The following is a 262,072-nucleotide window of genomic DNA, read 5'->3' as shown; positions in this document are numbered from 1 at the left end:
ATTCTCATAAGAACATCCTAAAAATGGGCTGATTGATATGATTAATATCATTGAGTAATACGAATGATATTCTGGTTAACTCTCAGAAAATTGTATTTATTTTTATTTCAAAAATAACACATTTGGTGGGGAAACCCTGCAAAATATAGAAAAGAACAAATAAAGCTAAATCATGAGTTAGTTTTAAACACTACAAATTACTGTGTTAAGCAATTATAACTAATAGGAATACTCCTGTAGTTAAACTGGTTTTAAGTTATCAGTATATGTTGGTAAGATGGAAACTTTATTCAAATACTGTTTGTGCAGATTCCTTAGTATTTTTCATCCCAGATTTGAATCTTGAAAATTATGCATTGCACCTACCTGAATGCTCAATGCATGACTTAGTGCCATCTACCATAAATATCTGAAACCAAAACATTTTCTGTTTCTTGTGCCACCTGCTTTTGTTATGCTGGGAATTGATGATAGGCACCCATGCACGATTTGTACTGTTCCCCAAAGGAATTATTTTACAAAATAAATCCAATATATCAGGATTCTACTTTTCCCCTTCTATTGGTATGATAAAGTTTAATACTTGCTAGTTCCTGGTGCTCAGTGTAAATAATCCATCCTCTAATCTACTTTGTCCCTTTCATATAAAGATGTAAGATAAAACATAATGTATATATTTTGCACTAAGCCAGAAGCACTCAATTATATTTTATTAAAAAGTGATAGTTACTAATTTGGCTCAAATTACGCAGATCATATATTGACTAATTGCCTCGTGGATATTTAGTTTTCATTTAAGAGAGAGTTTGCATTTTGTGTGCTATTCCAAGAAAGTCTGGTAATCCCTGTGATTAAAGAAACATGATTTATGTTTGCTGTGGAGAAACATGATCATCCTGGCTATTATGAATCACTCTGGAAACATCCCATCTGTTTCCCAGTTACTCAGCTCAGATCATTAGATCAAATTCAGTTCAACAAACATGAAGCACCTTTCTTGGTCTCAAAAAGCTTTCCATGATATAGGGAAGGCAAGCAAGCATATAAACAAATAATTATGATATAATACAATGTGATAAATACAACCATATGTTACTACTAGATTTAGAAGAGGGAGTGCTTAACTTTAGAGTTGATATGGGCTTGGAGAAGGCCTTCCAGAAGTAATGTTTGAGCTGGGTTGTGAAGGATGATAGAGAAATCAGTATGAAAGGATTTTCCTAGAGAAAGAAAAACTGCAGATGCCTTGCAAATGGTTCATTACAGCTGCTGCTGGGTCAAGCGTAAAGTACTGTGATGACAGGAGTGCAGGAGATGTGGGTATGAGCTAGATCATTGAGGGCCATGGATACCATGTGAAATTGTGTACTAAGGAGCTGGTTCAGAGTTTTAAGCAAAGAAGTGGTATGATCTTTCTGAAATACAAATCTGATTGTTTTGTGATCATGATAAGAATGTGCGTAAGGAGAAAAGAAATTGAAGGCGATTAAGAGGCCTGAATCAAGGCAGTGTTAAATTCATTTGGGGTGGGTGGATTTGAGAGGTATGTAGGAGAAATGACAGGACTCGATTAATTTCATAACTAAATGAAAGGATGCAGAGCTTTAATAATTATTTGGAAGATATTGACTATACTTTTAGTATTGTCGACATTTAAGATCATTTAAGTTTTAGAATTGGCTCAGGAAATTCATAAACGTGGAAAGAAAAATATATTTAAAACATTTTTAATGAAGATAACATTTTGATAGCATGAAATAAATCATTGGCCAAGAAAATCATGTGTTGTATCTGAATTTAGATTTGTAAGCCTGATTTGCAGCAACATGTAATAATGGTTTCAATAGATAAGAAATTTTTAAAACGATCATAGCTATAACGTCTTTGAAATGGAATATCCTATAGTTTAAAAAATCATGGTTATATTTTCTGTTATTCTGTGTTTTTCCTTTTACTGTAAAACTTGTCTGTCCACATATAAGCCATGGCCGAATTCCTCTATCAAGTATTTGTTTTTATGAATTTTTAACATCATGGAGATTAATACAGATTTTGCACTGAGATTAATACTGAATTTAACTAGCATATTATTGTCAGCATTTCCCCATCTGGTGACATTTTCAGAAACTCAATTTTTTTTTTTTTTCTTTTGAGACAGAGTTTTGCTCTGTCACCCAGGCTGGAGTGCAGCAGCCCACTTTCAGATCACTGCAACCTCCATCTCCCAGATTGAAGCGATTCTTCTGCCTCAGCCTTTCAAGTAGCTGGGATTACAGACACCCACCACGATACCCAACTAATTTTTGTATTTTTAGTAGAGACAGGGTTTCACCATATTGACCAGGCTGGTCTTGAACTCCTAACCTTAAGTAATCCACCCACCTTGGCTCCCAAAGTGCTGGGATTAAAAGCATAAGCCACCATGCCCAGCCCCTGTATCAAATATTTTATAAATAATTTAGCAATGTTCTTTTATCATATAATCTGCTCATTAGAGAAAACCTGGCCTCCTCTTTGCTGGTGATAGAAAATGGAATTTTCAGGTCATCTAAAAGATCACTTTCTATTAAAGAAGATTTTAATTTTTACTAGTAAGTATAAGTTATTTATAAACACAATGTTTATAAATACACAATTCCTTTCACAAGTACCATCCAGAATCAAAGGTTTCTTTTTTCACCTCCTTTTAGTAAAATAACTATATTGTTTTTTCATCTTGCTTTTATGGTAAATAAGTTCACTTTTCTGAGAGGCCTTGCACTCATCAGGAAGCATTTACTGAGTGTCTATTTGTAGAACACTGTTCTGGTCATCCTGAGAAATAAACTTCTCAAGGGCACTTTTATAATCCAGTTGCAAAGACAAAATAGACCTGTAAACTAATAAGTATACAGTGATAAGCAGTTGAATAAGCATCAAGGGAATGCAAGAAAAAAAAAGAGGATCCAAAAGAGAACAGATTTTCTAGAACTGAGATTTATTTATTCATTCATTCATTCATTCATTCATTTTGAAACAGAGTTTTGCTCTATCACCCAGGCTGGAGTGTGATTGTGCCATCACAGCTCACTGCAACCTAAAACTGGGCTCAAATGCTCCTCTCACCTCAGCCTCCTGAGTAGCTAGGGCTATAAGTGTACCACTATGCCTGGCTAATTTTATATTTTATTTTTTTAGAGATGGGGTCTCGATTTGTTGCCCAGGCTGGTCTTGAACTCCTGGGCTCAAGCAGTCCTCCCACCTCAGCCTCCCAAATTGCTGGGATTATAGGCATGAGCCACCACACCCAGCCTAGAAGTGAGTGTTAAACAGCACTTAGAGGAAATAAATGACATTTCCCTTCAAATATAGTTTATTTATTTATTTATTTATTTATTGAGACAGAGAATTGCTCTGTCTCCCAGGCTGTAGTGCAGTGGCTACATCTTGGTTCATTGCAACCTCTGCCCCCCCAGGTTCAAGTGATCCTCTTGCCTCACCGTCCCAAGTAGCTGGGTCCACAGGTGTGCACCACCACGCTCAACTGATTTTTGTATTTTTAATAGAGACAGAGTTTTGCCATGTTGGCCAGCTGGTCTTGAATCCCTGGCCTCAAGTGATCCACACACCTTGACTTCCCAAAGTGCTGGGATAACAGGCATGAACCACTGAGCCCAGCCTCGAATTGTTATTTGAAACGTTCCAATAGACTTTCTTCACTAAGAATCTCTTTAATATCAAAAACAAAAAGGGCCTTTTAATCACCACTTCCATTAAATCATTTGGGAGAAGGCCTAGGGTCAAAGTAAAAACCAGTTGGGAACTCCATGTTCCTCCTAGGTATTGTCATGGAGCCCTGAGTTTCTACAGGCCTTCCTAACCTTTTTTCAAAGATCCTCTGGCCCTCTGGTAGAGACTATGACCTCCTCTTCAGAATAATGTTTTTGAACTAATATACATTTTTTATATTAATATATAAAACTTGTGATACCACAATATGTATGTTTCTTTAACCAATTACATGATATTTACTGGCAGTCTGATTACTATAGTTAATATGTAGATGAACGTAAATAATACTTGGAGATACTCTGCGACAACATAACATAACATGAATATGTCAGAGATTTCTTTATTTTGGTTTGAGATAGGATCTTGGTGACGGATGCCTCTTGGTTTACCTTCCTTTCCCTCTTCAAGGGCATACATTAACAGAGGACCAGACAGGTTTGGGACCATGCCATTGAAACGGGAAGTTTCCTTGTGCTCCCTCGCAGGGCGTGCAGAGGGGTGTGACTCGCTTTTTCAGTGCCCCGATGCTCAGACTTCTAGGGGAGCATACAGACGGGCAGGCTGTGGGGCTCCGACTCCACGGCAGTGTCTAGGGGTGAATGTTTACAGCTCTTGAAGCTCCAGTGGGCATGTGTTACAGGGTTCTCTTTTAGTTTTGCCATCTACAGACAGCTTGTGTTAATCAGCTCAGTTAGACCCTCTTAAGGACAGAGGGCTTTCTGTATCCCGGTGTACCTTGGTGTACCAGAAGAATCGGATCACGGGTGGGCTTGGAGAATGAGTATCAGGTTTTATTGAGTGGAAGTAGCTCTCAGCAGATGGGGGAGCCAGAAGGGAGATGGCTTTCCCCTGGAGTTGGGCAGCGGCCCCAGCACTCCTCCCACTGCCCCAGCCAAACTCCAAAGTCCACTTCATTTTGCTGGTCAGTGGCCTGCCTCCATGCTGGTGCCTCTGTACCTTCCTCTCGAAATCTAGCTACCTGTGTGTTCCTACACTGATTTGCTCCTCTCGAGGTCCAGCTGCTGCTTCTGTCTCTACCTTTGCTAGGGTCTTGGGTCTTTATAGGCACAGGATGGGGGTGTGACAGGCCAGGGTGGTCTTGGGAAATGCCTGTCCTCACCTAGGTCCCTAGGGGTGGATCCCTAGCCAGGGACCACGCCCTCCTCTCCCCAGCACTTCCCTTCCCTTCTTCCGTGTCTTTTTTTTTTTGGATATGGAGTCTTGCTCTGTTGCCCTGACTAGAGTGGAGTGGCACGATCTCAGCTCACTGCAGCCTCCACCTCCGGGTTCCAGCGATTCTCCTGCTCCAGGTTCGAGCGATTCTCCTGCCTCAGCCTCTCGAGTAGCTGGGACTACAGGTGTGCGCCACCATGCCCAGTTAACTTTTTTTATTTTTAGTAGAGTCGGAGTTTCACCTTATTAGCCAGGATGGTCTCAATCTCTTGACCTCACGATCCACCCACCTTGGCCTCCCAAAGTGCTGGGATTACAGGCATGAGCCATCGAGCCTGGTCTCTTGTGTGTCATTTAAAGGGACCACGCTCTTCCCTTCCCAGCACTTCCCTTGCATATCACCATGACAACAGAAGAAAGAGAATTGACCTGCACAGAGCTCAAACCTTAAGATAATATTTTAGCATAAAAGAACTCTGGTGGTTCATAAATATTTTAACTTTCTTCTTTCTCTAACTGGACTGATTTTCAAATATCCCTCATCTTTTCTCATCTAAAGCATTGCCCCTAGCCCAAACAGTGGAACTCAAATCTGTCCCTGAAAAAAATGAGAATGCTGATATAAAATGTGGGCAATGGTTGGACATGGTGGCTCATGCCTGCAATCCTAGCACTTTCGGAGGCTGAAGTGGTGGATCGCTTGAGCTCAAGTGTTTGAAACCAGCCTGGGCAACATGGTGAAACTCCATCTCTACAATAAATACAAAAATTGGGGCAACAGAGTGAGACCCTATCTCAAGTAAATACATGCAGACATACATACATAAATCCAAGGTGGGTAACATGATCGGGAGTCAAAGAAAAGTGGATAATTTCAGTCACTGATTCAGCAAACATTTGTTGAATGCTTAGTATGTACCAAACACAGCACTGACTCCAGATGTTTAGTTTCCCTCCAGGGACACATAAAACTATCCAGACTTTTTCAATCAAAGCAACTGGAAGACTTTTTGCAGTGTCTACCACTTACATAGCTAAAGCACATCCTATAGTAGAGTGTTAACCTTAAACAGACATTGTTTAACAGGTTTAAAGAAGAAGCAGGAAACAGGAAAATCCCTGTGGGATGGGTGTGTGTGTGTGTGTGTGTGTGTGTGTGTGTGTGTGTGTGTTTGGGGAAAGGGGTGGGGAAAGGTGATTAAATGGTAACTTTCAGACTTTTTGGAAATAAGTGGTGGTTGAATTTATGGCTTAATCAATAAGGGTATTTTTTTGCTTTTTTGCCCTGCTCTGGGGTAAGGAAGACCTCAACCCTTACTCTGCATCTGGTCCTTAGCTGGGCTGGGTACAGTGGCTCATGCCTGTAATCTCAGCATTTCAGGAGGCCGAGGCAGGCGGATCATGAGGTCAGGAGTTTGAGACCAGCCTGACCAACATAGTGAAACCCTATCTCTGCTAAAAATACAAAAAGTAGCCAGGAGTGGTAATGCACACCTGTGATCCCAGCTACTCCAAAGGCTGAGGCAGGAGAATCGCTTAAACCCAGGAGGTGGAGGTTGCAGTGAGTGGAAATCACACCACTGCACTGTAGCCTGGGCGACAGAGCAAGACTCCATCTGGGTGAGGAGGGGGGAAGTACTTAATCTGTAGAAAAATCTACTGCCACATTAGAGGTGATGATTGTTGAAGTGTGTGGTGTGCGTGTATTTGTCCATTCATTTAAAAACAATTTAGTGAATACATTCTCTGTGTAGCATCCTTAACTGCCCTAAAGAAGCTTTCGGAGGAGAAGAGAAATGCAGATGGTCCCAATTTAACCATGGTTTGACTAAACGATTTTTCAACTTTTACGATGGTGAAAGTGACATGCATTCAGAACCCTTCTAGATTTATGATGGTATTGCATCCAGATAAATCCATCGTAAATTGAAAGTCTTCAACTTTCTATATTTTCAATTTGCGATGGATTTACCTGAACATGACACCATCGTAAATGGAGCAGCATCGGTATATGTCAGTGGCCACCACACAAAGGAAAGTGTTTGTGCTGCACTTTAGATAATATGTTATATGGTTTTTGATGGTATATTATTAATTCCATTAACTTGACTGTAAATCGCTCAAGGCCATTTAGAAATACAACATGAATAGAGGAAAAGTCCATTTTATTTATTTTTCACAAAGACAAATTGGGATCTTATTGATCCCCTTTGTAGCAAATGATCAAGCTAGAGAAATTGGGGGAATATTAAATAAATATCACTGTGTCATAAAAGGCTGTCACATTAGAAGTGTTTTTTTGTAATACAAAAATTAGCTGGGTGTGGGGGCGTGGCCTGTAGTCCCAGCTACTTGGGAGACTGAGGCAGGAGAATCACTTGAACCCAGGAGGTGGAGGTTACAGTGAGCCAAGATGACTGTACTCCAGCCTGGGCGACAGAGCGAGACTCCATCTCAAAAACAAAAAAAAAGTGTATTTTTATAGCATATTTCTTTCTCGGATGCAGTTACATAATTCTTAGAGCACCTTCTATGAATGCTTATACCACAAAAGACATGTCTACACTAGCAGGCAAAATTACCTGGTACAAAAGCCTGGCTTTTGCAGTCAGATGTGTTATTGGAATGCTTGCTCCTGTTTTATACAAGGTGCATGCCCTTGGGAAAAGTGTCAACTTTTCTGGATGTCAGATCCTCATCTGAAAACAGAAATAGTACTACCTCTAGAGTTGTTGGATAATCACTAATAGCTAGCTTTTTTAAAAAAGCTTACAGGTGTAAGCTGTAAGCTTTTTTTAAAAGCTAGCTATTACACTGGCTGAGTGCAGTGGCTTACACCTGTAATCCCAGCAATTCAGGAGGCAAAGTCTACAGAATCACTTGAACCCAGGAGTTTGAGATTAGCCTAGGGAACATAGAGAGCTCCTGTCTCTACAAAAAGTTAGAAAGTTAGCTAGGCATGGTGGTGTGCACCTGTAGACCAAGCTACTTGGAGAGGCTGAAGTGGGGGACTGCTTGAGGCCAGGAGGTTGAGGCTGCAGTGAGCTGAGATTGCACCACTGCACTCCAACCTGGGTGACAGAGCAAGACCCTGTCTCAAAAAAAATAAAAATCAACCGGGCATGGTGATGCATACCTGGATTCCTACCTACTCAGGGGGCTGAGGCAAGAGGATCACTTGAGCTTGGGAGATCAAGGCTCCAATGAGCTATGAACATGCCACTACACTCCAGCCTGGGCAACAAAGCAAGACCTTTTCTCAAAAAAAAAAATCGACATGTAATAATCGTACATATTTATGGGGTGCAATGTGATGTTTTGATATTTGTATATTGTGCAGTGATCAAATCAGGGTAATTAACACTGTTAAAATGCACGCTCTGAATGAAGAGACCCCCCCCCAAACAGGCTTTGTGTGAGCAACAAGGCTGTTTATTTACCCAGGTATGGGTGGGCTGAGTCCGAAAAGAGAGTCAGCAGAGGGCAGAGGGATAGGAGTTGGTTTTATAGGTTTGGGGTAGGCAGTGGAAAGTTACAGAAGTTACAGTTTAGGGCAGTTTTTTGCAAGCTGGGAGGGGGTCATAGGCTTGCAAGCTGGGAGGAAGTCGTAGGGTCTAGAGTCATGATGTTGACCAAGGTCAGTTACAAAGTCCAATGGCTTTGTCAATTGAGGCCAGAATAAGAAACAATAGAAGAATGTATCAGGTTAGTTAGGCACCACAGAGGTTGATCGCTCTTCCATTTTTCATAATCTTCCAGCTACTTCAGGTTTTCTAATTGCAGAAGTCCCTCCAGAGATGTATGTGTGGGTCACGGGGGTCATCATAGCATTCATGGCGCCATCGGCCTAAAAGACCTTATATTCCTGTCTTTTTATATTAGTAATATAAAGGAAAAAGAAATGAAGAGTGGAGAGCAGTGGTATATTAGGAAGGCCGGCACAGGGAGGTGATGGGGTGATGTTTCTCAGGGCTTCTTCGAGCGGGATTGGGGGCGGGGCAGAAACCTAAAAATAGGAAAGAATTTAGACTGCTGGGAGATTTTGGGGCAACGGTGATATTGTGGGGTTGATAGAAAGAGCATTTACCATGTTGACCGATTGGTTATCGCTTGTATATGATTTTTTAGGAATTGAGAGATTAATCAGAAAACACAAGGTCCAAATAAGAGAAGGAGAAAGATAGGTATCAGAGAACTAAGGATTGGAAGAAGCCATGTCTCACAGTTAGAGAGTGTCCAGCCAGTCCAGCCAGGTCCAGAATAACCATTTGCCTCATTGGTGAGCCTTTGGGCCCTGTCTTTTAATTTATTGATTAAATAAATTATTTATCATACAAATAAACAATTTATACCATTATTTATCATATAAATAAACAATTATTTATTTTTAATCAATAAACAATTGAATAATTGTTTATTCAATTGTTTATTAATTGATCAAATTATCTATCATATAAATAAATAATTGTTTTTTTTATGTAAACCAGTTGGGCCTTGTGTATGATACAAGGTTTAAATCGTTATATGGTTTACATAAAACAACATTCTTCATTTAGGAATAGGCAAAGACCTCCAGTAAGTAAATCAGGACCTCTGCAGTTTTGGAGGACAACTGCAGCTAGAGAATTTACTTGAGCTTGAAGAAGGGATGGTGATTGATTAATTCCACAATGCTAGCAGAGAAATTAGAGAGGCTACAGAAGGTGAGGGTTGAAGTGGTAAGGCCCGCTATGCCTGTGCCGAGTGCAGTAGTAATTCCTAACCCTACAAGTAAGGGGATCAATGGAATGACCCGCTTGTGGCATGTCGGGACCACATGGGGAACAGGGAGGCTTTTGTTTCCATTGGCAAACTGAATTTTGGGAGTAAGGAAATCTAGGGTACAAGTGCCTGTCCAGTTGGTAGGAAGGCAGATGTAAGAAGAAGAACCACAGAGGAAAAAAGTCCTTGGCTTAGACAGAAATGGAAGTGTAAACTGAAAAGGTGAGAAAGTGTTCTGAGCGGGCTGGGGCCTTGGACCCAAATGCCAAGGGAACCAGCAAGGGCTGCGGCTATTATCAGGGCAGCAGCTGCTGCTGTGGGTACGCATGAGGGCCAGCCCAGGACTGTGAGGTTAAGTTGTTTGGATAAAAAGCCTACAGGCTGGGCTGTGGGCCCGGCTCCTGTGTAAGAATTCTGACAGCATAGCCTTTTCTTTCTGCTGTGTAGAGAGAGACGGGTTGGGAGGATTTGGGGAGCGCCAGTATAGGGGCTGTTTCTAAGGCCTTCTTTAAAGAGTGAAAGGAAGAGTGGGGGAAGGATTTTGGGGTTTATGGGTTCAGCTAAGTTTCCTTTTGTAAGTTTACAAAGTGGTTTGGTTAGGGGGGCAAAACCTGGCATCCAGACGTGAATGTACCCTACAACGCCTAGGAAGGAGAGGAGCTGCTGTTTAGTAAAAGGAGTTGGGGTCTGGGATATCAACCAGACACAGTCAGCAGGAAGAGCGCATGTGTTCTGTTGGAGGACTATGCCAAGATAGGTGATGGATGGGGAAGAAATTTGGGCTTTGGAAAAAAAAGCATTTTTGAGGTCAAGAACAGAATAGTGAGTTGTGGAAGGGAATATGGAAGATAGGAGGGTACAGGGATTTGGTACAACCAGGTAGATGGGAAGTCAATCTGATTGATGAGGCAGAGGTCTTGGATTAGTCTGTAGAATTTGTCTGGGTTTTGGACAGGTAGGGAAGGGGAGTTGTAAGGAGAATTTGTAGGCTTTAAAAGGCCATGTTGTATTAGGTGGGTGATAACAGGCTTTAATCCCTTTAACGCCTGTTGTGGGATGGGGTACTGACGTTGAGCAGGGTAAGGGTGATTAGGTTTTAATGGGATACTAAGGGGCGTGTGATTGGTTGCTGAGGAAGGAGTAGAGGTGTCCCATACATGTGGGTCGAGGTAGGGAGATGTGAGAGGAGGTTGTCAGAAAGGCTGTGAGTCAGGCAAAAGGGCAGCTATAAAATGTGACTGTAGTCCAGGAATAGTCAGAGAGGCAGATAATCCAGTTAAAATGTCTTGGCCTAGTAGGGGAACTGGACAGGTAGGAATAACTAAGAAGGAGTGTGTAAAAGAATGCTGTCCAAGTTGGCAACAAAGTTGGGGAGTTTTAAGAGGTTTAGAGGCTTGGCCGTACCCACAATGGTGATGGGGGCAAGGGAAACAGGCCCTTCAAAAGCAGGCAAAGTGGAGTGGGTGGTCACCGTGTCAATCAAGAAGGGGACGGACTTACCCTCCACTGTGAGAGTTACCCGAAGCTCTGCGTCTGTGGTGGTCCAGGGGGCTTCCAAGGCGATCGGACAGCATCAATCTTCTGCCGCTAAGCCAAGGAGATCTGGGAAAGAGACAGTATTTTGAGTCGGGCTGTCTGACTTCCAGTGTGGTACCGCACAGATGGGACACGGCTTAGGAGGAATCCTGGGCTGCGGGCATTCCTTGGCTCAGTGGCCAGGTTTGCGACACTTGAAGCAAGGTCTGGGAGGGGCGGCTGGCCACTGCAGCCTGGGCGTTTTGAAGTCTGTGAGCCGGTGGTGTGGCTGGGATGTGTCTTACGGCAGAGGCGAGCATCTGTGGTTTTGAGATGCACTGCTGCCGGGCAGCTTCTTCCCTATTATTGAACACCTTGAAGGCAAGGTTTATTAATTCCTTTTGAGGGGTTTGAGGGCCAGATTCTAATTTCTGTAGCTTTTTTGTCATGTCAGGGGCTGATTGAGTGATAAAATGCGTATTAAGTGTTCTTCATGGGTGAGAGTAGAAGGATGACATTTAAGTCACTCCAGGTGAGATTATAGGACTGGGTTAAGTATTGGAGGATCTGATGAAAAGGAGCCTAACCGTTAGTTGATTTGGGAAAGGTCAGATAAAGAGAAAGGAATGTGCACCCTAACTGCGCCTTTGGCTCCAGCCACCTCTCAAAGGGGGAATTGTCGGAGGAGTTAGCTGCAGGACTAAACTGTAAGCCGGACCAGGTATAAGGTGGGGAGGTGACAGGAGGGGCATAAGGAGGTGGGGTGTGGGCAGAGGAAGAGGAGGAAGGCTCTGGCCTGGGAGGGGGTTTGGGCCTCGATTAGGGTCTGGTTTGGACAGGCGGGGAGGAGAAAGGTCAGAAGGGAGGATAGACAAGGAGGATTCTGGGTTATCCACAGAGGCAGGAGGGGTGGATGGAAGGGAGAGAAGGAGCAGAGATTACGGAAGGATTAGAGTATTAAAAAAAATAGCTGGGTGTCTGGCACCTTAGACCATTTGCTCATTTGTTGACAAAAATTATTTAGGTCTTGCAGAATAGAAAAATTGAAAGTGCTGTTTTCTGGCCATTTGGAACCATTGTCTAATTTGTATTGAGGCCAGGCCATGTTACTGAAAAAGAATTAGACTTTTAGGTTTTAGATCAGGCGACAGTTGAAGAGGTTTTAGGTTTTTAAGGATGCAGGCTAGAGGCAAAGACAGAGGAATAGAGGGCAGAATATAGCCCATGGCAAAGGAGATAAGTTTTAAGGACGGGAGCAGAGACTAATAGAAGGAGCGAGCAGCTACCAGGGTTTTCAGTAGGCATCCCTGACTGATTCCTGGGCTGTAACGTGGGTGAGTGATCAAGGCAGGCATCCCCAAGATTGACCAGACACCAAGGAAAGAGTCTTGTCTTCCTGAGTCCATGACCTATGTTGGAGTTTTTGAGTGAGAGGGAAAGACTTGTCTCCTCTGGCTCTACAAGGATAAAGACTGTCTCCTTTGTCTCTACTAGAAGGAGAAAGATTTAAAGGAAAAGACGGAGAAAGAGGGAGAGACTTGTCTCTTTGGGATTTAAAGGAAAAGAGAGAGAGAAAAAGAGGGAGAGACTGCTTACCGGATCTGAAGGTGGCACACTAAGCGCAAGCTGCTGGGCTGGTCTGATGCGTTGAGGTCTCAGGTGGGTCTCTTCACAGAGGGAGATCTGTTCTCCCCAAAGGAGTACCCCTGTCCCCGGTTTCGGCACCAGATGTTAAGACGTGCGCTCTGAATGAAAAGACCCCCGCTCTGCCCCCAAACAGGCTTTGTGTGAGCAACAAGACTGTCTTTTCACCCAGGTACAGGCGGGCTGAGTCTGAAAAGAGAGTCAGCAGAGGGCAGAGGGATAGGAGTTGGTTTAATATGTTTGGGGTAGGCAGTGGAAAGTTACAGAAGTTACAGTTTAGGGCAGTTTTTTGCAAGCTGGGGGGGGTCATAGGTTTGCAAGCTGGGAGGGAATCATAGGGTTTGGAGTCACAAGGTTGACCAAGGTCAGTTACAAAAGTCCAATGGCCTTGTCAATTGAGGGCGGAATAAGAAACAATAGAAGAACGTGTCAGGTTAGTTAGGCTACACAGGGGATGATCGTTCCTCTGTTTTTCGTGATCTTCCAGCTACTTCAGGTTTTCTAATTCTGGAAGGCCCTCCAGAGGTGTACATGCGGGTCACAAGGGTCGTCATAGCATTCATGGCATGGTCAGTCGGCCTAAAACACCTTACAAACATATCCATCACCTCAAACATTTATCATTTCTTTGTGGTCGGAACATAAAATTGTCTCTTCCATCTGTTTCGAAATATGCAATATTTTATTGTTGTCTATAGTCACCTTACTGTGCAATGGGGTACTAGCACTTAGTCTTCCTTTCTAAATATAACTTTGTATCTGATTAACATCCTGTCCTCATTGCCCCTTCCCCTACCCTCACCAGTCTCTGGTAAACATTGTTCTAGTCACTACTTCTGTAAGATACACTGTTTTGGTTTTGGTTTTGGTTTTGGTTTTGAGATGGAGTCTCTCTCTATTGCCCAAGCTGGAGTGCAATGGCACGATCTCAGCTCACTGCAACCTCCACCTCTCAGGTTCAAGCAGTTCTCCCTCTCCCAGCCTCCCAAGTAACTGTGATTGCAGGCCGCTGCCACCACACCTGGCTAATTTTTGTATTTTAGTAAAGATGGGATTTCGCCATGTTGGCCAGGCTAGTCTTGAACTCCTGACCTCAGGTGATCTGCCTGCCTTCACATCCAAAGTGCTGGGATTCCAGGCGTGAGCCACTGTGCCCGACCAAGATCAACTGTTTTAGATTCCACATATTCGCAAGAACATGTCATTGTTTTTTTTTTTTTTTTTTTTTTTGACAGGTCTCACTCTGTCACCCAGATTGTAGTGCAGTGATTCGATCTCAGCTTGTAGTGGGAAATTAGAGATTTGGAGAGACAAATGGGTTGCAGGGGGATTGTATTTAATGTGATCACAGGCTCAGCAGAATCGCTTCCTAATTCTGAGCAAAGGACAAAGAAAATGGGGAACTTTTTATGCACCTAGAATGACACAGCAGGTACAGAAGCCAGAACAAAGAACAGTTAATCAACTTGTGACATGTCTTGTGATATACTATACATTTGAAAAGTAACATTTTGAGAAACACATTCCGCAGTTTCTATTTGTTCTGTGACCTTGCAGCTGGTCAGCAAGAAAAACAGGAATTTCTAGATGCCTGGGAACTTTGCTAAGAATGTGGGGACGATAAATAAGGGTTAAATGTTTTACAGGAAGGCAGTTTAACATTCTTCCTTAAACAGAGCTGGGGGGATATTATATTACACAACATAGCAAAATATACTTTATTATATAGCAGCTATAAATTGTAAGGTTTTGTTTTACTATTATTGCTATAATTTCCTTCTGCAAGCTTACTGCAACCTCCACCTCCTAGGCTCAAGCGATCTCCTTACCTCAGCCTCCCAAGTAGCTAGGACCACAGGTGCAAGCCACCATGCCTGGCTAATTTTTTGTAATTTTGGTAGAGACTGGATTTTGCCATGTCACCAGGCTGGTCTTGAACCCCTGGGTTCAGGCAATCCCAAAGTACTGGGATTACAGGCATGAGCCACCATGCTGGCCTGAACATGCAGTATTTTTTTCTGTGCCTGGCTTATTTCACTTGACATGATGTCCTCCAGTTTCATCCATGTTGAAAATGACAGAATTTGGGGGGCTTTTTTATGGCTGAATAGTATTCCATTGTGTACATATGCCACGTTTTCTTTTCTTTTCTTTTTTTTTTTTTTTGGAAACAGAGTCTCACTCTGTTGCCAGGCGCCAGGCTGAAGTGCAGTGGCATGATCTCGGCTCACTGCAAACTCTGCCTCCCGGGTTCAAGCAATTCTCCTGCCTCAGCCTCCTGAGTAGCTGGGAGTACAGGCACACACCACCACACCCAGCTAATTTTTGTATTTTAGAAGAGACAGGGTTTCACCATGTTGGCCAGGATGGTCTCCATCTCTTGACCTTGTGATATGCCCGCCTTGGCCTCCCAAAGTGCTGGGATTACAGGCGTAAGCCACAGCACCCAGCCATGCCACGTTTTCTTTATCCGTCCATTCGTTGTTGGACGCTTAGGTTGACCTCATATATTGGCTAATAGGAGTTAACTTTTATTGAGCACTTACTATGGGTACTTCTTATACATTATCTCATTTTTTCCCTAAAATAAGTTAATAGTAGTGCTACTACTTACTCTATTTACAGAATAGAAACTAGCTTAGAGGTTAAATAACATGCCCAAGCTTACGTAACTAACGATAATGAGACAGAATCCAAACCCAGGCAGTTGTGACTCCAGTTATTCATGTTTTTTGAGTCAGGGTCTTATTCTGTTGCCGAGGTTGTAGTGCAGGGGCATGATCACAGCTCACTGGATCCTCCTACCTCAGCCTCCTGAGTAGCTGGAACTACAGACACATGCCACCATGCATAGCTAATTTTTTGTATTTTTTGTAGAGATGGGGCCTCACTCTGTTGCCCAGGCTAGTCTCAAATTCCTGGGCTCAAGAGATCTACGTGCCTCAGTCTTCCAAAGTGCTAGGATTACAGGTGCATCACATCCAACCTCTTTTTCTTTCTTCTTTCTCTCTCTCTCTTTTTTCTTTTTTCTTTTTTTTTTTTTTTGAGACAGTTTCACTCTGTCACCCAGACTAGAGTGCAGTGGTGCCATCTCAGCTCACTGCAACCTCCACCTCCCAGGCTCAAGCAATTCTCCTGCCTCAGCCTCCCGAGTAGCTGGGATTACAGGCGCATGCCACCACACCTGGCTAATTTTTGTATTTTTAGTAGAGATGGGGTTTCACCATGTTGGCCAGGCTGGTCTCAAACTCCTGACCTCAGGTGATCCTCCTGCCTCAGCCTCCCAAAGTGCTGGGATTACAGGCATGAGCCACTGCTCCCAGCCTCTCTTCTTCTTTTTTTAAACCATCTTATTAAGATATAATTCACATGCCATACACTTAACCCATTTAAAATATATAATCCAGTGCCAGGCACGGATGCCACAGAGCAAGACTCCACCTAAAATAATAAATAAATAAACAAACAAATAAATGTATTACCTTAAATTTTTAAAACAGCCTTTCCTTGGAAAAGGAAAAAAATGAAAATAAAGTTCATATCCAATTTCAATGATATTTTCAAAAAAAAAAAAAAAAAATACCCAGAATGTTGAAACTACTGGACCTGGAGGAAGAACTGTAGGAAGCAAGGTAATTGAAATTCAGGAAATTAATTCCTGAGTGGCTTTCTAAAAATAAACCCAAACAACAAACACCTGGTATTGCCAGCCTAAAGAGAGGTGAGGAAGCAAACACTGAATGGATTCATACACTGAAGTGCAGCTCAAGGCGACAACGAGCAGGAAACAATGTAGCCAAACTGATTTAACTTGTGTCAAAATCACAGTGGGCGGCGGTGGGATCTGGACAACCCTCTAGTTGATGAACATGGACTTAGAGGGCCTCAGCTTCTCCATAGCAAATTGGCAAATTTGTTCTGAAACCCGGTTGATAACTTTGTAAAGTACCTGGGATTGACATGTCGTGTTCCCGTCAGGGTCATATGGAGTGAGACAGACCAGCTTTGTAACCGTATTTGTTAGGTTTTATCTGGTGGAAAGACTCCACTGGAATCCCAGCTCCACCACATACCAGCTCTGTGACTTTGGCCGAAAACCACTCCTGGGCTTCGTTTTCTCATTTGTAGATGGGGATGATCATTCCTCCCTCACCAGGAGGCTGTGCAGATGGAATGTGAGAACATATGTGAAAGTCTAGACCAGAGCCTGACAACTGGCAGGACCCACATGTTACTACTCCCCACCTCCTATGATGACCCAACCCGAGAGATAGAAGCAAGCCAACTGTGCCTGTATCTGAACAGTTACAGCAGTGAGAGACACAGCCAACTTATTCTGTGGGGCCTGTACCCTGCAAGCAGGGTTCTTTGCAAGTGGTGGAGGCTTCAGAGAGGGGATAGAGGCAGCCACTGCCTTCAGGAAGCAGCGTCATTCACCAACCCTTTCACCCATTAGACTGTTAATGGAGGTTTTAAATAGAAAATGATGTGATCTTCTTTCTTGAATGATAATACCGCTAAAGTTTCTAAATATAAACTTAAACTGTGATACCCCCTACATGCACACACAGACACACAGTCCTCAAGTCAGAGTAGTGACTGTCCACCTGTCACAGCTTTTTCACAATTTTTTTATTTTGAAAAATTTCAAAGATAGAAAAGTTGCAAGTAGTACGATGAACACCATATGTCACCAGATGTTCATGTAGACTTATCAATTAAATTTTACTGCATTTACGTTCCATTTTTTTTTTGAAGATTTAGAATTGAACATTCTATTTTTAAAAAATCATTTGCTGAACCATTTAAGAGTTAATTATAGACACTGTGACACTTCATCCAAAAATACTTTGGCATGTATCTCCTAAGAATAAAAATATTCATCGTATGTAACTATAAAATAAGTATCTCACTCAGGAAATTTTATTGTATTGAAAATACAGTTCATATTCAGAATTTCCCAGTTATTCCAACGATATCCTTTGTAGGTTTCTAAAACCCAAGATCCAGAAGAAAAAAGAAAAACAAAATCACATATTTCATTTAATTGTCATGTCTGATCTAGTCAGTTTCTGAAATTGGCCCTTTCCTTTTCAGAGCTAGAGCTGTTGTTTTCCCATTACTTGTATCCACTTCAGTGGGTCTCATAGCTAAATGCAAGCCCCAGTAATTTTATATCTTCCCTTTTAATCCATGTACTTAAAAAAGAAGTGACTTGTATTGAATATAATCCTACCGTTTCTCAGTTCTTAGCTTGAAACAGTATTTGAATAGAATTGTAATGTTAATAGCATACACACAGTGACAGATCTAGGCAGGGAAAGCAGGGGGCATTCAGCTAAGGGCACATTCAACTCACAGTAATGACTGAATATTCAGGTGACAAGCTGTGGTTGAGATGAGACCTGAATCTCTCCCTAGGTAAGGTAAAGAAGGAGCTACAAAGAGTAAGAGGGGAAGCCACAAATGGGTAACTTTTCCCAGAGGAGAGAATATTTTGTGAGAAGGACCCGCCTGAATGTTGGGAGACTTCCAGGCCAGAAGAGAAGCAGCAGGGTATGCTGGAGACCCAGAAAATCCAGGGGAGTGGGGTGTCCTAGGAGGCAAGGAAGAAATGGGTGCACAGATAATGAGGAAAAGATAATGAATTTTATCCCTGAGCTGGTTATGGTTTTTAATTCAAGATGTGAATTAGGTAGAGTGCCGTGGTGCATGCCTGTAATCCCAACACTTTGGGAGGCTAAGGCAGGTGGATTACGAAAGGTCAAGGGTTCAAGACCAGCTTGGCCAACATGATGAAACCCAGTCTCCACTAAAAATACAAAAATTAGCCGGGTGTGGTGGCATATGCCTGTAATCTCAGCTACTTGGGAGGCTCATGTTGGAGAACTGTTTGAACCCAGGAAGTGGAGGTTGCAGTGGTCAAGATTGTGCCATTGCACTCCAGCCTGGGCAACAAGGGTGAAACTCTGTCTTAAAAAAAAAAAAAAAGAAGATGTGAATTAATTCTCAAGACCAGGCCAGGAGAGGGGCTTTGGAGCCCAGAGCTATGCCAGCTGGAGTCAGATCAGACAACCTTCCGGAGAAGCAGGGTGGACGCCAGGCCAGAAGCTAAAAGCCCCAGACCTCAGATCTCCTGAGGCAAGACTCCTTTAGGTAAGCAAACAGGAGTAGGCACTGGGAACTATGGAGAGGGAAAAACCTAAGAATAATCATCAGGAAGAGAAGTTGCCGAGGAGAACATGAAGGGACAAACTGGAGGACAAGAGCCAATTCAGTTGGGATGACCAGGGAACAGATGGAAAGAATCTGTGTCCTTGACAACACTGAACCACTGAGTTAACCAACTGCAAAACTGCCCCACTGCTATACTACTTCTTGTAATGTTCTGTACTGTTTAAAAAAAAAAAAAAAGAGGCAAACTAAATCAATAACTAAGGAAACTCCCAAAAAAGCACAGTTAAAAAGAAAAGTCTTAAGAGCCAATAAAATGAAGTAAAATTATCAAATAGGTGAACATAATGTAGTTACAATAAATGTAGCAAATCCACTCAAACTTAAGTAGATCTTAAGCATATAATTAGATTTAAATGTTTATAAAGAACAAGGCTGTCAGTGAATAACTCGATTTTTAAAAGATCAGAGTAAAAAACAGAAAGGCAGGCAAAAGGAAAATCTGACCCCTTTGGGAGGCCAAGGTGGTCAGATCAGCTGAGGTCAGAAGTTCGAGACCACCCTGGCCAACATGTTTGTCCCTTCACGTTCTCCTCGGCGACTAAAAATACAAAAATTAGTTAGACATGGTGGCAGGCATCTGTACTCTCAGCTACTTGGGAGACTGAGGCAGGAAAATTGCTTGAACCCAAAGGTGGAGGTTGCAGTGAGCTGAGATACTGCCACTTCACTCTAGCCTGGGCAATAGAGCAAGACTCTGTCCCCCCCCACAAAAAAAAGAGAAAATTTATATAACTTTCAGTTTCTTAAGACATATGAATATATATATCTCCACAGTCATGTATTCACCATGGATAATACATTCTGAGAAAAGCATCCCTGGGCAATTTCATTATTGTGTGAACATCATCAAGTGTACGTACCACAAACCTAGATGGTATGCCTGCTACACACCTAGGCTATATGGTACAGCCTATTGCTCCTAGGCTACAAACCTGTACACCATGTTACTGTACTGAATACTGCAGGCAATTGTAACACAGTATTTGTATATTTAAACATATCTAAACACAGAAAAGGTGCAGTAAAAATATGGTATTATAATCTTTTATTTATTTATTTATTTTTAAGATGGAGTTTCGTTCTGTTACCCAGGCTGGAGTACAGTGGCATGATCTCAGCTCACTGCAACCTCTGCCTCCCTGGTTCAAGCAATTCTCCTGCCTCAGCCTCCCAAATAGCTGGGATTACAGGCATGTAATCACCATACTAGGCTAATTTTTGTATTTTTAGTAGAGACAGGATTTCGGCATGTTGGCCAAGTTGGTCTCGAACTCCTGACCTCAGTTGATCCAACTGCCTTGGACTCCCAAAGTGCTGGGATTACAGATGTGAGCCACCACGTTCGGTTTATGGTGTTATAATCTTGTGGGACCACTGTCGTATATGTGGTTTGTGGTTCACTGAAATGTTATATGGTGCATGACACTACACGCACACACACATGCACGCACATATATGTATAAGTATATAGACCTATAAATACATATATATATGTAGGCATGTGTGTGTGTATGTGTGTGTCTATGTATAAGTATATACAACTTGCCCCATGAAGGAGGCACTGATGAATATGGAAGCATTCCTGATTATTCAGGTGTTGCGAGCAAGGGAAAGTTCAGTACCAACTGCTGAAGGTTGAAAGAGGTTTGAGGTGCTCTTGCCAACTAACAAGGGAATTTTTGCTAGAATGAGTAGTGTGTTCACAATACGTGGTATTAATACGGTTTGAAAGCAGTATGAGTGTGCCGTAGAAGACGGGGACGTGGCATGCAGTCTCTATTGTCTTGCCTCTCTGTGGTAAACTCTTCTCAGTAGATACTGAATCATCAGGGTGAAATTAACCCCTTCTTCATCTCTGAGAAATTAACCCCACAGCACTCCAGTTCACCAGTACAAACCTTACTGTAGAGTTGTTTACAAGATTGTGAATTAATTCATTGGCTTCTAATTTGCAAGTTGAACTCTAAAATTTTCAATCTTTTTGCCTTCTATTTATTTTGGAAACAGTCTGTGCCCGAGTTATGGCAAAGGAAAGGAGAAGTGTATTTTCACCCTCAAATTGCTGGCCTGACAGTTTAAATGAAACACCCATATTCCATTTAGAGACTGTAGCATTGACTGGTTTCCTGTTCTTACGTCCCCTAATTCTTAAGTGAGGGTGCTGGGGACTTTAACAGCTGCACATTTCCAACACAGTCCTCCCTAAATGGTGTCAAATGTCTGGAAATGAAGTTGTGGTAACTCTGGATGATTTATGCAGCCACTTAGTCATCATTGTTCCATCAGGGGAAACAATGAGAGGCTTTTGTTTGTGTTTCTGTGTGTAGGGCGTGAGGGACAAAGAGAAGCAAATATTCATATAATGAAACTTTGGTCCTCTTTTTTTCTCTCAACAGAGGTCTTTAAATTACTATAAATATAACATAAAAATGGAATATATACTGCATTGTGGCTCTTTCTACATTGTTTTTGTGTATTTGCCTAGAAAGCTGCTTTTTTCCTTGACTGTTCTTTCAAAAAAGTAATGCATAAATACATCCTAACTATAAAATAATCAAGCGTTATGAAAGTACACAGAATAAAAAACGCAGTCTCCCTTCATTGCCCTCACCCAACCTCCATCCCCATCATCCAGCCCCTACAAAAATTATCTTGTTTTTTTTTTGTTGTTGTTGTTTTTTAACCTCCATTGCCCTGGTTTGGGGCAGTTTCATAAGAATAGAAGACATATTGCAAGCAACAGGAAAATTCTAAAATATGGAAAATCAGAAATCACTGCAAATGGCCCCCACGGTGGAGCACACCTCAGCAAGTGCCAGGGAAAATTGCAGCAGTGTTTGAATGCAGATCGAGGTAGCTCCTCTGAAGAAAAGGTACGTGGAGCCCAAAATATCTGGGTTTGCGTCTTTCTACCTCTGCCACTAGCTAGATGCGTATCCTTGGGCGACTTTAGTTTCCCTAGCCATAAGGTAGACATGGTCACAGGGGAATGAAATGAGATTGTGTGTGCAAAACACGTACCAAATGCCTAAATACTAGGTCTTCAGCAAATATTCGCTTTCCTCCCACCTCCGGAAGAACTTTGCAGCATCTGAGGCACCTAACAACTTATTCCTGGTAAAGTTGTAGTTATTTCTGGATGTTTGTGGGGAAATGATAATCCTATTTTGTACACTGGTTATAGAAGGTGAAAAAGAGCATGGTTTGCTGTCCTGCCAGTCTGCTCAGAGCATGTCAGTGTTTTGCAGGGTTAATTAAATGCTGTTGTGAAAATAGGTCTCCACTATATTTGGGTTCAGGCAATTAATGTGGATTCAGGCAAGAGTGTTCGGGATTAAGAAATCCTGGTAAACCAGGTGTGGTGGCTCACGCCTGTAATCCCACACTTTGGGAAGCCGAGGTGGACGGATCACTTGAGCCCAGGAGTTCAAGACCAACTTGGGTAACATAGGAAGACCACCCCCCGTTTCTACAAAAAATAAAAAAAGTTAGCCAGGTGTGCTAGGGTGCACTTGTAGTCCCAGCTACTCGGGAGGCTGAGGTGGGAAGATTGCTTGAGGCTGCAGTGAGCTATTATTGTGCCACCATACTCCAGCCTGGGTAACAGAGCAAGGCTCTGTCTCAAAAATTAAAGATAAATAAATAAATAAGGAAATTCTGGCCAGGCATAGTGTAAAAATACAAAAATTAGCCGGATGTGGTGGCATGCATCTATAATCCCAGCCACTTCACTCCAGCCTGGGCGACAGACAAAACTCCATCTCAAAAAAAAAAAAATTCTGATAATCATGGGTATATTATCTCCTGGAAACCTGTATCACTAGGTGACTCATTAAAAGAACAAATTTAATAATGGGAAACACTGATACAAGAACATTGAATTCTCATTATAATTTTAAATACGGAACACTTCATAAATGTGCGTGTCAGCCTGGGCAGGATCTGTGCTGATTTTCTCTGTATTGTTCCAATAATCCATGCTCGTTTCAGCAGAGTGTTCAGGATTAGGAAATTGCTTTTAATTTGCTTTTAATAGACTCCTTTTCTTTTTTTTTTTTCTTTTCTTTTTCTTTTCTTTCTTTCTTTTTTTTTTTTTTTGAGGCAGAGTTTTACTCTGTTACCCAGGCTGGCGTGCAGTGGCGCGATCTTGGCTTGTTGCAACCTCCACCTCCTGGGCTCAAGTGATCTTCCAATCTCAGCTTCCTGAGTAGCTGGGACTACAGGCACAAGACACCATGCTCAGCTAATTTTTGTATATATATATTTTTTTGGTAGAGACAGGGTATTGCCATGTTGCCCAGGCTGGTCTCAAACTCCTGAGATCAAAGAGAATCTGTCTGCCTTGTCCTCCCAAAGTGCTGGGATTACAGGTGTGAACCACCATTAATAGACTATTCCCTAGAGCAGTTCTAGGTTCTTAGCAATATTAAGTTGAAAGTACAGAGATGGCCAGGCATGGTGGCTCACGCCTGTAATCACAACACTTTGGGAGGCTGAGGCAGGTGGATCATGAGGTCAGGAGTTCAAGACCAGCCTGACCAAGATGGTGAAACCTTGTCTCTACTAAAAATACAAAAATTAGCTGAGCACGGTGGCAGGAGCTTGTAATCCCAGCTACTTGGGAGGCTGAGGCAGGAGAATTGCTTGAACCAGGGTGGCAGAGGTTATAGGAAGCCGAGATCGAGTCACTGCACTCCAGCCTGGGAACAAAGTGAGACCTCGTCTTTTTCTTTCTTTCCTTCTTTCCTTCCTTCCTCTTTTTCTTTCTTTCCTTCTTTCTTTCTTTCCTTCTTCCTTTATTTCTTTCTTTCTTTTCTTTCTCTCTCTCTCTCTTTCTCTCTTTCTTTCTTTCTTTTGAAACAGAGTCTTACTATGTTGCCCAGGCTGATCTCAAACTCCTGGGCCTAAGTGATCCTCCCCGCTCAGCCTACCAAGTAACTAGGACTACAGGTACACACCACTATGCCTGGCTGCCTTTTCTAGAATGTCATATAATTGGAAACATACAATACGTAGCCTTTTCAAATTGGCTTCTTTCACTTAGTAATAGGTATTGAAGGTGCCTCCATGTCTTTTCATGGCTTGATAACTCATTTATTTTTAGTGCTGAATAGTATTCCATTATGTCCATGTATTATCCATTCACCTGTTGAGGACATTTTCATATTGCTTCCATGTTTTGACCATTATGAACAAAGCTGCTATAAACATTAATGTGCAGGTTTTTGTAGGGACATAAATTTTCAACTTATTTAGTAAATACCTAAGAACACAATTGCTGTATCTTGTGGTAAGACATTTAGTTTCGTAAGAAACAGCCAAACTGTTTTCCAAAGGGGCTGTATCATTTGGCACTCCCAACAGCAGTGAATGAGAGTTCATGTTGTTCCACATCCTCGCCAGCATTTGATGTTGTCAGTGTTTTGGATTTTTGCCATTCTAATAGGTGTGTGGTCTTATCGCATTGTTGTTTTAATTTGCATATCCCTAGTGACATATCAAAATATTTTTATCTGCTTATTTGCCATCTGTATATTTTCTTTGGTGAGTTTGTTCTGATCTTTTGCCCATTTTTAAATCAGGCTATTTTTATTATTCTGTGTTTTAAGAGGTCTTTATATATTTTGAATAACAGTCTTTTATTAGAAAAGCCTTTCACAAATATTTTTTTTCCAGTCTGTGGCTCATCTTCTCATTCTCTTGAAATTATTTTTAAATTATTTGTGAATGTTGATAAACATGGCTATTTGGGATTTCAGAAGCTTCAGTTTTTATTACCAAGAAACTGTTCTACAGTCATCCAACAGGCAAGCTCATAAGCTGAAAGTATCAGCCAGGCACGGTGGCTCATACCTGTATAATCCCAACACTTTGGGAGGTCGAAGCGGGTGGATCACTTGAAGTCAGGAGTCTGAGACCAGCTTGGCCAACATGGTGAAACCCATCTCTACTAAACATACAAAAATTAGCTGAGCATGGCAGCAGGCTCCTGTAATCTCAGCTACTCAAGAGGCTGAGGCAGGAAAATCACTTGAACCCAGGAGGTGGAGGTTGCAGTAAGCCGAGATCGTGCCACTGCACTCCAGCCTGGGTAACAGAGTGAGACTCAGTATCAAAATAATAATAATAATAATCTGAAAGTATCTTTATGAAGATAAAGGTTAAGGCACTAACTCCCTACTTCTGGAGGGATCCACTTGGATTTTCTGCAATCTATAAAGCCTAGAGTGCCCTCTGCTGTTTACCTTCTGAAAACCAGGCAGCTGATGGTTTCAAAAGACTATTTTTGAAATAACATCATAAATAATAACCCTTAATCTCCTGTGATTTCTTTATCGAGTGACCTTCTGAAGGTTTATCTCAAAGAGAGAAAAATGACTATTCTTTAGTAGCAACTGGATTCCTTAGTCAGAAGTGTGTCTTATTCCACACCACCAGCCTGTGGAAAAAGAAAAAGAAAAAAAAGTGTGTCCAATACATTTGCAGAATATGTCGAATGTTTTTTAAGTGTGTCTGAGATACATTTTATTTTATTTTGTTTTACTTTATTTATTACTTTTTAGAGACAGAGGCTTGCACCATCGCCCAGGATGGTGTGCAGTGGCACAATCATAGCTCACTGCAGCCTCCATCTCCTGGGCTAAAGATATCCTCCCACCTCAGCCTCCCCAAATCCTGGGAATACAGGCATGAGCCATGTGCCAGGCCAGATACCATTTGAAATGTGATCAGTATGTCTGTTGGTTCTCAACAGACATATTCCCATATTGCCTGGCCTACTAAACTGAAATTTAAACATGTGTATTTTTTTTTTTTTTTTTGAGACGGAGTCTCGCTCTTGTTACCCAGGCTGGAGTGCAATGGCGCGATCTCGGCTCACCGCAACCTCCGCCTCCTGGGTTCAGGCAATTCTCCTGCCTCAGCCTCCTGAGTAGCTGGGATTACAGGCACGCGCCACCGTGCCCAGCTAATTTTTTTTTTTGTATTAATAGAGACGGGGTTTCACAATGTTGACCAGGATGGTCTCGATCTCTCGACCTCGTGATCCACCCGCCTCGGCCTCCCAAAGTGCTGGGATTACAGGCTTGAGCCACTGCGCCCGGCCTAAACATGTGTATTAAGAAATTCACTAGGGTGCCGGGTGTGATGGCCCGCACCTGTAATCCCAGCACTTTGGGAAACCAAGGTAGGCAGATCACCTGAGGTCAAGAGTTCGAGACCAGCCTGGCCAACATGGCAAAACTCTGTCTCTACTAAAAATACACAAAAAAATTAGGCAATCATGGTGGCACATGCCTTTAATCCCAGCTACTCAAGAGGTGGAGACAGGAGAATCGCTTGAACCAGGAGGCAGAGGTTTCAGTGAGTTGAGTTCGTACCATTACATTCCAACCTAAGTGACAGAGCAAGACTTGGTTCGTCTCAAAAAATTTAAAAATATATGAAATTTAAAAGTAAATTCAGGTGAGTAAATCAGCTGTCTCTTTAGAATCAGATTATGAGCTGTGGCAGTGGCTCACGCCTGTAATCCCTAGCACTTTGGGAGGCCAAGACAGGAAGATAACTTTAGGCCAGGAGTTCAAGATCAGCCTGGGCAACATAGCAAGATCCTGTCTCTATATGAAAAACTATATAATAATAAATAGATAAGCAAAATCAGACAATGTTGCTGATGTCTTCAAAATATTGTATCTATATACATACATATATATATATATATTTTTTTTTTTTTGAGATGGAGTCTTGCTCTGTCACTCAGGCTGGAGTATAGTGGTGCAATCTTGGCTTACTGCAACCTCTGCCTCACGAGTACAAGCGATTCTCCTGCCTCAGCCTCCCAAGTATCTGGGACTACAGGTGTAAACCATAACGCCCAGCTAATTTTTGTATTTTTAGTAGAAATGGGGTTTTAGCATGCTGGCCAGCCTAGTCTTGAACTCCCGACCTCAAGTGATCCTCTCACCTCAGCCTCCCAAAGTGCTGGGATTATAGGTGTGAGCCATCCTGCCTGGCTTCAGGGAGAGTTGTTTCTGAAATGCAGGTCTATGGCTGGCTGCAGCGTCTCATATCTGTAATCCAAGCACTTTGGGAGGCCATGGCGGGAGGATTGCTGGAGCCCAGGCGGTCCAGACCAGCCCTGGCAATATAGCATGACTCCATCTCTACAAAAAATTTAAAAATTAGCCAAGGGTGGTTGTGCATGCCTGTAGTCCTGGCTACTTGAGAGGCTGAAGTGGGAGCATCATTTGAACCCAGGAAATCAAGGTTGCAGTGAGCCATGATTGTACCACTGTGCTCCAGCCTGGGCGACAGAAGTGAGACCCTGTCTCAAAAAAAAAAAAAAAAAAAAATTCTCAAATGAGTCACATCACTTCCATACCTTCTATATCAGTAACATGTTATTCTAAAACTTAGTGGCTTAGAAAAACAATAATTATGTATTATTTCTCATGGTTTCTTTGGGTCACGAAATTTGGAAGGGTTTGACTGGAAGTTCTTGCTCTGAGAAGGATGCAATCAGATTTTGGCCAGGGCTGCAGTCATCTCAAGGCTTGAGTAGGGCTGAAGGATTCACTTCCAAGCTGACTAATTCACATGACTGGCAAAGTGGTGCTGACTGTTGGTTGAGCACCTTCGTTCTTCTCCATATGGGCCTTTCTACAAGGGTTATTCAGGGTCCTCATAAGATTGTAGCTGGCTTTTCCCAGAGTGAGTGATCCAAGAGACCGAAGCAGAAGCATGAGTGGATTTTATGACAGCCTTGGAAGGCCCACCATCACTTCTGCTATCTTCCATTGGTCACAGAGGGCCAACCCTAATTCAATATGGAAGGAAACTACACAAGGGCATGAATACCAACAGGCAAAGATCACTGAGGGCCATCTTGGAGACTGGCTATTACAAAACCTAGGCTAATATGCAGTCTCCTTTAAGAGTTCTACAAGGCCATTCACCCTTGTCATCAGGAACAAGGACCTGTCATGTCTTAGCCCATCTCTAAGCTTGCTATTTTACAAGTAAGGCATAGTTCTTAATTGATTCATTTACTCCTAAGGCCCAATAATTAGAGTTGATGAGACTATTCCAGTGGCTCATTTATTTTAATGTTCTTGGAGAAGAGAGTGTTAGTGCCACTGAAAACTATAACATTCTGTGGTTAGGATTACAGACAAACACAAAATTATATCTAAGTCATCTACATAAAACAATACACATTAAACTAGATACACATATTTAGAGCAAAATAACATACTTCATAAAGTTAAATATATTCAATAATCCAAGCAGGACATTGTCAATATTTAAACTTAAAATTTAGTTAATAAAATTAAATATATCCAATATTTGTCCTCTGCTGCCTCTTCCTAAAACAAGATACCACAGTATTCTTTTCTTTTTTTTAGAGATGGGATCACAGTCTGTCACCTAGGCTGGAGTACAGTACCGCAATCATAGTCTTAGACTCCTGGGCTCAAACAATCCTCCTGCCCCAGTGTCCTGAGTAGCTGGAACAACAGGTACATGCCACCACACCAGATTAATTTATTTTAATTTTAATTTGTTATAGAGAAAGGGTCTCATTCAGTTGTCCAGGTTGGTCTCAAACTTCTGGGCTGAAGCAATCCTCTGGCCTCAGCCTCCTAAAATGCTGGGATTACAGATGTTAGCCACTTTGCCTGGCCACAGCATTCTTTTCTATTTCCTCCTATACCTGCTCCCAGCCCAATTCTTAGCTTAAAATATATGTACAAACTAGAGAATCTGTATATTTATAACTAGGTATAAAGTTAGTCTCTTTCTACTCCATAAAATATGGGATATGAAGAAGAAGAATTTGGAGAGGATAAGACTAGTAGAGACCAACCAACCTCTCTAAGACTCAGTTCTCTAATGTATATAATGGATAAAATGAGGCACCATTCCTATTAGGTTGCTATAATGATGAAATGAAATAATACATGTAAAATGCTTAGTGTAATGCCTGAAGCTTAATACTGTCTACTGTTCCACAGAAATTCAGAAGGAATCACAAAGAGAAGACTAGAGGATTATTTATTCCTGGTATTAACCCAATTCAACAAATATTTAATGATCATCAACTTTATTTTTATTTATTTATTTTTTTGAGATGGAGTCTTGCTCTCTTGCCCAGACTGGAGTGCTATGGCACAATCTCAGCTCACTGCAACCTCCACCTCTCAGATTCAGACAATCATCCTGCCTCAGCCTCCAAAGTAGCTGGGATTACAGGTGTGTGTGCCATCATGCCTGGCTAATTTTTGCATTTTTAGTAGAGACAGGGTTTCACCATGTTGGCCAGGCTGATCTTAAACTCCTGACCTCAGGTGATCTGCCTGCCTCGGCCTCCCAAAGTGCTGGGATTACAGGTGTGAGCCACCATGCTCAGCCCTCTAGTTTCTGTTTTAAAGACTATTGTGCATTTATTTAGCAATAATTTTAGCAAAATGACGTTTTCTTCAGGATATAGAGGAATATGCTATGGAGGACCTAAACAAAAAGTACTACACTCCCTGCTTCCAAGATACGCTTTTATTGTTCTCATTGTAAAATTCTGAAATCAGTATGTAACTTATACTTGGTGTGAACATTTAACATGTTCCCTTTATTGTTTCTCCCAAATGCTGTTGGTGCATTTTAAAATTGCAGAAACACATTATGTCAAAACTGTGGCCCATGTCTTCTACTTCCCCATGGTCTGTTAGAAAATGTGATGACTCTGACAATAAATATGCTTCATAAAGCTGGGCTTACATCCTGTTGTCTTTCAGGAACTTGCTGGCTTGCTGCCACACAGATATATTTATCAAATGTATCTGCAGAGTCAAGCATTTTTATTTTTGAGAGCTTAAAGTACTTTAGAGACTCTAGTTTCTATTCTGTAGTGAATAGGGGTATAACATAAAATCTCTTACATGTCAAATAAAATAGCATTTATTTTCCTGGAAAAGACCATTTTTGTCTTCATGTAATAACTTAAACGTACTGGCTTAAGGACTGTTGTCATTATCTTCCTCACCACTGCCATCATCATGGTGTACATTCAGCAGGGGAAAAAAATTCAAAACTGACCCCAGTGTTAGTTAGAACTATTATGGTTTAGGAGCACATTTTAAAATTAATTATAAAAATGAAGCCCTTAGGAGTAAGTTTGATGGCCTGGAGCAAGTAAAGAAAGAGCTAAACTACTCTATCAGATATAAATTAGAATCTGAGGGATTGAGACAAGTAAGTTAGCCAGGTAAGGAGGCACTGGGGCTGCAATCTGGCCATGTGTTGTGAGGCCTCCTGAATGTAGTGTCGTTTTTTTTTTTTGAAACAGTCTTGCTCTGTCGCCCAGACTGGAGTGCAGTGGTGCGATCCACTGCAACCTCCGCCTCCCAGGTTCAAACAACTCTCCTGCCTCAGCCTCCCAAATAGCTGGGACTACAGGCACCCACCTAATTTTTGTATTTTAGTAGAGACAGGGTTTACACCATGTTGGCCAGAATGGTCTCGATCCTTGACCTCGTGATCCGCCTGCCTTGGCCTCCCAAAGTGCTGGGATTACAGGCCTGAGCCACCGTGCCCGGCCCCTCGAACCACACCTTTATAGCTACTGCAGTCTCAGCCTTTTAACGAGTTCTGCAGCAGGTGATGGTGGTTTTCACTGGAATTTCTGAAAGCCTCCCATACCATGTTTACACCATTCGATTAAATGCAGTGGGGGAAAGAGATTTTTTTCTTCTTCTTTTTTGGAGACGGAGTCTCACTCTATTACCCAGGCTGGAGTGCAGTGGTGCAATCTCGGCTTATTGCAACCTCTGCCTCCCAGATTCAAGTGATTCTCCTGCCTCAGCCTCCCAGGTAGCTGGGACTACAGGCATGTGCCACCACACTTGGCTAGTTTTTGTATTTTTAGTAGAGACAGGGTTTTACCATGTTGGCCAGACTGGGCTTAAACTCCTGGCTTCAAGTGGTCCACCCACCTCAGCCTCCCAAAGTGCTGGGATTTCAGGCATGAGCCACCGTGCCCAGCAGAGATATTTTTAATGATTTAGAATTTATTGCATGCTGCCAGTATGCTTTTAAAATGAGAATACACATGTTCTATTTTACTGTCCTTTTTAGAAACTGTAAGGCAAAGGAAATTGTGTAGATAGCAAGGTCAGAGAAGTGACCAAAAAATGTGGCTGTAGAATATAAAAGAGTAAGTAATTCAATACATTTTCTGAGTCGTAAAGGAGAAAGAAAGCTTAGGAGGTCATTTGGCTGAACTCTGCTTCTGAAAGCTCTAGACTGAAATCATCCCAGATGCAGTTGATGAGGGGAGCTGATGGGAAGCAGGGAGAAGAGGAGACAAGAAGGCCAGTAAGTGTGATATATTCTAAGATCTCTTGGCATGGAGATGAGAAAAGACCTTCTCAAAGCTTTGTTCCAGTCCTCAGAAGATCTCTGCATAGCTGAAATACTCAATGCTAATATTTGCTAGAAAATACATATGGAAGACCTTCCAGCATCCAACTCAGCTATCTTCTAATTTTAAGGAAGAGCTGAGGGTTGGGAAACTTCTGGGCCTCAGTCACACGCCAGGGAAAGCTAAAGTTCAAGATCTCCCTCTACCTGACTGGGCTGAACTGCCAGATTAGAAAAGGGGCAGCCCTCCAGACAAGTCATCTCTGCGTTCTAAAATGGGAAACAGGGCAAGAACCTCCCCTTATCATCAGCAGTTGCTTCAGAGTGTTTGATGCCCCAATTCCCTTCAAACCTAAAGAAATCAAGATCCCTGTACCTGTCCATTCCCTCCTCCTATCTCTCTCACTTCACCCTTTTCTGCCCACCTAACCTTGTCTCCTCTTCTTTAGACTCAGGGCAAGGTCTTAGGAGCAGACAGGAATATCTTGTTTACAATCATCAGAGCTTGATATTCTAACTAGACTACCCAAATGTCTTTCAATAAAGGGCGAGTGACTGCTCTCTCTTGACATTGGGCAGTAAATCTCTAGGGTTTCGATCCAGAGATTGGAAGCTAGCGAACAAAATTTGAAGAAGTGTTTAAATTCATTGTTTTAATATTTACAAAAACAAGTCCTGTTTCACTAACAAGCGGCAAATCCAGGACTCAAATGCAGTTTGTCTGACTTAAGTCTTTGCACTTGAAGAAAATCATTCTTTAACTCTTCTGCTCAAGGTCAGTCTTGCTTTATATTCCCCAGCTTTTTACTTCTTTTGTTGTTGTTGTTGTTGAGATAGCATCTTGCTCTGTTGCTCAGGCTGGAGTGCAGTGGGGCCATCTCAGCTCACTACACTCTCTGCCTCCCAGGTTCAAGCGATTCTCCCACCCTCTCAGCCTCCTGAGTATCTGGGACCACCACAGGTGCGTGCAACCCCCATCTAATTTTTTGTAGAGACGGGGACCATGTTGCCCAGACTGATCTGAAATTCCTGGGCTCAAGCAGTCTACCCACTTCGGTCTCTCAAAGTGCTGGAATTATAGGCATGAGCTGCTGTGCCTAGCCAATTCTATTTTACTGCAATTCATTTAAAACTACTGTTGGATTCCATTAAGGACTTACTATGCTACTGCTAAGGTGGATTTATTCCTGCCCTTAAGGAGATTTAAATTCTTGGGGATTTCTGCTCACCCTGATTTCCTGTATTATCCCCACCTTCAACTTTGAACATTTTTTCTTTGTAAATAAACCTCCTTGAATCAGCTTAATTTAAGTGTCATCTGTTTCCTATTAAGCCTTGATTGATAGAAAGGATCTGCTTGAACTTATGTGGCAGGTGACTAGCTGAGGCATGTGCCCCTTCTAGAGTTCAGAGTTATTGCTGCCCAGAGCAGGGGTTACATTTCCCACACCTGCTGCCTCAGGATGGGTCACAGGACCAATCGGGGCTCAAGTAATGTTCCTGCTGCCAGGTTTTGGCCCACAAGACCGTCCATTTGATCCTGGTGCTCTCTCTGCCCTCACTCAATAGCATCTGCACCTCTAGGGCAAGCATTCTGAATCCTTTTGTGCTATAGATGCCTGAATCCCTTTTCAGAACAATGCTTGTTTAAAAATTAGCTTTTGGCCGGGCGCGGTGGCTCACGCCTGTAATCCCAGCACTTTGGGAGGCCGAGGCGGGTGGATCACGAGGTCAAGAGATCCAGACCATCCTGGTCAACATTGTGAAACCCCGTCTCTACTAATACAAAAAAAAAATTAGCTGGGCATGGTGGCGCGTGCCTGTAATCCCAGCTACTCAGGAGGCTGAGGCAGGAGAATTGCCTGAACCCAGGAGGCGGAGGTTGCGGTGAGCCGAGATCGCGCCATTGCACTCCAGCCTGGGTAACGAGAGTGAAACTCTGTCTCAAAAAAAAAAAAAAAATTAGCTTTTTAGTCCAGGTGTGGTGGCTCACACCTGTAATACCGGCACTTTGGCAGGCTGAGGCGGGCGGATCACTTGAGGCCAGGAGTTCGAGACCAGCCTGGCCAACATGGTGAAACTCCGTCTCTACTAAAAATACAAAAATTAACCAGATGTGGTGGCACGCACCTGTAATCCCAGCTACTCGGGAGGCTGAGGCAGGAAAATCACTTGAACCCAGGAGGCAGAGGTTGCAGTGAGGTGAGATCACACACCACTGCCCTCCAGCCTGGGTGACAGAGCGGGACCCTGTCTAAAAAAATAAAATAAATAATAAAAATAAGCTTTTTATTTTGCAATAATTTTAGATTTACAGACAAGTTGCAAAGATAGTAAGTACAGTTTCCGCATGTTCCTTACTCAGTTTCAGTTTCTCTCAAATGGTCATCCTACGTTACTATGGTACATTTGCCAAATTAAGAGACTAACATTGGTACATTATTATTAACTAGACTCCAGACTGCCACTAGCTTTTCCACCAATGTCCTTTTTCTGTTCCGGGATCTAATCCAAGAAACCACATTGTATTTAGTTGTCTCCTCTGGTCTGTAGTAGTGTCTCAATCTTCCCTTTTTTTTCGTGACTTTGACAGTTTTGAGAAGTATTGATCAGGTATTTTGCAGGATTCCAGAAAAATTACTAAATGCATAAAATTGAGTTATAAAAGAAGGAAATCATATGGAATATAGGTATTAACATATTTGTAGAGACAAGGTCTCACAATAACATGGTGTTAATGTTTTGCTTTGTTTTAAATCAGTCTCTGTAGAGACTGTCAAAAATTGCCATTGCCGACTGTATTGCAGGTCATCACGGTGGGGTATTGGGAAAAGCTTTCAATTAGCAATAATCGCGCCTTGGATAAACCTTATTGGCTACGATACTGCCACTGCGCAAAGCTCATGGTGTTAATGTTAATGTGAGACCTGACCATGTTAATGTGAGACCCTATCCGTTTGATCCTGGTGCTCTCTGTGCCCTCACTCAACAGCATCTGCAGCTCTAGGGCAAGCATTCTGAATCCTTTTCCACCAATGTTCTTTTTCTGTTTGGGATCTAGTCCAAGAAACCACATTGTATTTAGTTGTCTCCTCTGGTCTGTGATAGTGTCTCAGTCTTCCCTTTTTTTCATGACTTTGACAGTTTTGAGGAGAATCGAAAACCTCACAAATAATTTTAAAAGTCCAGGCACAGTGGCTCACACCTGTAATCCCATACTTTGGGAGGCCTAGGAGGGAGGATTGATTGAGCCCAAGAAATAGAGACCAATCTGAGCAACACAGGGAAACCCATCTCTACAAAAAATTTTAAAATTAGGCTGAACATAGTGGCTCATACCTGTAATCCCAGCACTTTGGGAGTCCAAGGTGGGTGGATCATGAGGTCAAAAGTTGGAGACTAGCCTGACCAACATGGTGAAACCCCATCTCTACTAAAAATACAAAAATCAACGGGGCATGGCGGCACATGCTTGTAGTCCCAGCTACTCAGGAGGCTGAGGCGTGAGAATCGCTTGAACCTGGGATGTGGAAATTGCAGTGAGTTGAGATCATGCCCCTGCACTTCAGCCTGGGCCACAGAGTGAGACCCTGTCTCAAAAAAAAAAAAAAATTAGTTGGGTGTGGTGGCATGTGCCTGTGGTCTCCACTACTGGGCAGGCTGAGGTAGGAAAATCACTTGAGCCTGGGAGGTGGAGGCAGCTGTGAGTTGTGATCTTGCCACTGCCTTCCAGCCTGGGTGACAGAGTGAGACTCTGTCTCAAAAAAAAAACAAAAACAAACACAAACAAAAATATAGAATAGGCTGGGCATGATGGCTCACACCTGTGATCCCAGCACTTTAGGAGGCCAAGGCAGGTAGATCACTTGAGCCCAGGAGTTTGAAACCAGCCTGGCCAACATGGTGAAACCCCATCTCTATTAAAAATACAAAAATAGAAAATTAGCCAGGGTTGGTGGTGTGCACCTATAGTCTCAGCTAGTAGGGAGGCTGAGGCAGGAGAATCACTTGAACCCAGGAGGCAGAGGTTGCAATAAGCAGAGATCATATCATGGCACTCCAACCTGGGTGGCAGATTGAGACTCTGTCTCTTAAAAAATGTGTGTGTGTGTATATATATATATATATATATATATATATATGTTTTTAAATTAAAAACGCCAGGTGTGGTGGTGCACACCTGTAGTCCCAGCTACTTGGAACGCTAAGAAGGCAGGATCACTTAAGCCTGGGAGTTCAAGACCATCCCCAGTAACACAGTGAGACCCAGTCTCTACAAAAAGTAAGAAAAGTACACTGGCACAGCGGCGCACATCTGTAGTTCCAGCTACTTGGGAAACTGAGGTGGGAAATTGCTTGAGCCCAGGGATCAAGACAACAGTGAGCCATGATCATGCCACTGCATCCCAGCATGGATGACAGAGCAAGCCCCTGTTTCAAAATTGAATTAAATGGGCTGGGCACGGTGGCTTACTCCTGTAATCCCAGCACTTTGGGAGGCTGAGGCGGGTGGATCACCAGAGGTCAGGAGTTTGAGACCAGCCTGACCAACAGGGTGACACCCTGTCTCTACTAAAAATACAAAAAAATTAGCCAGGCATGGTGGTACATGCCCGTAACCCTAGCTACTCAAGAGGCTGAGGCAGGAGAATCACTTGAACCCAGGAAGCAGAGGTTGCAATGAGCTGAGATCGCACTATTGTACTCTAGCCTGGGCAACAAGAGCAAAACTCTTGTCTCAAAAAAAAAAAAAAAAAAAAAAGGAATAAAATAAAATAGTTTAAAAGTGTGATACAATTGTTTGTGTTTTTTTTGTTGTTGTTGTTTGTTTGTTTGTTTTTGAGATGGAGTCTTGCTCTGTTGCCCAGGCTAGAGTGCAGTGGCATGATCTCATCTCACTGCAACTTCTGCCTCCTGGGTTCAAGTGATTCTCCTGCCTCAGCCATCTGAGTAGCTGGAATTATAGGCGCCCACACTGTGCCCAGCTAATTTTTTGTATTTTTAGTAGAGATACAGTTTCACCATGTTGGCCAGGCTGGTCTCAAACTCCTCACCTTGTGATCAACCCCTCGGCCTCCCAAAGTGCTGGGATTACAGGCCTGAGCCACCGCGCCTGGCCCATATACTCTTTTATTAAGACATTAAATAACGAGATCTAACAATGGTTATAATAACTACCTAAATTTCAGAATAGTGGTGAGCATAAACATTATTTCAAGATTGTGCAACAGCAGTAATATAATATGAAAAATCTATAATTTCTCTTGGTGACAAAATCATAGGTACTACTGATATTACTGTGGTTTGTTGCCTAAAGGCTAGAGAAAATAAAGATGTAAATTTTTTCACATTCAAGTTAATGGATTCTGTGGCCTCCATGACTGTTCTAAAAGGGGTGGCAAAACCACAAGATGGGAAGAGCTGGGTGCATGAATACCTGCCTACAGCAGAGAGTCTACTCCCAAACTATATCCCACTGACAAATACATTTTACCTAAGTAAGAAAAAACCAGGCCAGGGGTGGTGGCTTATGCCTGTAATCCCAGCACTTTGGGAGGCCAAGGCAGGTGGATCACCTCAGGTCAGGAGTTCAAGACAAGCCTGGCCAACATGGCAAAATCCCATCTTTACTAAAAATACAAAAATTAGCCAGGCGTGGTGTTGGGAGCCTGTAATCCCAGCTACTTGGGAGAATCGCTTGAACCTGGGAGGCAGAGGTTTCAGGGAGCCAAGATCCCGACACTGCACTCCAGCCTGGGCAATAGAGTGAGACTTCATCTCAAAAAAAGAAAAAAAGAAAGAAAGAAACCAGATGGGGTTACACTATTGAGGTTTTGGGTTTACCTATTAGGGCAGCTAGCATTACCTTAACTAATATGGCTCTTTGCCATTAAATTACATGTGTGTGTGTTTATATATGCACACACATACATATATAATGGCTAACAATACAAAAGATAAACACATATTCATATTAATTAAAACTTCATTTTCTTACAAGTAACCAAAAGCTTAACTTAAAAAAGGAGATATTACTGTAAGAATACTCAGGTATCTCACTTGACACATGGAAAAGTGAAATCATCAAGCTTTTTAAAGGTCTGGAGTCAGGGCAGCTCTAGGAACCTCAGCAGCAGTGTTTTGGGGTGCTTGCCTCTTGTGATGAACACTACCACTAAAGTGACTCAACTTCTAACTCTCGATCTCTGTATGTCTCTGCTAAAATTGTTGAGCAAATGAACCTGATTAGCTTAGTCAGCTTGGATCAGATGTCCTCCTCCAGTCCAGTCAGCTGTGGCCAGGCATTTACTGTCCCCAGTAGTAACATGGGTGCCCATTTTCCCTTGAATGGGGGAATGGACAGTTCTAAGAAAATAATATCACTACAAAAAACACCTAATGAGCTGCTGCAATGTGCCAGATATTCTTCTGTGTACCTTTACAGGCATGTCTCGGTTTATTACACTTTGCTTTATTACACTTTGCAGATATTTGCTCATTTTGCAAATTGAAGGTTTGTGGCAACTCTGCATCGAGCAAGTCTATTGGTGCCATTTTTCCAAAAGCATATGCTTAGTTCATATGTATGTGTCACATGCTGGTGATTCTTATACTATTTCAAGCTTTTTCATTATGTCTGTTGTAGTGATCTGTGATTAGTTGATGTTACTATTTTAACTGTTTTGAAGTGCCTTGAACCACGCCCATATAAGACAACTCACTTAATAAATGTTGTGTGTGTTCTGACTGCTTCACTGACCAACCATATCCGTATTTCGCTGTCTCTCCTTGGGCCTCCTTATCCTTTAATGCTCAAGACTTGAAATTAGGCCAAGTACGGGCACAGTGGCCTATGCCTGTAATCCCAGCACTTTGGGAGGATGAGGCAGGCAGATCACCTGACGTCAGGAGTTCGAGGCCAGTCTGGCCAACATGGTGAAATGCTGTTTCTACTAAAAATACAAAAATTAGCTGAGTGTGACAGTGTGCACCCATAATCCCAGCTGCTTGAGAGCCTGAGGCATGAGAATAGCTTCAACCTGGGAGGTGAAGGCTGCAGTGAGCTGAGATGACACCACTGCACTCCAGCCTGGGTGACAGAGCAAGAATCTGTCTCAAAAAATAAAATAAAGAAAGAAATTAGATCAAGTAATAACCCTACAATGGCCTCTAAGTGTTCAAGTGGAAGGAAGAGCTATAGGTCTCTCACTTTAAATAAAAAACTAGAAATAATTAAACTTAGTGAGGAAAGCATGTCAAAAGCCCAGAAAAACCAAAAGCTAGGCTTCTTGTGTCAAGCACTTAGCCAAGAATGCAAAGAAAATGTTCTTGAATGAAATTAAAAGTACTACTCCAGTGAATGCACGAATGATTAAAAAAAAAAAAAAAAGTGAAACAGCCTTGGTTGGGTGTGGTGGCTCATGCCTGTAATCCTAGCACTTTGGTAGGCCAAGGTGAGCAGATCACTTGAGGCCAGGAGTTCAAGACCAGCCTGGCCAACATGGTGAAACCCCGTCTCTACTAAAAATACAAAAATTATCTGGGTGTGATACCAGCTGCCTGTAATCCCAGCTACTTGGGAGGCTAAGGCAGGAGAATCGCTTGAACCTGGGAGGTGGAGGTTGCAGTGAGCTGAAATAGTGCCATTGCACTCCAGCCTCAGTGACAGAGCAAGACTCTGTCTCAAAACAAACAAACAAACAAAAAAAAGAAAGTGAAACAGCCTTATTCGTGATATAGAGAAAGTTTTAGTGGTCTGGATGGAAGATCAAACCAGCCATAATATTATCTTTAAGCCAAAGCCTAATCCAGAGCAAGGCCCTAACTCTCTTCAATACTATGAAGGTTGAGAAGGGATGAGGAAGCTGCAGAAGAAAAGTTTTTTTTGTTTTTTATTTTGAGACAGTCTCGCTTTGTCGCCAGGCTGGAGTGCAATGGCACGCTCTCGGCTTACCGCAACCTCCGCCTCCTGGGTTTAAGTAATTCTCATGCCTCAGCCTCCCAAGTAGCTGGGATTACTGATGTGTGCCACCACACTTGGCTAATTTTTGTATTTTTAAGTAGAGACAGGGTTTTACCATGTTGGTTAGGCTAGCCTTGAACCCCTGACCTCGTGATCCACCCGCCTCAGCCTCCCAAAGTCCTGGGATTACAAGCGTGAGCCACCGCACCCGGCTAGAAGAAAAGTTTTAAGCTAACACAGTTGGTTCATAAGGTTTAAGGAAACAAGTCATCTTCATAACGTAAAAGTGCAAAGTGAAACAGCAAGTTATCCAGTGGATCTAAGATAACTAATGAAGGTGGTTACACTAAACAACAGATTCTCAGTGTAGACAAAACAGACTTCTATTAGAAACAGCTAGAGAGGAGAACTCAATGCCTGGCTTCAAAGCTTCAGGGGACAAGCTCTCTTCTTAGGAACTAAACCAGCTGGTGACTTTCAATTGAAGCCAATGCTCATTTACCATTCCAAAAATCCCAGGGCCTTTAAGAATTATGCTAAATCAGCTGGACATGGCTGCTCACGCCTGTAATCCCAGCACTTTGAGAGGCTGAGGCAGGTGGATCACAAGGTCAGGAGTTCAAGATCAGCCTGGTCAACATGGTGAAATTCCATCTCTCTAAAAATACAAAACTTAGCTGGGTGTGGTAGTGGGCACCTGTAATCCCAGCTACTTGGGAGGCTGAGGCAAGAGAATTGCTTGAACCCAGGAGGCAGAGGTTGTGGTGAGCCGAGATTGCGCCACTGCACATCAGCCTGGGTGACAGAGGGAAACTCCCTGTCTAAAAAAAAAAAAATCCATTTGTTGACGGTGATCATAAAGATAATTTTTTTAAAAAATCCAGATTCCAAAATACAGAAAAAAGTGGAAGTTTAAAAGGCTACACACACACACACACACACACACACACACACACACACTTCACACATACACACAGAAGGAAAAGGGGAAGTCACAACTTTAGAGAAGCAGTAGATGTTTTATTTGGGGGAAGTGTATTGTTTATTCTGAAGGTAGGAATGCTTTTTTCTTTCTTTTTAGAGACAGGGTCTCATTCTGTTGCTCAGACTGGAGAGCAGTATCATGATCATGGCTCACTGAAGCCTGGAACTTGGACTCAAGTGATCCTCCTACCTCAGCCTCCCAAGTAGCTAGGAGTACAGGTACATGTCACTACACCCAGCTAATTTTTTAAAAGTGTATTTTAGAGAGACGGAGTCTTGCTAGGCTGCCGCTAGCTGGCCTAGGCTGGCCTCAAGTTGTCCTCTCATCTAAGCCTCCTGAGTTGCTGTGATTACAGGTGTGAGCCACTGTGCCCAGTTGAAATTCTTTTTTTTTTTTTTTTGAGACAGGGTCTTGCTCTGTCACCCAGGCTCGAGTATAGTGTTGTGATCTCAGCTCGCTGCAACCTCTGCCTCCTGGGTTCAAGTGGTTCTCCTGCCTCAACCTCCTGAGTAGCTGGAATTACAGGCGTGCACCACCATGCCCAGCTGATTTTTGTATTTTTAGTAGAGATGGAGTTTCACCATGTTGGTCAGGCTGGTCTCAAACTCCTGACCTCGTGATCTACCCACCTCAGCATCCCAAAGTGCTGGGATTACACACATGAACCACTGTGCCTAGTCATGTGCCCAGTCAAAATCTGAAATTTTTTGTTTTGTTTTGTTTTGTTTTTGAGATGGAGTCTTGCCCTGTCACCCAGGCTTGAGCACAATGACGCGATCTTGGCTCACTGCAACCTCTGCCTCCTGGGTTCAAGCGATTCCCTTGCCTCAGCCTCCCAAGTAGCTGGGATTATAGGCATCAGCCACGAAGCCTGGATAATTTTTTGTATCTTTAGTAGAAACAGGGTTTCATCATGTTGGCCAGACTGGTCTTGAACTCCTGATCTCAAGTGATCCACCCACCTTTGCCTCCCAAAGTTCTGGGATCACAGGCGTGAGCCACTGTGCCTGATCTTGAGCCTTTATATTAATTTTGCTGACCACTTATTAGTGTCATGTTTTAGGCCCTTTCTTTTTCATATTTCTCCAGGTCTTATCTCTTGTGCTTCCACTGCAGCACTGTGATGGAGGAATGAGGTCATAAAATCATCAATATTGAAGCGTAATTTAGAAATGATTTAATAGAATGCTGCTGCTGTTCTAGGCATGGAGCAAAATTAAACTATCGTCTATGTCTCTCCCTTTAGGAACTTCTATTAAAAATAGGCAAAAGGAAGTGTGTTACAGTTCAATAGTCTTTAGCTTCTAGATAGAATTCTTCCAAATATAATTAGAGGTACTGATGTTAATCAGTCTACATGTGCCCCAAGATTTGGTTTCTGTAGAGATCAGGACATTGCTTCTCTTGGTCTCCAGTCACCATGGTCAAGATAAGCTATTTCACCATTGGTGCTGATTCCTAGATCTGAATCCCAGGGAAATGGAAGTTGATTATTTCTCTAAGAGTGATTTAAATCTCTGGGACATTAGCTTTTCCACCCTCATTCTACTGAGACATGATTTTTACTTTTTTGACCTTCCAGATATAGTGCTTGCTTGCTTATTGATTTAGTTAAATAAAATGTGGTTTGCTTTTATTTTTTAATGTCTGAATTATGGGGGAGATCAAGGAGTGATAAGGTTGACAAAATTATTTTGTTCATCTGATTTGGTCCATTAACTGAGGACGATAATGTTCAATCCAAAAAGTTACTAGAAAAAAATTGGTATATATTTATGTAATTTTACAGTAGGCAAGGTCTTTTGTGGCATTATCACTAAAATAAGAAATCTAGGCTGGCTGCCATAGCGCATGTCTGTAATCCCAGCACTTTGGGAGGCTGAGACAGAAGGATCACTTGAGCCAGAAGATCAGCCTGGGCAACATAGAGAGACCTTGTCTCTACAAAAAAAAAAAAAAAAAAAAGTTTAAATTAAAAAAAAAAATCCTAAAGGAAACTGATGGATCTAAGTACATTAACTTTAAAAACTTGTGCATGTGAAAAACATCTGTGGTTTTGGAATATACATCATGCATGATTCCTGACTCCTAACTACTACAGTCCTTGTTGTAATGTCGGGGTATGTTGGGTCTCAGGATGCAGAATCTCTCTCTGACATTTTCCAGTCCTTCTTTCACCTGCCCAAGGCAGGACTATAATCTGATTATGGGTTAAAAGTCCCTCATTCTGGAGAGAATCCCGGTCCATACCCTAGAGGAAGGAATGTTACACAGGAAGGCCAAGAAAAATCAGGACAGGCCTTGTTAGGTTTAGATCATGTGCTTTTTGTCCAGTCACATTTCTCATGGTTGTCAATCATCCCTATGTAATGAAGCCTCCATAAATACCCACAAGGATAGGGCCTGGAGAGCTTTCAGATAGCTAAGTATGTGGGGGTTCCTGGAGGGTGGTGTGCCCAGGGAGGGCATGGAAGCTCTTCCCCCCTTTCCCCATACCCCACCCTACACATCTCTTCATCTCTACCCTTTGAAATATCCTTTATAATAAAACAGTAAACATAAGTGTTTCCCTAAGTTTTGTGAGTCACTCCAGCAAATTAAACTCAAAGAGGAGGTCGTGGGAACTCCAACTTCAAGCCAGTCAGTCAGAAGTTCCAAAGGTGCAACTGGGGCACCTGAGGTCTTGGGGACTGAACCCTCAATTTGTGGGCCAAGTAGATAGTGTCAGAATTGAACTGGGGGACATTTAGCTGGCGTCCACTACTTGGTGTGTGAGGAAAAACTCAAACCACTTTGGTCATAGAAGTCTTCTTTGCTGATTATTGTTGTGATGGTGTGAGAGCAAAGGAAAAGCATGGTTTAAAAGAGTTTACTTGAAATCGGGCTGAGTGTGTTGGCTCCTGCCGCTAATCCTAGCACTTCGGGAGGCCAAGGCAGGAAGATCACTTGAGCTCAGGAGTTCAAGCCAGCCTAGTCAACATAGTTAAACCCCATCTGTACTAAAAAAATACAAACATTAGGTAGGCATAGTGGCACATGCCTGTAGTCTCAGCTACTCGTGAAGCTGAGGGAGGAGAATTGCTTGAATCTGGAAGATGGGGGTTTCAGTGAGTTGAGATCATGCCATGGCACTCCATCCTGGGCGACAGAGCAAGACCATCTCAAAAAATAAATTAATTAATTAACATAAACTATAATTTTATCATACCTAACAAAGGGTTTTGTTTTGTTTTGTTTTTAAACAAAAGACAAGGTCTTGCCCTGTCACTCAGGTTGGAGTGCAATGATGGGATCTTGGCTCACTGCAGCTTTGATCTCCTGGGCTCAAGCGATCCTCCCACCTTGGCCTCCTGAGTACCTGGGACTACAGGTATACACCACCACTCCCAGATAATTTATTTTTTTAAGAGATGGTGTCTCGCTATGTTGCCCAGGCTTGTCCGGAACTCCTGGGTTCAAGCAACCCTTCCACCTCAGCCTCCCAAGTGCTGGGATTACAGGCATGAGCCACCACCCCAGCCCAAAGCACCTTTGTCTTTAATATATAAAGATATTTCACAAAGTAACAGTAAAATATGTAGGCTAAGAACATTGTTAATTCACAAAAGAAGAAATAACAAATATCAAATTAACAAACAAAAGTTCAAAGTCACTGATCTGTCAAGAAATACATATTTGGCCCAGCTCAGTGGCTCATGCCTGTAATCTCATCACTTTGGGTGTTGGAGACAGGCAGATCACCTGAGGTCAGGAGTTCAAGACCGGCCTGGCCAACATAGTGAAACCCCATCTTTACAAAAATACAAAAATTAGGCAGGCATAATGGGAAGTTCCTGTAATCTCAGCTACTTGGGAGGCTGAGGTGGGAGAATCACATGAACCCGGGAGGCAGAGGTTGAAATAAGCCAAGATTGTGCCATTGCACTATGGCCTGGGTGACAGAGCAAGACTCCATCTCAAAATCAAAAAAACAACAAAGCAAAAAAAAAAAAAAAAAAAAAAGCTGAATAATAGAAATATACTTAATAATATATGTGTTATAAAATATGATCTTGATTATGCCAGAAAAATACTGAGGCATAGACATGGGAAACATTTAAGAGGTCATTTGCCAAAATATGAAAAGTGATTGTCTCCAACTAATGGATTATGAAGTATTCATTTTATCAGATCTATTGCATCTAAGAAACTTGGACAGTGTCAGATAATATGTCTTTTTTGATTGCTATTGTACCATGACCTCTGGCCTTAAAAATGTTTCTTTGGTATTTATAAGAGACATTGTTGGCTTTCTGCCCCACCTTCCTTTCCCTTCTCACAACTCCAGTTTTATCCAGGTGCTCACATTCTTCTTTTGGTTTGGGGAGGCTAACCTCAGTTGCAGGCCCAGAAGTAAATTTTTTTTTTTTTTAAGCAACAGGATCTCACTCTGTCACCCGGCTGGAGTGCAGTGGCAGAATCGTAGCTCACTATAATCTCAAACTCCTGAGTTTAAGAGATCCTCCTTGCTCATCCTCTTACATAGCTGGGACTACAGGCACACACCACTGCTCCTGGTTAATATTTTTATTTAAAAATTTTTATTATGGTCAGGCGAGGTGGCACACGCCTGTACTCCCAGCATTTTGGGAGGCCAAGGCGGGCGGATCACAAAGTCAGGAGATTGAGACCATCCTGGCCAACATGGTGAAACCCCGTCTCTACTAAAATATGAAAAATTAGCTGTAGTCCCAGCTACTCGGGAGGCTGAGGCAGGAGAATTGCTTGAACCTGGGAGGTGGAGGTTGCAGTAAGCCGAGGTGGTGCCACTGCACTCCAGCCTGGCGACAGAACAAGACTCTGTCTCAAAAAAAAAAAAAATTATAAAAAAACCAAAAAATAAAAAAATTAAAAAAAATTATTACTTATGTATTTATTTTGAAATAAATAATAATAAAAATTTAAAACACTATTGTCGGGGGCCGGTGAGAGCGGCACGTCTGCCGGGGTCTCTTGGCCTGCAAGAGGGTCCCAATACCTGGAAGAGAGAGTGCGCAGAAGAAAAGAAAAGACAGGACAGCTGGAGTCTGGAGGGCTGGCCCTAAAACCAGCAACTTTATTGTACACAGAATTAGTATATATATCTTTTTCTACCTCATTTTACAGGAACATTCTTTGCCCCACTTCATTTACATAAGCATTCTTAGTCCCATCTCAATTATCAGAACAGATGCCATTATCTTAATAAAGGGAAGAGAGAGCCATCCGGCTACAAGCTTAGGCAGCGGAAAACACACAATGGGTACAATCAAGTCACACAATGGGTACAATCAAGTCATGGAGGTGGGTCTCATTATCAGGGTGAGGAAACCTATAGTTAAAATGTTAATGATCTATGCAAGTCATCAGAGAGGCGATAGACCCATTAACTTTGCAAATAGCAGTCACAGGAACAAGCATGGGACCCATCAATAGAGGGTAAACAAAGTCATAAAACTAGCCCAGAGCAGGAACTTCAAGAAACAATGCCTAGTAAAACCACACAGCCTTCACCCAGCCTTTTAGGTCAGTGGACCAGAAATAGGCTTCTGCAAACTCAAACTTCTATTAAGTCTCTCTTTCACTGGTCTCGACTGCTTCCAGGGGGTGAGAAACATGTCCGGGCTCAAGCTCCATTATGGCGGGGACACCGAGTGGTCTCAACGCTGGAGCGATCCCCACACACTATTAAGTAAAACACAAAACACTAGTAAAACACACTTAACTATTCGCAATCATAACATTTTACTTTCATGTAGCCAAATCAATTATTTTCATATAGCTAAATCCATTACAAGGTCTCACTCTGTCACCCAGGCTGGAGTGCAGTGGTGCCATCAAGGCTCACTGCGTCCTCAACCTCCTGGGCTCAGGTGATCCTCTCACCTCAGGCTCCTGAGTAGCTGGGACTACAGGCGCACACCATTATGCTCAGCTAATTTTTTGTAGAGAAAGGGTTTCGCTTTGTTGCACAGACTGATCTTGAACTCCTGGACTCAAATGATCCTCCTGCCTTAGCCTCCCAAAGAGCTAGGATTACAGGCATGGGTCACAGCGTCCAGCCATAGGGGTAAATCTTTGTGGGAAGTAGAAAAGTTCCTTTTTAAGCTTTTCTTTCTTGTTAAAGAATAAGAGTGCTAATAACTTTATTTTTCTTGCCTCTCATGCTATTAGAGCTAATAACTTTTTTAAGCCCTGTCCTATGTAGCTGTTAGACATGTCACATTTACAGGCACGCAGTACATTCTATGTCCTTGTACTTTAACCAAGCTATCTATGCTGGACGTGCTCACATGCATGTCCCAGCTTTCCATTGCTTTTACCTGTTTAGAAAAGTTTTAAGTTGTTAGCCAATCGGGTTTTAGTTTAGATTGTAAGGTCTGGCTCCAGCAAACGGAGATCAGACACAGCTGTAAGGACAACACCAAATGCATAAGAAATAAATATGTCTGTTTTCCTTTGTTCATTGTACTCTCGTGGCACGATGGCTATCGAGGGTACCCTTCCTGCAGTCCAGGAAGTAAAAACTGTGTTGCTGAAAGATCCTTTGTCTCAGTGCTAATTTTTCTTTGTGGCACGGAGCATCTATTTCCAACAATCTCGATTGGGCTAAGGCTTAGACTCTAAGCCAATCACGGTTATATCAGTCCCCTTGCCTGGGATTGCTTAAGAGTAAGGATGTGACCGGTTTCTAGTCCGTGAAATATGAGAAGTATGTGAGAGGGAGGGGTGGCTTCTGGGCAAGTTTTTTTGTTTTGTTTTGTTTTGGTTTTTTAGACGGAGTCTTTCTCTATCACCCAGGCCAGAGCGCAGTGGTGCAATCTCAGCTCACTGCAACCTCCACCTCCCGCGTTCAAGTGATTCTCCTCCTTCAGCCTCCTGAGTAGCTGGGAATGCAGATGCATGCCACCACGCCTGGCTAATTTTTGTATTTTCAGTACAGACAGGGTTTCACCATGTTGGCTAGGCTGATGTTGAACTCCTGACCTTGTGATCCACCTACCTCAGCCTCTCAAAGTACTGGGATTACAGGCATGAACTACCATGCCCGGCCTGGGCAGGGTTTTTTTTCGGCTTGTAGATGTTGTTATGTCGAGATGTAAAACCTAGAGGTACCCAGTCATCTTGGATCATGAAGGGAAGCAGCTTTAGAATGAGGTTGTTACTGAAGGTGGCAGAGTGGAGAGTTGGAAGGAATCTGGGTTCTTGATGACATCATTACCCACTGGTTGTACTATGCCCAGAAACACCTTCTCTTGATTTTTTTGTTGTTGTGGTAGTGGTGAAATAATAAATTTCCTTACTGCTCAAGTTTATTTGAATTAGTGTTATCTGTTACTTGCAGCTAAAGGCATCCTGATTGATACAGTACATCTTGGAAATAACAGAGTTCAGCAATCTTCCTAGAGAGAATTTTGTTGTAGCATAACTCCTGTGGAGAAGGAGGAAAAAATTAGGATCCACAGGTTGTCCCCCAAAAAAGGGATCTTCTAGAATTTGAGGAAATGAGAAATTGGTAAAAATATGTTTTGGTGAAACCTTCTTTGATCAGAACATGATAAAAGGAAAGAATTAAACATTTTTCTTCTACAACTCATTAAATAATTGTTATTTTATATTAAAATTTTTTTGAGAAAAAAATTTGATTTTTGTTCAACAAAAATGTTCAAAGCAAATACTATTTTTTATTTTTAAAATTTAAAAATAATATTCATTATTCTCTAAAATTTTACTCTTCTCTAAAATCTCCCAATACATTTATTTTTGAAGCACAATATTAACTATTCACAATTATAGCATTTTACTTTAAGGTAGCTAAATCTATTAAGTAATTAGACAGTAATTCAACATAATTTGTTCAGGATGTTTGAATAGAGGTAGATAATTTCATAGAAATCTATCAAAACAAAGTAAAAATTTGATTATTTGGTTACAAATATTAGAAGAGTGATTCCGCCTTAATATCTTCCTTATTTTATCAGTAGTAGAAACATCTGTCATGTAAACCTGTCTTAATTTCTTTTCTTCTGAAATTCCTTGATTTCTATTACTTGGCCTTTTGACAGTTGTTAGATACAGTTACTGATAATTCCTTTTTATCATTCACAAAATATAGCTGGAGACCTTTGCTCAGAAAGGAAAGCTGTGGTATTAATTAACAGCTTCATTATTTCAAGGTAGTTTCTCTACTCATGTGAGGTTTTAGCTGCATATGAATTATAGCTGCAGTAATTATCATGTCTTTGTTGGTAATTTTAGTTGTGTTTCTCGTATTTTAGACCCTACCTCTTTTTTTCATAACTAATGATTTTAAAGTTTTGACATTTGGGAATTACAGTGTTTCTGGACTTTGTTTAATTTTTTTTTTTTTTTTGGAGATGGAGTCTCACACTGTCACCTGGGCTGCAGTGCAATGGTATGATCTTGTCTCACTGCAACCTTTGCCTCCTGGGTTCAAGTGATTCTCCTGCCTCAGCCTCCTGAGTAGCTGGAATTATAGGTGCCCACCAGCACACCCGGCTAATTTTTTGAATTTTTAGTAGAGATGGGGTTTCACTGTGTCGACCAGGCTGGTTTCAAACTCCTGACCTTGTGATTCACCTGCCTCGGCCTCTCAAAGTGCTGGGCTAGGCATGAGCCCCCACACCCAGACTGTTTAAGTTTTTTTTTTTTTTTTTTTTGAGACAGAGTCTCACTCTGTTGCCCAGGCTGGAGTACAGTGGTTCCATTGTGGCTCACTGCAGCCTCAACCTCCCTGGGCTCAAGTGATCCTCTCACCTCAGCCTCTCAAGTAGCAGGGACCAGAGGTGTGTGCTACCATGCCTGGCTAGTTTTTGTATTTTTTGTAGAGATGGGGTTTTGCCATGTTGCCCAGGCTGGTCTTCAAAACCTAGGCTCAAGCAATCCTCCCACCTCAGCCTCCTAAAGTGCTGGGATTACAGGTGTGAGCCACCACGCCTGAGCTGGACTTTATTTAAATGTTGAAATTTAAAACTTTTGGTTAATGATGGAAGCATTTGAGGTGGTTCTCTGTGGCACTTCTCAACCTTCGTTCACAAGGATGCACTTGACCTTCCTATCAGTTGTATGCAAATCCCTCTCATTTGTTGTAGCTCCACTCCTTTCTCTCCACCTCAGAAGAGCTTTACAGACATTACCTTTAATCCAAAAACAAACCAATAGGAAATAGTTGCACTTTTAATCAGTAATAAATTCCTGGAACATTCCTCCTGACACTTCATCGCACTACAATGACACCACATGATGCCTCATGACTCACAGTGAAAAAGACTACTTTAGTAGTCATCGCAGTGCACTGGGAAACAAGAAACAAAAGACAAAAATAAAGTCCTTCTCCCCCGCATTTTGGAGAGTAACCTTTGTTGGAGCAATAACTTAGCCTCTCTATACCTCAGTTCTCCTTATATAGAAAATGAAAGCCACAAGGAGGTCTTCTGAAAATATCAATTAAGTGGTTTTTAAAATTTTTATTTATTATTATTTTCTTTTTGAGACAGAGTCTCACTCTGTCATCCAGGCTAAAGTGCGGTGGCATGATCTTGGCTCACTGCTACCTTTGTCTCCGGGTTCAAGTAATTCTCCAGCCTTGGCTTCCCGAGTAGCTGGGTTTACAGGCGCGCACCACCTCACCCAGCTAATTTTTGTATTTTTAGTAGAGATGGGGTTTCACCATGTTGGCTAGGCTGGTCTTGAACTCCCGACCTCAGGTGATCTACCCACCTTGGCCTCCTAAAGTGCTGGGATTACAGGTGTGAGCTACCGTGCCCGGCCAAATTATCAGTTAAGTTTAATATTGTTTTGAGAGCTTCACTTCAGTAAAATAGGATGGAGGTCCTGGCAGAGTAGAGAGTGTAAGGGTAGCCGAGAGAAAGGAGAATAGACCCAAAGTCAGGCAAGAAAGTTTATTAACCCGTCGGGCTGCTCAGAGGAGGCAGCAGCTCTGAGCTTACAAAACGAGAGGTTTATATGGGGTGAGGGGGACATAAGGGGGTTTCAAGTGACAGGCACAGAGATAGTTCGTTAACTTGCAACAGACCTACGATACATCATCCTGTGACTTTTGTGGTGGCAGTCTTTAAGACCGAAACCAGGATTTTTTACAGGTATGTGTCAAACAGGAATTTACAAGTATGGATAACCAACATATGTTTTCCCTGTCCTCCCTTGAGCTGCCTGGATGGCTGTAATCAGGCTTTACTTAATTGCTGCATATCTGGCAGCCTTAGTGTGGCCCCTAGGTAGAGGTTTAGGAGTGCAGCTGCAGAGCAATCAGAGGGGGATGGGGTCAGCCTGCGTGGAGGGGGTTTTCTGAGACAGAACAGCTCCTCCCTAAGAGGGAGGGATTCAAATGTAGAAGGCTTGGAATGGTAGGCTGAGGAATTGAATGGCTATGTAATGAAGGCTTGTAAAAATTACTGAGCAGGGTAATAGCACAATCATCAATATCTGTGTTTTAGGAGGAAAACTGGCAGCAGTGTGTAAAATAGGAGAGAGTGATGAAAACTAGCAGAGTCAGGAGAGTATTGCAAAGGTCTAGACAAGAGGTGTTGATGGTAATTGCTCTGAGAATTGGAAAAATTGGACTAATTCAAGAGGTAAGGAAGAGAATTATAGAACCAATAGGATTTGGTTGGATATGAGGAGTAAGGGAGAGGAAGGATTTTTTTCTTTCTTCTTCTTCCTTTTTTTTTTTTTTTTTTTTGAGACAGAGTCTTGCTCTGGAGGGCAGTGGTGCAATCTCGGCTCACTGCAACCTTCGCTTCTCGGGTTGAAGCGATTCTCGTGCCTCAGCCTCCCGAGTAGCTGTGATTACAGGCACACGCCACCATGCCTAGCTAATTTTTGTATTTTTAGTAGAGACAGGGTTTCCCCATATTGGCCAGACTGGTCTTGAACTCCCGACCACTTGGCCTCCCAAAGTGTTGGGATTACAGGCGTGAGCCACAGCGACCGGCCCCTGTACAGATTTCAATAGGTTAAGGAGATACAGTACAGATTTCAATAGGTTAAGGAATGGGTTAAGGGCTTCTGGTCTGAACATCTGAAGATGCCTTAACTGAATGCAAGCTCAGGAACGTGGGGGTGTGTGTGTGTGAGGAATGTTTTTTTTTTTTAACAACCCCCAAACCTGGATTCTAGGATTAAGAATGATTTTTCCTGTTAGTTGAAATGCCTGTGGATCCCGTGTGACGCTAACCAGCTGGACAATTAGAGTAGGTGTGGGGAAATGTCTTCGAACAAAGGAAAGGAATATTCTTGTAATGAGAACAGCTCATTTTTATAGTTCGCAACCATTAGTGCCCCAAACTCTGAGGTAGTTATTATCTCGCCAGCAGTAAAAGCTTTGATTATCGTTCCTGATTATTGACTGCGTGGAAGGTCCTGTTTCCAGCAACTTCCATAGGCAAAATGATATTAATTGTGATTAATTATCTTGTGGCATAATACAAAGACTAGATGATGTATTGTGGCTTCCGGAGGGCGCCTGCATCATTTTTTCTCTGGAGCCCTCGGGGCAAGGGAACTGGAGAGCTCCCTAGGTGTCTTTCAGCCCTTCCCAGGTCAGAGCACGCCAGCTACGACGTGCCCCATGCCTTGAGGTCTGGGTCTTCAGGCTCTTCCTGACTTCAGTGCTTCGACCTTGGGCGGACGGCCCTGTTATCCTTCCTCGCTTACAGACTCCAGCCTTCTGCTCCGGGGAGAGGGGCGGGACCGCCCTAGGCCCCGCCCCTTCGCCTCCGCTCGCCCCGCCCCGCTCGCGGTCGCCAGCGCCCTCCGGCAGCTGGGGGACGCGCGCCTGCGCTGGCCCTCGCCTCGGAGCAGCCATGATGGTGGGTGTTCTCCGCGGCGCCGAGCCCCGGGCGCGCGGTGGGGGCGGCGGGCGCGGGGCAGGCGCGGGGACCGCGCCAGCCTGGCACTAATGTCTCCCTTTGTGTCTCCCCCATCTCATCCTTTTCCCCGGCGCGCCGGGCCCGCCGACCCCGCAGGAAGGCCTGGACGACGGCCCCGACTTCCTCTCGGAAGAGGACCGCGGAGTAAGTTCTGCCTTCCTTTCGCTCCCGGGATCCTCCCTCCCCAGCCTGGGTCTCCGGGTGTGGTACGGGGAGGGGTCCCCAGCCGCGCGTCGCTCCCTCCCGGTAGTCCTTTCGATTTCCTGGCTGCACCGCGCCCCACCCTCCTGCAGCCCGTCCTCCCTGAGGGCCGCTTGTTCGGATTCCCGGGGACCCGCGGCCGCTTTCTTGTTCTCCGCCGCGACTCGGGCCCTCCAGTGGACCTCAACCCCCACCCGGGGCGGGGTGCGGGTGGCGAAGTGGAAGTGGAGGCGGGAGCTAGAACGCCCCCTTCCTCCCTCCCCACTTTGGGGCCGTGAAAGCCCGTTCTCGGACCTTCCCGGCGGCGCCCTCAATTTTCTCCCAGTGTGGACATCTCGAACTTGCTCCTGCCCACCCTTCTCTCTCTCTCAAATATAGTACAGGTTTAGTCTACATTACCATTTTGCAATGATTTTTACAGTAGCCGAATCAACTCCTGTCCAGTGCCCTACTAGATGATGCAAAGTGTGGGCCACTGTATCTTTACTTTTTCTAATATCCAAGAAATCCTATTTTTGCAGGATTCCCTTGATGTTTTATTCCCCCTTAGCTTCTTTGAGGTATATTAGTAAATATTATTTAAAGCATACATCATATTTTAATACACGAGTACATTGTGAAACGAGTACCACAATCTAACATGTCCATCACTTCACCTGGTTACCATTTTTTTTGTGAGAATATTTGAGATCTAAGCAGATTTCAAATATGTACCATTTGACCGACATCTACGCCTCCCCCCCACCCCCACACCCCGCCAAACCCTTGGTAACCTCCGTTCTACCCTTGGTGTCCTCCTGAGGTTAGTTGCATTCTACTTCAGAAAGAGCCTTCCGGGCTCTGATTCCTCCCTCCCACCCCACTCCCCAACCGCTTTTTCTTTGGCTGAAGGGTGGTAATCTTTGTAGTACCTTGTACAAGTGAGCACTTGGAAAATATTGATATGTGATAATTGCCATTCAGCAAGGTTCCATGGTTCCTTCACATTTAACAGCCTGCACTTCAGTTTTTCCTTTTGCTTTTTCTTATCGGTCTTAATGTGACAGAGGCATTTGAGAGTGCATATTTGGTAGGTGATAAAATGTTGTGGGATGTTGTTGTTTGTAATAACAGATGAGGTAGTTAGTATGAACTGATGACTTCTATAAAGCTTGTATTTATTTATTTGGTTTTATGAGACAGCATCTCCTTCTGTGGCCCAGGCTGGAGTGCAGTGGCATAATTATATAGCTCACTGCAGCCTTGACCTTCTGGGCTTAAGTGATCCTCCCACCTCAGCCTCCCAAGTAGCTGGGACTACTGGCACAGGCCACCATGCCTAGCTCGGTTTTTTGTTTGTTTGTTTGTTTTTATAGAGACAGGGTCTCACCACGTTGCCCAGGCCAGTGTCAAAGTCCTGGGCTTAAGCGATCCTCCTGTCTCTGCCTTTCGAAGTACTGGGATTATAGGCATGAGCCACTGTGCCTGGCTGAGCTTTTAAATAGTAAAAAAGATGCAAAAGGTGCTTCATACTTTTATAAATTAATTTCTCAGTGTAAACAAAAGCATTATTTAGAATTTCAGGTTAGAGCAAAAGCATCGTATGGAATTACTAGCTGTTTTCTAAGATTATTAGTTTCAGCCGGGCACAGTGGCTCACACCAGTAATCCCAGCATTTTGGGAGGCTGAGGCAAGAGGATTGTTTGAGGCAGGAATTCAAGATCAGCCTGGGCAACATAGCAACACTCCATCTCTACTAAAAAGTTTTAAGGCCGAGCGCAGTGGCTCACGCCTGTAATCCCAACACTTAGGGAGTCTGAGGCAAGTGGATCACCTGTGTTTGAGACCAGCCTGACCAACATGGTGACACCCCTATCTCTATTAAAAATACAAAAATTAGCTGGGTGTGGTGGCGCATGCCTGTAATTCCAGTTACTCTGGAGGCTGAGGCCCAGAGAATTGCTTGAACCTGGGAGGTGGCGGTTTCAGTGAGCCAAGATAGTGCTGTTGCGCTCCAGCCTGGGCAACAAGAGCAAAACTCTGTTTCAAAAAAAGAAACAACAAATTTTTGTTTTTGAAACTTAGGCAAGCTTGGTGGTATATGCCTGTAGTCCTAGCTACTTGAATGGCTGAGAGCTTGAGAGCAGTGAACTACGGCTTGAGAGAGCCTGGGTGACAGAGTGAGACCCTGTCTCTAAAACAAAAAAAACTTATATTTTGGGTTTTAAAATAGGGGAAACTAGCAGAGTTACTTAGTGAAGTGAGAGGAATGATTATAGCACAATTAAACTGATTTTTCTAAATATAAAGCATATGACCTTTTTATTTAGATAACTTTGTGTCCTATTTTTGTGATCTGCCAGCACAAACAGGATTTGCTTTCTTGTAGGATCTTACTAATAATGTTCAGTAAAAATATTAATATTTGAGTATGTTGATGATGTGAATAGTATTTTTTGGTGAATATTTATATTCATGGCTTTATGCCATTAGGAAGATTTGATCATGGAACTGGAAGCACTTAAGTAATTTGTCCAGAAACTTTTTCATGTATTACAAATTAAAGGAGTTGGAATATAAAAGAACATGCCTGATTGAGATGTTCTTATAGAAATATGTAGATGAAAATATTAATATGATCGTGGAAAAAAGTTATGAATTAGAATGCTTTTAGAACATCACTATGGATATGTACGCTTGTAAAGTTCTTCCTTATTTTTGTCTGGTGGAACTGGGTGAATCGTAATATGTAATTCCAGGTGGGCACTGCATAATCAATGGTTCATTATATTCTCTGTCATCACTCCCCTAAAGCCTTTAGTATCCCCCTTTTTCTGATGAGAAATTCGAACTGCAGAGAAACTAAGTTAGTAGTCTAAGGTCACACAGCAGTAAGTGGAAGAGCTGGACTTTAAACCACATTTCTGACATCAGAGTCACTGCACATTGTTTCTCAAAGTGGCCTTGAAATAAATTGCATTGGAATTACCTGGGGCGTTTGAAAATCAAAATGAAAGTCTCTGGGTTTTACCTCCTCACTAAATCAGAATCTCTTAGGGTAGGGTAGAATCTTCTTAGGGTAGGGTAGATCTCTTCAGCTCCACCTCTATATAAGGGCAGAAAACTGCTTTTTTATTTTTTCAAGACGGAGTCTCACTCTGTCTTCCAGGCTGGAGTGCAATGGTGCAGTCTTGGCTCACTGAAACCTCTGCCTCCTGGGTACAAGCATTTCTCCTGTCTCAGGCTCTGGGGTAGCTGGGACTACAGGCGCATGCCACCACACCCAGCTAATTTTTGTATTTAGTAGAGACAGGGTTTCACCGTATTGGTCAGGCTGGTCTCAAACTCTTGACCTCAAGTGGTCTGCCCGCCTCAGCCTCCCAAAGTTCTGGGAGTACAGGCATGAGCCACCACACCCAGCCGATAACTGCTTTATTTTTCCCTCTCTCTCTCTCTCTGTTTTTTTTTTTTTTTTTTTTGAGAAGGAGTCTCTGTCAGCAGGCTAGAGTGCACAGGCACAATCTCGGCTCACTGCAGCCTCCCCCTCCCAGGTTCAAGTGATTCTCCTGCCTCAGCCTCCTGAGTAGCTGAGACTACAGGTGCATGCTACCACACCTAGCTAATTTTTGTATTTTTAGTAGAGACAGGGTTTCACCATGTTGATGAGGATGGTCTTGATCTCTTGATCTTGTGATCCACCTGCCTCGCCTCCCAAAGTGCTGGGATTACAGGCGAGCACCACCATGCCCAGCTGATAGCTACTTTTTTAACAAGTGCCCAACGAGTGAGTTTGTGCGCTGAAATTTGATTACTGCTGCACAAAGTTATCCTGCTGTTTCCTCATTTCAGGAACAGAAATATTTGGCCTGTTTAAATTTCCTTACGTTGTGTTTGTCCTGATAGAAATAGATTGCCATAATTAGAACTTTTAGGCATTGCATTTTTAGTTTAGATCATCTTGTTGAACCTTTAAGAAAGGGAGTCTTAGGCCAGGCTTGGTGGCTCACACCTGTAATCCCAGCACTGTGGGAGGCCGAGGCGGGTGGATCACCTGAGGTCAGGAGTTCTAGATCAGCCTAACCAGCATGGAGAAACCCCATCTCTGCTAAAAATACAAAATTAGCCAGGTGTGGTGGTGCATGCCTGTAATCCCAGCTACTTGGGAGGCTAAGGCAGGAGAATTGCTTGAATCCGGGAAGCGGAGGTTGTAGTGAGCTGAGACCGCACCATTGCACTCCAGCCTGGGCAACAAGAGCGAAACTCCGTCTCAAAAAAAAAATGGGGGAGGGGAGTCTTGGTTGGATGCAGTGGCTCATGCCTATAATTCCAGCACTTTGGGAGGCTGAGGCGGGCAGATCATGAGATCAGGAGTTCGAGGCCAGCCTGGCCAACTAGTAAAACCCATCTCTACTAAAAATACAAAAAATTAGCTGAGTGTGGTGGCAGGTGTCTATAATCCCAGCTACCCGGGAGGCTGAGGCAGGAGAATCGCTTGAATCCAGGAGGCAGAGGTTGCAGTGAGCCAGGATCACACCATTGCACTCCAGCCTGGGTGACAGTGTGAGACTCTATCTCAAAAAAAAAAAAAAAGTGTTGATAGAGAAAAAGCATGAAGTACATATTGATATGATTTACAAAGGGGACAGCACATTCAAAAATAATAACTAGCATTTCATATAAAGCAGCAAGCAAGCAAAATTAATGTCAGTGTTTTTAAATAAATCTTTAAGCAGCTGTACATTTTCATCATGATATTTAGATTAGAACAGAATCTTACTGCCTTAAGAAAATATTGTTTTGGCCGGGCACGGTGGCTTATGCATGTAATCCCAGCACTTTGGGAGGCCGAGGTGGGCAGTGTAAGGTCTGTTCTCGCCGAGGATAAAACGAAGAAACTGAGGCCAGCACGAAAATAATCCAATGCAAGGGAATTTATTCAGGCTCCCGGGTGAGGTTCTGTGGTCTCACAGGAAGGGCCGGAGAAGTCGCGCGGACTCCCCTCAGGCACGGGGTTTTATAGGGAGTGGAGGCGTTTGATTGGCTGTGCCCAAGGTGAGTGAGACAAAATGGTGGGGAGTGGGGCCCGGATAGAACAAAATGGCAGGGAGTGGGGCCCAGATAGGACAAAATGGTAGGCAGGGAGTGGGGCCCAGATAGGACAAAATGGTAAGCAGGAAGACAAAATGGCATGCACGGAGTGGGGCCTGGATAGGACAAAATGGTAAGCAGGAAGACAAAATGGCAGGCACAGAGTGGGGCCTGGATAGGACAAAATGGTAGGTAGAGAGTGGGGCCTGGATGGGACAAAATGCTTTCAGGTAGGTCCTGACGGGGCTTTTTTTCCCCGGGTTCCCGGCGCGGGGGTGGGGGGGGTGTGTCCGAGGTCCCCGAGAGGGAGGGGGATGTGTCTGAGCTCCCCGCGATGCAACCAGCCTTACAGGCAGATCACCTGAGGTCAGGAGTTCAGGACCAGTATGGCCAATATGGTGAAACCCCATCTCTACTAAAAATACCAAAATTAGCCTGGCATGGTGGCCGGCACCTGTAATCCCAGCTACTTGGGAGGCAGAGGCAGGAGAATTGCTTGAACCTGGGAGGCAGAGGTTGTAGTGAGGTGAGACCGTGCTGTTGCACTCCAGCCTGGGCGACAAACGAAACTCTATCTCAAAAAAAGAAAAGAAAAGAAAGGAAAACATTGTTCTGTGAGAAATTTTAACAGCAGGCTTTAAGAATACATAGTGTTGAAAAATATTGGCCACATTTTGATCTCTTCAACCGTACCTCTGTATAATAGGTTTTTCTCCCCCAGATGAAGGACAGTAACATACTATTTAGTAAACAAATGAGCCCTTTGAACTAGACACATTTTTTTTCTGATGTGCTTGTTAAATAAGAACAGTGCATGCCAGAGTGATGGCATGATTCTCTTTGCATTTGATTTCAATCCTAGATAGTATGTTTATTGTTTTCAAGAATTACTTTAGGTGGAATAACTGCTCCTTCTCCTGGACTCATTGCCATGCTCCTCCCTCTGTATTCCTTATCTTCATTAATAGTATTATTTTCCATTTGTGCAGGCAAGAAACCTCTGAGTCATATCCTCCATCTTTATATCAGAACAGTCATTGAGGCTAGTTAATTTCACCTTGGAAATGTTGTTTACCCCATCTTTCATGTACATGGTCCCATTTAAGCTCCTTGCTGCTACTTGCTTAGATTATAGCAGTACCTATACTTAGTATCCGTCTTTAGTCTTTCTGCTTTCCAATTCAGTCTTCAGATTACTTATATAGTTAAAATGATTAAACCATATAGCACTGTTAGTCAAAAGGACTTCCTTGGGCCCCAGTTGTTATTGGAGTAAGGTCCAAACTCTTTGGGCTAACATTCAACTCTGTTCATAACTTTCTCTGTCTGGCTTCATTTCTAAGTATCTCCTCCCTCCATGTTCTAGTCTACTCCCCATTGCCCAAGCACCTCTATACTTGAATGTCTGTTTTACGCATGGATTTCACTGGTTTTTTTCCCCTTACCTTTTCTTGAAATTCAACTTTTCTTTCTTTTTTTTTTTTTTTTTTTGAGACGGAGTTTCGCTCTTGTTACCCAGGCTGGAGTGCAATGGCACGATCTTGGCTCACCGCAACCTCCGTCTCCTGGGTTCAAGCAATTCTCCTGCCTCAGCCTCCCGAGTAGCTGGGACTACAGGCGTGCACCACCAAGCCCAGCTAATTTTTGTATTTTTAGTAGAGACAGGGTTTCACCATATTGACCAGGATGGTCTCGATCTCTTGACCTCGTGATCCACCCGTCTCGGCCTCCCAAAGTGCTGGGATTATAGGCGTGAGCCACCGCGCCCAGCCCAAATTCAACTTTTCAAGACTTGGCCTAGATGCTTGCAGTCTGTTTTGTACCTGCACACTTTTTAGCTTAAACACATTCCACATTTATTGATAGTTATTTCACATAAAAATGTGATATATATTATGTTGGTTGAGGATTAAAAAGATGAATAAGATAAAGTTCCTGCCCTGAGACCATCACTGTGTAGTGAAGGAGATAAAGTTACAGTCCCTTGCGATAAAGTGTATGGGAGTACAAAGTAAAGTGTTCAACTTTAGGGGAAGAGGTAGTAGTAAAGACATAATGATAATTACACACATAGCATTTATTGTATGTCAGGGCCTTTCCATATATTAACTAAATTCTCAAATCCCTATGAAATAGCAGCTACTGTTATTCCTACTTGGGAAAGGAAAACAGTTGCAGAGACATTAAGTAACTTGCCCAAGGTCATACAGCCAGTAGGAGCTGTGGTCAAATAGGCAATCTAGCTCTAGGGCCTGACTCTTAACCACTGTGCTATTGGTCTGCTTTCCAACAGAGAGGATGTCATGTGTTGGTAATTTGGTTCCTCCTGGAGCACCTGTTCTTGGAGCAGAGGTTGCAAAGATATATACGGCTAGTACAGACAGACTATATAGTGCATAGTGAAAGACTCCAGGCAGTGGGAAGTACTGAGGGATTTTAAGCTAGGAAAGACATGCCCAGGCCGGGTGCAGTGGCTCATACCTGTAATCCCTGCCCTTTGGGAGGCTGAGGCAGACGGATCACCTGAGGTCAGGAGTTTTTGACACCAGCCTGGTCAACATGATGAAACCCCATCTCTACTAAAAATACAAAAATAATTAGCTGGATGTGGTGGTGGGCACCTGTAATCCCAGCTACTGAGGCTGAGGCAGGAGAATCACTTGAACCCAGGAGGCAGAGCTTACAGTGAGCCGAGGTCGTGTCACTGCACTCCAGCCCAGGTGAGAAGAGTGAAACTCCATCTCAAAAAAAAAAAAAAGACATGCCCAGGTGAAAATAGCATTGTAGATTATTCTAATGTAGAGGGTAGATTGATGCTTCCTTTCAGAAAGCAAAGAAACCAGTTAACAAGCTAATGCAACAGTCCAGATGAGAAATGAGGAAGGTAGAACTAAGGCGATTGAAGAGGGATGAAGGAAGGGATGTAGTAAGGAGATGTTTAGGAAATAGAATTGACAGGACCTAGTGACTGAATAAGTACGTGGGCTGGGCAAGGGAGGAGAAAACATAGAATATAGGAAGGAAGAGCAGGGTTAGACATGAGATAATAAGTCTGGTTCCAGGTATGTTGGATTTAAAGTGCCTATGAGGCATCTAACCCACCCCACCAAACTAGAATGTAAGATCTGTAAGTGGAGGGTTGTGTCTCTTCACTGCTGTCTCCCTAACATGTAGGACAGTGCTTGATACATTGAGGGCACTCAGTGGTTTAATAAGTGAATACATCCAGGTGGCTATGTCTAGTTGGTAACTTGAAATTCAAATTGGGAACTTAGAATAAAAGGTCTGAATTGGAGATACAATTATTTAGGAATTTTTAGTTGAGAATGGCTGATATTTCCAACATTAAATAGCACCCAAGGGAAACCAGCATTTAAGGATCAGACTAAAGATGATTGCTTAATGGGCCTGAGAAAAGTAGGAGGCGAATCAGAGGAAACTTCAAAAGTTGAGAGAGGCTGGTGCCGTAGCTCATGCCTATGATCCCAGCACTCTTGAGAGGCTGAGGCAAGAGGATCACTTGAGCCCAGGAGTTTGAGACTGGTCTGGACGATGTAATGAGATCCTGTGTCTACAAAAAAAATAAAAATTAGCAGGGTGTGGTCACACCCCCATTTGTCCTAGCTACATGGGAGGCTGAGTCAGGAAGATTGCTTGAGTGTAGAAGTTTGAGGCTGTAGTAAGCTATCATTGTACCACTGCACTCCAGCCTGGGTGACAGAGTGAGACCCCTATCTCCAAATTTTTTTTTTTTTTTTTTAAGGGAGAGTCTCACTTTATCACCCAAATTGGAATACAGTGGCACAATCTCAGCTCACTGCAACCTCTGCCTCCCAGATTCAAGCAATTTCTTGTGCCTTAGCTTCCTGAATAGCTGAGATTACAGGCATGTACCACCACGCCCTGCTAATTTTTGTATTTTTAGTAGACACAGGTTTGACCATGTTGCCCAGGCTGGTCTCAAACTCTTGGCCTCAAGTGATTCACCCACCTCAGCCTCCCAAAGTTCTGAGATTACAGGTGTGAGCCACCATACCCCATCTCCAGTTTCAAAAATAATAATTTTTTAAAAGTTGAGATAATTTTAAGGAAGGAGTTGTCAGAATGATACCAAGGCAGAATACTGCAGAGAGGCCAAGAAGACTGAAAAGTATCATTTTTTTGGAAATTAGGTACTCATTTAAAGGGTTTTGTTTTTGTTTTTTGAGATGGTCTTACTCTGTTGCCCAGGCCGGCATGCAGTGGCACCATCATAGCTCACTGCAGCCTCAACCTCCTGCGGCTCAAGTGATCCTCCCACTTCAGCATCCCAAGTAGCTGGGACTGCAGGCATGCACCACCAGGACCAGTTGTGAGCCAAAATTTATTTGTAAAAAGGTTTGTTGGTGGGCTTGAGAGAATAAACAGCTGCTGGCATTTATTTCTATGGGCTGGAGGAGGCAAGGTCACTTGTTGAGGGTGGGGTGTAATGTGGTAGTAAAAGTTGGAATTGTTTCTGCAGGGAATTAAAAGGGGAACTGAGCAGAGCTGTTCAGGGCTGGACTGCTGAGTGGTTTTAAGAGCATATGCAAAAAATAAAAAATTTAAAAAGACGAGAAAGAAAAAAGAGCATGTGCAGTTTGGAGACCATTAATTTGAAGTGGAACAGTACAAACAATGGTGACTTTTCTCTAGCGATACTCAGTAACCCTAATGTAAAAGTTGAAGATGATATTGATCTTGAGGCCAGGTGACTCATGCTGGGAGGCTAAGGCAGGAGGATCACTTCAGCCCAGGAGTTCAAGACCAGGCTGGGCAACATAGTGAGACTTCATCTGTATAAAAAAAATAAATAAAATATAAAAGATAAATAGATTCTGAGTATGGGAATTTGTAAGCCAGGTATGGTAAAAGAGCAATGGGAGTTGACGGGACCAGCAGGAAAGATACTGGAGTGGCATATTGTGGAGTGGACTGGAAAAGGAGTGAAGCAGAGAGAGTGCCGACAGACTGGAAATAAATGGAAAGGTCACAGCACTGGAGGTGTTGATGAAGTCAAACTTTACTTGTTGTAAAAGTGGTGGGGAGAAGCAGCTAATTTTGTATTATATTACATAAAGTTAATTGTCTTCCTCATTGCAAACAGATTTCTTCAAGACAGGGCTTTTTGTTCACTTTAAATCTTCCATAATACCTGGGACAGTTGTTTGCATATAAGTGCTGAAAAAAAGTTTATTAAATAACTGAATATTACTGTATTGCCTAGAGAGTCAGCTCTTTCTTTTCTTTTTTTTTTTTTTGAGACAGAGACTTGTTCTGTAACCGAGGCTAGAGTGCAGTGGTGTGATCTCAGCTCACTGCAGCCTCCGCCTCCTGGGTTCAAGTGATCCTTCTGCCTCAGCCTCCCCAGTAGCTGGGACTACAGGCGTGCACCACCGTGCCCAGCTAATTTTTGTAATTTTGGTAGAGACAGGGTTTTATCATGTTGGCAAGCCTGGTCTCAAACTCCTGACCTCAAATGATCTGCCCACCTCAGCCTTCCATTGGTATTACTCAAGTAATTTTTTGTTGTTTCTGGCATGATGTGTGAGAGGAAATCTGATATTAAATATCAATTTCTAGAAAATATGTGTATAATCAACCACTGATTTGACTGCTGGGTATGGAGGACATACGTTAGTGATAGAAATGATGTATTACAGGACTTCCAAAATCACAACTGGACTAGGAGTTAAATAGGTATGAAATTTGACCTGAATAATGAGCTTAATCAAATTCACTTCTTTCTTTTTTTTTTTTTTTGAGATGGAGTCTTGCCCTGTCACTCAGGCTGGAGTACAATGGCACGATCTCAGCTCTCTGCAACCTCTGCCTCCCGGGGTCAAATGACTGTCCTGTCTCAGCCTCCCTAGGAGTTGGGATTGCAGGTGCTGGACACCACACCCAGCTAATTTTTGTATTTGTAGTAGAGATGGCGTTTCACCATGTTGGCCAGACTGGTCTCAAATCCTGACCTTATGCCTGCCTCGGCCTCCCAAAGTGCTGGGATTATAGGCGTGAGCCACGGTGCCCAGTCAATCAAATTTACTTCTGTCATGGGGTTTTTCATTGATTGTGCTATAATTAACTGGAAATAGTTTTGTGGCCCAGTTATGGTTATCACCTTTCTTTTTTCCTCTTCCCTCCTTTACATTCCACAAATATTTGTTGAGAACCATCATTGGGAGTATAGCAATGAACAAACCAGACAAAAATCTATGTTTTCGTGGAGCTGAATTATAGTCATGAAGAGACATTTTTAAAAAATAAAACATATTAGGTTTTGAATAAGCGTTAAGAAGAAAAAATGAAGGAGGAGTAGGGATTTTTGGGCCAGGAAGGGAGGGTGGTTTAAGCTTTTTTAGATAGGGTGGCTAGAAAAGGCCTTGCTGAGGACGACTTGAAGACTTGAAGGAAGTGAGCTGTGCAGATAGATATCTGGGGGCAGAGTGTTCCAGGCAGAGGGAACCAGTGGGTGCAGACTCCCTGAGACAGCAGCATATTTGTGTGTTCAAAAAACAAGGAGGGCCAGGCGCAGTGGCTCATGCCTGTAATGCCAGCACTTTAGGAGACCCAGGTGGGTGGATCACCTGAGGTCAAGAGGTCGAGACCAGCCTGGCCAACGTGGTGAAACCCTGTCTCTACTAAAAATACAAAAATTAGCTGGGTATAGTGACGCATGTCTGTGATCCCAACTACTCGGGAGGCTGAGGCAGGAGAATTGCTTGAACCCGGGAGGCAGAGGTTGCAGTGAGCCGATATTGTGCCACTGCACTCCAACCTGGGGGACAGAGTGAGACTCTGTCTCATACACAAAAAAAGGAGGCCATATGGCAGGACTATAGTGAGCCAGAGGAGTGGTAAATTAGTCAGATGATATCAGATGGAGATTTTATAGTGCATGGTAGGACACTGTAAGATATTCAGCTTTTCTTCAAGTGGAAACTCCTTACAGAGGAAAAATTTCTAGTTTAATGATACCATAATGGTATGGCTTTTATAGAGAATGGCTCTATAGAGAATACGTTTATGAGGGGCAAATTTAGGGAATTTATGAGGGACAAGGGCTGAAATAAGAGATCAATTGGGAGACTATTGTAAGTCATTTTCTTCCTTTCTCTTTGCCCCATCCCATCCTCTTGTCCATCTCTCTACATTTGCTTTTCTGGGAAAATATGAACAACTGACTTTTTAGGGATTTTTTTTTTTTTTTTTTTTTTTTTTTTTTGGAGATGGAGTTTCGCTTTTGTTACCCAGGCTGGAGTGCAATGGCGCAATCTCGGCTCACCGCAACCTCCGCCTCCCGGGTTCAGGCAATTCTCCTGCCTCAGCCTCCTGAGTAGCTGGGATTACAGGCACGCGCCACCGTGCCCAGCTAATTTTTTGTATTTTTAGTAGAGACGGGGTTTCACTGTGTTGACCAGGATGGTCTCGATCTCTTGACCTCATGATCCACCCGCCTCGGCCTCCCAAAGTGCTGTGATTACAGGCTTGAGCCACCGCGCCCGGCCTTAGGGATGTTTTAAGCTACATACTTTGTAGTACACTAGTCAGTATAGTAACTAGTAGTGAATGTCTTCCTAAGTCTTTCTCTTTTTTTTTTGAGACAGGTTTCACTTTGTCACCCAGGCTGGAGTACAGTAGCACAATCACAGCTCACTGTAGCCTCAGCCTCCTAAGTAGCTGGGACTACAGGTGTGCACCACTACACCCAGCTAATTTTTAAATTTGTGGAGATGAGATCTCACTATGTTGCCCATGCTGGTCTGGAACTCCTGGCCACAAGTGATCCTTCCACCTTGGCCTCTCAAAGTACTGGGATTACAGGCATGAGCTACCATGCCTGGCCTTTTACTAAGTAATTACATATGGAACAACAGGTCACGGTCTTTAAATTATTCCTCTAATGATACTACATTTATGTTACTTTATCCATATTTTTTTTGTCATAACAATCTTTCTCTTGACCAGCGACACAAATGTTTTACCTAGTCATCCTCTGACAAAAGACAGTACAATGTTTATTGGCCCAGAAAAAAATTAAGCCATTGAATGTAGCCTAACTAGAAATTTCTTCAAACTGAACTCACTAGTTGCAGAAAGTTTATTATTTTTATTTTCCTGAGACAGTCTCACTCTGTCAGGCTGGAGGACAGTGGTATGATCTCAGCCCACTGCATCCTCCATCTCCTGGGTTCAAGCAGTTCTCCTACCTCAGCCTCCCGAGTAGTTGGGATTACAGGTGTCCACCACCACGCCCAGCTAATTTTTTTTTGTATTTTTAGTAGAGATGGGATTTTACCATTTTGGCCGGGCTTGTCTCGAATTCCTGACCTTGTGAACCTCCTGCTTCAGCCTCCCAAAGTGCTGGGATTATATACCTGAGCCTCTGCCCCCAGCCAGTTAAATTTTTATGAAACACAAGTTGTTTGCTTGACCTTGTCCTTAATAAAACCCTCTAAAATGACTTTTCTTTAAACCGGTAAGAAAATCTACCTGGATAATTTGTGTACGTTTTATGTAATGAACACTAAATCTCAAACCTGTAATCCCAGTGCTTCGGGAGGCCAAATGTGGTAGTGGGGAGGATCACTTAAACCCACGAGCTCAAGACCAGCCTGGGCAACATGGTGAGATTCCATCTCAGAAATTAACTGGGCATGGTGGTGTGCGCCTGTAGTCCCAGCTACTTGGAAGACTGAGACAGAATGATTACTTGAGCCCAGGAGTTCAAGGTTAAAATGAGCTATGATTGTGCCACCGCACTCCAGCCTGGGCAACAGTGCAAGACTCTGTCTCTAAAATTAAAAAATCTGCAATATATTTCATTAAATCTGAGGTGCAGTTGATTGAAAGACTATCTTTTTTTATGTACCATTAAGAAAAGAAAAATGGGCCGAGTGTGGTGGCTCAAACCTGTAATCTCAGCACTTTGGGATGCCTAGGTGGGCAGATTACCTGAGGTCAGAAGTTCGAGACCATCCTGGCCAGCATGATGAAACCCCGTCTCTACAAAAAATACAAAAATTAGTCGGGCCTGGTGGTGCGTGCCTGTAATCCCAGGTACTTGGGAGGCTGAGGCAGGAGAATTGATTGAACCCGGGAGTCGGAGGTTGCGGTGAGCTGAGGTCGCACCACTGCACACCAGCCTGGCGAACCAAGCAAGACTCCCTCTCAAAAAAAAAAAAAAATGTTGCTAGTTAATTAAAATTAAATTGTAATTTGTCATCAATTCAAAGACATTCCTGGCTGGTCAAGGTGGCTCATGCCTGTAACCCCAGCACTTTGGGAGGCTGGGGTGGGCGGGTCATGAGGTCAGGAGATCTAGACTATCCTGGCCAACATGATGAAACTGCGTCTCTACTAACAGGAGAATCGCTTGAACCCAGGAGGCGGAGATTGCAGTGAGCTGAGATCGCACCACTGCACTCCAGCCTACAACAGAGTGAGACTTGTCTCAAAGGAGAAAAAAAAAAAAGAAATGTCTGTTTTAGATAATGTTAAGGTATAAGAAATATGCATCTAGAACTGATGAAATATGATAGCACATTAACGTTTCAGTTAAATTTTGTGCTGATGGTGTGGGTGATTTTATTTTGGAGACTGGCTTTTCCATTATACATCTTGGTTATTAAAAATAGGACTTAGGCCAGGTGAGGTGGGTCACCTGCCTTTAATCCTAACACTTGCGGAGGCCGAGTAGGGAGGATTGCTTAAGCCCAGGAGTATGAGGCTATAGGAGCCATGATGGCACCATTGCACTCCAACCTGGGCAGCACAGCAAGACTCTGTCTCAAGAAAAAAACAAAAAGAAAAAAGACAAATGGTAGATTGAGTTAATAGCTCTTAAGTCAATATATTCATGGATAACATGCTTTAATAAGGTATACAAGAGAGAATTTAGCTTGGTGCGGTGGCTTATGCCTATAATCTCAACACTTTGGGAGGCTGAAGTGGGAGGATCACTTAAGCACAGGAGGTTGAAACCAGCCTGGCCAACCTAGGGAGACCCCATCTCTTAAAAAAATTATCCTGATGTGGTGGACACCTGTGGCCCCAATTGCTTAGGAGGCTGAGGCAGGAGGATCACTTAAGCCTGCGAGTGTGGTAGGTGGCCTATATATTTGTTAAAACTCTCCAAATATATACTGAAAATCTACATTTTATTGTATGTAAATTATACCTAAATAAAAGTGTTACGTGTGTAGTACAGGGATATTTTATATAGATGAAAGTTAAAATTTAAGAAGCTAAGTGTTGTGCTATCAAAAAAGCAATAGGCTGGGTGCAGTGGCTCATGCCTGTAATCCCACCACTTTGGGAGACTGAGGCAGGTGGATTGCAAGATCAAGACCATCCTGGCTAACACAATGAAACCCCATCTCTACCAAAAATATAAAAACTAGCCGGGGCATGATGGCACACACCTATAGTCCCAGCTACTTGAGAGACTGAGGCAACAGAATTGTTTGAACCTGGGAGGTAGAGGTTGCAGTAAGCCAAGATTGCACCACTGCACTCCAGCCTAGGTGACAGAGTGAGACTCCGTCTCCAAAAAAAATAAGTAAATAAGGGAAGCAGTGTATTTAGTATAGAAGGATAAGGAAATGGAAGAGAAAGAATCGTTTTAATAACTTGGAATAATCTTAAATTGGAAGAATAAATAACGTCTTCTCAAATGTAGATATCTCTGAAAGGTCAGTGGTTTAAAAAAAAATCTGAAAGCAAAAGTATACATATAGATATGAAACTTGTGAAACAGGGTCTTACTGTGTTACCTAGACTGGAGTGCAGTGGTGCAATCATAACTCACTGCAACCTCAAACTCCTGGGCACAAATGATCTTCCTGCCTCAGCTTCCTGAGTAACAGGGACTACAAACATGTGCCACCATGCCCAGCTAACTTTTTTATTTTGTAGAGACGGGTCTCACCATGTTACCGAGGCTGGTCTCAAACTCCTGGACTCAAGCAGTCCTCCCTTCTTGGCCTCCCAAGGTGTAGGAATTCCAGGCATGAGCCACCTTGTCTGGCCTGGCAAAAATATCTTATATACACATTAAGAACAACATATTAACAACTGAGAGGAAATTTTGACAGAATATAAAGTCAAGGAAATCCCTGAAAATGTCTACTGGTGTCTTCGGTTACAGATTTTAAGGCCCTTTGCCTGAAGATCCTGTTTCGATAGAGCTGGGATTCTGTTTCTGATTTTGAGGGTTTTTTGTGAGACAGAGTCTCACTTTGTCACACAGGCTGGAGTGCAGTGGCACTTCTTGGCAGATTACCTGGGGTCAGGAGTTCAAGACCAGCCTGGCCAACATGGTGAACCTCCATCTCTACTAAAAATGCAAAAATTAAGCAAGGCACAGTGGCTCATGTTTGTAATCCCAGCACTTTGGGAGGCTGAGGTGGGTGCATTGCCTGAGGTTGGGAGTTCGAGACCAGCCTGGCCATCATGGTGAAACCTCATTTCTATTAAAAACACAAAAAAATTAGCAGGGCATATTGGCAGACCCCTGTAATCCCAGCTACTATGGAGAGGCAGGAAGAATTGCTAGAACCCAGGAGCCGAGATCACTCATTTGCATTCCAGCCTGGGCAACGAGCAAAAGTCCGTCTCAAAAATAATAATAATTAGCTGAGTATGGTTGTGTACCCCTGTAGTCCTAGGTATTGGGAGATTGAGGCAGGAGAATCACTTGAATCTGGGAGGCCGAGGTTGTAGTGAGCTGAGATCGTGCCACTGCACTTCAGCCTAAGGGACAAAGTGAGACTTCATTTCAGAAAAAAAAAAAATAACGTGATTGCATTTAAGGCCCACCTGAATAATCCGGGATAATCTCAAAATCTCCATCTCAAAATTCATAATTGAATGACATCTGCAAAGCCCTTTATTGACATATAAGGTAACATTTATAGTTCCCTGGAATTTGGATATAGATACTTCCTGGGAGCCGTTATTCAGCCTATCACAATGAACATCTTAAAAGTGGCCTGGCTGGGCTCAGTGGCTCATGCATGTAATCCCAGCACTTTGGGAGGCCGAGGTGAAAGGATTGCTTGAGCTGAGGAGTTCAGGACCAGCCTGGGCGACATAGCTAGACCCCGTCTCTATTTAAAAATAAAAAAAATTTTAAAAAGGCAATAGGAAAAAAAAAAAAAAGTAGCCTGAATGTGATTTTAAAAAAAAATAAAGAAACAGAGTTCTCTCTCTCTCCTTTTTTTTTTTTTTTGAGATGGAGTCTCACTGTCACCAGGCTGGAGTACAGTGGTGCGATCTCGGCTTATTACAACCTCCGCCTCCCAGGTTCAAGCAATTCTCCTGCCTCAGCCTCCCAAGTACCTGGCAATACAGGCACACACCACCATGCCTAGCTAATTTTTGTATTTTTAGTAGAGATGGTGTTTCACCATGTTGGCCAGGATGGTCTTGATCTCCTGACTCATGATCTGCCTGCCTTGACCTCCCAAAGTGCTGGGATTATAGGCGTGGGCCACCTCCCCTGGCCCCACTTTTTAATTTTTTTGGAGACAGGGTTTGACTTGGTTGCCCAGGCTGGAGTGCAGTGGTGCAGTCTCAGCTCACTGCAACCTCCACCTCTTGGGCTTAAGCCATCCCACCACCTCAGCCTCCCAAATAGCTGGGACCAAAGATGGGCAACACCATGCCCAGCTAATTTTGTATTTTTTGTAGCGATGGGGTTTTGCCTTGTTGGCTAAGCTGATCTCAGACTCCTGAACTCAAACAGTTTGAATGCCAAGATGGGTGGATCACTTGAGGTCAGGAGTTCAAGACCAGCTTGACCAACATGACAAAAGCCTGTCTCTACCAAAAATTACAAATATTAGCTGGGTATGGAGGCCCATGTCTATATCTGAGGTGGGAGAATCACTTGAACTGAGAAGGCAGAGGTTGTAGTGAACAGAGATCACACCACTGCACTCCAACCTGGGCAAGAGTGAGACCCCATCCCCAAAACAAAAAGTAAAATGTTATACACACACACACACACACACACACACACACACACACACACGTTTGAAATCATTGAGTAAACAGCTTTGCGTTCAGCATTTTTTTTATTTACAATATGATTAAAATTTGAGATACTAATGACTAGGTGAGATTCAAAGTAAGTTCTAGGTTTTACACCTAGAATACTGTCTTTGAAACAATCTATTTCATGTCTTTGCAGCTTGCTAAGAGTTAACCTTTTAGTGTTTTGACACTTTACCTAAGTCTCAAAATTACCCAAACAAGTTAAAATATTTATTGCTTAAAGAGTAAGAAAAACAGATGAAGTTTAAAAATCATAAATAGAAGAGTCTTCTTATAAATGAGAAAGTAGAAGCACTAAATAGGGAACATATCCATTTCTTCAAATGTAGCTTATAGAGTTACTTTCTTAGCACTTTACATTAATATATTTGATTATATTTGATAGTTTCTGTGTATATTCCTGAATATAAAGAGGTAAGAATTAAAATTGTTGCTCGATAATCTTTTTATTATTTTCTTGTGCTTCAAGGCAGACACTTAATTTTAGAACTCTTGAACTTAGATGGACCACTTTCTTAGGTTTTTTGTTGTTGTTGTTGTTGTTGTTTGTTTTGGGTTTTGTTTTTTTTTTGAGAGACAAGGTCTTGCTCTGTCATCTAGGCTGGAGTGCAGTGGCATGATCACTGTTCACTGTAGCCTTAACCTCATAGGCTCAAGCAAGCCTCCTGCCTCAGCTTCCATGTACTGAGACCACAGGTGTACACCACCACATCCAGCTAATTTTTTATTTTTTATTTTTGTAGAGGCAGGGTCTTGTTAGGTTGCCCCGGGGTGGTCTTGAACTCCTGGCATCAGTTGATTCTCCTGCCTCGGCCTCCTAAAGTGCTGGGATTACAGGTATGAGCCGCTGCATCTGGCTGAAAAGAGTTTCCTTTTTAAATGAAACTATAACTAAACTGTAACAAATCCTGATTAGCTCAGTGAGTTACATAAAGCAGAATATAGTTGAATACTATAGAATGAATATTCTAGAATTGAATACTGTAGAATTAAGATAATAGCATTGCCCAGAGCACCTGCTCCAAAATGTATGTTAAATGGTTTTGAGTACTTCTTTAGACTTAATAATCTTTTGTTATTTTTGTTTAGTTTTTGCATTGTCCTGTCTGAGAGAAAAAATGAAATTATATAAAAGCACATTATTTTCATTAAGATACTGGTTTTTTTTTTCCCTAGCTTAGAGCAATAAATGTAGATCTTCAAAGTGATGCTGCTCTGCAGGTGGACATTTCTGATGCTCTTAGTGAGCGGGATAAAGTAAAATTCACTGTTCACACAAAGGTAAATGTGATTTTGTACTTCTATTATTTTAGCCATTTATTATACTACATATGTGATTTGTTGACTGGGACTTGGGTTTCAAACATAATTGGAAAGAGACTATTTTAACAAAATAGTTATAGGAAATGTACTTCATTTTAGATTAATATTCTGAGAATCAGAACCTAGACAGAAAGCAAATGTAATTTTTTTCCAGATTTTTACTAGTAGCTTTTACCATTCTTGTTACTTTTAATTTTATTGTTCTGTTAGTCAATTACTGCCTTACAAATTATTATTATTTATTTTATTTTATTTATTTATATATTTTTGAGACAGAGTGTCACTCTGTTGCCCAGGCTGGAGTGAAGTGGTGCAATCTTGGCTCGCTGCAACCTCTGCTTCCTGGGTTCAAGCATTTCTCCTATTTCAGCCTCCTGAGTAGCTGTGACTATAGGTGCAAGCCACTACGCCCAGCTAATTTTTATATTTTTAGTAGAGACAGGATTTCACCATATTGGTCAGGGTGGTCTCGAACGCCCGACCTCAGGTGATTCATGCACTTCGTCTCCCACAGTGCTGGCATCACAGGTGTGAGCCACTGTGCTCAGCCTAAGATAACTCTTAAGTAACTGTAGCAGTAACAGTATAGTATAAGAGTCTGTCAGCTTACTTTCCCAACAGTCCAAAGAAAATTTGGTCTAGGTATCTCAGGGCATTGATGGTCTTGAAATAAGGTGAAATTTTTTTTAAATGATAGAAAATATTTATTAAAAACTTTTTAAGGCCAGACACAGTGGCTCATGCCTGTAATCCCAGTACTTTGGGAGGCCAGGGCAGGATGACTGCTTGAGTCCAGGAGTTCAAGACCAGCCTGGGCATCTTAGACCTCATCTTTACAAAAAATAAAATTAGCCAGGTGTGGTGGTATGTGTCTGTAGCCTCAGCTACTCGGGAGGCGGAGGTGGGAGGACTGCTTGAGCCTGGGAGGTTGAGGCTGCAGTGAGCCGAAATTGTTCCACTCCAGCCTAATGACAGAGCAAGACCCAGTTTCAAAAACCTTCTTAGTGTAAATTTAATTTTTATTCAAGAAAATCTCTATCTTTACAGAGTTCATTGCCAAATTTTAAACAAAACGAGTTTTCTGTTGTTCGGCAACACGAGGAATTTATCTGGCTTCATGATTCCTTTGTTGAAAATGAAGACTATGCAGGTTATATCGTAAGTATTGAGACTCCATTTTAATCCCATTTTCTAGGAGGTTTTAAATACTTGATTATGTTTTGGAATCTTGTTTAGCATGTTTTGTGAACTGTTAGTTTTTTTGAGACGCAGTCTTACTCGTATCGCCTAGGCTGGAGTGCAATGGCACGATCTCGGCTCACTGCAACCTCACCTCCTGGGTTCAAGAGATTCTCCTGCCTCAGCCTCCTGAGTAGCTGGGATTACAGGCGCCTGCCACCATGCCCTGCTAACTTTTTTTTGGATATTTAGTAGACACAGGGTTTCACCATATTGGCCAGGCTGGTCTCCGACTCCTGACCTCAGGTGATCTGCCTGCATCAGCCTGCCAAAGTGCTGCTATTACAGACATGAGTCACCACACTCAGCCTGTTACATTTTTTTAAATTGCCAGTTACAAAACATGTTTGGTTACCACCTTTTATCCTGAATTGTTTTCTTAGGGGATGTGGGGATATGTTATGTTCCCTCATTTAAACTTAAATCCTTACTGTTAGTTAAAATTGAAATGGGCTTTTCCTAGGGATTAAGGAGATATTACAAACCATACTGGTTTTAAAACCGTAGTTGGACAGATACTTAAGAGTTGGAAGTCTCTTTAAGAGGTTATCTAGGCCAGGTGCAGTGGCATGCCTGTAATGCCAGCTCTTCGGGAGGCTGAGGCTAGTGGATCATATTGAGGCCAGGAGTTCAAAACCAGCCTGGCCAATATGGTGAAACCCTGTCTCTACCAAAAATATGGAAATTAGCTGGGCGTGGTTGTGTGTGCCTGTAATCCCAGCTACTGTAGCCTGGGCAACAGAGTGAGAGTCTGTCTCCAAAAAAAAAAAAAAAAGATCTTCCTCTGTCACCCAGGTTGGAGTGCAGTGGTGTGATCTTGGCTCACTGCAACATTCGCCTCCCAGGTTCAAGCAATTTTCATGCTTCAGCCTCCTAAGCAACTGGGATTACAGGCGCGTGCCCCTACACCTAGCTAATTTTTGTATTTTTGGTTAGAGATGGGGTTTCGCCATGTTGGCCAGGCTGGTCTTGGACTCCTGACTTCAGGTGATCCACGCATCTTGGCCTTGCTAAGTGCTGGGATTATAGGCATGTGCCACCATGCCCAGCCTCAGGTTACCTAATCTTAATATATACCATATGTGGCCAGGCATGGTGGCTTGCACCTGTTTATCCCAGCATTTTGGTAGGCCAATACGGGCAGATTGCTTGAGCACAGGCGCTCAAGACCAGCCTGGGCAACGTGTTGAAACCCTGTCTCTACCAAAAAAAATAAATAAATAAAAAATAAATAAATATGTACCAGATGTTATAATCAAGATGTTATAATCAAGAATAGATGGATATTTAGTAGACACATGTCTCAGCTGTTAACCACATACAGATTTCTAAAATTTAGTTTAATTTTTTTTTCATTTTTTAATCATTATGAGCTGATTTCATCTCCATCCTTGTGGCTGCTACTCTTTTTTTTTTTTTTTTTTTTTTTTTTTTTGAGACAAGTTCTTGCTCTGTCACCCAGGCTGGATTATGGTAGTGCTAAGCATAGCTCAGTGCAGCCTCCAACTTCTGGGCTTAAGTGATCCTCCTGCCTCAGCTTTCTCAGTAGCTAAGACTACAGATGTCTACACCCAGCTAATTTTAAAAAAATTTTATAGAGAAGGGTCTCACTCTTTGCCTAGGCTGGCCTCAAGTGATATTCCTTGGCATCCCAAAGTGCTGGGATTACAGGCATGAGCCCCCACCATGCCCAGCCAACAGTTCTTATTTATACTCCCTTCCTCCTAAGATAATTTTTTTCTTGTATCTTTTTCTTGAATGATATATCTCTTCTTGGTCTTATATCTTTATTTAAGATAAGTGCTTACTTAATCCCTGACTGTGGATGAATAGAATGAAGTTAGTCATTAATGTGTCTTGTTCTTTTATTTTTATTATTTATTTTTTTGAGATGGAGTTTCACCATGTTGGTCAGACTGGTCTCGAACTCCTGACCTCAGGTAATCCACCCGCCTCAGCCTCCCAAAGTGCTGGGATTACAGACGTGAGCCACCGTGCCTGGCCTTGTTCTTTTATTTTTAAAACAGTTTTTTCTTTCTGGTACACTCCTCCAATCCAGGACCCGTTTTAACATCCCTTGCCGGATTGTAATGTATTCATTAATTTTAAACTTTTTAATTAATTAAACTTTTTAATTAATTAGTATTAATTTTAAAAAACACAATAGTGGGCTGGGCGTAGTGGTTTACACCTGTAATCCTAGCACTTTGGGAGGTAGAGGCAGGTGGATCACAAGGTCAAGCGATTAAGACCAGCCTGGCCAACATGGTGAGACGGCATCTCTACTAAAAATACAAACATTAGCTGGGTGTGGTGGCATGCTCCTGTAGTCCCAGCTACTTGGGAGGCTGAGGCTGGAGAATCGCTTGAACCCAGGAGGCAGAGGTTGCAGTGAGCCGAGATCCCACCACTGCACTCCAGCCCGGGTGACAGAGTGAGACTCTGTCTCAAAAAAAAAAAAAAATTATAGCACAAAGCTATTACTAGTTAATTAATTTTTAAAAATACATTTGTATTTAATCATACCATTTATATAGTTTTGGAAAGTAATATGCGTATTATACATATTCAGTCTGTAGTTAGAGCTTAGTACACACATGAATTTGAGGACTCCGGGTTGCTGTAGGAGTCTGCAGATTGAAATTTAGAACTGCTGTTCTAATACCAGAAAGTAGTCCTATGCTGTATTTCTTCTTTGGTATAAAGGACTCAGAACTCTTAATTTCTAGAACTAGTCAAGTTCTCCAATATGAATTGGGTATTCCTGGTGTTCAGCTCATTCTGGATACCCTTACCTTTCTCAGACAGTCTTTTATGGTGGCAGTAGGACAGTATTCAAAAAATGAAATAGTTCCTTAAGATTAGTTCTGTTTTGGTTCTGTTACAGATTCCACCAGCGCCACCAAGACCTGATTTTGATGCTTCAAGGGAAAAATTGCAGAAGCTTGGAGAAGGAGAAGGATCAATGACAAAGGAAGAATTCACAAAAATGAAACAGGAACTGGAAGCGTATGTGGTTTTTTGTTTTGTTTTGTTTTTGTGGTTGTTGTTGGCTCTGTTAATTGTGCTTGCTTTAATGCCTTTTTTGGTACTTTCTGATATGCCATCATTTTAATTGTTTCACCACGGAGACCATTTCTGGAAGATGCAGGTTTAAGTCATACAACCAGTATTAATGATCATGATCAGCGCCTACAGGAAAATTATAGAATAATTGTCTCCACTGTAAAATTATTTAAGTTCATATTTTAAATAGACCTTGAAAGTTGAAAGCAGAAGATCCAAAAGCTTATTTTAAAAACTTAAAAGGTCCGATCTATCCTTGAATTTAAGGGGAAAAAGAAATAGAGAACATGACTTTTTATTTATTTATTTATTTATTTTATTTATTTATTTTATTGCATTTTAGGTTTTGGGGTACATGTGAAGAACATGCAAGATTGTTGCATAGGTACACACATGGTAGTGTGATTTGCTGCCTTGAGAACATGACTTTAAAAAGCAGAATAGACATCGTTTTGTTTTTTTCTATTTACAAAGCCTCAATCACCACCAACCTAGTTGTCTTTTTTCAGTATGTGCATACTACCATATTTCTCAAAAGAGAATGTACCGAGCAACTCTGCATATATTCTGTTTTCTTAAAAATGCATGGTGCAGTGGCTCATGCCTGTAATTCCAGCACTTTGGGAGACCAAGGCAGGTAGATCATGAGGTCAAGAGATCGAGACCGTCCCAGCCAACATGGTGAAACCCTGTCCTACTAAAAATAGAAAAGTTAGCTGGGCATGGTGACACATGTCTGTAGTTCCAGCTACTCAGGAGGCTGAGGCAGGAGAATCGTTTGAACCCGGATGTGGAGGTTGCAGTAAGCCGAGATCATGACACTGCACTCCAGCCTGGGCGACAGAGTGAGACTCTGTCTCAAAAAAAAAAGCATATATATGTGTGTAAATTATCACAGTTTTTGCAAGGATCTAATATATTTCTAGTATATATGAAACTAAAAGTCATTTAGTGAAAAACAGTTTTTAACTATTCTCTGGTTACTTTGCTTCTACATTCTTTCCCCTTTGGTCAGAAGCCACAGGCAGAGAAAAGAAAGAAAGGGAAGTTATGTACAGATTGAATATCCCTTATGCAGAATGCCTGGGAGTGCATTTCAGATTTTTATTTATTTGTGAATATTTGCATTCTACTTACTGGTTGAGCATCCCTAATCCAAAAATCTGAAATGTTCTGGTAAATATTTCCTTTGAGCATTGTGTCTTTTGTTCAAAAAATTTCAGATTTTAGAGTATTTTGGATTTCAGATTTTCAGGTAGGGATACTCAACCCATGTTTCATTTTTAGTGTATTTGCTGAAAATACGGAATCTTTCCCCTTTTATTAAACATTTGGAATAATTTTGGATTTGCTGTATATTTGAGAGTTGTCCAAGGAAATAATTTTCCTTGGGTTATCATCACCTCTGTCACTTTTTCTTGTCATTTCTCCCCTTCATGCATTTCCTCTTCTCGTCTTCCACTAGTTTCAATTTTTAGTTATATATTCATACTGCTACTAGACTTCTCTTCAGAATGCTCAACTCTTGAAAAGATGAATCTTAAAGCAGGTCTTGGATACAAGCAGTGGTCTGATAGCAGACAGATCTATCTTCAAAGTTTATAAGACTGAAAACTGGAAATGAGCAGAGCACATTAATATTGAAGAATCTGTGATTTTCCAGAGGCCCTGATCATGATTCTTTTGTGGTCTGGTTAGGGGTTGGATAACAGAGAACCTTGGGTTTATTCTACTGCTACCTCCATCCTCTGCATCCTTCTTTTTTGTCTTCACTGAATGACTACCCTCACAGAGATCAAACTTCTCCCAACATTGGTCCTGCTGGTTTGCTGGTATGTAAAACTTATCCTTCTTGCACGTAGTTGAAGCAAGAATATCAGGCCTTTTCCTTGAATGTTTTTTTTGTTTTGTTTTTTCAAACTGACATGTATTACTTTGTGGTCTCTGGGATTCATTACTGGTATTAAAATATTTTAAACATAATTCTTTGGTGTAATGGCAAACAAAAATCAGTTTCTTCGTAGTGTGTTTGGGTAATTAGATGAAAGTAATTATTAACGTTGAAAATATGCTCACTGAGGTTTGGGTTTGATTTTTTTTTGTACTAAGTTGCTTAAAAGCAGTAATTGTTTATTGAATCATTAAGATTCTGTCAAATAATTTGTAGAATACTTTCTCTAGAGCTGAAGACAAACAACCTATAGTTAACTTTAACATCAACTTGCATAGTTAGAAAAATTTGTAAAACTTAAAAATATTAACATTTAGGTATAAATATTATTAACTGGCATGAAATCTTTTTCAAAGCTGGGTTTTATATATTTCATTAACAGTTCAACTAAAGCCCTTATTTACATGAATTATATCTTCGTGTCTCTTAATTTTGCATTTGGAATCATCCAAAGAGTATTTTCTGAAAACAATTGTTGCAGGTGACTTTTTAATTGATGTAGTTTTTTTACCTTTAATTTTCTGTGTTGTTTCTAGTGAATATTTGGCAATATTCAAGAAGACAGTGGCGATGCATGAAGTGTTCCTGTGTCGTGTGGCAGCACATCCTATTTTGAGAAAAGATTTAAATTTCCATGTCTTCTTGGAATATAATCAAGATGTGAGTATCAAATTGATTGGTGATCAAGTTTTCTTTTTAGAGAGTCACTGGAAAAGGAAAGAGTAGTTAGAAAAGGCTCGGCCGGGCACGGTGGCTCAAGCCTGTAATCCCAGCACTTTGGGAGGCCGAGGCGGGTGGATCACGAGGTCAAGAGATCGAGACCATCCTGGTCAACATGGTGAAACCCCGTCTCTACTAATACAAAAAATTAGCTGGGCATGGTGGCGCATGCCTGTAATCCCAGCTACTCAGGAGGCTGAGGCAGGAGAATTGCCTGAACCCAGGAGGCGGAGGTTGCGGTGAGCCGAGATCGCGCCATTGCACTCCTGCCTGGATAACAAGAGCGAAACTCCGCCTCAAAAAAAAAAAAAAAAGAAAAAAAAGAAAAGGCTCAAGGCATTTTTTTAGAATGTTTGTATTTTTTTTCTTTTCTTTGAGACAGAGTCTTGCTCTGTCACCCAGGCTGACATGCAGTGGCACAGTTTCGGCTCACTGTGACCTCCGCCTCCTGGATTCAAGTGATTCTCATGCCTCGGCTTCCTGAGTAGCTGGGACTATAGGTGCACGCCACCATGCCCAGCTAATTTTTTTTTTTTTTTTTTTTTTAGTAGAGACAGAATTTCACAGTGTTAGCAAGGTTCGTCTCAAACTCCTGACCTTAGGTGATCCACCCATTTCAGCCTCCCAAAGTACTGGGATTACAGGCATGAGCCACTGCATCTGGCCAAGGTGGTTGAACTTTAAAGATTTCTTCGTTCATAGTGCTAGCAAAACATTTTTTACTGGATGGCTGATACACATCTTGGAACCTGTGTTTGGATGACAAGATTCATTCATAGTTTTCGCAGAAAATAAATATTACATAGTGCTTATTTACTTACAGGTTAACCTCAAGATCAAAGAATTTTGGCCAGGTGTGATAGCTCACACCTGTTAATCCCAGCACTTTGGGAGGCTGAGGCAGGAGGATTGCTTGAGCCCAGGAGTTCCAAACCAGCCTGGGTAACATAGTGAGATCCTGTCTCTGTTAAAAGAGAAAAACAAGGCCGGGTGCGGTGGCTCACACCTATAATCCCAGCACTTTGGGAGGCCAAAGTGGGCGGATCACGAGGTCAAGAGATTGAGACCATCCTGGTCAATGCTGTCTCTACTAAAAAATACAAAAGTTAGCTGGGTATGGTGGTGCATGCCTGTAGTCCCAGCTACTCCGGAGGCTGAGGCAGAAGAATTGCTTAAACCCGGGAGGCGGAGGTTGCAGTGAGCCAAGATTGCAACACTGCACTCCAGCCTGGCGACAGAGCAAGACTTTGTCTCCAAAAAAAAGATGAAAGAGAGAAAAAAAGAGAAAGCAAGAAAGAAAAGAGAGAAAGAGGGAGGGAGGGAGGGAAGGAGAAAGGGAGGGAGGGAAAAGAGGCCAGCTGGGTGCAGTGGCTCACACTTGTAATCCCAACACTTTGGGAGGCTAAGGCAAGGCAGTCCTTTGAGGCCAGGAGTTCAAGACCTGTTTGGGTAACATAGTGAAACCCCCATCTCTCCTAAAAACACAAGCATTAGCTGGGCATGGTGGTGCTTGCCTGTAATCCCAGCTACTTGGGAGGCTGAGATGTAAGAATTGCGTGAATGTGGAAGGCGGAGATTGCAGTGAGCTAAGGTCATGCCACAGCATGGGTGACGGAATGAGATTCTGTCTCAAAAAAAAAAAAAGTTTTTGTGTAAGGATGAGACTCAAAATTTGATTTAGGAAAGCTGTCTCAGGCAACAAAATGGATTGGAATAAGATGAGAATTATTAACTTAATAGTTCAATGTAGTAGTCTAGGAAAGAGGTGATGAAGACTTCTAGGAAAATGGGAGTGGAAAAGACAGTTTTCAGTCATTTGCTGGTAGAATTTGAGCTATGCGAGAAAGGAAGAAGTTGTAGATATTTCTTTCTTTTTTTTTTTTTGAGACAGAGTTTCGCTCTTGTTACCCAGGCTGGAGTGCAATGGCGCGATCTCGGCTCACCGCAACCTCCGCCTCCTGGGTTCAGGCAATTCTCCTGCCACAGCCTCCTGAGTAGCTGGGATTACAGGCATGTGCCGCCATGCCCAGCTAATTTTTTGTATTTTTAGTAGAGACGGGGTTTCACCATGTTGACCAGCATGATCTCGATCTCTTGACCTCGTGATCCACCTGGCTCGGCCTCCCAAAGTGCTGGGATTACAGGCGTGAGCCACCGCGCCCGGCCAGATATTTCAAGATTTAATGAGAACTATGGAATTTTAGGGAACATGTTGGAGTCAGAGAGACTGTTGGGATGAAGGGGCCACAAATCAAAGAGGGAAGACAGAAATTTTGGAGATTAGTTTTTGTTGTGTTTTTTTTTTTTTTAGACAGGAGTGTCACTCTGTTGCCTAGGCTGGAGTGCGGTGGTGCGATCTTGGCTCACTTCAACCTCTGTCTCCCAGGTTCAAGCTATTTTCCTGTCTCAACCTCCTGAGTAGCTGGGATTACAGGCACATGCCACCATGCCTGGCAGTTTTTTGTTTGTTTGTTTTTTGAGACAGGGTTTTGCTCTTGCTGCCCAGGCTAGAGTGCAGTGGCACAATCTCGGCTCACTGCAACCTCTGCCTCCTAGGTTCAAACACTTATCCTACATCAGTCTCCTTAGTAGCTGGGATATAAGCGGATGCCATGACACTCAGCTAATTTTTGTATTTTTATTAGAGACGGGGTTTTACCATGTTGGTCAAAGCTAATTTTGAACTCCTGACCTCAGGTGATCCACCTGCCTCGGCCTCCCAAAGTGCTGGGATTACAGGCGCCAGCCACCAGTGCCTGGCTAATTTTTGTATTTTTAGTAGGTACGAGGTTTTACCATGTTGGCCAGGCTGATCTCCAACTCCTGACCTCAAGTAATCCACCTACCTCGGCCTCCCAAAGTGCTGGGATTACAGGCATGAACCACCATGCCCAGCCCGGATATTAGATTATAATGAGCACTGTGTTAGACTCATCTAATGTGAGGTTACAGTTATAGTCTCCATGTAAGGAAATGATGTGGGCAACTGGATATAACATATAAGATTAAGGAAAGAGCTTACGGATAGTATCCTAGTGTGTTTGGCTGCTATAACAAAATACCTTAGACTGGGTAATTTATAAACAACAGAATTTATCATTTACAGCTCTGGAGACTGGTAATTCCAAGATTAGGGTGCCAGCAGATTGGGTGTCTGGTGAGGGCCCTCTGCTTCATAGGTGGCACCTTTTTGTTGTGTCCTCACATGGCAGAGGAAGGGGCAAGAGGCTAACAAATTCCCTCAGCCTCTTTTATAAGGACTTATCCCATTTATGAAGGCTTCACCCTCATGACCTAAATCACTTCTCAAAGGCCCCACCTATTTTTAAGAGATGGAGTCTTGCTCTATTGCCCAGGCTGGGCTATACATATGCAGCTGTGTATAGTTGTGTATATCATAGTTGTACAGTGGCTATTCACAGGTGCAGTTGTAGCACATTGCAGTCTCACACTTCTGGCCTCAAATGATCCTACCACCTCAGCCTCCCAAGTATCTGGGACTCCAGGCATGAGCCACTATGCCCAGCTCAGGCCCACCTCTTCTTAATACCACCTTGGGAATTAAGTTTCAAGATATGGGCCAGGCACAGTGACTCACGCCTATAATCACATCACTTTGGGAGGCCAAGTTGGTTGGATCACCTAAGGTCAGGAGTTCAAGACCACCCTAGCCAACATGGTGAAATCCCGTCTCTACTAAAAATATAAAAATAGACATGATGGTGCATGCCTATGGTCCCAGCTACTCTGGAGGCTGAGACAGGAGAATTGTTTGAACCCAGGAGGCAGAGGTTGTGGTGAGCTGAGATCATGCCACTGCACTCCAGCCTGGATGACAGAGGGAGACTGCATCTCAAAAAAAAATTTATTTTCAACATATCAATTTTAGGGGGACTTATATATTCAGACCATAGCAGGTAGTGACAGAGATTTATAAGTTATTTACATAAAGGTGGGCATTGAAGCAATGGCAGTATATATGGGAATTAGATGGGTTGCTCCTTTATGGGGTACCCTGATGCAGCAAGTGCTAGGAGTCAGTTAGGTGCTGCTTGTTGGTTTTGCCCTTGGATAACCATTCATGTTCAGCGTCATCTTTTTGTGGCCCTTGGACTGTAAATTACTGACCCAAAAGCCAGACAAGAGATACTTGGATGAGTACAGAGTTCTGAATGTATAGTATATATATTCAAAGTTATTGCAGAATTACACAATGGCATGTTGTACCCCAATAAATTTCACATATTTTAAGGAACTCCTGAGCTAACATTTTAATTGTGTATTAAAGTTTTATATAGCAATGTTTGACAAAATATGGTGAGAGAGCTGCTTGCAACAGAATTATCAGATATGCTCATAAAATGTGAAATAACTAGGCCTTGTTGTAGACCAACTGAACCTGAATCTTTGAGAGTGAGTCCTGAATATCTGTATTATTACCAAACTCCTCTTTTGTGCCCTAAAATTTGAAAATCATTGATACACATGATGAAATTGCTACTTTATTAAGATCAAGAACTAGGATCCTGGCCGGGCGCGGTGGCTCACGCCTGTAATCCTAGCACTTTGGGAGGCTGAGGCGAGTGGATCAGCTGAGGTCAGGAGTTCGAGAGCAGCCTGACCAACAAGGAGAAACCTCGTCTCTACTAAAAACAGAAAATTATCTGGGCTTGGTGTTGCATGCCTGTAATCCCAGCTACTCAGGAGGCTCAGTCAGGAGAATCACTTAAACCCAGGAGGCGGAGGTTGCAGTGAGCCCAGATTGCGCCATTGCCCTCCAGTCTGGGCAATGAGAGCAAAACTCCGTCTTAAAAAAAAAAAAAAAAAACAACTAGGATCCTTTTGAGTTTGTTGTTTAAATATCAAAGAATAAAGGAGGCACTGCTTTCCATTTGTAACTTTAAAAAATGTTAACTTTTTCAGTTGAGTGTGCGAGGAAAAAATAAAAAAGAGAAACTTGAAGATTTCTTTAAAAACATGGTTAAATCAGCAGATGGAGTGATTGTTTCAGGAGTAAAGGTAAGATTTTATTTGATTAACTGTGGTATTGGTTGAGACTTCCTTTAAAGAGGAGATAGGTTGAAATTTCAAATGTGCAGAATTAGCCAGGCGTGATACTTCATGCCTTTAATTCCAGCACTTTGGGAGGCCAAGGCAGGTGGATCATGAGGTCAGGAGTTCAAGACCAGCCTGGCTAACATGGTGAAACCCTGTTTCTACTAAAAATACAAAAAATTAATTGAGCATGGTAACGCGCACCTGTAATCCCAGCTGCTTGGGAGACTGAGGCAGGAGAATTGCTTGAACCCAGGAGGTAGAGGTTGCAGTGAGCCAAGATCACCCCATGGCACTCCACCTTGGGTAACAGAAGCAAAACTCCATCTTAAAAAAATAAATAAATGAAAACAAATGTGCAGAATTAGAGTAAAAGGTGTTTGGACAGTTAGAATTTTTAGCCCTAGAAACAGGAGGAATACCCCTGACCTGGATTCCTCTCTTTAGAGAATTTCCTTCTGCAAGGGATTAGAAGTCTTCAGCAAAGGGAATTTGCCCAGTTGGAGCCCACACCTCTTCCCTTCACATCAGACCAGGTTCCAGGTATCTGGAATCCCGTATTTCCCTACCCAAATCCCAAGCCTTGTAAGCTCCTATGTAGGCATCTTCCTTAGTTCATGCCATTCGTGTGTATTCCATGGGTGGTTAAGGGGTGACCATAGGGCAGCTAGGTAGAGAGGAGAGACATTGTGCAGTCTGGAATGTCCACCCATATGCACGTGAAGTCCTCCTAGATGCAGGACAGACAGAGCAGCAGAGTGTAACAAGAGGTGCTGCCTCTGTTTTTACATTTAACATTTAGCCTTGGAAATGTTAGGAGCAGACCTGGGTTCAGCTTTGGAGTTAGATCTCCATTGAGGCGGGGCGTGGTGGCTCATGCCTGTAATCCCAACACTTCGGGAGGCCAAGGCGGGTGGATCATTTGAGGTCAGGAGTTCAAGACCACCCTGGCCAACATGATGAAACCCCATCTTTACTAAAAATATGAAAATTAGCTGGATGGTAGTGGCATGTGCCTGTAATCCCATCTACTTGAGAGGCTGAGGCAGGAGAATCACTTGAACCCAGGAAACGGAGGTTGCGGTGAGCTGAGATTGTGCAACTGCACTCCAGCCTAGGTGGTAGAGTGAGACCCTGACCTCCACCCCCCAAAAAAAAAAAAACCTCAACTGAAAACCAGTTGAGGTTTCAGTGTTGCGTCAAGGGAGCTACATGTTCTTGGGAAAAGCTACTTCCTTTTTCTGGATCTCAGTTTTCCCCTTTTTTCTTTTTTTTTTTTCTTCTCAAGATGGAGTCTTGCCCTGTTGCCCAGGCTGGAGTGCAGTGGTGCGATCTTGGCTTACTGCAACCCCCGCCTCCTGGAGTCAAGCAATTCTCCTGCCTCAGCCTCCCGTAGCTGGGATGACAGGCACGTACCACCACGCCCGACTAATTTTTGTATTCACCATGTTGGCCAGGCTAGTCTCAAACTCTCAACCTCGTGATCCACCTGCCTCGGCCTCTCAAAGTGCTAGGATTACAGGCGTGAGTCACCACAGCTGGCTAGTTTTTCCATTTTCACAATGGGGTTAATAATACTATCCCCCTTACTGACTTACATTTTAATGGTAAGAGTCTTCAGATAAATCAACTCTTATATCATTTTTAGAACATCATTAAGAAAAATTTAGGTGTTTTCCACACATATTATCTCATTCAGTCTTTTTAATGAGAAAAATGTTTAAATTAGCAAGTAAATACTAGGGAAAAAAAGAATGCTGCTTTGTTGTCATTGCCTTTTTTTTTTTTTTTTTTTTTGAGACAGAGTCTTGCTCTGTCACTAGGTGCCTGGCTGGAGTGCAGTGGTGTGATCTAGGCTCACTGCAACCTCCGATTCCTGGGTTTAAGCAATTGTCCTGCCTCAGCCTCCCGAGTAGCTGGGACCACAGGGCGCGCCACCACCCCCAGCTAATTTTTGTATTTTTAGTAGAAACAGGGTTTTACCATGTTGGCCAGGGTGGTCTCGATCTTTTGACCTCGTGATCCGCCTGCCTCAGCCTCCCACAGTGCTGGGATTACAGGCGTGAGCCACCGTGTCCGGCCCGTCATCGCCTCTTTTTATAGGCACATCCATAATAAAGTTGGTATATAGAATACTATTTGATTTATACTCTGATTTTTCAGAGACAGGTCAGTGGATACTTGACAATGCATGTGCTGTGGCTGCTTTCCAATAAGGACTCACGTTACTTCCATTTGATGCTGCTTATGCATTAATATCATTTTTTTAGCCGTTAAATATAAAAACCACTATGTTGATTATGATTTTGATAATTTTATTAGTAGAGTAATAACTTTTTTTTTTTAAATGGGGTTTCACCGTGATGGCCAGGCTGGTCTTGAACTCCTGACCTCAGGTGATCCACCCACCTCGGCCTCCCAAAATGCTAGGATTACAGCCATGAGCCACCGCGCCTGGCCGGGTAATAACATTTTTGAACATTTATGATGAATGGTAGCCCACATTTTCTTGTTTATTCTTTACAACAACTCTGCCAGTTAGTTTTATCCACATTTTTATAGTCAAGAAGACTGTTACATATTGTAAATTTATTTTAATATTTATATTTTATTTTGTTTTTGAGATAGAGTCTTGTGCTGTCGCCTTAGGCTGCTATGCAGTGGCCCAGTGTCAGCTCACTGCAACCTCTGCCTTTGAGGCTCAAGCAGTCCTCCCACCTCAGCCTCCCAAGTAGCTGGAACTATAGAGGCATGCCACCACACCCAGCTAATTTTTGTGTTTTTTGTAGAGACAGAGTTTCGCCATGTTGCTCAGGCTGACCTCCTGGGCTCAAGTGATCTGCTCACCTCGGCCTCCCCAACGTGTTGGGATTACAGGTGTGAACTGTTGTACCCAGCTGAATTACAGATTTTAATGATATTTTGTCAGTACTGACTCTTGGTGCTTGTGTTCTGTTGATATGAGTCTCCAGTTATGTCCTGTCAGCTGATGCTTTTTCAGTGAATGATTGTTAATGTGGGAGGGGGTAAAATAGTGTTAATTTTTACTTTTGTGCCAGGTGTAGTGTCTTACTCCTGTAATCCCAGCACTTTAAGAGACTGAGGCAGATGGGTCACTTGAACTCAAGAGTTCAAGACCAGCCTGGGCAACATGACAGAACCCTGTCTATACAAATAATAGAAAAATTACCTTGGCGAGGTGGCATGCACCTGTAGTCCCAGCTACTTGGGAAGCTCTGTCAGGATTGCTTGAGGCGGGGAGGTTGAGGCTGTAGTGAGCCATGTTCGCACCACTGCAGTCCAGCCTGGATTACAAAGCAAGACTCTGTCTGAAGATAGTAATTTTTATTTTTAATGTATATATAGCTTTGTTTAAAAAAAAAAGATTGAAGACAATGGTTAATCATATTGTTGCTCTCAGATAGTTCCTCAGTGCAATCAGAAAGGGCCTTAATGACTAAGGCTAGGCAGCCTTCAGGAATGGCCAATAGAATACATAACAGGCCGAGAAAAATCGATTTTCATTTCTGTTCAGTAGAATTTTTTTTTTCTTTTTCCTTCAAAGCAGTTGATCACTTCTGCTGGCAATAATATGTTTACGGAAGAGGCAAAATTGTAGAGGCAGAGCACAAATGAGAACGTTTCAGAGTACAATATGTGAGGCTGGGTGTAGTGACTCACGCCTGTAATCCCAGCACTTCAGCACTTTGGGAGGCCGAGGAGGGCAGATCACTTTAAGTCAGAAGCTTGAGACCAGCCTGGCCAACATGCCGAAACCCCGTCTCTACTAAAAAATACAAAAATTACCTGGCCGTAGTGGTGTGCACCTGTAGTCCTAGCTACCTGGGACACTGAGGCAGGAGAATCACTTGAACCCAGAAGGCAGAGGTTGCGGTAAGCCAAGATTGTGCCACTGCACTCCAGCCTGGACAACAGAGTGAGACTCTGTCTCAAGAAAAAAAAAAAATGGTTATCACTAAGTCTTCAGTTATAAAATCATAGATTTATTGATAGAATGCATGTCTATTAAAGTTGTAGCTTGTTGGTGAAAGTAGTACAACATTTGATTATTAGAGGATAGCTGTGCTATTTTACTGATGGTCTTTTATATTTGTAATGATAAAGTGATTTACATACTAAGTAAATGCAAATTAAGTGAAGAAAGTTTATATTTTCTTTTGATCTTATAGGATGTAGATGATTTCTTTGAGCATGAACGAACATTTCTTTTGGAATATCATAACCGAGTTAAGGATGCATCTGCTAAATCTGATAGAATGACAAGATCCCACAAAAGTAAGATTTTTCTGTGGCTAAAGCTTATATCTTTTAATGGAGTAATTATAAAGTTTCTATTATAGTTTGAAAAAGTCTTAATATAGAACAGTAGTTCTCAAACTGTGGTCAGTTGGAGCCTAGGCTTCATGGCCCTTTTATATTGAGTCTGTGAAGTCAAAATTATTTTCAGCTGAGCACAGTGGCTCACACCTATAATCACAGCACTTTTGGAGGCTGAAGCAGGAAGATCAGTTGAGTTCAGGAATTGAAGACCAGCCTGAGAAACAGAGTGAGACTCTGTATTGCACCAACCTAATACAAAAAATAAAAAAATTAGCCAGATGTGGTGGCACACAGCTGTGGTCCCAGCTACTAGGGAGGCTAAAGTGGGAGGATGCCTTGGGCCTGGGAGGTAGAGACTGCAGTGAGCTGTGATTGTACCACCACACTCCAGCCTGGGTGACAGAGTGAGACTATCTAGACAACAATAACAACAACACAACTATTTTTATAATGATAGTATATAATAGTTTTTGCTTTTTTCACCATGTTGACATTTACACAAATGATGGATAAAGCTGGTGCTGCCTAAGTACAAATCAAGGCAGTGGCAACAAACTGGACTAGTAGTCTCTATATTCTTTCCTGCCATGCACTTGCAGTGTTTTAAAAATGTGACTTTCACTTAAGAATGTCCCTGATTAAACAGTAAAAATTAATTGTAATCTTTTCCTTTGAGTATACATTTTAAATATTCTGAGTGATGAAATAGAAGGTATGCATAAAGCACTTTGGCGACTTACTGAAGTATGATGGTTCTCTCTAGAAAAGCATTTTAGTGATTGAGTTGTGATTAAATTAGCTAGTTTTTTTTATAGAACACTACTTTTACTTTAAAGAATGACTGACAGACAAACTATGAGTATTTGGCAGATGTTTTCTCAAAAATCAACTAATTATTTAAGTTAGAGGAACCTGGCCAAAAATCAATAAATTATTTCAAGGAAAACAAAGATAGCATTTGTTGCCAGTGAGAAGTCAGTCTTTCAAGCAATAAATAGAATTTTGTAAAACTTTACATCCATCTCTCAAAATGAGTTTGCTTCCCAGTAATTAAAGACCTGTCTAGAGATTGATAGTGAACTAGTGAGTGTGATTTTTTAAAAAATTATACATTGAAGCGTGTCACCACTTAGAACATCTGAATAATTCATTGGACCAGTGTTTTCCAAACAGCCAAGTGCATAATGCTACAAAATCACATATGTAAGAGAACTACTCAAAGTGCAAAATAAACTTTTTTTTTTTTTTAACTGCTTTATTGAGTGCAATTGATATCAGTAAGCTGCAGTAGTCAAAGTGTGCAGTTTGAGTTTTGGCATGTGTGAAATCCTCACCACAATCAAAATAATGAATATATGCATCACCTACAAAGTTTTCTTGTGGCCCTTTGAAATCTCTCCCTCCCGCCCTGCCCCCAGACTGCCATTGATCTGCTTTCTGTCGCTATAGATTCGTTTGTATTTTTTTTTTTTTTTTTTTTTTTTTGAGACGGAGTTTCGCTTTAGTTACCCAGGCTGGAGTGCAATGGCGCTATCTCGGCTCACCGCAACCTCCGCCTCCTGGGTTCAGGCAATTCTCCTGCCTCAGCCTCCTGAGTAGCTGGGATTACAGGCACGCGCCACCATGCCCAGCTAATTTTTTGTATTTTTAGTAGAGACGGGGTTTCACCATGTTGACCAGGATGGTCTCGATCTCTTGACCTCGTGATCCACCCGCCTCGGCCTCCCAAAGTGCTGGGATTACAGGCGTGAGTTTGTATTTTTTAGTATTTTGTATAAATTGAATCATACAGTATGTATTCTTTATTTGGCTTTGAAACTCAAAAAAACTATTTTGAGATTCATCCAAGTTGTTGTGTATATCGGTAGTTCATTCTTTTTGTTGCTAAGTAGTGTTCCATTGTATGGATACACAAAAATTATTTGTTTCTAGCTTTGGCTATTACAGATACTATTTATGTGAGACATCTGTATATAACTCTTTCTATGGACTTGTGCTTTCATTTCTCTTGGGTAATACCTGGAAGTAGAATGGCTGAGTCGTGGTAAATGAATATTTAACTTTTTAAGAAACTGCCAAAAATTTTTTCCACAATGATTGTACCATTTTGCATTCCCATGAGCAGGGCATGAGAGTTCCAGCTGCTCTACATCTTTGCCAACAAGGATAGTCAGTCTTTTTTTTCCCCCCTCAGTGCAATCTGAAGTCTTTATAACTTTAGTCAAGTAGGTCAGTGGTGGTAATTCAGTGCGGTTTAGATTTCTACTGTCCTAATGACTATTGAAGTTCAACATCTTTTCTGTTTCCTTCCTTCAGCTTTATTCTTGTTTTTGTTTTCTTGAGACAGGGTCTTGCTCTGTCACCCAGGATGAGTGTATTGGTGCAAACTCGGCTCACTGCAGCCTCAATCGATCCTTCCACCTCAGCCAGCCTACCGAGTAGCTGGGACCACAGGCATACACCACCATGCCTGGCTAATTTTTGTTGTTGTTGGGGATGGGGATAGAGACAGGGTCTTGCTATGTTGCTCAGGCTAGTCTTGAACTCCTGGATTCAAGCATTCCTCTCATCTTGGCCTCCCAAAGGGCTGAGGTTACAGGCATGAGCCACTGTGCTCAGCCTCCAATTTCTTTTTTTGAGACAGTCTCACTTTGTCATCCAGGCTGGAGTGCAGTGGCATGATCTCGGCTCACTGCCACCTCTGTCTCCTGGGTTCAAGTGATTCTTGTGCCTCAGCCTCCCAAGTAGCTGGGATTACAGGTGTGTGTGCCACCATGTCTAGCTAATGTTGGTATTTTTATTAGAGATGGGGTTTCACCATATTGCCCAGGCTGGTCTCAAACTCCGGGCTTGAAGTGATCCGCCCACCTCAGCCTCCCAAAGTGCTGAGATTATAAGTGTGAGCCACTGCCCCCAGCCCTAGAGTCTTTTTTTTTTCCTCCTTCCTTCCTTCCCTCCCTCCCTCCCTCCCTCCTTCCTTCCCTCCCTCCCTCTTCCTTCCTTCCACCCCAGACCTAGAGTCTGTGTTTTTTTCCCTCCCTACCTCCGTCTCCTTCCTTTCCTTCCTTCCTTTCCTTTCCTTCCTCTCTCTTTCTTTCCGTCTTCCTTCCTCCCTCTCTCCTTTCTTCTTTCTTTCTCTCTCTTTTCTTTCTTTCTCTTTCCTTCCCTCCCTCCCTCCTTCCCTCCCTCCCTCCTTCCTTCCTTCCTCCTTTTCTTTCCTTCCTTCCTTCCTTCCTTCCTTCCTTCCTTCCTTCCTTCCTTCTTTCTTTCATACATTTAATCACCAAAAGACTGAAGATGTCTGGGCTTTTTTATTCTGTAATGTTTATAAGACTGTGTCCATTAAATGCAAACAAAAAGGAAGAAGTCCTAGCAGAACAAGAGAGGTGATGCACGCTTCATAATCGGATCAATTTAAATATTATTCATGGCATATAGCCTAGTCCATGCGATAGCTGTTTCTATGGCTTGGGCTTCATTGGTCTTCCACTGTTCTGCTACATCATTTGCTAATGGATCTTTTGGATTAAGAGCACTTAACAAGCCCTGGCTTGATAGCAGAACTGTGCAGATCTGCAGTGCTGGGGACGACTTATCTTTCAAAATATCTAAACATATTCTTCCCAACTTGTCTACATTAGATGATAAATTTTGGTCATGAAACATACTTAAGGTGCTGCCTTTGGGTATTCTTCTGGAAGGAATAGTTCAAGTTTAAAAGTCTGTCCCTCGGGCCGGGTGCGGTGGCTCAAGCCTGTAATCCCAGCACTTTGGGAGGCCAAGGCGGGTGGATCACGAGGTCAAGAGATCGAGACCATCCTGGTCAACATGGTGAAACCCCGTCTCTACTAATACAAAAAATTAGCTGGGCATGGTGGCTCATGCCTATAATCCCAGCTACTCGGGAGGCTGAGGCAGGAGAATTGCCTGAACCCAGGAGGCGGAGGTTGTGATGAGCCGAGATCGCGCCATTGCACTCCAGCCTGGGTAACAAGCGAAACTCCGTCTCAAAAAAAAAAAAAAAAAAAAAAAAAAAAGTCTGTCCCTCAAAGGGGAAATCCTGAGAGCCACCAGTGACCACATGAAAATAACGGGTGTTGCTCTCATCTGGTTCTGCTTTGATACCAGAAACTGGTTCTGCCAGCAAACACTGGGTTTCCTTGATGAGCCTGTGGGGCAGCCTGGCCATCTTATCAGAACCCAAGTTCGGCCTCTGGTCTTATCTCTCTCTCTCTTTTTTTTTTAAGACAGAATTTCACTCTCACCCAGGCTAGAGGCTGGAGTGCAGTGGTGTGATCTTGGCTCACCGCAGCCTCTGCCTCTTGGATTCAGGCAGTCCTCAATGCCTCAGCCTCCCGAGCAGCTGGGACTACAGATCCATGCCATCACACCTGGCTAATTTTTGTATTTTTAGTAGAGATGGGGTTTTACCATGTTGGCCAGGCTTGTCTCAAACTCTTGACCTCAAGTGATCCACCTGCCTCCGCCTCCCAAAGGAGGGGAGGGATTACAGGCGTGAACCACTACCCTCAGCCTGAGAATCTTTATATTTTCATGTGAATTTTAGAATCAGTTGTCTTTTTTTACGCAAGTGCCTGCTGGGATTTTGATTGGGATTGTGTAGATTCTATAGATTAATTTGGAAAGAATTGAAATCTTAAAATACTGATCTTTCTGATACATTAATATATCTCCACTTAGTTAAGTCTTCGTTAATTTCTCCCAGCAGTGTTTTGTAGTTTTTATCGTACAGATCTTATATGTCTTTAGTCAGATTGGTTCCTGATTATTTGGTTTTTGATGCTATTATAAATGTTATGATTTTTTAAGCTGGGCACAGTGACTCATACATGTAATTTCAGCACTTTGGGAGGCTGAGGCAGGTGGATCACTTGAGCTCAGGAGTTTGAGACCAGCCTGAGCAACATGTCAAAACCTAATCTTTGCAAAAAAAAAAAAAAAAAAATAGGCTGGTGTGTTGGCTCATGCCTGTAATTCCAGTGCTTTGGGAGGCCAAGGCAAGCAGCTCACCTTAAGTCAGGAGTTTGAGACCAGCCTAGCCAACACGATGAAACCCCGTCTCTACTAAAAATTAAAAAGTTAGCTGGGCGTGGTGATGTGCACTTGTAGTCCCAACTACTCAAGAGGCTGAAGCATGAGAATTGCTTGAACCCAGGTGGCGTATGTTGCAGTGAACCAAGATCCCACCACTGCACTCCAGTCAGGGTGACAGAGTCAGGCCTTGTCCCTCCCCTGCCAAAAAAAAAAAAAAAAAAAATTCGCCACCCATGGTGGCATGTGTCTGTGGTACCACCTCCTTGGGAGGCTGAGGGGGGAGGATCACCTGAGCCCAGGAGCTTGAGGCTGCAGTGAGCCATGATCATGCCACCATGCTCATGCCTGGGCAACAGAGTGAGAATCTGTCTCCAAATAAATAAAAGTTATGTTTTTAAAAATTTCAGTTTCAGGGCCAGGCGCAGTGGCTCATGCCTGTAATCCTAGCATTTTGGAAGGCTGAGGTGGGTGGATCATCAGGTCAGGAGATTGAGACCATCCTGGCCAACATGGTGAAACCCCATCTCTACTAAAAATAAAAAAATTAGTTGGGCATGGTTGCTCATGCCTGTAATCCCAGCTAATTGGGAGGCTGAGAAAGGAGAATCGCTTGACAGGCAGTCGGAGGTTACAGTGAGCGGAGATCACGCCACTGCACACCTGCCTGGTGAGAGTAAGACCCCATCTCAAAGAAATTTTTAATTTCAGAGCGTAGAGTAGGCCGTGCATTCTGTTCCAAGGCCTCTGTGTGCCCGCGGAGTAGCCATCATGAGTAAAGCTCACTCTCCGAGTTGAAAAAATTTATGGACAAGAAGTTATCATTGAAATTAAATGGTGGCAGACATGTCCAAGGAATATTGCAGGGATTTGATCCCTTTATGAATCTTATGATAGATGAATGTGTGGAGATGGCAGCTAGTGGACAACAGAACAATATTGGAATGGTGGTAATACGAGGCAATAGTATCATCATGTTAGAAGCCTTGGAACAAGTATAAATAATGGCTGTTCAGCAGAGAAACCCATGTCCTCTCTCCATAGGGCCTATTTTACTATGATGTAAAAATTAGGTCATGTACATTTTCATATTAGACTTTCTGTTAAATAAACTTTTGTAATAGTCAAAAATGTTTTCTCAGATGTTCTGAATATAGAATATTAGCTTTCATTCCAAATTTTTCTGACATGAATTTTCCTGGTTGACACTGATTCAAAAGGGTTTTATGCATTAAAGTGGACGAATCTTGTTAAATGTGAAAAAAAAAAATTTTTTTAATTTCAATTTATTCTTTGCTAATATTTAGAAATGTGGCATATTTTTTCCATATTGATCTTATATCCTGCAACCTTGCTAAATAAACTCATTTATTAATTGTAGTAACTATTTTGTGGATTCTCTAGGATTTTCTACGTAGATGATCATGTCACATCTACTAATGAAGAAAGTTATACTTCTTGCTTTCCAATTTGTTTTTGTGTTTGTTTGAGACGGAGTCTCGCTGTGTCACCCAGGCTGGAATACAGTGGCGCAATCTTGGCTCACTGCAACCTCTGTCTCTGGGGTTCAAGTGATTTCTCCTGCCTCATCCTCCCTAGTAGCTGGGATTACAGGTGTGCGCCACCACACCTGGCTAATTTTTGTAATTTTAGTAGAGATAGGGTTTCACCTTGTTGGCCAGGCTGGTCTCAAACTCCTGACCTCAGGTAATCTGCCTGCCCCAGCCTCCCAAAGTTGTGGGAATACAGACATGAGCCACCATGCCGATTGTTTGTGTCATTTTGTTTACTAGAGTGTCTCATATTACACGTTGTGTAACAGGTAAGAGCTCAGTAAGTATTTTTAAATCAATGAATAGGTATACTAAATTCTTAAAACTTTCTCCTTAGGTGCTGCAGATGATTACAATAGAATTGGTTCTTCATTATATGCTTTAGGAACTCAGGATTCTACAGATATATGCAAGTAAGTATTCTAATTTAAAACATGAAATATAGCTGGGCACAGTGGCTCATGCCTGTAATCCCAGCACTTTGAGAGGCCAAGGCAGGTGGATCACCTGAGGTCAGGAGTTCGAGACCAGCCTGGCCAACATTGCTAAACCTCATCTCTACCACAAAATACAAAAATTAGCCAAGTGTGGGTGGCGTGTGCCTGTAATCCCAGCTAGCTACTTGGGAGGCTGAGACACGAGAGTCACCTGAACCTGGGAGGCAGAGGTTGCAGTGAGCTGAGATCACGCCACTGCACTCCAGCCTGGGTGACAGAGTGAGACTCTGTTCCAAAAAAAATAAAATAAGCTGGAGTTGGTGGCTCACACCTGTAATCCCAGCACTTTAGGCAGCAGGCAGATTACCTGCGGTCAGGAATTCGAGACCAGCCTGGCCAACAAGGTGAAACCTCGTCTCTACCAAAAATACAGAAATCAGCTGGGCATGGTAGTTGGGTGCCTGAAATCCCAGCTACTCGGGAGGCTAAGGCAGGAGACTCGCTTGAACCCGGGAGGTGGAGGTTGCAGTGAGCTGAGAATGCTCCACTGTACTCCAACCTGGGTGACAAGAGCAAAACTGTCTCAAAAAAAAAAATATGAAATATAAATAAAGCAGAGAAAAATTTCTGTTGGCAGCCTAGATACAATACTTTGTTTTGTTTTGTTTTGTTTTGTTTGTTTTTGATTTGAGATACGGTTTTACCCTGTCACCCGGGCTGGAGTGCAGTCACACGATCATGGCTCACTACAACCTCCTCCTTCCAGGTTCAAGCAAGTCTTCCACCTCAGTCTCCAAAGTAGCTAAGGTTACAGGCGCCTGCCACCACACTTGGCTAATTTTTATGTTTTTTGGTAGAGATGGGGTTTAGCAGTGTTGGCCAGGCTGGTCTTGAACTCCTGACCTCGTGATCCGCCTTCCTCGGCTTCCCAGAGTGCTGGGATTACGGGAGTGAGCCACCGTGCCCGACCTCAGATTGACTTTTAAAGTAAAATTTGATGCTTTGTAAAGAGGCTGGCTGTTCTAGTTTTTTTGTTTTATTTTGTTTTGTTTTTATTTCTGTTTGGTTTTTATTTGTTTTGAGACAGAGTCTAACTCTGTCACCTAGGCTGGAGTGCAATGGTTCAATCTTGGCTCACTGCAGCCTCCATCTCCCAGGTTCAGGTGATTCTCCTGTCTCAGCCTCCCCAATAGTTGGGATTACAGGCATGCCAACACCACGCCTGGCTAATTTTTGTGTTTTTAGTAGAGATGGGGTTTCACTATGTTGGCCAGGCTGGTGTTGAACTCCTGACCTCAGGTGATCTGCCTGCCTCAGCTTCGCAAAGTTCTGAGATTACAGGCGTGAGCCACTGTACTTGTCCAGTTTTTGTTTTTGTTTTTTGAAACAGTGTCTCTCTTTGGCACCCAGGCTGGAGTGCAGTGCCGTGATCCTGGCTCACTGCAACTTCCACCTCCTGGGTTCAAGCAATTCTTGTGACAGCCACCCAAGTATCTGGGATTACAGGTGTGCACCACCACACCCAGCTAATTTTTGTATTTTTGTAGTAACAGGGTTTCACCATGTTGGCCAGGGCAATCTCCCAACTCCTGACCTCAGGTAATTTGTCCACCTAAGCCTTCCAAAGTGCTGGCATTACAGGCTTGAGCCACTGCACCCAGCATAGAGTTTATAGTTAAGTGAATCTAGGGCAATCTTCAGACAAACCAGTGTAGCAGGTATTGTTTATGTGAGCATGGAAAAGCTCCTTGAAAGGTTGCTTACACAGTTGTTTTTTATTTACTTGATGTTAACTTTTCACTTTAAATCTAACTGCAGTTAATTTTAGTTGCTCTTATAATACTGTTTAAACCAAACTTACTTATTTATTATTTATTTATGAGACAGAATCTCGCTCTGTTACCCAGGTTGGAGTATAGTGGTATGATCTCGGCTCACAGTGACTTCCACCTCCTGGACTCAAGCGATCTTCTCACCTTGGCCTCCCAAGCAGCCGAGACCACGGGCATGAACCACTATGCCTGGCTAATGTTTGTATTTTTTGTAGAGACAGGGTTCTGCCATGTTACCCAGGCTGGTCTCGAACTCCTGATCTCAAGCAGTCCACCTGCCTCGGCATCCCAAAGTGCTAGGATTATAGGTGAAAGTCACCCAGGCCAGTCGTAAATCTAATTCTCAGTTGGGCCCTAAATCTAATTCTCAGTTGAAAAATCATTTAGCTGGGGATGGTGCCTTGTACCTGTAATCTTAGCACTTTTAGAGGCTGAAGTGGGAGGCTTACTTGAGCCCAGGAGTTTGAGACTAGCCTAGGCGACAGAGACTCCTTCTCTAAAATAGAATAAAATAAAATAAAATTTAAATTTAGGCTGGGTGCAGTGACTCACGCCTATAATCCCAATACATTGAGAGATCAAGGCGGGTGGATCACTTGAGCCCAGGAGTTCGAGACCAGCCTGGGAACATGGCAAAACCCCGTCTCTAAGAACACAAAAATTAACCAGATGTGGTGGTGCACACCTGTAATCCTAGCTACTCAGGAGGCTGAGACACCAGAATCACTTGAACCTGGTAGGTGGAGGTTGCAGTGAGCCAAGATCACACCACTGCACTCCATCCTAGGTAACAGAGCAAGACTTAGTCTCAAAAAAATAAAAAACATATTTTTAAGCAGGAAAACTATTTTCATAGTCTATACCTTTCTCTACACCACATCCTTGACCTTTTCTCTAGTATATTCTGATATATTCTGTCTCAGATATTTAAAAGTCAAGCTTTTCATCAAAGCGAGGTATGATAGCTTACGCTAATTAACATGCCACCTTCCCAAAGAGTTAATTCTCAACTCATCGGGAAGAAGAAGAAAAGTCAACCTTGCCATCTATTCTCTAAAATAAACCTGTCAAAGCAAGTTCTTTAAAGCAAAGTTCATAAAATTGTTTTTGCTTTGAGTAGTATTTGCCCTAATTCATTTATAATGTCATTTTAATTACATATTTTATAGAATACTCCAACCTGCACCCTTTTTTTGAGAGGGGGGTCTTGCTGTGTTGCCCGGGCTGGAGTACAGTAGTTGTTGGCAGAAGCAGTCAGAGCACTACAGCCTTGAACTCCTGGGCTCAAGCGATCCTCCTGCTTCAGCTTCCTGAGTAGCTGGGACCACAGGTTTGCTCCAGAGCTGAGTGACAGAGCAATACCCCATCTCAAAAAAAAAAAAAAAAAAAAAAAGCGGAATGAATAACCAATTTCTATTTAAGAATTTATGTTTACATTTAACTAAATAGTTTATCTATCAAATGCTGATATCAATTTAAAAATATCCCACCACCAGACTATTAAACAGTAGTTTGATTACGGGATTGCACCACCACGCCCAGCTAATTTTTTGTATTTTTAGTAGAGACAGGGTTTCACTGTGTTGCCCACACTGGTCTCAAACTCCTGGCCTCAGGTGGTCTGCTTGCCTCAGCCTGTTTGCTAAAATGTATCAAGATAAATTTTGTTGGCCAGGCATGGTGGCTCACGCCTGTAATCCCAGCACTTAGGGAGGCCAAGGTAGGCAGATCACTTGAGGTCAGGAGTTTGAGACCAACCTGGCCAACATGACGAAACCCTGTCTCTACTAAAAATACAAAAATTAGCCAAGCATGGTGGTGGGCACCTGTAATCCTAGCTACACAGGAGGCTGAGGCAGGAGAATCATTTGAACCCAGGAGGCAGAGGTTGCGTAAGCCGAGATCGTGCTACTGCACTTCAGCTAGGGCAACAGAGCGAGACTCAGTCTCAACAACAGAAATGTGTTTAATATATGGCTTAGACTGTCATTTTAAAATGAAATGTGACTGCACAGTGGCTGACACCTGTAATCCCAGCAATTTGGGAGGCTGAGGCAGGCAGATCACTTGAAGTCAGGAGTCCAAGACCAGCCTGGACTCAAGCCATCCTTCCATCTTAGACGCCTGAATAGCTGGGACTACAGGTGTGCACCACCACACCTGGCTAATTTTTAACCAGGTGAAAACTTGTCTCTATTAAAAATTTAAAAAATTAGCCAGCCATCGGGGCAGGTGCCTGTGATTCCAGCTACTGAGGAGGCTGAGGCAGGAGAAATGCTTGAACCCAGGAGGCAGAGGTTGCAGTGAGCCGAGACTGCGCCACTGCACTCTAGCCTGGGCAACAGAGTGAGACTCTGTCTCAAAAAAAAAAAGGAACAGATACTCTGTAACAGATGTCAAGTAATCTGTTTTATTGTTAGAAGTACAGAGAGGTTTTTGTCAAACTAACTGAAGCCTGCAGTTAATAAGACTGTTGAATATAATTATAATGAGAAGGTATTCATTATTAATATGGTTTGGGAGCATATTCTTATGCATTTGAAATGGAAACTTACTTTGAATGTAGCATATGATGAAAATATTTTCCTTTTCAGGTTTTTTCTCAAAGTTTCAGAACTGTTCGATAAAACAAGAGTAAGTACTAAATTAGAGAGATATACTGCATAATGTTGTGCCTATAGAGTAGTTCATGTTAAAGGTTTTTAACCACAATTCATAAAATTTTTTAAAAGCAATCATTATTAATCTTTCGGCAATCTAAATCTCTGCATGTGGTAATAGTTAACTTGTGGTTCTGTTTAACTTTATTGAGGAAGATGAGTATGTTTCAGAAGGATGATGAAACAGATTTGGGTTCCATTAGGAGTTTTTCAGGAAATGCAATTTTTTGTTATGGCCTTTTGTATTTGTATAAAAGTTCACATTCTTCTGGGTGCAGTGTCTTAATGCCCCTATAATCTCCGCACTTTGGGAGCCGAGGCAGGAGGATCTCTTGAGCCCAGGAATTTGAGATCAGCCTGGGAAAACATAGCAAGATGCTGTCTCTACAAAAAATTTAAAAATTATCCACATGTGGTGGTGCAAACCTGTAGACCTGCTTGGGAGCTGAAGCAGGAGGATGCTTGAGCTCAAGAATTTGAGGCTGCAGTGAGCTATCATTGTGCAATTGCACTCCATCCTGGGTGACAGAGCAGCGAGACCCTGTCTCTCAAAAAAAAAAAAAAATACCTGCTGGAACAGATAAACTAATTAATTAAATACTTTATAGCAATAAGAATAAAGGAACCAGGCCAGGTGGCACATGCCTGTAATCCCAGTACATTGAAGGGTGAGGCAGGTGGATCTGTAGAGGCCAGGAGTTCGACCACCCTGGGCAATGTAGCGAGACCCCCTCTATACAAAAGTTACCAAAAATAAGCCAGGTGTAGTGGCATACAACTGTAGTCCTAACTACTTGGGAGGCTGGGGCAGGAAGATTCTTGAGCCCAGGAAGTCAAGGTTATAGTGAGCTATGATTGTGCCACTGTACTCCAGCCTGGGTGACAGAGACCCTATCTCAAAGAAAAGAAAAGAAATAGAAAATTACCAGCAATGCAGATTCCCTGCCTCCTCCTCAGCTCCTCAGCTGCCTTCCAAGGCACTGCCTTCCTACAAGAGTAACACTGTCCTAGCTTCTAACAGTAGACATTCGGTTTTTTTGCTTTGTTGTTTTTTGAGATGGAGCAGAACATTTGCATGATCGTAACTCACTGCAGCCTCAAACTCTTAAGCTCAAGCATCCTCCTGCCGCAGCCTCCCAAGTAGTTAGGACTACAGATGTACGTTACCATGCCTGGCTAATTTTTGGTAATTTTAATAGAGAGGGAGTCTCGCTACATTGCCCAGGCTGGTCTTGAATTCCTGGCCTCTATTGATATTCCTGCCTCACCTTTCAAAGCATTGGGATTACAGGCACGAGCCACCTGCCCTGGTTCCTTTATTCTTATTGCTGTATAGTATTTTATTAATTTATCTGTTCTGTTCATAGGCACTTGGATAGTTTCTAGTTTATACTTCTTTATAATAAGATTATTATTGTATACCTTCTGAACACAAGTATACAATTCTGTTGGCTATATATAACTAGGAGGGGAATTGATGGATCGTAGAATACCATGTGAAAAACTTCAGCAGAAACTACAAAACTGTTTCCCATAATGATTGTGCCAATTTGCATGCCCACAAGAATAAGTATGAGCATTTAGGTTGTCCTACAAGCTTGTTAAAACTTAGCATCATTTGCTACCTTTTTAATTTTTGCCTTTCTGCTGGGTGTATAGTTGTTTTAGTTTAACTTTGTTTTCTTTTTTTTTTGAGATGGAATCTCTGTTGTCCAGGCTGGAGTGCAGTGATGTGATCTCAGCGCACTGCAACCTCTGTCTCCCGGGTTCAATTGATTTTCCTGCCTCAGCCTCCCAAGTAGCCACTATGCCTGACTGATTTTTGTACTTTTAGTAGAGATGGGGTTTTACCATGTTGGCCAGGCTGGTCTCGAACTCCTGACCTCAAGTGTTCTACCCGCCTTAGCCTCCCAAATGGTGGGATTACAGACGTGAGCCTTACTAAGGCACCCGGCCTTATTTTCACTTTTTACCTTTTTTTTTTTTTTTTTTTGAAACGGAGTTTCACTCTTGTTACCCAGGCTGGAGTGCAATGGCACGATCTCGGCTCACCGCAACCTCCGCCTCCTGGGTTCAGGCAATTCTCCTGCCTCAGCCTCCTGAGTAGCTGGGATTACAGGCACGTGCCACCATGCCCAGCTAATTTTTTGTCTTTTTAGTAGAGACGGGGTTTCACCATGTTGACCAGGATGGTCTCGATCTCTTGACCTCGTGATCCACCCATCTCGGCCTCCCAAAGTGCTGGGATTACAGGCGTGAGCCACCGCGCCCAGCCTTCACTTTTTATCTTGACAGTAATTCTGGACTTATGGAAAAGTTGCAGAAATAGTACAAGAATTTCTGTAATGTATTAACCATGTTTCTGAAGAGTAACATTTTTCTTTTCTTCTTCTTTTTTTTTTTTTTAAACAGAGTCTTGCTCTGTCACCTAGGCTGGAGTGCAGTGGTGCAATCTTGGCTCACTGCAACCTTCACCTCCTGGTTTCAAGCGATTCTCCTGCCTCAGCCTCCCAAGTACCTGGGATTACAGGCGTGTGCTGCCACTCCTGGCTAATTTTTGTGTTTTTAGTAGAGACGGGGTTTCACCATGTTGGCCAAGCTGGGATTACAGACATGAACCACTACACCTCATCAATATTAACATTTTCTACATTGCTTAAAGTTCTTGTATTCCAAAAAGTCCGTCTCCATTCTGTTTTGTGTCCTTCATGCACACCTGTCTCTTTTTTGTGTGTAAGAATTATTTTTGGCCGGGTATGATAGCTCGTATCTATAATCCCAGCACTTTGGGAGGCCGAGGTAGGTGGATCACCTGAGGTTGGGAATTCAAGAGAAGCCTGATCAACATGGAGAAACCCCGTCTCTACTAAAAATACAAAATTAGCCGGGCATGGTGGCTCATGCCTGTAATCCCAGCTACTCGGGAGGCTGAGGCAGGAGAATTGCTTGAACCCGGGAGGCAGAGGTTGCAGTAAGCCGAGATCACGCTACTGCACTCCAGCCTGGGCAACAAGAGCGAAAACATAGTCAATACTGTTACTAATGATTCCCCTTTAATATCATCAAATATCCAGTGTATACATTTAACCAATTGTCTTATAAATGGCTTTTTATAGTATAGTTTGAGTCAGGATACAAACAAGGTCCCATATATTTCGTTTGCTTGATAGGACATTTTTCTTCATCCTTTGTCCCTTCATACTGAAGAGCTATCTTTTTAGTCTGACCTGGCTACTTCCCCTTCCATCTCACCTCAAACATACCACATCTGTTTATTGTTCTGTGGTGTCTTCAAGCACATTTTATTAATGTTTTCACTGAATTTTCTGGTTGTCCTCAGCAGGGAAATTAGATTGAATTACCTAGTCTACCAATACCAGCCATCATTCCTTTAAAATTCTGTATACATATCAATTACAATTGAAATGAATAGAGGCTGGGCACAATGGCTCACACCTGTAATCCCAGCACTTTGGGAGGCCAAGGCAGGTGGATCACCTGAGGTCAGAAGTTTGAGGCCAGCTTGGCCAACATGACAAAACTCTGTCTCTACTACAAAAATACAAAAAAAAATTAGCCCAGTGTGGTGGCATGCACCTGTAATCCCAACTACTTGGGAGGCTGAGGCAGGAGAATAGCTTGAACCCAGGAGGGAGAGTTGCAGTGAGCCAAGATCGTGCCACTGCACTCCAACCTGGCAACAGAGCAAGACTCCGTCTCAAAAAACAAGAAATGCATAGAGAGAAATTTTGTTTTTTTGAGACAGACTGCTGGAGTGCAGTGGCCTGAGAAAATATTAATGAAGCTTAAAGATGATGCTGAAACTCATTATAGCAAAGTACTTAAATCAAATATAGAGTCTGGCCGGGCGTGGTGGTTCACACCTGTAATCTCACCACTTTGGGAGGCTGAGGCAGGCAGGCGGATTTCTTGAGGTCAGGAGTTTGAGACCAGCCTGGCCTACACAGTGAAACCCCACCTCTACTAAAAATGCAAAAATTAGCCAGATGTGTTGGTGCATACCTATAATTCCAGCTACTCAAGAGGCTGAGGCAGGAGAATTGCTTGAACTCAGGAGGTGGAGGTTGCAGTGAGCAGAGATTGCGCCACTGCATTCCAGCCTGGGTGACAGCGAGACTCTGTCTCAAAAAAAAAAAAATTAGACCGGGCACGGTGGCTCATACCTGTAATCCCAGCACTTTGGGAGGCCAAGGCGGGCAAATCACGAGGTCAAGAGATCGAGACCATCCTGGTCAACGTGGTGAAACCCCGTCTCTACTAAAAATACAAAAAAATTAGCTGGGCGTGGTGGCACATGCCTGTAGTCCCAGCTACTCAGGAGGCTGAGGCAGGAGAATTGCTTGAACCCAGGAGGCAGAGGTTGCAGTGAGCTGAGGTCTCACCACTGCACTCCAGCCTGACACCTGGTGACGGAGTGAGACTCCGTCTAAAAAAAAAAAAAAATTATAGAGTCCTTCCATAATTTCATGAGTCTTTGATCTGGTCTTTTTTTCTGTTCCTTTTATGTGAGAGTTGCAAAGAAAAGTAACAGGCTAATAGAAGCAAAAAGGGAAGGAAAGGTAGATAAAATAGGAATGGGTATTATAGTTAAAACTTCAATTTTTTTTAACTATAATAGTTAAAATTAAGTCAGAAATTAAGTAGTTAAGAAGGAAACCACTGAGAGTAGAATGTAGTTGTTGATAAAGAACTTAATTTTTTTCTTCTTTTCAGAAAATAGAAGCACGAGTGTCTGCTGATGAGGACCTCAAACTTTCTGACCTTTTAAAATATTACTTAAGAGAATCTCAAGCTGCTAAGGTAATTTTAATCTTTTTAAAAATAAGCCATTTTATAAACAGCCATTTCTTGAGAGTTTGTTAGACTTCAGATTGTTAATGATGAATTTATCTCCTTTATATGATTTTAAATTATATTTTCAAATAGAAATTTTATTTCTCCTTTTAGAAATTGTAGATATGTGTACAATTGTACATATTTTATGTGGGAAACCCCACATAAAAGTTTCCTCTTTATTATATTTCTGATGTAATCTAGAACTTTAAAAAGGTGAATTTGCAGCCAGGTGTGGTGGCTCATACCTGTAATCCCTACGCTTGGGGAGGCCAAGGTGGGCAGATCACCTGAGATCAGGAGTTCAAGACCAGCCTGGCTAACATGGTGAAACTCCGTCTCTACTAAAAAACTACAAAAATTAGCTGGGCATGGTGGCTTGTGCCTGTAATCCCAGCTACTTGGGAGGCTGAGGTAGGAGAATTGCTTGAACCAGGATCCGGGAGGTGGAGGTTGCAGTGAGCTGAGATCACGCCACTGCACTCCAGCCTGGGCTACAGAGCAAGACTCCATCTCAAAAAAAAAAAAAAACAACCCTGTCTCTACTAAAAATACAAAAATTGGCTGGGCGTGGTGGCAGGTGCCTGTAATCCCAGCTACTCAGGAGGCTGAGGCGGGAGAATCGCTTGACCCAGGAGGTGGAGGTTGCAGTGAGCCGAGATAGTGACTTTGCACTCCAGCCTGGATAAGAGTGAAACTCCAACTCAAAAAAAAAAATGAGGCCTGGGGAGGTTGCTCATGCCTGTAATCGCAGCACCTTGGGAGGCTGAGGCGGTGAGATGGGCGGATCACCTGAAGGTTAGGAGTTCGAGACCACCTCGACCAACATGGCAAACCACATCTCTACTGAAAATACAAAAATTAGCTGGGCATGGTGGCGGGCACCTATAATCCCAGCTACTCGGAAGGCTGAGGCAGGAGAATAGCTTGAACCTGGGAGGTGGAGGTTGCAGTGAGCCAAGATCATGCCACTGCCCTCCAGCCTGGGCAACAGAGTGATACTCTGTCTCAAAAAAGAAAAAGACTCAAGCCTGTAATCCCAGCACTTTGGGAGGCCGAGGCGGGTGGATCACGAGGTCAAGAGATCGAGACCATCCTGGTCAACATGGTGAAACCCCGTCTCTACTAATACAAAAAATTAGCTGGGCACGGTGGCGCGTGCCTGTAATCCCAGCTACTCAGGAGGCTGAGGCAGGAGAATTGCCTGAACCCAGGAGGCGGAGGTTGCGGTGAGCCGAGATCGCGCCATTGCACTCCAGCCTGGGTATCAAGAGCGAAACTCCGTCTCAAAAAAAAAAAAAGAAAAAGAAAAAGAAAAAGAATTTGGTATATTTCTTCAGGTAAACTGCATTGGAAAACAAAAGTAAAACCCTCAAATAACAGTTGTATTGCTAAAGGATTTCTTTCTTTTATTATTTATTTATTTATTTTTGCGATGGTCTCACTCTGTTGCCCAGGCTAGAGTGTAGTATCTCTGCTCACTGCAACTTCCACCTCCGGGGTTCAAGCAATTTTCTTGCCCCAGCCTCCTGAGTAGCTAGGATTACAGGCTCGAACTACCATGCCGAGTTAAATTTTGTATTTTCAGTAGAGGCAGGGTTTCCCTATGTTGGCCAGTCTGGTCTCAAACTCCTGACCTTAGGTGATCTGCCTGCCTTGGCCTCCCAAAGACGTGAGCCATGTAGCCACGTATTATGAAAGGATTCCGTTGTTGTTGTTGTTGTTGTTGTTGTTGCTGTTGTTGAGATGGAGTCTCACTCTGTCACCCAGGCTAGAGTGTAGTCTCTTGGCTCACTGCAGCCTCCGCCTCCTGGGTTTAAGCGGTTTTCTTGCCACAGCCACCTGGGTAGCTGGGATTACAGGCGAATGCCACCATGCCCAGCTAATTTTTGTATTTTTGGTAGAGACGGGGTTTCCTTATGTTGGCCAGGCTAGTCTTGAACTTCTGGCCTCAGGTGATTCACCTGCTCCAGCCTCCCAAAGTGCTGGGATTACAGATGTGAGCCACATATTGCAAAAAGATTTCTTTTTTCTTTTTCTTTTTTTTTTGTTTGAGACGGAATCTTGCTCTGTTACCCAGCTGGAGTGCAGTGGTGCAATCTGAGCTCATTGCAGCCTCTACCTCCCAGGTTCAAGTGATTCTTCTGCCTCAGCCTCCTGAGTAGGTAGGACTACAGGCACCCACTACCACACCCGGCTAATTTTTTGTACTTTTTTAGTAGAGACGGGGTTTCATCATGTTGGCCAGGATGGTCTCCATCTCTTGACCTCACGATTCACCTACCTTGGTCTCCCAAAGTGCTGGGATTGTAGGCATGAGCCACCGTGCCCAGCTGGATTTCTTTTTTTGTTTTGTTTTGTTTTTTTTTGAGACAGAGTCGCCCAGGCAGGAGTGCAGTGGTGCAATCTCTGCTCACTGCAACCTCTGCCTCCCAGGTTCAAGCAGTTCTCCTGCCTCAGCCTCTCAAGAAGCTGGGACTACAGGCACATGTCACCATGCCTGGCTAATTTTCTGTATTTTTAGTAGAGATGAGGTTTCACCATTTTATCCAGGATGGTCTTAATCTTCTGACCTCGTGAACCACTTACCTCGGCCTCCCAAAGTACTGGAATTATAGGCATGAGCCACTGCGCGCCTGGCATTTTTTTTTTTTTTTTTTTTGAGACGGAATCCTGCTGTTGTTGCCCAGGCTGGAGTGCGGTGGCACGATCTTGGCTCACTGCAACCTCTGCCTCCCGGCTTCAAGTGATGCTCCTGCCTCACAGCCTTCTGAGAATCTGGGATTATAGGCACGCACCACCATGCCCGGCTAATTTTGACACTTTTAGTGGAGATGGGGTTTTGCCATGTTGGCCAGGCTTGTCTCGAACTCCTGACCTCAGATGATCCACCTGCCTCGACCTCCCAAAGTGCTGAGATTACAGGCATGAGCCACCACACTCAGCCAACTTTTAATTCTGAGGTACTTATAAATGCACTGTTCATATCAAATTGTGTCTTACAAACTATATACATTGGATGGGCAGTGCTAAAATACTCACTTTTGAAGACTTTAAATTTATTATCAAATGTGGTGTTTTTTGTTTTGTTTTAATTTTTGTAGAAACAAGTGTCTCAGTATGTTGCAAACTCCTGGGCTCAAGTGATCCTCCCTCTTCCTCCCAAGGTATTGGGATTATAGGTGTGAGCCACTGTTCCCAGCCAAATGTGGTTACTAATAGATAACAATTTCTTAGTAACTGTAAGAAATAATTAAAACTTAGTTGTCAGAATTAAAACTACAACGAAGTATTACTACACACCTTAATTAGAATGGCTAAAATGAAAATTCTGGCGAAGATACATAGCGATTGGAACCACCATATACTGTTAGTGGGAATGTGGTATACTACCTTGGAAAATTTTCATAGTACTTAAAAAGTGAAATATACTATCCTGTGATCTAGTCAGTTCACTCCTAGGTATTTACTCAAGAGAAATGAAAGCAGGGCTGGGCGTGGTGGCTCACCCCTGTTATCCCAACACTTTGGGAGGCCAAGGCAGGAGGATGGCTGGAGGCCAGGAATTCAAGACCAGCCTGTCAACATAACAAGATCCTATCTCTATTAAAAAGAAGGAAAGAGGGCCGGGCGTGGTGGCTCACGCCTGTAATCCCAGCACTTTGGGAGGCCGAGGCGGGTGGATCACGAGGTCAAGAGATCGAGACCATCCTGGTCAACATGGTGAAACCCCGTCTCTACTAAAAATACAAAAAATTAGCTGGGCACAGTGGCGCGTGCCTGTAATCCCAGCTACTCAGGAGGCTGAGGCAGGAGAATTGCCTGAACCCAGGAGGCGGAGGTTGCGGTGAGCCGATATCGTGCCATTGCACTCCAGCCTGGGTAACAAGAGCGAAACTCCGTCTCAAAAAAAAGAAGGAAAGAAATAAATAAAAGCATATGTCCATACAGATGTTCACAGCAGCTTTATTTATAACTATATAAATATCTATATATATATTTATTTACTTATTTAGCTGAAAACTGACAATGCAAATGTCCAATGGATGATGAGATAAGCACATCATCATCTAGCCTTACAATGGAATAGTACTACCTAATAAAAAGAAATGTGCTGGTCGGATACGGTGGCTCATGCCTGTAATCCCAGCACTTTGGGAGACTTTGGGAGACTGAGGCAGGTGGATCACCTGAAGTCAGGAGTTCAAGACCAGCCTGGCCAATATGATAAAACCCAGTCTCTGCTAAAAATATTTTTAAAAATTAGCCGGGTGCAGTGGTGCATGCCTGTAATTCCAGCTACTTGCGGGGCTGAGGTGGGAGAATTATTTGAACCTGAGGGGTGGAGGTTGCAGTGAGCCGTGATCATGTCACTGCACTCCCGCCTGGGCAATAGAGTAAGACTCCATCTCAAAAAAAGTAAGAAAAAGAAATATGCGGCCGGGCGCAGTGACTCACACCTGTAATCCCAGCACTTTGGGAGGCCGAGGCGGGTGGATCACGAAGTCAAGAGATCAAAACCATCCTGGTCAACATGGTGAAACCCTGTCTCTACTAAAAATACAAAAATTAGCTGGGCATGGTGGCGCACGCCTGTAGTCCCAGCTACTTGGGAGTCTGAGGCATGAGAATTGTTTGAACCCAGGAGGTGGATATTTCAGTGAGCTGAGATTGCGCCATTGCACTCCAGCCTGGGTAACAAGTGAAACTCCATCTCAAAAAAAGAAAAAGAAAAATATGCTATGGACGTATGACATTATAGTATTCTACATAGTGTTTTCGTTGTTCTAAAAATCCTCTGTGCTCTCTCCACATTCATTCTCCTTTCCCCCAATCCCTGGCCAACACTGATCTTTTTACTGTTTCCATAGTTGTGCTTTTTCGAGAATGTTACAGATTGGAATCATATAGTATATAGCATTTTCAGATTGGCTTCTTGCACTTAGTTATATGTACTTAAGATTTTCCTTTTTGTTTTTTTTTTGAGACAGAGTCTCGCTCTTATTGCCCAGGCTGGAGTGCAATGGCGCAGTCTCGACTCACTGCAACCTCTGCCTCCTGGGGTCAAGTGGTTCTCCTGCCTCAGCCTTCTGAGTAGCTGGGATTACAGGTGCATGCCACCACACTGGGCTAATTTTTTGCATTTTTAGTAAAGACAGAGTTTCACTGTGTTGGCCAAGCTGGTCTCGAACTCCTGACCTCAGGTGATATACCCGCTTCAGCCTCCCAAGGTGCTGGGATTACAGGCATGAGCCACTGTGCCTGGCCACACTTAAGTCTCTTCATGGCTTGATAGCTCATTTCTTAGTGCTAAATAATATTCCATTGTCTGGATGTAACACAATTTATATAATCAGAATATATGAAGAACTCTTAAACTCAGTAAAAAGAGAAATAACCCAATTTAAAAATGAGCAAAGGACTTTGCACAGAAGATACACAAATGGCCATTAAACCATGAAAATATGCTCACAAGCTGTCAGGGAAATGCAAATCAGAAGTATCAGATAGGCCTGTCATGGTGGCTTACGCCTGTAATCCCAACACTTTGGGAGGCCGAGGCGGGTGGATCACTTGAAATTAGGCGTTTGAGACCAGCCTGGCCAACATGGTGAAACCCTGTTTCTACTAAAAAGACCAAAAAACAGCCAGGCGTGGTGGCAGGCACCTGTAATCCCAGCTACTAAGGAAGCTGAGGCAGAGAATTGCTTGAACCTGGGAAGCAAAGGTTGCAGTGAGCCGAGATTGCACCACTGCACTCCAGCCTAGACAACAGAGCAAGACTCCATCCCAGGAAAAAAAAAAAAAAAGTATGAGATACCACTTTATACCCACTAGGTGACCTTAATTGAAAAAAAAAAAAAGCCTGGCTGGGTATGGTGGTTCATGCCTGTAATCCTAGCACTTTGGGAGGCCAAAGTGGGTAGATCACCTGAGGTCAGGAGTTCAAGACCAGCCTGGCTAACATGGTGAAACCTCATCTTTTTTTTTTTTTTTTTTTTTTTTGAGACAGAGTTTTGCTCTTGTTACCCAGGCTTGAGTGCAATGGCACGATATCGGCTCACCGCAACCTCCACCTCCTGAGTTCAAGCAATTCTCCCGCCGCAGCCTCCCGAGTAGCTGGGACTATAGGCGCGCATCACCATGCCCAGCTAGTTTTTGTATTTTTAGTAGAGACAGGGTTTCACCATGTTGACCAGGATGGTCTCGATCTCTTGACCTCGTGATCCACCCGCCTCGGCCTCCCAAAGTGCTGGGATTATAGGCGTGAGCCACCGCGCCCGGCCTGAAACCCCATCTTAAAAAAAAAAAAAGGCTGGGCGTGGTGACTCATGCCTATAATTCCAGCACTTTGGGAGGCCGAGGTAGGGGGCAGATTGCAAGGTGAGGAGTTCGAGACCAGCCTGGCCAATATGGTGAAACCTCATCTCTACTAAACATACAAAAATTAGCCAGGCATGGTGGCGGGCACCTGTAATCCTTGCGACTAGGGAGGCTGAGGCAGGATAATTGCTGGAACCCAGGAGGCGGAGGTTGCAGTGTGCCGAGCTCATGCTACTGCACTCCAGCCTGGGCAACAGAGCAAGCCTTTGTCTCAAAAAATAAAATAAATATCTTGGAGTATGTTTGAATTTAAGTAAAATAAATAAATAAATAAAAATTAAAATGTATTGGCAAGGATGTGAGGAAATTGGAACTGCTATATGGTACTGGTCGGAATGTAAAATGTTCAGCCGCTATGGAAAACCATATTGTAGTTTCTCAAAGATTTGATGTAGAGTCATCATATGACTCAGCAATTTCACTCCTCGATAGTGAGAAATCAAAGAGAAATGAAACCATGCCCACATAAACACTTGTGTGCAAATGTTGACAGCAGCATTATTCATTATGTCCAAAAAGTGGTAATAAACCAAATGCCTATGAACTGATGAATGAATAAATCAATGTGATATATCCATATAGGGAAATATTATTCAGCAGTAGAAAGGAGGGACATACTGATATGTGCTGCAACATAGATGAACTTGAAACATGCTGAGTGGTAGAAGCCAGGTACAAAAAACACACATGATTCCATTTATATGAAATGTCCAGAATAGGCAAATCTGTAGAGGTAGCATATTAGTGGTTGTCTAGGGATGGGCACACATGGGAAAGTGGCAAATGGCTGTTAATGGGGTTGCGGTTTCTCTTTGGGTGATGAAAGTGTTCCAAAATCTGTTGTGGTGATGCTCAATTCTGTGAGCTTCCTAAAAAACATTGAATTATATACTTTAAATGGTGAGTTACGTGGTATATCAATTATCTCATTAAAGCTGTGATTTTTTTTTTTTTGAGACGGAGTTTCGCACTTGTTACTCAGGCTGGAGTGCAATGGCGCGATCTCGGCTCACCACAACCTCTGCCTCCTGGGTTCAGGCAATTCTCCTGCCTCAGCCTCCTGAGTAGCTGGGATTACAGGCACACGCCACCATGCCCAGCTAATTTTTTATATTTTTAGTAGAAACGGGATTTCACCATGTTGACCAGGATGGTCTCGATCTCTTGACCTCATGATCTGCCTTGGCCTCCCAAAGTGCTGGGATTACAGGCTTGAGCCACCGCACCCGGCTAAAGCTGTTATTTAAAAAAAGGGCTGAGTGCAGTGACTCATGCCTGTAATCAGTCCACTTTAGGAGGCTGAAACAAGAGGATCACGTTGAGGCCAGGAGTTTGAGACCTGCCTGGGCAACATAGCGAGGCCCCGTCTCTAGAAAAATCTTTAAAAATTAGAGTAACTGGCATGTAGCGTTCACTGTGTAAGTGTTAGTACTGATGGTTGTAGTGGTGGTGACGGCGGCTGGGTGTGACTACTGGAAACATACAGTATATATACTATTGTGAAGCATTCTGTTTCACAGGATCTGCTGTATCGAAGGTCCAGGTCACTAGTGGATTATGAAAATGCTAATAAAGCACTGGATAAAGCAAGAGCAAAAAATAAAGATGTTCTGCAGGCTGAAACTTCCCAACAATTATGTTGTCAGAAATTTGAAAAAATATCTGAGTCTGCAAAACAAGGTACTGTTGTTATGTTAACCTTTAATCACAAGGTATGCTTTATGACTATTCTGTAAATTAAATAATTCTAATTTCTTTGTTCACAGAACTTATAGATTTTAAGACAAGAAGAGTTGCTGCATTCAGAAAAAATTTAGTGGAACTGGCAGAGTTAGAACTGAAGCATGCAAAGGTAGTGTAATAAAGAGTTAATAATTTAAGTTACATGTAATTAGAAATGAATCAGTTATGACATTGATAATTCTTTAATCTCAGTTTTCATAGGGATACTGTGACAACTCTTCCAGAACTGGAATTACGTTTTACAAGATTATTTCACTGCTTCAAAATAGTTGGTTTGGGTGTTTTGTTTTGTTTTGTTTGTTTTTTGAGACAGTCTTGCTGTGTTGCCCAGGCTGGAGTGCAGTGACATGATCTCAGCTCATTGCAACCTTTGCCTTCTGGGTTCAGGTAATTCTCATGCCTCAGCCTCCTGAGTACCTGGGATTACAGGTATGTGCCACCACACCCAGTTGATTTTTGTATTTTTAATAGAGACTGATTTTTACTGTGTTTGGCCAGGCTGATGTCAAAATCCCGACCTCAAATGATCCTCCTGCATCAGCCTCCCAAAGTGCTGGGATTACAGACCTGAGCCACCATGCCCAACCAGTCTGAGGTTTTTTTTGAGATGGAGTCTCACCATGTTGCCCAGACTGGAGTGCAGTGGCGTGATCTTGGCTCAGTGCAACCTCTGCCTCTCAGGTTCAAGCAACTTTCCTGCCTCAGCCTCCCGAGTAGCTGGGACTACAGGTGCGTGCCACCATACCTGGCTAATTTTTGTATTTTTAGTAGAGATGGGGTTTCGCCATGTTAGCGACACTGGTTTCGAACTCCTGACATCAGGTGATCCACCCTCCTCAACCTCCCAAACTGCTGGGCTTACAGGCATCAGCCACCATGCCTGGCCTTTTTGTTTGTTTGTTTGCTTTTTAAATGTATTTATTTAATTTTATTTTAGAGCTGGAGTCTTGTTATGTTGTCCAGTATAGCATCAAACTCCAGGGGTCAGTTGATCCTCCTGCCTCAGCCTCCCAAGTAGCTGGCATTACAGGTGTATGCCACTATGCCTGGTCCTCTGGTCTTTGTTACATTAGTTGTTTACTTTGAATTAAGCCTCTTCTTGTAGTTAATATAAAATTTGGCCTAAACCTTAATTTTAAGAATAGAGAATCTTAGAATTGAGAGGGATTTTAAAGATTATTTAATTAAGTTAAGAATGATATCTATAATGTCTCTAATGATCAGGTCTGAAAGAGCCTATTACCTAATATGGAAAGCAGTATCACTTTTGACTAGTTGTTTTTTAAAAAGTCTTCCTTAATAAAAAACATTTAAAAATCAGGGTGTGGCACGGTGGCTCAACGCCTGTAAATCCCAGCACTTTGAGAGGCCAAGGCGGGTGGATCACAAGGTCAGGAGTTCGAGACCAGCCTGGCCAATATGGTGAAACCCCATCTCTACTAAAAATACAAAATTAGCTGGGTATGGTGGCAGGTGCCTGTAGTTCCAGCTACTCAGGATGCTGAGGCAGGAGAATCGCTTGAATCTAGGAGGCAGGGGTTACAGTGAGCTGAGATTGTGCCACTGCACTCCAGCCTGGGCCACAGAGCCGAGACTCCTCAATTAAAAAAAAAAAAAAAAAATGGAAAAAAGCCTGTCATACAATCAGAAATTGTTCAGTAGTTAAACTTGAACACAAAGTGCATGTTTTATACTCACTAGAACATGTCAAGTAACCCAAAACGATAATTTTCTAAATAGAAGTTTATCTACTGGCCGGGCGTGGTGGCTTATGCCTGTAATCCCAGCACTTTGGGAGGCCGAGGTGGGCAGAACTTGAGGTCAGGAGATCAAGACAGTACTGGCCAACACGGTGAAACCCTGTCTCTGCTAAAAATACAAAAATTGGCCGGGCACAGTGGCTTATGCCTGTAATCCCAGCACTTTGGGAGACTGAGGCAGGTGGATCACCTGAGGTCAGGAGTTGAAGACCAGCCTGGCCAACATGGCAAAATCCTATCTCTTAAAAAAAAAAAAAAAAAAAAATTAGCCAAACATGATGGTATGTGCCTGTAATTCTAGCTACTCAGGAGGCTGAGGCAGGATAATTACTTGAACCTGGGAGGTGGAGGTTGCAGTGAGCTGAGATTGCACCACTGCACGCCAGCCTAGGTGGGCGACAGAGCAAGAGACTCCATCTCAAAAAAAAAAAAAAAGTACTATTGTACGTGAAACAAATTATGTAATTTTATATCTTTAAGCCTTTATGTGTATATAATGAATGACTTTTAAAATTTCTAATATATCAATAAAGTTATTTGACCTCTAACACTGTTATTTACATGGTTTCTAACAGTGTAGTTTCCGTAGGAGTCTTCTAAACTGTTTGAACTAAAATTTATAATTTATTTTTTCTTCCTTTTTTAGGGTAACCTGCAGTTGCTGCAGAACTGCCTAGCAGTGTTAAATGGAGACACATAAGCCTACACTCCGCCTTCCTGTTAAAAAGGGCTGCCTTCCTTCAGATTTTATTTTTGTTTTCTTAATGATGTTAAGCATTTATGCTCACTGGAAACAAACAGAAAACAGCTGACAAAGTGCATCTCCTCCTCTCTTTCTGAGAACCATGGAGCAGCGCACGCACCAACGATGCCAGTCTGTGTGCTGTGACGTCGCACTGTGTTCCCCATGACAGTGGGCCATCGTCGTGCACTCGTCATACTCAGAAGTCCAAAGTTCATTCTTCTTTAAAGTAGCCTCTATAACTGTGTTTATTTTATAAATAGTATTCCTTATGGCTGCCAATCTTACTTACCTTTAAATAATTTCTCAAGTTTAACCTTTCCAGAATGCATTGTTCAAACAAGATAAAGATTGCCTTTTTTGAATTTTTTTTTTGAATTTTATTTTTAAAAAGCATTATATACCACCTTAGTTCATTCATGTATCCTGGTAAAGCATCTTAATCGGACTTATTTTTAATTACTGAATATTTCTTAGAAGTTTTGGGACAGATTTTATGTAATCTTTATAAGTATGATTTCTGAAGAAAAGTAAATGCATTAGTATGTTTGCCTTAAACTTGTAGACTAAACCAATTATTGTAAAATAAACAGCGATAACAGTGATAGTTTTTAACTCTGTGGTCATTGTATCACTCTGGAAAATGTGGAGTAGCTGTAATAAATCTACTCCCATGTAATGCTTTACACTGCAGGTCTTAGTTTTTCTTTTTTCTCATTTCTTTTGAAATGGCATCTTGAACAAAGTCCACCAGTCCCTTCACAAAAGCATGAACTGCTCCTCTGTGTGTACTTCATAAAAGGTGGAATTGGACAGAGGCAGCTTAAAGACAGTTATTCCTGAAATACAGGAGCAAAGTACAGTCTGTTGCAATTTCCCAGATTCCGTCCCTAGCTCAGCCAATTAAGCATGAGACATACGCCATTGAGCCACTTAGTAGTTATGCCAGTGTATAGATTGGTATGTAGAGGGAAGAGGTCTGCTGTAAAGAACAACACTTGTTTGTCTGTGGGGAAGGAAAAGTAGAATACTTGGGGTAAAAGTTGGCACACAAATAGGATACTATCGCCAGTAGTTACATCACAGACATTATCGGCCTTTCTAACGTGAATGAACGTTATTGTCATTCCTAGTGTAAAGTTAGGTGGAGTGGTTGGGTTTTTCGACTATCTTTTTCTAATTTTTCTACCACTTGGAGACCATAGGCATTTGGGCCTGTCACTACTTGGATGGGTTCCTAGTTTGTTTACATTTTCCTAAACCTACCTGAGCGCCTTTTCTCACCAGTCGTGATGATTCCAGCCTTCCTCAGCAGCATGTTCTCTTGCCTCATTCATGCACTGGTCAGTGTTTTGTCTCTTGTACTGACATGTTCCCCCCCAGTGCTGTTTGAACTCTTGATTTTCCATTGCTGGCTGAGTGTGTTTTGTCCTTTACGTAAATTCACTGGTAAAAATAAGCCCATGTGATGTTCACCAGTGGATGAATGCGGGACCCAAAGCCCTAGCTTCTGGATCCAGGTCTAGCCCCTTCCTCAGCTGCGTGGCCTAGGGCAGGTTTGCTCGATCTCTGCCTCAGTTCTCTACTATAAAAGACATATTGACCTACCTCACAGGGGTGTTGTGAGGATTAATAAATGTTGGTACTGTGCTTTGGAAATGTGAAGATGCTGTGTAAATGTTAAGAAATAGTAAGTATAGGGCCAAAAGCTATCCAGTGTTTCACTTAAACATTTGCTATTCTGTATTTACCAAGGTGGTCTTTCCTGGGGGAGGAGGTAGAGTGGAAGCTGCATCCCTTCGCCCCTGGTTTACATTGTTAGAGTGCTTATTGTGGTAATGCACTCTAAAAACTGGGCGTAGAATGAAACCAGCAGTCCAGTGGTCACCCCATTTCTGCAGTTTCACTTTGCTTGCCTTCAGTTATAACAGCCACCTGAAATTTGAAAATATTAAATGGAAAACTCCAGAAATGATGTTTTAAATTTTACGCTGTTCTGAGTAGCATGATGAAATATCCTGCCATCCTACCTGGAACACTGATTCGTTCCTTTGTCCAGTGTGTCCACGCTGTGTACACTGTCCACCCATCAACCACTAAGTAGCTGTATTGGTTGTCACAGATCACAAGAAGATTGAGGTTGGGTGTGGTGGCTTACACCTGTAATCCCAGCACTTTAGGAGGCCAAAGTGGGAGGACTGTATGAGCCCAGGAGTTCGAGGCCAGCCTGCACAACAAAGCAAGATCCTATCTAAAAGAAAATTTAAAAACAAATTTTTTGGTTGGGTGCGGTGGCTGACACCTGTAATCCCAGCACTTTGGGAGGCCGAGGCGGGTGGATCATCAGAGGTCAGGAGTTCGAGACTAGCCTGACCAACATGGTGAAACCCTGTCTCTACTAAAAAGACAAAAATTGGCCGGGCATGGTGCCACAACTGTAGTCCCAGCTGCTCGAGAGGCTAAGGCAGGAAAATCGCTTTAACCCGGGAGGTGGAGATCGTGCCCCTGCACTCCAGACTGAGTGACAGGAGCAAGACTCCGTCTCAAAGAAAAGAAAAAGGAGGCTGAGGCCAGGCGTGGTGGCTCACGCCTGTAATCCCAGCACTTTGGGAGGCTGAGGCAAGTGGATCACGAGGTCAAGAGATCGAGACCATCCTGGTCAACATGGTGAAACCCCGTCTCTACTAAAAATACAAAAAAATTAGCTGGGTACGGTGGCGCGTGCCTGTAATCCCAGCTACTCAGGAGGCTGAGGCAGGAGAATTGCCTGAACCCAGGAGGCGGAGGTTGTGGTGAGCCGAGATCGTGCCATTGCACTCCAGCCTGAGTAACAAGAGCGAAACTCCATCTCAAAAAAAAAAAAAAAAAGAAAAGAAAAAGGAGGCTGAGTGCAATACAGTATTATGGGAGAGGCCGGGCACAGTGGCTCGAACCTGTAATCTCAGCACTTTGGGAGGCACAGGTGGGCAGATTATTTGACGTCAGGAGTTCAAGACCAGCCCGGCCAACATGGCGAAACCCCGTCTCTACTGAAAATTCAAAAATCAGCTGGGCGTGGTGGCGCACACCGGCAATCCCAGCTACTCCTCAGGCTGAGGCAGGAGAATCACTTGAACCCAGAAGACGGAGGTTGCAGTGAGCCAAGATTGTGCCACTGCACTCCAGCCTGGGCGATAAAGTGAGACTCCGTCTCAAAAATAATAATTTTGAAAGAGACCACATTCGGGGAGCCGAGGTGCCTGAGGCCAGTTGTCCTAGCGCTTGAGAAGGCAAGGCTGCGTGTTCGAGGGCAGCCTAAAAAAAGAGAGACCACATCGAGATAGCTTCAATTACACCATATATAATTGTTCTATTTTATTAAATCTTCTAGTGTGCCTAATTTATAAAACTTTATCATTGTATGTAGGTATAGAGAAAAACAGTAAATAGGTTTGGTCCTGTCCCAGGTTTCAAGTGTCCACCGGGAGTCTTGGAACGTATCCCCCATGCATAAGCGGGGACTAGTGTACACATCTGTGTGTGTTGTGCATATGGAGTTGGCAATTATACTTTGCAACGCCTTCACAAAACATACAAATAAGGTAAAGTGTATTACTCTCTCAAGGGCAGACTAAGGAAAGGTTCTTTGTGCCTCCTGAACAGTTGAAACATTTACTCCATAGCTCACTGCTACTCCCTTATAAAAACGGCCAGCCCAGGATTCACTGCTGTTGAATGGAGATACTCGTTTTTACATTTATTGACCATCTTGTGCCTGGGGACACAAAAGTAAAACAGGAAGACACCCTGTGATAGAGAAAAAGCTCTATATGGACAATAACTCTAGTTAAGTGGAATATTCCAAGATGGTCCTCTGGAACCCCAGAAGCAGAGCTTAACCTTCTGGGAGGGCCAGGGCTCCTCCCCTGGCTGATGCTTTATACCTTGAGGGACAGGAGGAGGAGGAGGAGTGGTCCAGGCAGCGGGAATGGCCTGGGGAGTTTAGGAGGAGGGGTTTCTGTAGTGTGGATGGAGGATGGCTGGACTTTTAAACTACAAAGAGTGGGTTGGCTTGTAGGCTAGTGAGGCTGAAAGACTGGGTGAAATGTCTATACCTAGTTTGGCACTATGCTGCTACACCCAAATTTTTTTTTCCGCCTGTAGAACTGGGTTCTCACCTTGTTGCCCAGGACGGTCTCAAACTTCTGGCCTCAGGTGATCCTCCCATCTCTGCCTCCCCAAGCTTCTGTGATACTCTAACGTCTTGTAGTAAACCACAGAAGTTGATTTTTTCAAAGTGGGGCACAACGCAGAAAATAGAATAGGTAACATGGGAGAGGGGGATACAAGTAACTGCTGCACCCAGCCAATTCAAGGATTCGTTTCCTTCTGCTGCTGACATGTGAAGAAAATACAAAAAATAAAAACAAGGAAGCGGGGTGTGGTGGCTCATGCCTGTAATCCCAGCACTTTGGAACACTGACTCTCGGGAGGACTGCTGGTGCCCAGGAGTTTGAGACCAGCACAGGGAGACCCCATCTCTACAGAAAATTTAAAAATCAGCTGGGCATGGTGGTATGCGCCTGTAATCCCAGCTAATGTGGGAGGCTGAGGTGGGAGGATTGCTTGAGCACAGGAGGTTGAGGCTGTAGTGAGCAGTGAGCCATGATCCTGTCACTGCACTCCTCGAGGAGGACAGTCAGACCCTGTATCAGAAACAAAAACAAAACACAAGGAAGTGAAGTCCCACTTGAATCTTACATTCAGATGATTCTCAGTAGACAGGGGTCAAGAAATACATTAAAATGGCATGTAATATGAAAACGAGGGGAGAGGCCTGGCGTGGTGGCTCACGCCTATAATCCCAGCACTTTGGGAGGTCAAGGCAGGTGGATCATTTGAGGTCAGGAGTTCAAGACCAGCCTGACCAACATGGTGAAACCTTGTCTCTACTAAAAATACAAAAATTAGCCGGGCACAGTGACAGGCACCTGTAATCCCAGCTACTCAGGAGGCTCAGGCAGGATAACTGCTTGAACCCAGGAGCAGGAGGTTGCAGTGAGCCAGGATTGTGCCACTGCACTCCAGCCTGGGTGATAGAGCCAGACTGTGTCTCAAAAAAAAAAAAAAAAAAAGAAAAGAAAAGAAAAAATGAGGGTAGAACTCTGTTAGGTAAGATTTCACCTTGGCTACAGGAAACAACCAGTGGGCAGCTCAGACAGCACTTATTTTTCTCACCTATTCAGAATTTCAGGAGTAGCAGTTTTAGGGCTGTGCACCAGGTTATTCACCAGGAGGCTCCTCCTCCATCTGCTCTACCATGCCAGGCATAAGGTCTCCTGGCCATGGCTGTCGCTTCTGGGTACCAAGGCGGCCACTACACTCCAGGCCTCGGTCTGACTTCCAGGTAGAAAAAGTGGGTAGGGACAAAGACTTTCTTCAAAAAGTGGCTTGGTCTTTTTTTTCTCCTCAAGATGCCCTTTCTGGGGGCTGGTGTCTGACTGGCCAGAACTGTGTTGTGTGATGAGGAAATTGAGCTGTTTTAGCTGAGTGTATTGATCCTGTGGACAAAATCAGGGTCTGTTAGTAAGACAGGAGTGTTCACCCCAGGATACCCTGCAAACCGCACAAAATAAGTCTGGACCTGAGAGACAGTAAAACAGACCTGTGATTAGAATGTGGGCATGCGTGCGTGCGTGCGTGCTTGTGTGTGAGACAGAGTCTCGCTCTGTCGCCCAGGCTGGAGTGCAACGGCTCTCGGCTCACTGCAACCTCTGCCCGCTGGGTTCAAAGGATTCTCCCGCCTCAGCCTCCCAAGTAGCTGGGATTGCAGGCACCCGCCATCATGCCCAGCTAATGTTTGCATTTTTTAGTGGAGATGGGGTTTCACCATGTTGGCCAGGCTGGTCTTGAACTGCTGACCTCAGGTCATCCGCGCCCGGCCAAGAATTTTTTTTTTTTTTTAATTATTTTAGACTGCATGCGGGAAGATGGCGGAGCCAGTTACCAAGTCCGTGCTGTTTGTATGTCTGGGTAACATTTGTCAATCACCCATTGCAGAAGCAGTTTTCAGGAAACTTGTAACTGATCAAAATATCTCAGAGAATTGGAGGGTAGACAGCGCGGCAACTTCCGGGTATGAGATGGGGAACCCCCCTGACTACCTAGGGCAGAACTGCATGAAGAGGCATGGCATTCCCATGAGCCACGTTGCCCGGCAGATTACCAAAGAATATTTTGCCACATTTGATTATATACTATGTATGGATGAAAGCAATCTGAGAGATTTGAATAGAAAAAGTAATCAAGTTAAAACGTGCAAAGCTGAAACTGAACTACCTGGGAGCTATGATCCACAAAAACAACTTGATTACTGAAGATCCCTATTATGGGAATGACTCTGACTTTGAGGCGGTGTACCAGCAGTAGGTCAGGTGCCGCAGAGCGTTTTCGGAGAAGGCCCAGAGGCAGGTTCGTGCCCTGCTGCGGCCAGCCTGACTAGACCCCAACCTGAGGCCCTGCGTTTCCCAGTCAGTGTGCAATAATGTTCCAGAGCCCAAAGCCCCAGCTCTTTGTTCAGTTGACTCACTGTTTCTTACCTTAAAAAATAATTGTACATGGAAATCAGTTGTGATTGGCAGAAGAATAAATAAAAACCTTTGATTCAGTCAGTTTATGGGGTATATTAAGCATTCTTAGACTAGTTGAACATCTCACTTTGCCCCAATTACAAAAATAGTCGAACAAACAATATAAAACATAACGAAGGAAAACCTCACTTGAAGGCCCAGGTCAACATCTAAGCCCACTGAGACCCAGATCATCGAGTCTACCTCTTCAGTAGGTTTGTGTGGATGGCCTGATGGAGGGCAGGTGCCCTCCGCTCCCCTGCGCTACCTCTCTCTTCCCCAGGGCCTTTTATGGATTCACAGTAGCCCCTCCGTAGGAGCTCACAGTATAGATTAGAAGTGTTTTAATTTATACACACCCATAGTGCACACTTGTATATTGAAAAGATAGAGAAGACGGAAAGATTTATGGAATCAGTCATTAGCACCTTTAATACTTCTTGATTTTGTCGAGTTTACTTCATGAGGAGGTCAGCTCATTTGCTCCCATCTGAACCACTTTGCCTCTGAAACTTAATTCCATCCAGAAAGAAGGACACTTGTATGCTAGTCTATCTGTGGTCAGTTGAGGAATATGACTTTCATATGCACATGTAACCCAAATGTCCAATATAAATTGGCTTATTTTAAAAAATAACTTTAAAAGTTGGGAAAAGTTTTATTTGGCATGCGTAAATATTGATTGTTAAGTATTCTTTATCAGCATGTAATAAATGTATAGGCAGATACAGGTAATTTCTGTGTATTTTGAGATAATGTCAAAATCATATGAATATTTCAAAATAAACGGGGGAGTTATAAAAATACAGCTAGAGATATTAAAAAAAAAATTATTTTACATTAGAGGCCAGCCGCGCTGGCTGACGCCTGTAATCCCAGCACTTTGGAAGGCCAAGGCGGGAGGCGGGCGGATCATCTGAGGTCAGGAGTTTGACACCAGCCTGACCAACATGGTGAAACCCCATCTCTACTAAAAATACAAAAATTAGCCGGGCGTGGTGGTGGTGCATGCCTGTAGTCCCAGTTACTCTGGAGGCCGAGGCGGGAGAACCCGGGAGGCGGAGATTGCAGATCGCGCCACTGCACTCCAGCCTGGGCGGCTGAGCGAGACTCCGCCTCCAAAAAAAAAAAAAAAAAAGGAAAAAAAATCGAGGATAGCTCACCATCTAAGCACAAAAGGAAGGTTGAACAGATTACGCAGAATAAATATCTCAGATGGTGTGAATTGACACATAACAGTGTATTTGCATATTTTTCCAAGTTAAAAACAGTTTGTTATCTAGCGTTATACACTCAGTTCGACCGGTGCACGATTGGCATAGTGGACAAAGTTTCTATTTTGTCCTGATGTTCTTTCCTTCAAAGTAAGACGCTTGATTTCCCACACCCGCCACGCCCCACCCGGCCCCCCGACCCCGCTTTAGGTTTTCCTAGGTTTCTCGGCCGATTGTGTTACAGCCATTTCTGACGAGCCTATCCCGGAAGATGCTCGGGGAAAACGATGTCCTGTCAAGTTGCTTGGGGAGATCTTAGTGCTTCATGTTTAACCGGGGTGGGGGGCGGAGGGGAACCCCGTAATAGTTGTGTCCTGTGGGGAAGACGTCTGTTGGGCTGGCGAAAAGAGAAGGGGCTGAAACTCGCTTTTTGCCGAAAGGAAGGTGAGCTCAAACCCGAGCCCTGCCTGGCCCAGGCGCTAGGTCCCGGGGAGGTGGGGCCGCGAGCTCCCACCTCTCTCTCCCTCCCTCCCTCTTCTCTCCTCCTCCTCCTTCTTTTCTCTCCCTCTCTCCTGCTCTCGTCTCCCTCTCTCTGTCTCCCCCTCTCCCCCACCTCGTCCTCTCGAGTATCCCTTTCAGGTCCCAGACTCCCGCCCGCGCGCCCACCTGCGCCCACCCGGCCCCGGAGACACCCAGGCCTGTCCCGCGCCCTCCGTAAGTGCCCCGTCCCGGAGTCGGAGAGACCGGAGCGCCCGGGACGTCCCCCCGCGCGGGCGAGGCGTATGCAGATAAGCACGGCACGCGGAGGCTGCCGGTCACGCTCGGCCCGGGAGCCCACGTCCCGCGCGCGGAGACATCCGAGTGCTGCCGGTGGTTTCCTCTAGCGGCGAGGGTGGGGCGAGGGAACTGGAGAGGGTGAGGGGGCTGGGGCCGCGCGAGGGAAGTGACCATGTGTTCAGTGCGTGGCGGGCGCGAGGGTACGAGAGGAGGCGGGGCCGATAACTCATACTTGGTGGAAAAAATGCTATGCGTACGAAGGTGGTATTATGAGGGAGTTTTAGTCATTACACGCCGGATGTGCTGATTCTTGCGATTTCCCCAAATGTGAGTATCTCGACTGCATGATTCGTGGTAGTGGGCGACTGCATACGAGCTCTTCCCTGCTGATTATGCTTGAATAGCAAACTGCTTCCTGAATTTCTAGGTATGTAGGTCACCTCGATGGTGTCTGGTGTTGCGTTTCTGGTTTGCGTGCCTGTCAGTCAGGTATCGTGCGTGTGTTTTGTTTTTCGCACCCCCGAGGGGAAGAGGGTCCCGCTTCTGTGTTTGGCATCGAGATGCCACCGTTGGCTTTTTGTTCTCATGGGTATCCTCGTCGAAAAGTTGCCATCTCGTGCTTTTCTAGGCCAAAGCCGCTTTTTCCTGCTAGTTTGGGGTGTGTAGAGAAATGTCTTTATTTGGCGTGGACTACTAGGCACCTGGGGGAAGTATCCCGGGATCTGTAACCGCTGGCAGAAACGGCAGAGTATGTATTGGCAATTAATCCTGGTACAGGCAAGTATCCGGCTCAGGGTTAGGAAGGACCTGCCGGGGGTGAGTTCCCTGCCTCCCCACGTTCCCACCCAAGGGGGCGATGGAGTCCGTGGGAGCTGCTGATCCCACCCAGGCAGGTGCTGGGGCTTGTTGGCAGCCGTGGCTCATGCCTGTAATCCCAGCACTTTGGGAGGCCGAGGCGGGCAGACCACCTGAGATCAGGAGTTCGAGACCAACGTGGGCAACATGGTGAAACCCCGTCTCTACTAAACATACAGAAATTAGCCGGGCAGGAGACTCGCTTGAATCCAGGAGGCGGAGGTTGCAGTGAGCCAAGATCCTGCCACTGCACTCCAGCCTGGACGACAGAGGAGACTCCGTCTTAAAAAAAAAAAAAAAAAAGAAAAATGCAGTTGTGTACCCAGAAGTCCCAGAGTCTACCACTGGTTTCCTCAGCAGTTTGTTGAGGCTTTCTGAGAATTTACTGGCATAGATCCAGGAGCAGATCAAAGTTCTGCTCTAGTCTTAGCCCGTAATCCCAGCTACTCAGGAGGCTGAGGCAGGAGAATCGCTTGAACCTGGGAGGCGGAGGTTGCGGTGAGCCAAGATTGCGCCATTGCGCTCCAGCCTGAGCAACAAGAGCAAAATTCCATCTCAAAAAAAAAAAAAAAAAAAAAAAAAAAAAAAAAAAATCAGTCACAGAGGTGACTGGGTGGGACTAAGATCATGAGGGTCTTGTAGACACCATAGTAAGGCTTTAAATCTGGGTGAAGCGGGTTTAGAGCAGAGGTGTGGCATGATGTGATCAAAAAATGAAAAGCAGGGAGACCAATCAGGAGATTTACTAATCCAGGCAAGATGATGGTTGTCTCAAACCAGGTTAAACCATTGGGTAAATAGAAGGGGTAGGGGTGTGAGAAAAATAAGGTGCTTACCCCACACTTGCCTTTTTCTGATGCCTGTAAAATGATCACATTTTCCTCAAGTGAGAAGGGGCTGAAGAGGCTGACAGAGGTCGACTAGTTTCGTAGCTCTCGAGCAAATGGAATCAAGTGCTGATGATGAAGCCGAACAGAGAGGGTGTGCAACTCTGTGATTTCTCTGTAGGAAGGACCCAGTATTAATCTCCCCTGGGTTCAGAGCTAGAACCTGGGCACCTGCTGTCAATAAATATATTGAAAGCCCTATCATAGGCAGGCAGCTTTCTAGCCACCTGTGGATGGAGCAGTCAACAAAACAAGTAGGAATCGCTGACCTGGAGCTTACATTCCAGGGGGTGATGTTAGATAGAAAACTAAATCACAGCATGTTCGATCAGTGCTGCTCAAACTTCAGCGTGGATGGAATGCACATTCTGACTCAATAGATGTTGCAAAGGTGGGGCCTCAAGTGTGAGTTCTTAACTGAGTCACTTCCAAGGTGCCAGGTGATGCTGAAGCTGCTGGTCGAAGGCCACACTGCTACTAAGTAGCAAGGTACTAAGTACTGTGGGGGGCGGGAGAGGAAGAAAGAGACCGGGCACGGTGGCACACGCCTGTAACTGCAGCACCTCGGGAGACCGAGGCGGGCGGATGACGAGGTCAGGAAATGTAGTCCACTCACGCGCGTCCCCCAGTCCCCCCTAGTCGAGAGAAGACAGTTGCAGTGAAACGGGACACCGGGTAGCAGTTGGGCCTGGGAAGAAGAGCCGGATGACACGCATCAGGTAATCTCCGCCGACCACAGAAGCGATAACACGCCGAAAAGAACGTACACGAGAACAGCATCACATCCTCTAAACAAGCCAAAGCCACAAGCCCACGGAACTCTGACATTGTAAGACACGCAAAGCCAGGGGAAAGCGCGAACGCAGTCCCCCACTACCACAAATTATGCAGTCGAGTTTCCCACATTTGGGGAAATCGCAGGGGTCAGCACATCCGGAGTGCAATGGATAAGCCTCGCCCTGGGAAAACCACCTTCGTGATCATGGTATCTCCCCTGCCAGGTAAGTATGAGTTGCCAGGCTCCCGTCTACTCACTCCCTCGCGCCCGTCACACTTTCACACACGGTCACTTCCCTTCCGCGGCCCCAGTCCTCTCGCCCCTTCAAGACTCCCTCGCTTCACCCTCGCCGCTCGGGAAAACCACCCAGAAACCACTCCGAAGTCGGGCGTGGGACGTGGGTGTCCCAGGCCGAGCGGGACCGACAGCCTCCGCGCGCCGTGCTTATCTGCATATACCACGCCCTCACGGCCGGGGAACGTCCCCGGCGCTTCGTTCTCTTCCCCCTCGCAGACGCGAGACCTACAAGGGGCGCGCTCCGAGGCTGGGTAGGCGCCGGTCGGCGCGCGGCCGCGGGCCTGGGACCGGGGAGACGCGAGAGAGGAGGGGCGGAGAGAGGGGGTGGAGGAGGGGAGAGGGAGCTCGCGGCCCGTGAGACATCTACTCTGACGTTCTAGTTAAAATGAGTATTATTTTGTAGCTTGAAGTTCAAAGTTAGACTGGGTCATTTGTCGTCCTATCTTTGTCTAACCTTTTTACTGTCGGAAAATCAGTCCCTTGAGCTAGTCAGGCCTCGGGTGGTGCCTACCTTGTTTACATTATCCTCTCCTCTCTCTCTCCCTCTCTGTTTCTCTCTTTCCCTCCCTCCCTCCCTCCCTCCCTTCCTTCTCTTTCCTGGAGTCTCGCTCCGTCGCCCGGGTTCAAGCGATTCTCGTGCCTCAGCCTCGCGAGTAGCTGGGACTACAGGCGCGCGCCACCACGCCCAGCTAATTTTTGTATTTTTAGTAGAAATGAGATTTCACCATATTAACCAGGCTGGTCTCGAACTCCTGACCTCGTGACTCGCCCCGCCCCGCCCCGCCCCGCCCCAGCCTCCGTAAGTGCTGGGATTACAATTGAAATTCACCAGATCTTCCCAGACAGAAAATAAAAGGCGGTCCCCTCTTTCATCAGGATTGCTTCCTCACCCCTGCCCAGTTCCTGTTTTCTCATAGATTGTTACATTTCTTTCCTGTGGGGAGATGGATTTGAGACTGAGCCACCATCTCCTTAGCTTTAGAGCGCGGCCACTGAAATTAAAGGCTTCTTGCCAATAATCATCTTCTCAGAGATTGGCTTTCTGTGTGGCAAGCGGCAGGACCTAAACTGAACCCCTGGTGTTCCGGTAACAGAATTACAGGCTTTGCTCCTCCTTTTCTTTTTATGTACTTATTTATTTTTTGAGATGGAGTCTCGCTCTGTCGCCCAGACTGGAGTGCAGTGGTGCAATCTCACCTCACTGCAACATCTGCTTCCCGGGTTCAAGCGGTTCCCTGCCTCAGCCTCCCAACTAGCTGGGATTACGCCACCACGCCCAGCTAATTTTTGTATTTTTAGTAGAGACGGGGTTTCGCTGTGTTGACGAGGCTGGTCTCGAGCTCCTCACTTCATGATCCAATCGCCTCGGCCTACCAAAATGCTGGGATTACAGGCGTGAGCCACCGTGCCCGGCCTCTGGTTCTCATCTTCTAAATATGTAAAACACTAACAGCTTCAATAAGCTAAAATTACATAAAGAAGGCGTGCACCTGTAGTCCCACCTACTTGGGAGGCTGAGGCAGGAGAATCGCTTGAACCCGGGAGGCGGTGGTTGCAAGGAGCCAAGATCCAGCCACTGCACTCTAGCCTGGGCGACAGAGTGAGACTCCATCTAAAAATTTTAAAAAAAGTTTTTTAAAGGCTCAAAATTTTATCAAAACTGAATCACAGATTACTGTTAAATGATAGTTACTCATTTAAGCAAGGGCAATAATCAAAAGACCTCAAAGGCAGTGCAGAAAGTTACATAGATATAAAAACCCTAATCCTTTTAAAGCCGAGGCGGGTGGATCGCGAGGTCAGGAGTTCAAGACCAGCCTGGCCAAGATGGTGAACTCTTGTCTCTACTAAAAATACAAAAATTAGCAGGGCGTGGTGGCAGGCACCTGTAATCCCAGCTACTCAGGAGGCTGAGGCAGAGAATCCCTTGAACCTGGGAGCGGAGGTTGGGTTGAGCCGAGATGGCACCAATACACTCCAGCCTGGGCGACAAACTGAGATTGTGTCTCAGAAAGAAAAGAAAATGTAAAAGCCGTCAAACCGGGTGGCTTATGCCTGTAATCCCAGCATCATTTAGGGATGTGGAGGCAGGAGGATCCCTTGAGTCCAAGAATTGAAGACCAGCCTCGGCAATAAATTGACATCCTGTCTCTACTAAAAATAAGTTAACCAGGCATAGTGACGTGAACCACAATATGATATCAGGCTGGAGTGCAGTGGCGTAATCTCGGCTCACCGCAACCTCCATCTCCTGGGTTCAAGCAATTCTCCTGCCTCAGCCTCCCGAGTAGCTGGGACTACAGGCGTGCGCCACCATGCCCAGCTAATTTTTGTATTTTTAGTAGAGACGGGGTTTCACCATGTTGACCAGGATGATCTCGATCTCTTGACCTTGTGATCCACCCGTCTCGGCCTCCCAAAGTGCTGGGATTATAGGCGTGAGTCACCGCGCCCGGCTGATACTTCTTTCATGACCATTTTCTTCTCTTTTCTCTTTTCCTCTCCTCCCCTCCCTTCTTCTCTTTTCTTTGAGAGGGAGTTTCAGTCTTGCCTCGCTGCAACTTCTGCCTCCCGGGTTCAAGCTATTCTCCTGCTTCGGCCTCCCTAGTAACTGGGATTACAGGCATGCGCCACCACGTCCAGCTAATTTTGTATTTTTAATAGAGACCGGGTTTCTCCAAGTTGGTCAGGCTGGTTTCAAACCCGACCTCAGGAGATCTGACCGCCTCGGCCTCCCAAAGTGCTGGGATTACAGGTGTGAGCCACCGCGCCCACGCGTTTGTTTACATTTTCGTTGATGATGTCCTTGAGGTGTTGCGCAGGTTCCCTGGACCTGTATCTAGGTTTCCCTAGTTATGGGCCATGGATCATGTAGTACAGTGAGAAACATAAGTGAAAAAGTGAAACATAAGTGAAAATTCACAAAAGTGAATGCCACCCTGTCTATTTATTCTTGTTTTTCTTCTTGTGAAAAAGAAACACAAGCCTGATAAACCTGAATTGATTATTTACCAGGTCGACTGACTGGGAACAGAGTAGGAGAGTGATCCTTTTCGGAGTATACCTTTTAATGTAATTTTAGCTTATTGAAGCTGTTAGTGTTTTACATATTTAGAAGATGAGAACCAGAGGCCGGGCACGGTGGCTCACGCCTGTAATCCCAGCATTTTGGTAGGCCGAGGCGATTGGATCATGAAGTGAGGAGCTCGAGACCAGCCTCGTCAACACAGCGAAACCCCGTCTCTACTAAAAATACAAAAATTAGCTGGGCGTGGTGGCGTAATCCCAGCTAGTTGGGAGGCTGAGGCAGGGAACCGCTTGAACCCGGGAAGCAGATGTTGCAGTGAGGTGAGATTGCACCACTGCACTCCAGTCTGGGCGACAGAGCGAGACTCCATCTCAAAAAATAAATAAGTACATAAAAAGAAAAGGAGGAGCAAAGCCTGTAATTCTGTTACCGGAACACCAGGGGTTCAGTTTAGGTCCTGCCGCTTGCCACACAGAAAGCCAATCTCTGAGAAGATGAGTATTGGCAAGAAGCCTTTAATTTCAGTGGCCGCGCTCTAAAGCTAAGGAGATGGTGGCTCAGTCTCAAATCCATCTCCCCACAGGAAAGAAATGTAACAATCTATGAGAAAACAGGAACTGGGCAGGGGTGAGGAAGCAATCCTGATGAAAGAGGGGACCGCCTTTTATTTTCTGTCTGGGAAGATCTGGTGAATTTCAATTGTAATCCCAGCACTTACGGAGGCTGGGGCGGGGCGGGGCGGGGCGGGGCGAGTCACGAGGTCAGGAGTTCGAGACCAGCCTGGTTAATATGGTGAAATCTCATTTCTACTAAAAATACAAAAATTAGCTGGGCGTGGTGGCGCGCGCCTGTAGTCCCAGCTACTCGCGAGGCTGAGGCACGAGAATCGCTTGAACCCGGGCGACGGAGCGAGACTCCAGGAAAGAGAAGGAAGGGAGGGAGGGAGGGAGGGAGGGAAAGAGAGAAACAGAGAGGGAGAGAGAGAGGAGAGGATAATGTAAACAAGGTAGGCACCACCCGAGGCCTGACTAGCTCAAGGGACTGATTTTCCGACAGTAAAAAGGTTAGACAAAGATAGGACGACAAATGACCCAGTCTAACTTTGAACTTCAAGCTACAAAATAATACTCATTTTAACTAGAACGTCAGAGTAGATGTCTCACGGGCCGCGAGCTCCCTCTCCCCTCCTCCACCCCCTCTCTCCGCCCCTCCTCTCTCGCGTCTCCCCGGTCCCAGGCCCGCGGCCGCGCGCCGACCGGCGCCTACCCAGCCTCGGAGCGCGCCCCTTGTAGGTCTCGCGTCTGCGAGGGGGAAGAGAACGAAGCGCCGGGGACGTTCCCCGGCCGTGAGGGCGTGGTATATGCAGATAAGCACGGCGCGCGGAGGCTGTCGGTCCCGCTCGGCCTGGGACACCCACGTCCCACGCCCGACTTCGGAGTGGTTTCTGGGTGGTTTTCCCGAGCGGCGAGGGTGAAGCGAGGGAGTCTTGAAGGGGCGAGAGGACTGGGGCCGCGGAAGGGAAGTGACCGTGTGTGAAAGTGTGACGGGCGCGAGGGAGTGAGTAGACGGGAGCCTGGCAACTCATACTTACCTGGCAGGGGAGATACCATGATCACGAAGGTGGTTTTCCCAGGGCGAGGCTTATCCATTGCACTCCGGATGTGCTGACCCCTGCGATTTCCCCAAATGTGGGAAACTCGACTGCATAATTTGTGGTAGTGGGGGACTGCGTTCGCGCTTTCCCCTGGCTTTGCGTGTCTTACAATGTCAGAGTTCCGTGGGCTTGTGGCTTTGGCTTGTTTAGAGGATGTGATGCTGTTCTCGTGTACGTTCTTTTCGGCGTGTTATCGCTTCTGTGGTCGGCGGAGATTACCTGATGCGTGTCATCCGGCTCTTCTTCCCAGGCCCAACTGCTACCCGGTGTCCCGTTTCACTGCAACTGTCTTCTCTCGACTAGGGGGGACTGGGGGACGCGCGTGAGTGGACTACATTTCCTGACCTCGTCATCCGCCCGCCTCGGTCTCCCGAGGTGCTGCAGTTACAGGCGTGTGCCACCGTGCCCGGTCTCTTTCTTCCTCTCCCGCCCCCCACAGTACTTAGTACCTTGCTACTTAGTAGCAGTGTGGCCTTCGACCAGCAGCTTCAGCATCACCTGGCACCTTGGAAGTGACTCAGTTAAGAACTCACACTTGAGGCCCCACCTTTGCAACATCTATTGAGTCAGAATGTGCATTCCATCCACGCTGAAGTTTGAGCAGCACTGATCGAACATGCTGTGATTTAGTTTTCTATCTAACATCACCCCCTGGAATGTAAGCTCCAGGTCAGCGATTCCTACTTGTTTTGTTGACTGCTCCATCCACAGGTGGCTAGAAAGCTGCCTGCCTATGATAGGGCTTTCAATATATTTATTGACAGCAGGTGCCCAGGTTCTAGCTCTGAACCCAGGGGAGATTAATACTGGGTCCTTCCTACAGAGAAATCACAGAGTTGCACACCCTCTCTGTTCGGCTTCATCATCAGCACTTGATTCCATTTGCTCGAGAGCTACGAAACTAGTCGACCTCTGTCAGCCTCTTCAGCCCCTTCTCACTTGAGGAAAATGTGATCATTTTACAGGCATCAGAAAAAGGCAAGTGTGGGGTAAGCACCTTATTTTTCTCACACCCCTACCCCTTCTATTTACCCAATGGTTTAACCTGGTTTGAGACAACCATCATCTTGCCTGGATTAGTAAATCTCCTGATTGGTCTCCCTGCTTTTCATTTTTTGATCACATCATGCCACACCTCTGCTCTAAACCCGCTTCACCCAGATTTAAAGCCTTACTATGGTGTCTACAAGACCCTCATGATCTTAGTCCCACCCAGTCACCTCTGTGACTGATTTTTTTTTTTTTTTTTTTTTTTTTTTTTTTTTTTTTTGAGATGGAATTTTGCTCTTGTTGCTCAGGCTGGAGCGCAATGGCGCAATCTTGGCTCACCGCAACCTCCGCCTCCCAGGTTCAAGCGATTCTCCTGCCTCAGCCTCCTGAGTAGCTGGGATTACGGGCTAAGACTAGAGCAGAACTTTGATCTGCTCCTGGATCTATGCCAGTAAATTCTCAGAAAGCCTCAACAAACTGCTGAGGAAACCAGTGGTAGACTCTGGGACTTCTGGGTACACAACTGCATTTTTCTTTTTTTTTTTTTTTTTTTAAGACGGAGTCTCCTCTGTCGTCCAGGCTGGAGTGCAGTGGCAGGATCTTGGCTCACTGCAACCTCCGCCTCCTGGATTCAAGCGAGTCTCCTGCCCGGCTAATTTCTGTATGTTTAGTAGAGACGGGGTTTCACCATGTTGCCCACGTTGGTCTCGAACTCCTGATCTCAGGTGGTCTGCCCGCCTCGGCCTCCCAAAGTGCTGGGATTACAGGCATGAGCCACGGCTGCCAACAAGCCCCAGCACCTGCCTGGGTGGGATCAGCAGCTCCCACGGACTCCATCGCCCCCTTGGGTGGGAACGTGGGGAGGCAGGGAACTCACCCCCGGCAGGTCCTTCCTAACCCTGAGCCGGATACTTGCCTGTACCAGGATTAATTGCCAATACATACTCTGCCGTTTCTGCCAGCGGTTACAGATCCCGGGATACTTCCCCCAGGTGCCTAGTAGTCCACGCCAAATAAAGACATTTCTCTACACACCCCAAACTAGCAGGAAAAAGCGGCTTTGGCCTAGAAAAGCACGAGATGGCAACTTTTCGACGAGGATACCCATGAGAACAAAAAGCCAACGGTGGCATCTCGATGCCAAACACAGAAGCGGGACCCTCTTCCCCTCGGGGGTGCGAAAAACAAAACACACGCACGATACCTGACTGACAGGCACGCAAACCAGAAACGCAACACCAAACAATAATAAGCAATACAGCTACTTAGTGGTTGATGGGTGGACAGTGTATACAGCATGGACAGTTACTTCAGTAATTATTATCTATTAAGAACCACATGTGACTGGGCACAGTGGCTCACACCTATAATTCCAGTACCTTGGGAGAACGAGGCATGAGGATCACTGGAGCCCAGGAGTTTGCAACATAGTGAGAAACTTGTCTCTATAAAAAATTAAAATAAACAAAAAGCAACTACATTTGATAATAAATTTAAAGTCTTCAAAAGCGACTATTTTAGCACTGCCCATCCATAGTGAATAGTTTGTAAGACACAATTTGATATGAAAAATGTATGTGTAAGTACCTCAGAATTCAAAGTTAAAGGGGTATAGATAATTTAATAAAAATTATTAGCATCAGTGATGAGGTGGGAATTTTGTGTATAATATCCAATTCACAAATTAAAATTGAATTTGGGTTATGTGATCCACTAATTTTTCAGTGGTTTTTAGATATTTGTGTTAACATTTTTATTATTATTATTTTATTTTTACGGGGGAGGGCAGGGTAGGGTGATGGGAGAGTGGGGTCGTGTTAACATTTTTTTAAAAAGGTCTTACTCTCTTGTCTAGGCAAGAGTATACAATGGCAGTCACAGCTCACTGCACCTTTGAACTCCTGGGCTCAAGCAATCCTCCTGCGTCAGCCTCCCTGCCTAGCTAATGTTTTAAACTTTTGTAGACATAGAGTGTCATTTTGTTGCCTGGGGTTGTCTTGAACTCCTGGCCTCAAGTGATTTTCCTACGTTGGTCTCCCAAAGTGTTGGTATTACAGGCACGAGCCCCGCCTCTTCCCCACCTTTTATCTGACCCTTCGCTTCTGTCGTCTGCGCAGGCGCGCAAGGGGGACTCGGAAGTGCAGGCGGAAGTAGCGTCGGGACGCTTTAGGGACGGGACTTGCAGAGTAAACAGAGTGGAAGGTGTAGGCCGCTGCAGGCCACCATGAGCCGGCTTCCGGATGACTACGACCCCTACGCGATTGAAGAGCCTAGTGACGAGGAGCCGGCTTTGAGCAGGTGGGCCCTGCCTTATCCTGGCACCCGAGGCTTCGGGCGGAGGCCTGGCTTGTCACCTCCCCTCGTTGCGCCTGCCGAGCCTATGCAGACCCTCGGCCTAGCGGCTCGGGAGCCTGTCGTACATCACTGTCACTTGTGCGAGGCCAAAGGGCTTTCGTGATGGGGTCGCGCAGCTCCCGGGGAGGCGGGGCCGATTTTTCTGTAGAAAGAGAGATATTACGGAATCACCGGGGACCGCGTGTAAATCTTCAAAAGCAATGAGATTGAAACCTGCCTCTACTGCTTGGCAGCAGAGTGACCTAAGGCAGGTCACTTATCTGTAAAATGTAACTATAATAACCTATAGTTGTACAAGCTATATAACATAGTATGACACATGTAAATTTATTGTGAGGCTCATAGGACTTAATGTGAAGTGCCCATCTTGACTAAACTGCCATAAACAGAAATAAGGGAATATTGAACAGGACTTTTTTTTTTTTCTACACGGGGGACTGCTTTATTTTTGCTCCTAGCTACAGAGGTAAATCATAAGGTCCTTGTCTTCCAGAGCCTTACAGTATAATAAGGGTAATAAGATAAAGTAGATACCTTGAAGAGCATTGTAGAAAATATTGACCTGAGACAGGCACAGACGAAAGTTTGTGGGATTCTAGAAGGGTGCGATTTATTCTACAGGGAAACTTGAAGCTATGTTGCCAAGAGATTTCTACACCAATTTAGTTATTTCTTTTTCTTTCTTCTTCTTCTTCTTTTTTTTTTTTTTTTTGAGAGAAAGTCTCACCCTGTCACCCATGCTGGAGTGTAGTGGCGAGATCACGGCTCACTGCAGCCTTCGCCTCCTGGGTTCAAGCAATTCTCCTACCTCAGCCTCCTGAGTAGCTAGGATTACAGGCATGCACCACCACCCCTGGCTAACTTTTGTGTTTTTAGTAGAGACGGGGTTTCACCATGTTGGTCAGGGGGATCTTAAACTCCCAACCTCCTGATCTGCCTGCCTTGGCCTCCCGCAGTGCTGGAATTACAGGTGTGAGCCACTGCGCCTGGCCTAGTTACTTCTTTTTTTTTTTTGAAACGGAGTCTGCTCTGTTGCCCAAGCTGGAGTGCAGTGGCACAATCTCAGCTCACTGCAACCTCCGCCTCCTGGGTTTAAGTGATTGCCCTGTCTCAGCCTCCTGAGTAGCTAGGATTACAGGTATGCACCACCATACCTGGCTAATTTCTGTATTTAGTACAGATGGGGTTTCTCCATTTTGGTCAGGCTGGTCTTGAACTCCTGACCTCGTAATCCACCCACCTTGGCCTCTCAAAGTACTGGGATTACAGGCGTGAGCTACCGTGCCTGGCCCTAGTTATTTCTTAAGCTGTCAGCAGATTCTGTTTTTTTTTTTTTTTTTTTTTGAGACAAAGTTTCACTTTTGTTGCCCAGACTGGAGTGCAGTGGTGTGTTCTGGGCTCACCGAAACCTCTACCTCCTGGGTTCAAGTGATGATCCTGCCTCAGCCTCCTGAGTAGCTGGTATTACAGGCATGTGCCACCATGCCCAGCTAATTTTGTATTTTTAGTAAAGATGGAGTTTCTCCATGTTGGTCAGGCTGATGTCGAACTCCCGACCTCAGGTGATCCACCTGCCTCAGCCTCCAAGTGTCTTGGGATTGCAGGCATGAGCCACCGTGCCTGGCCAGATCCTAGTCTTAAAGCTTAAAACATTCATTCTATTCAAAGAAGCTTTCTGTGAAGCCATGCTTTCATTAACAACCTTGGCCGGGTGTGGTGGCCCATGCTTGTAGTCCCAGGACTTTGGGAGGCTGAGGTGGGAGAATCTCTTGAGCCTAGTAGTAAAGGAACAGCCTGGGCAACATAATGAGATCTTATTTCTTAAAAAAAAAAAAAAAAATTAAAAGAACAATGTTTCCTCATATTGTCATGGGAGACATTGGATGCATAGGAAATCAGACTGCTATTAAGATTTCTTTGGTGAGGAGTGAGGATTTATACCAGGATTCTCTGTGAAAAAGAGTTTCAGTTATGGGTCCTGTCTGTGAAAGGACACAGACACACACACGTCTCATTTATTTATTTATTTAGAGACTGAGTATCACTCTGTTGCCCAGGCTGGAGTGCAGTGGCGGGATCTTGGGTCACTGTAGCCTCTGCCTCCCGGGTTCCAGTGATTCTCCTGCCTCAGCCTTCTGGGTAGCTGGGATTGCAGGCATGTGCTACCACACCCGGCTTATTTTTTGTATTTTTAGTAGAGATTGGGTTTCAACATGTTGGCCAGACTGGTCTCGAACTCCTGACCTTAGGTGATCTACCTGCCTCGACTTCCCAAAGTGCTAGGATTAGAGGCTTGAGCCATGGAGTCCGGCATGTTGTAACATTTCTTTTCTTTTTTTTTTTTGAGATGGAGTTTCGCTCTTGTCACCCAGGCTGGAGTGCAATGGCTCGATCTCGGCTCACCGCAATCTCTGCCTCCTGGGTTCAAGGGATTCTCCTGCCTCAGCCTCCTGAGTAGCTGGGACTACGGCGCGCGCCACCATGCCCGGCTAATTTTTGTATTTTTAATAGAGATGGGGTTTCACCATGTTGACCAGGATGGTCTCGATCTCTTGACCTTGTGATCCACCCGCCTCGGCCTCCCAAAGTGCTGGGATTACAGGCATGAGCCACCGCGCCCGGCTCGTAACATTTCTTTAAAGAAGCTTTATAATCCTGAGACAGTTGCCACTGGTAAGGTAACTGTAAAGTTGAATATTATAAAAACAAAACAATGTTATCTGACAGTATTGCCTGCTGAAGACTCTAAGACAAATGCTTATTATTTTAAAAAGGGAGATTAGTGTTAGGTATCTGTCAGGATTTAATTTTACACTATTTATAAGCTAATACATTGTAGCTTGTCACTGTTTCACAGAAACTGACTGAAGACACGAGACTCCTGGGTCAAAGATAAGACTACACATAGCACAGCAAGCAGCATGAACATCATGTTTGTGTGACTTGCTCTTGCTTCTCAGCCCTACAAGTATTACGCTGAGGGTCCTAGAAGAATGCTGCATATTCAGTCGTTTGGCATTGTGGCTAAAAAATACTTCAGCTTGGAGAATCCACCTCTTTCATAGCAGACAATAAATATACCTGCTCTTTGTCCTGGAAGGAGACATTATCTCATTTCTCAAAGTTGTTTGCTGCAAACACAATCCTGAGAAATGGCTGGAGTGAACAGTGGTCAGAACCTTGCATTCTTGGCATACTTAACTTGCATATCCAGGATCCATGATGCATTATTGCCTTTCCCAGCAGTGCTGAAAACTGAGACTTTGCTTGAAATAATCACAAGGATTGAAGAAAATTGGCAGAAAAAATAACTCTTGCTTTGTGATTCTGTTTTTTTAAGTTAAACATTTTATTTTGAGGTTTTTGTAGATTCACATTCAGTTATAAGAAATAATACAGGCCTGGTGCAGTGGCTCACACCTATAAGTCTAACACTTTGGTAGGCTGAGGCAGGAGACTCACTTGAGCTCAAGAGTTCAAGACCAGCCTGAGCAATATGGTGAAATCCTGTCTCTACCAAAAACATAAGAAATTAACTGAGTATGGTAGTGCATACCTGTGGTCCTAGCTACTTGGGAGGCTGAGGCAGTTGGGTGACTTGAGCCCGGGAGGCAGAGGTTTCAGTGAGCCAAGATGGCACCACTGTACTCCAGCTTGGGCAACACAGTGATATCCCCGTCTTAAAGAATAAGAGAAATAATACAGAGAGATCCTGTGTATCCTTTCCCCAGTTTCATCCAGTGTTAACATATTACAAAACTATAGTGCAATATCACAACCAGAATATCTGTCTATCTATCTATCTATCTATCTATCTATCTATCTATCTATCTATCTATCTATCTGTTTATTTTTTGAAATGGCATGTCTGAATCCTGTAATCCCAGCTACTTGGGAGGCTGAGACAGGAGAATCACTTGGACCCAGGAGGCGGAGGTTGCATTGAGCCAAGATCATGCCACTGCACTATAGCCTCAGTGACAAGAGTGAGACTCAATCTCAAAACAAACAAACAAAAAACAGTCTGGGCATCATGGTGAAACCCCATCTCTACAAAATTAAAAAAAAAAAAAAAAGCTGGGCATGGTGGCATGTGCCTGTAGTCCCAGCTACTGGGGAAGCTGAGGTGGGAGGCTCACTTGAACTGGGGAGGTGGAGGTTGCAGTGAGCTGAGATCATGGCACTGCACTGCAACCTGGGTGACAGAGTGAGAGTCCATCTCCAAAAAAAAAAAAAAAATTGAAAATTAAAAAAAGATTAGAAATATGCAGAGCTAGCCTATTGAGAATAGCAATATGTAATATACATCAAATGCAACCATGTAAAACTTAAACTTGTTGTTGGACGGTAAGATACTGGGAGTTTTAAATTATTTTAATTTTAAAATATTCGTATTCTTTTTGATTTAAATATCCTAGCTCTGAAGATGAAGTGGATGTGCTTTTACATGGAACTCCTGACCAAAAACGAAAACTCATCAGAGAATGTCTTACTGGAGAAAGTGAATCATCTAGTGAAGATGAATTTGAAAAGGAAATGGAAGCTGAATTAAATTCTACCATGAAAACAATGCGGGACAAGTTATCCTCTCTGGGAACTGGTAAACTTTTGGTTCAATTTTATATATATATTTTTGTAAGCTCCATAAGGGCGGGAACCTTATTTGTGCTCTTCTGTGTCCCCAGCACTTTTAGTAGGTGTTCAGTAAATATTTATTGAATGAAAGAGTCTTCTTTTTCTCATTTAAAAAAAAGTTACTGATTTATTTATTATTTTAGATTCATTCTGCCACTCAGGCTGGAGTACAGTGGTGTGATCATAGCTCACTGCAGCCTAAAACTCCTGGGCTCAAATGATCCTCTCACCTCAGCCTCCTGAATAACTGAGATCACAGGCATGTACCACTGTGCCCAGCTAATTAAAAAAAAAAATTGTAGCGGCCAGGCACAGTGACTCATGTCTGTAATCCCAGCACTTTGAGAGGTTGAGGTAGGTGGATCTCTTGAGGTCAGGAGTTCAAGACCAGCCTGGCCAACATGGTGAAACCCCATTTCTACTAAAAATATAAAAAATTAGCTGGGCTTGGTGGCACGCACCTGTGGTCCCAGCTACTGGGGAGGCTGAGGCAGGAGAATCACTTGAACCCGGGAGATGGAGGTTGCAGTGAGCTGAGATCGCACCATTGTACTCAGCCTGTGTGACAGAGCGAGACTCCATCTCAAAAAAAAAAAAAAAAAAATTAAAAAAAATTTATAGAGACAGGGTCTCAACTATGTTGTCCAGGCTGGTCTTAAACTCCTGGCTCAAGTGATCTTCCTGCCTTGGCCTCCCAAAGTGCTGGAATTACAGGTGTGAGCTACTGTGCCTGGCCTGGAGTTTACTTTGATGACTACAGAGAACTGTCTTATGCGCTTGGAAAGAGATTAGTTAGTACTGTTTACTTGGTTAATTTTATTTTGCAGTTTTTACTCTGGGTTAAAAAAAAGACACACAAACTTACAGAAGTATTTTTAGGGTTAGATGGCACTAAAATGTGGCAGTTTTAATCATGTATCACCACAGATTGCTATCTCATTTAGTAAGTAATGAAACATACTTCATTTTGATACTTGGTCTTTATGTAAAATGTACCTGACCTGAAAACTGGTTTGTGAAACTAGGACTCTGTCCTGGCGCAGTGGCTTACACCTGTAATCCTAGCACTTTGGGAGGCTGAGGCGGGTAGATCACGATGTTAGGAGTTCAAGACCAGCCTGACCAACATGGTGAAACCCTGCCTCTACTAAAAATACAAAAAATTAGCCAGGCGCAATGGCAGGCGCCTGTAATCCCAGCTACTTGGTAGGCTGAGGCAAGAGAATCTTTTGAATTGGGGGTGAGGGGGCGGTGCAGAGGTTGCAGTGAGCTGAGTGAGACTCCATCTCAAAAAAAAAGAAAGTAGGACTCTTCAGCAGCATTGATTTTCAGTTGATACGCTATGAATTAGCTGGAAAGAACTGAAAGCATATAATAATATAATAAAAGCTAAATCAGATGCTAATTAAGAGGAATTAGGGATGTGGGCATATGATGACATCTGGGCTCAAGTGAGGAGAAGACTGTGTCCTTGACTCATTTCTCCTGCCTTCCTATAGGGTTCTTAGTAGGGTTCTTATCCTTTGTTTTTTTTGAGACGGAGTCTGACTCTGTCCCCTAGGCTGGAGTGCAGTGGCGCCATCTCGGCTCACTGCAACCTCCGCCTCCCGGGTTCAAGTGTTTCTCCTGCCTCAGCCTCCCCAGTAGCTGGGACTACAGGCACATGCCACCATGCCCAGTTATTTTTTTGTATTTTTAGTAGAGACGGGGTTCCATATTAGCCAGGATGGTCTTGGTCTCCTGACCTTGTGATCCACCCGCCTTGGCCTCCCAAAGTGCTGGGATTACAGGCATGAGCCACTGTACCCGGCTCTTATCTTTTTTCTTCCAGTGTTTTTAGAACAAAATGTTTGCTCTTTGTTCTGCACAGTGAACTGCATGACCGAAAGGTAGAGATACGTGTGCTGGCAACCTGAAAATATGGCTATTTTATTTAATGAGATTTGTGGGAAGGGAGAGAGAAGAATTTTCTCAAGATTTGGAACATTTTAAGGAGGGTCAGTTCTCTGTGCCTGCACAGGACATAGACATCGAGTAAGTCATTGATGTGAAAATATTTCACCATCAAATGATATTATGAATGAGTTGATATTGCTTTGAGGTGATGGAAGAATATATGGAGTTTTTTGTCTTGTGAATTATGTATGGTTTAGTCTATAAACTTTACATCTGCTTTGATTAGGATCTTCCTCAGGAAATGGAAAAGTTGCAACAGCTCCAGCAAGATACTATGATGATGTATATTTTGATTCTGATTCTGAGGATGAAGACAAAGCAGGTGAGTAACCTATTTACCAGGTTTAGCAGTTATATTTTATTAAAAAGGTTTACCTAACAATTATTGAATGTTAGGATTTCCCTCCTAGTTTGGTCTTTTAAGAAATTGCAGCCAGGCGTGGTGGCTCACGCCTGTAATCCCAGCACTTTGGGAGACCGAGGTGGGTGGATCACCTGAGGTTAGGAGTTCCAAGACGAGCCTAGCCAATTTGGCGAAACTCTGTCTCTACTGAAAATACAAATATTAGCCAGGTGTGGTGGTGCATGCCTGTAGTCCCAGCTACTTGGGAGTCTGGGGCAGGAGAATCGCTTTAGCTGGGAGGCAGAGGTTGCAGTGAGCCAAGATCTCCAACACTGCACTTCAGCAGCCTGGGAGACAGAGTGAGACTCTGTCTCAAAAAAAAAAAAAGAAAAGAAATTATATGCCATTGATGTTAAAACAAAAGCAGGAGTGGTTAATGAGAAAAGCTGGGGATGCAGGCATGTGAGAACATGGCACCAGCAGTTGTGCTGCTTGGGTATACCTAGGGAGTGAGAGTGTTTCCCAACTTAATACCTCCCCTCCTCAGGGCTCTTGTCACCTCCCCCTTTAGGTTCTCTATAACAGCAATATTTGTTTTCATGACTGCAAATATTTTCTATGTTTAATCCTCCTGCAGAATTTTTCTTATTTTTTCTTTTGAGATGGAGTTTCGCTCTTGTTGCCCACATTGGAGTGCATTGGTGCCATCTCAGCTCACTGCAACCTTTGCCATCTGGGTTCAAGCGATTCTCCTGCCTCAGCCTCCTGTATAGCTGGGATTATAGGCATGTGCCACCATGCCCAGCTAATTTTTTATATTTTTAGTAGAAACTGGGTTTCACCTTGTTAGCCAGGCTGGTCTTGAACTCCCAATTTCAGGTGATCCGCCCGCCTCAACCTCCCAAAGTGTCAGGATTACAGGTGTGACCCACTGCGCCTGGCCTCCTCCTGCAGAATTTTTTTTTTTTTTTTTTGAGACGGAGTTTCGCTCTTGTTACCCAGGCTGGAGTGCAATGGCGCGATCTCGGCTCACTGCAACCTCCGCCTCCTGGGTTCAGGCAATTCTCCTGCCTCAGCCTCCTGAGTAGCTGGGATTACAGGCACATGCCACCATGCCCAGCTAATTTTTTGTATTTTTAGTAGAGATGGGGTTTCACCATGTTGACCATGATGGTCTCGATCTCTTGACCTCGTGATCCACCCACCTCGGCCTCCCAAAGTGCTGGGATTACAGGCGTGAGCCACCGCGCTGGGCCCCAGAATTTTTCATAAAGTGTTGCTTTCAGTCAGCCTCTATGTGCTTCAAAATTGAATTTTTATAAAATTTGAGCAAAGTGGAACATGATAAGAGCTAAAACTAGTTATATGAGTAATTACACTGAAATATTCAAATAACAAATTTCTGTGGTAAAGAACAATATTATGCTTTTATGCATTATTACTTATTGACCTGCTAAAATATATGTCTTTATTTATATATATATTTTAGGCAGAGTCTCACTCTGTCACCCGGACTGGAGAGCAGTGACAAAATCTTAGCTCATTATAGCCTCTGCCTTCTGGGTTCAAGCAATTCTGGTATTTCAGCCTCCCAAGTAGCCGGGACTACAGGTGCATGCTACCATGCCCGGCTACTTTTTGTATTTTTAGTAGAGATGGGGTTTTGCATGTTGGCCAGGCTGCTTTTGAACTCCTGACCTCAGGATGTCTGCCCACTTTGGGAGGCTGAGGCAGGCAGATTACCTGAGGTCAGGAGTTCAAGACCAGCTTGGCTAACATGATGAAACCTTGATTCTACTAAAAATAAAAAAATTAGCTGGGCATGGTGGTATGCACCTGTAATCTCAGCTACTTGAGAGGCTGAGGCAGGAGAATCACTTGAACCTGGGAGGCAGAGGTTACAGTGAGCCGAGATCAAGCCATTGCACCCAAGCTTGGGCAATAAAAGCGAAACTCCATGTCAAAAGAAAAAGTCTAGCGTAGGTCCGGGCAAGGTGGCTCACACCTATAATCCCAGTACTTTGGGAGTCTGAGGCGGGTGAATCACGAGGTCAAGAGTTCAAGACCAGCCTGGCCAAGATGGTGAAACCCGATCTCTGCTAAAAATACAAAAACTAGCCAGGCATGGTGGCAGGTGCCTGTAATCCCAGCTACTTGGGAGGCTGCGGCAGAGAATCACTTGAACCTGGGAGGTGGAGGTTGCAGTGAGCCAAGATCGCCCCACTGCACTCCAGCCTGGGCAACAGAGTGAAACTCGGTCTCAAAAAAACAACAACAAAAAAGTCTAGTGTATGTAGACTCCATAGGTTTTTTTTCTATTTTCTTTCTTTTTTCCTCTCTTCCTTTTTTTTCTTTTTGTTTTAGTTTTTTTTTTTTTTTTTTGAGACACGGTCTTGCTTTGTTACATAAGGCTGGTCTCGAATTCCTGGCTTCAAGCAATCCTCCTGCCTCTGCCTCCCAAAGTGCTGGAGTTACAGATGTGAGCCACTGGCCTGACCACATAGTTTGTTTTTTCAATTCACTTTTGAAATATTTTTGTTCCAATTTCAGTAGCATTTTATATATAAGAATGTGGAGAATTCATCCATCAAAAATAATTTCTATTCTTTTTTTTTTTTAATTTTTTTTTTTTTTTAAAGACAGGGTTTCACCATGTTGGTCAGGCTGGTCTTCAACTCCCGACCTCAGGTGATATGCCCGCCTCAGCCTCCCAGAGTGCTGGGATTACAGGCGTGAGCCACCGCGCCCGGCCAGTTTCTATTCTTGGCTTGCTTTGAGTGGCTCTTTTGAGACTTTGAATTCTCATTGTTTGAACTTAGTCCTTGAGATACCAGCTTTTGGTAAAGAAACAATTTTTGTGTCCTCTGTCATTTTCATTTTAATGTCTTATTAGTTGGAGAAGAACTTTATTTTTGAAATTTTTGTCAACTTTTTACTTCTTTAGAGATAGGTCTCACTCTATCACCCAGGCTCCAGCAATGCAATGGTGCAATTATAGCTCACTGCATCCTCAGACTCCTCAGACTGCTATAGCTCACTGCATCCTCATCCTCCTAGCTCAGCTTCCCTATTAGCTAGGACTACAGGTGTGTCTGACTAATTTTTAATTTTTATTTGTGTAGAGATGAGGTCTCATTATGTTGGCCAGGCTGGTCTTGAACTCCTGTTCTCAAGTGAGCCTCTTGTCTCAGCCTCTCAAAGCTCTAGGATTACAGCATGAGCTACTGCACCTCACCTGGACAAGCATTTGTTTGGATGAAGGGTTTTTTTTTAACTTTTTTTTTTTTTGAGACAGAGTTTTCTCTTTCGCAGAGGCTAGAGTGAAATGGCGCCATCTCAGCTCACTGCAACCACTGCCGCCCCCCACCCCCATCCAGGTTCAAGAGATTCTCCTGCCTCTGCCTCCCGAGTAGCTGGGATTAGGCATCTGCCACCACATCTGGCTAATTTTGTATTCTTTTTTCTTTTAGACGTAGTCTCGCTCTTGTTGCCCAGGCTGGAGTGCAGTGGCACGATCTTGGCTCACTGCAACCTATACCTCCTGGGTTCAAGTGATTCTCCTGCCTCAGCCTCCCAAGTAGCTGGGATTACAGATGCCCACTACCATGCCCAGCTAATTTTTATAATAAAGACAGGGTTTCACAATGTTGGCCAGGCTGATCTTGAACTCTTGACCCCTCAGGTCATCTGCCCACCTGGGCCTCCCAAAGTGCTGGGATTACAGGTGTGAGCCACTGCATCTGGCCTTAATTTTGTATTTTTAGTAGAGATGGAGTTTCGCCATATTGTCCAGGCTGGTCTCAAACTCCTGACCTCAGGTGATCCACCCACCTTGGCCTCTGAAAGTGCTAGAATTATAGGCATGAGCTACTGTGTCCATCCCTTTTTAAACTTTTTTTCTTTCTTTTTTTTTTAATCTTCCCCATCATTAAGCATATTTTTTAACTTTTTAAGGAAAATAAATAAATGTATGGCTTGGGAAATGAGACTCTTCTTTTAAAGAAGTATGAACTTGAGATGTGATTCTTAGCCATATCCTAACATTTTCAAAATTAGTACAGGTGACCAAGAAAAAAAAGAAGAAACAACACAAGATTCCAACAAATGATGAATTACTATATGATCCTGAAAAAGATAACAGAGATCAGGCCTGGGTTGATGCACAGAGACGGGGGTAAGAACTTAAACTCATATTCAGAATCTTTAGAAAAAAATGATTGAAAGATGATTTCCACTGCATTCACATTTTGAATGTATGCGTATGTGTTTACACAAACACACACAAAAAAGTTTTAGGAAAAAACTGCTGAATACTTTATTTTGAAAATAACCGGCAAATTTTAGTCAGACAGTTGGTTTTTTTAAAACTTGTTGAATTCAGGCTAAGTCAGTCTCTTGATTCAAGAAAAACTTGACTTTTTTTTTCAGATGCAGTTTTTTTTTATTTTTTATTTTTTGTGAGACAGAGTCTTGCTCTGTTGCCCAGGCTGGAGTGCAGTAGTGCAATTTCGGCTCATTGCAACCTCCGCCTCCTGGGTTCAATAGATTCTTCTGCCTCAGCCTCCTAAGTAGCTGGGACTACAGGCACACACCACCATGCCCAGCTAATTTTTGTATTTTTAGTAGAGACAGGGTTTCATCATACTGACCAGGCTGGTCTTGAACTCCTACCTGATGATCTGCCCGCCTTGGCCTCCCAAAGTGCTGGGATTACAGGCGTGAGCCACTGTGCCCAGCCTCAGATGTAGTTTTTAAATTATTTTGAGATTAAGAATTATGTGCATGAGCTGGGTCGGTGACTTGTGCCTGTAATCCCAACACTTTGGGAGGCCGAGGCAGATGAATCACCTGAGGTTGGGAGTTTGAGGACAGCTTCGTAAATATGGTGAAAACCCCCTCTCTACTAAAAATACAAAAATTAGTGGGGCTGTGGTGATGCACACCTGTAATTCCAGCTGCTCAGGATGCTGAGGTGGGAGAATCACTTTAATCTGGGAGGTGGAAGTTGTAGTGAGCCAAGATCACGCCACTGTACTCCAGCCTGGGCAATAGAGTGAAACCCTGTCTCAAAAAAAGTTTTTGTGGATTTAGCACTCAAATGATTTTTTTTAACTACTTACAAATTCAATCTTTAAAAATTGAGATGAGACCAGACCTGGTGGCTCATGCTGTAATCTCAGCACTTTGCAAGGCCAAGGCGGGTGATCACTTAAGATCAGGAGTTCAAGACCAGCCTGGCCAACATGGCAAAACCCCTTCTCTACTAAAAATACAAAAATTAGCTGGGGGTGGTATCGTGTGCCTGTAATTCCAGCTACTCGGGAGCCACAAGAATCGTTAGAACCCAGGAGGCAAAGGTTGCATTAAGCTGATATTGTACCACTGTACTCCAGCCTGGATGACTGAGTGAGACTGTCTCAACAAAAACAAAAAACATTGAGATGAGGCTACTCTGTGTACACTGCTTATGGGGTAGCCCTGCTCTGCAAGGAGCAGTTAAAAATTTTGAGATGAAATTAAATAATAAAATTACCCACGTTAAAAGTGAACAGTTTAGTGGCATTTAATACCATTTACAATACTGTACAGCCACCACTTTTATTTAGTTTCAACCATTTTCATCATCCCAAAAGAAAACCCTGTACTGTTAGGTAGTTTCCCTATCCTTCCCCTCAGCCCCTGGCAGCCACTGATCTGTGCATTGTCTCTGTGGATTTGCTTATTTTAGATATTTTATATGAATGGGATTTTTTTTTCTTTTTTTTTTTTTCTTTTTTATACCCAAAGATTCACCTCATACAGAATGAATGGGATATTATACAGTATGTAGCCTTTTGTATCTGGCTTTTTTCACTGGGCATAGTGCTTTTGAGGTTCATCTACATTTTAGCATATGTCAATACTTTACTTTTGATGGCTGAATAGTATCCCATGTATGTATATACCACAATTTGTTTATCCATTCATCCACTGAGGGATTTTTATGTTGTTTCTACACCCTTCGCCCCACCTTCTTTTAAGAGACGCCATGGCTGGAGTGCAGTGGTGCAGTTATAGCTCACTGTAGCCTCAAACTTCTGGGCTCAAGCACCCTCTTGCTTCAGCTTCCTGAGTAGCTGGGACTGTAGGCACACACTGCCTCCTGGGTTCAAGCACTCCTCCCACCTCAGCCTCCTGAGTAGTTGGGACTATCGGCACACACCTTGTAGCTAATTTAAAAAATGCTTTTTAGTAGAGAAGTCTTGCTGTGTTGCCCAAGCTGATCTTGAACTGGCCTCAGGTGATCCTCCTGTCTTTGCCTCCTGTGCTGGCATTACAGGTGTGAGCTGTGGTGCCTGGCCATTTTTTTTGTTTGTTTTTTTTGAAATAGAGTTTTCACTCTTGTTGGCCAGTATGGAGTGCAGTGGCGTGATCTCAGCTTACTGCAACCTCCACCTCCTGGGTTCAAGGGATTCTCCTGCCTCAGCCTCCTGAGTAGCTAGGATTACACACGTGTGCCACCATGCCCAGCTGATTTTGTATTTTTAATAGAGATGGGGTTTCTCCATGTTGGTCAGGCTGGTCTTGAACTCCTGACCTCAGGTGATCGCCCGTCTCAGCCTCCCAAAGTGTTGAGATTACAGGTGTGAGCAACCACTCCCAGCCTTTTTTTCTTTTTTCTTTTTCTTTTTTTTTTGAGACGGAGTTTTGCTCTTGTTACCCAGGCTGGAGTGCAATGGCGCGATCTCAGCTCACTGCAACCTCCGCCTCCTGGGTTCAGGCAATTCTCCTGCCTCAGCCTCCTGAGTAGCTGGGATTACAGGCACGCGCCACCATGCCCAGCTAATTTTTTGTAGTTTTAGTAGAGATGGGGTTTCACCATGTTGACCAGAATGGTCTCGATCTCTTGACCTCGTGATCCACCCACCTCTGCCTCCCAAAGTGCTGGGATTACAGGCGTGAGCCACTGTGTCTGGCCTCTCATTTAATTTTTAATAGACACGAGGTCTTGCTATGTTGCCCAGGCTGGTCTTAAACTCTTGGGCTAAAGCAATCCCATCCTGCCTTGGCCTCCTTAAGGTCTGAAATTATAGGCATGGGCCACCATGCCCGGTGTGTGATTGTTTATTTTTATTTTCATTTTATTTAAAAAAATTTTTTATAGAGACAGGATTTCACCATGTTGCCTAGGCTGGTCTCAAACTCCTAGGCTCAAGTGATCTGCCTAGCTTGGCCTAGGATTACAGATGTGTGCCACCATGTCTGGCTGTATGCTTCTTTTTTAAATGTAGCTGTACTGTTTTTAAAAAAGTTATGAACTTTTATTTTTGGTACATTTGTCACAATTAATGGACTAATATTGATACATTATTATTAATCAAAGTCCATAATTTAAAAAAATTTCCTTAGTTTTTATGTAATGTTCATTTTCTGTTTGAGGTTCCCATGTAGAATACTACATTACATTTAGTTATCATGTCTCCACAGGCTTTTCTTGACTATGTCAGTTTCTTAGACTTCCCTTGTTTTCAGTGCCGTTATGTACTTTGAGGAGCACTAGTCAGGTATATGTAGGAAGCTCCTCTGTGGGAATTTGTCTGATGTTTTTTCTCATAATTAGGATGGGATTATGGATTTTTGTGAGGAAAAACATAGAAGTACAGAGCTATTTTCATCACATTATTTCAAGAGTACATACTACCAGCATGAGTTTTGTGTGTTGATGTTGGCCTTGATCACCTTGCTGACCAGTGTTAGCTTTCTCTACTATGAAGTTAGTCTTTTACCCCGCTACCATACTGTGCTCTTTGGAAGGAAGTCACTGTGTCCAACCCAGACTTAAGGACTAGGGAGTTACATTCCACCACTGTGACAGAAGAGCATCTTTATAGATCATTTAGAATTCTGTGTGGGGATTTGTTCTCCCCCATTTATTTATTTATTCAATACATTTATACTAGCATGGACTCTTGGGTATTTATTTTATACTTTGGGTTATAATCCAATCCTACTTTATTTTGTTGCTCAGTTTGTCTCAGCTTTGGCAGTTGGTGACTCTTTTAGTTGGCTCCTGTTTCCCTTTGTCATAACCACCTCATTGTTAGGTTTTTGTTTTCTTGAATACGTCCTCCTTTCTGGCACTAAAAGATGATCCAAGTTCATCTTGTATTTCTCATTCCTAGAATTAGCCATTTCTCTGAAGAGGACTGGTTCTTTTTATTGGAAAATGACACTAGAAACCAAAATCTGGTTTTAATATGTGTTTCTTCCACTTTCTTCTGTTCTAGTTACCATGGTTTGGGACGACAGAGGTCACATCAACAACAGCCTGTTCCAAATAGTGACGCTGTCTTGAATTGTCCTGCCTGCATGACCACACTCTGCCTTGATTGCCAAAGGTAATGGATGAAGGACACACACACACACACACACACACACACACATTTTGTTTAAATCAGAAACAGACTTTTTTTTTTTTTTTTGGAGATGTTCCCCAAGTTGGAGTGCAGTGGTGTAATCTTACCTTACTGCAACCTCTGCCTTGTGGGTTCAGGTGAGTCTCCTGCCTCAGACTCCCAAGTAGCTGGAATTATAGGCGGCTGCCACCACACCTAGCTAATTTTTGTATTTTTAGCAGAGACAGGGGTCTCACCATGTTGGCCAGGCTGGTCTTGAACTCCTGACCTCAAGTGATCTGCCCACCTTGGCCTCCCAAAGTGCTAGGATTATGGGCGTGAGCCACCACGCCCAGCCCAGAAACAGACTTTTGTGGTACTCAGGAATCTGATAAGGTTCTGTATTTATATTCTTGGTGCTATGTGACTAATCTTTATACAATGAATTTTGGTTATATATAGTTCTATTAAGAGTAGCTTTGGCTAGGTATCGTGGCTTACACCTGTAATCCCAGCACTTTGGGAGGCCGAGGTGGGTGGATCACCCACCTCGTCAGGAGTTTGAAACCACCCTGACCAACAAGGTGAAACCCCATCTCTATTTAAAAAAAAAAAAAAAAAAAGGTCAGGCTTGGTGGCTCACGCTTGTAATCCAAGCACTTTGGAGGCCAAGGCGGGTGGATCACCTGAGGTTGGGAGTTCAAGACCAGCCTGACCAACATGGTGAAACCCTGTCTTTAAAAAGAAAAAAAAAAGAGTAGCTTTTATGCTTGGCACGGTGGCTCACGCCTGTAATCCCAGCACTTTGGGAGGCTGAGGCGGGTGGATCACGAGGTCAAGAAATCGAGACCATCCTGGCCAACATGGTGAAACCCTGTCTCTGCTAAAAACACAAAAAATTAGCTGGGCGTGATGGCACGTGCCTGTAGTCCCAGCTGCTCAGGAGGCTGAGGCAGGAGAATCACTTGCACCTGGGGGATAGAGGTTGCAGTGAGCCGAGATCGTACCACTGCACTCCACCCTGGTGACAGAGTGAGACTCTGTCTCAGAAAAAAAAAAAAGTAGCTTTTATACTTTTTAAGCTGGGCACAGTGACTCATGCCTATCATCCCAGTACTGTGGGAGGCTGAGGCAATCACTTGAGCCCAGGAGTTTGAGACCAGCCTAGGCAACACAGTGATACCTGGTCTCTACAAAACATAAAAAACCAAAAAATTAGCTGAGTATAATGATGTAGACTATAGACCCAGCTACTCAACAGGCTGAGGTGAGAGCATGGCTTGAGCCCAGGAGTTCAAGGCTGCAGTGGGCTGGACCACCATTGCACTGCAGCCTGGGCAGCCAAACAAAGGTGAGATCCCCATCTCTCAAAAAAAAAAAAAAAAGTATCTTTTCTAGTGCAAAATAGCAGCGTAGAAGCAAACTGGCTTTCCTTCCCCCTGCAGAAAACCAAAACCAACTATACAGCACTGAAGCTATCACCACCAGTATCCCAGATCTCAAATATAAAGTATCCCAGATCTCAAATAAAAGGAGGAGACAGTTTCTAGGGCCACAGAGAAGTGAAAAAAGCTTAAAGCAGACAGTAAGAGAAGTGGACTTCATATCTGCTCTTTCTTCTCCACAAGCTGCCTGGCACCAAGTGAGCAGAAAAATTCCTCTGAGCTCATGATCTTTACATGAGAAAAAGTGAGATTGAAGTGAACAAACAGCTTCTTTCCCTTCTTGAGTTCTCTGGTGAGGAAGCACTAAGAGTGCCTGAAGGAAAAAATATTACTGAGGATAGCCAGAGACAAAGAGGGGAGGTGGGACTACATCTGCAACCCTGGAAACTCCACTGTAACTCCGCCAAAGGAAATGCCAACAGAGTGTCTGTTCAGCAGCACCACACTATGGGAGGTTTGTTCCACAGGGCGGAGCTGTGAACCCCTAGCCAGCCTTCCCAGCCTACTGGGATATCCTTATCCTCTTTGGGACCTCCCCCATTTGGGACAGGCAGCACTCTCAGTGTTTACTTGAACTAAGGCAAACCAGGGCTTAAAGTGCCATCTAGTGCCAAAAAGGAAGCAGTGACCTAGTGGGGAAAAAAAGCATATCAACCTGCAAATTGCAAATTGCAAAGAATCTCTAGGTAAACATATCTAATAACCAAAACAAGCCAAGCAGAGAAGACTGGAATAAATAACTAATCCTTCAATACAAAGACATAGATGTACCTCCACAAGACACAGTAGCAAATGGAACCATGACCTCTTCAAATGGATAAAACAAGGAATCAGTGACTGAACTCAACAACACTGTGATATGTGAGCTCTCTGACCAAGAATTCAAAATAGCAGTTTTAAGAAAACTCAGTGATCTCCAAGATAGCCCAGGCAGTTCAGAAACAAAGAGATTGAAATAATTTTTTAAAAAATCGTGGGCACAGTGCCTTATACCTGTAATCCCAGTACTTTGGGAGGCCGAAATGGGAGAATGGCTTGAGGCCAGGAGTTTGAGATCAGCCTGGGCAACATAGTGAGACTCTGTCTCTATGAAACCAAAAAGTACTTAGTTGGGCATGTTGGCATATGGCTATAGTCCCAGCTACTTTGGAGACTGAGGTGGGAAGAAAAGGAAAAAAAGTTCAGAAAAATGATTTGTTCTGATGCACAAGAGATACAGAGAAAGGGAAAAATATACATTAACATATGATAAGGGATTCTTAGCTGAGACAGATATAGTCATGCAAGTACATACACAGGAAACTAGAACTATTTTTGTTTCAGGTATTTTGAAAAGTTAGATTACATTTTTACCTGGAGAAGTGCCCACTTACACATTCTTAATTCCAGGTGGTTATGGTGATAGTGAAGGTAAAGATTAATATTTGGAGCTAACGAGTGCATAGTGTGAGTTCACTGTTTTCAGCCAGATAGGTATTTTTGTCGCTTGAGGTCTAAGGGGAAAAAAAAAAGAACAACTTACTAAGTGGGAAAATTAGTAGGAAAATTACATATATGAGGTGAACAACGTAGGGGGATGGTTTTGGGATAAAACTGTTCCACCTTGGATCATCAAGCATTAGTTAGATTCTCATAAGGAGCACGCAACCCAGATCCCTCACATGCGCAGTTCACCATAGGGTTCATACTGTTAGGAGACTCTAATGCTGCTGATCTAACAGGAGGCAGAGCTCAGGCAGTAATGCTCGCTTGCCTGCTGCTCACCTCCTGCTGTGCTGCCCAGTTCCTAACAGGCCACAGACTGGTACCGGTCTGCAGCCTGGGCTTTGGGACCCCGACACTAGACTAATTAAATGTATAATAGCTGAGAGTAGACATTATAAAGTAGAAGCTCCTTAAGCTTTTTTTTTTTTAATTTCTTTTTTTTTTTTTTTTTTTGAGACAGTCTCGTTTTGTCGCCAGGCGCCAGGCTGGAGTGCATTGGCGCAATCTCCGCTCACTGCAACCTCCGCCTCCTGGGTTCAAGCAATTCTCCTGCCTCAGCCTCCCGAGTAGCTGGGACTACAGACGCGCGCCACCACGCCCAGCTAATTTTTTATATTTTAGTAGAGACAGGGTTTCACTATGTGGGCCAGGATGATCTTGATCTCTTGACCTCGTGATCCGCCCGCCTCGGCCTCCCAAAGTGCTGGGATTACAGATGTGAGCCACCGCGCCCATCCTTAAGCTTTTAAACATGTAGCTTTTACTAAAATGTTGACCACAGTGGCACCATCTGTAATGAGAAGAGGGCAGAGTCTCAGGCCACGTTGTGAAAAGACAGTAGTCAAAGATTACTGCACATTACCTGGCAAGTTTCCAACAACTTTTGTCTGAGTTTGAAAGGTAAATGATTTTTTTTCCCTGAGATAAAAGTTACTTTCAAAAAGCAGTAGACAAGAGGATACATTTCTTCTTTATACTATTATATATTAAAAAGTTTCTTCTGCCAGGTGCAGTGGCTTGTGCCTGTAATCCCAGCTACTAGGGAGGCTGAGGCAGGAGGATCACTTGAGGCTAAGAGTTCAAGTCTGTAGTGAGCTGTGTCCACAAGTTTTTTTTTTGTTTTTTTTTTTTTTGAGATGGAGTTTTGCTCTTGTTGCCCAGGCTGGAGTGCAATGGTACAGTCTCAGCTCACTGCAACCTCCACCTCCCAGGTTCAAGCGATTCTCCTGCCTCAGCCTCCCGAGTAGCTGGGATTACAGGCATGCGCTACCACACCTGGCTAATTTTTTGTATTTTTAGTAGAGACGGGGTTTCTCCATGTAGGTCAGGCTGGTCTCGAACTCCCTACCTCAGGTGATCTGCCAGCCTCGGCCTCCCAAAGTGCTGGGATTACAGGCGTGAGCCACCTTGTCCACAATTTTAATTAATTATTTAATTTTTTTTAGGGACAGGGTTTCACATGTTGGCCAGGATGGTCTCCATCTCCTGACCTCGTGATCTGCCCACCTCGGCCTCCCAAAGTGCTGGGATTACAGGCATGAGCCACTGTACCCAGCCTATTTTAATTATTCATAAAACAACTGTTTAAAATTTCTTTAAACTTGCTGTTTTGTTCCTATGTCTTTACTTTGGTTGGTATTTCAGTAAGTTTTTTGTGTTCTCAAATTTTATCTAAATGGATAAACTATTAAAATAGAACATACACCCCAATTCTCCATTTCATTTTTCTCTTAGGCATGAATCGTACAAAACTCAATATAGAGCGATGTTCGTGATGAATTGTTCTATTAACAAAGAGGAGGTTCTAAGATATAAAGCCTCAGAGAACAGGAAGAAAAGGCGGGGCCATAAGAAGATGAGGTCTGACCAGGAAGATGCTGCCGAGAAGACAGAGACAGATGTGGAAGAAATCTATCACCCAGTCATGTGCACCGAATGTTCCACCGAAGTGGCAGTCTATGACAAGGATGAAGTCTTTCATTTTTTCAATGTTTTAGCAAGCCATTCCTAAACAGCGCAGTTGGCATTTAATTACCCAATACCGTATATAAGGCAAATATGGACAGTTACTTTCCTCCTGCCTGTTCCTATCCTTAAGTGACATTGAGGAAGCAGTGTTTTCTCTTTATAAAGGAGAATAGTTGTCAACCTTCATTCATCTCTCACCCTCTCCTTTTTTTTTCTTTGATTTTTCTCCCGTATGGATGGGACTGATACTCTCTTTTTGATGAACATTTGGAAACTATGGGGCTTTTTATTTATTAAAGCTCTTTAGAATTAAAATGTTCTGGAGTTATAAGCAATCTTTGTTCTGTTATTTTTATTTTGGATATAGCTTTGATGTAATTAAACTGGAAAGTGTTTCCTGAATTGTCTTTATTGTTTTTGCTAAGTTGTATCTTTATTCACCCCCACCCCACGTGATGGAATGACAATATTTAGTAACTGTTACAATTGCATGGAGTAGGCGGGTAGCCTTGGCTGGCACCTGTAGTCTCAGCACTTTGGGAGGTCATGGCAGGTGGATCACTTGAGTTCAGGAGTTCGAGACCAGCCTGGCCAACATGGTGAAACCCTGTCTCTACTAAAAATATAAAATCAACCAGGTGTGGTGGTACATGCCTGTGATTCCAGCTACTCGGGAGGCTGAGGCAGGAGAATTGCTTGAACCCAGGAGGTGGAGGGTGCAGTGAGCAAAGATTGCGCCACTGCTCTCCAGCCTGGGTGACAGAGTCTCTGAGACTTTGTCTCAAAACAACAACAACAAAAAACAAACAATTGCATGGAGTAGGTACTGTCAGATGCTTTAAGTAATAAAGGTCCTTCTCTGAAAAGGAGTACACTTAACCAGTATTCTAAACTTAATGAAAGCACATTTTAAAATAGAAATTTATGGTGATGGAAAGCAACCTCCCCTTCTGACTTGACTTAAAAATTTTGGCCAGGTGTGGCAGCTCACCCCTGTAATCCCAGTACTTCGGGAGACTGAGGCGGGCAGATCACTTGAGGTCAGGAGTTTGAGGCCAGCCTGGCCAACATAGTGAAACCTCGTTTCTACTAAATATACAAAAATTAGCCGGACATGGTGGCACACACCTGTAGTCACAGCTTCTCAGGAGGCTGAGGCAGGAGAATTGCTTGAACCTGGGAGGCAGAGGTTGCAGTGAGCCAAGATTGTGCCACAGCACTCCCACCTGGGTGACAAAGTGAGACTCCATCTCAAAAAAGAAAAAAAATTCTGCCACCTCTTGTGCCTACTATTTATTACTTCTGTTGCAAACAATCAAGATACAATTTCTTGGGTATTAATATAAAAACCGTCAGTGGCAGCTTGAGGGGAAATTGCATTGTAGGCATCTGTGGATTTTTAGTCTAAAAGAATGATATGGCTGAGTGCAGTGGCTCATGACTATAATTCCAGCACTTTGGGAGGCTGAGTGGGGAGGCTCGCTTGAGCCCAAGAGTTCAAGACCAGCCTGGGCAACATAGCAAGACCCTGTCTCTACAAAATAAATTAAAAATTAGCTAAACGTGGTGGTGTGTGCCTATAGTCTCAGCTACTTGGGAGGCTGAGGTGGGAGGATCACTTGAGCTTGAAAGGCGAAGGCTGAATTGAACCTTGATAATGCCACTACATTGTAGCCTGGGTAATACATTGAGACACTCTCTTTTTTTTTTTTTTTTTTTTTTTTTTGAGACAGAGTCTCACTTTGTTACCAGGCTGGAGTGTAGTGGTGCAATCTCGGCTCACTGCAAGCTCCACCTCCCAGATTCAAGCGATTCTCCTGCCTCAGCCTCCCAAACTGTTGGGATTACAGGTGTGAGCCACTGTGCCCAGCCTTCTTTTACAATTTCTAAACATATATAGAACTTTAAAAATGTATCTATCTTTTGCTAGGTGAGGTGGCAAGCGCCTATAGTCCCAGGTATTTAGAAGGCTGAGGCAAGAGAATTGCTTGAGCCCAGAAGTTTGAGGCTCTAGTTGATATGTTATTTAATTGCTTTGAACAGAGACCATAGTTAGTATGCCATAACTTCTTTGAAATTTTTTGAGACTTTCTTTATTATCTAGTTATTAATATTTCTGGCTTTAATATCACCATGTATTTAATTATTTTATTTATTTTTGAGACGGAGTCTTGTTCTGTCGCCCAGGATGGAGTGCAGTGGTATGATCTTGGCTCACTGCAACCTCCACCTCCTGGGTTCAAGTGATTCTCCTGCCTCAGCCTACCAAGTAGCTGGAATTAAAGGTGCCCACCACCAGGCCCTGCTAATTTTTGTATTTTTAGTAGAGTCAGGGTTTCACCATGTTGGCCAGACTTGTCTTGAACTCCTGACCTCAAGTTGTCCACCTGCCTTGGCTTCTCAAAGTGCTGGGATTACAGGCATGTGCCACTGCACCCGGCCAGATAATTGTTGATATTCTTTGGTACTACATGAAAGCTTGACAAGTATTACTTTCTTCAAGGTTAGATGCACTGTGGAATCTGAAACTATATTAATGAAAGTTTCATATTCTTTCTTTCTTTTTTTTTTTTTTTTAATAGAGACGAGGTTTCACCGTGTTGCCTGGGCTGATCGAGAACTCCTGAGCTCAGGCAATCTGCCCGCCTCAGCCTTCCAAAGTGCTGGGATTACAGGCGCGAGTCACCATGCCCGGCAAGTTTCATGATCTTATCTTGACCTTTGAATGGCTCTCTTACCTTTGTATATTTTTCTGTATAACAAATTATCCCCCAAATTTAGGGTACTAAAAAAGTAACAGATGTTACCTTGTGATTTCTGTGGGTCAGGAATTTAAGGAATGGCTCAGTTTGGCAGTTCTAACCTGAGGTCTCTCAAGAGGTTGCAGTTTATTTTTAATTAATTAATTCATTTGAGACAGAGTCTCAATCTGTCACCCAGGCTCAAGTGCAGTAGTGCCATCTAGGCTCACTGTAACCTCTGCCTTCCAGTTGCAAATGATTCTCATGCCTCAGCTTCCTGAGTAGCTGGAATTAAAGGCGCGCACTACCATACCTGACTAATTTTTTATTTTTAGTAGAGAGAGGGTTTCATCACGTTGGCCAGGGTGGTCTCGAACTCCTGAGCTCAGGTGAGCTGGCTGCCTCATCCTCCCAAAGTGCTGGGATTACAAGTGTGAGCCACCACACCTGGCCAGGGTGCAGTTTAAATGTTGGTTAAGATTGTAGTCATCTGAAGGCTTGACTGGGGCTAGAGGATCTGCTGGCATGTTGGTGTTGCCTTTTGGCAGGAGGCTGTAGTTCCTTCCTATATGGACTATCCATAGAGGTTTGGATCATAATCCTGAAAGACATAATCATATATTAAATAGAAACAGGGTATCACTGTTTTGCCCAGGCTGGTCTCATTCCTGGCCTCAAGAGATCCTGCTTGAAGTGTTGGGATTATAGGTGTGAGCCATGACATGAGCCAAAAGACCGAATCTTGAATGCCCTAATTCTAAATGTCGAGATCCCAAAATATCAAAATCACCAAAGTCTAAAATCCCTAACATCAAAAATCCTGAAAATCAAAATTCTTAAAAATGAAAATCCCAAAAGCTAAATTCTGGGCAAGGAATTAGTGAATTTTCAGTTGTCCATAGGATAGTTGCACTATGTTAGTTGCATGATGTTAGGTGGAACTATTACTTTGTTATTGTCTTTATTTGGAAATTAAGTATGGTTTAAGTAGATGTGTATGGGTGCCAAGTTGACAAAGGGCGGACTTACTTTTAGGTGTCAACTTGTCTGGTAAGGAATACCTTGGAACCTGGTAAAGTGTTATTTTGAGCGTTACTATGAGGATGTTTCCAGAGAAGATTACTGTGTGAATCCTAGTGCACTAGGTTGGGAAGATCTGCCCTCAGTGTTGGTGGGCACCATCCAATTGGCCCAGAGAGAACAAATACAGAAGCCAAACTGGTCTCTCTCAGAGCTGGGAACGACTTTTCTTCTGCTGCCTTGGACGTCAGAAACTGGACTGCATGAATGTGTATTATCACAATGTTGACTTTTATTTTATTTTATTTTTTTGAGACAGAGTCTCACTCTGTCGCCCAGGCTGGAGTGCAGTGGTGTGATCTTGGCTCACTGCAATCTCCCCCTCCCAGGTTCAAGTGATTCTCTTGCCTCAGCCTCCCGAGTCGCTGAGGTTACAGGCGCTTGCTATCATGCCCAGCTAATGTTTGTATTTTTTTAGTAGAGATGGGGTTTCACCATGTTGGCCAGGCTAGTCTCAAACTCCTGACCTCCTGATCCACCCACCTTTGCCTCCTAAAGTGCTAGGATTACAGGAGTGAGCCATAGAGCCTGGCCACAATGTTGACTTTGTGTATGTAAGCAATGTGCATGTATGTGACAACACTGAAACTTCCTCAATAAAGGAAGAGATGGCCAGGTGCCATGGCTCACATCTGTAATCCCACCACTTTGGAGGGGGAGGAGGGAGAATCACTTGAGGTCAGGAGTTCAAGACCAGCCTGGCCAACATGGTGAAACCCCATCTCTACTAAAAATACAAAAATTAGCTGGGTGTGGTGCCTGGCGCCTGTAATCCCAGCTACTCGGGAGGCTGAGGCAGGAGAATCACTTAAACTCGGGAGGCAGAGGCTACAGTGAGCCGAGATGGTGCCACTGCACTTTAGCCTGGGTGACAATGTGAGACTCTGTCTCAAAAAAAAAAAAAAAAAAGAAAAAGAAAAGAAAAAAAGAAAAAGAGAAAAGAAGAGATATTCTTTTTGTACACGTGCATTTGTGATAAAGTTTCTCCAGATCGACGGTGCAGTGGCTTATGCCTGTAATCCCAGCATTTTGGGAGGCCAAGGCGGGTGGATCACCTGAGGTTGGGAGTTTGAGACCAGCCTGGCCAACATGGAGAAACCCTGTCTCTACTAAAAATACAAAATTAGCCAGGCATGGTGGTGCATGCCTGTAATCCCAGCTACTCGGGAGGCTGAGGCAGGAGAATTGCTTGAACCTGGGAGTCAGAGGTTGCCGTGAGCCAAGCCGAGACCACGTCATTGCATTCCAGCCTGGGCAACAAGAGCGAAAGTCCGTCTCAAAAAAAATGCTGGTCACGGTGGCTCATGGCTGTAATCCCAGCACTTTGGGAGGCTGAGGCAGATTGATCACCTGAGGTCAGGAGTTCAAGACCAGCCTGGACAACATGGTGAAACCCCGTCTCTACTAAAAATACAAAAATTAGCTGGGGGTGGTAGCGCTTGCCTGTAATCCTAGCTACTCAGGAGGCTGAGGCAGGAGAATCACTTGAACCCTAGAGGTGGAGGTTGCAGTGAGTGGAGATTGTGCCACTGCACTCCAGCCTGGGCAACAGAGCAAGACTCCATCTCAAAAAAAAAAAAAAAAAAAATTAGCCAGGTGACAGAGCAAGACTTCGTTTCAAAAGAAAAAAAAAGTTACCCAGATCTCAGCTCTTTGGCTGACTGCATATGTGGTGATGACCCATCAAGGTTTTTGATTGATCTCATCAAAGACTTAGGTTGTTCATCATACTATTTCAGATGACTGCAGTTATAAAGCTGGGGGCACACAGTTACCAACTATAGTGATGTATGTTTATATGTTTCCCTTTTCGACCTATTTGTTTATGAATACGGCTTGTCTGCTCATAACTGTTATGCCACACAACTGTTAGTATATCTGAGTGTTTATAGTTGCAAAAAAGTGAGTTATTATTGCCTATTTTATTATGTAAAATGGTTTATGAAACCTTCTATTATGTTTTTATGTATTTCTCAAATAAATCCTCCTTAAAGACTTTTTTTTTAAATTTTTTTGAGACAGAGTCTTGCTCTGTTACCAGGCTGGAATGCAGTGGCATGATCTCGGCTCACTGCAACCTCTGCCTCCCGGGTTCAAGCAATTCTCCTGCCTCAGCCTCCCAAGTAGCTGGGACTACAGGCGCATGCCACCATGTCCAGCTAATTTTTGTATTTTTTTAGTAGAGACGGGGTTTCACCATGTTGGCCAGGATGGTCTCGATCTCTTGACCTCGTGATCTGCCTGCCTCGGCCTCCCAAAGTGCTGGGATTACAGGCGTGAGTCACCATGCCTGGCCAAGACTTTTAAATAATTTTTTCCAGAATTATATTTTTAGGATTTTGATGTTTCAGAATTTGAACATTCAGGATGATGGCATTTAGGATTGTGCCTTTCAGGACTCTCATTGACTCCCCGCCCATAGGACTGCTGAGTGTCCTCACTGCTGCCTTCCCCCGGAGTAAGTGATCTAAGACCAAGACGAAGGTACAAACTGCAATATCTTCTATGGTCTAGCCTTGGAAGCAACACACTGTTATTTCTGCCTCATTCTGTTGGACATAGAGTACAAACATGGTTCCAAGTGGGAAGGTGTGTAAACTCATAAGTGCATTCCAGGAAGCAAGGATCACTGGCGCCATTTGGTGACTGGCTACTACAATAACCTTCCAGCTTATCTGAATGGAAAGTTGTAATGACTCTTGTAAACCTTATCTGAAAGGGTAACTGATCCCTTACCTTGGGAATGTGATATGCTGATGTTTATTCAATGTATGAGGAGTCTTCCATTTGTCCTATGTTCAAAGTTCATCCAAAACTCATGTAATTAGAAACACCATTTAAAAATTGGTTGGAAAAAATTTGTTCTTTTTTTTTTTTTTTTTTTTTAAGACAGAATCTTGCTCTGTAACGCAGGCTGGACTGCAGTGGCATGATCTCGGCTCACTGCAACCTGTGCCTCCTGGTCTGGGTTAAGCAGTTCTCCTGCCTCAGCCTCCTGAGTAGTTGAGATTACAGGCATGAGCCATCTTGCCCCACCATATTTCATTAATTTTTAATTTTTATTTTTTGAGGTGGAGTTTCACTCTTGTTGCCCAGGGTGGAGTGCAATGGCATGATCTCGGCTCACTGCAACCTCCCGCCTCCCAGGTTCAAGTGATCCTCAGCCTCCCAAGTAGCTGGGATTACAGGTGTGTGCCACCACGCCCAGCTAATTTTTGTATTTTTAGTAGAGATGGGGTTTCACCATGCTGGCCAGGCTGGTCTTGAACTCCTGACCTTGTGATCCACCTGCCTTGGCCTCCCAAAGTGTTGGGATTACAGGCGTGAGCCACTGTGCCTGGCCCTGTTTTGTTTTTTAAAATGGGTTGAAATTTAACAAAGTTATCCTTCAGTTTCATGGTGCAGAAATAGTTCTTGACAGGATTTTACTTTAGTCTAATACATAGGGGATCAAGCAGTAGATCTGTTGGCTCTGTCTTTAAAGAGAGCACAGTTTATAATCATCTTGAAGGGGTTTCAGAGACATATGCTGCCTTGTGAAATCTCTATAGAATATTGAATATATGAAACAGGCAGGGCGCAGTCACTCATGCCTGTAATCCCAGCGCTTTGGGAAGCTGAGGCAGGCGGACCACTTGAGGTCAGGAGTTTGAGACCAGCTTGACCAACATGGTGAAACTCCGTTTCTATTAAATACAAAAAATTAGCTGGGTGTGGTTGTGCATGCCTATAATCCCAGCTACTCAGGAGGCTGAGGCAGAAGAATTACTTGAACCCAGGAGGTGGAGGTTGCAGTAAGCGGAGATCGTGCCATTGCACTCCAGCCTGGGCAACAAGCATGAAACTCTGTCTCAAAAAACAAAAAACAAACAAATGCATGAAACAGATAAATTAAGAATGGTATTTTAAATGTAGGAGAGTTTTAATGTAGGAGAGTTTTAATTCTTTTAAGTTTGAGACCAGTCTTCCACACTTACATTTCTTTACAGATTATGAATTTTTAGGTATAGTGTTTATTTATTTAATTTTTGCAACAGAGGTTTTTGCTCTTTTCACCCAGACTGGAGCGTAATGGTGTGATCTTGGCTCATTGCAACCTCCACCTCCTGGGTTTAAGTGATTCTCTTGCCTCAGCCTCCCGAGTAGCTGGGATTTGCATGCATGCGCCAGCACACCTGGCTAATTTTGTTTTGTATTTTCAGTAGAGACAGGGTTTCACCATGTTGGCCAGGATGGTTTTGAACTTCTGACCTCAGGTGATCCACCTGCCTTAGCCTCCCAAACTGTTGGGATTACAGGGGTGAGCCACCATGCCCAGCCAGGTATAGTGTTTAGAATTAGAAAAAATTAAGAATTAATGTTGAGGCTAAATATGTTGGGGATTCAGAATGCTCAGAAAAGGCATATGCAAATTAAGGTAAAGCATCAGGAGATTGGAACATTCACTTGGAATCTCCCTGCCCTTAGAGATTTTAGTAAATTTCTCCTGTATCCTACTTTGTACAGTTGAAACTCTTTCCCCTGCTCAGTGAATTCCTGACATTGCTACCCCATGGTTCTATTACCTCTTACTGTTTTTTTCTTGTTGGTTTGACACTATGCAGCAGTTCACTCACACACACACACACACACACACACACACACACACACACTTTACTCAAACTAAGCATGTTTTGAATGTATTAACTTTACTAAGGTTTAGGGAGGGGTATTTATAAGAAAGGAATTCCGTTGCATAGCCCCTGGAAGACTTTCCGACCCCTCTGGGTAGTCTCAGTCTCCGGATGCTTCTCTCCAAGGACTTCTTTGTCAAGAGCAAACAGAATCAAGAACTTCCTTTTTGCCTTTTCTTCAGGTCCACACCCAATACCACAATTGCAGTGCAGTGGTTCTTTTTTTTTTTTTTGAGATGGAGTTTCACTCTTGTTGCCCAGGAGGGAGTGTAATGGTACCATCTTGGCTCACCACAATGTCCACCTCCCAGGTTCAAGCGATTCTCCTGTCTCAGCCTCCTGAGTAGCTGGGACTACAGGCATGCACCACTATGCTCAGCTAATTTTTTTTGTACTTTTAATAGAGATAGGGTTTCTCCATGTTGGTCAGGCTGGACTCGAACTCCCAAGCTCAGGTGATCTGCCCACCTCGGCCTCCCAAAGTGCTGGCATTATAGGCGTGAGCCACTGCGCCCAGCCTCAGTGCAGTGGTTCTTAAAGTGTGGTCCCCAGACCAGCAGAATCAGCACCAAGTGGGAATTTGTCAGAAATGCAGACCTGGTTCAGATCCAGGCCAACTGTTTCAGAGATTCAGAATGATTCAGGGTGGGCTCCAGCGGTCTTTTTTTTTTTTTTTGAGACAGAGTTTCGCTTTTGTTGCCCATGAGTGCATCAGCCAGATCTCGGCTCACTGCAAACTCTGCCTTCCGGGTTCAAGCAATTCTTCTGCCTCAGCCTCCCTAGTAGCTGGGATTAACAGGTGCCTGCCACCATGCCCAGCTAATTTTTTGTGTTTTTAGTAGAGACAGGGTTTCACTATGTTAGCCAGGCTGGGTTCTAACTCCTGACCTCAGGTGATCCACCTGCCTGCCTCCCAAAGTGCTGGGATTACAGGCATGAGCAGCTATGCCCAGCTCCCAGTATTCTTTTTAACAAGTCAGTCAGTGATTCTGATATATGCTAAAGTCTGAGAACCAATGTAGAACACAATTTTCTAAAAAAGCATGTCAAAGAAGAAGTAAGCCAGAGAACATTTACATATTCACCTTAATACAGATAATTGCTAATATCACCTCCCAGCTTTTGGTCACTGCTTTTAGTTAAGTGGGTGTGTTTCACCTACTTCTAGGGCCAGAACCACCCAGTCCCAAGCACACTCATGATGTGGAATTTTGACTTTTAGCTTGTTGGTGCCAGCAATGGCATAATCTTTGCTCTTGATCCTATTTCTCCACCCAGAGCTGAGGGCTTGCTATATCATAAGACCTTGAGAGTGGTTGTGGAATCTGAGGATCTACCGTGTGGATTCACCCACAGTGAGAATGGAATGTGAGTATCTTTGATGAATACTTACAGATGACTTATCTGTAAAGGTCATGGAAATACCGTGTGCTAACATTCATCTGTATAGGGCAGAAATATCACGGAAAGAATAATTGCAATGTCCTCATCATAAATTCATGGACTGCAGATGTTGCAAAGGCCTGAGCTCTAGGTCTTGGGCTCTAGGAATCATGTTTGTTCATAATCTTACCTATCAATCATTTTCTTTATGGTCCTACTTTTGGGATTATGCCTAGAAAATTTTTCCTTGCCTTTTTTTTTCTTTTTTATCTGTTTTTGTTTTTTGTGTATCTCCTTGGTCCACTTGGAATTTATTTTGGCTTGAAATTGCATTAAATGTATAAATCTGGAGAGCACTGATATCTTCATAATATCATGTTTTCCATCTGCTATGTTCCCTCATTATTCAAATCTTCTATGTCTTTTGTTTTTTGTAGCATATTCATAAAAGTACAAGTACCACACAAGTTTATTCCTAGGTGTTTGACGTTTTCTTTTTTATTTTTGGTGGCTTTTTTTTTTTGTATTTATATAGAGTTTTGCTCTTGTCACCCAGGCTGGAGTGCAATGGCATTGATCTTGGCTCACTGCAACCTCTGCCTCTGGGGTTAAAGCGATTCTCCTGCCTCAGCCTCCTGAGTAGCTGGGATTACAGGTGCACACCACCACGTTTGGCCAGTTTTTGTATTTTTAGTAGAGATGGCATTTCGCCATAAACTCCTGATCTCAGGTGATCTGCCCGCCTCTCAAACTCCTGATCTCACGTGATCTGCCCGCCTCGGCCTCCCAAAGTCCTGGGTTTACAGGCAAGAGCCACTGCACCTGTCTTTTTTTTTTTTTTAGACAGGGTTTTGCTCTGTTGTCCAGGCTGGAGGGCAGCGGCGTGATCATGGCTTACTGCAGCCTCAACCTCCTGGGCTCAAGCAATCCTTTCACCTCAGTTTCCTGAGTAGCTGGAACCATAGGTGTGCACCACCACACCCAGCTAATTAAAATTTTTTTTGTAGAGACTGGGTCTTGCCATATTGCTCAGGCTGAATTTTGTTTGTTTGTTTACTATTGAAAATAGTATTTTTTCCATTATATTTTCAAAAGTACCACACATTTTTTTTAATCGCCCCCCTCACACCCAGTACCACAAATTTTAAAAGTTTATCTGTCATTATTATCTTTCGGCTTTTGCTATTACAGATAGGATCTTTTGTCCATTATATTTTCTAACAGGCTATAGTTGGAGGAAAGCCATCGATCGCTGTAAATGGTTGCTATACTTTGTAACTAAGCCCCTTGCTGAACTTTGAGTTTGAATGGTTTTCAGTGATTCTCTTGGGTTTTCCTCTCCTCCCCCGCAGGCAGAGCTTCTCCATTGGTGTCTGGGATATTGCACTGCCCTGTTACTCCATGAACACACTCATCTTTGCTGCTTTTCCCCCTTTCCTCTTTTCCTTTAGACCTTTGTATTCTCCAGGTTTCAGTCCTTCAACCTTGTACTCAACACAGTCTCTTCCTCACAGAGTTCATCCACTTTTAAAAAAAGTTTCATCAGATCTCATGAGACTTCCACAAAAAAAAAGAAAAAAGAAAAAAAAGTTTCAGCCTCAATGTTAATGGCTCCTAAGTCTATTTTGAGCTTTGACTTTAATTTTGAATGTCCAAAAGCATAATAGGTTTTCCAAGGATCTCAAAAATCTTTTTTTTTTTTTTTTTTAAAAGATGGGGTTTCACCATGATGGCCAGGCTGGTCTTGAACTCCTGGCCTCAGGTGATCCACCCACCTCGGCCTCCCAAAGTGCTAGGATTACAGGTGTGAGCCACTGTGCCCGGCGGATCTCGAAAATCTTATTGCAAATGAACAAAATAGCTACTCTAGGATTCCTCTATTGCAGTTTTAGTATCTACTTCCTATCTGTGGTTACACATTTAAAAAAAATTTATTTGATTCTCTATTCTTTGTTTCTTGCTTTCACTTCATCATCAAGTCTTTATTTATTTTATTTACTCCTTTATTTATGTGTTTATTTATTTATTTTAGAGACACAGTTTCCCTCTGTCACCCAGACTGGAGTGCAGTGGCGTGATCTTGGCTCACTGCAACCTCTGCCTCCTGGGTTCAAGCAATTCTCTAGCCACAGCCTCCCAACTAGCTGGGATTACAGGCGTCTGCCACCATGCCCAGGTAATTTATGTATTTTTATTGGAGACAGGGCTTCACCATGTTGGTCAGGCTGATCTTGAACTTCTGACCACAGTGATCCTCCCCCCTCCGCCTCTAAAGTACTGGGATTACAGGCATGAGGTACTACACCCAGCCTCTTCTTCCTTTAAAATGTTCCAAGGCTGGGCGCGGTGGCTAACGCCTGTAATCCCAGCACTGTGGGAGGCCGGGGCAGGTGGATCACCTGAGGTCAGGAGTTCAAGACCAGCCTGGCCACCATACGGAAACCCCATCTCTACTAAAAATACAAAAATTAGGCTGGGAGCAGTGGCTCACCCCTGTAATTCCAGCACTTTGGGAGGCTGAGGTGGGTGGATCACCTGTGATCAGGAGTTCAAGACCAGCCTGGCCCAAATGGCAAAACCCGGTCTCTGCTAAAAATACAAAAATTAGCCAGGCTTGGTGGTGGGTGCCTGCAATCCCAGCTACTCAGGAGGCTGAGGTAGGAGAATCGCTTGAACCCGAGAGGTGGAGGTTGCAGTGAGCTGAGATTGTGCCATTGCACGCCATCTCATAAATAAATAAATAAATAAATAAGCTGGGTATGGTTGTGAGCGTCTGTAATCCCAGCTACTGAGGAGGCTAGGCAGGCGAATCGCTGGAACCCGGGAGGCAGAAGTTGCAGTGAGCCGAGATCATGCCACTGCACTCTAGCCTGGGCAACAAGAGTGAAATTCCATCTCAAAATAAACAAATAAAATAAATAAAACAAAATATTCCATACTCATCTACTTTTTCATGTAGTCAAACACCGAGTCCAGGTTATTTTCATCCCTTGCGGACCATTATAATCATCTGCCAACTGGTTTTCTTGCTCCCAACCTCCCCTTCATTCACAGCTTCATCTATTCATCATGAATTGAGTTCCTCCTGTGTGCCAGGTGCAATTTATAGATCAATGACAGGGGCCCTGCTCTCAATAAGTTGAGATGAACAGGAAAAACAGGTAAACCAATAACCCCAATATTGCGGTTGGCATGTGCCATGGCACAAATATAACACCAGGTGCCACCAGAGTATAGAAGAAAAGGATTAGGGACGACTTTCAAGAAGACAGAAAGTTTGAGCCAAGTCTTACAGGATTAGTATGAATTAGCCAGGAACTCAGCCCTGTGAGGCTCTCTTTGACCAAACTCTGAGAAATTTTTTTCTCTGAATGCAAATTTTCCATATATATATATTTTTGAGACAGGGTCTTGCTGCATTGTGCAGGCTGGAGTGCAGTGGTGCAGTCATGGCTCACTGCAGCCTCTACCTCCCAGGCTCAAGCAATCCTCCACCTCAGCTTCCCAAGTAGCTGGGACTATAGGTGTGCACCACCATATCTTTTTAATTAAAAAAATTTTTTTTTTGGTAGAGACAAGGTCTCACTATTTTGCCCAGGCTGCTCTCAAATTCCTGGGCTCAAGGCCGGTCGTGGTGGCTCACGCCTGTAATCCTAGCACTTTGGGAGGCCGAGGTGGGTGGATCACCTGAGGTCAGGTGTTCAAGACCAGCCTGGCCATCATGGTGAAACCCCATCTTAAAAAAAAAAAATTCCTGGGCTCAAGCAATCCTCCCACGTTGGCTTCCCAAATTGCTGGGATTACAGGTGTGAGGCACCATGCCTGCTTCCATATCTTATTTTTTAAAATTTATTTTTATTATTTTATTTTTTTAATGAAACAGGGTTTCACCAGGTTGGCCAGGCTGGTCTTGAACTCCTGACCTCAGGTGATCCACCTGTCTTGGCCTCCCAAAGTGCTGGGATCACAGGTGTGAGCCACCACACTCGACCATCTTATTTTTTTTTTAATAGCAGATTTTAAGGCTCTTAAAATGCTATTGTCACATTTTAATAATTGTAATTCAAGGACAGAATTAAGTTTCAAGCTAACAAATGACTATATTTATTAAGAAACTGAATCTCAGTCATCAATTTACTAAATGTTTTTCCCTGCCACACATGTATAGTCATATCCCAAATACTAAACTAAACAGATTGTTATGTAGACTTTCAGAGACCAGCAGGGTTCTCATAGATTGTGATGCAGTCCTAGCCCATTCAGGAACAGACTTAGAATCTCAGAAAGTCAGGTTCATTAATCTGTTGCAGTGAGGTAGACTGTATACCAGAGGATCAAAGGACTGTTTTGTTGTTTGTTTTTGAGATGGAGTTTTGCTCTTGTCCAGGCTGGAGTGCAATGGTGTGATCTCAGCTCACTGCAACCTCTGCCTCCCAGGTTCAAGCGATTCTCCTGCCTCAGCCTCCTGAGTAGCTGGGATTACAGGCTCCTGCCACCATGCCTGACTAATTTTTGTATTTTTAGTTGAGACGGGGTTTCACCACGTTGGCCAGGCTGATCTCAAACTCCTGACCTCAAGTGATCCACCTGCCTCAGCTTCCCAAAGTGCTGGGATTACAGTTGTGAACTACCACGCCTGGCCCCAAAGGATAGTTTAGCTAGTTTATGTAGGATTTGGCGGAAGGGTGGAGATAAAATTTAAATGAAGCAGTGTTTTGACAAGTGCAAAGCAAAACAGAGCTTGTGTAAAAGAATCATTGTCAGGCCAAAACTGCAAAATGCCCTTAGAATGTTGTTTCCTTGGAAACTGCAAAGTTTAGATGTGGAATGCTGTTTCCACAAATCCCCATTTGGAAGCCTTGGACTTGGGTTGTCAATTAAGGCTGCTTCTCTGTATGAAGGTGACTTAGAGTCACTTGGCCAAGAGTGGAATGTTTCATTCTTACCAATAGAATTTCAAACAGCAAAGTTTCTATACTCTGTGATTTTAGAGAACAAAAGCTTTCAGTAAGAGAGCAGTGGTCATTCAAAGAAGACAATACTTTACAGCTGTAATGTGTCATTGGGAGAAATGCTTTCCTGTTAATTTTGTAGATGCCTTTATGTGTGTCTGTTATCCAAACCTGGGCAGGGCAGATTTTTAACTTTCTCAGTCCTACCAAATTTTTACTTTTTCAATCAGTGTTCTTGTCACAATGAAGCAGGATCTGTAGACAAAACCAAAGCTGCCTGAGCGAAGCCTGTGGCTGGTTGGCCTCTGTTGCTGGCGTGAGCGGCTTGCCTTGTAGGAGTAAAGGAATTGTATGTAATCATCTGCTTACGTACCTAGGCTGTTAGAGTCTTGAGAGCTGAGCCTTTGAAAGATTCTATTTGTTCTGCTGGTTCCCGGCACACACTGTTGAGACAACTCAGAGATGAGTCATCCGGGTTGCTCCCAAGTTTTTACTGATCTGCAACTCTCAACAGATCCAAGATGAGGATAGTGAGCGCCACCTGTCTCCAGACCAGCTTGTCCTCACAATCTCAAGGGCTATAAAAGCGCAGTTGACTCAGGTTGTTGCATTTGCATGTGTCGAAATCCGCTAACTTGAGTCTTCGCGCAGAGCCTCAAGCCATGCTCTGAGCTGCTTGCAGAATCTCTGGCCCAGCCTTCAAAAGCAAGGCCTCTCCTTTAGTGATGGAGATGTGGCACTAACGCTTCCTCTTTGCACAAGCTCTGATGGGAAAATGTGATGATGCTCTTCCAGAACATCCTTAAATAAAATGCAAACAGGTAAGCAATAGTCATGAATTTCTCAATGTTAGCACTCACAGAATCCAAAATAAGCAGTCTCATGTTTAAATGAATTCTTAACATCTTAGACCACTTGGGTGTGTAATTCCTCTATGCTGAAGTAGGAGTAGCTAACATGAATGAGTTTAAAGGCTCTCAAATGAAGTGGATTGTCCTGTCTCTTACTTGTTCCTGTTTTTTTTTTTTTTTTTTTTTTTTTTTTGAGACAGTTTCACTCTGTTGCCCAGGCTGGAGTGCAGTCACCTCATCTTGGCTCACTGCAACCTCCGCCTCCCAGGTTCAAGTGATTGTCGTGCCTTAGCCTCCTGAGTAGCTGGGATTACAGGCGACCAGCATCACACCTGGCTAATTTTTGTATTATTAGTAGAGACGAGGTTGTGCCATGTTGGCCAGGCTGGTCTCCAACTCCTGGACTCAAGTGATCCGCCTGCCTCGGCTTCCTAGTACTGGGATTACAGGTGGGAGCCACTGCGCTAGGACCTGTTCCTGGGTTTTTTAATTGCCCAACAGGTGTGAGCTCCCCAGGGTTCCGATGGATGTGCAGAAATGCTAGCTTTTGCAGGGCTCTAGGTACTAGGGCCAGAATAATCTCTTTTCTTCTTTTACCAAGTAAGCTGCTTTATAGAGTAACTTTGGCTGGTTTTATTTTGAGATGGAGTTTCCCTTCTTCTTCTTCTTTCTTTTTCTTCTTTTTTTTTCCCCCTGAGATGGAACCTTGCTCTGTTACCCAGAGCTGGAGTGCAATGGTGTGATCTCGGCTCACTGCAACCTCTGCCTCCCAGGTTCAAGCAATTCTCCTGTTTCAGCCTCCCAAGTAGCTAGGATTACAGGTGCGCCATCATGCCCGGCTAATTTTTGTATTTTTAGTAGAGACGGGATTTCACCATGTTAGCCAGGCTGGTTTTGAACTCCCGACCTCTTGATCCGCCTGCTTCAGCCTGCCAAAGTGCTAGGATTACAGGCGTGAGCCACTGCACCCAGCCAGAGTTTCGATTCTTGTCGCCCAGGCTGGAATGCAACAGAATGATCTTGGCTCACTGCAACCTCTGCCTCCTGGAGGTTCAAGTGATTCTCCTGCCTCGGCCTCCCAAGTAGTGGCATTACAGGCATGAGCCACCACACCCGGCTAATTTTTGTATTTTTAGTATAGATGGGGTTTCGCCATATTGGTCTCGAACTCCTGACCTCAAGTGATCCTCCAGCCTTGGCCTCTCAAAGTGCTAAGATTACTGGCGTGAGCCACCGCGCCCAGCCAACTTCAGCTTTTAAGTGTTTAGCTTCTGGTTCCGAATTACTTTATTGAATCAAATATAGTGGTCCCTGCTTATTAACTATCTGCATCCACAATGTAACCATAGTACAAGTGAGACAGCCAGGTGGGAAGGGGTCCTTGGAGAAACTCCAATCAGCCTGCCCAGAGGTGGAGCCTTGGGAAGTTACTACGTTTGCAGCAGGGAAGAGCCTGGCCCCTCCTCTTCCTGTGTGTAACCTGAGATTCAAGCTGCGGGTGGGAAGTGTTCTAGCAGGGACTCTGGCCTAGCTGCAGTCCCTGTTTCCTCCTTTTCTTCTTTTTTACCTAATAAAACCCTGCCTTACTCGCCCTTCAAACCGTCTGCAAGCCTAAGTTGTCTTGGCTGTGGGATGCACAAGATCTTCATCTTTAGCTGAACTAAGGAAAAGCCCTGCAACACAAGGATACCAAGATGGCTTTCCTCTTTTTTTTGAGACAAAGTCTCCCTCCATCGCCCAGGCTAGAGTGCGTTGGTGCAGTCTTGGCTTACTGCAGCCTCTGCTTCCTGGGTTCCAGCAATTCTCCTGCCTCAGCCTCCCAAGTAGCTGGCACTACGGGCATGTGCCACCATGCCTGGCTAATTTTGCATTTTTAATAGAGATGAGGTTTATCCATGTTGGTCAGGCTTGTCTAGAACTCCTGACCTCAGGTGATCCACCCACCTTGGCCTCCCAAAGTGCTGGGATTACAGGTGTGGGCCTCCCAAAATACTGGGATTACAGGTGTGAGCGACCCCACCTGGCTGAATTTTTGTACTTTTAGTAGAGATGGGGTTTTGCCACATTGCCAGGCTGGTCTTGAACGCCTGATGTCAGGTAATCCGCCCTCTGCAGCCTCCCAAAGTGCTTAGATTGCAGGCATGAGCCACCACGCCCAGCAAGACAGCTTTCCTCTATATGACATGCAATAAATAATTCCTAGGGAGGATCACAGTCTGTTAAAATATATCATGTGCCTTCCTTAGAGATTCCCAGAGAGTGTTACACTGATGATGCAGACTTGCATGAAATGTACCTTCCCCAATGTGTTTTGTTTTTGTCTTTTTGAGACAGGGTCTTGTTTTGTTGCCCAGGTTGGGGAGCAGTGGTATAATCAGAGCTCACTGCCACCTCAAATTCCTCTGCTCAAGGAATCCTCCTGCCTCAACCTCCTGGGTAGCTGAGCTACAGGTGTATACCACTACACCCGGCTATTTTTTTTTTTTTTTTGTAGAGACTGTTTTGCCAGGTTGCCCAGGCTAGTCTCAAACTCCTGGGCTCAAGCAATCCTCCTGCCTTGGCTTCTCAAAGTGCTGAGATGACAGGTGTTAGCCACAGTGCCTGACTCCACTGTGTTTTGAATACGTGAAAGTTGTCAGAATCAAAATGGAGTCACTAATATTTACTGGGTGCATTGGCTCACGCCTGTAATCCTAGCACTTTGGGAGGCCAACGTGGATGGATCACTTGAGGTCAGGAGTTCGAAACCAGCCTGGCCAAAAAGGTAAAACCCTGTCTGTATTAAAAATACAAAAAAGAAAAAAAAATTAGCTGGGCATGGTGGTGGGCACCTATAATCCCAGCTACTCAGGTGGCTGAGGCAGGAGTATTGCCTGAACCCGGAAGGTAGAGGTTGCAGTGAGCCCAGATTGCACCACTGCACTCCAGCCTGGGTGACAGAGTGAGACCCTGTCTCAAAAAAAAAAAACAAAAACCCAAAAACAACCAAAAAAACTTCCCCAACCCCCACCCCCCAGAAAAACCCGGAGTTACTATTATTAAAACAAAAACAGAGACAGAAACAAAACCTCTGACAAACAGAGCTGGGGAAGGCCAGGAAGAGAAGGGTCTTATGTTCCTATGCCTGATAACAAAATCTGTCACAAAAGACTTCGAAAACCACAACCTTCACAAAGGCCATCAAAACCTTACATGCAAAATACTTCTCTAAGGACATCTGCCCATGACTGCCTTGAAGCCAATCTTTTGTTGTTGAACAAACAAACAAAAGGAGGAGAACAAATGGGACTGCCTGAGGGTGAAGCTTCCTTGGAGATGGAGTGGGTAGAGGCTGAGTTGGGAATAAGCAAATCATGCTTAGGAGTTGTCAAGATTCTGTTGTTTGAATGAAAAGTACCAGGATATAAAGTTGGTCAAGCTGAGGAAGAGAGCTGAGTTCTGCTCATAAAGGGTTGCTTGGGGGGCATTAATTTATGCTTGAAAAATGAAAGTTGTGTGGAAGTAGTAAGTGTGAAAGTTAAGGGCAGCCTGCTGATGAAATAAGGTGATAAAATGAGCTCCTTGGGGGAATGAGTGGTGCTTCTCACCGGGCTGGGTGCCTCCATCTGTGCTGCAGTGATCCCCAAAATGACCCTTCTTCAGAGCAGTTACATTGAGCGGGTGTCTCCCAGCCCGAGCCTCTTCACAGGCAGGCCTGCCTTTCCTAGTACAGTGCCTGTCTGGCATGTGGACAAAGGTCATTAAATGAGCTCTTGGTTCAGCTGACCTGAGAAGGATGAAGAAAAAAGCCAACTGAGAAGGCAAAGAAGGACAGTAAGAATCTTTAAATTTGATGAATATCCTATCAAATACTTGGAATGGTATCAGTAAATCAGATACTAGCTTTTTTGTGTGTGTGTGAGATGGAATTTCGTTTTTGCTCTTGTCACCCAGGCTGGAGTGCAATGGTGCAATCTCGGCTTACTGCAGCCTCCGCTTCCTGAGTTCAAGCGATTCTCCTGCCTTAACCTCCTGAGTAGTTGGGATTACAGGTGCCTGCCACCATGCCCAGCTAATTTTTGTATTTTTAGTAGAGGTAGGGTTTCGCCATGTTGGCCAGGCTGGTCTTAAACTCCTGACCTCAGGTGATTCGCCTGCCTCAGCCTCCCAAAGTTTTGGGATTATAGTTGTGAGCCACTGCGCCCAGCCTTTTTTTTTTTTTTTTTGAGATAAAGTTTCATTCTTGTTGCCCAGGCTAGAATGCAGTGGCTTGATTTTTGTTCACTGCAACCTTGCCTCCCAGGTTCAAGCGATTTTCCTGCCCCAGTCTCCTGAGTAACTGGGATTACAGGCACCTGCCACCACACCTGGCTACTTTTTGTATTTTTAGTAGAGACAGGGTTTTCCTATGTTGGCCAGGTTAGTCTCGAACTCCTGACCTCAGGTGATCTGCCCGCCTCAGCCTCCCAAAATACAGGGATTACAGGAGTAAGCCACTGTGTCTGGGCCAGATACTAGCTTTTTATTTTTATTTTTTATTTTTGAGATGGAGTCTCGCTCTATCACCCAGGCTGGAGTGCAATGGTGCAATCTCTGCTCACTGCAACCTCCGCCTCCCAGGTTCAAGTAATTATCCTGCCTCAGCCTCTGAAGTAGCTGGGATTACAGGCACCCACTACCATGCCCAGCTAATTTTTCTATTTTTAGTGGAGACAGGGTTTCACCAGGTTGGCCAGGCTGGTCTTGAACTCCTGACCTCAGGTGATCCACCTGCCTCGGCCTCCCAAAGTGCTGGGGTTATAGGCATGAGCCACCCCGCCCGGTGATACTAGCTTTTTTTAAAAAAAATTGTTGGCCATGTAATGGCTCACACCTGCAATTCCAACACTTTGGGAGGCTGAGGTGGGCAGATCACTTGAGGCCAGGAGTTTGAGACCAGCCTGGCCAACATGGTGAAACCCCGTCTCTGCTAAAAATACAAAAAATTGGCCGGGCACGGTGGCTCAGGTCTGTAATCCCAGTACTTTGGGAAGCTGAGGTGGGCAGATCACGAAGTCAGGAGTTCAAGACCAGCTTGACCAATATGGTGAAACCCCAGCTCTACTAAAAATACAAAAATTAGCCAGGTGTGGTGGTGCACACCTGTAATCCCAGCTACTCAGGAGGCTTAGGCAGGAGAATTGCTTGAACCTGGGAGGAGGAGGTTGCAGTGAGCCGAGATCACACCATTGCACTCCAGCCTGGGTGACAGAGTGAGACTCTGTCTCAAAAAAAAAAAAATTATCTGGGTGCCGTGGCCCATGCCTGTAGTCTCAGCTACTTGGGAGACTGAGGCTGAAGAATCACTTGAAACTGGGAGGTGGAGGTTACAGTGAGTTGAGATGGTGTCATTGCACTCCAGCCTGGGTGACAGAGTAAGACTCTCTCTTAAAAAAAAAAAAAATGTTAAGCCTGGGCGAGGTGGCTCATGCCTGTAGTCCCAGCACTCTGAGAGGCTGAGGCGGGTGAATCATTTGAGGTCAGGAGTTTGAGACCAGACTGACCAACATGGTGAAACCCTGTCTCTAAAAAAAAAAAAAAAAAAAAAAAAAAAAGTTAAAAACTTCTTGCTAGTCATTAGATTTTTAAATCTTCTGATTTCTATCTTTATCCTAAGCTGGAACTCAAAGATGAAAGTGATAATAATTTCTGGCTTAATTAGTCATGACTATTGGGTATTTAAGTATGACACATTTTTAATCTGTTTTTAAAATCAGGAGATGATGTCACTGAAACCTTTATATTTTTAACCCTTGACTTTCCCCCCGTGACATCCAATGTAAGCATGACACTATTTTTAAAATTATGTATATCTGAATAATGAATTTTTAAAGTTTTTTTTTCTTTTTTCTTTCCTACACAGCATGAATGTGATTTTTTTTTCAGTTTCTTGAATTGTATTGTGTGTTCATCAAAAACATGGGTGATACTGTTAAAATAATTTTATTCTTAATGACTTTGGGAAACTGTATGCTTAGTTTTATGATGCTATTCTTGCTAAAACATTGTTAGAACTCTTCATTCCTTTTTTTTTTTTTTCTGAGATGGAGTCTCACTCTCTTGCCCAGGCTGTAGTGCAGTGGTGTGGTCTCAGCTCATTGCAACCTCCACCTCCCGGGCTCAAGCAATTTCCTGTCTCAGCCTGCGGAGTAGCTGGGATTACAGGCGTGTGCCCCCACATCCGCCTAATTTTTTTGTATTTTTAGTAGAGGCGGGGTTTCACCTTGTTGGCCAGGCTGGTCTTGAACTCCTGACCTCATGATCCGCCCACCTTGGTCTCCCAACAGGCTTGAGACACCACACCCGGCCAAGAACTGTTCATTCTTTTTTTGTTTTTTTGAGATGGAGTTTCATTCTTGTTGCCCAGGCTGCAGTGCAGTGATGCGATCTCAGCTCACCACAACCTCCGCCTCCCAGGTTCAAGCAATTCTCCTGCCTCAGACTCCCAAGTAGCTGGGATTACAGGCATGCACAATCATGCCCTTCTAATTTTTGTATTTTTAGTCGAGACCGGGTTTCTCCATGTTGGTCAGGCTGGTCCTGAACTCCCGACCTCAGGTGATCTGCCCTCCTCGACCTCCCAAAGTGCTGGGATTTACAGGCATGAGCCACAACGCCCAGCATTTTGTTGTTGTTGTTGTTGTTGTTTGTTTGGTTTCTTTTAGACGGAGTCCCGCTCTGCTGTTGCCCAGGCTGGAGTGCAGTGGTGCAATCTCGGCTCACTGCAAACTTCGTCTCCTGGGTTCAGGCAATTCTGCCTCAGCCTCCCAAGTAGCTGGGATTATAGGTGTGTGCCACCACACCTCTGGCTAATTTTCATATTTTTAGTAGAGATAGGGTTTTGACATGTTGGCCAGGCTGGTCTCGAACTCCTGACCTCAGGTGATCCACCCACCTCAACCTCCCAAAGTGCTGGGATTACAGGTGTGAGCCACCACACCTGGCCCTGTTCATTCTTTTACTTATTCATTCGACAAACATTTGTTGAGAATCTATATTTTTTCCAGGCACTGCAGGGGACATAAAGATGAAAAAGTCTAGGGCTTGTCATCCAGGAGCTCACTGAATGGTGGGTGTAACCCCTGGGTAGACTGTGACAATGCAGGTAGCAGGTGCTTCAGGGGAAGGGTGTGCTAGGGCCTGTGTCCTTGTTCGGACAGAAAGGGCTGCTTGGGTCCTGAAGAAGATAACAAAGGCAGCATGAAGGAGGAGACAGTGGAGCTATTCCTTAACAGATGAGCTGGAATTCACCAGGAGGACTCAGGTGCTTCCCGGCACAGGGGAGTGAGAAAGAGCGAGTTCCACAGAGAGGAGTCATAGTTCAGTGTGCCGGGTGGGGAGAAGAAAGCTTGAAAAACCTTGCCTGTCCTACTGAGATGATGGAAAATAATAGAAAGGTTCTAGGAAGATTCACTCTGGCAGCAGAGAGGAAGGATTGGGTTAGGGGACAAGAAAGGAAGATGAGGTCTGAGGCTAGTGCTGTTCATTGCACAACATGGGTATGGGGAGGCTCCGTGGGAGGTGCCTGAGGGGAACAGGCACACTCCCCCACTGATTCCTAGAGGGTGTTGAAAGGCTGTTGTTTTTCAATGATACAGGTGAGGTGGCTCATGCCTGTAAGAGGCTGAGGCGGGTAGATCACCTGAGGTCAGGAGTTTGAGACCACTCTGGCCAACACGGTGAAATCCCATCTCTACTAAAAATATAAAAATTAGCTGGCTGTGGTGGGGCATGCATATAATTCCAGCTACTCAGGAGGCTGAGGCAGGAGAATCACTTGAATCCAGGAGGCGGAGGTTGCAGTGAGCTGAGATTGCACCACTGTACTTCCAGCCTGGGCAACACAGCAAGACTCCGTCTCAAAAAACAAACAAACAAAACTATTGTAACTCTCAGAAATGTGTTAGAACTATCCATTATGGGAACTGTATATATATGTTGAAATGTAGCCCACAGTTCCACGTGCTCTTTGAGAGCATAACAGTTAAATATTTTTCATCAAGGTAGAAAATGACAAACTAGTTTCCACCACCCTCCACCCATCCAGAACACATGCTGCCCCTTTGGCTCATCCAGGTGAGAACCACTGGTTAACCTAAGATATGGGCTGAGAAGGAAAGGAGGGAGGTGACCAGGACAGAGGAGTCATCCAATGGCTAGGGAATGATTATATGTCTTGGTCAGTAATCTAAAGTGAAGGGAGAGGGGGAGGGAGGAGTGTAGGAGAATTCCTATACTTCCGGCTTGGTCACTAACTTTTGAAATTGCCTTTGGAGTTCCTGTATGGGCCAAGATCAGTTTCATTACTTTGTCATCTTTTTTACACATTGAAGAGAGCATGAACCAGTTTGGTAACCTACATTAATCACCAGATTATTCTCTAATTGACTTTGGGATATTTATAAAAAAGGACCTACTTTAAAAGGGTAAATTTTGCCCCCAGTAAGGATTTGTAAGAGAATGTGCCCACGCTCTGTTTTCTTTTTCAAAAAAAATGTTTTCTTCTCTCATGTGGAAATGGGAAAACATTTCTTAATTGGAAAAATTTAGCGAAAACTCAGTCTTTGGCTTAGCCAATGGGCTTGCCATTCTGAAGAGGCTGGGACCTTTCGAGACCCAGATGTCTCTGGCTCGTGCAGTCTCCTCTGTCTGAAATGTCTCCACATGGCCCCTCCTCCCATTTCCAACTTCAAGCTGGGAATCCTACACACCACACCCTTCAAGGCCCATGTTAAATGTCATCTCTTCTATCAGAACTTCCTAACACCCAAATGTTCCAGGCAGAAAAAAAATCCCTGCCTCTTCTGGACTGTTTTCCTTACTAGCCTGTGCATTCTTTTAATGAAGGCCCCTCATACCCATCTCTGAGTTTCCACCATTCACACACCTGGGATACAGCTTTTTTTCTTTTTTTTTTTTTTTTGAGACAGCGTCTCACTCTATCACCCAGGCTGGAGTGTAGTAGTGTGATCATAGCTCACTGTAGCCTTGTAGCCTTGAACGCTTGGGCTCAAGAGACCCTCCTGCCTAAGCCTCCTCAGTAGCTAGGACCACAGGTGTAAGCCACCAAACTTGGATAAATTTTATTTAATTAAATTAATTAATTAATTAATTTTTTTGAGATTGAGTCTTCCTCTTATTGTCCTCGGCTCATTGCAACCTCTGCCTCCCGAGTTCAAGAGATTCTTCAGCCTCAGCCTCCCAAGTAGCTAAGATTATAGGTGCCCACCATCATGCCCAGCTAATTTTTGTATTTTTAGAAGAGACAAGGTTTCACTGTGTTGGGCAGGCTGGCCTCAAACTCCTGACTTCCAGTGATCTGCCTGCCTTGGCCTCCCAAAGTGCTAGGATTACAGGCATGAGCCACTGTGCCTGGCCCACACTTGGCTAAATTTTAAATATTTTTTTTTGTAGTGATGGAGTCTCGCTATGCTGTCCCGGCTCGTATTGAACTCTTGGCTTCTAGTGATCCTCCCACGTTGGCTTCCCAAAGTGCTGGGATTACAGCCATGAGCCATCATGGCCCAACATAAATTTAATTCCTTTGGTTGAGTTGTGGAGGATTCGGAAATGTAGTAGCCAACATTCCATCTGTCTGTGAGGCTTGGAACCCAGAGGCCGCCCACCATTAGGAGGCTACATGGAGGTGTCCAGCCTGGGGCAGAACCTCTTGGCACCTGGCACCAGCGATAGGTAGCCATCAGGAAGCACTGAAATGAAGGCAGGCTGAACTGGGATTCAAGGCCAGGATAACTGCCCCTGGAAGGCCTGGAAAGGCAAGGGAGACAGGGGCAAATACAGGGACTTGGGATGGAATTGGGGTGTGAGGGAAGGGAAAGGGCTACTGGGATGGTTTAGCTGAGGATTTAGGGACCAGAGATAAGGCATTATCCAAAATGTGAGGAAAAGGTTGGGCACATCTGCCAGGCACAATGGCTCACACCTATAGTCCCAGCACTTTGGGAGGCCAAGGCGGGTGGATCGCTTCAGGTCAGGAGTTCAAGACCAGGCTGGCTAATATGTTGAAACCCCATCTCTACTAAAAATACAAAGATTAGCAAGGTGTGGTGGCGCAGGCTTGTAATCCCAGCTACTCAGGAGGGTGAGGCAGGAGAATTCCTTGAACCTGGGAGGTGGAGGTTCTGGTGAGCCAAGATTGCACCACTGCACTCCAGCCTGGGTGACAGAGTGAGAGTCTGTCTTAAAAAAAAAAAAAAAGAAGGCTGGGCATGGTGCTCACACCTGTAATCCCAGCACTTTGGGAGGCTGAGGTGGCAAGATCACCTGAGGTCAGGAGTTTGAGACCAGCCTGGCCAACATGGCGAAAACCCATCTCTACTAAAAATACAAAAAAATTTAGCTGGGCATGGTGGCACACACCTGTGACCCCAGCTACTAGGGAGGCTAAGGCACAAGAATCACTTGAACCTGGGTGGCGGAGGTTCCAGTGAGCAAAATCGTGCCACTGCACTCCAGCCTGGGTGACAGAGCAAGACTCTGTCTCAAGTAAAAAAAAAAAAAAAAGGAAAAAAAATAAGTGATGAGCCAAATTGTTGGTGCAGACTGCTGCTCTTACTACATCTTGGAAGAGCAGAGAATCATTAAATTCCATTAAAAAGAATTTTTTTATAGTGAAAAGATATACATATATTTAGAATTAGCCAGCTGGACTCAGTTTAATGATCCCAATTTTGTTGGCAACATCCAAAGCATCGTAATCAGGAGCCAGTTGAACATATGCCTTCTCTCCATCAGGCTGAATCAGGGTGTTGACTTTGGCCACATCAATGTGATAGAGCTTCTTCACAGCCTATTTGATGTGGTGCTTGTTGGCTTGAACATCCACGATGAACACAAGTGTGGTGTCGTCTTCTAGCTTCTTCATGGCTGACTTAGTGGTCAGGGGAAACGACAGCATAGTGGTCAAGCTTGTTTCTCCTAGGGGTGCTCTTCCGAGGATATTTGGGCTGCCTCCGGAGTCGAAGTGTATTAGGCTGCTGGAAGGTGGGTGACGTGCAGATCTTCTTTTTTTTCACAGCTGTGGACACCTTTCAACACTGTCTTCCTGGCCTTCAGAGCCTTCGCTTGGCTTCGGGTTTAGGAGGGGCAGGAGCTTCCTTCTTCACTTTTGGCTCTGTCTTGTGAAAAGGGCAAATTCCTTTAAGAAGAAAATTTAAGCTAAATCTAGAAGAACACGATTTAACATAATTTGGACACTTAGAGGCAAGCGGGGAAGAAATTCCAGGCATAAAGGTAGGAGTAAGCATGCGGTGTTTATGAATGGTGGGGCCTTTTGTGGCTGTGGGGGCCACCAGCAGGTGCGGGGACTATAGTAACCAGGAGATTGCAGTCTGATGGTAGAGATTTTCAAAAGGACGGCAAAGGAGTGCCTACCAGATGCAAAAGAAAATAGGGGCCCTGGGCCAGGTGCAGTGGCTAACACCTGTAATCTCAGCACTTGGGAGCCCATGGCAGGTGGATGACCTGAGGTCAGGAGTTTGAAACCAGCCTGGTGAAACCCCATCTCTACTAAAAATACAACAATCAGTCGGGTGTGGTGGCACTTGCCTGTAGTCCCAGCTACTCAGCAGGCTGAGACAGGAGAATTGCTTGAACCCGGAACATGGAGGTTGCAGTGAGCTGAGATCGCGCCACTGCACTCCAGCCTGGGTGACAAGAAACTCTGTCTCAAAAAAAAAAAAAAAAAAAAGAAAAGTAGAAAATAAAATAAAATAAAATAGAGGCCCTTATGCTTTCTGAGTGGGATGATAAGGACAGCCATTTGTTAGGGAGATGGTGTGAGCTATTGATTGAAGCCTACGGATCCTGGAGTCCTGTAATTGCCAGAAAATTTTGATAATCAAGTCAGAGCTAAAGGTGAGGTGGGAAAGACCTGTGGCCAGGTTTTCAAACTAGCATCTAAGTCAGTTTGTGTGCTGGGGAGATTTGAAACCACCAGATAGATTCATGTCTTCCTTGGAACATCAGATTCACTTGGGAGATTTGGGGGGAAAATATATACTATATATTGAAAATGCAAACCCCAAATATTTGAGACAGGTCCTAGTCAATTTAGAAAGTTCATTTTGCCAAGGTTAAGACCATGTGGTCAGGCATGGTGGCTCACTCCTGTAATCCCAGCACTTTGGGAGGCTGAGGTGGGAAGGTCACCTGAGGTCGGGAGTTCGAGACCAGCCTGACCAACGTGGTGAAACCTGTCTCTACTAAAATTACAAAAATTAGCTGGGTGTGGTGGGATTGATGGGAAAGTTAAGGAAAATTAGGACTTGTCACAGTGGCTGAAGGTCGTGGGCTAGCATTGACTGGGGCAGCAGAGCCAGGAAATCTCCCTCTACTTTGTGTTGACTCTTTTACTACTGCCATCAAATCAGGAATCCACTTAAAGGAAAAAAAGAAAACTCTCGAGTGTGGTGGTTACCTGTATTCCCTGCTATTTGGGAGGCTGAGGCTGGAGGTGAGGATGGGAGAATCACTTAAGCCTAGGAGTTGAAGGCTGCAGTGAGCTATGGTCGTACCAGTACTCTCTAGCCTGAGTGACAGAGAGCAAAACAGAAACGAAAACAGAAAACTCAACTATGGGACTGTGGACATCATTCAATAGTGTTATTTTAGAACAATACCCAAATGTTACCTTAGGCTATGGTAAAAGCTCCAGCTATTGTTGTATTGGAGAAATAGCGGCTATTTGGTAATCAAAAATTCCTGTTACTTAAGACTTAAACTTGTGAACTTGAGGGGATTCTTAATGCAACAGCCCTCCTCAAGCAGTCATACAGATGCTAATTTTTAGTTTTTTCTGGATTACCTAGAGAGGTTTAGAAGAAAATGGCTTGAGTGAAGTAGTTAAAATGAGAACAATTTGAGGTATAAAAGATTGTAGGATATCATACTTATTTACCCATGTTTTTCTCAGAACTTCAGGCTTTCTGCTCCCCACTTCTGCTATTCTGAATTTTCACAACAGTATTACGTGCATGTAAGGTAAAACAATATAGAATCATGTAAAGTAAAAAGTGATCTCTTTTCTTTCTTTTTCAGTATCCCTGACGTCAGGATTAGTAGCTGATAACTAATGTGTATTTTTTTCTTTTTCTTTTTGAGATAGGGTCTCCTTCTGTCACCCAGGCTGGAGTGCAGTGGCACAATCATGGCTTAATGTAGCCTCAACTTCCTGAGCTCAATTGATCCTCTCACCTCAGCCTCCTGAGTAGCTGGAATTATAGGCATGTACCACTATGCCTGGCTAATTTTTAAAATTTTATGTAGAGACAGGCTCTTCCTATGTTATCCAGGCTGGTTTCGAACTCCTAGGTTCAAGTGATACTCCTGTCTTAGCCTCCCAAAGTGCGGAAATTACAGGTATAAGCTACCTCACCAGTCCTGTTATATAATTTTAAAGGACATACTATGGGCCCGTAGGCAATTTCCCAGCCACTGGGAGACTCTAGAGATAATGGTAGGCTGGGTGTGGTGGCTCACGCCTGTAATCCAAGCACTTTGATGGCCAAGGCGGGCGGATCACCTGAGGTCAGGAGTTCAAGACCAGCCTGACCAACCTGGTGAAACCCCCGTCTTTATTAAAAAAAAAAAAAAAGAGATAATGGTAGACAGGGTTCTAGGCCTCCTGCATCTTTCTCTTAACAAACATTCATCCATTCAACAAATACTTGAGTACCTCTTTTATGCCAGACATTGCTCAAGACATTGGGGTACCTCAGTGCACAAAACTGACAATGTATTCATAGCGTATATTCTGTTCTGCAAATCTGTTGCCTTTAGCTATACCTCTTAGACATCACTGCATTTAATTTTATTTATATTTTAAGAGACAGGATCTCACTATGTTACCCAGGCTGCTTTTGAATGTTGGGCCTCAAGTGATCCTTCCACTTTGGTCTCCTAAGTAGCTGGGGTTACAGGCACATGCCACCACACCTGGCTCATCTCATGTTAGTCTAAAATGGACCCAACTCATTCCTTTTTTTTTTTTTTTTTTTTTTTTTTTAGTTGGAATTTCGTTCTTGTTACCCAGGCTGGAGTGCAGTGGCACAATCTCGGCTCACTGAAACCTCCACCTCCTGGGTTCAAGCGATTTTCCTGCCTCAGCCTCCTGAATAGCTGGGATAACAGGCATGGCTAATTTTTTGTATTTTTAGTAGAGATAGGTTTCACTGTGTTGGCCAGGGTGGTCTCAATCTACTGACCTCGTGATCCACCTGCCTTGGCCTTCCAGAGTGCTGGGATTACAGGCGTGAGCCACTGTGGCTGGCCCAACTCATTCTTTTCAAGAGCTTGTCCATTTTATGAATGTATCGTAATTTATGTAATCCCCTATACTGTACATGTATACTTGTGGCCTGTTTTTTTGCTATTATAAATCTATTGACAGGGAGATTTTTTTTTTTTAAATTGCATTTTAGGTTTTGGGGTACATGTGAAAAACATGCAAGGTTGTTGCATAGGTGCATACGTGGCAGTGTGATTTACTGCCTTCCTCCCCTTCACCTGTATGTGGCATTTCTCCCCATGCTATCTCTCCCCAACTCCCCACCCACCGCTGTCCCCCCCACTCCCCCTCAACAGACCCCAGTGTATAGTGCTCCCCTCCCTGTGTCCATGTGTTCCCATTGTTCAATACCCATCTATGAGTGAGAACATGCGGTGTTTGATTTTGTGTTCTTGTGTCAGTTTGCTGAGAATGATGGTTTCCAGGTTTATCCATGTCCCTACAAAGGACACGAACTCATCGTTTTTGATGGCTGCATAATATTCCATGGTGTATATGTGCCACATTTTCCCTGTCCAGTCTATCATCGATGGGCATTTGGGTTGGTTCCAGGTCTTTGCTAGTGTAAACTGTGCTGCAATGAACATTCGCGTGCATGTGTCCTTATAGTAGAACGATTTATAATCCTTTGGATATATACCCAGTAATGGGATTGCTGGGTCAAATGGAATTTCTATTTCTAGGTCCTTGAGGAATCACCACACTGTCTTCCACAATGGTTGAACTAATTTACACTCCCACCAACAGTGTAAAAGTGTTCCTATTTCTCCACATCCTCTCCAGCATCTGTTGTCTCCAGATTTTTTAATGATCGCCATTCTAACTGGCGTGAGATGGTATCTCAATGTAGTTTTGATTTGCATTTCTCTAATGACCAGTGGTGATGAGCATTTTTTCATATGCTTGTTGGCCTCATGAATGTCTTCTTTTGTAAAGTATCTGTTCATATCCTTCGCCCATTTTTGAATGGGCTTGTTTTTTTCTTGTAAATCTGTTTTAGTTCGTTGTAAATTCTGGATATCAGCCCTTTGTCAGATGGGTAGGCTGCAAAAATTTTTTCCCATTCTGTTGGTTGCCAATTCACTCTATTGACTGTTTCTTTTGCTGTGCAGAAGCTGTGGAGTTTGATTAGGTCCCATTTGTCTACAGGGAGACATTTTTTATGTTGTCAGCAGTTAATATGACAATTCTGCCTCTTGGGCAGAAATGATCTGGTCTGATAAACCCTGCCTATGGAGCAAATGCCAACCTCTGGGGCTGGCTTTTCAAGACTGGCCACCTGATTTTCTGAATAATAACGGCTTGAAGGGGACTTAGGGTGGGTCAGAGGAGAGCTGGAGGCTGAAGTGAAGAGGTAGATCTGTAGAGGATTTTCCAGTGAAATGCCACTGAGAGATGTGATGTTCCACCTGTGTTCCTGCCTACCTTGCCACAGCTGTGAAAATCCCTGCATCCTCACTTTGACTGGCTTCCTGGCGGAATCTCCTGAAGGGGTGAGGTTGTGTGTTGAGGTTGGTGCAGGGTGGAACCCAAGTCAGTCTGCAGCCACATCCTGGATTCCATAAACAACGTCTGTGTGCTTTTGGTGGCCAGGATGGATTTATCTCCTTAGGGCAAATTCTCAGAAGTGAAATTTCTGGTTATTATATAGGTTGCCAAATCACACTCTTGGCGATTTGCAATAAATTACACTGTTGCCAGGTGCGGTGGCTCATGCCTGTAATCCTAGCACTTTTGGAGGCCGAGGTGGGTGGATCACCTGAGGTCAGGAGTTCAAGACAAGCCTGGCCATCATGGTGAAACCCTATCTTTAAATTAAAAAAAAAAAAAAAAATTGCACTCTCATTAATAGTGATTAAAGCCCTCCTCCACCTAGAATAACAGTGATTATCTTTTTCACCTTTGCTAATCTGTTAGGGTAAAAATAACATCTAATCATCGCTTTAATTTGAATTTCTTCAGTTGTTGCTGATGTCAAGCATCTTTTCATGTTTATAAGTTGTATTTCTTCTGTGAAACATTTGTTCATCTCTTTTGTCTATTTAAAAGTATAAAATTATAGTTTATCTTTTTTTTTTAGACTCTTGCTTGTCTCTGCTTTTTTTTTTTTGAGACAGAGTCTTGCTCTGTCACCCGGGCTATAGTGCAATATGGCGCCATCTAAGCTCACTGCAACCTCTGCCTCCTGGGTTCAAGCAATTATTGTGCCTCAGCCTCCTGAGTAGCTGGGACTACAGACGCGCTCTACTATGCCTGGCAAATTTTGTGTGTGTATGTGTGTGTGTGTGTGTAGTTTTAGTAGGACGAGGTTTTGCCATGTTGGCCAGGCTGAACTTGAACTCCTGACCTCAGGTGATCTGCTCGCTTTGGCCTCCCAAGTGCTGGGATTACAGGCATGAGCCACCATGCCTGGCCTTTTAAATTTTTTTTTAAAGGAGTAAAGTGAACATTACTAAAGATTCTATAGAAAGATAGAAGGATTTATGTCACTAGTTTATCTTTTTTATTGTTGATTTGTAAGAATTCTTTGTATAGTATTAGGAATATTGGAGCCAGATTATTATTATTATTTGCTTCCTGGCCCAAAGTTCCTAGCTTCTGTCTCTCTCTCTCTTTTTTTTTTTTTTTGAGACAAAGTCTTACTCTGTCACCCAGGCTGGAGTGCAGTGGCATGATCTTGGCTCACTGCAACCTCCACCTCCCAGATTCAGCCTCCTGAGTAGCTGGGATTACAGGCATGTGCCACCATGACTAGCTAATTTTTATATTTTTAGTAGAGACAGGGTTTCACCATGTTGGTCAAGCTGGTCTCAAACTCCTGACCTAGTGATCCGCCCATCTTGGCCTCCCAAAATGCTGAGATTACAGGCATGAGACACCACGCCCGGCCTCTTTTTTTTTTTAATTAATTAATTTTCTTGAGACAGCTTCTCACTCTTTCAGCTAGGCTGGAGTGCAGTGGCGCGATCTTGGCTCACCACAACCTCCGCCTCCCGGGTTCAAGTGATTCTCCTGTCTCGGCCTCCTGAATAGCTAGGATTACAGGCGTGCACCACCATGCTCAGGTAATTTTTGTATTTCTAGTAGAGAAGGGGTTTCACCATGTTGGCCAGGCTGGTCTTGAATTCCTGACCTCAGGTAATCTGCCCTCCTCGGCCTCCCACAGTGCGGTTATTATAGGCACGAGCCACTGTACCCTGCCTGCTTCTGTCTCTTTAAAAAATATTTTTAGGCCGGGCATGGTGGCTTTTGCCTGTAATCCCAGCACTTTGGGAGGCCGAGGCAGACGGATCACCTGAGGTCAAGAGTTCAAGACCAGCCTGGCCAAGATGGCAAAACCCCATTTCTACTAAAAATACAAAAATTTGCCGGGTGTGGTGGCAGGCACCTGTAATCCTAGATACTAAGGAGGCTGAGACAGGAGAATTGTTTGAGCCCAGGAGATGGAGGTGGAGGTTGCAGGGAGCCTAGATTGCACCACTGCACTCCAGCCTGCACAACAGAACGAGATTCTGTAAAAAAAAAAAAAAAAAAAAAAAAAAAATATATATATATATATATATATATATCTATCTATCTCAATAGCTTTTGGGGTTTTCTGTTACATGGATAAATTAAGTAGTGGTGAATTCTGAGATTTTAGTGCACCTGTCACTTGAGTAGTGTACATTGTACCTAATATGTAGTTTTTTGTCCCTAGACCCCCTCCTACCCTCTCCCTTCTCAGTCTCTAAAGTTCATTATGTTACTCTGCATGCCTATGTGTAGTCATAGCCTAACTCCTACTTATAAGTGAGAACATACAGTTTTTGGTTTTCCATTCCTGTATTAGCATAATGGCTAACTTAGAATAATGACTCCAGCTTCATCAAAGTTGTTGCAAAAGACATTATTTCATTTCTTTTTGTGGCTGAGTAGTATTTCATGGTGTATATATACCACATTTTCTTTATCCATTCATTAGTTGATGGGCATTTAGGTTGGTTCCACACCTTTGCAATTGTGAATTGTGCTGCTATAAACATATGTGTGCAAGTGTCTTTTTCATATAAAGTCTTCTTTTCCTTTGAGTAGATACCCAGCAGTGGGATTGTTGGATGGAATGGAAGATCTACTGTTAGCTCTTTTTTTTTTTTCAGAGACAGGGTTTCACCATGTTGATCAGGCTGGTCTCGAACTTCTGACCTTGTGATCTACCCGCCTTGGCTTCCCAAAGTGCTGGTATTACAGGCGTGAGCCACCACGCCCGGCCCTACTTTTAGTTCTTTAAGGAATCTCCATAATGTTTTCCATAGAGGTTGTACTAATTTACATTCCTACCAGCAGTGTATAAGCATTTCCCTTCCCCTATGTCCATGCCAACATTTATTATTTTTTTACTTTTTAATAATGGCCATTTTTGCAGGAGTAAGGTGGTATCTCGTTGTGGTTTTAATATGCATTTCCCTAATGATTAGTGATGTTGAGCATTTTTTCCATATGTTTGTAGGTCATTTGTATGTCTTCTTTTCAGAAATATCTATCCATGGCCTGGCGCAGTGGCTCACGGCTGTAATCGCAGCACTTTGGGAGGCCGAGGTGGGTGGATCACAAGGTCAGGAGATCGAGACTATCCTGGCTAACATGGTGAAGCCCTGTCTCTACTAAAACAAAAAATTAGCCAGGTGTGGTGGCACGTGCCTGTAGTCCCAGCTACTCAGGAGGCTGAGGCATGAGAATCAATGGAACCCAGGAGGTGGAGGTGGCAGTTACCTGAGATCACACCACTGCACTCCAGCCTGGGTGACTCAGCGAGACTGCGTCTCAAAAACAAAACAAAACAAAACAAAACTATTTATATTATTTGCCAATTTTCGATGGTATTATTTGGATTATTTGTTTTTTTCTTGCTGGTTTGTTTGAGTTCCTTTTAGATTCTGAATACTAGTCATTTTTTGCATGCGTAGTTTGCAAATGTTTTCTCCCATTCTGTGGGTTTTCTGTTTACTGTCCTTACTTCTTTTGCTGTGCAGAAGCTTTTTAGTTTAATTAGGTCCCATTTCCTTATTTTTGTTTTTGTTGCCTTTGCTTTTGAGGGTCTCAATCATAAATTCTTTGCATAGGCCAATGTCTAGAAGAATTTTTCCAGTGTTGTCTTCTAGAATTTTTATCGTTTCAGGTCTTAGATTCAAGTCTTTGATCCACCTTGAGTTGATTTTGTATAAGGTGAGAGATAGGGGTACACTCTCATTCTTCTACATGTTGGCTTGCCAGTTTTCCCAGCACCATTTATTTATTTATTTATCTATTATTTGAGATGGAGTCTTGCTCTGTTGCCCAGGCTGGAGTGCAATGGCACAGTCTCAGCTCATTGTAACCTCCGCCTCCCAGGTTCAAGCAATTCTCCTGCCGCAGCCTCCCAAGTAGCTGTCATTACAGGTGCCTGCCACCACACCTGGCTAATTTTTGTATTTTTAGTAGAGATGAGGGTTTCACCATGTTGGCCAGGCTGGTCTCGATCTTCTGACCTTGCCCAACACTATTTATTTTTTATTTTTTAAAGATGGGGTTTCACCATGTTGGCCAGGCTGGTCTTGAACTCCTGACCTCAGGTGATCCGCCTGCCTTGTCCTCCAAAGTGCTTGGATTACAGGCATGAGCCACTACGCCTGGACTTTTTTTTTTTTTTTAAAGATGGGGAGTACAATTTATTAAACAGGTTATCCATTCCCCAATTTATGTTTTTGTGTGCTTTGTTGAAAAGCAGTTGGCTTTACATATTTGGCTTTATTTCTGGATTATCTATTCGGTTCCATTGGTCTGTGTGGAAACCAGATTATTTTAATGAATATTCTCCAGTTGATTTTTCCCTATTCTGTCATTTTCTTCAGTTTCCTATGTAGTGTAATCATATTTAATATATTTTTCAATTATTTCAGTTTGATTTTAGTTTTTTGTTTTTGAAGACAGGGTCTTACTCTGTCACTTAGGCTGGAGTGTAGTAGTGTGATCATAGCTCACTGCAGCCTTTAACTCCTGGGCTCAAGTGATCCTCCTGCCTCAGCCTCCCAGTAGTTAGGACTACAGATGTGAGCCACCATGCCTTTTTTCATTTTTGCAGGGATAGTGGTCTTGCTATGTTGCCCAGGCTGATCTTGAACTTCTGGCCTTGAGCAATTTTCCTAAAGTACGGAATTATGGGTATAAACCATCATTCACAGACTAAAAGAGGAATTTCTAATGAATCTCTGAAGCTTTTCTTATTGTTTGAATTTTGGGAGAAAAGTTTTTTTCCCTGGCTTACTCTGCTTATCTAAAGACTTTGAAACAACTCTGACATCTTCAAAATGTGTTGACATTTGTTGAATTTCATCATTAGTAGCTGTATTAGTTTGTTCACACACTGCTAATAAAGACATACCTGGTCAATGCATTTTCCACTTTTGCGTTGGTCAAAAAAAAAAAAAAAAAAAAAAGAAGTAAAAAAAAAAAAAGACATACCTGAGACTAGGTAATTTATAAAGGAATGAGGTTTAATTGACTCACATTTTCACATGGCTGGGGAGGTCTCACAATCGTAGCTGAAGGCAAATGAAGAGCAAAGGTATGTCTTACATGGCAGCAGGCAAGAGAGAATGAGAACCAAGTGAAAGGGAAAACCCCTTATAAAATCATCTGGTTTCATGAGACTTATTTACTACCAGGAGGACAGTATGGAAAAGACTGCTCCCATGATTCAATTATCATCTCCCACTGGGCCCTGCCCTTGACACATGGAGATTATGACAATTCAAGGTGAGATTTGGGTGGGACACAGCCAAGCCATATCAGTAGTCAACTAGCATGAAGATTTATTTTGGGAGGGTGTCAGGGATTCTAATTCCTAGAACTCATTAGATCAGTGTCAGATAATCCAACTTTTATTGTGCATATAATTTCTAAACTTATAACTGGATAATATATAATGTGATAGAATGATATAGGACAGCTGCTCCTAAGTCCCTGGCCTATGTAATACACATTCCAGATGGGACTGAAGTTAGCAGTAGGAAGCTCAGCATTCTAGCATCAATGACACAAAATACTAATTTGCTTTAATGACCAGATATGCAATTTAAGCAAATAGTTGGAAACCACCTCCACTTTCAATTTGTACAAACTCTTTCAGGACCTTAAATTGATTCAGTTATGTCCAGATCAAATAGCACAGTCTAAAAACTATTTGATATAATTTTCAGAGTTATAAAAGGGAAGTTATTTTACCTTATCAAATTATTATTTTATAGAATTCTGCCTCGTAGGTGAACTGCTATTCGAGTCATCTCTCTCTAAAATAGCCAAATCACCTGCATATGAATTTTAGACTTTAGTTAAGCACCCTAAAATTGCTGATCACCTGTCAAAATGATTCACTTTTCACAGCAATGTTTCACAGCAAATTATTTGATATTCTATTGTATCTGTATCCCCAGAGGTTATTATAAAGGATACAAAGAATGACACAATGGGCATGGACTGCTATTTATTTGCAACATAAAGGAGGCTAACCGTGAAATCACTACTGTATTTGGATTTGGAAATTAGAATGAGTCAGAAGAAGTAGGAGATGTGATGTGAAACTTTTTTAAATAGAGCCTCTAGTTTACACTCATTTGCTAAAGAGACAGGCCGGTTCGAGACTGATGGCATCTGATAGGGCATGCTTGGCTCTTGCTCTTGAACTTCTCTTCCTCCAAACAGCAGAACCCCAGCCTTCCAGCCAAACACTGCTCCTCCAGGCCGCCCTTCTCACCGCAGCCTCAGTGCCTCAGCCTCCTCAGCCTCTTCAGCCTACTAGCTTCTTCAATTTCTTCAGCTTCTTCAGCCTTCTCTGCCTCTCCAGACTCCACAACCTTTTCTGCATCTTTGGAGTCTCAGCCTCTTTGTCTCCTTGCATCCTCAATCTCTGACGTCTGGAGCCTCGGCTCCTTGGCCTCCTCCGTTCTCACTGGCTTTCACCGTCTGGACCTCCCTCCCTCAGCTTCCTTTTTGATTTATCTGGGTGTTTGAATGAACGCTTTGCATTTATTTCTGGTGGGAAAAGGACAAGATCCTGCCACCCTTCTCCTCCCACAGGTCTGTAGATGTGCATCTTGCAAGGAAAACCAAGTTTTCAACCAAGTTTTCATTTTCCTGAAGACTTGAGGTCAGAGTAGGGACTGATGGTGCCAGCAGTAAAGCCCTTATGTGGTGGGATAAAAGCTCTCACTGCCAGTGGCTTATCTAGGAAACCACCTAAATGACTGACACCTAGACTTCAGCTGACATCTGGGGTCCTGGTCTACCAGGACATCCTCAACTGCTCCTTGGTTTCTCAGAAGTCACTAGTGAGTAAACTGATGCCAAACAAGAGTGTTAACAATCAGGCCTTGGAAGCCGGGTGCTTGTAATCCCAGCACTTTGGGAGGCTGAGGCAGGTGGATCACGAGGTCAGGAGTTCAAGACCAGCCTGACCAACATGGTGAAACACTGTCTCTACTACAAAATACAAAAATTAGCCAGGCATGGTGGCACCTGCCTGTTGTCCCAGCTACTTGGGAAGCTGAGGCAGTAGAATTGCTGGAACTTGGGAGGTGGAGGTTGCAGTAAACTGAGATCACACCACTGTACTCCAGCCTGAGCCAGAGTGAGACCCCATCTCAAAAAAAATAAAAAATAAAAAATTCAAAATCAGCCGTTGGGACCCGACATACAGTAGCTAAGTGTATATATGGTGGTTAGATTAACCTTCTTGGAACTCCTTTATCTTGAATGAAATTACCATATTTAGCCATAGTTCAATGTGTTTACCTTTGCACATAACATTGCTGAGAGAAACTCCAAATTTGATTCTGCCCCCTCCCACCGCTTTTTTTTTTGAGACGGCGTCTTGCTCTGTTGCCCAGGTGGGAGTGCAGTGGTGCGATCTCAGCTCACTGCAAACTCCGCCTCCTGGGTTCATGCAATTCTCCTGCCTCGGCCTCACAAGTAGCTGGGATTACAGGCTTCTGCCACCATACCCAACTAATTTTTATATTTTTAGTAGAGATGGAGTTTCACCATGTTGGTCAGGCTGGTCTTGAACTCCTGACCTCGTGATCTGCCCATTTCAGCTTCCCAAAGTGTTGGGATTACAGGCGTGAGTCACTGTACCCGGCCCTTTTTTTAAAAATTGAGAAAGAGTCTTGCTCTGTGCCCACGCTGGAGTGTAGTGGCACGATCTCGGCTCATTGCAACCTCCACCTCCTGGGTTCAAGCGATCCTCTCGCCTCAGTCTCCTGAGTAGCTGGGACTACAGTTGCATGCCACCACTACTTTTTGTATTTTTAGTAGAGACCGGGTTTCACCATGTTGACCAGGCTGGTCTGGAACTCTTGACCTCAAGTGATCCTCCTGCTTTGGCCTCCCAAAGTGCTGGGATTATAGGCATGAGACCACCCCTGGCTGATTCTGCCCCATTTTGAGGCACATGCATTTGCTGAACTCAGTTCTTAGTTCACAATGAGAGCCTATTTGAATAAAATACATATGGATAAAATGTTGATAGTAGTTCTGTTTATTTTCTTTATTTGTGCCTTTCAGTATTTGCTATAATAAAAAATGTATACAAGTTTTAGCAAGCACTGTGTTTTGAGACATTGTGTAATATATCTTTAGGGTTTTCTTTCGTTTATACTCGAGTTTACTAGCCTTGGTTCATCTTTTTCCTCCCTATACTAAGCCACCAGATCAGCACTTTTTCTCCCCTGGGAACCAAATGTCACCCCCGCTTTCCCATCAGCTGGCCCCAGAGCCCTCTAGGGTTTTCATCTCCTCCTTTTCTTTCTCATTCCCCACAAACAGTTCCTCCCTGCTCCTGGAATACGGAGGAGGGACTCAGGCCTAGAACCCAGAGGTTACTGTGGCTGTCAATCTAAGAATATCAAGAAAACCTAGCAGGCAGGAGGAATCCCCTATTTTGTGGGCTTCCTGTGTGCACATGTCTCCTGCATTGGGCAGTGAACTCCTCAAGGGCTGGCTCTATGCTGCCTGCCTTACCACTCCCACAGTCCCTGGCAAAGGTAGGCCTTTAATACAGTCTTTTTCTTGTTTGTTTTTTTAAGACAGAATTTCACTCTTGTTGCCCAGGCTGGAGTGCAGTGGCACAATCTCTACTCACTGCAATCTCTGCCTCGCAGGTTCAAGTGATTCTCCTGCCTCAGCCTCCCAAATAGCTGGGATTACAGGCGTCCGCCACCACGCCTGACTAATTTTTGTATTTTTAGTAGAGACGGGAGTTTCACCATGTTGGCCAGGCTGGTCTCGAACTCCTGACCTCAGGTGATCCACCTGCCTCAGCTTCCCAAAGTGCTGGGATTACAGGCGTGAGCCACTGTGCCTGGCCAGTACAGTCTTAAACTTAATCATACCATCGTTTCCATAGACCATATGAACATATTTCTTTTTAGACGATAGACTCTCTGAGAGCAGAAGTCATGTGACATTGGTCTTTCTGTAACGGCACTGGCTCAGCCACTGTATTGTGGGCATATGGTAGTGGTCAGTAAGTAAAGGGGTGGGTGAACTACTGGGTCAATAGAACTGAAAAGAGAACTTAAGTGAAAACTTGCAGGATGTAGAAAACATGGAATAGTTTTCTGAAACCCTGTCATTTTTTTCTCGTAGGCTGGAAGTATTTTTAGTATAAAAGTTTTCTCGAATCTGAAAGTACGAGATGAGTCACGGTTAATAAACAGGGATAGCCAGCGGCAGCAGGTAAGCCACGTTTGGGGGACAATAGTCAGCTCATGCGTTTGATGAGAGTGAGGTTGTATGGGGACATGTCCTAACAAAGGAGGCTGACCTGAGACACTTGGAGGAATGACTCAATGTCACCCAGAAACAGAAATAAGGAGTGGCGGGAGGAGAAGGGACATACAATTGGCATGTGATTTCTGGCCTGAAAAATCAAGGTTCTTTCTGCCATATAAACAGAAATGTGGAAATACAAGTTAGTTTGTGGTGCAAGATTAGTTTGTGTCCTTGAACTTTATATTTTTAGTAGAGACAATGAATGAACATGGGGTTTCACCATGTTAGCCAAGCTAGTCTCGAACTCCCGACCTCAGGTGATCAGCCCGCCTCAGCCTTCTGAGGTGCTGGGATTACCGGCATGAGCCATAATTATTAATTATAATTAGGTGTGTCCATAATTATTAAATAGGCGCCGTACTTGTTCTTTGTGAGGAAATGAGATGATGAAAGCACTTTGTAAACTAGGATAGAACAGATGATGGTAATGTGTTAGTGATAATATTATCATTTTAATTATATTTAAATACATCCTGCCAGCTGGTAGAATAAAGACCTGAAGTGCTACCTGGGATGCAAAGGGAGGGCCGAGTCACCTGAGGATGCAGGCATGAATGGGGAGAGGCAGAGTAGCCAACAGATCTTTAGGAATGTGGAAGAAAATAGTTTCTTTCAAAGGAATCTAAGGAGCAGTGAGAACTCCAAGAGAAGTTTGGATAGTGCAGTGTGGTAGAAATCAAGACTGTGGGGAGTTTTCAGAAGGAAGAAATGTTCAGCAGTGGCCAGGTGCGTTGGCTCATGCCTATAATCCCGGCACTTTGGGAGGCTGAGGCGGGCAGATCACCTGAGTTTGGGAGTTCAAGAGTAGCCTGGCTAACATGGTGAAACCCCATCTCTACTAAAAATATATAATTAGCCAGGCATGGTGGTGTGCACCTGTAGTCCCAGCTACTCAGGAGGCTGAGGCAGGAGAATCATTTGAACCCTGGAGGTGGAGATTGCAGCCTGGGAGACAGAGCGAGATTCCACCTCAAAAAAAAAAAAAAGAAATGTTCAGGAGTGTGATGTGTTGCAGAGAGTTTGAGTAAGAAGGTGATTTTTATTTTATTATTATTATTTTTGAGACAGTTTTGATCTTTTGCCCAGGCTGGAGTACAGTGATCTTTTGGCTCACTGTAACCTCCGCCTTCTGGTTTTAAGCGATTCTCCTGCCTCGGCTTCCCGAGTAGCTGGGATTACAGGTGCCCGCCACCATGTCCCGCTAATTTTTTTGCATTTTTAGTAGAGACGGGGTTTCACCATGTTGGCCAGGCTGGTCTTGAACTCCTGACCTCGTGATCTGCCCATCTTGGCCTCCCAAAGTGCTGGGATTACAGGCGTGAACCACTGTGCCTGGCTATTATTATTATTTTTGAGACGGAGTTTTGCTCTTGTTACCCAGGCTGGAGTGCAATGGCGCGATCTCGGCTCACCGCAACCTCCGCCTCCTGGGTTCAGGCAATTCTCCTGCCTCAGCCTCCCTAGTAGCTGGGACTACAGGCTGCGCCACCATACCCAGCTAATTTTTGTATTTTTAGTAGAGACGGTGTTTTACCATGTTGACCAGGATGGTCTCGATCTCTTGACCTCGTGATCCACTCACCTTGGCCTCCCAAAGTGTTGGGATTATTGGCGTGAGACACCGCGCCCGGCCAAGAAGGTGATTAAACTTCATTGCGTTTGGCTTGAAGGAGAGAACCCAGATTTTGTATATTTTGGAGGGGTGGTTGGGACTAGGTTGTAAGGTACCCGATGAAGGGAATGGTGGCTTTAGGTATCATCACAACTGTAGGTTCTTCACAGCCAAATAAAGATAGCTTCATAGAATTTTTTAACTCTCATTCCAAAAAAGGATTTGGACCAGCAAAGCAGGGAGAAGTAGTTCAAAAAGGGCAGAAAGATTAGCTGAGAATGTTTGGAAGGTGCAGGAAAGTGGGAGAGGAGAGAGAGGAGACTCTTGATCTGTGACAGAAGGTGACAATGACCAAGAGGAGGGCATAGCTTTACAGATTAGAGCTTAAGAGGCTGGGAGAAAATGTGAGGTGAGTGTAGGGTGGTGATGGTGTGGGGAAGGGGAGGGAGGGCTCGTAAAGGATGTTTGGAGGATCTCAGAGCATTGGCAGAGCACAAGAGAGGCAGACAGGAGGGAGGCTGCCCACTGAGTGCAGAGCGAAGGAGAATTGGCTAGAATTGGGCAGTTTAAGAAGAGAGGCTGTGAAACTGTCCTGGAAAATAATGCTAGATATTGAGCAAATGTTTCTTGTAGTATAAAAAGCATACAAAAATTGGAAAATACAAATATTCTTTTTCTTTTTTTTTTTTTTTTTTTTGAGACTCAGTTTCACTCTACTGCCCAGGCTGGAGTGCAGTGGCCTGATCTTGGCTCACTGCAACCTCCGCCTCCCAGGTTCAAGTGATTCTCGTGTCTCAGCCTCCAGAGCAGCTGGGACTACAGGTGCATGCCACCATACCCAGCTATTTTTTATATTATTAATAGAGATGAGGTTTTGCCATGTTGGCCAGGCTGGTCTCAAAGTCGACCTCAAGTGATCCGCCTGCCTTGGTCTCCCAAAGTGCTGGATTATAGGTGTGAGCCACCATGCCTGGCTCAAATATTCATTGTTCATAACCAACTAAAAACTTGTTAATTTTTACACAAATCTGAAAATATATACTAACTAGATCCTTAATAAATGCCGGTTGAATTAAGATCTATTTATTAGATTTCAGCTAGGCATTGAGCTTATTTATGAATACAACTATGTGGCTGTGTATGTGTGTGTTTCTTTTAAGTTGCTGCAGTTGACATTCTATTTTTTTTTTTTTTTTTTGCATACTCAACTCAGACCTAATTGTGTTAATAGCTTTGACCCAGGGGTCTGCTTTGAAGAGGCTGGCAGCCCTGGGCTGACATGCTTTCCTATGCCCCCTCTCCGCTCGGGTCAGAGGGCCTGAGGTTGGGTAGTCTTCATGGGCTATTTGTTGCTTCCATCACCTGCCTCATCTGCTACCACAGGGCTGAGCTTTGCTAACACATAAAATGACTTTTTTTTTTTTTTTGAGATGAAGTCTTGCTCTGTCACCCAGGCTGGAGTATAATGACACAATCTCGGCTCACTGCAACCTCTGCCTCCCGGGTTCAAGTGATTCTTCTACATCAGCCTCCTGAACTGGGATACAGGTGTGCGCCACCATGCCTGGCTAATTTTTGTATTTTTAGTAGAGATGGGGTTTCACCATGTTGGTCAGGCTGGTCTTGAACTCCTGACCTTGTGATCTACCCACCTCAGCCTCCCAAAGTGCTGGGATTACAGGCGTGAGCCACTGCACCTGGTCCCCTCTGCTTTTTTTTTTTTTTTGAGATGGAGTCTTGCTCTGTCACCCAGGCTGGACTGCAGTGGCTTGAACTTGTCTCACTGCAACCTCCACCTCCCGGGTTCAAGTGATTCTCCTACCTCAGCCACCCCGAGTAGCCAGGACTACAGGTGCATACCACCGCGCCTGGCTAATTTTTTGTATTTTTAGTAGAGATGGGGTTTCTTTTTTTTTTTTTAATTTTTTTTTTTTTGACGGAGTTTTGCTCTTGTTACCCAGGCTGGAGTGCAACAGCACGATCTTGGCTTACCGCAACCTCTGCCTCCTGGGTTCAGGCAATTCTCCTGCCTCAGCTTCCTGAGTAGCTGGGATTACAGGCACGTGCCACCATGCCCAGCTAATTTTTTGTATCTTTAGTAGAGACAGGGTTTCACCATGTTGACCAGGATGGTCTCGATCTCTTGACCTCGTGATCCACCCGCCTCGGCCTCCCAAAGTGCTGGGATTACAGGCGTGAGCCACCGCGCCCGGCCTTTAAATTTTTTATGAAGACGGGGTTTCACCATGTTGGTCAGGCTGGTCTTGATCTCCTGACCTTAGGTGATCTCTCTGCCTTGGCCTCCAAAGTGCTTGGATTACAGGCGTGAGCCACCACGCCTGCCGAGATGGGGTTTCTCCATCTAGCTAGGATGGTCTCCATCTCCTGACCTTGTGATTTGCCTGCCTCAGCCTCCCAAAGTGCTGGGATTACAGGTGTGAGCCACATTGCCTGACCTAAAATGACTTCTTTCTAACATGTATTTGAAAGGCTGAAAGTGATTCAGGGTCCTGGTTTGCTGATTGGACAGCAATGGTTGCCCCATAGCCCTGGAAACCACTTGGGGCCTGCCGGTGTCTGTCCTGATGCTGCTGTAAGTCAGATGTTGCAGCAGCCTGGCCCACCTTGCCATCAGCGCTACATTGCTAAGGTACCAATGTTCTGCCTTCCCATTCTGCCCTGGTATTTCCATCTTCCAGGCACATCCCTGTAACTGAACCTTTCTTGCCAACCCTCTCCTTCTTGCCCCAGACTTCACTTTACTGTATAAACAAAGGCTCTTTTACTGTCACTCCCTTCGGGAACACTCTACCTCTTTCTTTTCCCCTGAGCATGTGACCTAAGTCCTCCTACCACAGAGCTGGGAGTGGGGCTGGGGGTGGGCCTGGGGTGGGGTGGGATTGGCTTTCTGCTTGCTCTCCAGTGCTGCCTCCTAATCAAAACCATGTGCCACTGGGCTTTGCCCCTCTCTCCACCTGTCTCCTGAGCTTTTCTCCATGCTCACTGAAGACTTTGACGTTTGCTTTATAGACTTTCCTTCTCGACACTGAGTCCTGCCATGGTTCTGGACAACTTTACCTTTCATGTGGTCTTTACTATCCCCTCCCCTTCCCTTCACAAGCAAGCTTCTGCATAACTGTCTTCACTGTTTTAGTTCCTGTTCTCTCCTTAATCTTCTTCTTTTTTTTTTTTTTTTTTTGAGATAGAGTCTTGCTCTGTCACCAGGCTGGAGTGCAGTGGGGCAATCTTGGCTCACTGCAACCTCTGCCTCCCAGATTCAAGTGATTCTCCTGCCTCAGCCTCCTGAGTAGCTAGGACTACAGGCATGCACCACCACACCCAGCTAATTTTTGTATTTTTAGTAGAAATGAGGTTTCACCATGTTGGCCAGGATTGTCTCAATCTCTTGACCTCATGACCTGCCGTTTTGGGCCTTCCAAAGTGCTGGGATTACAGGTGTGAACCACTGCACCCGCCCTCTCCTCAACCTTCTATAACTTGGCTTCTGCCCTATCATCAATCTGCAATGAAATGCTGAGTCATCAATCTAGCCCCATGTGAACAAAACAAATTGGCACTTCCCTTCATCATTTTGTTTATCCTTCCTGCTGGCTGTCCCTTCCTCTGTTAGCTTCTCCTGTATGTCTCTCCTCATTGCTGTCAAATCTCAGGTAGCTCCTTTTCCACATTCGCTTCCTTTGGACTCTCATTCGCCAAATGCCAGAATCTCTGGGTTTATTCTGTACCCTGCTCTTCCCATTACTATGTGCTTTCCTTCGGTGACCTCATGTGCGCTTCTGGCTTCAACGACCAGGGACATATTGCAAATTCATATGCCTCTAGCTCTCTTCAGACTTCACTTCTGAGTTTCAAACCATGTGCTCAATTGTCCCCTGGAAGCCTCCAGTTAAATTTCCCTCAGGTACCTCAGACATAGCCTCATCCTAACAAAATAAATATCTTTTCAGCCAAACTTCTTCCCTTGGATTCTTTGTATTGTCATCACCTAGGATCTCAGCCTCTTTTCCTCATTTCTAGTTAAGTTAACTTTAGTGAGAGGAGGTGGTAGGGCTGGTCTCCGGGAGACATGCAGTAGACTGGGGGCTCCTAACAGTGAGGACAACCACCTGGCAGAAATGGTGTTAGGGTCCAGACTTCTAATGACAGAGAATAAAAAAGAAAAAAAAAAAGAAAAAAAGAAATGGTGTTAGGGAGATGGCCCAGTGAAGGAAGGGTGGCTATGGGTGATACTTTCAATCTTGTGTAAATTTTACTGAGCTGCTGAGTGATGCAAGTTCTTCCAGTTCTCGAGGAAAAAGGAACAGAGTGGCCGGGCACTGTGGCTCATGCCTGTAATCTCAGCTCTTAGGGAGGCAGAGGCGGGAGGGTAGCTTGAGCCCAGGCAATATAGCGAGACCCCCGTTCTCCACAAAAATGAAAAAAACAAAAAGAAAAAAAAAAAAAAGCATAAAAGGAACAGAGCTTGCCTGTGTCAGAACAGGAACAGGGACAGAGAGAAGTCCGAAACAGTTAAGTTTGAAAGTAGGAGGGCACGTGTACCTGGATCTCTGAGGGCTAAGGGGGTTCCAAGTGATTGTGGGTTATGCAGGTCCTATTTACAGGTTCTACCTTTGTAATGTCTTCCCAACATGTTTTTTTCCTCAGTAGCCTCCAGGCTGCTACCCACACCCAAGTCTTGTTCTGAAAGCAAATTATTATTATTATTATTATTATTAGAGATGGGGTTTCACCATGTTGGCCAGGCTGGTCTTGAACTCCTGACCTCAGGTGATCCGCCCGCCTCGGCCTCCCAAAGTGCTGGGATTACAGGCGTGAGCCACTGCGCCCGACCACAAATTATTTTTTCTTTGTTTTGTTTTGTTTTGTTTAGCTGGAGTGTTGCTTTTGTTGCCCAGGCTAGAGTGTAATGGGGCGATCTCAGCTCACTGCAACCACTGCCTCCCGGGTTCAAGCGATTCTTCTGCCTCAGCTTCCCGAATGGTTGGGATTACGGGCACCAGTCACCACGACTGGCTAATAAGCAGTAGGCTGTTTAACCCGGAAGACTTTTAACATTTAAACAGCAGGCCATTTAATTGTGGCGTTTCACATGCTAAACAGTGCATGGAGCTCCAGGTGGCCAGTGCAGTGTTGCTGGCCCATTTGGCAGTGGGAAAATCTGGGTATCCAGGAGTGCGTATCTAGGAGATACCACTAGCCCTCACACCAATCTCAAGCTGCCTATCACCTGCAGAACCCACTAGATCAGCGTGCTTCTGGCCTTGACCCACTTGGTGGTTACCTATAGCCACTAAGAGGTGGGCAGATAGATACTTTTGGTAAGTGGTTTTTACGTTAGGGAGTGCATGGGTTATGTCCGTCTAGGTGGTTGTGTTTTTTTGTGTGTGTGCATGGGTAGGGGAAGGGAGGAAGGAGGCCAAGGGTGCATCCCTTCTACAGAGACGCCTTCCAATCTCCTTAAGTGGCGTTCGCCTCCTCACCCTCTCTCAGCCCCTTATTCTCTTACACCGATCACGACTTGATTAACGCCTGTCTTCAGCGCTAGACTGCCAGCTGCACGAGGTAAGCAATCGATGGCATTCCGGTTCTCCCTGACAATCCCCCTCCCCAGAAGGATGCCTGAGGCATAACAAGTGTTCCAGAAATACTTCTTCCGCTAGCGCTCTGGGCTGGTCTGGATGGACCGAGAGCCCGCTGAGCTGCGGGTACCGGGGGGAACCCAGGGGACTCCGGCCGGCCCTGTCGCCCCGCCCACCACCAGCCGGCCGGGGCGAAGCGGGGCGGGGCGGGGCGGGGTGCGGCCGGGCGCTCCCGCTGGGACCGTTCTCCGGCTCGCTTGGGCGATGCCGGGGCGGGGAAGCGGGAGGAGACGACGCGACGCGAGGTAGCGGCCTGGCCAATGAGCGCGGGCAGGGCGGGGCTCGAGGCCAGCGGCCGGGGCGCGCGCGGGGCTGGGCGTGCCGCGGGTGACGGCGGGGCGGTGCGGGCCAATGGGCGCCGTGTGGCGGGCGGGCGGGCCTGGCGGCCGGGGGCTTTAGGACGTGAGCTGGAGGCCTGCCGGACAGACTGACGTGTGAGCCGCATCGCGGGAGGCGCATGGCGGGGATGGCGCTGGCGCGGGCCTGGAAACAGATGTCCTGGTTCTACTACCAGTACCTGCTGGTCACGGCGCTCTACATGCTGGAGCCCTGGGAGCGGACTGTGTTCAGTATCCTGTCTGGGCCGCGGGCGCGGGGGCCGGGGTGGGGGCGCGGGCCGCGGGGCCGCAGCTCCCAGGCCCCGGGCCTGGGGTGGAGGTTGGAGCGGCGGCCTCGCGGGTCCAGCGCGCGGAAGCCAGGGGGCCGGGGAGGTCTGGTGGCCGAGGGTTGCGCTCGCAGGATTAAGTTGGGCATGGGGGAGGCGAGAACTCTTGAGATCCGGGGTCACCCGTGAGTCGCTGGACCCAAGGTGGAAGCGTCTTGATTCTGGAGGAAATCCGCGAGGGTGATGTGTAACCCGGTATGTCCCCTGCACTTCTGCCGCGCCTTCCTTTGGTTCAATCCCCTGTTCCTGTAGGAGGCGGGGACCGTGTAACAGTGGAGCACATCGCTCCGGCTTGGATGCCTTTGACCTTTAAGTGTTCCTGATTTAGTTGGCTTTGGGTCTACCGAGAATTCTGACCAGTTAACCAGCTTTTAAGCCAGGTTCTGAATTTGTAGGCATGATATTCCAGTAATTTTGGAAAGCAGTTTAAGTTATTGTATCTTTTTGGTCTTCAAGGTGGATAGTTATAAAAGTGTATTTATTGCTTCTTCGCACCGTAGGTAGAAGCTGGGCCAGAAAAGTGCACTTTGTGATTAGCTGTCGGTAGGGTTTGAAACTGTTTTGGTGGATAGTTAATAAATTCTTGTTAATAACTATTGAGTGGTTACTATAAACAAAGCAATTGTGCAAAGCAAGTTGTCTGTTATCTTAGCTAACTTTAAGAACTTCAATTAGTAACTCAGGATTGTGAAGATAAGCTCCCTAAAAGTCTGATGTTTCTTGTCTTGTCTCTACTTGTCCACATTGATATCCTTTGATGATATTCTTGCACAATAAATACTGATAGTGAAGTGTAACTTTTAAAAATCTCAGGCCGGGGCCGGGCGCGGTGGCTCACGCCTGTAATCCCAGCACTTTGGGAGGCCGAGGCGGGTGGATCACGAGGTCAAGAGATCGAGACCATCCTGGTCAACATGGTGAAACCCCGTCTCTACTCAAAATACAAAAAATTAGCTGGGCATGGTGGTGCGTGCCTGTAATCCCAGCTACTCAGGAGGCTGAGGCAGGAGAATTGCCTGAACCCAGGAGGCAGAGGTTGCTGTGAGCCGAGATCGAGCCATTGCACTCCAGCCTGGGTAACGAGAGCGAAACTCCGTCTCGAGAAAAAAAAAAAAAAAAAAAAAAAATCTTAGGCCAATACGAAACAGATATTTCACAAAACATGTTTAGTTTATCCACATTCTCTCCTTTTCAGTGTGGTTTAATTGGAGTAACTTACTTCAGAACAACTTTGAGAATGCATTGTTGCATTCCAGTGAATGACTGAGGTGATTTCATTCCAAGCCTTATCAAGTGTATTTATTTGTTTTGAAATAACAAGGTTGTACTCGAAGCTGAGTCTTTTGTTTCAGCACTTTTGAGGAATTTTAGATGCTTTCAAAGCGATTTATTTTTGTATTACTGTTGGCATTTCTTTCCAAACCTGGAATTTAAGAACCAGAATGCATATTTTGGATTTAGACTCTGAATATAGTTTGCTTTGATTTCTTGCACCATTTATTTGTAGCTGCAGTTTAGTCTCACTCTTTAGGGCTCACAGGGTCATGCCTTGTAAAATATATACTTAAATGCATATTTAATAGAAGCCTCTCAGTAGAAGCAAGTATATCTTGACTGACATAACACGTCCTAACATTAATTTTTTCTTTTTCTTTCTTTTTTTTTGGGGGGACTGTGTTTTGGTCTTGTTTGCCAGGCTGGAGTGCAATGGCACGACCTCGGCTCACTGCAACCTCCGCCTGCTGGGTTCAAGCGACTCTCCTGCCTCAGCCTCTGGAATAGCCTGGATTTCAGGCTCATGCCAACATGCCTGGCTAATTTTTGTATTTTTAGTAGAGACAGGGTTTCATCACGTTGGCCAGGATGGTCTCAAACTCCTGACCTCAGGTGATCCACCTGCGGCAGCCTCCCAAAGTGCTGGGATTACAGGCTACCACGCTTGGCCAGATTAATTTCTTTCTTCTTTCTTTTTTTTTTTTTTTAAGACAGAGTCTCGCTCTTTCGCCCAGGCTAGACTGCAGTGGTGTGATCGCCGCTCACTGCAACCTTTGCCTCCAGGATTCAAGCGATTCTCGTGCCTCAAGCTCCTGAGTAGCTGGGATTACAGGCGCCCCACCACCACGTCTGGCTAATTTTTGTATTTTTAGTAGAGATGGGGTTTCACCAAGTTGAAAAAAAAATTGAAATTGTAATTTCAGGGGATATTGATAACCTACTATCACCATGCTTTCCGGGGTCATTCTTGAGCATCTGAATGGATGTGTAGAAATTATTTGCTTCTCCACTTCCCAAATCAAATAGCTAGCAGTTAGTTAACAGCTGTTGTAGACCGAAAGTCAATCTCGGCCGGGTGCGGTGTCAGTTCTCTAGCCTGGCCAACATGGTGAAACCCCGTGTCTACGAAAAAAAAGAAATACGAAAATTAACTGGGCGTGGTGGCGCGCGCCTATAGTCCCAGCTACTCGGGAGGCTGAGGCAGGAGAATCATTTGAACCCCGGAGGCGAAGGTTATAGTGAGCCGAGATCGTGCCACTGCATTCCAGCATGGGCGACAGAGTGAGACGTCATCTCAAACAAACAAACAAACAAAAACAAAAGAAAGTCAATCTCTAACCTGGCGCGGTGGCTCACACCTGTAATCCCAGCACTTTGGGAGGCTGATGCTGGCAGATTGCTGGAGTCCAGGAGTTTGAGACCAGCCTAGGAAACATGGCAAAACTCTGTCTCTACTAAAAATTCCACACTTAGTCGGGTGTCGTAGTGCACGCCAGCTACTTGGGTGGCTGAGGCACGAGAATCTCTTGAACTGGGGAGGTGGAGGTTGCAGTGAGCCCAGATGGCACCACTGCACTCCAGCCTGGGCAACAGAGTGAGAACCTGTTCAAAAGAAAAAAAAATCTCAAGTGAGTATAAGTATTTTTGAACTTACCTAGGTTAGAAAATTGCGATTTATAAAAAAGATTTTAAGATGTGTTTTTAAGGAAAAGCATCTATTGAATCAAGTCAGACACATTGTAAATAGTTCTTGAAACAGAAGATTCAGAAGTAAGTTTTGTAAATTCTTCCTGGCTAGGGCCTATATGCTAAGTTTTCTTTTACCATCTGTCTTTTCTCTTCTCTTTTCTATTCTTTTCTTTTTGCAGTGATGTGACCTAGGTTCACTGCAACCTCTACCTCTGGGATTCAGGCGATTCTCCTGCCTCGGCCTCTCAAGTAGCTGGGACTACAGGCTGTGCCATCATGCCCAGCTAATGTTTTATATTTTTAGTTGAGATGGGGTTTCACCATGTTGGCCAGGCTGGTCTTGAACTCCTGACCTCAAGTGATACTCACCTCAGCCTCCCAAAGTGCTAGGCTCGATTACAGGCATGAGCCACGATGTCTGGGCTACCATCTGTCTTCTGATAAGACATTCGAAGTGATACATTAGCTTTTGGTTTGTCAAGGGGTATTTGAACTTTTTGTATGTGCAAACATGTTTCTATCTTACAAAAAAATGGGACATGACACTTGCATCAAGACAAAATATAACAATAACAAAGAATCTGATCAGTGCTAATTAGTATTACAGTATATAGTGTAAAAGGAGACCTGCCATAGACTGAGAACCACTGACCTCATCTCAGGAGGGGATATTTTTAACATGTTTCAAAAGCCTCCTTTCCCAACTGGCATCCAAAGGTGGGAAAGAAAAGACCAGGTTTTGTGACCAAGACAGGCTTTTGTAACAGTGAGACACCCTCTGAAGTACCTCACTGGATAACATTGTAACCATGCCTGTTGAGAGGTGAAAAAATTAAAAATAGTTTGTTAAAATAATTTGAATCAACTTTGGGAAGCCAAGGTGGGTAGATCACCTGAGGTCAAGAGTTCAAGGGCAGCTTGGCCAACATGGTGAATCCTTGTCTCTACTAAAAATACAAAAATTAGCAGGATGTGATGGTTGGTGCTTGTAGTCCCAGCTACATGGGAGAATTGCTTGAACCCAGGAGGCGAAGGTTGCAGTGAGCCAAGATCGTGTCGTTGCACTCCAGCCTGGGCAACAGAGCAAATACTGTCTCAACAACAACAACAACAACAAAAAAAAAAAAAAAGAATAATAATAATTTGAATCAGAAGTATGCTATTTTAATCTATTTTTTTTTTTTTTTTGAGATGGAGTCTCCCTCTATTGCCCAGGCTGGAGTACAGTGGTGCAACCTTGGATGGCTCACTGCAACTTCTGCCTCTTGGTTTCAAGCGATTGTCCCGCCTCACCCTCCTGAGTAGCTGGGACTACAGGTGTGTGCTACCATGCCTGGCTAATTTTTTTTTTTTGAGACGGAGTTTCGCTCTTGTTACCGAGGCTGGAGTGCAATGGCGCTATCTCGGCTCACCGCAACCTCTGCCTCCTGGGTTCAGGCAATTCTCCTGCCTCAGCCTCCTGAGTAGCTGGGATTACAGGCACGTGCCACTATGCCCAGCTAATTTTTTTGTATTTTGAGTAGAGACGGGGTTTCACCATGTTGACCAGGATAGTCTCGATCTCTTGACCTCATGATCCACCCACTTCGGCCTCCCAAAGTGCTGGGATTACAGGCTTGAGCCACCGCGCCCGGCCACCTGGCTAATTTTTGTATTTTTTAGCAAAGGCAAGGTTTTACCATATTGGCTAGGCTGGTCTTGAACTCCTGTCCTCAGGTGATCCACCTGCCTCGGCCTCCCAAAGTGCCGGGATTAGAGGCATGAGCCACCTCCCCTGGCCTAATCTTGTTTTATTAATTAAAAAAGTAAAGTCATATTAGTCTGTAATCACTGGGCTATATTTGCCTATCTCTGCTGCTGCTGATGTTTCCATGGCATTTTATTTTAAGCAAAATGTGGGCAGTTTTTTGGTTTATGTTAGGAATTAGATTCCCCTTTAAAGACAGTTCATGTGTCTTGAAAACTTTTTTTTCCCCATTTTTAAACCACAGTGCTGGGCACACAATTAATGCTTTAAAAGCAGTTGTTTAATTGGCTGGGTGCAGTGGCTCACGTGTGTAGTCCCAGCACTTTGGGAGGCTGAGGTGGGAGTATCACAAAGTTAGGAGTTCAAGACCAGCCTGGCCAATATAGTGAAACCCCATCTCTACTAAAAATACAAAAAAATTAGCCGGGCATGGTGGCGGGCACCTGTAATCCCAGCTACTCAGGAGGCTGAAGCAGGAGAATTGCTTGAACCCAGGGGGCAGAGGTTGCAGTGAATTGAGATCGTGCCACTGCACTCCAGCCTGTGTGACAGAGTGAGACTCCATCTTAAAACAAACAAAACAAACAGTTGTTTATACATTGATTTGTTATTTTATCTTATTTTGAGACGGAGTCTTGCTCTGTTGCCCGGGCTAGAGCACAGTGGTGCGATCTCAGCTCACTGCAACCTCCACCTCCCGGGTTCAAGCACTTCTCCTGCCTCAGCCTCCTGAATAGCTGGGATTACAGGCATGCCCCACCACCCCTGGCTAATTTTTGTACTTTTAGTAGAGACAGGGTTCCACCATGTTGGCCCAGCTAGTCTCAAACTCCTGACCTCAGGTGATTTGCCTGCCTTGGCCTTCCAGAATGCTGGGATTACAGGAGTGAGCTGCTGCTCCCAGCCAATTTGTTATTTTAAACCAATTGCAGGAGTATTTGAGAGTAGGAAAAGAGACCTTTTTTTTTTTTTTGAGACTGAGGTTTACTCTGTCACCCAGGCTGGAGTGCAGTCGTGGGATCTTGGCTCACTGCAACCTCTGCCTCCTGGGTTCAGTTGATTCTCCTGCCTCAGCCCCACCACCATGCCTGGCTAAGTTTTATATTTTTAGTAGAGACGAGGTTTCACCATGTTGACCAGACTGGTTTCGATCTCCTGACCTATCCACCCACCTTGGCCTCCCAAAGTGCTGGGATTACAGGCATGAGCCACCACGCGAAGCCGAGACCTGATTTTAAACCACTTTTAGAGTAGCTTTGGAGCTTGGCTGTTTCTGATGAACAAAATTCAGTTATCAGAGAGAATTTAAATTTAAAAGGATTAGGAGAACTTTAAAAAAATATGTTATTATTTTGTTTTTTTAAGAGACAGGGTCTTCCTCTGTCACCCATGCTGGAGTGTAGTGGTGCAATCATAGCTCACTGTAGACTTGAACTCTTGGGCTCAAGTGATCCTCTCGCCTCAGCCTCCCCCTCAGTCTCCCAAATAGTTGGGGCAATTTTTTTTTTCTTTTTAATTCTTAGTAGAGACAGGGTCTTGCTATGAAACCAGGCTGGTTTCAAACTCCTGGCCTCAAACAGTCCTCCCACCTCGGCTTCCCAAAGCGAAGGAGAACTTCTTTGACTTATCTTGGAGCTGTTAACAAAATTTACATTGCTTTGTTTACTCATTTATATAATGTATATGTTGAATTCTGTACTTCACAAATATTATTATGTACCTTCTATTTGTCAGATATTATTCTAGAAATTGGGGCTATAACTGTAAATAAAACATAAATTTTTTCTTCTAATGCCACTAGATAAATAAATGAAATATATAGATTATTATATTGTTGTTATGGATAAAAATAAAACAGAACAGGATGGAAAGTAAGGAAGAAGGAGGTTTTTTTTTTCCTTTCCTTCCCTCCCTCCCTCTTTTCCTTCTTTCTTTTCTTTTTCTTTCCTTCTTTCTTTTTTTGACAGGATCTTGCTCTGTCACCCAGGCTAGAGTGCAGTGGCATGATTTCGACTCCAGCCGTTCTCCCACCTCAATCTCCTGAGTAGCTGGGAATACAGGCATGTTCCATCGAGCCTGACTACTTTTTCTTTCTTTCTTTTTTTTTTTTGGAGAAACAGGGTTTTGCTGTGTTGCCCAGGCTGGTCTCCACTACTGGGCTCAAGTGATCTGTCACCAGCCTTGGGTTCCCAAAGTGCTAGGATTACAGGTGTGACCCACCCACCATGCCCAGCTGAGTTTTTTTTTTTCCTCCCCAATTTTAGCTAGAGTGGTCAGGAGAGGACATTTGGAAATATTTAAGCAGCGAGATAATTCTAGAGGAATGAGCATTCCAGGCAAAAGGTACAGGAAGTGCAGATGCCGAGGCATGAGGAAGCCTGGCATGTTTCAGGAATAGCAGAGAGGCCAGTGTGGCTGGAGCCAGATGAAGTGGGGTGTGAACAGTAGGAAAGGACAGATGATGAAGGGCCTCTCAGGCTGATTTGAGGACATGAAGGCAGGTGCTCATACGTTTTCAATACCTTTACTGGTTAAAATCCAGTAACACTTTTTTTCACTGACATTTTAATGTTTAATAAAGTAGGAAAATGAGCCATAAGAATATACATTTTTGTTGGGAAAGGTAAGGGAAATCTTCCCATTTTTGTTGGGAAGGGGATAGCCAGAGGTCGGTTAACAAATACAAAATTATAGCTAGGTAAGAGGAATAAGTTCTAGTGTCTATAGTACTGTAGGGTGACTCTGATTAACAATTTATTGTATATTTTCAAATAGCTAAAAGAGCAGATTTTGAATGTTCCCAACACAAAGAAATGATAAATATTTGAGGAGATGGATATGCTAATTATCTTAATTTGATTATTATACACTGTATGCATGTATCAGAATATCACATTGCCCTCCATAAATAGGTATAATAATAATAATAATAATAATTTTTTTTTTTCTTTGAGATGCAGTCTTGCTCTGTCACCCAGGCTGGAGTACAGTGGCGAGATCTCAGTTCACTTCACCTTCTGCCTCCTCAAGTGATTCTCCTGCCTCAGCCTCCCAAGTAGCTGGGATTACAGGTGCCTGCCACCATGCCCACTAATTTTTGTGTTTTTAGTAGAGACGGGGTTTCATCATGTTGGCCAGGCTGATCTTGAACTCCTGGCCTCAAGTGATCCTCCCGCCTTGGCCTTCCAAAGTGCTGGTATTACAGGCATGAGCCATCATGTCCTGCCAATAGGTATAATTATTTATCATGTGTCAATTAAAAAAATAAGTGGGCTAAGCCCTTTTCAGCCTTAGCCCACCTGCACCCAGGTGAATAAAATAATAATAAGTACTGGGTACAGTGGCTTGCACCTGTAATACTGGCTACTTGGTTGGCTGAGGTGGGAGGATCACTTGAGTGTAGGAGTTTGAGACCAGCCTAAGCAACACAGAAAGACCCTGTCTCTAAAAAATAAAATAAAATGATTAAAAAAATATAATTTTCTTTTCTCCCTGGGACTCCAAGCTATTTTCATTTTGGATGGACAAAAATAGAACCTATAAACATTTTTTTTGTTCATTTTTTTTCTTTCTTTTCTTTTTTTTTTTTTTTTTTCAATTTTTAAAGACAAAGTTTCAACATATTGGTCAGGCTGGTCTCAAACTCCTGACCTCAGGTGATCTGCCCACCTCAGCCTCCCAAAGTGCTGGGATTACAGGGGTGAACCACCACACCTGGCCAAAAGGACTTTTTTTTTTTTTTTGCATCTCTGTATACTAGAGTAATTAAAGTATTTGAGAATTTCAAAAATATGAATTTCTAAGCTGTAAATAAAATAGATTATACATCTTTATGGTTGAAAACACAAAAGATACAAAAAGGTAGTTGGCGATAGTCTTCTTTCCATCCCTACCCAAGCCACCCCGGGACAACCAGTGTCAGCAGTTTCCTGTGCCTCTCCTGAGATATTCTGTGAATATATAAAAAAATACTCTTAATAGGTATTGTTTTGGTGTAGTTTGGTGATATCAAAGTTTTTATAAGCCAAAAGAGGCATTTGAGGAATATATTTTGGTATGCCACCTGGGGAGGTAGTAATAATGATTGGTATGATTTCCTATAATTAAATTAGTATCTCTGCCTGTTTTTTTTTTTTAAATATGTAAAGTATATTTTGTAAATGGACGCAGCAGACAAAGCAAAATTGATAAAGAAAAACCCTATGTCTGGTCAGTGGGCATGTTTAAGTCACCATCTGTCTTTCCTGAGCTAGTCAATAAAGGGAATTATAATTAAAACCTCAGTTCACCAGAGTCTTTCTCTTTTTCTTTCTTTTATTTTTAGAGACAGGGTCTTGTTCTGTCACCCATGCATGAGTGCAGTGGTGTGATCACAGCTCACTGTAACCTTAAACTTCTGGGCTCAAGTGATCCTCCCACCTATGCTTCCCAAGTAGCTGGGACTATAGGTACACACCACTTGCCTGCCTAAGTTTTAAGATTTCCTCCCTCCATCCCTCCCTCCCTCCCTCCTTTCTTTCTTTTTTCTTTTCTTCTTTTCTTTCTTTCTTTCTTTTTCTTTCTCCTTCCTTCCTTTCCTTCCTTTCTTTTCTTTTCTGAAGGTCTCGCTCTGTAACCCAGGCTGGAGTGCTGTGGCACAGTCATGGCGCATTGCAACCTCTGCCTCCCAGACTCAAGCAATCCTCCCACCTCAGCCTTCTGAGTAGCTGGGACTACAGGCGTGAGCCACCACTATGCCTGGCTAATTTGTGTATTTATTTTTTTATAGAGACAGTGTTTTACCATGTTGCTTAGGCTGGTCAGTTTTAAATTATTTTTTAGAGGTGGAGTTTCACCATGTTGCCCAGATTGGTCTTGAGCTCCTGGGCTAAGTGACCTTCTTACCTCTGCTTCCCAAAGTGGTGGGATTACAAGAATAAGCCACCATGCCCCCTGCCAAGACATTTTTTCTAAATGAGTTCCTTTTTTTTTTTTTTTTTTTTGAGACAGAGTCTTTCGCTGTTGCCCAGGCTGGAGTGCAGTGGTGCAATCTTGGTTCACTGAAACCTCTGCCTCCTGGGTTCAAGCAATTCTCCTGCCTCAGCCTCCCAAGTAGTGGGGGCTACAGGCACACACCACCATCCCTAAGTTTTAAATTTTTAGTAGTGACAGGGTCTTGCTGTGTTGCCTAGTTTGGTCTCAAACTCTTGGCCTCACGAAGTCTTCCTGCCTCAGCTTCCCAAAGTGCCGGGATTACAGGTGTAAACCACTGGACATGGCCTTTTTTTTTTTTTTTAAAGAACAAACCCCAAATGCTCAAATTTAACAATTTAAGCTATGTGTTCCAGAAGATGTACTTGATAGAGGATATATATGTTGTATAAATTGGAACGTTCAATAAATAGTAGTTATGGAATGATAGAAAGATAATATTTATGATCAATAGTTATGAGAAATAGAAGTTTTACAAATACAAGGATTTTGGTCAGCATATATTATATATGTTTCTGAAAAACTGCAAAATAATAGGGTTATGGGAAAATAGTATTGGGGCAGACCATTAAAAATGTATGCAACTTAGTAAGCAAGCACTAACAAAAACAATACTTGGCATCTTGAGGGAATAACGTGGATATCCCGGACAGGCAGGCTGCTCAGCTTTGCTGGAAGCTGCCCGAGGGGACATTAAAAATGCATGGACAAAAAATAAAAAACAAACAAAAATGCATGGACAAAGTTGAATGGAAATGTCAGCAGTGGGTGCTGATATAATGCAGATAGCGTGGGCTGCCATTGAGGCAGTGTAGGGGCAGTGCCACCCGCCACTGGCTGAGAGCTGTGCTACCCTAGAGGTGCCTTTCTCTGAAGAGATACTGGGTGCAAATGTGAATTTCTAATTTTCTTAAAATAGAGTTAAAGGGACTTCTGCCTGTATAGCAGCTGAGTTGAGAGATGTTTTCTGATGAAGGTGATACAGTTGACCCTTGATCCACTTGGGGTCTGCCCCCAGGCCCTCATCCTCACTCCCAGGCAGTTGAAAATCTGTGTACAACTTTTGAGTCCCCAGAAACTTTGCTAATAGTCTACTGTTGATTGGAGCATTACTGATAACATTAATAGTCGATTAACACATACTTTTTGTGTTATATGTATTACATACTGTATTCTTACAATAACGTAAGCTAGAGGAAAGAAAATCATAAGAAGAAGGAAGAGGAGGAGGAGGAGGGGTTGGTCTTGTTTCAGGGATGGTAGAGGCAGAAGACAGTCCATGTATAAGTAGACCTGCACAGTTCAAACTCATGTTTTCAAGGGTCACTTAGTTATTTTCCCACTGATGAAATATCCCATATGAAGGAATACAGCTCCTATACTCTACTAGTCATGTGTAGGTTATCTGATGTTACAGAAACATGTACTGTAGCAGTACAGATAATATTTCAGAGCAGACTGGGAATTTTTTCCCCATGACACTGGGATTTCAAATCTTCAAGAGGGTAATAGAAGCTCAAATCAAAAAACGAATGCCAGAGACATCATAACCTTAGTGACTCTGGGATTAGAGCTACAAACCATTTCCAGGATTTTAGTCCACAGTGAAAAATTTTCAGTTCGTGATCGTTACTCATTTTGCAGCATGCTTTGTTGTTTGTTTAGTTTTAAAAGAGCTTGTCATCAAGTTGTAGTTTCTAAAAACAATCTTCATGCTTAGGTTTGTATAATCAGCACACTATAGAAAGCTCAGAGAATGGGTTTTGCTTGCTAAACACTAACTTCTGATGCTGATGTGATATCCTTTAACATGATCCATGAATATCAAATTGGTACAGAGGACGGTGACAGTATAATATCTTCCACCTGCTTCAACATAAGGCAACTAGAAAAGTATCAAGAGATAGTTTATATATCCAGGAAAAATTAACTTTCTGTTTTTTTTTGAGATGGAGTCTTGGTCTGTCGCCCAGGTTGGAGTGCAGTGGCACGATCTTGGCTCACTGCGACCTCCGCCTCCTGGGTTCAAGTGATTCTTGTGCCTCAGCCTCCTGAGTAGCTGGGATTATGGGCATGTGCCATTGTGTTGTGCTAAGTTTTGCATTTTTATTATTTTTATTATTTTTTAATATTCTTTACCTATTTTTTACAAACCTGTTTCACTCAATTTTTGTATTTTTAGTAGAGACGGGGTTTCATCATGTTGGTCTCAAACTCCTGATCTCAGGCGATCCACCCACTCGGCCTCCCAAAGTGCTGGGATTGCAGGCGTGAGCCACTGCACCCACCGGAAAAATTAACTTTCTTTACATTTCCGTTGGTGAGGATCTGCAGTTTTTTGAGGTCAGGGGAGAAGAAAACTATAGTCAGACTGGCTGGAAGGAAGAAAGAGTTCCTGTTTGGGGCTTCATTCAGTAGCCGGCAGCTGGTTTCACTTAGGGCTTTGATTGCTTTTCCGTAAACAGCATATGATAATACTGCGTCAAATGCTTTGTTTTATTTTTTCATTAAGATGATTTCTTAAATTAGATTTGTCAGAACTTTTGAGTATTTCTAAGGTTAAATAGCATTTTAGAATTGATTTTGCAAAAGAAATTTGATTACTATAGGATTGGATTGCTTTATTTTTATTTTTTTGAGGCGGAGACTTGCTCTGTCACCCAGGCTGCAGTGCAGTGGCGTGATCTTGTCTCACTGCAGCCTCTGCCTCCCGGGTTCAAGCGATTCTCTTCCCTCAGCCTCCCCAGTAGCTGGGATTACAGGCTCCTGCCACCAGCGCCCAGCTAGTTTTTTTGTGTTTTTAGTAGAGATGGGGTTTTACCATGTTGGCCAGGTTAGTCTTGAACTTCTGACCTCAGGTGATCCACTCGCCTTGGCCTCCCAAAGTGCTGGGATTACTGGCGTGAGCCACTGAGGCTGGCCATGGATTGCTTTAGATGTTGTTTTAGCTTTGCTTTTTAATGTGGCTAGTATAATCAGAGACTGATATCACTGAAATTGTTTAGACTAGTGAAGATGTATAAGTCATACCCACTGGAACAAAGGTCTATATGACCTTTTCCTAATAAGAAACTACCTTTAATTTTTCCAAGGTCTTGTGATTAGATTACCAAGGTGGGTGATGATAGTTTAGAGTTACTAATTGAGACAGGAAATGTTAGTTGCTGTGGTTTTGTTTCTGATGTACGGTACTTATATTCAAAGCATTTCCTCTGTTACAGGACTTTTTTTTTTTTTAAGGTTGCTGACAATGGCCTTTTTATGGGCAAAAAAAAAAAAATCCTTATTTATTTCCTAGCTGGCTGGAAAGTTAGCTTATGTTTAGGAAATTCCTCTTAAAGAAAGAGAAAACAACATAAAGATTCTATATATGGCTTCATATCTACTTGCTTTTATGTCCATGGAACCCATAAAATATTTATTTTATGCCCAGGTTATAAATAACCTCTGATTGTTCATTCAGCTCTTTAACAAACATTTATCTTCAGCACCTGCATAGTATCCTGGCACATTATTTGCTCAGTTCTGGGATGATTTATGAAGCACCTTCTTTACTAAGCAATGTACTATGGCTAGAAGCAAAGGCTCAGTAGAGGTGCTCCATCAAACACTTAAAAGTTGGCGTTAGAGACAGGTCATAAACACAAAACAAAACAGCCCATTTTTCAGTTTGAGGTTGTACTCTAAATTGCACTTTGTTCTCTATTGCTTGAGTCATGGAACCCCCTCTAGAATATAGACCTGATTAATTTGTATATAGCTACTGATACTTATGCAAACAACAAGAATTTGGTAAATAGAAAGATTATTACTTTGTATATTACCTTCCAATATATGTGTATTGCATAACACTGATTCATTTTTACATTTTTTTCTTTGTTTATGTGTGAAACAGAAGATTGCTTTATGGATGATTGAGAGGTGGTACCTAAATGTCCTCTTCAAACAAGCAGGATCCTAAAATGTTAATTAAAGAAAGGACCTCATTTTATGAAGGAACTCAGGTCTGGAGAGGTTGTGACATCCTGGGATTACACTATAAATTAATAACAAATTAGTAGCAGGATGAACTTGGGCAAACATAGGTGTAAGTCATGATGTTAAATGCTCAAACCCTCAAAGAACAGTTTTAATGAGGATTACATTGCCTTCTCTTGCAGAATAGATTCGATTCTGAATTCTCACAACTCTGAAAGATAGGTGATGTGTGTCCACATTTTATTGATAAGGAGACTGGTATTCAGAGAGCTTTTGACACAGGGATGGAAGAGTTATGACTCAAACCTGGGTCTCCTCCAGTGCTGTATTGTTTCTAATACCCTTTTCTTACAATTCAGTGTGTCAAGGATACTTTAAATTTTGAGAGGCTTGTTGCATAATGAGATGGATTGAGAAATCTGTTCCAGATAGCAAATTATAGTTGGTATGCTCTGTTATATATATGTTTAGCCTTGTGAAATGAGATGGATTGAGAAATCTATGCTGGATAGCAAATTATAGCTGGTATACTCTGTTATATATAAGTTTAGCTTTGTGAGAGCACTTCTAAGGAGATAAAGGGCACATGTTTGCCAGCCTTCCAAATGTCACAATAAACCAATGCCCAGGCTAGGTGTGGTGGCTCATGCCTATAATCCCAGCACTTTGGGAGGCCAAGGTGGGCAGATCACCTGAGGCCAGGAGTTTGAGACCAGCTTGGCCAATATGGAAAATTATAGAATATAGTCTCAAACCCTTTTGGAAGGCCTAAAAGTTTTTTCTGTAGTTCTTTGCTGAAGGCAGCCTAAATCCCCTTTACATTTAGTTAATAAGTAAAGCAAATAGCTAAGGTATATGGAAGCATTTACCTAACTAACTTGTTTACTCATGTGGTCTTAAAACTAACCTTTCAGCCAGATAGCCCTCCCAGGAGGAGATCGACCAAGATTACCTTCTAATAGTGTTTGCTTTGGGCATCAGAACCTGTCCTTTAATCTCTTCTCTCTGGTGGTGTTGACTCAAGCTTTTGTCAATTAAACTTTACTAAATAAATGCAAGTCTCACTAGCTGGTAGGGGCCAGCAGTTGCAACTGTTTACAGCACTCTCCAAGGAGTCTGTAAGCGTCCACAGACCCTCAGCCAAACTGGCAAAGCATAATATCTGTGTGGCAGTGTACTTTATTCATCCATCACTAAGTCAAGGTCTGTAAGACATATCCCCGTGAGCAGTGACCCAGACATCTGGGCTTACCTGTTCCTCCTGGCTGACTTGCCAAAATATGTTAACTGTGGAGGATGTCCGGGTTCTTGGCATTTTGAACATACAATTGGTCAAAATGCACAAACGAACAAGAAAGGAATGAAGGGTTTTACTGAAAATGAAAGTATTCTCCACAATGTGGGACTGGGCCTGAGCATAAGGGCTCAAAGGCCCCATTACAGAATTTTTGGGAGTTTAACTGCCCTCTGGGGGATTCCATTGGTTACTTGGAATGTATGTAAATGGAGAGGATGAAGAAAAGTTACAAAGTAATTTACTTGGCCTACACCCTGTGGAGAGGATATTTTCTATCATAGCTGAAGTGTGAATTGGCCTTATGTTTCCTGCCTCCAGAGCTGATTTTTTTCTGCCTCACTGGTCTCAAGTGATCCACCTGCCTTGAGTTCCCAAAATGTTGGGATTATAGGTGTGAGCTGCTCTGCCTGGCCACTTTTTATTTTTATTTTTATTTTTATAGAGACAGAATCTCACTCTGTTGCCCAGGCTGGATTGTGTATACAGTCTTGAACTCTAGTATCTTGTATTTTAACCAGGCAATAAAACCTTTTCAAGTTTTGATAAGTTCTTGTTTCACTTAGAATAAAAAAAATCATGCTTTTATATGCATATAAAAGATTTAAAAGCTTGACAATTTAATATTCACAAACTTAGCCGTCAGATTCTTGATTTTTAGTGGAATAATCTCTGTTAGACTAATTTATGCATGTTCCTTAAATGATATATTCTCCATACTTAATTGAATAATTAGTACCATAAAGACTATGTAACATACATATTCAAATAGCTGTTTTATAGTAATTACTCCTACTGGAGTTGAAATTGAGCCAATGACCTTAAGGTTATTACTATACCATTTTCATTTGTTTGGTATATAAATTTATAAGGTTTATATAAAACTATAAAAAGCAAACTTTGTTCTTAAGTATAATATTGCCTAGAAACTGGTTTTGTCTTTTCTATAGTCATTATCCAGTTTGTCAGCCACAATAATGTGTGGAATATGGAGAAAGCATCATAATGACTCTAGTCAAGTGAATGCCACTCTTCAGCAGATGTCTATTTAGTATGTTTTGTATTAGATGTTGGAGATACAAAACTAATATTATTTCTCTGTTTAAGGAGTTAATGATTTGAGTGAGATAAGTACCTCTACAAATAGGTAATGTCAGGTGATAAGTGCTGTGTTATTCACTTTAATACAGGGTATTAAAGGAGCTTTATTGAGCATTAGGGAATAATTAGTTCTGCCAAGGGGTTGGGATAAGAATGGGAAAAATTATGAATGCCAGGGAAGGCCTAAGGCCTCATACAAGAGGAAATAACTGCTGAGCTCCTAGAATTATTAGGTTTTACTAAGGGGAATAGGGCTTTTCATATGTAGGAAAGTATATGGCATCATGGTTAAGAACACAGATACTTGGAGTTGGACGATTTGGTTTGGAGCTGGCCCCTTTACTTTGTTGTTGGGGAAGTTACTGGAACTAGATGACGTGTTTAACATAGTACCAGACACGTGCTAGACATTCACAAAGTGAAAGCTGCTGCTGCCACTATTATTTTTACTTATGCTATTATTAAATAATAAGCAAAGCCAGAGCAGTATGGAAATATATAATATTGTTTTCTGAGACTCTTGTGATATGGCTGCAAGTAGGATATATGTACATTAGGGAATGGTTTAGTCTGTTGGGAAGTAGAGTGGAAAAGTAGCATGGTAGATGTGGTTGGTCCTCACCTAGGCCCCCTTTCTTTTCTTTTCTTTTTTTTGAGATGGAATCTCACTCTGTCGCCTACACTGGAGTGCAGTGGTGTGATCTGGGCTCACTGCAACCTGGCCTCCTGGGTTCAAGCAATTCTCCTGCCTCAGCCTCCCAAGTAGCTGGGACTACAGGAATGCACCACCACACCCAGCTAATTTTTTATTTTTAGAAGAGAAGGGGTTTTACCATGTTGGCCACGCTGGTCTCGAACTCCTGACCTCAGGTGAGCCGCCTGCCTCAGCCTCCCAAAGTGCTGGGATTATAGTTATGAGCCACCATGCCTGGCTTCTTCGCTTTTTTTAAAGTTAATTTTTTTTCTTGGTAGAGACATTGTCTTATTATGTTGCTCAGACTAGTCTCAAACTCCTGAGTTCAAGTAATCCTCCCACCTTGGCCTCCCAAAGTGCTGGAGCCACTCATCCCAAAGTGGCATGAGCCACTGCACCCAGCTTAAGTCCCCTTTAATAGCTGATATACCCCGCCAGTCTCTGTGAGTGTTGGCTGCTAATGACTTATAGCTCCCCGTTTCTCCAGAGTATTGTCCTCTGCCAAGCAGCTTTCTTAGGTGGTTTTTCCTTATCCCACCCTATAGCCAATGACTGACAGATAAGGAGATACAAAAGGTCAGGCCCCTTGTATCAAAGCAGTGCCAACTATGTGGTACAATTTATGCTCCAGAGTGCCCTGTGGAAGGCTGAGACTCTGTCCCTACTTAGCTTATTTCCTCTGCTCTATTATGTACTCACTCCCTCAATAAATAGCTTGTATAAGAATCCCTGTCTTAACCTCTCAGTCCCTAACTACTTCTGCAGATCCTAAGACTTGGAGCTAGATCAGAAAGGTCCTTGAATACTTGCCTTAGAATCGTAAGTGCTGTCCTGTAGGCATTGGAAACTTAATGGATTTAAAAAGGATCATTCTACTAAAGGGGACGTGGACAGTGGCTAGAAGCTTAAAGGATGATAAATGCCTCAAATCATTTATCATTGATTAGGATAGGGGAGGTGAGATTTAAGAGTCATTTGTAGGAGTTGGGAAATAACTGAGAAGTCATAGGTAATTTGAATATGGGGAGAAGGAATAAAAAAACTAGACTGGATGACTTTGCAAATAGTTATGTCAATTGGAAAAATAGGACTCATAGAAAAAGGTAGTTGGAGAAGGTTAATGTGTTCAGTTTGAATTTAAGTTACCTTGTTGAATGTCATAGATGGAAATGTACAGTAAGTAGGTAGAAATATCTGTCTGCACTATGGAAGATGAGGTGAGGTTGACAACATTAAGGTACAGATTGAACATCTCTAATCTGAAAATCGAAAGTCTGAAATGCTCCAAAATCCAAAACTTTTCAGCAACAACATGACAGTTAAAGGAAATGATCATTGGAGCATTTTGGATAATGGATTAGATATGCTTACCTGATAAGTGTAATGCAAATATTCCAATTTTTTTTTAAAAATCTGAAATTTGAAACACTTCTTATCTCAAGCATTTAGGATAAGGGATACTCAACCTATAGTTGTTGTTTTTTTTTTTTGAGACGGAGTTTCACTCTTGTTACCCAGGCTGGAGTGCAGTGGTGCGATCTCGGCTCACCGCAACCTCCGTCTCCCAGGTTCAAGCAATTCTCCTGCCTCAGCCTCCCGAGTAGCTGGGACTACAGGCGTGCGCCACCATGCCCAGCTAATTTTTGTATTTTTTAGTAGAGACGGGGTTTCACCTTGTTGACCAGGATGGTCTCGATCGACCTCGTGATCCACCCGCCTCAGCCTCCCAAAGTGCTGGGATTATAGGCTTGATCCACCGCGCCCGGCTCAACCTATAGTTGTTTAAGTTATGAGAGAGTGTGAGGCCCATGACAAAACAATGGGAATTCCATGTTTTCAGTGGCAAGTAATAAAATCTAACAATAAGATCTTCTTTAAGAGTAAGAGGATTGGCCAGGCGTGGTGGCTCACGCCTGTAATCCCAGCACTTTGGGAGGCTGAGGTGGGCAGATCACCTAAGGTCAGGAGTTCGAGACCACCCTGGCCAACATGGAGAAACCCCATCTCTATTAAAAAAAAAAAAAAAAGTAAGGGGACTGACCAGCCACTTGTAGTGGCTCACACCTGTAATCTCAGCACTTTGGGAGGCCGAGGTAAGAGGATCCCTTGTGCCCAGGAGTTCAAGACCAGCCTGAGCATCATAGGGAGACCCCATCTCTACAAAAATAATAAATCAGCTGGGCATGGTGGTGGTGTGTGCCTGTTGTCCCAGCTACTTGGGAGGCTGAGGCAGGAGAATTGCCTGAGCCTGGGAAGTCAAGGCTGTAGTGAACTATGATTGTGTCACTGCACTCCAGCCTGGATGACAGAGTGAGACCTTGTCTCAAAAAAACGTAAAGGGGATTTATTAGGTTAGTATGTAAACATCCAGTGGTAGGGTGGGCTTCAGGGTTTTTTGATTAGGATTCTGACTCCATTTTTCTGTGATTATTTTTGTCCCACCACCTTCTTGAGTCAGCTTTGTTCTGAATCTTGCTTTCCTCATGGAGGTAAAGTGACTCCAATTGATTGCAAGATTCCATCAGCAAGCTGCATATTCTAGGAGAGAGCATCTATGTTCCGGGATTCCTGGCAGAAGTTCTAAGCTTTGAGCTGGTTGATCAGTTTTGAGGTAGGGCATTGTTACCAAGAAAAAGGGATCCCCTCTAATTGGTTAAGACCAGTCAGGGCTAATCTATGAAGATGGGTTAGTCCAACCAAAAGGGCATGGCTGCTATACTAGGAGGCGAGGTAGAGGATGCTTGCCAGGAAAGCACGAAGTTCACTCTAATAATCTATCATCCATCATAAAGGAAAGAGCCAGTGAAAAACAGGGAAATGGTAAGAGAGATTAAAAGAGGGTCTTAGAGAAACACCTCAGTCCACAGTAGAGTTTTGAAGAGTGGAAAGGTTTTTTTTGTTCCATTTTCTGTTTGTTTTTTGAGACAGGCTCTGGCTGTGTTGCTCAGGCTGGAGTGCAGTGGTGCCCTTCCGGCTCACTGCAGCCTTGAACTCCTGGGCTCAAGTGATCCTCTCACCTTAGCTTCCAGAGTAGCTGGGACTACAGGCATAAATAGAAAGGGTTTTGAAGAAGAAGGACTGGCACTGTAAATTCAAACAGCCTTTGGATTTGATAGGAGACCACCAGTGAGCTTAGAACAATGCCTACAGTCGAGTAGTAAGAATCAGATGGTGTGTTGGTGATGAACAAATATATGGCTATGATAGAGAAACAGCAAATATATATATTTTTCTTTTTTTAAAAAAAGAAATTAGTAAATAGAAGGTGGTAGTTTAAGGAAGAACTGGATTAAGGGAGGTTAAAAAGTAAATTGTAAAAAAAGTTTATAAGAGACTTTGGGGTGGGTGCAGTAGCTCACGTCTGTAATCCCAGCACTTTCAGAGGCCGAGGTGGGTGTATCATGAGGTCAAGAGAGGGAGGCCATCCTGACCAACATGGTGAAACTCATCTCTACTACAAATACAAAAATTAACTTGGTGCACACCTGTAGTCCCAGCTACATGGAAAGCTAAGGCAGGAGAATCATGCAGATGTTGCAGTGAGCCAAGATGGCGCCACAGCACTCCAGCCTGGTGACAGAGCAAGACTCCGTCTCAAAAAAAAAAAAAAGAGAGGCTTTCTGCCCTTGTTTGCTGGATGAAGAGAATGAGTTTATGGTTTGAGTCAGGCAGTCTTGGTCTGACCTCTGGCTCTAAAGACAGCTTCCTGTATGGCCCTGAACAAGCTACTCAATTTTCTCAGCTTCTGATTAATGATAAACATAGTAAGCATTTCATAGGAAAGCTGTAAGGGTTAAGTAAACTAATGTAATTGTGGAACAGATTTATCAACTAACCTGTTATACAAATATTAGTTGGTAGTAAGCATTGTTTATTTAAACCCTATCTTCTCATAAAAGAATGTAAGTTATGTTAGAAATAATAGTATGTAGAGCTGAAAGATATGTAGAGTTGAGAAAGGAGAAAGGCAAGTGAAAGAGGAGAAAGAATAAATGAGAATATGTGAATTAATAAAGCATGACCCCAGTTCAAAAACAGCTGTTCCTGTTAGCATGCCGTGTAACTGTGCAAAGCCAAAAGCCCTTAGACATAATTTTTGCTAGCAGTATTTTGTGTGGCCCCAGAGAGAGGCCTCTTGTTGACTTCTATATATACAGTTTCAGTTCCTTTTGTAATAAAAAGAAAGGAACACAGTACAGAAAGGCTATTGTTTAGGTTATCAAGACGACTTTTATTTGAAGTTGTTGCAAATAGGAGCAATAGTGATAATAATGTTTAATAGTGATAATAATAAATAAATGTTTGATAGTAGCAAGTGCTGTCATTTTATATCCTTAAGCTAGCGTATGATTGATTTTAGCTTTGTCTGACTCTAAAAATACTTTTAGCTACATTCTAGTCTAATTCTAAAGTTCTTTGATGTTACATTCTTTTTAGTTAAGTTGGTAGACCTTTTACAGTCATTAAGTAGAATTTTATTCCTACGTATTTATTTCTTAGGTTGAACAGTATCACATTCTGTGCTTCATTTTAAGCAGTCTGGCCGGGCATGGTGGCTCATGCCTGTAATCCCAACAGTTTGGGAGGCTGAGGGGGTGGATCACCTGAGGTCAGGAGTTCGAGACCAGCCTGGCCAACATGGTGAATCCCTGTCTCTACTAAAAAGAAAAGAAAAAAAAATTTTTAAGCAGTCTGATGTTTTCAATTATACAGGGAGAATAACATTACCTACTTTATATTGTGATAGTAAAGATAGAATGAGCTAAAACAAAACAAAACAAAAACCAGCTTAGAATGGTGCCAGGCATGGTTGTTAGTGGCTGGCATTATTCTTGTTATTACTTCTTTATCAGTACTTGACATAAACCAGAAAACAATATGTGAATGGGTACTTCAACATACAAGAATCATTGAAAACATTTGGGGATTTAGTTTTGAATAAATTAAGAATAGTAAGTTTCCTTAACTACAACTCAGATTCCATGCTGGTTTCCATTGTGGGGATGGCACTATACACAGGATACGTCTTCATGCCCCAGCACATCATGGCAATATTGCACTACTTTGAAATTGTGCAATGACCAAGATGTGACCAGGATCAGAGGTTCCTTGGGGAAGACCCACCCTATGAAGTTGGAATGAGACCATCAGATGTGATAAGAAACTCTTCTAGATGTCAACATAACCAACCTTATAAAGACTAAAATTCATGAGTAGAACAGGAAAATCATCCTGACTCATGGGTCGTGTTATTTTTAATTTTCAGAGAGGCTCCTGTATAGCAGTTTTTGTCTATTTTAACATTGTAGCCATTTGTACTTTGATATCAGTATTTTCTTAACCTTTGTGACCCTTTCAATATTACCCCCGTGAAAGCTTTTCTTAATGTAACTTTGAGTACATTTTAATTGCCTTCTATTTTTAAAACTTAAAATCATTAGTTGGGCTTTACTGTTCTTGCTATTGTATGGCATATACATCTGCCTGGATATATTTCTACTCTTGACCAAAGTTTTGTAAGAACAATATAAGATTTCGGGTAGGGGTATGGGGAGGGAAGATATTTTATTCAGAACTACTTAACAAAAGACTTACCTGTAAGCTTGAACTCAGGAGTACAGTTTTAGCTATCTAGACTCTAACAGCTTTTGCTTTAAAACTATTAAAGTGTTTCTTAATGAAAAAGACAAGATCTTGCTAAAGTTAAAATAAGGAACATTTCACCTTTTAAATATTTAATTCTTTGTGCACTTATTTCCAGAAAACTTTGGTGATAATTCTTGAGACAAAAGGTGGTTAAGTAGCATTATTATGTAATGCTTATAGATCATAGAGTTTTTAATAGAAGATAAATCCATTTCCTCTGAGGGTCACTATTAACAGTGTACTTCCTTAAATTTAGTTTAATGACTGTAATGGGTGCTGCATTTGCACACTCCATTAAGTTATGATGAGATGAATTGTTGTTAAAAATTATAGCAAAAACAAATGTAATCTTGGTTAAAATCCTTTCACTCTTTGTATTTTTTTTTTAAGATTTTTATTCCTTAAATGTAAAATGACTACCTAATTTTTTGATGTAAATTCATTAAATGCAAAGAAAAAAATCAGCTGATGTAGCAGTATATCTTTTTCTTGATGGTTAAATGTTGATTTAGTATTTATGTTTCTGAATTGCTTTCTGTCTGTGGAGAACAAGATAAGCAGTAAGTATGTCTTATTGTATGTCTTGCAACATGAAAATATTGCTAACTAAAAAAAAAATTAGGCATCATGTGTTTTAACATGCTTTCCAGCATACGTTTTGCTAATTTTTAAAACTCAGTTTTTTTTTTTTTTTTTTTTTTTTTTGAGGTGGAGTCTCGCTCTGTCACCCAGGCTGGAGTGCAATGGTGCAATTTTGGCTCACTGCAACTTCTGCCTCCCAGGTTCAGGCGGTTCTCCTGTCTCAGCCTCCTGAGTAGCTGGGATTACAGGCGTGTGCCACCACACCTGGCTAATTTTTTGTATCTTTAGTAGAGATAGGGTTTCACCGTGTTGGCCAGGCTGGTCTGGAACTCCTGACCTAATGATCCGCCGCCTCAGCCTCCCAAAGTGCTGGGATTACAGTGTGAGCCACTGCTCCTGGCCAAAATTTAGGTATTTTTTGCCCTAAATTTTAAGGACTAGACTTTTGAAGTATTTTATAGTTTAGAGGTCTCGAGTAATATATAAATGTTTAATATTTTTAGAGTCAATTTATATCATCACAATTAGATAGGAGTAGTGAGAATAATATGTAATTACCTGATTTGAAGTAGTTAAAAATTGGATATGGTCATATCTGAACTATAATCATACTATCTCAAGAAAAATAACATAAGGATTTAACATAAATCCTCATGTTCTGTTAATGCCCAAATTTGGCTTTCCTCCACTATCCCCCATAGAGAACCACTGACAGGTGGATGTCTAATATTCCTCTGGTGGGTTGAAGGCAGGAGAAGTTGAGAATCACTAGTTTCAGTGGATATCCAGATGACCTATCCTGGCCTTCTATTCAGAAATCTGCAGTTTGTCCTCACTCTTTGCTGAAATTCATTAAATTGCTGTTGTAGAACTGATGGTTAGTATGAACACTGACCTGTGAGACATATGGAAGATAAAGTTTAGTCTTACAGGAAATCTTGAGGAGAGTCAAAAGGGAAATGGGAGCATGTCTATTGAGAGGTGATCAGGGAAGTTTATGCTCACTGTCTGATGCAAATGTCTGGTCTATTTGTTAGTAAATAACAAATGGGGAAATCATTTTCACTTTTTGTTTAAAATAAGGTATTTATAAGCATACCTTGTAGTTATTGTGGGTTCAGTTTCAGACCACTGCAATAAAGTGAATATCTCAATAAAGGGAGTCACATGAAGTTTTTTGGTTTTTCCCTGCATATAAAAGTTACATTTACACCATCCTGTAGTCTGTTAAGTGTGCAATAACATTATGTCTTTAAAAAAAAACCCCAATATACCTATTTTAATTAAAAAAATTCTTTATTGCTAAAAAAGCTAATGATTATTTGAGCCTTCAGCAAGTCATCATTTTTTGTTGGAGGGTCTTGCCTTGATGTTGATGGCTGCTGACTGATCTGGGTCATGGTTGTGGAAGGTTGGGGTGGCTGTGGCAATTTCTTAAAATAAGACAATAGTAAAGTTTGCTGCGTTGATTAACTCTTCCATTCATGAAAGATTTCTCTGTAGCATGTAATGCTATTTGATAGCCTTTTACCCACAATAGAACTTCCTTCAAAATTGGACTCAATCCTTTCAACCCCTGCTGCTGCTTTATCAGCTAATTTTATAAGATATTCTAAATCCTTTGTTGTAATTTCAGCAGTGTTCATAGCATCTTCACCAGGAGTACCCGCCATCTCAAGAAACCACTTTCTTTGCTCATCCATAAAAGGCAAAACCTTGTCTGTTCAAGTTTTATCATGAGAATGCAGTAATTCAGTCACATCCTTAGACTCCACTTATAATTTTGCTATTTTTAGCACATCTGCAGTTAACTTCCTCCACTGAAGTTTTGAACCTCTCCAAGTCATCCATAAAAATTGCGATCAACTTCTTTCCAACTCCTGTTACTGTTGATACTTTGACTTCCTCCAATCATAAATCTTAATCGCATCTAGAGTGGTAAATCATTTCTGGAAGGTTTTCAATTGACTGCCTAGGTCCATTAGAGTAATCACTACTGATGGCAGCTATAGCCTTACACAATGTACTTCTTTAATAAAGACCTCAAAGTCAAAGTAACTCCTTGATCCATGGGCCACAGAATGGATGTTATGTTGGCAGGCATGAAAATGATATTAATTTCCTTGTACATCTCCATCAGAGCTCTTGTGTGACTAGATGCATTGTTAATGAGCAGTAATATTTTGAAGAGAATCTTCAAAATAGTAGTAGGTCTCAACCGTGGGCTTAAAATATTTAGCAAACCATGCTGTAAACAGATGTGCTGTCATCAGTCTTTATTGTTCCATTAATAGAACACAGGCAGAGTAGATTTAGCATAATTCTAAGGGCCCTAGGATTTTTGGAATGGTAAATAAACATTAGTTTCAACTTAAAGTTACTGGCTGCATTAACCCCTAACAAGAGTCAGCCTTTGAAATTTTGAAACCAGGCCCTGACTTCTCTCTAGCTATGTAAATTCTAGACGGTGTCTTCCAATATAAAGCTGTTTTATCTACAATGAAAATCTTATTTAGTATAGCCATCTTCATCAGTGATCTTAGCCATAGCCGCATAATTTGCCACATAATCTACATTAGCATTTGCTGCTTCACCTTTATCTTAAAAAGATGGCTTCTTTCCTTAAACCTCATGAACCAACTTTTACTACCTTCAAACTTTTCTTCTGCAGCTACCTCACCTCTCTCAACCTTCCTAGAATTGGAGAGTTAGGGCCTTGCTCTGGATTAGGCTTTAGCTTAAGGGAATATTGTGGCTGGTTTGATGTTTTATCCAGACATTAAAACTTTATTTGTTTTCAGCAATAAGTCTGTTATACTTTCTTACCATTTGTGTGTTCACAGGAGTAGCATTTTTAGCTTTTAAAAAATTTATTATTTTTTCCCTTTCAGCAGCCTGGAAGATTTCTAGCTTTTGATTTAAAGTGAGAAATGTGGCCAGGCATGGTGCCTTCTGTCTGTAATCCCAGCACTTTGGGAGGCTGAGGTGTGAGGACTGCTTGAGCTCAGGAGTTTGAGACCAGCCTGGGCAACATGGCACAAGCCCATTTCTACAAAAACTTAACCAGGCATGGTGGTGTGCACCTGTAGCCACAGCAACTTGGGAGGCTGATGTGGGGGGATCATATGGGGGTTGAGGCTGCAGTCAGCCATGATTGCACCACTGCACTCCAGCCTAGGTGACAGAGAAAGACCCCATCTCAAAAAATAATAAATAAGAGATGTATGACTCTTATTTTCATGTGAACATTTAGAGGCCATTGTAAGATTATTAATTGGTCTAATTTCAATAGTGTTATGTCTAAGGGAATGAGGAGGCCTGAGGAAAGGGAGAGAGACAGAAGAACTGCTGGTCAGTGGAGCAGTGAGAACATACACAACATTTATCAATTAAGTTCACCTGTTACATAGGCATGGTTTGTGGCACCCCAAAACAATAACATCAAAGATGACTGATCACAGATCACCATAACAGACATAATAGTAATGAAAAAGTTTGAAATGTTGCAGGAATTACCAAAATGTGATGCAGAGATATGAAGTGAGCACTTGAGCCTGGAAAAATGGTGCCGTAGACTTGCAGGGTCTATTGGCAGGGCTGCTACAAACCTTCAGTGTGTAAAAGATGCAATGTCTGTGAAACACAACAAAGTGATGTGCAATAAAACAAGGTATGGCTAATTAGATAATTCTCCATGGACCACTTGTGTTTCTGTGTATCTTTTAAGCAGATATATTGACTGCATTATTTTTCAAGGATGTTTATATGATAGAAAAGATAGAGATGGTGTCTCCCTCCAAAATGAAGGGCAAGTTTATTTAGAGCCTTGGAAGATAGAGAGTGTCTCTTTCTGGACCAAAGGGCATTATAAAAGCTTTAGATTCCCTATGCCCAGGGTTCCTTTCCTGTAATGCAACTATCTACATGTACAGATATCACCTGGTCTTTGCATTGCCCTGTGGGAACTGGGGCTTGGAAATCAGAACAAGAAAATGTTGGTATTTTGACTATTGCTGTGAGTAATAAAGTTCTTTGTCTCTTACCCGGAATCTCATGTCTTCTGCTAGCATCTACTGTCAGACTAGCTTGTAAGTAGAATAAAAACTCAGACTTTTCATAGTTTTTGACAGTTTAGGTGATGAGGATGGGGTGCTGACAGATGTCTTCTGGAAGAGAAGGGATAATGAACCCGTAAACTAGGTTTGAAGATGAGACAACTTGGATCACAAGGTAAATGCATTTGTCCAAGTATTGGGTGAGTTAAGAGAATAAGGATCCCCTAATATCCTACTCATTAATTGATAGTTAGGGGCTGTGCAGTGAGAAGTAGGATGGAAACAGCTGCCTAACTGGTGCCTCAGTTGCTACTCTCCTCTGGGCAGTTAGAAAAAGGGATCTTATGACAATGGGACAACAGGTGCTATGGTCCTGGACTAGGGGCAATGGTAGCTATGGCTGCTAAGCTAAAGAATCCCCAAAGTGGAAACAAATAATGTGAGCAGTGAGGAGATGCTATTCAATACAGACCTTTCGGTGATCTGAAAACCTCAGAAGCTCATTCAGATGAGCCAAGAGTGAGGGCCACTTGAAAATGAAATTGAATGCAAAGCCTCAATTTTCTCAAAGAAAGCTGCTCTTCTTCTGTGTACTTAATCTCTCCCTTGCCTCCTACCCTGACCTCAACTTTATTAAGGAGAAAGATAATTAATTAAGAGTGAGACGTGGCCAGGTGCAATAGCTAATGCCTATAATCCCAGCACTTAGGGAGGCTGAGGTGGGTGAATCACTTGAGCTCAGGAGTGAGAGGCCAGTCTGAACAACGTGATGAAATCCTATGTCTACAAAAAATACAAAAATTAGCTAAACATGGTGGTGCACACACATAGTCCCAGCTACTTGGGAGGATAAGGTGGGAGGATTGCTTGAGTTTAGGAGGTTGAAATTGCAGTGAGTGGTGTTTGTGCCACTGCACTCCAGCCTGGGTGACAGAGCAAGAACTTGTCTCAAAAAAAAAAAAAAAAAGATCTAATATGCACTTGGTTGAATATGCTGGGGAACTTCAGAGGAAAAGTATTCAAACTTTATGGCACTGTTGCATGTAACTACTCAAGGCACCAGCCATTGCAGCTCCTTGGGAAGAGGGGGCACTTTAATTCTGGGATTTGGGCAATTTTTGCAGTGAAGAGAAATTAAGTGACCCTGTTGCATGTTTAGTGTACTATCGTAGCTTCGACTGATGAATGTATAAATGGTATCAATGTTTTACATGATTGAAATTTGAATGTTTATAAGTGCCAGAGGTGATTCCACTGATTGGGAAGAGATGCTGTGTTAGTCTGTTTTCATGCTACTGATAAAGACATACCTGAGGCTGGGCAATTTACAAAAGAAAGAGATTTAATTGGACTTACAGTTCCAGGCCTCATAATCATGGTGGAAGATGAAAGGCATGTTTTACATGGCGGCAGACAAGAGAAGAAAGCTTGTGTAGCAAAACTTTCCCTTATATAATCATCAGATCTCATAAGACTTACTATCATCAGAATAGCACAGGAAAAACCTGCCCCCCATGTTTCAATTACGTCCCACTGGGTCCCTCCCACCAGGTCCCTCCCACCACACTTGGGAATTCAAGATGAGATTTGGGGGGGGACAGAGCCAAATCATATTATGCCCCTGACCCCTCCCAAATCTCGTCCTCACATTTCAAAACAAGTCATGCCTTCCCAGCAGTCCCCCAAAGTCTTAACTCATTTCAGCATTAATTCAAAAGTCCACAGTCCAAAGTCTCATCTGAGACAAGTCAAGTCCCTTCTGCTTATGAGCCTGTAAAATCAAAAGCAAATTAGTCACTTCCTAGATACAAGGGAGGTACAGAGATTGGGTAAATAGTCATTTCAAATGGGAGAAATTGGCCAAAACAAAGGGGCTATAGGCCCCATGCAAGTCCAAAATCCAGCAGGTCAGTCAAATCTTAAAGCTCCGAAATGATCTCCTTTGACTCCATGTCACACATCTAAGTCACGCTGATGCAAGACATGGGCGCTCCCATGGTCTTGGGCAGCTCCGTCCCTGTGATTTTGCAGGGTACAGCCTCCTTCCTGGCTGCTTTCATGGGCTGGCATTGAGTGTCTGTGGCTTTTCCAGGTACACGGTGCAAGCTATCGGTGGATCTACCATTCGGGTGTTTGGAGGATGGTGGCCCTCTTCTTACAGCTCTACTAGGCAGTGCCCCAGTAGGGACTCTGTGTGGGGACTCCGACCCCACATTTCCCTTCCTCACTGCCCTAGCAGAGGTTCTCCATGAGGGCCCTGCCCCTGAAGCAAACTTCTGCCTGGGCATCCAGGAGTTTCCATACATCCTCTGTATCTAGGCAGAGGTTCCCAAGCCCCAGTTCTTGACTTCTGTGCACTCACAGGCTCAACACCATGTGGGAACTGTTGAAGCTTGGCTATTGCAGCCTCTGAAGCCATGTCCCAAGTTCTATGTTGGCCCCTTTTAGCCATGTGTAGAGTGGCTGGGATGCAGGGCACCAAATCCCTAGACTTGCTTAAGCTTCAAACTGATGGTACTCATTGAGCTGCTGCCACTGTTCAGCCTCAGTGCCAGCTCTGCAGAGCCAAACATGGGTGGGGTTGCTCCATTCCCTTTGCAGAACTCAAGGCTATTCTCATATCCTTGGCCAGTATTCCTTTTGATAAAGCTTGTTATATTTTTACTAATCTCTGGGCTACAGCCAAAGGCCTGGAAGTTTAGTCTGTCACTTGGAAAACTACAGACTGGTAGGTTAAAGACACCCTCTCTGGGGCTGCAAAATGTGATAATAAATCACAGTTAAGCTGTTGGGTCACTCATGTAGATGTCCATAGTAAGGACCAGTTCTCTGGTATCAAGCTGCTGATCAAGACTGCACTGTCCAGATTGTTACCATTTCTGAATGGATCTATCATTGTACTGGACGTGGTGACCTATCTACCACTATAGTTTTAGCAGAAAGTAAAGAAAAGGACCCTGTTTCTGATGCAGAAGCTACCTGGAAGACAGACTTGTTAAAGTGTTGCAGTGAGGGGGGTCACATAGCATGGCCCATCATCTCCACCTCCCCACACCATGTTCTTGGCAGAGTGACTACATTAGACCTCTGATCTCTTCTCCGGGCTACCCATTGTGTTGCAATGCCGTTGATACTTTTTCAGTGATGATTATACAAGGGAGAGCTTTGCTGCACAAGCTCCCTTCTCTTGTCTGCCACTATGTGAAACGTGCCTTTTACATTCCTTTCAATGCAATATTGCTGTTCAAACCTGATCAGCAGATTCCAGCTAGACTATTGTAGCCCTTGAAACTAATCTGTTCATGTGTTTGGCCTCTGGGCTTTTGCAGTTTGATGAAAGAGTGGTTTTTGTTTTTTGTTCTTTGTTTTTTTTTTTAAGAAAAAGGAAGAAAGAGAGAAAGAAAAAAGAAAAAAAAAGAATGAAGAAGAGGAAGAAAAAGGAAGAGAAAGAGGGAGAGAGAATGGGAATATTGCTTTATTGCCCAGGCTAGAATGCAGTCTAAAAATGGGAATTGAAAACCTCTTTTATGCCAATAATTGTGCTTAACAATGGAGACAGGAAGGAATAAGGGAAGAAAATAACAAACAAGGAGCCAACCAATATTTCATTTAAACCTGTGAAATGCTATGCGATTACTGAGGAGTGATTTACTTCCAATTATGTAGTCACTTATGGAATAGGTGTGAGGTGGTAATGTATGTTTTATGTATTTGAAGTGGAGAGTTCTATAAATGTTTATTAAGTTTACTTGTTCCGGGTCTGAATTCAAGTCCTGGATATCCTTGTTAATTTTCTGTCTCGTTGATCAGTCTAATATTCACAATGTGATGTTACAGTCTCCCACTATTATTGTGTGGGAGGCTAAGTCTCTTTATAAGTCATTAAGAACTTGTCTTATGTATCTGGGTGCTCCTGTATTGGGTGCATGTATATATAGGATCGTTAGCTCTTCTTGTTGCATTGATCCTTTTACCATTATGTAATGTCCTTCTTTGCCTCCTTTGATCTTTGTTGCTTTAAGGTCTATTTTATCAGAGGTGAGAATTGCAACTCCTGCTTTTTATTTATTTATTTATGTTTGCTCTCCGTTTGGTTGGTAAATCTTCCTCTGTCCCATTGAGTCTTTGTGTATCGTTGCATGTGAGATGGGTCTGGATACAGCGTACTGATGGGTTTTGGCTTTTTATCCAGTTAATAATATACATGAGTTTAATACTGCCATTTGATGCTAGCTGGATATATTTTTGGAAAGGCTGATACTGGTTGTTCGTTTATATGTGTAGTGCTTCTTTCAGAAGCTTCTGCAAAGCAGGCCTGGTGATGGTAAAATCTCTAAGTACTTGCTTGTTTGCAAAAGATTTTATTTTTCCTTTGCTTTTGAAGCTCAGTTTGGCTGGATATGAAATTCTGGGTTGAAAGTTCTTTTCTTTAAGGATGTTGAATATTGGCCCCCACTCTCTTCTGGCTTGTAGGGTTTCTGCTGAGAGATCTGCTGTAAGTCTGATAGGCTTCCCTTTGTGGGTAACCTGACCTTTCTCTCTGGCTGCTCTTAGTATTTTCTCCTTCATTTCAACCCTGGTGAATCTGACGATTATGTACCTTGGGGTTGGTCTTCTTGAGGAATATCTTTGTGGTGTTCTCTGTATTACCTGGAGTTGAATATTGTCCTGTCTTACTAGGTTGGGAAAGTTTTCCTGAATAATCTCCTGAGGAGTATTTTCTAACTTGGATTCATTCTCTTCATCACATTCAGGTACACCTATCAAACGTAGATTAGGTCTTTTCACATAATCCCGTATTTCTTGGAGACTTTGCTCATTCTTTTTTATCCTTTTTTCTCTAATCTTGACTTCTCGTTTTATTTCGTTAAGTTGGTCTTCGAACTCTGATATGCTTTTTTCTGCTTGATCAATTCGACTGTTAAAACTTGTGCATTCTTCGTGAAGTTCTCATGTTGTGTTTTTCAGCTCCATTAATTCACCTATATTCCTCTCCAAATTGTCTATTCTCGTTAGCATTTCGTCAAACCTTTTTTCAAAGTTCTTAATTTCTTTGCATTGGGTTAGAACAAGTTCTTTTAACTCACAAAAGTTTCTTATCATCCACCTTCTGAAGCCTACTTCTGTTAATGTAATGCACTCGTTCTCCATCAGGGCTTGTTCCGTTGCTGATGAGGAACTGTGATCACCTGTAGAGGGAGAGGCATTCTGATTTTGGGTATTCTCAGCCTTTTTACGCTGGTTTCTTCCCATCATTGTAAATTTATCCACCTGTCGTCTTTGTGATTTCCGACTTTCAAATTAGGTTTCTGAGTTGACGTCAAACTTATTGATTCCCAGCGCCGAAATCTGAGCAATCCACTGCGCCGGCCAAAACAGTGGAGTCAAGATTGATGGTGCTTTTCTGCCTGGGAATCGGCCAAAAGGGGACCCAGTCCTGCTCACTCTGCACCAAGAACCACCGTGCTGAGGCGCCGGCAAAACCGCTGCGCCGGCCACAAGAGTCACGCTAGCGACCCGTGGGGCTCCTCCGCTGGGAATCTCCTGGTCCATGAGCAACAAAAATTCATCTGAAAGTGTGGCGTCCTCTTGTTCTCTGCACTTTCACTAGGAGCTACTATCCTGAGCTGCTAGTGGTCAGCCATCTTGGATCTCTCTCCCTCAATTGGATGCTTTTTCTCTGTTTTGTTTTTTTAATCACAAAAGCTACTCAAGCAAGGTATCTGATGGACATTCCATTCTCCCTATCATTCACAAGCATCTAATATTGAATACTGGAATGGTCTCTTCAAAAATTAATTCAAGTAGAATTTTACTCTAGCTCTCTCATCTCCTCCTGGGCCATATACCTTAATTAGGCAATTTGATCACTGAATGTGGCTATGCTCAGAAAGACATCATCTCTTAGCCACTTCCTGGGTAATGATCAGGATGGCCTATTGCTATTTTAAAATCCTCCCTCACCATGCTGCTTTTCTGTTCACTAATGGCAGTCCGAGGCCAGTGGGTTGGTAGCCCAGCCAGAAGGGGGCATAGGGATTTCAACTTAATTCTGGCTCAGTCTTCTAGATTCTCTTGTTGAGCTGATGTGACTCTATATCATGAGGCTAATCATCACTTGGTTGAGTAAATTTGCTTCAGGAGTCACCCAGTGGCTCATGCAGGCCACAGTAGGTGGCATGAGTCTCTGCAAGTTTTATCAAATTGTCTTATCTCTTTAGTACCTGACTCTTTTGGATGAAAGGCCTGGGTATGAGTAGAGATGATTGGAAAAAGGTGAATTATAACTATTGGAATAGGACAAGCTGATTTTATAGTGATGGAGAGAGAGCATCCTCAATACATGAGGTGAGAATACCTTAGATGCTAGGAGGGGGAAGAAGGATCTCTACTAATGTCCTTCAGAGCCATCCCTGGGTTTTTCCTCAGGAAGAAAAATGCCCAGGTGCAGCTCTCCCAAACTGTTGCAAACACTTTACATGGTGAAACTGCTGAATCTGCCATCTCCCACGATGGTGCTGAGCATGATTTTGATTGTCATTCCCCTTCACCTTAGCAAGCATCTATCAGATAAAGCAGAGGATTGCCCCATTTTTTACATCTCCCATGCAAGACATTGGTTAACACCACTGGATGTCTTCCTTACCTCCCTTCCCATAGCTATTGCTTAGTCATTCTGTGGGGTGAATGAGCAACACCTGTCTGATGGCATAGATAAATAGGACAGTTTGGACTGACAGCCCTCAGGCAATTCCTGCAAAAACAGGAACTAGCCTGGATGATTCAAACTGAACGAGAAACCCTAAGGATTACCAGCTTACCAGGAGGCCAAGTTGGAGGAACTGTCAAACTATGCCCTCTCAATGATATATGTCCCACTTAGAGAGGCCAGCAACTGTAAACAACACTTTCTTTCCAGGGGCACCCTGTGTGCCTTAAGGTCTTTATTTCCTGTGTAGAATCCAGGAGTTAGCTTGTCTCCCCTAAAAACACCTTTAGGGGTAATCATAAGATCCCTTCAAGTGTTTAAGGAAGTACCACTGACAGATCATGTGGCCCTCAGATGACCACAAAGATCTCTCCAAAATGAGGCTTTTCTTAGGGAATGGAGGGATCTCCGCAGTAAGGTAACAGATTCATAGTCTGGGCGTGGTGGCTTACGCCTGTAATCCCAGCACTTTGGGAGGCAGAAGTGGGCAGATCATTTGAGGTCAGGAGTTCGAGACCAGCCTGGCCAACATGGTGAAACCCCCGTCTCTACTAAAAATACAAAAACCAGCTGGGTGCCTGTAATCCCAGCCCCTCAGAAGGCCGAGGCAGGAGAATCGCTTGAACCTGGGAGGTGGAGGTTGTAGCGAGCCGAGATTGCTGCACTGCACTCTAGCCTGGGTGACAGAAGCGAGACTCAGTCTCAAAAAAAAAAAAAAAAAAAAAAAAAAAAATCAAACAGATGCATTATTTATGTATACTTTGCTGGCAGTTATCCCTGTAACCGTAGTCATCCAATTAGAAAAGTGAAGTGGTAAAAATTTCTCAGAAGTTTTCAACGACACTGCCTGGACCCTGAAAGGAAAAGCAGGTCAGCCTCAGCTCACTAGCCAGGGTTGTTATGAATGAAAGTATTGCCCCAGACTTACTTCTCAGGTGAAGTCTGTGCAATCTCTGATATATCTTGCTGTGCCAGGATTAATGCCTCAGGTCAAGTGAAAAGGTCAGTATAGTAACAAAGGGAAAGCCAGTTGGCTTTCTTAAGTAAACCATGATGGTGTATGGGATTTGTTAGGCTGATTGGGACCAGGACCCTGGGGGCTGTGGTTATGGTTAATACTGCAGGATGGCCTCATCTTGCTGTACAAAGCGCTGTTGATAGGACCCTTAATTAAATGCTGTGTGAGACAAACTGATTTGGTCCCAGTCTCTGTTAAATTAATTAGAGTGGCTGATGGAGTGGCATAATATGGGAAAAATTTCCCGGAGCCACCACTGTGTAAAAACTATACAGTCTTATGGCCATTGTTGGGAGGAAGTTCTCTCTGGGTCTCTTGCATTTCCGCATGTCTTACGAACAGTGGCACTGATTGTCTTTGTTCCATACTATCTCTTCAAGGATGCTTGTATAGCAAACAGCATTGGAAGACAGAGATAGCGTCTCCTTCCAGAAAAAGGAGCAGGTTTGCTTAGAGCCTTAGAAGACAGATATAATGTCTATCTCTGAAACAAATGGCAGGCTTACTTACTATTTAGTATAAAAAGATTTGGGTTCTTTAAGCTTGGGGTCCTCTCCTGCAATGAAACCCATTGTATGTGTAGATGTCCTCTTTGTGCTACACTGAAATTTGGAGCATATAAGAAAATACTAGTACTCTAGCTACAGAACTATGGGAGGCTGAGGTGAGCAGATAACTTGAGCCTAAGAGTTTGAGACCAACCTGAGCAACATGGTAAGAACCCATCTCTACCAAACAAACAAATAAATAAAACCCTAAAATTAACCAGGTGTGGTGGCACAGGCCTGTACTACCAGCTACTCGGGAGGCTGAGGTGGGAGGATGGTTTGAGCCCAGGAGGCAGAGGTTGCAGTGAGCTGAGATCATGCCACTGCACTCCAGCCTGGGCAACAGAGCCAGACCCTGTCTCAAAAAAAAAAAAAATTATATCTCTTATTTTTGGTATCTAGTACCTAATTTATTATTTGCTATCATCCCATAACAAAAATAGAAGTAGCTTTATTTTTCTTAATTGTAAAATAACAAGAGCTTATTGTAAAGCAAATTTCAGAAAAATTGGATGGTACCTATCACACTTTGTTAAAATCATCATATTAATATCATAATAACTACTTATTGTTGAGAAATATAATGTGTAAGTGCTTTACACACAGAATGTAGTCCTCTGTGGTAGGTGTCATCTCTCTTTACAGATAAAGAAAGCAAGGCTCATTGAGACTTTCCAAAGGTCATATTAAGTGTTGAAGTAGGTGGGTAGGTGCAGATTTATGTGTTTATCTGTTAGGCTGGAAAACTCTGTGCTTTCCCCTGGTAGGTGGTTCCCAACAAGATGATCATCCTTGATGACTGATTCAGGAGCTCTGTGATGGGGCCTAGGAATCCCGCACTGGTTGATTACACCATGAGGCATGTAGTTCTACAGTATCAGCTTCCTTTCCTTAATTTAGAGAAGAGTACAAGCAGGCCTGACTTAATTTCTGATGATTTCACTTAGGGTGCCAAGTTGCTTATACCCATGTTTTTGCTTCTGCCAGCAAACAGCATTAAACATGTAATCTTACCTCCATATACCTGCTTGATAGTGCTGTGGGCAAGTCTGACTGTGATTAAGGTCCCAATATGTCTCCAGCATCCCTTGCTCCTCTGTGGCCCACCTTTTAAAGGTCTTGGGCATCTTGGTTGTGGAGGCTCTGGATACTCAAGCTGTGGGCTCAAAATGCGGAAAAAGGAAGAAGAGGTCAAAACTAAGTTAAGCAATGGTAGGGAATAAAAGAGAGAAGAAGGAAAGAAGGGGAGAGGGGAAAGAGAGAGTAGAAAAAAATTTGACAATTGAAGGAAAATTTTGTAATAATAAAGTAATGAAACCCATTTTCCTTGTGTGGGTGATAATCCATCTCTACAGGCAGTTTTATTAGTGGCATCCCAAACATATATTTTAAACACTTTAAAATGTCAGATAAAAGGAAACAGAACTATGGTGATATGTTAGAGAAGAAAGGTATGGACTAGGGCCACCATGGAAAGATTTACATTCTGTGGTATTAGGGTCATCTTCAGCTTTGAGGTCTTCGCATTTGACCACTGCTCAAGCTAAGATTTGACAGTGTGAACAGCTCTTAGGTGGGGGATTGCAGGGTAAAATGTTTAGTCAGTATGAGGATTGGGGTATATATTTTCAAGGAAAGGCTGTTCACATACTACCTGCAGGGTGAAGTTGCTGGTGCAGAGAAATGGCAGCCCAAGAATGTAGATGCCCCATCTATTTCAGTGGCATAAGAAGGACCAACTGCCTGATTATTAATGTCTATACATGCTACAGGACAATTTGTAATAAATGAAATATTTTGTAATTTCTTGAAATACTCATTGAATGATCCTTACTCTCCAAATATCTTCTTACACATAATTGTCAAAAATGTCCTAAAATTGATCAGACCCAGTGTTGGTACAAATGGAGAGAAATGAGAATTCTTATTCATTGTTATTGGTGGGAATGAGAACTAGCACAAGCATTTGGAAGGTGATTTAGTGTTACTAAATGTTTTAATGTTTGTATCATTTGATCTAGTAGTTACACCTTCCTCAAATTTATAATGACAAATATAGAAGAAAATACTTTTTTAAAATTTGATTTATTCTCCTATAGGAAGGAACATTTGGTATTTTTGAAGCTTTTTTTGTGTGAGGTAAAACACATTCAAATAAGTTTATTAAATTCTAATATATAGTTTAATGAATAACTGTGAAGTGAAGACTCACGTAAGAAGTGAATATTCACGTAACCAACACATAGGCCCAGAAAGCTAACAATGCCAGTTGCCCAGAAGTCTACATGTATCCTTCCCAAATATAATTCTCCCTTTAGAAGTAACCTCTTTCCTGAATCTCATATCTGCTAGAACTATGGGCTGTCTAATATGGCAGGCATTAGCCACATGTGACTACTGAGCACTTGAATTTTGGTTAGTCTGAATTGAGATGTTCTGTAAGTATAAAATTTACCCTGGATTTTCAAGACTCAGTGTGAAAAAAAATGTAAAAGAAAATACTTGAAAAAAAGTATTTTTTTGAGACAGATTCTAGTTCTGTCACCCAGGCTGGAGTGTGGTGGTGCAATCTTGGCTCACTGCAACCTCTGCCTCCCAAATTTAAGCCATCCTTCCACCTTGGCCTCCGGAGTAGCTGGGACTACAGGCGTGGCTACGATGCCTGGCTAATTTTTGTATTTTTTGTAGAAATGAGATTTCACCATGTTGTCAAGGTTGGTCTTGAACTCCTGAGTTCAAGCAATCTGCTCATTTCTGCCTCCTAAAATGTTGGGATTACAGGTGTGAGCCTTTGCGTCTGGCCACTTTTAAATATTAATTATGTGTAGAAGTTATGATATTTTGAACATCTTACATTAAATAAAATATATTTAATTTTAACTATTTCTTTTTACTTCATTTAATGTGACTACTAGAAAACTTAAAATTACACTTACTTTTGTAGTTCACATTCTGTTCACATTGGGTAGCTCTGCTCTGTAGGTAGCCACTATCTTGACTTTGTGATAATGATTTTCTTCCTTTTCTTTAGATTTCTATCACCTGTGTATGTACCCATAAAATAATATATTTTGATTTTGACTATTTTTCAAATTTATATAAATGGAAAGTGCTTGACATATTCTTTTTGCTTCCTGCTTCTTTTGCTTATGTTTGCGTAACTTATCCTGCTGTTATAGGTAGGGGTAATTCATTCATTTTCATTGTTGTGTATCCTATTCCATTTTATGGCTATGCACAGCAATTTGTTTATCCGTTCCACTATACTAATTTATAAACTTACCAGCAATGTATGTGTCTATAGCCTTGCTTTTAATAGTGAAAAATTGGAAACGTTTCAAATGTCCATCAAAGGGATTGATAGATAAATCATAGTACATCTATACAATGAAATGCCATAAAATTATTCATTAAAAGAATTAGATAACTCTATCTGAAATAATGTGAAAAGATATTCATAATATATTGAAAAAAATCTAAAAATTTGTTGGCATATACTTCTTCAGAGTAGTTTCTTATGATCACTTATATTTCTGTGGTATCAGTTATAATGTTTCCTCTTTTATTTATGATTATATTCATTTGAGTCATCTCTCTTTTTTCTTAGTCTAGCTAAAGGTTTGTCCATTTTACTTTTCAAAAACCAACTTAGTTTTTCTTTTCTGTTGTTTTCCTAGTCTCTATTTATTTATTTCTGCTCTGATCTTTATTATTTCCTTCCTGCTGCTAGCCATGGCTTTAGTTTGTTTTTCTTTTTCCAGTTCCTTGAGGTGTAAAGTTATTAATAGTTTGCTTATTTGAGATGTTTCAAGAGTGTGTTAATTTCTGCATACTTGTGAATTTTTCAATTTTCCTCCTGTTATTGACTTTTGGTTTTATACCATTGTGGTGGGAAGTTACTTGATGTGATTTCAATCTTCTTTTGTTTTTTTTTTGAGATGGAGTCTCATTCTTGTCCTTCAGGCTGGTGCAATAACGTGATCTTGGCTCACTGCAACCTACAGGTTCAAGCGATTCTCTTGCCTCAGCCTCCCCAGTAGCTGGGACTACAGGTACGCACCACCACTTACAGCTAATTTTTAATTTTTAGTAGAGACAGGGTTTTGCCATGTTGGCCAGGCTGGTCCCGAACTCCTGACCTCTGGTGACCTGCACACCTTGGCCTCCCTGTTGGCATTACAGGCATGAGCCATTGTGTTTGGCCAGATTCAGTCTTCTTGAATTTGTTAAGATTTGTTTTGTGGACTAACATATGATCCATTCTGGAGAATGTTCTATGTGTACTTAAGAAGAATGTGTATTCTCTCTGTCCTGTTCCGCCAAATGAAGACTGTGCCTGCTTCCCCTTCACCTTCCACCATGATTTTAAGTTTTCTTAGGCCTCCCTAGCCATGCCTCCTGTACAGCCTGCAGAACTGCAACTGAATTATGGAAGACACAAAGACATCTTTAGCAACATTTAAAGCATATTATCGGCCGGGCGCGGTGGCTCACGCCTGTAATCCCAGCACTTTGGGAGGCCGAGGCGGGTGGATCACGAGGTCAAGAGATCGAGACCATCCCGGTCAACATGGTGAAACCCCGTCTCTACTAAAAATACAAAAAAAAATTAGCTGGGCACGGTGGTGCGTGCCTGTAATCCCAGCTACTCAGGAGGCTGAGGCAGGAGAATTGCCAGAACCCAGGAGGCGGAGGTTGCGGTGAGCCGAGATCGCGCCATTGCACTCCAGCCTGGGTAACAACAGCGAAACTCCGTCTCAAAAAAAAAAAAAAAAAAAAAAAAGCATATTATCTTCAATATGATAGCATTGATGTTGACTTTTTAGAAAATTTAGATGAGTTTGAAATTAGAGATGATGATGTCTTCATAGTCACATACCCCAAATCTGGAACTGTCTGGTGTCAGCAGATATTAAGCTTGATTTATTTTGAAGAACATTGGAAGAGAACTGAACATCTGGAAACACTGTATCAAGCTCCCTTTCTTGAGTACAGCAGTAAAAACATGATTTTTTGTGAAAGACCATCTCATCTCTTTGCAACCCACCTCCCGTACTACTTAATTCCAAGAGGGATAAAGAACAAAAAAGTCAAAATGATATATCTATACAGAAACCCAAAGGATGCTATGTGCTCGTATTTTCATTTTTCTTTTCTTTTCTTTTTTTTTTTTGAGACAGAGTCTCTTGCTCTGTCGCCCAGGCTGGAGTGCAGTGGTGCAATCTCAGCTCACTGCAACTTTTGGCTCCCAGGTTCAAGCGATTCTTGTGCTTCAGCCTCCTGAGTAGCTGGCATTACAGGTGCGCGCCACCATGCCCGGCTAATTTTTGTATGTTTTTTAGTAGAGATGGAGTTTCACCGTATTAGTCAGGCTGGTCTCAAACTCCTGACCTCATGATCTGCCTGCCTTGGCCTCCCAAAGTGCTGGGATGATAGGCCTGAGCCACTGCACCCAGCCCATATTTTCGTTTTTCAAAGATGATGACAATGTGTAAGCATACAGCTACCATTGAGGATTTTATGAAACAGTTTTTAGAAGGAAAAGTGGTAGGAAGCCTCTGATTTGACCATATCACATGTTGACACGAGCACAAAAGCCATTTCAACATTCAGTTCATAATGTATGAGGAGATGAAGAAGGATCTCAGAGGTTCTGTATTAAAACTCTCCAAGTTTCTGGGGAAAGAACTGAGTGAGGAGGCCATGGCTGCTGCGGTGAGACTTGCCACATTTGAGAACATGACCCACTAGTAAATTATGCAAACCTACTAAACAGGAGAATTAGGAGAAAAAGTAAAGAAGGGTGTTTTCTTCACAAAAGTATCATTGGAGACTGAAAAAATTACATGACTGTTGAGCAGAATGAAAAGTTTGACAAGGTTTTCGAAAGGCAGATGAAAGATTTTCCACTGAAGTTCATCTGGGATACAAATTAAGTATAGAATTCTAAGCTCAGCTCACAGAATCCTAAGAAAGCACTTTCAGAAGGAAATACATTAAAATTTACACTTTAATCTTTGTCTATCATTGAATCACATTGAAAAATCTCAGTGATTAAGGAAAAGTGATATAATGACCTTTATATGTCATCTGCTACCTGCAGAGTTTTCAATTTCCAGAGATTCCTTAGTTACTGATCAAATGGAGATTCCTCATATTGTTTTGGCATATAATTATGAATACTTTTTTATTTTATTTGTGGTAATTCCTAAGTTCTTAAACAAAAGGGGAAGTTTTAATGTGTGAGCAATGTGCTGTCTTGAAATAGAAACCTTGTCAGGCTGGGCGCGGTGCTCACACCTGTAATCCCAGCAGTTTGGGAGGCCAAGGCGGACAGATCACCTGAGGTCAGGAGTTCAAGACCAGCCTGGCCAACATGGTGAAACCCCTTCTCTACTAAAAAAAATACAAAAATTACAGGGTGTGGTGGCGAGTGCCTGTAATTCAAGGTACTTGGGAGACTGAGGCAGGAGAATCACTTGAACTTGGGAGGTGGAGGTTGCACTGAGCCGAGATTGTGCCACTGCACTCCAGCCTGGGTAACAAGAGCAAAACTCTGTCTCAAAAAAAAAGAAAGAAAGGAAGAAAGAAAGAAATAGAAATCTTGTCAGTTTTTACAAACTACTTATGACCTGTTTGTCATATTCAGGATTTTAATTCTTATGTGATAGCATGTTATTTTCATGTAATCACATTTCATGGCTTCTAGGTTCTATATTTTACTTTGGAGGGTTGGTATCCCAAAATATTCATATATTCATATGTTGTATCTTTTTTATTTGGATATTATTCTAATGTTGTGAGAAAGCTATTTAATTACTTTTACAAATAGATAACAAATTGACTGATCATCATTTATTGAATAGTCCATCATTTTCTTATTGCTTAAAATAGACATGATCGTATTCTAAAGAATTGTGTATACATGAGTTGACTGTGGATGCAGTCAACTCTCATAGAGGAAATGATAATTTTATAAACTCTCATAGAGGAAAAAAAGAATATGTATTCTGCTGCTGTTGGATGGGATGTTTTGCATGTGTGTATTAGGTCTATAGGGCTGTTCAAGTTTGCTGTTTAATGATTGATTTTCTTTCTAGATGATCTGTACATTGTTAAAAGTAGGGTACTGAAGTCTCCTACTATTATTGTATTGTTATTTCTCCCTTCAATTCCGTTAATATTGGCTTTATATATTTAGGTGCTCTCATGTTGGGTACGTATATATTTGCAGTTGTTGCATCCTCTTGTCTCTTTTTATAGTTTTTCACTTAAATTCTATTTTGTCTAGTATAAGAATTGCTACTCCTACTCTTTTTTGGTTACCATTTTGTTTTTTATATGTATGAGAGTGTCATGACCACGGCTTACTGCAGCCTTGACCTCCCAGGCTCAAGCAATCCTCTCACTTCAGCCTTCAGAGTAGCTGGGACTACAGGTACCTGCCACCATGCCCAGTTAATTTTTTAATACTTTGTACAGACAGAGTCTCACTATGTTGCCAGGGCTGGTCTCAAACTCCTGTGCTCAAGTGATCCTGCAGCCTCCCAAAGTGCTGGTATTATAGGTGTGAGCCATTTTACCCAGCTTGCCATTTAAAATACAATATCTTTTTCCCTTCCTTCACTTTCAGCTCATGTGTGTCCTTAAAGCTAAAGTGAGTCTCTTGTAGGCAGCTTACAGTTGGATCGTGTTTTTATTTATTTATTTATTTATTTATTTATTTATTTATTTATTGAGACGGAGTCTCGTTCTGATGCCCAGGCTGGAGTGCAGTGGCATGAGCTTGGCTAACTGCAACCTCTGCCTCCCAGGTTCCAGCAATTCTCCTGCCTCAGCCTTCTGAGAAGCTGGGATTACAGGCATGTGCCACTACTCCTTTTTGTATTTTTAGTAGAGCTAGAGGTTTCACCATGTTGGCCAGGCTGGTCTTGAACTCTTGACCTCAAGTGATCTGCCCACCTTGGCCTCCCAAGGTACTGGGATTACAGGCATGAGCCACTGTGCCCGGCCTCCTTCCCCTGCATTTTTTTTTTTTTTTTTTAAGACGGAGTCTCGCACTGTCACCCAGGCTGTAGTGTAGTGGTGTGATCTCGGCTCACTACAATCTCCATCTCCTGGGTTCAAGCAATTCTCCCGCCTCAGCCTCCCGAGTAGCTGGGACTACTCGGGAGGCTGAGGCGGGAGAATTGCTGCCTTTTAGAGATGGAGTCTTGCTATATTGCCCAGGCTGGTCTTGAAATCCTGAACTCAGTAGATCCTCCTGCCTCAGCCTCCCAAAGTGCTGGGATTACAGGTGTGAGCCACTGTGGCCAGCAGGCTGCACTTTTAAATATCTGCTTTATACTTTTGGTTTTCAGAAGTTTCATTTTGATATGCCTGCATAAGTTCTTTACATTTACTCTGCTTGGAATTTATGAAACATTTTGAATCTTTGGATGGCTGTCTTTTATCAAGTTAGAAAAGTTCTTTGCTAGTATCTCTTTAAATATTTCTTATGCCTCATGTTCTCCTGCCTCTGCCACTGGAACTCCAATTACGTATATGTTGAACCATTTGATATTGTTCCACAAATCTGTTCTGTTTTTTTTTTCCCTCACTTTTCTTTCCTCTTTGTGTTTCAGTTGGGTAGTTATGTTGACCTATTTTCTGGCTCTGTGATCCTATCCTCTGCTTTGTTTAATCTACTCTTACACACATCTGGTCAACTCCTCACTTATGATGCTATAATTTTCCTTTCTAGCATTTCCATTTGGGTTTTCATTTTATAGTTTCTATATCTCTCTTGAAATTCTCCATTTCTTCAAACATTTTGTCTATCTTTCCCGCTAGATATTTTAACATTTTAATTATAATTATCTTAACATTTCAGTCTGATAATTTCAACATCTACATTTCTCTGTTTGTTTCTATTTTTTTTTTATGACTGTACATATATTTTCTTGTTTTTATATATGTCTTGTGATTTTTAATTGCATTCTGGGCATTTAATATAAAAGAATAGTAGAGACTGAAGTAAATAACATTTACCTTCAGAAAGCAGCACACGCTTTGTGTGCTTTGTATATCCCCTTCCTAGAGTAGGGAGAGAGTCCATTTGATCTGTTGTTGAGCTGGATGTGCAAGTTTTTTGAAGTTTTAGTTTACTACAGGCCTTAAATGTTTTGTAGTTGCAATCTGCATTTTCTCTTTAGCAGAACCTGTATCTTAGTACTGATAAGCTACCATAAATCTTCTTTTGCTTCACAGCTCACCATCAAGTTGTGAAGCTATTGAATATCTCTCCTTGTTCTACAGACAAGCTGCTTACCTTTTGGGTTGCTGAGGACTCTCCTTTGCTCTTAATTCCTGCCATTTCATCTTAATTTTTATTTTTATTTATTTATTTTGAGATGGAGTCTCACTCTGTCACCCTGGCTGGAGTGCAGTGGCAGGATCTTGGCTCATTGCAACCTCCACCTCCCAAGTTTAAGTCATTCTCCTACTGCAGCCTCCCAAGTAACTGGGATTACAGGTGTGTGCCACCACGCCTGGTTAATTTTTTATGGGGTTTCACTATATTGGCCAGGCTGGTCTTGAACTCCTCCACCCACCTCTGCCTCCCTGGGATTACAGATGTGAGCCACCATACCTGGCCTCATCTTAATTTTTAAAAAGGTTTTCCTGAAATAATCTTTTAGTTAGGAGGCTGGAGGAGGTGTGGTGGCTCACGCCTGTAATCCCAGCACTTTGGGTGGCCGCAGCGAGTGGATCACTTGAGGTCGGGAGTTCAAGACCAGCCTGACCAACATGGAGAAACACTGTCTCTATGAAAAACACAAAATTAGCTGGGCATGGTGGCACATGCCTGTAATCCCAGCTACTCCAGAGGCTGAGGCAGGAGAATCACTTGAACACGGGAGGCGGAGGTTGCGGTGAGCCAAGACCTTGCCATTGCACTCCAGCCTGGACAACAAGAGCAAAACTGTCTCAAAAAAAAAAAAAAGAAAAAGAAAAAAAAAAAAATAGGAGCCTGGAAAGCAAAAGCCCCCTTATATTATTTACTATAAAATTTAGCTAGCAGAATAAACCCTATTTCCAGAACATTTTCCCCTTAAGATACTTCTCTATTTTTATTACTTTTTCAGCATAAATATAAAAAAGAAATTAAGCCTAGGATACTTTTATACCTTACTAAAATCTTCTAAAAACTCATGACAAATAGTAGTGCAACCAGAGTTTTTAATTTTATTTTTAATTGACAAATAAAATTGTATCTATTTATTGTGTACAACATGGCATTTTGAAATGTGTACACATTGTGGAATGGCTCAATCAAGCTAATTAACATATGCATGACCTCACATACTTATCATATTTTATGATAAGAACATTTAAAATCTATTCTCATGTTTTTCTAAATACAATAAATTGTTATTAACTATAGTCCTCATGTTGCACAGTAGATCTCTTGAACTTATCTCTCCTATTGAACTGAAATTTTGTATCCATTGACCAACATCTCATCACTCACCTCTACTCCCTAAGCCATTGGTATACACCGTATTATAATTTGACATGTTGGTATGATACATCACAATATTCTGGCAAAAAATTATACTTACAACCGAAGAACATTACAGCAGACAAAGTGTCATTGATTAATTAGAAATACATGTAGGCTAACAAGACTTTAAGATGTAGTGAAAGGCGATAAACCTAGCATTTCCAATGGATCACTTTAGTAGATGATAGTGTCCAACCATAGTGGGGAAAAGCAGTGGGAGATTGCCAAGTAGTAAAATGTAAACCTTTGAAAGTTTTCATGGCCATGTGCTTCCAGGTTTATGCCTGTAATCCCAGCACTTGGGGAGGCTGAGGCAGGTGGATCCCTTGAGGTCAGGAATTCAAGACCACCCTGGCCAACATGGTGAAACCCTGTCTCTACTACAAATACAAAAATATTAGCTGGCATGGTGGCAGCACATGCCTGTAATCTCAGCTACTTGGAAGACTGAGGCAGGAGAATCGCTTGAACCTGGGAGGTGAAGGTTGCAGTGAGCTGAGATCATGCCACTGTACTCCAGCCTGGGTGACACAGCGAGACTCCATCTCAAAAAAAAAAAAAAATTATTATCGATACAATGCTAGGTATAAAACTTCAGTATACATAAAAATAGAAACCACTTATTATGCCAATAAAAATTCAAGTAACTATTCTGTAAGAAAACCAGAAATACACAGAGTACACAAAATTATTCATGAATCAAATTACAGCTACTTTTACCATAGTACTAGCCATGATAAGATTTTTAAAAATAGCTTTTAAATTGGAATATTTTCAGTCATTCTGAAGAGTTGAAACATGGTATCAGTGACACATGTATAGTTGTTACCTAGATGTATTAATTGTTAATATTTTTTTACAATTCTGAAAAGTTACAACACATCTTTTATTTGGGAAGTTCAGAATTATAATTTGTTTCTCATTTTTTTTTCAGTAGTTTGTTTTTATTTTTGTTTAGAAATTAGTTACAGAGACAAAAAGACACTATGACCGAATTAGTCAGTGCCAAATCATGACATCTGCTACTTGTGACCCTTTCCCATTCATTTAGGGCATGGGTTCTTATGGATCATAGCAAGAGAAGAGGAGGAAAAATGAGAGAATCTTTCTTTCTTTTTTTTTTTGAGACAGGGTTTCACCATGTTGGTCAGGCTGGTTTAGAACTCCTGGCTTCAAGTGATCCACCTGCCTCGGCCTCCCAAAGTGCTGGGATTACAGGTGTGAGCCACTGCACCCAGCCAGAATCTTTCTTTTATGAAACGATCTTTTCTCTTTTTTGTTGCGTGCTTGCTGGTCTGAAGAATTAACCATGTGCATCAAGGCAGGGTGAATTCAATTTTCTTCCTATCAAGTGAAAAAACGTCAATCTTTTTGCGGTTGTTCTGGTATATATTATTCATCAGGAAGTTCACTATGATTTTGGATTCTGTTATATTTCCCACAAACCTGTCTTCAGGATTAATAGTTTACAGCACTTCATTCAGATAAGAATTGGTGCTGAGGGATTTATGATATCTAACCTAATTTTCCATCACCATACCTTGACCTTGGCCTTATAAGTTGTAGCCCATAGAAAGCAATTGATTGCTACCCTTTAGAGGCAAATGACCCTTTTGAATTCTAGAACAATAGCTAATAAGGTCTTGATAATTGTGACTTATCCTCTGTCATCTGTGATTGCATGCATCTCTCTGAAGCTGCTTGGATTGATGGATGCAACTTATGACCGGAGCCAGTTCCAGTGGCTTTCTCCTTTCTCCTTAGCCTCCTCAGGGCTCCTGGAATGGGATTGATGAAGTCATTTTTCTTTCACTGTGGCCTTCTCTAATGAAATATGGTAAAAGTTCATCTCCTCTTGAGCATGGCATTTTTTCCTTGTCAGATCTGCAGTCTTTCCTTTACTGAACTAATTTGTTATCTACAAAAGCAGTGGTCTTGTACTTCCCTTTTGATTCAAAGAGATCTGGAATGGCTAAAAGGAATTTTCTTCGAAAAATGTAGAAGAGAGTCAGCTCTTTCTTTAGCCAAGACATTTGGTTTCCCTTTGAATGAATTTGAGAGAAAAATAAATGTGTGTTATTGGTGACCCTCTGGAATACTTCAAACTGTCTCATTCTTCAAGCATAGTTGAGCAAACCTTTAGGCAAACTATGTTAGGAGAAACCAAAAGTAATTTTTCTATATGTCCCAGGGTTGATGGATACCTTAGTCAGTACTAGAAATGAGGATGGGATAGTTTGGATCCCCCTCATTTAAATGAATCATCACTTATGAATTTGTGGAACCCTCAGAGTCAAGCTCTTTTTACTTCTGGCTTGTTTGAAGCAAGAGCCCACTAGCATATAAAGTATTGGATCATGAATAATACTGTATTTACTATTATCATGTGAAAGCAGCTGCTGCAACAAGAGAAGATCTTATTTCCTGCTGTCCAGCCGTGCCACAATTATACATGTTTATGTACTTTTCCCAATGGCTTTTGCTTGGGAGTGCTTCAAATATTACAATCTGAACCCATGTTTGTATTTGTGTTTGCATAGATTTGTTGCCTAAATAAAACTATATTAAACATTTCTTAGGTAAAGGAAAATGAAGACTCCTTATATTTAAACAAGGCAACATGTTTTGGTTGTCTTATTAAACATGTGGCCTGTTGCTGTCAAAGATGATATTGATTGCAACATGATGATAATTGGTTCTTAGGCAATGTCTCACATGTGATCAAGATACCTTACTATTAGTAGAAATGGAATCAGAGCAATCATAATGACTGGAATGATACTGGCTCTTATCTCACCCACTCTGGCAGGACTTCACCCTGTAAAACATTTCTGGCAGTCCCAGGAGGCATCTACCATGTGTTCCTAAATTAACACTCTCCAGCCTGCCATTGCTACTGCTTTGCCACTTCCATAGAGTCCTCTTTGGGTCCTGCTGTCTCCTGTTTGGTCCCAGTGCTCTGTGTCTGAGTCTTGCATCCTGACATTACCCCTGATGCCCCAGAATTTTCATAGAGCCAGAGCTGTGCGGCATCTGTGATTCAGGGAAGAATGTCCTTGCGCCTTGGAGCTTGGTGTTGGACTCAGCTAGAGGGTTCACAAAGCACTGTGTGTGCAAGCATACCAGGAGAGCTCTTTCCTTTTTATGGTACCAGTTCTTCCTAGGATCTAGATATGGAAAGCATTAACTATCATAGTCAACAATTACTGCTTATGTACTTATCAATGTGATAAGCCCTATAGTTATTCATTAAGACTTACTTATTATGTAAGGTCTTTAACAGAATTCTTTTATCTGTACAAAGCAGTTGCTGTTATTATTTCTATTTTACAGAGGAGGACACAAAGGTATCAAGAAGTTGAATAATTTGTTCAGTGTTATTAACCAGCAAACATTGCCAGTCTGACCTCAAAGCCCATGATCTTAATCACTAAATCTAAATATTTTCCTTGGTGTCACCCCTAGCCTCTAATAACCAAAGATTTTTTAAAATTGATTGTTAATTTTTGTGGGTACATGGTAGGTGTATATATATATGGGGTACATGAAATATTTGGTAAAGGTATACAATATGTGATCATCATATCAGGGTAAATGGGGTATCCATCACCTCGAGCATTTATCCTTTTCTTTATGTTACAAACAATCCAATTATACTCTTTTATTTAAAAATGTACAATAGGCTAGACATGGTGGCTCACGCCTGTAATCTCAGCACTTTGGGAGGCCAAGGTGGGTGGATCACCTGAGGTCAGGAGTTGGAGTCCAGCCTGACCAATGTGGTGAAACCCTGTCTCTACTAAACATACAAAAATCAGCTAGATGTGATGGCATGTGCCTGTAGTCCCAGCTACTCAGGAGGGTGAGACAGGAGAATTGCTTGAACCCAGGAGGCAGAGGTTACAGTGAGCTGAGATCATGCCACTGCACTCCAGCCTGGGCTACAGAGCGAGACTCAAAAAAAAAAAAAGTATAATAAATTATTGTTGACTGTAATCACTTACCCTGTTGCACTCTCAAATACTATATCTTATTCATTCTATCTAACTCTATGTTTGTACCCAATAACCATCCTCCCCGCCCCAAACTACCCTTCCTAGCTTCCGGTGACTATTATTCTATTCTATCTGTCATGAATTCAATTGTTTTAATTTTTATTAGGTTGGTACGGAAGTAATCATTACTTTTTGCCATTAAAAGTAATGGTGAAAACCACGATAACTTTTGCACTAACCAGCAGCTTCCACAAATAAGTGAGAACATGCAAAATTTGTCTCTCTATGGCTGGTTTATTCCACTTAACATAATGACCTTGGATTCCATCCATGTTGTTGCAAATGACAGGATCTCATTCTTTTTTTTTTTTTAACAGCCATATAGTACTCCATTGTGTATGTGTACCATATTTTCTCTATTGATTTGTCTGTTGATGGAAATTTAGGTTGCTTCCAAATCTTGGGCATTGAGAATATAGCTAGAATAAACATGGGAGTGCAGCTATCTCTTTGATATACTGATTTCCTTTCTTTAGGTATATACCTAGCAGTAGGATTTCTGGATCATATGGTAGTTCTATTTTTAGTTTTTTGAGGAACCTCTAAACTGTTCTCCATCGTGGTTGACTAATTTACATTCCCACCAATAGTATATGAAGGCTCCTCTTTCTCCTTGTCAGCATTTGTTACTTCCCGTTTTTTAGATAACAGCCATTCTAACTGGGGTGAGATGATACCGCATTGTAGTTTTGATTTGCATTTCTCTGATGATCAGTAATGTTGAGTACCTTTTCATATAGCTATTTGCCGTTTATATATCTTCTTTTGAGAGATACCTACTCAGATGTTTTGCCCATTTTTAAATTGGATGATTAGATTGTTTTCTATGGAGTTGTTTGAGTGCCTTATATATTCTGGATATTAATCCCCGGTCAAATGGATAGTTTGCAAATATTTTCTCCTATTCTGTGGGCTGTCTCTTCATTTTGCTGATTGTCTTCTTTGCTGTGCAGAAGCTTTTTACCTTAATGTGATCCTGTTTGTCCATTTTTTGCTTTGGTTGCTTGTGCTTATGGGGTATTACTCAAGATACCTTAGCCCAGTCCAATGTACTGGAGAGTTTCCCCAATGTTTTCTTGCAGTAGTTTTATAGTTTGAGGTCTTAGGTTTAAGTCTTTAATCTTTTTTTTTTTTTTTGAGGTGGAATCTCACTCTGTCACCAAGGATGGAGTGCAGTGGTGTGATCTCAGCTCACTACAGCATCCACCTCCCAGATTCAAGTGATTCTCCTGCCTCAACCTCTTGGGTAGCTGGGGTTACAGGTGCCTGCTACCATGCCTGAGTAATTTTTGTATTTTTAGTAGAGATGGGGTTTCACCATGTTGGCCAGGCTGGTCTTGAACTCCTGACCTCAGGTGATCCACTGGCCTTGGCCTCCCAAAGTGCTGGGATTACAGGCATGAGGCACTGTGCCTGACCCTATAGTTTCTTTTTCTTTTCTTTTCTTTTTTTTCTTTTTGATGTGTCTTTGTCTGGTTTTGATATCAGGGTACTACTTGCCTCACAAAGTGAGTTTGGAAGTATTCCCTCCTCTGCTATTTTTATTTTTTATTTTTTTTAGAAATGGGGTTTCACCATGTTGGCCAGCCTTGTCTTGAACTCCTGACCTCGTGATCCACCTGCCTCGGCCTCCCAAAGTGCTGGGACTACAGGTGTGAGCCACCTTGCTGGTTCTCTGCTTTTTTTTTTTTTTTTTTTTTTGGGAATAGTTTGGGTCTGGACTTTTCTTTGCTGGAAGACTTTTTATTACGGTTTCGATCTCTTTACTTTCGTTGTTGTTGTTGTTGTTGAGACAGAGTCTTGCTCTGTTTCCTAGGCTGGAGTGCAGTGGTGCAATCTCAGCTCATTTTAACCTCTGTCTCCTGGTTCAAGTGATTCTCATGCCTGAGCCTCCCGAGTACCTGGGACTACAGGCATGCACCACCACACTGGCTATTTTTTATACTTTTAGTAGAGGTGGAGTTTCAGTATGTTGGCCAGGCTGGTCGAGCTCGTTACTTGTTATTGGTCTGTTCAAGGTTTTGGATTTCTTCAATTTTCTTATTTTCTTTCTTTCTTTCTTTTTTTAAGCTGGGGTTTCACCATGATGGCCAGGCTGGTCTTGAACTCCTGGCCTCAAGTGATCCACCCACCTCGGCCTCCCAAAGTGTTAGGATTACAGGCGTGAGCCACTGCACCCGGCCATTTCTTCATTTTTCAATCATGGTAGGTTGTATGTGTCTAGGAATTTGTACGTTTCTACTTTTCCCAATTTATTAGCATATAGTTGCTTGTAGTAGCCTCTACTGATCCTTTGAATTTCTGCAGTATCAGTTGTAATGTCTCCTTTTTCACCTCTGATTTTATTTTTTGGCATTTGTCTCTTTTCTTAGCCTGGCAATTTCATTTATCTTTTCAAGAAAACAACTTTTCATTTCAGCATTCTTTTCTATTGTTTTCTGTTTCAATTTTATTTATTTCTGCTTTGATCTTTGTTACTTCTTTTGGAGTGCATCGGCATGATCATGGCTTGCTGCAGTCTTGGCCTCTCAGACTCAAGTGATTCTCCCAGCTCAGCCTCCTGAGCAGCTGGGACCACAGGCATGTGCCACCCTGCCTGGCTATTTACATTTTATTTTTGGTAGAGATGTGGTCTTTCCATGTTGCCCAGGTTGACCTTGAACTCCTGGGCCTAAGTAATTTTCCTGCTTCAGCTTCCCAAAATGCTGGGATTATAGGCATGAGCCCCTGTGCCTTGCCAATATTATTTCTTTTCTTCTACTTATTTTGGGTTTTGTTTGCTCTTACTTGTCTAGTTCTTGAAGATGCATCTTAGGTTATTTGAAGTTTTGCTATTTCTTTGAGGTAGGTTCTTGTAGCTTTAAACTTTCCTCTTAGTACTGCTTTCACTGTATCCCATAGGATTTGGTATGTTGTATTTCCATTATCATTTGTTTCAAAAAATGTTTAAATTTTCTTCTTATTTATTTTTATTTTTTATTGGCCCACTGGTCATGCAGGGGCATATTCTTTAATTCCCATATGTTTATGTAGTTGCCAAAATTCCTCTGGTTATTGATTTCTAGTTTTATTCCACTGTGGTCAGAAAAGATACTTGATATAATTTCAATTTTTTTGAATTTTTAAAGGCTTGTTTTGTGGCCTGAATATGGTCTATCCTTGAGAATGATCTATGTGCTGAGAAGAATGTATATGCTGTAGCCACTGGATGAAATGTTCTGTAGACATGTTACATCCATTAGGTCTATAGTGCAGGTTAAGTTCGTGGTTTCTTTGTTGTCTATCTAGATGTTCTGTCCAAATGCTGAAAGTGGAATTTTGAAGTCTCTAGCTATTATTTTATTGGAGTTTATCTCTCTTTTCAACTCTAAAAATATTTCCTTTATATATCTGGGTGTTCCAGTGTTGGGTGCATATATATTTAAAATTGTTATATTTGTGTGCTGAACTTACCACTTTATAATTATATAGTGACCTTTTTGGTCTCTTTATAGTTTTTTTTTCCTTGCAATCTATTTTGTCTGATATACATATAGCTATTCCTGCTAGTTTTTTGGTTTTCTTTGGCATGGAATATCTTTTTCTATCCCTTCATTTTCAGTCTATGTGTATATTTAGTTTATTTTTATTCTTGAGATGGAGTCTCGCTTTGTCACCCAGTCTGGAGTGCAGTGGTGCCATCTTGGCTCACTGCAACCTCTTCCTACTGAGTTCAAGCAATTTTCCTGCCTCAGCCTCCTGAGTAGCTGGGACTACAGGCATGTGCCACCACACTCGGCTAATTTTATTTTTAGTAGAGACAGGGTTTCTCCATGTTAACCAGGATGGTCTTGATCGCCTTACCTTGTGATCCTTCTGTCTTGGCCTCCCAAAGTGTTGGGATTACAGGTGTGAGCCACTATGCCCAGCCAATTTTTATTTTTTGAGACTAAGCCTCCTCTGTTGCCCAGGCTGGAGTGTAGTGGTGTGATCTTGGCTCACTGCAACCTCTGCCTTCCAGGTTCAAGCGCTTCTCCTGACTCAGCCTCCCAAGTAGCTAGGACTAAAGGTGCACCAACCTTGCCCTGCTAAGTTTTGTTGTTGTTGTTGTTATTTTTATTTTTTAAATTATGCTTTAAGTTCTGGGGTACATGTGCAGAACGTGCAGGTTTGTTACATAGTATACATGTGCCATGGTGGTTTCCTGCACCCATCAACCTGTCATCTACATTAGGTATTTCTTTCTCTTAATGCTATCCCTCCCCTAGCCCCCTACCCCCCAACAGGCCCCTGTGTGTGATGTTCCCCTCCCTGTGTCCATGTGTCCTCATTGTTCAACTCCCACTTATGAGTGAGAACATGTGATGTTTGGTTTTCTGTTCCTGTGTTAGTTTGCTGAGAATGATGGTTTCTAGCTTCATCCATGTTTCTGCAAAGGACATGAAACTCATCCTTTTTATGGCTGCTTAGTATTCCATGGTGTGTATGTGCCACATTTTCTTTATCCAATCTGTTATTGATGGGCATTTGAGTTGGTTCAAAGTCTTTGCTATTGTGAATAGTGCTGCAATAAACGTATGTGTACATGTGTCTTTATAGTAGAATGATTTATAATCCTTTGGGTATATATGCAGTAATGGGATTGCTGAGTCAAATGGTATTTCTGGTTATAGATCCTTGAGGAATTGCTACACTATCTTCCACAATGGTTGAACTAATTTACACTTCCACTAACAGTGTAAAAGCATTCCTATTCCTCCACATCCCGTTCAGCATCTGTTGTTTCCTGACTTTTTAATGATCACCATTCTAACTGGCATGAGGTGGTATCTCATTGTGGTTTTGATTTGCATTTCTCTAATGACCAGTGATTATGAGGTTTTTTTCATATGTTTGTTGGCTGCATAAATGCCTTCTTTTGAAAAGTATTCATATCCTTTGCCTACTTTTTGATGGTTTTTTTTTTTTTTTTTCCTTAAAAATTTGTTTAAGGTCCTTGTAGATTCTGGATATTAACCCTTTGTCAGATAAATAGATTGCAAAAATTTTCTCCCATTCTGTAGGTTGCCTGTTCATTCTGATGATAGTTTCTTTTGCTGTGCAGAAGCTCTTTAGTTTAATTAGATCCCATTTGTTAATTTTGGCTTTTGTTACCATTGCTTTCAGTGTTTTGAGTCATGAAGTCTTTGCCCATGCCTATGTCCTGAATGTATTGCCTAGGTTTTCTTCTAAGGTTTTTATGGTTTTAGGTCTTACATTTAAGTCTTTAATCCATCTTGAGTTAATTTTTGTATAAGGCATAAGGAAGGGATCTAGTTTCAGCTTTCTGTATATGGCTAGTCAGTTTTCCCAACATCATTTATTTAATAGGGAATCCTTTCCCCATTGCTTGTTTTTGTCAGGTTTGTCAAAGATCAGATGGTTGTAGATGTGTGATGTTATTTCAGAGGCCTCTGTTCTGTTCCATTGGTCTATATCTGTTTTGGAAACAGTACCATGCTGTTTTTGTTACTGTAGCCTTGTAGTATAGTTTGAAGTTAGGTAGCCGGATGCCTCCAGCTTTGTTCTTTTTGCTTAGGATTGTCTTGGCTATGTGAGCTCTTTTTTTGGTTTTATACGAAATTTGAAGTAGTTTTTTCCAATTTTGTGAGGAAAGTCAATGTAGCTTGATGGGGATAGCATTGAATCTATAAATTACTTTGGGCAGTATAGCCTTTTTCACAATATTGATTCTTCCTAACTGTGAGCATGCAATGTTTCTCCATTTGTTTGTGTCAGCTCTTATTTCCTTGAGCAGTGGTTTATAGTTTTCTTTGAAGACGTCCATCACATTCTTTGCTAGTTGTATTCCTAGGTATTTTATTCTCTTTGTAGTAATTGTGAATGAGAGTTCACTCATAATTTGGCTCTCTGTTATTGGTTGTGATTTTTTCCACATTGATTTTATATCCTGAGACTTTGCTGAAATTGCTTATCAGCTTAAGGAGACTTTGGGCTGAGACGATGGGATTTTCTAAATATACAATCATGTCATCTGCAAACAGAAACAATTTGACTTCCTCTCTTCTTATTTGAATATTCTTTATTTCTTCTCTTGCCTTATTGCCCTGCCAATACTTCCAATACTATGTTGAATAGGAGTGGTGAAAGGGGGCATCCTTGTCTTGTGCCGATTTTCAAAGGGAGTGCTTCCAGTTTTTGCTCATTCAGTATGATATTGGCTATGGGTTTGTCATAAATAGCTCTTATTATTTTGAGATACATTCCCATCAATGCCTAGTTTAGTGAGAGTTTTTAGCATGAAAGATTGTCGAATTTTATCCAAGGCCTTTTCTGCATCTATTGAGATAATCATGTGTTTTTTGTCATTGGTTCTGTTTATGTGATGGATTACGTTTATTGATTTGTGTGTTGAACCAGTCTTGCATCCTAGGGATGAAGCTGACTTGATCATGGTAGATAAGCTTTTTGATGTGCTGTTGGATTTGGTTTGCTAGTATTTTATTGAGGATTTTCACATTGATGTCCATCAGGGATATTGGCCTGAAATTTTCTTTTTTTGTTGTGTCTCTGCCAGGTTTTGAAATCAGGATGATGCCGGCCCATAAAATGAGTTAGGGAGGAGTCCCTCTATTGTTTGGAATAGTTTCAGAAGGAATGGTACCAGCTCTTCTGTGTACCTCTGGTAGAATTCAGCTGTGAATCCACCTGGTCCTGGGCTTTTTTTGGTTGGTAGGCTATTAATTACTGCTTCAATTTCAGAACTTGTTATTGGTCTATTCAGGGATTCAACTTCTTCCTGGTTTAGTCTTGGGAGGGTGAATGTGTCCAGGAATTTATCAATTTCTTCTAGATTTTGTAGTTTATTTGCTAAGAGGTGTTTATAGTATTCTCTGATGATAGTTTGTATTTCTGTGGGATCAGTGGTGATATCCCCTTTATCATTTTTTATTGTGTCTATTTTATTCTTCTCTCTTTTCTTCTTTATTAGTCTTGCTAGTGATCTATTTTGTTAATCTTTTCAAAAAACCAACTTCTGAATTCATTGATTTTTTTTAAAGGGTTTTTTTGTGTATCTATCGCCTTCAGTTCTGATCTGATCTTAGTTATTTCTTGTTTTCTGTTAGACTTTTGAATTTGTTTGCTCTTGCTTCTCTGGTTCTTTTAATTGTGATGTTTAGGATGTTGATTTTAGATCTTTCCTGCTTTCTCCTGTGGGCATTTAGTGCTATAAGTTTCTCTCTAAACACTGCTTTAGCTGCCTCCCAGAGATTCTAGTGTGTTATGTCTTTGTTCTCACTAGTTTCAAAGAACTTATTTATTCTGCCTTAATTTCGTTATTTATCCAATAGTCATTCAGGAGCAGGTTGTTCAGTTTCCATGTAGTTGTGCAGTATTGAGTGAGTTTCTTAATCCTGAGTTCTAATTTGATTGCACTGTGGTCTGAGAGACTGTTGGTTATGATTTCCATTCTTTTGCATTTGCTGAGAAGTGTTTTACTTCCAATTATTTGGTCATTTTAGAATAAGTGTGATGTGGTGCTGAGAATGTATATTCTATTGATTTGAGGTGTAGAGTTCTGTAGATGTCTATTAGTTTCACTTTGTCCAGAGCAAAGTTCAAGTCCTGAAAATCCTTGTTAATTTTCTGTCTCATTGATCTCTCTAATATTGACAATGGGGTGTTAAAATCTCCCAGTATTATTGTGTGGGAGTCTAAGTCTCTTTGTAGGTCTCTAAGAATTTGCTTTATGAATCTGGTTGCTCCTGTTTTGGGTGCATATATATTTAGGATAGTTAGCTTTTCTTGTTGCATTGATCCCTTTACCATTATGTAATGCCCTTCTTTGTCTTTTTTGATCTTTGTTGGTTTAATGTCTGTTTTATCAGAGACTAGGATTGCAACCCCTGCTTTTCTTTGCTTTCCATTTGCTTGGTAAATATTCCTCCATCCCTTTATTTTGAGCCTATGTGTGTCTTTGCATGTGAGATGGGTCTCCTGAATACAGCACACTGATGGGTCTTGACTCTTTATCCAATTTGCCAGTCTGTGTCTTTTAATTGGAGCATTTAGCCCATTTACATTTAAGGTTATTATTGTTATGTGTGGATTTGATCCTGTCATTATGATGCTAGCTGGTTATTTTGCTTGTTAGTTGATGCAGTTTCTTCATAGTGTCAATGGTCTTTACAATTTGGTATATTTCTCAGTGGCTGGTACTGGTTTTTCCTTTCCATATTTAGCATTTCCTTCAGGAGCTCTTGTAAGGCAGGCCTGGTGGTGACAAAATT

General features: G+C 43.0%; 3 protein-coding genes, 1 long non-coding RNA gene, 3 other non-coding genes and 4 pseudogenes across 9 annotated transcripts; 7 read left to right on the top strand and 4 right to left on the bottom strand.

Annotated features, from left to right (window-relative positions):
* Nucleotides 1–22,996: 22,996 nt before the first annotated feature.
* Nucleotides 22,997–23,096, bottom strand: LOC135270457 (U6 spliceosomal RNA; annotated as a pseudogene).
* Nucleotides 23,097–34,276: 11,180 nt separating this feature from the next.
* Nucleotides 34,277–34,417, bottom strand: LOC135270508 (U4 spliceosomal RNA). The gene has a single exon (XR_010338670.1). It is a non-coding gene; the product is annotated as a U4 spliceosomal RNA (small nuclear RNA).
* A 17,877-nt stretch (nt 34,418–52,294) lies between these two features.
* Nucleotides 52,295–116,140, top strand: SNX6 (sorting nexin 6). Its single transcript, XM_012468801.2, has 14 exons — nt 52,295–52,333; nt 52,490–52,537; nt 71,919–72,023; nt 73,113–73,223; nt 76,192–76,313; nt 78,858–78,981; nt 83,965–84,060; nt 88,287–88,392; nt 95,380–95,455; nt 99,906–99,945; nt 104,706–104,792; nt 112,730–112,889; nt 112,976–113,061; nt 115,359–116,140. The coding sequence occupies exons 1-14, from the start codon at nt 52,328–52,330 to the stop codon at nt 115,410–115,412; spliced, it is 1,221 nt and encodes a 406-aa protein (XP_012324224.1). The 5' UTR covers nt 52,295–52,327; the 3' UTR covers nt 115,413–116,140.
* LOC135270420 (ubiquitin-conjugating enzyme E2 N-like) lies at nt 91,852–92,626 on the bottom strand (annotated as a pseudogene).
* Nucleotides 93,394–95,372, top strand: LOC135270419 (small nuclear ribonucleoprotein G-like; annotated as a pseudogene).
* A 5,274-nt stretch (nt 116,141–121,414) lies between the features above and the next one.
* On the top strand, nt 121,415–121,931 carry LOC105729424 (low molecular weight phosphotyrosine protein phosphatase-like; annotated as a pseudogene).
* A 2,336-nt stretch (nt 121,932–124,267) lies between these two features.
* EAPP (E2F associated phosphoprotein) lies at nt 124,268–157,890 on the top strand. Of its 3 annotated transcripts, XM_064365781.1 has the most exons (7): nt 124,268–124,380; nt 134,660–134,840; nt 139,316–139,497; nt 141,715–141,810; nt 145,888–146,005; nt 150,099–150,209; nt 154,871–155,506. In XM_064365781.1, the coding sequence occupies exons 2-7, from the start codon at nt 134,767–134,769 to the stop codon at nt 155,145–155,147; spliced, it is 858 nt and encodes a 285-aa protein (XP_064221851.1). In that variant the 5' UTR covers nt 124,268–124,380; nt 134,660–134,766; the 3' UTR covers nt 155,148–155,506. The 3 variants fall into 3 exon arrangements, with proteins under 3 accessions (XP_064221851.1, XP_064221853.1, XP_064221852.1); XM_064365783.1 differs by lacking the exons at nt 145,888–146,005; nt 154,871–155,506 and adding an exon at nt 157,687–157,890; XM_064365782.1 differs by lacking the exon at nt 145,888–146,005 and having other exon boundaries at nt 154,871–154,959.
* On the bottom strand, nt 126,641–126,804 carry LOC135270474 (U1 spliceosomal RNA). Its single transcript, XR_010338648.1, has one exon. It is a non-coding gene; the product is annotated as a U1 spliceosomal RNA (small nuclear RNA).
* Nucleotides 131,482–131,645, top strand: LOC135270463 (U1 spliceosomal RNA). The gene has a single exon (XR_010338637.1). It is a non-coding gene; the product is annotated as a U1 spliceosomal RNA (small nuclear RNA).
* Nucleotides 157,891–161,101: 3,211 nt separating the features above from the next.
* LOC135270416 (uncharacterized) lies at nt 161,102–203,277 on the top strand. Its single transcript, XR_010338556.1, has 4 exons — nt 161,102–161,409; nt 164,877–164,966; nt 195,773–195,862; nt 203,031–203,277. It is a non-coding gene; the product is annotated as an uncharacterized LOC135270416 (long non-coding RNA).
* A 361-nt stretch (nt 203,278–203,638) lies between these two features.
* SPTSSA (serine palmitoyltransferase small subunit A) lies at nt 203,639–226,753 on the top strand. The gene is made up of 2 exons (XM_064365779.1): nt 203,639–203,799; nt 225,621–226,753. Exons 1-2 carry the CDS (start codon nt 203,688–203,690, stop codon nt 225,722–225,724), a joined length of 216 nt encoding a protein of 71 aa, XP_064221849.1. The 5' UTR covers nt 203,639–203,687; the 3' UTR covers nt 225,725–226,753.
* Nucleotides 226,754–262,072: the final 35,319 nt, after the last annotated feature.

This window comes from Aotus nancymaae, unplaced genomic scaffold (assembly GCF_030222135.1).
Source record: "Aotus nancymaae isolate 86718 unplaced genomic scaffold, 86718_ANA_hifiasm-v0.15.2.pri h1tg000062l, whole genome shotgun sequence".
In the NCBI taxonomy this organism is placed as follows: domain Eukaryota; kingdom Metazoa; phylum Chordata; class Mammalia; order Primates; family Aotidae; genus Aotus; species Aotus nancymaae.
Note: the sequence above shows the minus strand (reverse complement) of the source record. Positions and strands in the feature narration are given on the sequence as shown.

Bases quoted from the DNA above. Each gene is read 5' to 3' on its own strand.
- EAPP (XM_064365781.1), top strand. From the start codon at position 134,767: ATGAGCCGGCTTCCGGATGACTACGACCCCTACGCGATTGAAGAGCCT. The intron at 141,811-145,887 runs GTGAGTAACCTA...TTTCAAAATTAG, and splicing joins TGAGGATGAAGACAAAGCAG to TACAGGTGACCAAGAAAAAA. The intron at 146,006-150,098 runs GTAAGAACTTAA...CTTCTGTTCTAG, and splicing joins GTTGATGCACAGAGACGGGG to TTACCATGGTTTGGGACGAC.
- SPTSSA (XM_064365779.1), top strand. From the start codon at position 203,688: ATGGCGGGGATGGCGCTGGCGCGGGCCTGGAAACAGATGTCCTGGTTC. The intron at 203,800-225,620 runs GTATCCTGTCTG...ACTACAACTCAG, and splicing joins CTGGGAGCGGACTGTGTTCA to ATTCCATGCTGGTTTCCATT.
- SNX6 (XM_012468801.2), top strand. The intron at 88,393-95,379 runs GTAAGATTTTTC...CTTTCTCCTTAG, and splicing joins AATGACAAGATCCCACAAAA to GTGCTGCAGATGATTACAAT. The intron at 95,456-99,905 runs GTAAGTATTCTA...TTTCCTTTTCAG, and splicing joins GATTCTACAGATATATGCAA to GTTTTTTCTCAAAGTTTCAG.